Genomic DNA, 247,619 nt, shown 5'->3' on the forward strand with positions numbered 1-247,619 from the left:
ATATAAGAATGCCACAGATGCAAGATAATTGGCGCAAAGACAAATTACTCAAAACTTGTTTTGGATATTTTATGTCATATGACAAATTTCTGTTAATTCTTTGTTGCCTTCATTTGTAAAAAATGATCCAACAAGCAATGACTGACTATTGAAAGTAAGACCTCTCATTGACTATTTTAATAACAAAGTGTTATGTGTATACAACCACAGTAAAGAACTTTCTTTCAATGAGAATGGTACTTTGGAGAGGACATTTTATTTTTATACATATTAAAAACAAGTGCTATAAGTATACTATAAAACTTTATTTCTTATGTGAACCAAATGGACTAATATTGAAATATGCAGTGTATGCTGGGGCATTTGATGCATTCTGAGGTGAAGGGCATACAGAAAAGGTAGTCTTGAACCTTTTAAAAGAGACTTGGATGAGGTCATGCTGCTTGCACGGACAACTTTTATAATAGCGTAAAACTAACTAAAAAAACTTCTCAATAATAAAACCTATGCAACTGGAACCCACTGTCTTTTTGGAAAAAAAATCCTAAGAAAGATAATCATAAAGAAGTGACAGAGAAAAAAAATTTTGAAAGAGAGAAACTTTTACGAAGTATAACGAAGGCATAATGGTAGGGCAGTGGAGAGACAAGTGAAACATTTTGTATCCTTCAAGCCAATATGAAAATGTAATGAATTCAGCTGTAAACAAGAGAGGCAAGGAAAAGGAAAAGCCCTTGCCAATAATGAAATATAATGAATACATGTCAGGCTTTGACAAATAAGATCAACTGCTGAGTTATTATCCTTGTGAAAGAAAAACAATAAAGTGGTATAAAAAGATTTTCATAGACATCCTTCAAATGTGTGTCCTGAATTCATTTTTCCTTTACAACAAATACCAAGTTGATGGGAAAATGACTTTTTTTGACTTCAGACTCTCAATTATAAGAAGTCTTTGGTACCACCGGATCAAAAGAGAGCATCATTACCAAAACATCCACAATGTGACCACTTGCAACAACGTTACCGACTGGTCATAATAATAAAATATTTAGGAAATGATATGTCATATGTTATTGAAACTAAAAGTGCAGGCACTTATCAATGTGAGGCTTGTCCAGATAAACCATAATTATGTCTTAAAGAGTGTAATAAAATATATCATAAAAATAAAACAGTGTAAATAAGAGATGTGTTGTATAAATATAAAAAAATTATGTAGTGTTCAGTGATTTGTTGAATATAGAAGAAATGTTTGCAGTAAAATATAGGTAATTATAATTTTTTACAATCTTACTACCTAAATTTAGTCACAAATATGTTTATTAATAAAGTAAAATACATATGCATAAGTACATTGTACACATATTAAACAAAATATAAATGCCATGTGCTGACGATGCACAAGTACATCGAGCATTTTTTATCAAAGTAGGAGAAATTTAAAAATCTTAAGAAATTTTTCCATTTCCATTACAGCATTTTCTAGACAAAAAAAAAATTAAATCAGCACTGAAGTAATAATCAGGCATGATCCCTAGCAGCAAACGTGTTAATAGAAAGACATTAAATGATTAGAAGTTATAGATAATTATCTTGATTGATTATAATCAATCAAGTAATTCAGAAATTGTTGGAAACGATTTGTCTGTTCGTAATTTTCCATTTTTGTAACTGGAAAACAGAATCAGTAAGAGTACTGAAGTCATTAACTTCATGCTACTTCCAAATAACTGCTTGCAAAACTGTGATTTGTAATATAGGCAGACCTGCAAAACATGAGATACGGTGATTTGGTGATAATAAAATTGAAGCGTAAATACTTATAAGTACCTAGGTACAGATGTCACCTTTACTGGCTGTTAGTAAACATTTGCATGAAACAGCAACGAGGACTAAATCTCCAATAAATTTACTGAATAATCTGCCCCTAAATGACAGGATATAGTTTCTGATAAATGAAATATATCTGAATCAGTTTGTAGATCGATTGTTCTTATAGAGCACAAATATGGGGATTGAAGATGTATGATGATGTAGAAGTAGTAGAGGTTTTTTTAAAGAAAGTCTTTTTCCTACCAAAAAGTCTCTTCTAATTATAGTTTATATATATTGATGTTACATGCTGCCATCTCATAGATATCTAAACATTTTTTTAGCAGAAATATACTGCAAGAGAAGTACGGTGTGCCTTTAACCAGAATGTGAGGAATGGGTAATTAAAAGATAAGTTAACAGCTTTGAAAATATCAAAGGACGGACCAAATATCATAATATGACAGAAGTGATAATGGAATAAGTCATGTCAATTACACAATTGAAATACAGATTTCATAATTCAGATAAAAAGATTAGCAGAGAATGGAAAGGAATGTAGAATATTACCAAAGAAATAAAATGACTAATGGCCTCCTCCTAAATATACAAGAATAACAAAATCAAAATTATATTACAGTTTATACAATTCCAAAGAATAATAGATTTCTGTAAAAATATATTGTGAAGTGAATGCATGATACAAACTAAATGTTGTTTGTCAATTTTAGCCTACATGTTGTAGGCAACCAACTACAATATAGTCAAAATATTTTGTAAAATAAGAATTTTATTGCCTAAGCATAAGCGAGTATTTATTCTAAAATTACAAATAATTTAGGCTATTAAAAATTTGAAGTCAGTTCAGCTAAGTACATCTGTAACACATATGTATTATACATGCAATTCTGGATTCCATTAAAAAACATCAACCACTTGCACTTTCTTTAAGAAATGCATAAAAAAAGGATGAATTAAGACTGAATTTTACTGAATCAAGGTTTTAATTGTTTATTATGCTAACTTACAAAATACATTGAAAAAATCTAGGCCATTCAGAAAGAAAACAAGTAATCATACTAGCGATGAAGTATAATATTAAATCAGATGACTTAATTCTTTTACTCAATATTCAGATTAAAAGATTATGATAAAGGTAGCATAAAGAAAGGTTAGAAAATGATATTGATACAGTACCATTCCCATTTTTGAATATGGATTAAATCATAAAAATCTGTGAAAGTAAAAAGTGTTAGCGAGAATGATTTGGTAAAAGATGGAACAGATCACATCAAACACTGGCCCTGGGCCTACTCATGTTTAAGCATTCAATGTGTTAAGACACTTCAGCTTGGTATGAGCACCAATTTGAATTATGTCTGGTGCAACCCATTTTTGGCGAAAAAGGGAGAAATTATCTTGTGGCAACAAAATATGGTTAAAAAAGAGGATCAATAAAAGATGATCAATTATCTAAGATTTGTAAGAAAATTTGTTAGCTTATTAAATACATTTATTTTGCATTTTATCAGTAGAGTTGAATTTTATTTTTTAATCTAACAATAAAACTATGTAAATACAATTCATATATTTATTGTTTTTCCATAATTAATGTTAATATTTTATTATTCTGTTAAAAAATCCAAACAAACAGAAAATTCAAACTTATCTAGGTCCCAGTTAGTCTGAATTATTGTTTTAAAATACTTTGTTTTTAAATTGCATACAAAATAATAATTTTTTTACTAAAAATAATTATGTTTATTGTGAAAATTTTCCTCATACCTGAAATGTGAACAGACGTGAAAATATTATTTATTATATAACATTATATATCAATTATATTACTGATATATAATTTTGGCAAACATTTTTGGGAAACTAAAATTAAACCTTTCTACTAATACTAGATGTAATTGCTTGAAAGCATAATCTGGCATGTAGTATTACTTGGTTTAGAAATCATTTTACTTAAATAAGAATTATTGTTTTAAAATACTTTGTTTTTAAATTGCATACAAAATAATAATTTTTTTACTAAAAATAATTATGTTTATTGTGAAAATTTTCCTCATACCTGAAATGTGAACAGACGTGAAAATATTATTTATTATATAATATTATATATCAATTATATTATTGATATATAATTTTGGCAAACATTTTTGGGAAACTAAAATTAAACCTTTCTACTAATAGTAGATGTAATTGCTTGAAAGCATAATCTGGCATGTAGTATTACTTGGTTTAGAAATCATTTTACTTAAATAAGAAAACAATTATAAAATAAACTACTTTTACAAGTAATTCAGGACATACCACTATTATTAGAAAGGATATAAAAATCTAATAACAAACATACAACAAGTTTAAAGTTATCAAAAACATCGTTTTAAGCAAGACAAATAATTACAGTACTAAAAAAAAAAAAATAACTGACAAAAATCATATGTCATCAGTCTCAAATCATAAATTTGCATATAAAACATGCTGAATTAAAGTTAAAAAATAAATTACACAGTAATTATGCTGTAAAAGGTATACATAAATTTACTTTTTTAAATTAATGCAAACTGTGGGAACTGATGACATAAGGTCACATAAAATAATGTTATACACAGTAAGCATAAATTTTTATAGTTTGCAATAAAAAAAAATCCTATTACTAACTGGTTTCGTAATTAAAATAGGATATAATTAAAAATTGTTTGTCACATATTCCAACTCTGCAATTAAAATTAAAAATTTTATTACATCTATACAAACTGGGAAATGTAATAAAACTGATAAATCTCTAAATATTATTGCTATCAAGAATTGTGATTTGTCACTTATCAAACAATGGTTCTATTAAATCCAAAATACTTAAGGAACCAGATCCCGTAAAATAAAAAGGATGTCAAGAATAAAATACCAGAAGCTGAAGCTATGTTATTTAAAACTGCTTTACACAAAAAAATTATGCCGGATGGATGACTGCATATTGTTCAAACATATTAAAATCTTAGATCTACTGTCATCTTTGCAATTTAACCCTTTAATAATGTCTAAATAATTCAAAATTAGGGTAATTCCCTGTTTCAACATTACCTTTGTTTCCATCAGTGTTGGCTATCATTCAAAAATAATAAATTTATTATCAAGTTTACAAATGGATTTATGAAAATGTTTGGAAAGTTTCTGTAACAATTAGAAGTTATTTAATTTTTTTAGCTGCCAGCCAAGTCTAAAAGCTCAATTTTAACTATTTTGGCTACTATTTATTTATCTGTATGAAACATCAGATTTACTGCATGTTAATTTTTATACAGTATCATTCACAAAAAACAATTGCCACAAAAACAAACTTATATTTTAAATTCCAACTGATGCTCTGAAATTTATAACAGGTATTTTTCCAAGTAATTCAGAGATTAAAGAAGAAATTTCCTGCAAACAATAAAAAAAGTTTTCAGAAATCTATGAAAAAAATTATAAAATTTTTCTTAAACTAAAATTGGAGGGAATAGTCAATTCTACAAAACTAATCTTAAAACAAAAAACTAATAAATGTAGATACATGACAAGTTGTTTATTTTTAAAAAATTAAAAATTTTAATTGCAGGATATTAATTGTAAATATCTTACACCTTTTTTCGTCATTTCATAGCATTAAATAATGCATGTGGTATTAAAACAGATCTGGATTTTACACTTTAATCAATAGCTGCTTTCCTTATGAAAGATGTTAATGAAGAGATTTCACTCGGTTCAGTTGGCAATCTTGAAAACACTATCTCATCATTAACACCACTTGATATATCTGGAAAAAAGAATACCTTAATAAAAAGCAATTATGTAAGGATTAATTAAAAATCTATATCTATTATAACAAAAACACTGGACCCTTGTTAACTAGCTCTTATTATTCAAAAGTTAAGTATGGTGAAAACTTGCTAATATTATTATTTATCAGTGCAATACATCCAGTAATTATCTATTATCTTACTTAAGCTTACAAATTTATTGTACCTAATAGAATTCGTCCACCAATCATAAAGATGTTGACTGAACACAGTGATTTTGTATTTACACTGGTTTACATAAAACTGAAAAGTTCATAATACAAAGGTTTTCCCAAAATTTATTTTCAGCTGGGCGATTAAATAAACAAAATTATAGAAAAAGATTTTATTATATACATCAGTTATGCCAGAATATCTACATTATTTTGATCGAATATCTAAAAAATTATAACGCATGTAGGTGCCACCATCCACACTGATCACCGCATTGGTTTCAAAGTTCTGGATAGTGGGCCAGATCTTAATCTTGGTGGAGAAATGGTAGTCGTTCATCAAGTTGAAGTTGTCAGGAGATGGTAAAATATCTTTCACTTGAACTGCTCAGTAAAGTCTTTGTACAACCTGCAGAATAGGACCTAGTATTTTTACACAGAAGAGCAATATCAATCATGTTCAATTTACACTACTTGCTTTAAGATGGTGGATGAAGCTTCAGTGTTTCATAATACATTTTTGTCAATATTGTGACCCATGATTCTATGAAATCTGTTAAAAAATTTCCTTATGGTTCCAAAACACTGTAGTTTCACATTTTGATTTGATAGTGTGTTCTTAATTTTTGGTTTTTTGTTAGGTGAATGAAAGTTTCACTCAGATTCACCTTACTATGACAACAGATTATTAGCACAAACCTGATACAACTGATGGATTTCAGTAACAATAAGTCCTTCTATTTGAAAAAGAAATCACACTATGCACATTACAATTGGCAGGAGTGACAATGACAGATTCTATGTATTGACTGCTATTTTACCTCTTATGGAATGGACAGCAGAAGGGCAGATAATGAGATTATAGACAGCCAATTACTATTGTACATACATTGTGTTGATATAACTGGTTTATTTTTAAAAGCCCATTTTGGAATAATTTTATACAATCTGAAAGGAGCATATAACATTATTATTATTCAAATCCAGGATCAGATAAATTTACCTCATATTATAAATAACTTAATTAATTATTTCAGAAGGTCTCATTACATATGTGGACTAAATTAAAACAATAAATTCCAAATAATTAAATAATGCAATGCAATTCCATGAAAATGATTCTAAGAAATTATTATTTGAAATATTATTACTTGATAATAATAATTTTACAAATGAATACTTGATAATGCACTTTGTTTGATGAATTACTTTCCTCATAAAACCTGTAACTTAATACTACATGGGTAATGAGGTGTAATATTTATATATAAAGTTAATTTTAACATCGTGCTTCTTTAAATACTCACGTGTTTGCTTAAAAAAATTTTATATTCTAGCACTAAATTATATTAAATGTAATTTAATAAAATATGACAAAGCTTTTTCTTAAAAACACGGTCAGTATATCCATGATAGGCAGTAAAGAACAATAATATTACAATGGATAATTAATCCTGGTAGGAAAAGAGTTCAGTCATTGGAACAATAAAAATTTAAATCAAAAACATATCACAGGATTCTTATGAGAGGGTAAATCTTCTTTTTTTTCTCTATTTTTCTGGTTGAACAATCTAAGAATTACCATCACCTGAACATTAAATTGTATAACACAAAATTAAAATTAACAAACAGTAAACACAAAAAAAAAAGTAAACTACAATATGAATAAGGGTCACTCACAATAATATAAACAAATATTGAGAAATGAACCATAAAAATTAAAAACAATTATTGAAGACAAAAGAATATATAGTGATACAAAGAAGAAATTAATAAATGTGTTAAACTAAGTAAAAATATGAACAATGGTATATTGAACCTTAAGAAAAAATTACATAAAAACTTGAAAATAATAAAACCAAGAAATTAAATAACAATATGAATGTCTGCAAAGTCCCCACTTTCACACTAAACTATAAAATAGATATTAAAAATAAAACTAAAATGTAAATCAATGGTCAAGAATTGGAATCATAAGCCATAATCTTTGCGATAAAGTCAGATCATTGGTAATTGGAACAAAAGTTAAAGACCCCAAAAAATTAATTCTTAAGGAAGGTTGAATGAATAATTAACATTTTAAAGTTGTTATACATTTCTTATTAAATTTAAATTAATAAAAAAAAAAAAACAAAAATAATAAAATAAACAATGATTAGGAGCTTTAATAAAACACATGAGGATATTGTAAAAAAAAAAAACAAAAAAACTCCAGTTTGGATTACATTAAATGAACATCACAGGATGACAATAACAGAAATAAAACTTCAATCAATGGGGATATGAAAGATAACGACTGGAATGAAAATATGAGTGACAATTCAAAAATAAATATTTTGGCAAAGAAGAGAGGATGGCATAATGTTTTTAGATTTATAATTGGAGTCCATAACTTTTAGAAAATGCAAAGGCCCATCAGCTAAAATAAAAATGTTTAGAATGAATAAGTTACCTGGTTCAGAAGGCCACTGTTTATGTGATGGAGCATATAAGACTATGAGAGCAAATATATAAATATTCCACATGCCATAGACACCAGTGAAGAAGGCTGATGTATATTCCAATTGTAAATCTTCATCCCACTTGTAACGCCCTTCATTGACCTATAACAAAAAACTACTTCAATACAGCATACTTCTTCTACAGATCTATATATTAAATATATATAAAATTTGTATGACACAAGCCATAAAACATATTTTAGCCTTCCTTCATTTTTTTTCATAATAACAAAATTCATATAACATTAACACCATTTGTTTATTATTAAACTTTGTTGCATGTTTCTACTGAAACCACCAAACAGGCCAAAACAAAAATTATTTTACAGTAGGCCTTTATTAATTACCCAACCAAATAAATTAATAATGCATAATGTTAAAAAACCAATTTTTAAATACTCTAATGTTAAACATTTTCCTTACTGTCATGGCAAATCCACAATAAATTTGTTGTAGTTATTTCCTTATTATATGAATATAATAAGGTCTGTTAATAACAATAGCTTCTGTTAATAACAATAGCTTATAGACGAACTTGATCATCTCATTATCAAAAATTTATTCATTATTAATCAGTTATTTTTATTTCTTAATTGATAAAATTTCTCCAGCATATCTACTTCTCATTAATTATTTAAAAAAAAAAAAAAAAAAAAAAAATATATATATATATATATAAATATAATACCAGTTCTGAGTATATCTAATTAGATATATTTCCACCCGATTTCTCAAAAAATACCGCAGATTCAGTTTTAGGACTTATTTTATTCAAATTTTTAGGTCAAAAACCACAAGAAATCACTAATTCTATCCATTAATTAACATCCTAAAAATTTCAGTATGACCACATTTCACTGAGGTAGCTGAAATCTGAGTGAAATCTCTCTAGCCATAACTCACAAACAAAGTATTTTAAGATATATGTTTATAAGAACTTCTTCCATTATTTTCACAAGTGGAATAAGTTATGAAAATCCCAGGAGAACTTTGTGATAGACCCTGTATATAGTATACACACTGTATATACATACATATATAGACACACAAGGCTTTGCTAAATAAATTTTACACACTAGCATGCTACACAGAGACAAAAGGTACTATTGAGTTGGGCGTGGCAGCACATGATAGCTAAAATCCCCGTCTACAAACCAGTGATAATGCGTTGAAATCTGTTTACTGGTTTGTTTTCAGTAGCAGTTAAAATGGAGTTGAGTACGGTCAATATTTCGACATGGATAAAACAGCATGCAGCGACCAAATTTTTAACAGCAGAAAATGTGAATCCTACGAATACTTTTCATTGTTTAAAAGCAGTTTACAGTAGTGAAACTGTTGACAGGAGTACTGTGAATAGGTGGACATTGAAATTTCACGAATGTGAAGCTGGTAAAATGACAATTGAGGATGTACCTTGCAGTGGATGACCAGTTTCTGCGACAAGAAACATCGAAAGGAGGTGGATGATTTGCTTCAAAGTGACTAGCAAATCAATCAGCAACACATTGCTATTTAGTTAGGCATATCTAAAGAACGAGTAGGCCATATTATCGAGCAACTGGGTTACTGTAAAATCTGTGCACGATGGGTACCCCACAAACTATCTGATGGCTCTCTGCAAGCTGAAGTTTGAGCCTATACTTGCCGAATTTGGCTCCATGCAACTTCCACTTCTTCCCTCATCTCAAGAGGGATCTCAAAGGTAATCAATACACAACTGATGAGGTGAAGGAAGCTGTGCTGCATCTTTCAGTTAAGCACAACTCCTTAGATGGTTAGGTTCGGTCAACTTAATGCCCAGGGTACTTATGTAGTCCAGGTTGAGTTAGGTGAGGTTGTAGAGAGACGGAGCCTCGATGTTGTCCTTCTGCAGCATCCATACATAATTAGGGGTTGATCTGCCAGGTTTTCACAGCTGGAAAACGTTTCATGTAGGGCATACCTTATGTCTGCTATTCCGTGCAGGAAGTTGCTTGAAAGAGTCTTTATACGGCAGGTTTCTTACATGTATCATGTTGTGATCAGGCTTGCCGTTCATGGATAGGACCTTACAGATGTTAGCTCATATTTCCAATACAGGGATCCCACTGAGGAACATTTAGCAAGTTGGGACAGGATCCTTCGTATGTGGGTAATGGTTCAATCCTTATTGGTGCCTATGTTAATGTGAAGTTGCTTTTATGGCACAGAGGGATCACTAATCATGGCGGTGACTTAATTGAAAGTGTGGTCGCGCAACATAACTTTGAGGTTTTTAATGTTGCAGACCAGTTGGCTACTTACATCGGTATGGTTGACGAACAAAGGGCCTTCTTAGATACAAATATTGACATTACCATTGGTAGGAACACTCCTGGCAGGATCCTTAACTGGTCTGGGGTTGATAACTGCTCTAGCAACCATCGGTTGATACTTTTTGAGATAGCGAGTGAACTGCACGACAGCAATGAGAGACACTTTCCTGTTTACCAGGGGGCGCTTCCTGCATAGGCAGGCGGACTCTGGCTGAAATTCTTCTCTTTGTTAGAGTACAGACTGGAGGTTTTTTCCCGAGACCTTGACAGCCTGCCATTAGACGTCCTGGCAGAAAATTTCACTTCTGTGATAGTGGCGGCGGCTGAAGCCGCCATTCCTAGAGGCACTGGCCAGGAACATATATCTGGTTGGTGGTTTCAAAATGTGACAGCAATGAAGCAGTCTGTGAATAGACTCAGAAGGGCTGCACAATGAGAGGGTGACCCCGATCAGTGTGCAGCCCTGACTGCGGATTACTGCAGAAGGAGGGCTAGTTACTTCCATAGTATTAGGTCCTCCAAGCATAATTCCTGGCGTTCCTTCGTTCAGGAACAAGGAAATAGAGATCCTTAGAGTGTTGTGTACAGGATCCCTGGACATAAGCACAGGAAAGATGTCCTCTTATCAGCTTTATCGACCCATGAAGGTGTGGTAATTGACAACGACTGTGTCCTTGATATTTTGTTGAATGATTTACTCCTAAACATAATGGTGGGTGAGGTTTCATACCAACGGCGTGTCAGACAGGAAGCTGTGTCACATGGCTTTTGAGACTGACTAATAATTTTCTGAGATCACTAAGGCAGGGGTGCGTCAGGTGATATGCAGTATGGCACGGCACAAAGCCCCCAGATATGACTGTATCACAGTACAGCTCCTCATCTGAGCGCTTCCAGTAGTTCTTGGTCCTCTAACTAGAATTTACAGTAGGCTGCACTTCACCAGTCATTTTCTGACATGTTGGAAGCGTGGAGACCTGATATTGTTGTTCAAAGGTGGCGACAAAGATCCTACTGTTAGTTTTTCTTACCGTCCAATAACACTCTTGCCTGTGATTGGTAAGGTTTTTGAGAAGGTCCTATATTTGCGTATTAATGTTAGATTGGTTACTGATCATTTGCTAATGGACAACCAGTATAGTTTCTGATTGGGCAAGAGCACTGAGGATGCCATACTAAAGGTGATTGATAGGCTTCCTCTAGTTCATGCAAATATGTATCAGGGATTTTTCTGGATGTATCCGAGGCATTTAGTAACTTATGCTGGCCCTTTGCCCTGTTTCAGATGCAGAAGTGTAAATGTACATGAAATGAATTATAAGTGCTCTCAAGTTATTTCAGGTATCGGACTGTTACCCTGCATGATGGCGGCTTGGAAGTTCAGAAGACCCTAAGTAAAGGATGCCCGTATGGCAGTGTTCTGAGTCCCATTCATTGGATTGCAGAATTTGATTCCATGTTAAGTTTGAGGTTGCCATGTGGTTGTCATGTAATTGCTTATGCTGACGACGTGCTGCTGCTGATTGAAGGGGATTCGCGTAACAAAGTAGAGTTTCAAGCTGCTCATGCTTGTGAGACACTACGACTGTGGAGTCTGCAACATAAAATGATTTTCAACCCAGAGAAAACCACAATGATGTTGCTTAAGGGTCATTTAGCTGCTTTCCGAAGAATCCAGGTTCGGATGGCTGGCCTCCCCATTCATGACGTTACAGCTCAAAACTACCTGGGTGTTATCCTTGATAAGAATTTTTGGTTCATGGAACATCTACAATATGTAGCAAAAAAGGCTGCTGATGCTTTTTATGGAATTCGTAGTTATTCATCCCAATTGGAGGTTGAATTTTCGCATCATGCATATCTTTTACAAAGGTGTCAATGAGGCTATTATGCTATATGCTGCACCTGTCTGGGGTCACTGCTTGGCTTTTAGGTGTTACGCGGACATTTTGCTGTGGGCCCAACAACTCCTTTTGTTGGCTGTTATTGGCGGTTACAGAACAGTCTCGCTGGAGGCAGTCTGTGTTATAGCCGGAGTCAAACCAATAGATATCTTGGCTAATGAGCATTAAGGAACACTACATTTCCAAGGTAAGTGGGTTCGAGTCAATGCCTGGATTGTGGGACTGATGATGAAGTGGACCATGTCCTCTATGTCTGTCCCCAATATGAGGTTGAATGTTCACAAGCTGTTAGGGAACTTAAGAGAATATAATTCCTTTCTGGATCTCTGTATTAACTGGATGATCCGTGAGGAGTGGTCTATTGACTGGTTGTCTTTGCAGACATGTGGTGTGTAGGTCTGAAGAGAGAGTTTAATCGAAGTATTTGATCATGGTAGGATCCCAGGTGGCTAGGGTCTCAGCCTAGGCATTGGATTGTTTGGAGGTAGGCGCATTGGCATTGTGCCACAGTTATACTGGTATCGTTTGTAATTCGACTTGGGGCTTCCATTGGCGGGGGTGGCCGCGCTTCCGCGGTATGGTAGCCTTTACAATCATGTCATCCTTATACTCTGTTTGTTGGTTGATAAAGCTGAATCCAGTTTTATATTTATATATATGAAATCTCTCTAAAATTTCTAAACCCCAATTATTATTATTCATATTACACTTTTTTATTTCTAATATTTCCAAGATAGTGTAAATATCAGCTACTGAATATTTATTATCAATAAGATAGTCAGGAACATTAGAAAAACCCAATTTACCATTTTTATAATATTTAAAATGTTCAGAAAATCTGGTTTTGAAAGATCTAATGGTCTTTCCTATATAAATATGATCACAGTCGTTGATTTTATTTTGTAAATTCCACCCAAATTATAAATACTATATGAATCAGTATGTCTGATGTTTTTTTTAAATGTTTTAGTAAGTGATTGTTTGTCTCGTATGCAGGTTTAAAATTATTTTTATCATAAACCTTTGTAATATTTTCAACTATGCTATCAGAATACACACATTTTAAATACACATTGCCAATTTTTTGGGTGTCATTTATTGGTATTAGACATGTATTATTGTTAATTTTTAATATTTGTTTTTTTTTTTATATATTATCAATTAAAAATTCACTATAACCATTATATATAGCAATTTCTTTTATAATATCTACTTCTTTAATTTATTTTTATTTTCATTATATTGTGTGTAATTAACAGCTCTATTAACCATGTTTGTATATGTATTAATTTTGTGTCACCATGGATGATTTGAATACATATGTATTGTGGTTTTATCAGTAGTGGGTTTTCTATATATTGACATTATAAAATTATTATTTTTATTAATTTCAATACTAATATTTAAGTAATCTATTGTCTTATTTATATAAATTTCAGAAGTAAACTTTAATCCATTATAGTAAGAATTATTAGATGTTCATATGCAACAGGTTATAGACTACAAAAATATCAACAATATACCTAGTTCATAATAAAATATTATGAGTATGAGCAATGTCATAAATAATTTTATTTTCCAAATCCTGTAGATAAATTTTGGCCATAATAGCTGATAAAGAAAAACCCATTGGTAAAGTATTCTCCTGAGTGTAATATTTATCATAAAATTTAAAATAATTTTGTTGGCATAGATTTCTAATGATAGTAATAATATTATCAACAAATACAGAGTCTTCCTGGTTATATATTAATTTATTTTTATTATGATAATAGTTTTTTCTATGGGTATGCTAGGGTACATATTACTAATGTCATAACTAACCATTCTAGTATTATCTCCAATTTTTAAATCTTTTAATTTATTTTTATATTATTCAAATCTATTTTCTATATTATATTTATAATCTAAATTAATTTTTATTCTAAGTATTTTATATATTACTTTAGAGACAAGATGGAACGGTTGTAAAATTGATTAAAGGTTGCATAGGGAAACCAGGTTTATGTATTTTTGGAAATCCAGTTAAAATTTGTGCAATTGGTTGGAAAAGGTATAATCTGGAGTAATATGTTAATTTATTATTGTAATTAATAACAAAACAGTATTTTGTTATTAAAATTTTAGTTTAATAACAACTCATTTAAATGTGTGTAACAGACATCATTACATGTGTTTATAAATGTGTGTGTAATAACAGACATTTAAAAATAATTCAAACAAGTATCCATTCTATTTTATTGGTCAGCAACATCAATATTAATAAATGAACTGTTTAAATATAATAATAAACTCACCATTGCATTGGAATGACATCTTTCAGTCCTTAAACTATCTTCAGTTCTGATTTTTTATTATTATTAATATAATATCTATTGTAGAAAACATAATAACAAAAAAGTAAATGATCAGCTGCAATACTTTATAGTTATTAACTTAATTTTTAATATTAAAATTACTATTACTGTAAAACAACATCTGCAAGGCCTATCTTTACTTTTACCTCAATATTCTGACATAAACATTATTTTCACTAGTTTTATAAAAATAAAGTTATTCTAAAATAGTATTGGGTGGCAATATTTTTTTATACAAAACGAACTGTAAAAAATCCTCTATAAAAAAGAAAAATTAATTTAATTGCCACGTAAAAAAAAAATTATGCATAAAGAAAATCAAAATAAATCTCATATAATGTAAATATATATATTATACATAACATAAATTTATATTTTCTTTAATTTAGAAGAAGTACTTCAACAAAAATAACATCAAACAGAATACTTGCCTGGCCAAGAATAAATCCAATGACTGTCATTGCGGCGCAAAGTAGTGTTGCAAGCATCAAAAATTTGAATCTATAAATGATACCCTCATAATGAAGGCGACACGTGGAAGGCATAGATGGTAGTACTTGTTGTTTAGCACTGATGTTGGAGAAAACACACCAAATCATGTAAGACAGAAAGAAAAAATAAACTCCAGCAGAAATACCAGCTAGAATTATAAATGTAAGCTGATAAGAAAATTAAGAATAAATATTACATACCGTATCATAAACAAAAATTTACATGAAAAAATTTTACTTCACTTTCAATATCATCTTTTTCATTCTTATTCTAACACAATCCAAAATAATTCACTATACTATTTATTCATTAACAAAATATACAAGGTTCCAGGTAAGATACTCAAGATAAAAGTGTTTCATTTTGAGAAAGACATTTATGGTAGGTGCTGCAGGAATCTAATTAAAAATATTTTTCCAATGAGCTCATCATAATGACCTATGCTGACTAATACATGGGTTAAAAGGAAACTAGTACCAGTTCAGACATCTCCACTGTGCAATTCAAATCCAACCAGTCCCAGCAACTCAAGACATAAATTAATGGTTCCTCACACTCCATGATAATCAATTGTCAGTACTCAGGAGTATATCATTGCTTAAGACACTTTGTATTGTTTGTATCCCTTTTAAAAAAAATAATAAAACTGAAAATCTAATGGTATGTGAAGAAGAACTGTTAAAGAATTTCTAGATGTAAAAAATGTGTGACAGTGAGAGATTCTCTGACATATTAAGGAAGTTTATAATGTAAATAATGTGATGATGATGTTCAAGATTAATGCAGGGTGAACATGATGGCTAAACTCAGAATCTAGCAATCATTACGGATGACCAGCTGAATCAAGTTAATCAGTTTTGTTAACCAGGATTGGTATCACACACTTTGATGTGACCATAAAAAAATTTCACAAATCTCTTCTAACATAATCCTTAAAATAATTACATTCATCTTGGTCATGCAATAATTTAAGAACGATGGATTCCAAGCATTCTTAACAAACAACATAAAGCAAAGGCTGCAGCACCGGCCGATATCCTAGGAAATTTTTGAAAATTCACCTTACAGCCCTGACTTGGGCCCAAGCTATTTTTACTTTTTCAGCAAATTGAAGGCTCATTAGGGTAGGTACAATTTATGAATGATGAAGAGCTGAATGAAGCAGTCACTTGTAGCTGAATCGTCTGCCTGTGCTGGAGAAAAATAATAATAATGGACCCCAAAAAAATATTATAAGTATCTGAACTAGTCAGTGGAAACTACAGTGAAAACATGCCTGCTAAAATGGGTACTAAAATTTCTTATAATACTGAATAAATCTTGAGCAATGCTTTCAATTAGGTGTTTCACCCTTTAACAGACAACCAAATAAGAAATAATGGATAACAACAGTTAATAATTTCAATCCTCATAGCGTTTTTAAATGAATCAATTACGCAATTTTTTTCCCCCATCAATTAACATTAAGAATGACCATCTATATAACACTTTTATTGTGAATTATTTGATATTTGGGAAAAAACTACAAAAGCAAAAGAAAGTGGAGGAAAAAAGGTGAAAAATAGACTTGTCCACCTTATTACTCATAATTGATAAATTTATTCAATTTAGTGTAAAACGTTTTTAACCTTAGTAAATGTAGGGATTTAAATATTAAGTAAACATAAATTTTTTATCATTTTAAAAGTTGGAAAATACAACAAAAACACTCCATATTGCTAAATATTTGTTTTATATCAAATAAACTGTCATAATCTTAATCTGTTTTCTTAACCGTCTTAATCTTAAGTTTTCCTTAAAGCAGGCTTTCTACTATTCTTTATTTCTCCTGATCATCAACCAATTTGTCATTCAATGATGTCCCAAACTGCATTTATCTTCTATCCCTTATCATCATACTCTTCCATTATGCCTATCTTTTACCCTCTTCCTCTGGGATCATTAAATTATAAATGTTTTCTCCCATTCTATTCATATGTCCAAATCATTTAGTTTTATCTTTTAAATTTTCTTTAATAGCCTCCCAGTTGTTCTCTTTGTAAATTACTCCTTATTCTAACTCTCCCTTTTTTCTCCAAAATACTTCTCTTACACTTCATTTCAGCCATCTACAACCTGCTCTCAATCTTACTTGCTTTTTTCTTGTTTTTGCTGAATTTGTTAGTATCAGGATAAATAACCACTAAATAATTTTTTTGTATAAATTTCTGACAACTTTCATTCTGCATCCTCACAATTACTTCCTCCTTTAGTTTCCCACCCAATAGTTCCTAAATAAAAGTAGTCTACTTTTTTCTTTTCTTTTTCTTCATTTTTAATTTTGTACACTGTTTAATTTCTTCATTCAACTAATTTAGGTTACTTTCCACTTTTCCTTTCTCTTTCCTCCTACACAGTTAAATCATACATAAAAAATTAATCACTTTTCCTCATAAAAAAAAAATATACGCAGAAAATTAAAATGGACCAGAATATTGGCTATATTCCAATAAGGAACTTGGGATTAATTATCAGCTGCAGGAGTCACCAATCTATTTTCCTATCTGTTACATGATTGATAGAACTATTTAGCTCTGAGACAAATTAAAATGGACTTAAGTGATAATAATGTAATCAAAACACAAAAAAATCTAATACAAAAAAAAATTATATAGCTACTTTTAAGACAAAAAACCAAATAATAGATAAAAATGGATTTTTTTCATATATCAAGATTGTTTCAGCTAAGAACAGGTAATTTAATCAATCACAAGCAATCCTGTTACTGAATTTTGATTCCAGCTTAAGTTATCTTTGTAAACTTTTTTCCCCAGTTAGGAATACATACATTCACAAAGTGGCTAAAAAGTGCTTTAGATCTCAGTTATTTAGTCTATTTAATGTCAATTTTATATTTTTATGAGTATATATTTTATGTTTTTGAGATGTATAAAGATAAAATGCTTCATAAATTAGTGTATTTTATAGATACTTGTTAACGCATTTCCTCATTTGTAACTGCAGTTGTATTTGCAAGCTATTTCTATGAGATAGTTGGTGAATTCTGAGAGTTTAAGTTAATTGTGGACGGTGTTTGCATTCTATTATTTGTCCAGAATGGAAGTTGTGTAGCTAGAGCAGTTTGCTATTCCTGAATCACTGCGTAGCTATTAAGTGTTGTTAGATGCACTGAAAAAGCTAAAAATTTGTTCTGTTAAAAGAAAATTAGGAACAGTGTATAAATAAAATAAAATAACTACTACAGAGAGGCGAAGCTGTCTTGCACCTTATTAATTAATATTATTAAATATAACAACCTGGATTATTTCAGTTACTGACCGGAACTAGTTAACAAACAAATGTTCTTAAAACTAAAAATCAGTACTTATTTAAAGGATACAGCCAGATTTGTTCCAAGATCCGTAACCCATATAGAATAAAATGGATTTCTCAATTGTGCACCACGTTCACACAGATCAAACACAAAAAGTGATATGCAACCGATAGCAACACCACTTAAGTGCTTCCAATATACCCTTAAATGATTCTTTTGGCTTTCCTAAAGAAAAAAAATACAAAAAAAAAATTAAAATATAAATAATAACAGGAAAAGACAATTCCACTTATCTAAATAGTACATGTTGCAGAAGCATAATTTTTTATGTATTAAAAAAAGACTTATTTTTTTAAACTATTGAATGTGAAAGGAGGAAATAGTCAACTCAGAGAGAATGCAGAATCCTCAGATCAGGATAATTTATTGTCTTACCCAGAAATAGAATATGTTTGTGTGGTTAATTTTTTATTTTAGTTTTATGTCAATAGGTGTCATTATGCTACTATTTAACACAAACAAGAAAAATAAATTCAATAATACAAACTAATTAATTTTTAAAATACATGAATGAAATGTTAATAATGTTACAATTACTGTTTTAACACACATTATTTATTTCAAACATTTTAATATGTATCTTTCCTTATCTTATCTTTATATTTCTAATTCACTACATTAATTACAATTATAGTTGTCTATTTACAATTTACTTTTTATAATTCAAATGTAATACAAATTTATGTTTTAGGAAATTACTCTCCTAAGAACAGCAGGGCCTATTAGGAGAGGATGTAGATTGCTTATTAATATGGTTTTTTTGTTTTTAATTTTATAGAAGATTAAAATTAGCAAAATTCTATTACATGTATTTAAGATTTATGTATCTTATAATTAGCTATGAATTTTGTAAATTAAAACAAATTTAAATAGTTTAATCAAAAATAGCCTTTTCAAATATGATTATTCAACTTTGGATTATTTAATAATTTACCAATCCATTCTTTTAACTTAGATCATAGGATTACTCCCTTGTCATCCCTATGTAAATAGGATAGAAAAAAAATACGGGTATACTTGTAAATATACAATCACTTTTAACACTCATTCAAATAGACACTTATCTTATTATTTAAAAAAAAAAAAAACTTTTGTGTGAATTTTTTATGTAGCATATAAGCAAACTATATAAATACTACTGTATTTACTACCTATATTTACTACATAAATACTACCATATTTACTTAATACAAAGATGCACTCCCAGTTTAAAAATTCATTATTTGAAATAGAAAAAGATTTCTAATTAAAGGAAAAAATATAAATCACACAATCTTACAACAATATATTTCAAATTAAGTTTATTACAATAGAAAATACCTATATATATATATATTATGGATCTATTTAATATCTGTATCTGAGGAATCACTTTTGTATTTAATTTTATCATTGCTCTCTGATTCTAAATAACACAATTTTTATTTGCATATTCATCTTCCCATACATCATCCTTTGACCCATGTAAGTTATTTGTAACACAACACTGTACATAGACTTTGTTAATACTGAAATAATGGTTGGCAGTTGTATTGCCATTATTTTCCACAAATAAATAACTTTCCATTTTAATACAACCTTTTTGTTAACATATTAACAGTTAAATTAATGGAAAACTAAACTTCATTCCATAATGAACTGTGCTAGACTAAGTGAGTAGCAATAAAAAGGTTATAAGGAAAGACTATAACATGATATAACAACAAATATCAGCACTATCAATATATTAGCCCGGAATTGATATTCGGCAATATCGATATTCTACTTTTGATATCCTATCCCTATGTATGAGTAGGTTATTGCCCATTGTATTTCTTTGAATCTAAGACACACCCTATTTCTATAACGTTCATATAAAAAAAAAAAATTGTCTTAGAATCGAGTAAATACAGTTTTGCATACTGGGAGACAAAGTAAGGAGCACACTCTTCAATATACAGTGTGTAAATTATTCAGCATATTTTAGGGGTTAATAAAAAATGAACTAAGCAATTTACAGTACACTGATTTTTTCAAACATTAATGTAGGTACTAGAATTACTGATGACCTTGAATGAGCATGTCGGTGCGATGCAATGTCAGGAGGATTGTCAGTTGAGCAATGGCATGTAGGAAAAAGCAATGTGCGTACTATAGTTTCATGAAAGTAGATCTGTTCCATGAATGTGCTCGGTAACACTGGTTGTGCTTTGTTTTTCATGCTGTAAGTTAATTATGTGTTTGAATTCCTGTTTTTTTTTTATTTTGTGAATGTTTTTCATTTAGATTATGGTTTTGTTAAATGGGTGATAAACATATAAAATTTTTAAACAAAACTTGTAGAGAATTTAATTCGGAACAAATTTTTATAAGATAAGTTGATTGAAATAAAGAAAAGTTAGAAAAATTTTAATTTTATGTCGAAACAGGACATTACTACATTTATTAGAAAAGTACTTATTTAATGTAAACAAAAAAAAAATTATTTTTTGGTGATGTGAAAAATTAGTAAAAATAAAATTTGCTGTTAAAAAACTAAAAAAACTGGAAATTACACAATACCTGTAAAGACAAAGTAAATAAATAAAAGTTACTTAGATAATAATTTTTTTTATCAATGACAAAACAATAAATTATTTTCAAAGTTGTCAATAAAACAACAACAGCTGATCAACAATGCACAATAGTGTATTAGTATTTAAATCATTCTGTAAGGTACATTACTGTTCAGTTTTTGGTCAAGGTCGCAGACACAACGTTGTTCGAGAAACCACGGTTTTGTTGATTTCACAATAACGGGCTAGGGTTTGTCAACAAATCAGTGAATGGTGTTATAAACAACATAACCCAGGGTTGTTTATTATTACAATTCTGACCTGCGTGCGAATGACGATGTCAGCTGTTGTCGGTGAGTTCTCTGTGTGCGTTGGGTGTGTTTGCTTCGGTGCTGTGTACATTGTTCTTTTGTTGTCAATAAATCAAGCTCTTTACAAGATTTAAGTTATCTAAAGACTTTATTTAATTTTTACTTTCTGCTTGTGGCTGTTTCTCTATTGTCGGAAAACCTAGAATTAGATTATTTTTTAACTGAAATGTGCTCGGTAATGCTGGTTGTGCTATTTTTCATGCAGTAAGTTAATTATGTGTTTGAATTCCTGTTTTTTTTATTTTATTTTGTGAATGTAATGTTTATTCAGTTATTCTCGGTTAAGTCTTCTGTTTTTGTAGCATAAATGTTATTTACCGTATTGTTTTCCTTATTATAGTTGATGCATAAACTCTTCTTGCGTTTCTGGTATAATAAATTTAACAAACTTTAAATAATGTTGATGTGCTGTTTTATTGTTTTTTCTCTCTTTCGTAATCAGTACCCAATCCAGACCATCAGATCTTCTCAGAACAATAACGTATATCAGATACTTAATATAATTAATATCGGATTATTTTAGTTTAAACATGATCGGTCTGCCATTGAAGCAATGCCGTACTTATTTACAACAGAGGGATACATTGATATAGTATTCATAAAATATTTGATAAAATATTTTGGAAAAATATTATATATACAAGTGTAGACAAAAGTTAAATTTGATTAATGCACAGACAGAATTTGATGACTTTCTTACCAAAACCGCCTTAGATAGCAGCACATTTATATAATTTAAATAACATCAGTAAGTACTGTATGTATGGCTAGCCACATAAAAAAATTTAATTTTTTAATATTTATGACTATGTATTTTTATGTTATAATTTTAATGGTTTGAATTTAATGTGTGATTTGGAAGAAAAAGTTTACTGATGAGGGAAAACCTCGAAAGCGCTATTAGAAAAAAATAATAAAGCATATGGTAAGAATCATTAACAATTCTGTACTCTTGGTGGTAAATGGTTTTTATACTTTTGTTTTTGACACACACACAATGGACATTATTTTTTTTTTACTTTTGCACATTTTCTTTGGAGGATGTGCAGGTTTGAAAGATATTCTGATATAAGTTTGTGTGTATAGATATATCCAAAAAAATTACAATGAAATTGTAAACTGTATGCTAAGGGTATCGCAGATATCATTTCTTCCACTCAAAATACAAAAATAAAACATTTTACAATATTTCTAATGTTTTATATATAAATAAAATTGTTTTTAACAAAATGATACTGATATCAACAAAGGTAAGACACTACATTTCTATTATCAAAATCTGGTAATTTAGAATTTTGTTTAAAAAAATGCATGTTAAATATATGAAATAGACAATAGATAAATAATAAACAATGTTTAAGTGTTCCATATTATAAGCAAACAAATAGAAAAATTTGTTACAGAACTTACCAGCCCGATTTCATTTATTAAACAACAAATAATCATAATTGTATTATTTTTTAAATATGATACATATTACATATAAATGAGTAAAAGTAGATCAGCAATAAAAAAATATAATATCATTAACCATTGAGCATTTCAGATAAAAAACAAACAAATAAGTCGTCACCCAGAATACCAGCCCGTATGTTTACAGAAAATTGATAATGGTAATTGTTATCTGAAATGGCATGAGGATTTTCGATTAACCACATGTGTGTTAAGAATGGCCAATCTTGTAAATTTGGCTTCAATGGTAAAAAAAATACAATTCAAGAAATGTGGATTAGTACATTTTTGGATAAGCCATTTGTATAATTGAATGTGGTGAATATAATCTCGAGATAAAATAGCTTGTACTAGCTGATAGTGATAGGCATGGAGTTACTGCTCATGCAAAACTTTCCAAACTGTTGCATTACTAACACTGAACTACAAGACCAGCTCTCTAGTATGTTTTCCGAGATTGTTACACATTTCATCTAACAAACTCTCCTTGAATTTAGGTGTATATATTGAATGTGGTTGTCCTGATTTAAAACATTTTTCAGGTTTTAAGCTGCAAGCTTCTCTAAGCCTTCTACAAATGGATGAAAACATTGTGTGAAAAGGTAACAATCGATTACAAAAGTGTTCCTGATACAGCCGTCTCACCTCAAGTGCCTTGCAACGTGTGAAACCATACATTAAATGCATAACCGCCACTTCTAAGTTAGTATAAATATGATTCACATTACTGGTACTGGTGAATAAGATAATGGTAAAAAAAAAATAATCAACTTGTACAGCACAGATCAATGTAATCACTTCACTTGGTCAAAAGCAAAAGAAAAATTGAGTATTAGTTTTTGTTTACATTCACAACAATGACTTGTTAATTACATGCATTTTAATGCAAATTATTTTTCAATATTAATATTACTGTAATATTATTATGATTTCAATAATATTTTATTTTACTGTAATATTTTCAATATTATTACGTGATAAAATATTAATAGAATTATTCCAGTTGAGATTGTGTCAAGTTATTTAATTTTATTTGGGAGTAAATAAAAACTGGTTTTTTTGATCTAGAGCGACTCACTTCAAGAGTTGTTGCCATAACTGTGTTATTTATGAATGAATTTGAATAAATAAGGTGTCATTTTGTTTGTTATAAAATGCTTAACATTTTTTGTAAAAACATAACATTTAAATAAATCAGTGGTTGCACAGATATTAACAATTAAAAAGTTTACATGGCCGCCATTTTGAAATGGACTAAGACACCACTTTCATTATTTTTTACACAAGTAATCCTCAAGTAACCTAGCAGTGTATACAATTTCAGTTCAATATGATTAACCACTCCTGAGAAATAAATTTTTATGTTAAAAATACAAAATGGTAAATAGCTGGTAAACTAAGTGTTTCTGGACATATGTTGATATATAGTTTTTCTTTAGTTCGTTGAAAAGGAAATCTAATCATTTACATCATTGAAACTTGTTTTGCCTAAAATATAACATCTATTAAAATAATTGTTTCCAAATTAAGTGTTTGAATATTTCTATCCTATAGAATGGCCTGGAAACATCTACGTTAGAACACTTAAACAATCTCCAAAACTAAACACCATTACTCGATCTTAAAGACGTTTGACAAAGACAAAATGCAGCTACCTGAGTATGTTCTTTGAACACACAGACTTAAATAGTAAAATAATTTTTTAAATATTACCAACTTTGATTTAATTTTTGTTATATTAGGCTTCTTCCAAGCTAAATTATTGAATGAATTTCCAAAAGACATAGTATTAACAAAACTAGATATAGTACTAACAAATTTAACTTAAAAAAATCCTTACCTGAATCTGAAGGCACAACCAAACATGAAAAAAAGAAAAAAAATTAATTAAAAAAAATTTTTTTCCAGCGAACTAGTTCTACAAGGCATATTCATAAAGTAAGGGCTGTTGGCTTATATTTAAATATTAGCGAGGGTAAACACAGTTGTACGCATGAAGAGCTATCTATCAGCTATTTACAAAGCCAATGCAGTTGTTTTGATTCAGTAGCCTTTTGCCTGTCCGCGACAATAGTATCGCAATGTCCGTGACAATTGTTTCTCCTGCCAGTTCTGAAGTGCATGCTGTGATTTGATTTTTGTGTGCAAAAGGATCTTTAGCTGCTGAAATTCATCAGGAGTTGTGCCTAGGGTATGGACCTACAGTAAATGAGTGAAGGAAAGGTTAGAAAATGGTCTCGAGACTTTAAAACTGGCCGCATAAATGAGTACGACGAAGAGCAACATGGGAGGCCCAGTATTCAGGCAGACAAAATTGTTGAAGAAGAGAACTGAAAACTGCGATGTGATCAACGATTGACAATTAGTACTCTGGCTGATGAATTTCTGCATGTTGGACACACCTCTATCTACACAATTATCACAGAAAAGCTCGGATATCAAAATTGTGTGCAAGATGGGTACTGAAAATGCTCACAGACTAACACAAAGAGTAAAGAATGTGCAGTGGATAAGCATTTTTGACAACAAGATTTTTTGTTTTTGTCAACAAGATGAAGATGATTTGTTTTCTCACAATGTTACAGGTAATGAGACGTGGGTATCCTATACCAACACAGAATCAAAACAGTCAAGGCGTGGTGCCAATCAAGTTTCCCAAAACCGAGAAAGTTTAAGAAATCTCTGTACTTGAATCAAAAAATGATGGCTACCATTTTTTGGGAATAGAAAGGCGTCATTTTGGTTAATTTCATGGAACATGGATCAACAATTACAGCTGTTGTGTACTGTGAAACGCTCACCAAGCTGAGACTTGCTATTCAAAATTGATGAAGTAGGAAACTGTCGTTCAGCATAATCCTCCTTCACGATAACGCGTGTCCTCATACTGCTGCCTTAACCAAGAAGATTGAAGATTTTCGTTGGGAACTTTTTGACCACACTCAATATAGTCCTGAACTTGCACCTAGCGACTACTTCCTCTTCTTGCATTTAAAAAAGTGGTTTGGTGAACAACAGTTTGAAAACGATGAGGAACTCAAGACTGCCACTGTCAAATGATTCAATTCCCAGGCAGCAAACGTCTAGACAGAGGGATTAAAGAAACTGGTGCAGAGTTACGAAAAGTGCTTAGAACTGAATGGCAATTATGTGGAAAAGTGAAGTAGATATGTAGTAAACTAAAGCTGAAGTAAAAACCTTTTCTCGCACATTAATCTTTTTCAAAGACCAAATGGTCCTTACTTTATGAATATGCATCGTATAATAAATATAAATAAAACAATCAGCACTCTGTTGTTTAACATAGATAAATTAAATTTTTTAATAAAAATATAATTTACATTTTTATTTTATTTTCAATTATTCTAAAGGCTACTGAGAATGATGTTATGTTGTAAACGTAACTATAAAATGTATTCATGATATGTTACCATTCTGTAAAATGTATAACCAAATAATTGTAATAGAAATTTAATTTTTTAACCTGATAATATAATTTTTATAAAGAAATATTGTTTTACAAGAATTTATCATTTCCCATTACATAAATAAACTAACTCATTAATTCATAAAAAATAGTCAGCACAACTCACTCGCCTGATAGAGAAATATTAATGGTTGTTTGATCAAAATAACTGTGACTGATAATATAAGAAATATGGTACTTAAATTAACGCCACCACAGCTACAGCTTTATTTAAAAACAAAGTAGTAGATCGGATTTCGGTGGAAAATGGGCCGATATAGAGTTTAACATAAATTCAAAACAGTCTCTATTAATTTTAATAAATGGTTAATATTTATTTATTTTATAAATATATAACCAAACTTAACCTAAGCTCGCTAACCTTGACTAATTAACAGGAGTGTTTTGATAATTTAAATAATAAATAATTGCAATAATTACTGAATTTATTAAATAAATACTAAAAAAATTACGGTGTTAATTAGTCAAGGTTAGCGAGCAAAGTGAATGTAGGTTAAGTTTGGTTAAATTATATTTATAAAATAAATAAATATAAATAACCATTTACTAAAATTAATAAAGAGGCTGTTCATTTTCCACCAAAATTCGATTGACTACTTTGTTTTTAAATAAAGCTGTAGCTGCAGTGGCGTTAATACGTAAGTACCGAAATATTTATAATGATCACAATTCAAAAACTCTTAGAAAAAAACTGGAACAACTATACTATAATACAATAGAATCTGTTTTGATATTTATATTAAAAAAAAAAGTACTCTATAATTGCTAGGAAAAAGAAATACCCCAAACAGCACAAATGAGCACTCATAGCATGGTAGTGTACGAGGTGCGATTTTACGGCTGAACTTGCAACTTCACAATGGCAGTACTTACAGGCTACTGTGATGGATCTCCTTCAAAGTAGTCCCCTTCTGAAAAAATATTTTGCTGAAACAGCATTTCCACTTCCGGAGGCATTCCTTGAAATTTTCTTTTGTATGTTAAGAACCGTTTCTTCATTTGCCTGGATGAATTCATTGATCAAATTGGTTCCCTTTCGGCGAAAATATCAGTTTAGGAACAAGTGGAAGTCAAAAGGGGCTAAACCAGTGGAATAGAAGGTTGCAGAAGCACAAAAATTTGGAATTTTGGTCAAAGATTTTGCAATTGAGAATGCACAATAAGCTGGTGTGTTGGTAGTGGAGGATGCAATTCTGGAGTATTTCATTTTAATTCAACAAATCTTCAAAAATTTTATTGCATCACTATTTTTGATTTTGATAATATTTAGTATATGATAACTACCCACCAAGTTGTGGACAAAAAGTATGTTTTTATATATTTTTTTTTAATTTTCTTGAGTAATAGACTATTTTCTAACTTACCAACTGTAAAAACACCCATTTTCGTTACTTTTTCCATGAGCTGTAACATTCTTATTTTGCATCATACAGAGGTCAAAAAAGGGTTTTTGGAGACAGTAAAGATGGAACTTCATCAAGTGTACTCAAAATTCATTTTGTTCTCTTAGGTTCAAGTAGTACATATAAAAAAAATTAGACTGTTACTGAGTGTTCTTCATTAAAAAAATGGTTGCCAAATGGTAAGATTTTGAAAATGTCTCATTTTTGGGGCCCAAAAACCACATGAGGGACAGCTGGAAAAAATCTGAAATGTCTACAGCAGTAAGTATTTTTAATGTACTTTAAAACCATATAAAAAAATATTTTGTTACTCAAAGAGGTTGATGAGTAATGAAGTCATCAAAACTGCTAAAACCACCGTCCTTTCTAACCATGAACAACATACCCAAAAAATTCACAGCATGTATTTTTTCAGATAATAATGTAGGCCTACTATTCAAAATAATTTGATATGTGTACAATGAGATTCTGGATAGTCTGTTACTTAACACACAAACTCATGTTTAAACACGAAAGTGAATAGACATGCATGGACATGAATGTTTGTGTAATCCTGAATGTAAACATTTTAGAAGGCTCAGTTACTGTTTTGATTTCAATGTGATATGTTGTATTGTTGCTAGTGTTAATACTGTGGTTAGGTAATGTACACTTGTCTATAAAGTAGTTTTATTAGCAGTGAACTTCTCTATTACGTGATATCTTTTATTTTTAATTTTATTAATTGGAGAAATTCTTATTTTAGCTGTGAAGAAACTGGGATAAGACAAAGTGAGGTGCAATTGGTAGTTTTATAATTTATGCTAACTGTATTGTTATTGTAAGAACCCTTGCATTTTATAAAAATGGATTATGGATGTTAATTGGCATTCACACTAAAACAGTATGTCACAAATTGACTTACAATAGATCTTCAGTATCACATGATATTTTAGAGTTTACTGAACAGCAAATAACATTGATATCTTTAAGAAGTAGATATACTGAAACAAAAAATATCTGTACTTTTCATAAAACCGAATATTTAGTTAAACATTTTCATGTTAATGTGAAGAGTTGCTCTGACCCACTTAGCTGTCACACTAAACCGGTTAAGAAATCTCTTCAGAAATATCTTTGACACTTTCAACAGGCAATCCAAATCTAAATTTGGACAACAAAATACAAAAAAACACAAGATGACATAGAAAACAAACCAGAATGTCAAGATATATTTAAGCCTCAATGCGTTATAGTCGAGTTGGTGAATAAAGTTTGTTCAGCAGTTAGCATTTTCCCTGTTAAGGTTAAAAAATTATCAAGCAGTGCAAGGAAACCAATTTAAAAAAAATAAAGTTACAAAAATAGCTGGGTCAAAAAGAAACAATCAAAATCAGCAAAAAGAAACCCAGACACATAACTGATGAAAATGTTATTAAATTTGTCTAAGAAATTACCAAAATGATGAGCACAGCCAAATGATGCCAGGCAAGAAGGATTGTGTCTCTGTAACACAAGCTGATGGGAAGAAAATTAATATTCAAAAAAGGCTCATCTTACGTAACTTAAAAGAATTATACACAGCCTTCAAAGAAAAACATAATTTGCTGATTTAAGACCTAAATTTTGTGTTCTGGCCAGTGGGTCAGGTACTCGCTCTGTGTGTGTGTGTGTGTGTGTGTGTGTGTGTCACCCACCAAAATGTAAAACTCATGTTACCTACTCTAAAAATGAAATTTTATTATAAAATTCTACTTTCAACCAGGGTATGTGATATAGAAAATGAAACGTGCATGCTATCACAGTGTGAAAAATGTCCAGGTAATAATGAAGTGCTCAGATTACTACAAGAGAGTGGGGATGATTTTGATTTTGAAAATATCTTCAAACAGTGGGTTTCTGTTGACCATTGTGAACTAACTACTCAAATTCTTCCATCTCAAGAGTACTTAGATAAACTTACTGAAAATTTAAATAATCTAAAAAGGTATCATTCTGTTGCAAAGAAACGACCTAATTTCCTTAACACTAAAAAGGAAAACTTATTGGAGGGTGAATATATTGTAATGGGAAACTTTTCTCAAAATTCTCCTTTTGTGATACAGGATGAAGTCCAGTCATATCACTGGTCAAAAACTTATGCCACGTTACATCTATTTCTCATATATTTTAAAAAGGAAGGAAAATTACAAAGCCAAAGCTACTGTGTGATTAGTGAGTACTTGAAGGAAAATACATTGTTCTTCTGCTTCAAAAAGTAAGTTATAAATAAAGTAAAAGCACTGTTACTACAAGATAAACAATTTTTTAATTTTTCTGATGACTTCTCAGCCCAGTACAAAAAAAAAATTTCATAAATGTGTACTACCATCAAGAAGATTTTGAAATAGCAGTTGAATAGCAATTTTTTGCCTCATACCATGGAAAAGGACTATTTGATGGTATTGGTGTAACTGAAAAAGGACTGTGACTAAAGCAAGCCTTCAAAGGACAGTCAACAATCAAATTGTTACACCTTTTGAAATGTACAGTTATTACAATGTACAGTTAAGACAATATTAAAAATATAACATTTATCTTCTGCTCTAATAAAGATGTTCAAGAGACTGAAGAATATCTCAGTTCTAGTTATCAGGTAATTACAACAGTCCCAGAAACAAGAACCTTTTACAGTTATGTTCTAACAAGTCAGAAATCTATTCTGAAAGTCCAAGCAACCTCTGAATCAGAAACATTTACATTAGTATCAGCACAGAAGGACATTAGTATTTCTGATTGCTTTATAGGTTTACCAAAGTCACAATGTAAAAATTATGTCTGCTCCGTATACGATGGCAAGTGGTGGTTAGATGAAGTCACTGAAGTCAAAATACACGAAAACAAAGAGGAATATCGAATACACTTTTTCCATCCGCAGGGTTCTGGTACTTCATTCAAGAAATCATCGAGGATAATCAAACATGGGTTCAACTGGAAAATATTTTAAGCATTCTCACACCTTCAGAGCTTTATCTATCAGCTACTCGAAAAGACACATTACACCAATGATGAATGAGAACTTGACAGTTCTACTCAATAAAAAAATGGCAGGAGCACTAAGTTATGTTAGAGTTTGTTATCAAAAAGTACAAGATTTATTCATAACTTCCATTAGCAGGAAAAAATATGGTAAAAGTGAATTGAACTTGCTATTGTATTTGAAGTGTTTATCATTTTGTAATTGACTATTTATGAATTATCAATTCATTCGTTCTAATGAGTTTAGTTCTAATTTTTATAATCTGAAAAAAATACATAACCTAAGTATTTTGGATATGTTATTTACAGTTAGAAGAAACAGTGTTTTTAGCGATTTTGTTATCATCCTTAGTTGTCAAACTCTTTGAGTAACAAAATAAATTTTATTTTACTTTTACTACATAAAAGCTACTTACTGCTGTAAACATTTCAGATTTTTGCCACCTGTCCCTCATGTGATTTTTGGACCCCAAAAATGAGACATTTTCAAAATCTTACAATTTGGTAGCCATTTTTTTAATGAAGGACACTCAGTACAGTCCAATTTTTTTTATAAGTACTACTAGTACCTAAGAGTTAAAAGGTAAAAAACAGGCCTGTTACCTTAAGCCTGTAATAATTTATTTAGGTCCCAAAGTTTAAAACAAACAACAATTTGTAAACATAACTTAAATAAACATTACAAGATTTGGTTTAGCAAAATGAATTTTGAGTACACTAAGATGAAGTTCCATCTCTACTCTTTCCAAAAAGTCCTTTTTGATTCTCTATTCTCTATACAACGTACAATAAGAATACTTCAGCTCATGGAAAAAATGATGAAAATGATGTTTTTACCTGTTGGCGAGTTAGAAAATAGTCTTAAAAAAAAAAAAAAAATAGTTTTAGGCCGCTACAAGGTGGGTAGTTATAATATACCAAATATCATCAAAATCAAAAATAGTGATGCATTGATCATTTGTTGAATTAAAATGGAATACCCCTTAACTTGTCTCGCCAGAGTGTAAGTCTTTTTTCCCCCAGACATTTTCATGCAAACATTGCAGGACACTTTTATAGTATTCCTGGTTGACTCTCTGCCCCCTAGCAGCAAATTCATGAGGCATGATACCTGTAGACTCGAAGAAAACCACCAATTGTCTTCACACTTGACAGACTTTGTCGTGCTTGTCTTGGTCATGGTGAATTTGGACCGTTCCCTTTCTTTTCCTGTTTAGCCTCCGGTAACTACCATTTAGATAATACTTCAAAGGATGAATGAGGATGATATGTATGAGTGTGAATGAAGTGTAAGTCTTGTACATTCTCAGTTCGACCATACCTGAGATGTGTGGTTAATTGAAACCCAACCACCAAAGAACACCGGTATCCACGATCTCGTATTCAAGTCCGTGTAAAAATAGCTGGCTTTACTAGGACTTGAACGCTGGAACTCTCGACTTCCAAATCAGCTGATTTGGGAAGACGCGTTCACCACTAAACCAACCCGGTGGGTTGAATTTGGACCGTTCCACTGTGATAATTGTGACCTTGTTTCTGGGTTATATCAATAATTCCGATTCATTGCCTGCAATTACCCTATTTAACAAATCTGGATCAGTTTTGGTCCAATTAATAAGTTCTTGGGAACTTCATGTCAATGTTATTTCTGCTGGTCAGACAACAATTTCAGAATGAATTTCACAGACAATTTATACATGTTAAAATTGAGTGAACCATGTAGAAACTTAAATTCAGTTCATCAGCCATCTTCCTAATTGAAAGTATACAGTCAAGAGTGTCTTCACTGGTCTTTAAAGTGAAAAGCTGGCCAGACTGGAGTCAACTTTGACTGATTCGCGATCATCTTTGAATCTGTTGAACCAGATAAAAACATTTGACTGGTCCAGACATTTATTCCCAAAAGCTATTTTAAAAGTTTATAAGTCTCTGAAACTGATTTCCTGGTTTTCAAACAAAATTTGGCAAAAACTTATTCCATTTTTCATCCATTTTGCAAGGCCAGTAATATGCCAAAAACCGAAAAAAGTCTTCACTCACCAGGATGCCACTTTCTACTGAACAAGGATATCACGGTGACCTTTTTAGGACGTTTTAAGGACAAAACAAGCTTCCCCTTCTACACTTGTGGGCAAATCTACCCCTTCTATTCAGCTTTGGCAGCACCTGACTTAAAACTTTCCAATCACACCTCGTATTAATCCTGCTCACATATTTGAATGTTAATCAACAAATATGTTAATATGTAGCAGATCCAATAAATAAAATGTACTTCTCTCATTATGGATTATATAGCACCAACACAAAAATATTACAGAGAAATTAAAACAAATAAACTGGAATTAAATGCATAATTTTCAGTTCAACACAGCTTGCAATAACAAATAATAAAATAAACAACACATACCATCAAATGTTCTCCAGCAAACACAAGCCAGAATGACAAAAGAGCAGCATAAAATATTCCCTGACGAATATCAGCTAAAAGAAGCATGAACGGCATATCATATGCCATAGTCAGTAATTCAAGAGGAGCTGAAAAAAAAATTACACTTTTTTTCTTTTCTTTTGTTGAGCATACTTGAAGATAATATTACATTGACACTGAATGATGTATATGATCATTAGTTACTCACTAACGTTATTATTTACCCAGATTTATTTATTAAGTAGTTAAAAACCTTTTTTTTTTTACAACATAAATTTACAAATATACTATAAACATGCAATATCAATTACATCATACATTTCATAATGTTATTTAAATTAAATTTATAGACTCATAAAAGAACATCATTATGTTGTGAGCCAGAGACTAGTTTAATAATCTTAAACTGAAATCAAACTTTAACTTAGCATTTTATAAATTAAAAAAAAAGAAATAGTAAATATTTTTATTATAGGTTAATACAAAATAAAAATAAAACATATGGAAAAAATAAAATAAAACAACATGATTTGCACTGAATCATGTCATGTAGAAGACAAAATTAACTATACCTCTAAAAAAAGACAAAACCACCTTAATAATTCTTGCAAGTTACAAATAAATTATTTTTTTTTTAATAGCTATCTTACAATTTTGAACAGAATTTCAACATCATTTGTTGATAAAGTAAAAAATTGATGTTTCAGCATCTTCTATGAGAAGGGGTGGCTAGTGAAACACCTACCTGAAAGATAGCTTTAGGTCCCTTTCTGGGCAGCAGGCAGACATTCAACCTAACCACAACACCTTAGTTCTGGGTAACTTCTCCTGGTAGTTACCAAGGAAGAAGCACACATTATTTTTTAATGATTTTGCATGATCAGCTTAAATATATGCACAAACAGTAACTGCTTTTCCTTCAGAAATTATGAACCACTAGAGAGCTGAATCAGGGTACTTAAAGAATACCCTTGCACATTCATGAAATCGCATAATGTGTGGAAATATCCAACTGAACTATAGTAATCAGTTTATCCAGATTAACTGTTGCAAGTAAGATGCCACAAGACATAGATTACGACTATGAAATTTAGAACAGAGAATAATACAAAACTGGATGTACATTACTATAAATATTTTGACTCAGACTGAACACCATGAAGCTGGTGACTATTAAATTCCTAACATGATGTTATAACAAAGGAAAAAGAATTATTTATTATATAATTTTTTAGATAAAAAAAACTTCTGAAAACCCAAGTATAGTGAGAAGTGATTATTTCCTGAAGCAAAGAATACTGAAAATTTATGGAGAAAGAAAGAGTAGAACAGTAATATAAAATTTTTACTACTACTTACCATTAAGAAATGTAAGAGCAATCCCAAGAAAGAGAAGCATATATTCAAGTAATGCAGGTTCTCTAGATAGCATATGCACACGCCTCCAAAACCAAATCATTATCCCAACAATAAAAGGAAAGAAAATCGTTTTAAGAGACATCCAAACTTTTGTGAAACCTCCAGTTTGATTAATTACCTGTTCAACATGGAAAGAGAATATACAAAAATATTTTTGTAAAAAATCTGTGAAAACTTCAAAGAAACATACAAAAAGTAAAAAACAAATTACAACAGCAAGTAAGATTAGCATCACTGAATTAATTATTTTCTAAAGTTAATTTTTTTATACTATTTATTTTACTTAGTGTTTACTTAATAAGTGAAAAGCAAATGTTTTGAACTCACCTGCGACGAATGCTTTTCCCTTGATTATAAGAAACAAAAAAGATGATGTAGGCGCATCAAAGATTTTAAACACAAATGATAATGAAACCAAACACCACACTTATTGAGCAATGAAAAAAAAGCATCTTCAAAACCAAATGAAATCAATGTCAAATTAAGATTCCGACAACAATTAAATTTTTTAAATCTAAGTGAATTTTTTTAAAATCAATTAACTTCTTTGATTATTTATGTATTTTTAATGCGGTATTTAAACCAGAAAACACAATTAAAAATAAAAAAACAAAAAGTACTAAACTTACTGAATCTAATATCTACTAATAAATAATTTAAAAAATGGTAATTACAAAAAATCCAAGATTAGTTTCAATACAGATGATAAAAAATAAATAAACTGATGCCATCTAGACTGAATTAATACTAATCATAATTAAATTAGTTGTACATAAGGTTACAGACTTGTAAATTAAAACCATTTTGGTATAAAACAGAAATTAAACTACTCCTGGGTGCTTCAGGTAAACGGGAGATCATGAAAATGAAATATTCTTATAAGATTATATTAAATAAATTTATTTACAACATTTAAAGAGAATAAAAAAATAAATTTTAAAACACACTTTTAAAAAATCTAAAAAATGGATTACCTAGTAAACATAAATAGAAGATAATTTGTTTTGAACAAAATAATATGTATTAGGTTGTCTATTTTCACAAGACCACAATGAAAAGTATGGGGCACAACCTCAGTTCTACTTTGCACTTTTAGTTCATCTAGATTTACTAGATATTGTATATTGAAGCTATCATTCCCATTATGCATCAAAACCTTCGACATATTTAAAGAATTCATATAGATATTGAACATGAAAACGCACCCCATGCTTTTCATTGTGGTCTTGTGAAAACAGACAACTTTACACCTTTATTTTGTTGAAAACAAAATTATCTTCTATTTATGTTTACTGGGTAATCCATTTTTTAAAAGCATATTTTTAAAAACTTTTTATTTTTATGTTATACTTTTTATTAGAACAATGTTAAAATATTTACAGGAGTTTAATATCTCATTCAACTGTGTTCAAAGCATTACACTGGTCGATCGACTATATCAATGTTCATCCCGAAAACCTACTGCATATGTGTACTACTCTCCACCTTCTGCACCATGTGTACTACTTCTCTCCCCACCTTCTGCGCATTAAATACAGTTCAGCAAGTGGTAATCGTGGAACGAAACCATTAACCATGGAACAAAAGTAAGCTAAAGGAAAGCATGTAAAAAACATCCCATTTACGAATGCATAGACAAATTTATTTTTTGAAATTCACATCTTACAGGTGAGCTCTGTCTTAGCAGACACTCCTGCATTCTCGTAGTGAAATTCTACATAGTTTGATGGAACTTTCAACAGAAATTTCAGTAATTGCTGTTTGGATCTTGGCCTTCAGTACGTCTCTCATAGCAGATAGACTACTATACACTTTCCTTTTAAGGTGATCCCACAAGAAGAAATTACACACCAACAAATCAGGAGACTTACGAGGCCAAAGAATGTCACCATTTCCCAAGATTATACAGTTGCCATATAGCAAATGATTGGCATACAGCAGCCATTGATATTCAATGCTGTGTGTGAGATGTTGAGCAATCTTGTTGAAACCAAACATTATCAATAATTTGTGAAAATGTCTGTAGTTTTTTCACAACAAAGTTTTTTAGCACGTCAATCTGATGTGACTATAGTCATGAGGCTATCTTCATTTTCAAAAAAAAATAAGGGCCTATTATGATATACAATAACATGGCATACAACATGGTAACCTTGTTGCTGTATAACTGGCGCTAGTGTAGCTGTGTAAGATTCTCCTGTACCCAAAAATGAAAATTTTGTTTGTTAACAAACCCATTAAGGTAGAATTGGGCTTCATCTGACACCCACAATTTGTTAACAAAGTCATTGTCCTTGTTTATCTTTATGACCATTCGTTCACAGAACTGATGTCGCATTATATGATCTTTTGCTTCAGTTCCTGGATGATCTGCATCTTGTACGAATGGTACAGTAAATCCTGCAACAATATTATTCAAACACTTGAATATGCAATTGTAAAGACACTACATGATGAATTGAATGGTTTGAGCTTCTTACGACAGCAGCTCAGGTAGTCTTGATATTGTCTGACATACAAACACTCTGTATACTGCCTGGAGGTTTTTTTTTCATCAAAAAATCTAAACCTGTTTCCTCAAATTATGAAGCCATGTGTTAATTGCATGTGCTGAAGGTTCACAAAAGCAGTGCCCAAAATCAAACTGGTAGAAAAATTCTCTACACAGACTCCACACTGTCATTATTTTTATATAAAGCTTTGATGGCAAAAGCATATTGCACTCCACTCCAAATATTCATTATAACTAATCGGTAAGATGGTATGATACGGCTTGTATAAGTTATTCAGTGCCGACATTCGCCCAGGGCTACCAACAAAAATTTCAAAATTTTCTGTTTCCCTGAATCACCCGGTCATACCTAACCATCACTAAACACCACAATCTAACATCATGAAGAAGATTAGCCAACATTTTGACATATTTAACCAAGATCTCAATTAAAGTTAACGGGAAAACTAGTCCTACAAAGCACAATTAATTTAATACTCACCACTAACCACATATCTTCTATAGGTCCAAGTTTTTCATTCATATGTTTACTGTGATCAACAGGAAGTCGAATGTTCAATAAATAAAAATCATGATGAAGCGACCCAAGCTCAAACAAAGGAATTATTGAACAATTGTAGTAGTAATCTTCACGTTTCTAGAAGAAAAAAATACACTCAAAGAAAACATATATTTTCTTAAATACAGCTATTAGCAGCTAACTTTTGTCAATTAAATGAATCACCACACATACTAACTACGCACAAATATCTATACCTCACGCTTACCTTAACATCTAGTGGATAAAAAGTTTACTTTTGGTCCTTCATGATACTGTAGTGTAAAGGAACTTATTCAGTACAACATAATGGAATACAAAAACATTACAGCTAGTTACAATACAAAAGCCATAAAAATTTACTAATATAAAAACCAGAAAAAAGGAGAAAACCAAACACCACTTTTAAATGTGTAAAAATGTCTTGATGTACAAATAAATTTTAGAACCGAAAGAGATGGAGAGTATTTTCTAAAGTGAGGTTTCTCTTATTCTTATTTATTCATTGGTATTTTTCAAATAAAGTGAGAATTCCAGTTTATGAACAAGTGATAGATAGGCATTAGCTATCACACTAGTCTTGAATTTAGTAAAAACAGACTGAAAAACAGTATTAGTCTACATTATTCGCGGACTTCTACTCCATTATGATGAACCTCTCTCAGACACCAGAATTTCCCTTTCATAAATACACAGAGTTAAGTCTGAAAATGTAATTTAATACATGATCATGTAACACCTAGGAATCATTTAAACAGTTTTCAGCCTTTTAAATAATTTAAACAAACTATCCATATCAAATTCATATCATGAACTGCCAGACAGAATAATGAAACACAGCTTACTAATACAGAGATATCTTTTACATCATTTTGTCTTGATTTTTGGTAACTTCCAATTGTATAATGAATTAATAATAATATTTAACATAATTTTTTTTTAAAAACTGCATCTGATCGTTCAAAGAAAATGATCAGATGTAAACAATTTTTTTTCCTCTTCATTTTATATTATTATAACTCCACTAATAATATCAGTTACACATACAATTAAAATCAAGACTGGAGATGATCCAACAACCTTAAAGACATCTCTAAATTAGCGAATTCTGTTTTATTGTTCTATTTTGATATAACTATATACGACGTTTACTTAATTACACATATAAAATTAAAGAAAAAATACTAATTAACAATTTTATAATATCAGCACAAAATTTATAAAAGAAATTTAAATCAAAAGGCTTAATTACTATGAAATTTTATAAGTAAAGACTGACTCTATTCTCACTGTAACAGTTCCCCGTAATAAAGAAATCAGAACGTTCTTCTTGTAAAATGAGCTCTAGAATTTTGAATAATTTGGTCCTTTACCATATTTTTCCCATATTTTATTGAATAATGTGGATGTGGTTTTGCATATACTAAAACATATATACATATATATACTTTTTTCAAGAATATCCACTCATACTCTTCTTGTTTTAACTAATAAATTTGAATGGTTTCATTATTATTAACCTTATATTAATAAAAAGCCTTATTATTCTCATTAAAAGATTAAAAAAAACTGCTATACTTTTTCTAATACTGAAAAAGTATTACTACTACATACTTACCTGAAATATTACTCAACAATAAGAACAATGTCACAATTAGGGCCATGAGAACAATACACATAATATTACCATAGAAACAAATAATATAGATTTAGTAAACTAAACATTTTGCATGTGTATGAGAGAGAGAGGGAGACAAATAATTAAATTTGTACAAACTCTTTACCAAAATTTCTTTTAAATACTAATACTCATAACTAAAATCTAAGTAACAAAATTGATTTGCACATTTTCTAACAATGAATATCAGTAAGCAACATGGATCCTAAAGTTACCATATTGAAGAGAATATTAATGAAGAACATTCCAAGTCAGTGGTTACAAAATATTCTGTAGAATAGTCCTTTTGTTCTGTTAATGAATACCTAAACCCAAAATAAATATTCAACAGAAAAGAAACAGGTAGCACGTAAGATATTCTGTGGAATTAATATATGGCATTATATGTTTGTGTGTTCATGTAATAATTATAGGTTATCATATAAAAAATCATTGGTAATATTTATACTCTTTCTTGACCTGTTTCTACGTAATAAATAGGTCTGAAGAATTGCATCCTAGCAGCAGAGTATAATTAATTATCAAATTTTTTTTTCAGTTACTGCTATTGTTTATTATTTATATTTAATACTTTCATAAAGAGCTCTGTTTTGTCAGAAATCTCTGAATTTTATAGAATTTATTAAAAGCACAGTTTAAAATATTATAATTATTTTTGCCTGTTTACAATTTCAGTGATTGACAAAACATTTTTGTATAATTTATAAAATAATAATCTGATGAAATAGAGATCTGTGAAAAGTAGTAATCATGAATAATAAGCAAAATCAGCAGGTGATAAAAAATTAATTTTAATAAATAAATCTACTATAACTGATAAATTTGTACACAATATATTAAATTACTGCATTACGTTTCTAAAGTTATTCTACTATTCATTATATATGGAATCTTCAGTTTATATATGCCAATATCTTGTACAAAAGTTACAGATAATAAAAAAATTCAATTCTATTGATTACACAGTAGCTCTTACATAGTATAAGTTATACAGCCATCATACTGTATGTAATTAAAGTAAAATTTAAAATAAAATGCATACAAAACTCTATCAGTACTACCTTAAGTTATTTTTGCTGCTAAAAAAATTATTCCTTTATTCATCAATTTTTTTAAAAATTAATAAAATACAAATATTTAAATAAATATTACACAAATAGAACTCCTCAAAAAATAAAACAATTGACATAAGAAAAAAATGATTAAAACTATAACATAACAATACTATATATTTATGTTAAAACAAAAATCAGAATCTAAATATTTTTCAAAGTTAATAAATACTATATTACTGACTTTCTCCATAGTACAATCCAAAGTTCTTTGTTCAACAGAAGATGCATAATACTTCCAGTCACCATCAGCATCTCCTTTATTTCTATATCCCATCCGTGCATCAAGAGTCATAGTAGTTCTTTCGTCTATTAAAAAATAAAATAAAACAAACTAACAATTATGTATTAGAATACATAATAAAAAAAAACAAATAAAGGTTTTACATATGAATGAACACAACATGCACAATAACGTGAACAACCACCAATATGGTTATTTCTACATATAAAATGATCTATAAGTGCCAACTGAGAACCTTCTAGGTTTATAGGTCACCTAGGATCAATTTTTTCTGCCACTTGAACCTTTTAAGTTTGAGCAGCAATATTTTTAATAATAAAGAATAGAAATATTTTATAATTAGGATATTATTGATTATTATATTAACTAAGCAATGTAACATAATCAATAATACAAATATATGAATTATATCAGCTTAATTATTAAATCTGATAAATAATTATTAAAATAGTATCATTACCTCAATAAAATTTTAAACTAAAAAGCAGCTATTATGTGTTTTATTACATCAATATTTTTTCTATACAAGAAATAAAACAAATAAAATTATGACCTTAGATTGTCACGAGGTAATTAAAAAGCAACCACTAATCTAATTACTTCCCCATTACCTAATTACTTTCTCAAACAGTCCTATGCAATTACAGTATAAAATATATTAAACCCAATCTATCAAATATAGTCTGATTTTGAATATACAAAAACTGGTTGTCCACTGAAAAACAATTATTACAATTTAAAAAGAATATTTTTAATTTTCTGTAAAATTTGACTTTCATGTACTTTTTTTCTTTCTTTTTCCTGTTTAGCCTCCGTTAACTACCGTTTAGATAATACTTGAGAGGATGATATGTATGAGTGTGAATGAAGTGTAGTCTTGTACATTCTCAGTTCAACCATACCTGAGATGTGTGGTTAATTGAAACCCAACCACCAAAGAACACTGGTATCCACGATCTAGTATTCAAGTCCGTGTAAAAATAGCTGGCTTTACTAGGACTTGAACGCTGGAACTCTCGACTTCCAAATCAGCTGATTTGGGAAGACACGTTCACCACTAGACCAACCTGGTGGGTTGACTTTCATGTACTACCATAAAAAAAACTATAACAAAAAAGCTGACAACAAAGTTGTAATTCTTTCCTGGCATTGGTTATTTGTTCTTATATAGCAGAAGAATAATTATATATGAAAAAAGTTACCTAAAATTTCTTTCTGGGGTGGAAGTAATTTATGATGAAGATTTATTGTAAAATTATCATTATATGTTTAAATAAACAAAAAAAAAGTTCTAAAAATTCAAAAAATCAGTATTTTTAATTTTGTCTGCTCACTCACCTCCAGAATCAGTTTCTTTTTATTTTTCTATGTTCACTATGTTAAATGGAAGAAATTAAAAAAATTCTACTAAAAAATGTGCAAACAATAAACACCTAAGATTTCTTTTTTGGAGGTGGCGGACAAATTATGATGAAATTTTATTGTAATATTATTACTAAAAGTTTATTTAATAATACTAAAGGTTTAAGTAATTAAAAAATAATTTAAAAAATTTCATTGCCTTCCCTACCACCAATATTACCCTCAAAGTATTTTTTTTGGGTCACTTGCACCACTAATATGCCTAGGAAGACATTTAAAAAAAAATCAGGCTAAAAAATATAAAGATAACTTTTTCAATTTTAGAGGGAAGGGGGATTTAGGGCAATATTTTTTTTTAAAGTGGTAAGATAAGCATGCACGCAGGTGCTTAGCTTAAATAAAGTGGTAAGGCAATTGATATTGATACTGACAGATGTCTTGTTGATGTAAATACGTATGGGATTAGTCCTATTGCGTTTCTGGTTAAAATAAATATGAATATTGATATGGTTAGGATTAGAATTTCTTTTTGGTGAGTTATTGATTTAAATTCATTTATTAATTTTTTTTTCTATTTTTTTATGAATAGATTTAGTCAAGATTTTTTTGTTCAAAGTTTTTTGTTATGTCTGACCAATTTTAAGGAAAGATTGACCCCAAAAAACTACCCCCACCTCCTGGAGATATTGACTCCTAAAATTTTACCAACAAACTGCCCCTATACGCAAGTCTGTGCAAAATTTCATCAAAATCAGTATATAAGCTTCAAACAAGTCAACACAACTACATTACCCATTACTTTCTTTTTTGTTTTTTGGGTTCATGAGTCATGAAACATTGAAAAATTAAAAAAAAAAAAGAAAAACATATTTTTTTTTACTAATTACCATACTTTCCTTTTTGCACCAAAGCTTTAAGGCTATGATCCCAAGAAAGTAAAAATCAAGTATGGGGATAAAGGATAACTTAGATGAAAAGTGTTTATTACAGAGCCTTTTATGAGTTCAATGACATAAGGATTAATTTTCCCTCATTAGTGATATATTAATAGTCCGTTAATAAGTTATTATTTAGTTAGTTTAATAAGTAATAAAATTCTATAATTAGTTGGTTAACATCAGTCCAATGAACTACAAAGTAACAAATAAACAATATTAAAGTAATACATGTCACTCATCTGAATATGTGCATGTATTTTTTAGAATATGTGCATTCTTGTAGTTATAAATGGAAAGAATTATACTGTTGCATTCCTAATGCATTTACTGTTTCCTGCCTATACACATATGTTTGCCATTGCTAGGGGCCGTTGTTTTGACAACGGTAGGCTACGTGACAAATTCAGTTTAGATTCAACAGTTTTTGTAGTCAGTTCATTCATGTGCAGTAGAAACAATAAATTCAGCAATGTTATACAATTTCATTGTGTTTATTCAATTAAGACTTGGGACCTAACCCTACATTTTGGTCCTCCAGGCCGGATTACAGGTAAATTTGGAATTCAATTTAAATCATGGATTTGAAAACATTAACCTTTAAACAAGGGCTTATAAAGTCCAAATCAACTAGGTTTAAGAATTTTCTTAGTTCATGTACTCCTAATGAAACACAAAATATCGCTCAGTTGCAATTACGATTAGGTAAGTTTAAGAAAACATGGGAAGAATTTAATAAAATACAGGATGAAATCGAGATTTTAGACTCTACTCCAGAGCTTGAAACAAAAAAACTTTGATGAACGCTTTGAATTTGAAAATCATTTTTTGAGACCGTCGCCCGGGCGGAACAGTTACTCAATTCATTTCAATACAGTAATTATCTTACTTCCATTAAACAACAAATGGCTTTTTCAGAATCACCACATTCTGTTAGAGTTAAACTCCCTCAGATAGACGCTCCCAACTTCTATGGAAAATATGAACACTGGATTAGCTTAAAAGAATTATTTACAGCCATTATTGACAAAAACCCAGATATTGACGTGGTCCATAATCTTTATTATTTACGCCAATCGCTGAAAGGGGGAAGCGCCGCTAAATCAATTGATTCAATTGACTTGACTGCACAAAACTATAACGTTGCATGGGAGTTACTCTCTAAGAGTTTTCAAAATGAAAGGCTCATTGTTGAGCGCCATATTAAGGAATTATTTGAATATCCTTAGTTACACAAACTATCAAGTTTTGGAATAAGGCAAATGATTGATGAAACAAACATTCACATTAGAGCATTAAAATCTTTAAAACAGCCTACTGATACTTGGGATACTATGTTAGTTTACCAATTAACAACTAAATTAGATTATAATTCAGTAAAGGAATGGAAAATTCATGCGCCTCCTGATTGTGTTGCTACCTTTGCAGAGATTTTAGAATTTCTTAATGAAAGAGCGCAGACATTAGAAGCTGTTGCTTCTACTTGCCAGGGAAAATATAGTCTTGCTCAACCAACCAAATCAGAATTCAAATGCAGTTGCTTAGTTAACAACACACAATTCCGTTCATTTTGCCACTGAAAAGAATGATACAAAACAAGCTAATTGCCTGATACGTAAGCAAACACATAAAATCTTTACTTGTGCAGAATTTCATAAAATGTCTCCTCAAACACGAAACAGTCATGTGATGAAATTAAAATTGTGTCTGAATTGTCTGAGACAAGGGCATAAGTTTAAGGAATGTAAGGTTACTAGCCATTGTAAATTATGTTCTAAGAATCATAACACTCATTACATGACCCACAAGACATTCCAGAAACATCAAACCAGTCAAGTACAATTTCTACATCAGTTTCATGTACTTCTCAAATTCAAAAACCCTAATTTATCTAAAGTTATTTTTGCTACCGCCCTGGTTGAAATATTAGATTTTTTTGGTACTCCTTGTGCATGTAGTGTTGCTTGATCCTGGCTCATCTACCAACATTATAACAGAAGCGCTCTGCCAAAGGCTAAAACTCTGTCAATTGCATATACAAGCTCACGTTAATGGGATCAATGTCAGTACAAACACAAATTCACTTATTACTACTACAGTAAGGTCAATATTCTCTAACTTTGAAACTCAGACTTTATAGTTCTGCCTAAAATTACTTAAATGCTGCCTAGTTCAAAAATTGTTTATTCCACCAAAAATATTCTTAGCTGACCCATTTTTCTACCAGCCTAACAAGGTTGATGCTCTCATTGAAGCAGACGTTTTTTATCACCTGCTATGCGTTGGGCAAATATGATTGGCAGATGGCTGTCCTATACTGCAAAAAACCTCTTTAAGTTGGATAATATCCGGAAGGGTATTAGAATCACATTCCGATGTCCAATCACTACACTGCTGTCATGCCTCTCCCATTAAAGCCCAACAGGGAATGGAAAGGGGGGCGACCGGAATGTCACTAGGCGGGTGTCTTCCCCTACGGGGTCCAGAAGATATTCAACAACAAATGAAAAGGTTTTGGTCAGTTGAAGAACTGCAGTTCAATACATTTGATACATTATTGACAGGAGAAGATGCAGGTTGCGAAAAAATTTATTGTGATACAATTAAGACAACAGAAGAAGGAAGATTTATTGTTCAACTACCAACTAAAGTAAACATCATTAATTTAGGTTTAACTCGGAAAGCTGCATTAAGAAGATGATTTCTTTCATTGTAAAAGCGTTTACACTGAAACCCAGAATTAAAGCAACAATATGTCAAATTCATGAAAGAGTATGAAGACCTCAATCACATGGAGTTAATCAGTGTAGATGACATTCAGAAATCAGGGTATCGTATTCCCATCATGCTATCTTCTGGGAAAATAGTACTACTACCAAACTTCAAGTTGTGTTCGACGCGTCTTGTAAGTCAGATACCAATTATTCATTAAATGAGTGTTTGATGGTTGGATCTGTGGTTCAAGAAGAACTATTCAGCATTGTATTACGTTTTACTCTCACATTTATGCCATGACTGCTGACATAGAGAAGATGTATCTGCAAATTCTAGTAGATCCACAACAGACAAAATATCAGCTAATTTTCTGGAGAGAGGATTCATCTCAGCCGATCAAGACCTACAGATTATTGACTGTAACATATGAGACAGCTTCAGCGCCATTCTTAGCCATCAGAACCTTGAAGCAATCACCTCTTCAGAGCGCAGATACATTTGTTGAAGCAGCAGATGTTATTCTCACAGACTTTTACGTAGACGATTTGTTGACTGGGACAAATTCCATATCGGAAGCCTTAGAAATTACAGACTCAATTAACAGATTGTTATAAACAAGGATTTAATTTAAGAAAATGGCGAGCAAACGATCATCGATTGATTGAAAATTTGTCACCAGAAAGTTGTGAGTTTGGACACAATTATGACATAGAAAATGACCTCACAGTTAAAACCCTTGGAATTCATTGGAATTTGAAAAATGATACATTTCAGTTTACAATAAATACAGATATTACTGATAAAAATCGAGTCACTAAATAACCATTTTATCAGATGTTTCAAAACTCTTTGATCCTCTAGGCTTAGTTTGTCCTATCATTTAGAAGGCTAAGATGATTATACAAGACTTATGGAAGTTAAAGTTATCCTGGGATGACAGCGTGCCTATCCATATTCACACCAAGTGGATACAATTCAAACAATCATTAATTGATCTTCATCAACTAAGAATTTCTAGATGCATTAACTTTACTCCCAAATCATTTCACTGCAGCTACATACATTTTCTGACGCGTCTCAAGCAGGTTATGGAGCCTGTGTGTATTTAAGAAGCGAATATTCAAATGGAAACATTGAAAACCAATTGGTATGTTCCAAAACAAGAGTAGCTCCTATTAAGGCTATAACACTGCTGAGATTAGTTATGCAATGCTAAATTAGCAGCAGAGTTGGCTCAAAAAACATTGTCATCTTTGAAGATTAATGTGACTGAAAAATACTTCTGGACCGATTCAACAATAGTTCTATCATGGCTATCATCTATTTCCACATAATGGAATGTTTTCATTGCCAATAGAATTTCGAGAATTCAAAACTTTTCAGATATTAAGGACTGGAGACATGTTTCAAGTAGGATTTGGCCTCACGAGGTATCAATGCCTATCAACTGATTGATTCATTATTGTGGTGGAAGGGACCATATTGACTATCAAGTGATTGCACTTGGAATAGTCCACAAGATGTTCAGTTACATAAGGAGGAGGAGCTTCCAGAATATAAATCACAACTACGCATTTGTGTTGCAATTGATAACAATAGTTTTATTTATAAGAACTCATCATTTCATAAGTTACAGCGTGTCGTTGCTTATATTTTAAGGTTCATCAACAACTGTAGACTAAAGGACAATCAGTATCGTCTTTCTGGATGTTTGACAGTTATAGAATTGAATGACACATCAAACAAAATTGTACATATAATTCAGACTGAAAATTTTGGTGAAGAAATTAAACGTCTTCAAAAAACAAAGGAACTCAATTCAAATAGCAAGTTAACATAATTTTGCCCATTTTTAGATAAAGAACAACTTCTCAGGGTGAGCAGAAGATTACAAAAATCTGTGCTTTGTTACTACCAGAAACATCCTCTGTTGCTACCATCAAACAATCCTATTACAAGCTTAATTATGAAACAAAAACATGAAAGATTGTTACATGCTGGACCTCAAGCTGTGTTGGCATCAATATGACAAAAATTTTGGCCTCTCAATGGACGAAATCTTTCCAGAAAGATAATACATGATTGCATTATGTGCTTCAGAAACAAACCAAGGGCAACTGAACAGATTATGGGGCAACTCCCCACCAGCGAGTTCAACAACTTCGACCTTTTTTGCATGTTGGCGTTGATTACTTTAGACCAGTAGAAATTCTTCAGAGTCATCGTCAAGGAGCAAAAACTTGTACGGGTTACATTGCAGTTTTTGTATGCATGAGCACAAGAGCTATTCACCTGGATCTATCCAGGAGTTAACTACAAAATTGTTTCTGGCAGCATTAACAAGATTTACATCATGAAGAGGCAAGTGCATTCAAATCTTTTCAGATAATGCAAAGAACTTTATTGGAGCTTTCAATAAAGTTATTGAGCTAAAAATAATAGATAGGTCATTATAGCAAATAAAAAAGTAAACAAGCTTTGACTACTCATAATAATAATAATAATAAGCAGAAATACAGTAACAAAGAATAAGTTGTACTGTGGACAAAGAACTACATAACAGATGCCACATGTTCAACCACTGGTGCCATACATACACTTATCAATCACTCCCTGCAGATGCATCGTACGCGTCACTTCATTATTCTGTTTTAAACCATGTGAATTTTTTTTTATAAACATATTTACTACACATAAATTAAATTATAATAAAAAATCAGCTTGATTTTTTAATGGTTTCAAAATATTCAAACCGGCACAGAAGTGTTAAGGAATCTTTTTGTATTAAATTACTGTAAACCAAAAAAAAATTCATTGTTAATACTGAATATAAAAAGCCTTTTTTTTACAATAATTTATTATTAACTTTTTATATACTCATTAGTGTTATTTTTTTAATCTTTATTCATTTATTTATTATTACACTTTTATATCATGAAAACACAAACAAAAAACCATATGAAAATAATAATAATGGAACCTTTTTAAAATTATTAAAAGAGAGAACTACTGGTTGGGTAGTTTAGATAGGGAGAAATTATTTATTTTCATCTTCTTAAATTTGTTTAATTATACAGATTTTGCATTGATATAAAATAGGCCTACTACATTACAATTTTACCATTAAAAAAAAAAAAACTGAATAAATACAATTTTAATTGTTTTAGTCTAAAAGTGGTTCTATACCATCCATGTTAACTGATTCTTCATTTTCATTTGCTTCTTCTCCACTTAGCTTTCAGAAGATGAGTCGAGACCGACATTGATAATTATTTGGTCTACTTCATTATCTAAAATTGGATTCTCTTTCTTTGCATGTTTTATTTCTTCTCCCATATATTGCACACAGCTTTTCCATTCTTTATCCATTACTCTACTTACTCCTTCTTTTGTCAACATTTCCACTTCCAAAATTGTAAAACTTTAGTTATTCACTGCCACATACCTTTTAACTTGAGACCACACCAATTCTTTAGGGTTGAAATGGTAATGGTATGGCGGGAGCCAAAGTACTTTATGCCTGCTGATTCTGGCAAGTTTATTAATTACATAACTGTGTATATGCAGTTTATACTTGGCAACAATTTTTATAATGCTCCCTAGGTCAGTGTCTGATCAACTTCAAACCCACCCCATTGTAGACAGTTTACAATTTGGTCTTTATGACTTGCATTAGTCAGTGCCTTATCCACTTGTACGCTACAGTAAGGAGCATTATCCACAATGATAATGCTGCTTGGGTGAATGTTAGGAAGGAAATGTTTCTCAAACCATCTCTTGAATCTGACATGAGCCACTTCTTCATGATACTCTCCTGTCGTTTTCAACGTAAGGAGAAGAGCAGCTTCATTTATGGAACCCACTGATGTCCCAGCATGGCAAAGAATTAGACTTCCTCCTTTACCAGTCGGTACCGTGCTTGTTCCATCAATAGTGTTTTCTGTCCATCCGTTACTCAATGACTGACCGGCATTCACCCACATTTCATCAATCCAGACCACTTCCATCAAATTTATTTTACTAATCTGTCTTAAAAATTCTGCCCTTAGGATAATTATATCTGTTCGTTCTAACAATAATTTAAACCTGTTTATTTTTTGTACTCAAACTCAAGCATAACTTTATAAAGCAAATAACTGCCATAAAATAAACTGCATTGTTTTAGTGTCACCAGTACTTTGTGTAGGGTTGGGCTCTTTTCTTGCATAATATCCATAAATATGGCGACAAACTGCATCTTGTTGAAAGGTATCCATTTTTGTTACCATTGGTTCCTGTGATCTACATTTTCCTGAAGTGACAAAATTGTTTATCTTCTCCATTGCTATCCGAGATACGGTATATTTTGCTATGTTTAGTGCTTTTGCAGTTCGGTCTCTTACACTGGTGAAAGGGACTAGTGGAGTGTTGTTTTCAGTCATGCTTTTCGCTTCATCCTCAAAAAATTGCCTACCTGAAATAACCATTTTTCTTGCTTGTGATTGTAATGTAACACCTTTACCAGATAAGGACTTTGACTGAATGGGATGAGTTCTCTGTCATTCTCTTCTACTTTCAGAACTCATTACAAAACACAAAAAAAAAGCAAATGCACCGTAAATACTATTTAAGTAAAAATACACTTTATGGCTTTAATCAAAGTTCTGAAAAGTGCTATTTTTCTATTAAAAAGTACTATTTTGGTGTATTAGAGAACAGAACACAATAAGATCCAACTTTCAAAACAGCCAATAAAATAGGTTGCTTATTAAAAGAGTGAAGTTTGGCATCTCTGTTAAGTTTAGCTTGTCATACCAGTTTACAGTTGGCTTTCAAGGCCAACATTGCCTAGCGTGTTCCCCTTCACAATGGCTCACCTACCCACCAAACAGCCTATGACACATCATTAAAAAATAGCATTATAGTATTTAAAAATTATTCACTTTCAAAGAAGCATACAAGTTTTAAACCTTTTTTTAAAAAAAATCATGTCAACTTTTTAATTACTCTAAATTAATCCATCAGGTAAAAACAATAATCTTTGGCTCAATGGTTACAACTATATTCATGGCAAGATAGTCAAATGAAATATAGAGTTAAATTTACATGAATGAAATGTAAATACATCAATAATTGAATGTAAGCCATTTTAGAAATTATAAAAAAAAAATTGAATGGGTATTTAAGTGACAGAAAAGTAAAAAAAAAAATTTACCCATTTCAGTCTGTGGGAAATATTTAACATCAACTTGTATTATTCCAATAAGATTCTGCTGCCATCGAGAATAATCAAGAGTAATGCTGTCTCGTGGAGTTGGAATCTGAAAAAAAAATTAATAATGAAACAACAACATTAACAATGAAATATCAATTAATAATTTGTTATTAATATTATAATTTCAAAGTAGAAAAAAATAAATAAATAAACAGTCTGAAAATACTTTGATAAATTGCTTCTCCACTGTAATAACATAAATTCCATATAAATTAATGCATTTTCTGCACATTTTTATATTTCCACACATTAACATGTGTAAATTTAAATTAAAAATTACATATGCCATTTTAATTTTTTTTAATAACTTTTTGGTATGGATTCCAAAAAATGATTCTACAAAAATAAACATAATTGGAAATTAACTGACAACAAATAGCGAATTAAACTTCTCATAAACAATGTAAATAGAAAATATGAAATGTGAAGTAAGTTGATACATTTTTCTTTTACCAAAACACTTCAAGTGAATTTGTACATAGGTTTTTTGTCCTTTACTGATTCAACACTAATACACAAATTATACTTTTAAAATAAACATAATAAAATTATAATAATGCAATGGATAATAATTTTTTTAATGGCAACTGCTGAACTTCTAGATACTAAATCAATAAAACATAAGGTTAGCAGATGATGATTGATAACAATGTTAATTTTACTAGTCCAATTTTTTTCTTTGCAGTTACTACTCGAGATGTATTACACAACAATTATTTTAAATAAATTATTTTGGACTGTGTTAGGAAGAGGATTCTTATAAACAATTAATGGGTTAGGATTAGTTTTTACCATAAATCAAACACAACAGAAACAACTAAAACAATTTGTATGGAAACTTTGTAAGCAGTAAATAACTTCAAAATAAATCTGCTATGCTCGATAATGCTGCATTATAGAATTAATTTTCATAATGGTTACATCTGTTATACTGTCACTGATGTAATTCCATCATTCAAGTCATTTTCATCTTTGGCAGTTTGGGATGGTCAGATGTGAACTGTTTTAAGCTGTCATTTACAAAATATGAACTTACTACAGTAATTGTTAATAAGGTGAAAAAAATGGAAACCATAAATGTTTTGATTAGTCTATTGTTTTTTATAATTGTTAATTGATAAACTACACATAATTTAAAATGTGCCAGTTTACAAGTAAAACAATAAAAATATGTGTAATATAGAGCAGGCAGAAAAACAAATTAATTATTACATAATACTGCCACAAGAATTTTTTTTTCTGCAGGGTAAATTGAATATTGAAATAAAATTTGTACGTAATGAAACAAATTAAATATAAATTTTTTTTTTTGAATGATATTATGCAGCTGACAAAACATTTCCATTAACAAAAGAGATATCAATACTGTTTTCTTGTTAACCAGGTTCCACCCTTTAAGTGGAAACTAATATTGGATTTTTACTGAAATTCATGGGACCATATAAATATTTCAGTGTACATTTTACACAGAATCCATATTCCATCATCAAAGAGTGTTACAAATCCACAAAAAAACTGCCATTACTAATTTCATGCTTTTTTACTTAAGAATGTCCTTTTCAAATTGATAAATAATACATTTTTTTGTAATAATAGATAATATTCTTGGAACACATAATGCACAGCATCCAGGAAAATAGATGTCAATTAAAAACAAAATGAAAATGGCTGACAGCCACATAAGTTAGTTTTCATAGAACAACCGAGTTCAACAGTTCTGATGCAATTTCTCAGAGATGACCAGAACTTTTTACATTAAACAGAAACACACAGCATCCTTTAAATATGGTGTGAACACAAGTGAAAAACTGTTATTATTATGAGGTACCTACAAAATAAAAGTATACAAAACAAAAAGTGATATGTATAAGATATGAAAACATTATCACATGTTAAGACATTATATCTCAGCTATAACTACAAGGGTCACTCAATAATTAGACACAACCCTTGATACTGCAGTTATTATTTACTACACAATCACTAAATTTGTCACTTCTTAAAGATTTACACACTTTTAATCTAGTTTAATACTTAACAGTCTTCCATTAAAGTTATACAACTGCCCCATGATTTTTTACTTTTCTTATTCTAGATGGCGCGGTTCAAAAGTAGGGGCAATCAGTAAAAAAATGAGAAAGGTTGAAAAAAATAAAAAACTTATTAATCGTTTCAAATATGTACATATTTACTTTATCTTTGTACATTATCACAATTTCATTACAAATACTTTTGATATCGTGAAACAAGCATCTCCAAACCTACTGCATAAACTTCAGCCACCTGGGATTACGGTCACTTTTGCACCAAGATTTTTAACTCTTCACGTTCTCAAATTGTTGAGACACCAAGCCAGTTTTTGAGGTGTAGGAAGAGATGGTAGTCACTGGGTGCGAGATCAGGACTGTAAGGGGATGATAAAAAATCAACTATCCAAATTTTTAAATTGTTTCTGTTGTACATGGACCGTGTGTGGAAATCCGTTATCATGAAGAAAAACAATTCCTGATCTCAGCATTCTCTGTTTTACATTTTGAATAGTACGAAGCAGTTTAGAAAGTATTTCACAATAGACTTGTGATGTGATGGATATTCCACATTCCAATAAATCAATCAAAAGCTCACCCCCCCCTTTTGGTCCCAGAATACAGTTGCCCTGATTTTCCTTTGATAATTGGTTTGTTTAAATCTTTTTGGTTTAGGTGAACTGGAATGATGCTACTGCATGGATTGGTGTTTCATGTCAGTGTTGATGTATGAAATCCACATTTCATCACCAGTGACAATACGGAGAAAATATTTGTCTCCTTTGTAGTTAAAGTAGTCAAGAAAAGGAAGTACAGATGTCATTCTGTGATCTTTGTGAGCACTTGTCAACATTTTTGGCACCCACTGAGCACACAGTTTACAATAGCCAAGAGTATCAATTACAATCCCCAACAATATTGTCTTTGAAACTTCTGGAAATTCTAGAGAAATATTGCTAATCATAAAGAAACAATTTTCTCACTTTTGCATTCACACGTTCAACAAGATCATCAGTCCAGACACTACGCTTACCACTTCTCTGTTCATCGTGAACATTTGAACTAAACTCACACCATTCCCTCGCTTTTCCTTCACTCATTGCAGCAGGCCTACATATTTCAAACAATTGATGGTGAATTTTAGCAGCATTATATCCTCTTGTGTTTAGAAATTTGATCAAATTTTACAACTGGCAGGATTTGTTACTAACATACTTATTTTAACACACTGTTTTATAAAGGCAAACAACAAATTGCTATCAGTTCAACGTACAACAATGTGGCAGTTAGATGCCCAACAGACCACTTAAAAACTATTGTGCATGCATGAACCAATGAGTGTTGCCAATCGCTATTTATAACTCATCAGCTCTTACTTTTAAACCATGCCTTGCAATACAGAAAAATTAACTTTTCTTGAACACCAGCCAAACTTATGCCTGAATTTTCACTTTGCTATTACTTTAAAAATGTTTCTTAACAGAACTTGTTTGATTAGATGAAAGAGATGACAACTATAAAGTAACAAATATTGAAAATAGGCCGAACGAGGAAGGACATTTTAGCTAATTTGTCAGTGTTATTATTAGCTAAGTTTATCTTATATTTTTTACAAAATGTTTTTTTCTCATATTTATTGAATGGCCCTGATATGCAAAATAAAAACTAAACATTAATAGATATACAAATGTAACAGACCTGAAAGGCAAATACAATTTGATTTTCCATACGCATATCATTTGCTGCATAGTTACCCAAAGTCACAGTTTTACAAGATCCTTTACCTCTGACATAAAACCATGAATCAGAGTTATTACCTGGATCACGGCATTTGGTGGCCAATACCATATCAGCATTTGAAGGAGTTGGGGCTGTTAACAAAGCAAAGAAATAACAATAAATAACAGTAAAATTATAATTAGTTTTCTTAAAATGAGCTTTACTATAAATTCTCAAAATAAAAATTTAAAACATACAAAAAACGTTTTTTGTAAGATAAATTTATGCAATGAGTGAATTCACAGCTATATTTAAATTAATGTAGCATATCATATAATAACATTATATGCTACATATCTTACTGTATATCATATAACAAGGATATAAGATATGCTACATATCCTAATGTATATTATATCACAAGGATATAAGATATGCTACATATCTTATAACACATTTTTGAAATTAGTTATGGTGCTAAATTGAAGATTTATGTATTGTTTTTGGTCCTTAGAAGTAAAAGGGTCTTCATTTAAACAACACGGTAATGAAGTACTAAATATAAAACTGAAAAGAATTTGACAATAACTTTATATCAAATATTTTTCCGTGTCATCACAATGGAACACAGTAAACAGAGTAAAGCTATCAAAAATAACTTGTTATCTATCTACTTTATATTAGCAAATTATATGCAAGAACTGGCAAGTCAAAAGTTTATAAAACTAGCATGCTGACAAAGACCAGCCTTTAAAGTAGACAACAAAAAATGTCACCCAGAACAAAATGCTAAACAGAGTGCTGTGGAACAGACTGATATATAATCAGTGCTCACATTTAGAACTTACAAATTAGCCATCATATTTAAATGTATGGGTTTGATATAGTACCTAGTCATTGCTACCTACAAAATGAAAATATCACAAAATATTTACAAACGTAAAAAAATTTGATAATCTATAATTTCTTTAAATGTACAGACCAAAAGCAAGTGGAAGATGGACAAAGAGAATACCACCATTACTTATATTAAAGATCGTATAAGTAACTTGAATAAGCTGGATTGTGTTTTTACACAATATTAAAAAATGATTAAATTAATCACTAGTACAAAAAATGTGAAAAAAACGATAACTTTTTGGTTGTCTACTACATAATAAAATCTTAGTAGAAAGTAGGTTTATTGAGGAAATTTCTCAATAACTCCTAAGCTTACAGTCTTCACAAGAATACTTTAAGAAGTTTCTACTTAACAACCCTTATCTTACAATAGTTTGCTACTGTAGGGTACAATGGCTTCTCTTACCAATAAGACCTCCAATCATGAAACAAGTAAACTGGCATATTAATAAAATAATAACTAATACTGCTAGCTTTCTGCCGCTTAGATTTTCTATTATTGCTCCCGGCATTATAAAAGAGTCGCCGCACTTGTCCAATTAATAGTTCACGTAAAATACAAAAAACGCTGCAGATAAACTCACAACCACCGAAACAAGCGTAAACATAACCACTACCCGCCTGATCCACCGATATTATTAATAGTGTAACAGGCTTGATTTCATGTTTACTATGGTATTCATAAGATTAGAATTTTTAAAGCAAATTCTTCTTTGATCTAACCGAAGGTAATAACAGTTTTGCTTAACATCACTTTGCGCCGGCAACTTGTATTTATGCTGTATATTTTTTATGTCGATATATAAAAAAATAATATTTTAACTAGATCGGCACATAAATATGTATTATATACAACATGCAATACATAAGGAATGAGTAAGATAATATTCTTACTATTTTATAAATAAATTTTAAATAGTAAACTTGGTCAATGTTTAACGTGATAAATGTTGGGCATTTACAAAATATTTTATACAACAAACACACGCACATAATAAATTTCAGATCGTTATGAATAAACAAGGCCGATAGTAATATAAATAATGCTTAAGCAGCATTTTAATTTGAATGTCTTTGGATATGTGACGTCATGTATATATGTGATTGTATGTCGTAGTTCATAAGGAAGAAGCTGGCTCGTCTGTGGTCGAAGTAAAAAATTAATTTATACGTATATGTTTTTCTAAATTGTAGTTGTTGATAGCTTTTTGTGTGTTCATTAATTTTAAAAATGGTAAATTGTTAGTGAAACGTAAAGATGACGATTCTATCAAAGAAAAAGTCTTTGCAAGGAAAGTCATCTGAAGAAACATCTGATGCTCCAACTCATCATGGAGGTTCTCATGCCCATGGATTACCCGTGAATTCTTTAACAAATCAGGTAATTGAATTAAAATATAATCTTTCTTTAAGTTTTAGCAGTAGGTGATAACTTTTGAATATCTGTTGTAGCGAATAAGTAGATTGTGTTTTCGTTTTTTTTTTAGGTTATGGCTGCCATGCGTGTATTCAGTACTTTTAAAAATTTTATTAATTTGAGTGTAAAAGCTGTGACCTTATCAGTTGTTCACTTGTATTAATTTGTACCCATCCCAAATTGTACTGAGTATATTTGGTTACTTTTATTTGGAATGCTGGTTTGATTGTTGCAAAGGTCATTTTAGTACAGTTTCTTTTGTGTGAAAGATGTATTTTAACAGAATCTTTCATTTCCCCTGGTATTGCCGGTGAATATATACTTGTCATATTTATTGAAACTATGTTGCTATGTTTATTTATCCAATTAATGGTGTACATAAACTCCTGATATATTTGTAATGGTAGTTACTGATAGTTTATTAAAAAGTGTAGGTAATTTGGGAAAGATTTGTGAGTAAAGTAGTTTTTCCTGTTGTCACTAACTTATATGAATCTCTTGATCAGTATCTGCTGTTTATTTATTACTTTTTCATGCGTGAATTATGCTTATATTTTTTATAGGAAAGATGAAATAATAAAATTAATGAATAAAAGAAATTGAAACTTTGTTTAGTGTGTTATTTTTTTATTGGGAGATCACAAAAAATATACAGAATTATGTCCTTTTTGTCTCATCACATTTACAAAATATTTTGTAAAGAATAAATAAGTGAATAAATGGACAAAAATTTATCAAATGGTGAGGTAGTTAAAACTATAATGTGAAAGATTCATTTAAATAATTATATATCATTTATTATTGTAAATATTCTCAATTATATAAAGAATCTTCAACATACAGAATTAAGTAGTAAATGTTGAATACTCTTTATCATAAAATGTCAGTATTATATAATTCAGATTAAATTATATTATAAAAACTGTAATTGAATAACTTCTCAATGTTTTTAAGCCTTGCCTGTATTGATTAATTGTGAAAAGACCTTTCCTGTTAAGCTGCATTTTTCTTCTAGTTGTATTTTATATTGAAAGTGAAAATAAACGTCAATAAATTTTTTCACACACAATTATGGCATTACCCATTTGTATTTTTCAGTGACTGCTAATAATTTAAGTAATTATTGGCAATCGTTTTATTTTTTAATTGCCCAAAAACATTTGCTGTCTGTTAATCTTAAATGAATATATATGTATTATTTATTTAGTAGCAATGCAAAATTTCATAATTTCTTCCAAAATTACATCGTATTGTCTATATCTCGATGGTCTTTCTTGTCTCATATGAAAATTATGAGCAACAGCTGATGTGGCTTTCATCTGTTTTGTGTAGGTTATTGTAAGATGTGCTCTCTCTCTGACAAACGTGAAGTCTCAATAATGCATTAAATTAATTATGATTAAATCTTTTTTAATTTTACAGTAGATAGCAGTGTCATTACCAAATAGAGCTATAAAAAAAATTAAATCGGATATTGCATTACTGTAAATGTAATGAGTAATGTTGACAATAAGGGCAACAGTATTTATTACCTGGTTGTAATAAGGCGGTCTTTGATGAATTATATATATTCTAGAAGTCATCTAAATATCTGTATTACCTATGATTTATTTATCTTAAGGATATACAAAGAATGCATAAATCCTATAATTGTAAAACTGTTTAGAAAACAGTTTATGATTGAAATTAGTATAGCTACTCTAATACCATTACAAGAAATTACATATAATACCATACAAGAAAAGTAAAAATGCTACTAATAATTCACACTGGTCCTTTCTTCTAAGTCATTCAGTATGTTAAAATATAAAACAACTTGTAATACTTCCCAGTTACAATTGTTTCTTTCAACAATCACTCTTGTACTTTTATTGTTCCAAGACCAAATAATTATTTTTATGAAGTCAACTAGTTTTGTACATTTGTTTCTGTTTATTTTTTTGTATTATGTAAACTTGAGTGACAAAGTAAAATAAAATGTTGAAACTTCTTTGGGCCCAAGAAACTTTGTACTGAGACTTCTTGGATCCCAAACCTTCTTAAATCTGTGGAGGAGCATACCTACCTGTTCCTGATATGATGTCTGTAATATACTATGATTACCAATAAGAATAAAATACATGTTTATATGTCTGCACAAGGTTTGGAGTGTAAGGTAGATTCACAGTCAATTCAATTGAAGTGTTGATTTTGCAATGTACAACCATTACCCAGAAAAAAGGATATTTTCTCAGTAAACTGTTTTTTTTCTCTGTTATTACTTTTGTTAAGCATTGTAGCCTTGACTTAATTTTCAAGGATACCTTGATACCACTTTCAAGGATTGTTCTTGATACCACTCTGTCCTTCCAACAAAAAAAAATCACAAAATTGTAAACTTGGAATAACAAAATATCATTAGCATCACTTGACTGATGGATGGAAGGTCTTGAATTCTTTCCTACATGAGGAACTAGGATGTTCTACTCCATGCTTCAATTCCAGTGGATCCAGCTTCATTGCAAGTTCTAGAAATTCTACAGGATTATTTGATTAATTTGATTCCAAAAAATCTACAGGATTATAGCATAAAGTAAAGTATGGTTTGTTTATGCTTGATAGTAAGCTGTCTTGAAATATAACTTTCTCATGTTTTATGGCAACTCAGTTTGAGAGGAATAATTGAATGAATTGTACTGATAGAATTTTCTTTTTTTTTTAAGTGAGTAAGATTCAAGAACTGCAGTTGAGGCCTCAGTTGATCATTTCTCATGTTGGGTATCAGTAACACTTATTCAGCTACTTTTCTAGATGAATGCAGTAGCAGCCAACCAGTTTTAAGTTAATGACAGGATTTTTTGCTACACAATTTTAAAAGTACCATGCTTCTTATCCCTTCAACATAGTAATTTTTTTTCACTCATTAAAGCCCTAAATAATTTTTTTTACTGGGGTTCATTGTTTCTTTGACCTTTTTAAAATTACATTATTTTGCAATAATATGAGCTATAATGTGAATACATTATTCAAAAATGTTCTAATTTCAGTAAGAATAGATATTTCTTCTGCTTATTGTAGAAATTATCTTTGATGTGGTATAATTTAAAACATTCCCTCAGATAGCTCTGCTTCATAGTTAAGACATAAGTAGAGGGTTCTTCTTCTTTTCCATGTCTTGAGAAAATCCCACCCTTTGATGTCTTGATTTGAATCCTCTTGGGTTCACTTTCTCAACGAACTGCCTTTCAACCAAACATGCCTGCAAAGTCTATTGTAACTATTGACAAAGAATAATTTTGCTTCCCGTTGATCGGTAGGATATTTTCTCACATTATAATAAATGAATTATGTGAATTACCATTTAGAAACCTCTCCAATAATATAATGTACAGTTTTATCATTATTACTATAACTATTATTATTACTATTCAGTGATACAAGAAATCAGTATTTATCTTTCTTACCAACACCATCCACACTTATACTTACTTTTTAGTGAAACATAACTTATGGTTTAATTTGATCCAGACTATTTGTTTTTTTGACTAAAATTATGAAAAGTTGACATCTTATATGTTTTACTGAAATACTACTTGAGCGTTAACTATGTATATATATATATATATCTCCAAAGAATTTTTTCTCAGATTTTATTGTACTTCATGAGAAAATTTCCTTTTTTAGAATATTACTTTTGATAAAAATATCCAATCTAAAGGATATAGCTTAAATAAAGGAATGGATGAACTAAAGCTGGAATTATTGCAGTTACTTATGTTTTGTGTTAGGTTTAAAAAGAGGACTTCCTGTAACTATCTTAACTTGTTTAAATGATAAATCAACGTCTTTCTAGTAGTGGATTGGTGTAATTCAAAACGTTCAATCTTGAAGCTTAAATATTTTAAGGGCATTTACTGATGGAAAGAAGTAATTTTTTCAAGTTTGGAACTTATTCTTAACATTTTCTAAAACAGAGTGTTGTATTTTAAATAATTCTTTAGAAACTTCAAGATTTGGCTGTTGTCATTGAACTGCAGAAATTCACCTAACCTCAAACCTTTCGTGGCATACTGGCATGGAAACCTTTTTTGAATTTGACCTAATTATAGATTTTTTCACAGTAACCACTTAAATAAAAAAATAAGGTTAAAATTATACATTTTGTGTACAGTGCATGGATTTGTATAATTCTATAATCTCTACCATCAATGGAAGATCATATTTTATTTTCCCATTGGATCAGTCCATTTGAAGTGTCCCAAAAAAACAAGTTGGTTGCTTGAACAATTCCAAAAAAATTTACCCACTTGTTTTTTACATGTTTCAGGACCTTAAAACTATTTTTTTAATATAAGCAGTTTACCTGTGGTGGCCTTTTTTGTTATGGTGTGCACACCTATTTTTGTGATTGTAAGGGCTTACAGAACAAATCATAACAAAAAAAACTACTGGTCCTGGAAGGATGAAACCAAAAGCAATTTAATCTATTTTCTCAAGGTAAAAAATTGATTCACTGGTTTATTTACCTATCTCTTTTTTTTCTATGAGAAAATTACCAATAAAGTTGAACATGAAAAACTGTGAAATTTGCTTTTGGTAATTTTTTTCAAGAGGCAGGGATGGCATACACAGTTTGAATTATTTTTTTAGAGTTTACATTAAAATTATAAATACTTATAAAATGCCTGAATTTGTAAAATTAAATGATTTATAAAGAAGATATAGAAAAACATTTTCTGTATTTTTTGTCAAAAAATTTTATGTAAGAGTTTCAGACAACTGATGTTTACAAAAACCTTGAAATATACAAGGATGAAGTTTTAATGTGAATATGTTTGTAAATGTTCTACTACTTTTAATGATTATACTACCTTAAGTGTCTATGCTGATTGAAAAACAATTTTTTATGTGGAGATTGAGCGAAATCTTAAAATCCAATACAATTTCCAAGTCAAATACAAGTAATTGTAGAAACAAAGTAAATGGTTTATGTAATAATAAAATTTGATGATCAGACTTTTATAAAATTACTATAAATTACTTGTACTGTCTTGCATTTAATTATCAAAAAAGTGAGTTACATATTAACAAAAATTTATAAGATTAGAAGTCATTGAGCACCAGAGAAAAGCGCTGATGAACCATTGTTTTAGATTTAACATGAAAAAAGTTATCTCTTTTGTAAAGAAGTAACAACTTCATTAGATGAACTTTATGACCCATGTCAAGTCATGACAGACTTCGTTATCAATTCAAATGTGATTTGAATTCAAGTCAAGTGGCAAATCTCTATTTTTTTTAAGTTGTTAGCTTTTCTTGTATATGTTTTGGTCTCATATAAATTAAAGATTTTTAATTTTTTCTTAGTTTTTCTTTTTATAAACATACAACTGGTCATTATGGGTTAAAAGGTTCAGTCTCATCTGAATAAAAAAAATTATGCAAGGAACTGCTTCATATGCAGTCTTACTCTTGATTTGTCAAAATGAATTATAAGTCCCTTGAAGAAATTCTAAAATAAGGTGAGAGGTTTTTTTTTTACAAAAGCATGTGTTAGATCACTTCTACATTAGGAACCATTAAAAAATAAATTTGTAATTCTAATTAAAAATACCTGTGTATTACATAAGATTATTTAATTGTATAAAACATATGTATCTATTTAATAAGTTAATATTTTTATTATCCAAATTAATAATTTAGTATAGTTTTGTTGTATGTTTTTTAAAATAGAAAGCAGAAGTCTTATCCCTGCGTATAGTTGTTTTTGATTCTATTTTACTATTCCATACATTTATTTATTTTTTTGAAATTACATTAAGTAACTGTCGCTTAAAGCAGTAGCTTCTGTATATTATATGTGGTTTAAATTTTTGTATTTTTAAATAGTACTTTAATTGAACACAATTCAAGGTGAATGAACATTCAAAGAACTATTAAAACAAAAATTATCAATTGTTTAGATACAAGTATTATTAATAGACTTCCTAATACAACAGAAATATCTACACTGCTAAAGAGTAGTGTTGTGACTAATAAATTAAATTTGTTGCTGTTTTAGTAGTGTTGATTGCAAGCTAGCTTGCTTTTTTATCCTCGTATCATTATTGTAAATGACTATTTGATATATTTAGTAGTTTATTTTTTGTTAAAAGAAGTTAAAGAAAAAGTATGTGGCCTAATATATCAAGTTAAAAAAAATAATCAACAATACAATATGTAAAAACAATAGTAATCATTATTTCTACATACATAATGTATATTTATAAATTTGACATTATAAAAATTTTACATGTAATGTATTTACTTATATGTGTGTATTTTAATTATATGAAGTACTTTTTTACTAAAATCATGATTGCCAAAATATTTTATTTTATAAGTTACACTTATCATACAGATAGATATAGATATAGACCTTTTTCATATAAAAAGCCAAATTAAACATGATTGTAAATGTAATTAATTTTAATTTTAAAAAAGGTAAATGAGAAAAAATATTGGATTATGGATACCAGAATCTTGTAGAATGGATGTTGGGTAATTTTTAAAGGAGATTTTTTCTTCCTGCATATTAAATGGCATTTTGAATGAAAGGCACAGCAGATATGAAACAACTGTTATATTATTGCCAAACCATGTCTTCCAGGGATATATATTGGAATCAGTTAATGATTGGTCTGTACTTGTAATGCACAAAAAGCATTATATATTGTGTGTTTATTAATGCCAATATTAAAATGTTGACTACAAAGCAAGATCTATGTTAAATGTTTATCAAAACAAATTTTAAAAAAAATATTTCAAACTTTGCCTACTTGTATTAGAAAAATATAGACTACTAAAAACTCATCCAAAAAGCAGAACTGCAGGTCAGTCGATAGGAAATATCGCCAAGATTTGTTCTGTTTACTCTCAGTCATCAGAATATGCATATGCAGGCAAGCCGACTCACACTGCATTTGTAGTCAGTCGAAATGTGGACCCCATAACAGAAGGTTCAGTGTGTGCTTTGGTTAGCAAAGTTTCAATTAGTTGCACATGTTGAGCGTCTTTTATGAACTGAATGGAATATTGATCCTCCTGTATCCAAGTCCATTCGTATTTATTGAAACTTCGCTGACCAAAGCATGTACTGAACCTTCTGATGGGTCCACATCTCTATCAACTACAATTACATTGTGAGTCAGCTTGCCAGTATATGCGTACTTTGCTGGCCTTGAGCCTAAACAGAACAAATCTTGGAGATATTTCCCGTCAATTGAGCCTACATTTAAGAGATTATGATAACTAGTTTTCTAAATATAGGTCATTACTTTTGGATACCTGTTGCCCAGACACTCTGTATTAGATAGATTAGATTTTATAATGAATAAGAGTCCTTGTTTTATCCTGTAGCCATGTCAGCAGCTGATATTGGCTTTCTGTGCAATTCCTGAATAGGAAAAAGACTCCACTGATAGTATACAGCACAGCCCAAATGAAGAGACTATACCTGCTTAATGGTGCAAATGGAATCAGAGACAGTAGCTGGTTCAAAAAAAAATTGGAAAGGGCAGAAAGGAGAGAGAGAGGTTGCATCTAATAATCTGAGAAGTTTACTATCTTGCAGGATGTAAAAATAATGGAAATATGGTTGTGTTGGTTTTTTTCAACTGCTAATGAATGCTTGAATAGAATAACAGAACAATGTGAATGGTAAGTATGATTGTTATCAATTTGCAATTATTTTTATAAAGAAGAAATATTAACAAACAATAATTAAAAATATATTTGACATATCTTTAATGAGTAAACTGCATTCCAAGTCCTGCTCAATGTGTAAATTAGGTTATCAACAAATAACGTGTAAATTATTGTCTTAAATCTTTTTAATAGGAATAAAAAACAGCTTCAGATGGTAGCGTATTGAACAGTTAAATTCATAAAATGATCCGATATTTCTTTGTTTACTGTAATCTGCAGTAAAGTTTATCTTAATTTAGTTTATTATATCTATGGACTAAGTTTCTATGACATTAATTTGAATGTTTTCCCCCAATAAGGTTGTATGATGAATGTATAAATTAATTACTGTAAAAATTACAATTTTTAAGATGTACCCAACCAAAATTTAAATGTTGTAAAATTTTTTTTAGATATCTCAAAATGTTTGTAATTATAAGCAGCTAGCTTTTGTCAGTAGCACAGTTTTTGTTTAAAAATTGTGATTCCAGTAGTTGAATTGTTGCAGGTTGTTTCTTGAAATAGGAAAGAATATTTCATTTACTAAGCAAATCTAATTTACTATTCAAATCTAATATACTTTTGTACCACATTTTAAGTACGGGTTTTCCCATTTTGATTACTATTTGTTACCAATAAAAGTTGAAATAATCTTGATATAAGGAATATCCCTATCCGTTTTCAAGGTGGTGAGATTGATCTTTTTGAGAAAGTTTACATTTTATAAGGAATTTAATGCACTCCTTTTCTGTCTCTCCTTCAGTTTCAGATTGATAAACGTTTTTCTTAGTTACATAGACAATATTTTCACTTTCTATATACATGTTAGAAATGATTGTTTCGGGAAAATTATTAGTCTGAATGATGTAAACTGTACAGAGTTGAAAACGTTTGTTAAGCATTTAAGTTAAAAGTAAGCCTTAGAAGATTTGGTTTCAAAATACTTAAGAATGCTGGTCAAAAATTTTAGACAATGCATCTCTGCTAGTATATTTTGGTAATATAATCTTATATTGATTTTAAGTTTTAGTTTTTCTTATTAATGCTGTATTTAAATGATTTCAGATATCCGAACGGAGTCAAGAGAGATTAAATTCACCACAGTGTTGGCCAAGAGAGGAAAAACGTTCATCACACGTTTCACCGGGTCATGGTCATTATGATGATTATGATTATGATAACCTTGAAGGAGGGCCGAGTCATAGCAAGAGACGACATAGATCTAGCCCTCATAGGTGCCTAATTTAATATTTTTGAAGTACTATAATTGTATGCATTAGTAAGTTATGTATATATTATATTTTGGTTAATTTATTTTCTTTTGATTGCATATTTATGATCAATTATCATGTTTTTTTTGTGGGCGAAAAACACTTCGGCATTATCATCACCCAGACCATGTTTTAGTTGCTACACGACATATTATTAGTACTTTTTTAGACATGTGGTTTTCAATCTGGTTCTATTTTGTTCACTGTTGGGCTCATTATATGTCTTTTAACTCTGTTTTGGTCCGTGGTACTTTTTCTTCTTGAAAAACACTTTTATTTATAGAATTTTAAACCAGAATCTATCTATCTTTAAATCAGAATCTTCATGACTCATGGTGTGTACAGTTAGTCTTATTGTGTAAAGCTTTTATTCGTAATTTTTTTTTATTGTAGTCACTGCAACCATTAAAAAAAAAAGATTTTCTTTCAAAAAATATTTTTTTTTTACTCTAAAGATAGGAACATTTAGTTTGAGTAGCAGCTATTATTTTAAGTAATTGATTTTTTGATGTAATGATTTATACAAGTTATTTATATTTTATTCATTAAGTAAGAAACAGGCTTACTTTCATGATGAAAATATGCTAAAGAAATAGATTCTCTACAGAAAACTGCTTTAATAAAGGAATTTTAGGTTTTTGGGACTAAACTTATTGCATGTTTGCTACTACATCCAGTGTTACTTTGTACAATGTTACAGTGAGTGAAAAAGTTCCTGATAAATGTGGTTGAGAGATTAGTTAATAATGGTAATTAATGAATATTTTGCATTTTTATTTTATTTCAACTGTTAATCAATATAAACTTGCCATAAATTGTTTTCCTATAAAATCATGAAGAATATAAGTGTGTTAGTTTTCACATTCCCTTTTCAGTCTGTATTTACCCTCTTACCACTTTATAAAAAATAATAAAATTAAAGAAAACCAATGTATAAAGAATTAAGCAAACTTCTTTTTTTTATTATACATGAGTAGAAAGTAGAGTTTATTTATTATTGAAGATTAAAATTTAAAACAAGTAAAAAAGAAAAACACAGTTTATAACAAGTTAAGATTTTTTTACGCTTATTTACCTCTGCCCTCGCTTTATGTTTCTTATTATGAAATCTAATAATGGAAGCAGCTTCATCTTATTTTATTGCTGCTTCTGTATCAACTGAGATTGTAAATCTCTTCCTGAAATACAGATTGTCTCATTTGAAGATAGCTGGATTATTTTCTGTAACATATTAACATCCATGCAGTGGAATTTATATTAAGGTTTCGGTTTGGTAGTTATTTCTGTTAGCATTTACTTCTCAAGATACTGTATAGCAATGAACATTAGTTATTTTACCTTATAGTTCTGTAGAAATATCTTCATTAACACTTCTTGGAAATATTTTGAATCGTCCTTAAAGTGAGGCTTGGGGCTTATAACTATTGTAACTTTTTCCAGGTTCTTATCTGTGTACAGGTATTCAACAAATTCTAGAATCTGTTGACCTAGGAATGTAGGTTTATATGAGGGCGGTTCAGAAAGTAACCTCCATTGTAGCATAGTACTAATAGTAGTGTTGGTGGTGCCGCCATTGACATATCGGCGTACTCTCTGAATCAGCGAACTGTGTACTTAAGCCTGTTCACTTTTTGTAACCAAAAAAATGAGTGCTGCAATAGAAAATCCTGTGAAATGCTAGGTGTGTGCTGTACAGGATTTCTTGGGCACAAATGTTTCAGAAGCAGATAGTAATCGTCAGTTGTGTACTGTGTATGGCCCAAACATTATGAGTGATGGTGTAGTGTGGCAGTGGGTCCAATATTTTTAAAAGTGGAAGGATAGAAGGAGAAAGTTTTTTTGAAGAGAATTGTAACAGGATGAAACTTGGGTGGCCTACATGAACGCCAAAACAAAACAACAATTAATGGCGTGGATCCATACCAGTTCTCCATGCAAGCCAAAACCCGCCAAACTTTGTCAGCGAGGAAGGTTATGGCTACAGTTTTCTGAAATGCAGAGGGAGTTCTAGTCGATTTTATGGAACGTGGTACAACGATTACTTCAACAGTCTACTCTGAACTTGAGGAAACTTAGGCGAGCCATTCAGAACAAACATTGCAGTATGCTGTCATTTGGTGTTCTTTTTTTTTGCATGACAACACTTGTCCTCACAGTGCTTGAAGAACTCAAGAACTTCTGAATCAATTCGAATGGGACATTCTTGATCATCCCTCATATAGCCTGGACGTAGGACCGAGTGATTTTCATCTCTTCACTCACTTGAAGAAATGGCTTGCATCCCAGTACTACAATGATGATGACAAACTTCAAAATGCCATGAAAGGTTGGCTAGGTACCCAGGCAGTTGAATTTTATGAAGAAGATGACACATGATTGAATCTGAATGGGGACTACATTGAAAAATTCTTTTAAGTTGTACATAGTAAAATATTTTTATCTATAGTTAAACGGTGATTACTTTCCGAACTGCCCTTGTAAAGTTAGATATTGTTAGAATGTCTGTTTTGCCATATGGGCCTAAATTTGTTTAATGCTTGTACTTTTCCTATTTTACATGTCCATCCAGTCTGGTACGTAGCAAAATGAATTTAGTTTTTTTTTGTACTTTGTTGCTTAATATTAATTTCCTTAATAAGAATTTTAAGAAACTATATATTATTACAACAGTAAAAATAATGTTTAGTCAAATATAGCTCTTATATTAAAAGAACTAAGACTTAACTATATGTTTAGTCTGAAATTTTTCTGTAGTTGAATGATTGTAAATTTTGTGTTTTATAAAACCGTAATTTTGTTAAAAAGATTGTCTGCACCCATTCAAGGTGGTTAGCCCTTAACCCTTTATCTGGTCTTCTTCAGTTAATAGTGCCCTCTTAAAATTATTTTAGTGTGTCACTTTAGTGAGATAGCTTAATAACTAAGACTAAAATTTGCTTTCCACATCAATTGAGGTCATTCTTTTAATGAAGATCAATGTTTGTCTTATATGATGGTTCAGTATGTTATAATAGTCATGTAATACATTTACATCTAATACACTGTATTAGATGAAACAGTCTTGCACAATTTAAAATTTAAAAACTACACAAAAGTTGATTATTCACTAGAAACAAATAGCAGAAGTGAACTTAAAAAAAATGTATGATATGTTTGACAAACTGAAAATGTAGCAACCTATTTTTAAACAAATTGATTTTAACTGATATTATAATGCTTTTATTAAAATAAGCTTCTAGAAAAATATTTGTGGGCCTGTTAAAATTTCTTATTAACCTATTTAGATTATTAAGGAGTTTATGTAGGATGTTCAAAATTGACGCTGCTTTATGGGAAAATGAGTAAATTACAATAGTTGTTGAAAGTGCCTCCATTATGCAATTCATGTAATTTAATACGACATTACATGCTCTTAAACACATGTTGTTCCATTGGTTGAGGAATTGCAGCAACACATCATTTAGTTTTGCTCTGCAATTCAAGAATGGTATGAGGATAAGTTTTGTAAGCAGCGTCCATAAGGTAACCCAAGAAAAGCCCAGAAGGGGGTAAATCAGGTGACCAAGGGGACCACAACCTCTTTGAAATCACTTGTCCATTAAAAAACTGATCCAAAAAAGTCATAGTATTGTTGGCTGTATGAGCCGTAGCATTGTCCTGCTGAAATCACATGTACTCTAGCCTGTCTGCAGGTATAATGTTTATAAATTATTGTACCATCTGTATGTAGTGCTCGCTGTTCACTATGAAGGAATGGAATGAAGAATTGCGTATGTGACATTGCACACCAAAAACACACTTTTTGTCTGTGGAGAAGAGACTCATGCAGCTGATGTGGATTTTCTGTACACCAAATCCATGAATTCTGTGTATTCACATATCCATCAAGGTGGAACCATGCCTTGTCAGACCAAAACCAATCATCAAGTTCCCCATCTGGCATTACAGATGACATGAACCACTGACAGAAAGCTACATGTTCTCCAGTGTCTGCAGGTAACAACTCGTGAGCAACACAAATTCTGTAAGGATGCATCTTTAAACATTTGCACATTGCTGTGTGGGCACTATCAATGGAGAGATCTGACTGGCTAGATAGGCGTCACACAGACTTCTTGGGACTAACAGAATATACAGCTTGCACGTCAATCATGTCGTGCAGTCATGATCTGCATTATCTGCCACATTCCTTGTCTCTTGGAACTTGTACAGCTGCTTGATGGTGGACTTGTTTGGTGCATCCACACTATACTTTTCTGTGAAGACATTCTGGGTTTGGCCATAACTGGCTCATCTAATTTATCGGGAGACAATGAATATTCTCTGCTGTATTGTGTAAACTCATTTTTCCTCTATTAAACCTGCAACTAAAGAAGGAAACATTCTTCTGTAAGGTTGCATCACTTTTTGAACATCCTATATTATGCATTGCCATTTAACTTACATAATATTTATTGATTGACATGTGTAGAGTCGTTCGCAGTGTAAAATTACGAGATAGAGATCGTGTTGGACATGGTGGAAGTTCTCCGAAGGCTGGTAGTTCATCACCAAAAGCTGGTCCTTCAAGCCTATCTGAAGATAAAAAACTTGATGGGCAGAGTTCAGGAAGTGGGTATAATAGTGGAGATGAATATGACAGTCGAGCTGTTGGAGAGATTACAGAATCTGAATGGCTTGAAGTGAGTACTTAAAAAAAAAGGTTTGTTCTGATTGCTTTTTTTTGTTGTTTTGTTACAAATTAAGTATTTAGTTCTGTTATAAGAATTGTAGATTTTTCAGTAAATCAAACTATAATCCAACTCAGACAAAAGTGCTGAAAATATAAAATAAAAAAAAGATTAAATTGATCTGAATTAAATTATACTTCATATGCTCGTGTGAAAAATGCATATTACTCATTTATAAATACAAAGAAAGAGTTTTGCTTAATAGTTTTTGGAATAAATTAAAAAATAGAAAACATCAAAAACTGTTTAGGAAAATTTTAATCTAAAACCTGATTGCTATTTCTATTGTTAAACACTGGTCCTGTGCAGATACTAAGGAAATGGTATTAAAAAAACCTGTAATTTGTAGAATAAAAATGACAACTAAATATTTTATAGTATCATTTTAGAAATCTCAGTCAAAAACACAAGGTTTGCCTAAAAATCTCTAGCTTTCAATTCATGCTTGAATTGATAATGATATATGTGATGTACTTGGGACAAATAATCCAAGTGCTTTTAATGGTCAGAAACCACGAAGTATATAACCAAAAATCCATAAGGGAAGACTGGATAGTTAACTGTTTATCTGTCCATTTCTTCATTAATCGGTTACATTTCTAGATTCATTGAACATTCATAAACATAACTTGAGTAATATTTTTCTTTAAGTCTGGCTTAATGAAATAGCTCACGAATATAATTTACAGTGTGTCAAAAAGAATGACCCAATTTCAATCAGATGTATTTCATAATAAAAGTGTGTAGCAGTTATAAACAAATTATATACTGTTCCAAAATGTTTAAAATTTTACTTATGAAGTTATAAATTTTCTATTCTATATCTTTGCCATCTGCCACACGGATAACTTCAAGACGATTGCTCAATTTTTCTGCAATGTGTTACAAACAGTCTTCTGGTGTAATCCTGGTTTTCAGCTCATCCATATCAGCAGATAAGGGTGGAATATAAACACTTTGTTTCACATATCTCTATAAGAAAAAGTCATGAGGTGTAATGTCTGTGAATATTGCAAGTCAAGTGTTGTGCCAAATCTTGGGCTCCCAAGATTATCCAGTGTTGTGATTAACATTATCCAGTGTTGAGATAATGCTTCATTTAGAAACCTTCAAACTCTGTTTTGCTGATGTTGCCGGGCCCCACCTTGCTGAAAAGTTAATATTCAGAGTCTACGTATGCAGGCCAGTCCTGCAGCATCTCAAGATAAGGATGCCCTGTTACCATTTCTTTGTACATTTTTCTTTGAAGTGCTCTGGACTTTTCCCCTTACATAAACATTCAATTCATCAAATTATTTATACCAGCAATGAATGTTCCTAGCCAATGGTGAATCAATCCTGAAACGCTGTCAAAATACACACCGAACCATTATTACGGATTCTGTCCTGCTAAATTGTTGAACATAAATTGCCTTTTGTTACATAGATGCCATGTTGTTTACGGCTGAGATTAGTGTATGTTTGAGCACTATTATTGCAATCTGGCAGGACTGGTATTTAAGACTCTAGAATGCACCCTTTCAAATGGCACAAACTCCATTCACTGACCATGTGTAGTTGCACAGATGGTCTAAATCAGGTCATTTGTTTTTATATATACTGTATATTATTACTGCAGTTACTGTGGACAGGCTGTATGCATCCTATAATTGGTTTTAATATAAACTGTACTTGCATTGTGTGGTTCACACAGAACTTTTATTAAATACTTGCACTTAGTAAAATATTGTAATAAAACAAGTCAGTTTTTTTTTAATAATTTCAATGCTTTCATTTTAATGAGTCAGATGAAATTTACGTGTAATTACAGATTAAATAACTATCCATTTTTATTTGTGTGTAAGCTCTACATTGTATTTTACTTTCTCTGTTACTACTTTACTCCCTGAAATTGCATTATAGCATATTGCTCTTATTAGATTTAAATTCCAGTTTTATTATTAATCTATTATTTAGATGGTGGATAATTATAACATATTTATAGTAAAACAACTTGGACTTTAATGAAACTTTCATTGGCCAGTCACTTAGAATGAGCATTAAAAGGAGTAATAAGATGGAAATTAAGTATATGTCTAAATTAATGCTGTAAATTTTTTACATTTATAAAAGGTGTTCAAATTTGGGCATTATTAAGTATTTTTTTTTGTTTTTTTTTTTTTATATATTAATATAAAAGGTAATTATCATGTGGTTGTCATTGAATGTATAATAACATTTTTTTATGGGCTTTATATTTCATTACATTTTAGAGAGATCGGCTTTTTGAAAAAAGGCTGCGTAAACGAGGGCTCACTCTAAAGCAAATGGGAGAGGACGGTGCCTGTTTGTTTCGAGCAGTTGCAGATCAAGTTTATGGTGATCAAGAGATGCACGCAGTTGTCAGGAAGCACTGCATGGACTATATTGTATGACTTTTATTTGTATTTCACTTAATTTATTGTTATTAATTTCCTTATGCATATGCTGTTATAGTGATAAATGAAATTTTAGGATTTGCATTTGCTCTGGAAATGCATCATTATAAAAATGAATACTTAGAAATGACTTATAAAGAAATACTTCAACTAAACTAAGAAAACACTTTTCAGTTTTTAAACTTGATTTTTCCTTTTAAAGATACTGTATTATCTGAAAACATAGACTTCCGTTTCCTGCATTATTGTAGCTTTCTTATAATGTTTATATAAAAATTTAAAAATATTTTTTAACTTATTTAAAATACATCAAATATGAAAAGATTGATTGAATATAACCGCAGTGTACAAAATGAGAATCTAACTGGCTGTAAAGAAACCAAACTCTTAAGTCAACATTACATTAAATAATTTCATTGTAGAGGTAAAAATGTACTATGGTTTATAAGTGACAACTATTGTGTAACTTTTGTATAGTAATTTATTCTAAAAGAGTTTTAATTTGAATAAAATTAAAATAAGGTTTGGAATTGTTCCAGGCTGCCAACAGTGATTATTTCTCACAGTATGTTACTGAAGATTTTAATACATATGTTAACCGCAAAAGACTTGATTACACTCATGGTAATCATATTGAGATGCAAGCAATGAGCGAGATGTACAATCGCACTATTGAAGTCTTCTGTTATGGAAAAGGTGTGCAATATTTTTTTTAATTTAATATAGCTGTTAGAAAGCATAAAATTATATTGTAATTATGGTATCACTTGGTGTTCTGTACTCAAATCAAGCTCAATTACACAAACATCCTGAACATAAATTCCAATTTTAAATCCCACGTATATGTGAGTTTTTTTCTTTATTTTCATAATCTAGTTCTTCAGCAGACATTTGACCTATTAGTTAATAGCTCATTTGATACTTAATATGTGCCACACAATTCTGGTAGTGGGTCAGTTTTCCTTAAGAAAGCCTTTTATTTAGTGATTCTTTGATCCGTAAATACAGTAACGTTTGTCAGTCAATGTACCCTTTGGGAATAGTTAGTTTTCTTAGTTACTATTTGATAAAAAAAATCCTTAATTATCTACTTTTTTCGTTATAAAATTTTATTACAACCTAATAAAACAGCAGCATCAGGAAATTACTACATGGAAAGAAACAAATAGCTTTTAGTATGCACATAGAATACATCATCTGAGTCAAGTAAAAAGCTCAGTTTTCCTGATAATAATATCTGGAGTAGGCAATCCTCCTTATGCAGATTGTATCACAAAGTCTTCCAGGACTTTCATAGCCTATTCTACTTGTAAAATTAATAGAAAAATTTCATATAAACATATGTCCTAAAATGCTTCGTTTGCATGTTACGACTAGTGAAAGATTTTGCTCATATTTCAGGTACCCTAGTGAAATGAGGTCGTACTGAAATTTTTAAGACATTAATTAAGGGACAGAATTAGGGATTTCTTATGGCAAACCTGACAAATCGAATAAAATAGGTACCAGAACTGTATCGGCAGTAGTTTTTTTTAGAAATCTGGGTGAAATTCAATAAATTGGGGTAAAAAAGCCCTGTTTGGATGTTTGGTGTACAATAACTTTGTAAAATGGGTCATAAACATATAAAACTTTCAAACAAAACTTAAATTTAATTCTTTAAACGAAAATTTAATTCTGAACAAAATGGTGTTAGATAAGTTGAATAAAACAAAGAAAAATTCTAGTTTTATTTAGAAACTGTATATTACTACATTTGTCAGAAAAGTACTAAGTTAATGTAAACATAAACCAAATTTTTTTTTGGTAATATGAAAAATTTTTGAAAACAAACTTTACTGTTAAAAAGATTAAAAAACTGGAAATTACACAATACTAAAATTAGAATAAATAAATAAAAATTACTTAAATAACAATTTTCTTATTAATGACAGAAGTACAATAAATTATTATTTCAAAATCGGCAATAAAATAACAACAGCTGATCAACATATGCAATACTGTATTAGTGTTCAAATCATTCTGTAAGGTACATTAAGTATATCAGGTACTGTGAACTGTGCTGTTAGCGAAGGTTTTTTATGAATTTTAGTTAAGATATGGTATTAGTTTTGTGTATATGTAATGGTAATGCTACAGCTGCTGCAGTAGAATATGAAATGCATTTTCCAAATCGCAGGATTCCAGCTACCAAAGAAATTAGTGCAACTGTTCGCAGTGTTCAAAAAACAGGTTCACTACGTAGTGTTTGTTCCAACTATGAACAATCTGTCCAACATGACACTGTTATTGATGAAACTATTATCAATTCAGTTCATTGTAGTCCAGGCATCAGTACATGACACCTTTCTAAATGGATTGGAGTTTCGCATTCAGTGGTTTGAAGGCCACTTAAGCAAAACATAAGTTTTATCCATATCAAAACAGCCAGTTCAACATCTACCCCCAGTTCAACTCTGCAAGTATGTTTTGTTTACCGACAAAGCAAATTTCAGTCAAGATTGTGTCAACAACTTACGCAATTAGCATACATGGGCAGAAGTAAATTCTCATGAAGCAGCGGAAGACAATTTTTCAAAAATATTTCTTTTAACTCTTCTAGTCTTTAATCAGTTTTTATACCTTCACTTCTCCAGTTGTTTACTTTAAAAGAGGGTGGGTATGATTTGGTTGTAGTCAATTGCATGTAATTGACATATATGCTTTGTGTGCAATTTGTAGAGGTTTAATTTCAGTAACATATGTATACCAAGAAGTTACCACTATAAAACAATATTATCTGTAAAACATTATTCTGTATGACATTATTCAGAATATCCAGCGCATAATGTAAGTGAAGGTGTGCTTCTATAGATTAGCTAGCAGTAACAAAGTTCTTTCTAAACAACTTTCTTTTACTTATGTTTTACCATGTATTAAAATTTCTATTTTTTTTTTAAATTCAGAACCTATCAATATTTTCCATGGAATGCACAAAACAGATAATGAGCCTATTCGTTTATCATACCAAAGAGGAAGTCATTACAACAGCATTGTTGATCCCCACAAAGCAACTGTTGGTGTTGGTCTTGGTTTACCAAGTTTTCATCCAGGTGCTGCTGAGAAGAATCTTCTGAAAGATGCTGTGAGACAGAGCGAAGACTTCCACATTGAACAGGTAATAAAAACCATTTTTATAATTGATAAACTTTTAGTTTATTTTGTTGTAATATATTTAGTTTCACTTTCGTACTCAAATAAATAACATGAAAACTAAACAAGATATCAACAGTGATTGTTCTTCTAACATATCCAGGAAGATGTTCCCTGTTTTTTTTTTCCAGCAAAAAAGAAGGGGCCAGTAACTGTCTCGTCCAATAGCGCACCACACATTCACTTTTTCAGTCATGCTGATGTTCAGTAACAACATGTGGAGGTTCATACCCCATATATGAGTTTTATGGTGATGTACTCATCCAGAAACGTGAAATGTTTCATCACTGAAAATGAACTTGTTTAAAAAATCATCAACCTGCTCTAACCTATACCAGAATATCAACAGCAAAATCAAATCCTTTCACTTTATAATGTGATTAAAGTTTTTATAATGCCTGAATTTTATATGCAGTGAAATGTAACCATCTTTTTACAGATTGTGAACAGTTGTTTTAGGAATGACCGTCTGTAGAACACTTCCACATTGATTTCTTTAGGCTACGCAAGAAACTTGTTCATACTGCTTTTATCATTTCATCGGACACTGATGACCATTCTGGATGTGTTTGCTTCAGTAGGCTGCCTGTTTCTTTGAGTTGTTTGTCCCATTGCTGAATTTATTTTCATGCAGGAGATCTTTATTGACACACGACAGTATTCACGTCTTACACATGTAACTAACTCAAACAAAGCAAGCCACAACACACATTGAAGCTTCTTCTGCACCATAAACATGATAATGCGAACGTATTTCTTGCATGTACTGGATAAAACTCGCATGCACTAGTTTTCGCACATATAACCTTGGAGTATTTTTCATTCATTTAACCCTTTGATCAGCGAGTTATTCTGTGATAATTGTTCCCCAATAATGAGTTTTTTTTTTTTTTAAATCAAAATGATTTTTTATTAACTGGTTGTATGAAAAAATAGGATTTTGAAACAATTTTTTTAAATAACCCCTTTAATTAACCTAATTTTTTACATAGTTTAACACAAAAGTATGCACATCATATGATGTAGAAGTAACAGAAGATGTAAACAGTCGTCAACAAGTTCCCTTTTAGATGACATTTTGAAATAATTTGTTATTAAAATTAGACATAAGTTAGGATAAAAACTAACTAACGAAAATAAAACAACACACATGAGGTAAACAAAACATACTGTCAAGTTTCAGTTTCTAACCTATAACTGACTACAGTACGAACATCATATGATGAGCACGAACAAAGATGTGAAAACAAGCTCTAACGGCTGAATAAAATGGTAGGAAAAAATTCTACAATACTTCTACAGATAGCAGCACAATCCAGAGTACCAAACATCATATGACGTTTCACTGAACACTACACCAATGCAAAAACTCAATTGATGCACGTACTGAATGTGTCACTGTTTCTCAGGCACATCATATGATGTGTATACTGATCAAAGGGTTAATGATTAGTTCATCTCTCTACAATGCTTTGTTCTGAATCAATAGCCATTTAAATTAAAGCTAAAGCATATTGCATTGTTGATATTCGTGCGGTTGTGTGACGTTGTGTTTTACTGCTTTGGTGAAGTTCTAAATGGCAGATTTTAAAGAGCAAAGAACCTGCATCAAATTTTGCTTCATGCTTATAAAAACTGGTGCAGAAACCCATCACATGCTTGTGGAGGCATTTGGTGACAATGCTATGAGTAAAAGTAAAACCTTTTTGTGATACAAACGATTCAAAGATGAACGAACGACAGTTGATGACAATGAGCGTTCAGGAAGACCATCAACAAACGCAACACGGGAAAACATCGCGAAAGTGTGAGAGGCTATTGTTGCAGATCATAGACAAACAATCCATGATGTTTGTGCAATCATACAAATGTCATATGGGTCCGTGCAGCACATCTTGTCGGACAATTTGAACATGAGACGCATTGCTGCAAAATTCGTACCGAGACTGTTGAACAACGACCAGAAACAAAATCATATAGCTGTCTGTAGTGAATTGAAAAATTCAGCAAGAGATGACCCTAACTTCATCTCCAACATCATAACCAGTGAAGAGACATGGGTGTACGGGTATGACCCTGAAACTAAGCAGCAGTGGTCGCAGTGGAAGTCGCCAAGTTCACCACGGCCAAAAAAAGCACACCAAGTTCGCAGCAACGTGAAGTCCATGATTGTTTTTTTTCGACATCAAAGGCATTATCCATAAGGATAATGCCTTTGTTCCTCTTGGTCAAACTGTCAATGGGATGTTCTGTTGTGAAGTTTTTTTTTTGGTTACGTGAAAGCATTAGGCGCAAACGTTCAGATCTGTGGGGTAACAACAACTGGGTTCTGCACCATGAAAACGCGCCCACGCATACATTGCTAGCTGGAATTTCTTGGCTTCCAAAGAGACGGTAGTGATTCCTCACCCACCCTATTCGCCTGACCTTGCCCCATGCGACTTTTTTCTCTTTCCGAAAATAAAATTTCAATTGAAAGGCCTTGTTTTTAACACAAATGAGGAGATTCAGGAAGAAACGCTGAATGTGCTTCAAACACTTGCACCTGCAGACTTCCAGGGATGCATGGAATCATGGGGAAAATGCTGAGATCACTGTATCAATGCCCAAGTGGATTACTTTGCAGGAGACAGTGGAAATTGTAAGTTATGGTAAGCTATTTTATTTTTATGGTAAAATTCCCCGAACTTTGGGTAGCACCTCATGTATATATATATATATATATATATATACATACATACATTAACTTAGCAAAATCAATTCTTTTTTTTTGTTACTGTATTTGTCCATATTCTCCTCTGTACCAGTTATGTCAAAGACAAAAGTATAACACACTTTTCCACCAACGACAGAATTTATTAATGCCTCTTATAAAATCACACATTAAATTCAATAACATTAAAATCATCGCATATTATAAAAATATGTAATCAAAAAATTAAAATAAAATATTTCATGTGGCCAGCCACACATACAGTACTGTACTAACAACAACAATATATATACACACACCAGGTGTGTAAATATGAAACCGGGATTTTTGTATAGAAAATACACATTTATTGTATGAAAATGATAAAAAAATAATTTATTCAAAATATTGTCCATCGCTAGTTTACATTTTTCCCATCTCTGACAATTTATGAATGCCACACCAAAAAAAAAAACTGTTGCTCTTTTAATGCAAACCAGTCATTGAGCCATTTTCATGCGAAGTGAAGCAATGCTCAGCAAGTTCATGTCCCATCGGTGCAAATAAATAATAGTCGGACAGAGCCAAGTCTGGTGAGTAAGCCGCATGCAAAAGTATTTCCCAATTGAACACCTCAATCGTTTCCTTGACCGGTTTTGCTGTGTCTGATGGTGCATTATCATGAAGCAAAATCACTTTTGTTGCCTTTTTTGTTAATCTGGTCTTTTTTCACGCACTACTTGATTCAAATTGATCATTTGTTGTCAGTAGCATTCAGTATTAACAGTTTTGTCAGGTTTTAGCAGCTCATAATAGATCACATCCTGATCCTACCAAACACAGAGCATTGTCTTCTTTCCATAGTGATTTGGCCTTGAAATCAATGTCTGTGGTTCGCCTAGAGTTACCCATGATTTTTACGCTTAGGATTCTTGGAATGTATCCACTTTTCATCACCTGTCACAATTTGATGGAGAATTGACTTTCTTTTGTACCTGGCGAGCAGCATTTTGCAAGTGTTTTTTTTTTTGTTTTCTTGCTCTTTCATTTAGTTCATGTGGAACCCATTTTCCCATCTTCTGGATCTTTCCCATGGCTTTCAAATGTATGGAGATGGCTTCTTGTGTTACATTTAATTGATCTGAGAATTATTGCATTTGAGCATCGTCCTCATCCAACAATGCTTGCAATTCACTGTCTTCAAACTTTTTCGGTGGTATTCCACGTTCTTCGTTCTCAGTCAGAATCTTCATTTTTTTAAATTTTTTTTAAATTCTCAAAGCACTGTGATTTACCAATAGCATGCTCATCGTAAGCTGTGACAAGCATTCAACAATTCTGCAGCAGTTTTTTTTTTAATGGTAACAGAAAATCTATGCTGTTTGCAAATTGTAGTTTGCAGGTACAAAACTCAATGTGTTCAATGCTAATTAAAACTATACTGTTTTATGAGACTTGTATTGTTGTGAGTTGAAAATCTTTGTCAGCTATCAAAGAAAGAAAATGGCGCCAATGATACGGTTTGATTGTAATTACATTGACAGCTAGGGCTATCTATGGGTAAATTCCGGTTCCATGTTTACACATCTGGTATATATTTTAATATATAAACTGTCTAACAAATAAAACATAAGTCATAATTGAGAGATATCTTTTGGTTCTTGACCATCTTTTCCAGTCTTTTTTTTTTTCTGATAATAAATATAGTTTAATTTATATTTATTTGTAATCTTTTATAAAATTGCAGAAGACTATTTTATCAATTTCATTTATAATTTATAGGCGATGTTGGAAGATAAATTACGTGCTACTGATTGGGAAGCTACAAATGAGGCCATAGAAGAACAGGTTGCTAGAGACAGTTATCTTCAATGGCTCAGGGACACTGAAAAGCGAGAAAAAACAATGGTCAGTTATTTTGTCAATTTTGTTGAATTATGTATTTTTCACATTTTAAAATTTGTGAACACTAAGGACTAGAAATGAATATGAAACAAGCTCTAGTAATGTTGTATTTTAATATTTATGTATCTTAATTTATTATTAGCTCCATGCAGATTAGATCACCTTTCATCTTGTTCATTATGTTTTATTTCTATTAAATTAAATAAAATAAAAATCAGCTTCAGTTGGTGTAGATAGGATAATGTATTTTAGAGATTGAAACATTAGATTCTTCCTTCAACATAAACTTTTTGAATACAAATTAAATTTCACCTAATACCTTAAGAACTGCCAGGAACATCCTGATCTACTACTCATAACCTATATACATATAATCAGAGTTGGGAGGTTCTTTTAAAGCTCTACATCCAGTAATAAGTTCACAAATCAGTCATTGAAAAAATGATATCAGTCAATTTTTCAACCTATCTTGAAAAGTGGGTTTGGTCTCTATAATCAAATTTTTTAAGAAATTTGAGTTATTAAAGGTTCAATAAACTAATCACTTCTGTGGTTGTTTCTACTGATCTACAGTTTGTGTCTGGCATTAGCATCACAGCTCACCAATAAAACTTCTGTTGGTGGGAGGTGACAGTCGCCACTTTGTGTAGCTCTCTGGCAGGAGATAAGTCCTGTGAGTCAGACAGCTGATAAGAGAGGCATGTAATTATTATGATCTCATCTTCTGTTCTCTCAAATCACTTTTGATATCTCTGGAATAGAATTCTGTTATAGCAGTAAAAGGCCTCATCAGGGCCTCCTGAAGAATTTCTGATTATTACCATTATAATGAATGATCTCACTCAAGCTCACTGCAGCCTCACCTCTAACCTACTCAGCACGGCCTGGCGACGTGGTATTCTTAACATCCTTAAAGAATAAAAAGTCAAGGTCTGTATGCTTGCATTTATCAGGAATTTCTTAAATGACTAAACTTTTCGTGTTCGTGTTGGAAATTCCTTATTAGGTAGTGTCATCTTGGAGAATGGAGTACCCAAGTAAGTGTTTTAAGTACCACCTTATTTTCTATAGCCATCAACAGTATTACTAAATGTTTGCAGCCATCTGTTTCATGTTCATTATTTGTTGATGACTTTGCTATATATATTATGTCCCGTTCAACAGCCAGAGCAGAGAGACTAATACAGAACACTATATCTCACCTTGAAACTTGGACCAGGGTTACTGGCTTCACCTTTTCACTTGAGAAAACATGTGTAGTCTTTTCTCGGCTGTGGGATCCTTCCATTCTGCAAGTTTTTCTCAACGGAGAGCTAATTACTATCTCTCCCGATATGTTTCTAGGTTTATTTTTTGATAGCCACCTTACTTGGGTCAAACACATTAAAGAATTAAAAACAAAATATTCCAAACTTTGCGAGTCCTTAACAACACCAGTTGGGGAACCAATCGGTCATGTATGTTGTGATTTTATTATCCCTTAGTTCGTTCCTGTTTAGATTACGGTTTTATCACCTACTCTTCAGCACGTAATACTGTGCTGAAGATATTAGATACTGTACATCATGCTTTTCTCCTTCTTGCTAAAGGTGCTTTTAAATCAAGGGCCGAGCACTAGCATACTTGTTAAATGCAGTGAACTATCACTTTGTGATAGACGTGCCCAAGTTGTAGCATCTTACTTTGCCCATCTTAAAGGGCAACCGAATCACCCAGCTTTTGTTGCAGTTCTTGTGAACTCTAATTTACAAAGATATAAAGATCATCCATGTGATACTGCACCTACAGGTGTACATACCCGGTGGTTACTACAGCTTTTAAATATTGACATACCTTCTATTTTTTCAATGTATCCTCTGTGGAGAATCACCTTTATAATTTTATTTTTGATCTTATCATATACAAGAAACAATCAACACCACCTATCATCTTTCAGCAAAGTTCTCATCATATTCACTCCCATATAAACCCAGATACAATAGTATACACAGATGGATTGAAGTAGAATGATTCCGTTGGATGCGTATTTATTCTTAATAGCAGAATCTATATGTTTGGTCTACCTAATATTACGGTATATTTATTGCTGAACTGTACACTGTCAGTAAGGCATTGAATATCGTTAACCCAAGATACCATCATATCCTTGTTTTTAGCGACTTGTGCACACCAAGCTTTAGAAGATTTTTACTCTAGATATCCTTTGGTTACTGAAATCTATAATGCAATCGCTGCGTTGAACCGTTGCAACACACAAGTGAGTTTCTGTTGGATTCCTAGCCATGTGGGAATTCCAGGTAATGAACGTGCAGATTCTGCTCCTAAAGACACATGTAATCAACTTCACTTCACCACTCGTGTTCTTACTTTTGATTTATTAATTGTATAAAACAGTGCTTTTGAGCATAGTGGAACGGTGACTCGATGGCTACTGTTGATAACAAACTTCAGCACATTAAAGATTCTGTGTTGCCATAGGACTCCTCATGTAGAAAGATTCGTCGTGAGGAAGTGGTCCTCTATTGATTGCGATTAGGACATACCAGAGTCACACACGAGTACGTCATGTCTGCAGGACATGTACCACTATGCATACGATACAACTGCCCCAAGACTGTGCACCACATACTTGTGGATAGCATATGTTATGTGGCATTGCATCATAAATTTAAATTGCATAGAAACATTCACCAAATTCTGGGCAATAATAAAGAAGTTTTAGACCAGGTGTTGCTATTTTTATGAAGTATTAATATTTTACACAAAATTTAAAATTGTGGTATATATTTTTTATTCTATTGCTGAAGAATTATTTTAACATGTTTGTTTTTCTTTTCATTTAATTGTTACGATTTTTATGTATTTTTTTATTCTGTGTTCAAGAAGGGACTTGTTACACTCCTCTCGGACTTCATTAAATTTAGTGTTGTTTATTTAAATTTTATATATTTTTTTTACTTTTCTTTTTCTTTTTAAGAAAATTTTGCCTTATTAAGTTTCCCACTGTGATATTAGTTATATACTTTTTAGTGATATTTTATCTGTGTTATTAGTTGTGCTGTGTTTAGTTTTTTTATGTTAATTTTTAGTCTTCCCGTTATCCAAGTTACACCTCTCCCTTTATTCCCTTACACCCCTCTTGGACTTTATTAAACTCTTTTTATTTTTAGGTAAATTTTACTTTTTTAGTTTTACGCTTATTTTTAATTTTAGTTTTACAGCTGATATTAATTAAATGTTTTTTAAAATAAATTTTAGCTGTGATTTTTCTTAAATTTTTTGTTTTTCTATTTCTAGTTTTTTTGCTACTAATTTTCTCCTGTAGAATTTTATTCCGAGTGATGATTACACCAAAGCGTTTTTCACCTACAAAAAAAAATATCTAACCTACTTAAAAGGATACTCAAAAATCGTAGTCGATATCTTTTTCCTGGCCAGCAAGGTAGAATGAGAGGAAAAAGAAAAATTTAGGAAAAGGATAATAAAGGAGTGGGATTTTTAGGATAACTGATAGCTGACAGTAAAAGAGTGGTAGGAAAAGAAAAAAAATAAGAAAAGAAGTTGTCGGTTCAGCTTATCCTTATCCTGGTCAGATTTTTTAAAGAAAAGAAAAGACTAGGTAGTACCCGAGAAGATGAGCTGATATTTAAATAGCTTACACTTGCGCAAACATATTAAGATACCCACACTTCTACCCTATTTTGTAAATTAATTATTTATTCATTAATGAAAATTAGAGCTAAATTATTTGTTATAAAAGTTTAAACAATAACCTTCATGTTTAATATCTTTTTTCATGCCACCTATCTAATGGGCTTCTACAGTAGCCTGAAACTTTGTGAATTTTGTTTAGATGATGATCCCCAAAAGATTATTGATTATTCCACATGAGAAATTATTAATCTATTATAAATTGACCTCATCTCTCCATCACTATTGAGCCTAGGTATTATTAAAGAAAATATATGAGTTATTTTAGAGCAAAGATTATGATTATATAATTTAAAGACTATGTGATCTGAAGGCTTGTACAGTAATAGATGAAAAGCAGAGTTATATCTTACATAAAATATCTGTACATGCGCAAATGTGCTTTTGTCATAATATTAGAAGCCAAAAACTTATTACCGCAGAATAAATATAAACCATAAAACTAACTAAGGTAAGATATTATTTGATGATAATACACAATATACACTTCTACTTACTATACACTTCAATATACTACTTGATCATTCGACGAAAAGCTTTAATTATGTTAAAATTGAATGATATTAACAGTTGTAATAAAACAGAAATAGCGTTGCTGTAGCATAACTTGCTTTTTACTCCAATGAATAGCATAACCATTTTGGTAACGAAATGCTTTACTATGGACTCTGTGTACAGTTTTTAAAGTTTTTGGGATTTCAGCAAGGGATGGCAGTTAAGATAATTCCACATCAGTTTGACTGCCAATACCATTCTCATTGTAATACAATCATTACAACTTCAGTAAGATTACTGTTTTATGTCTAACTGTATTATAATTATTTTTATGTGTAATGTATATTTATTATTGTTTTAATCCGTAAAGTTGAATTTATTGTCATATATTATTAAATAACATTAAATAAATTTTTAATAGTTTCACATATACCTATTTTTTATGCATTTAATTTAACACTATCATATTGGTGTTTTACAATCTACATATAATATTTTTTAAATCGGTGATTGTACATCACTGATATTTGATAAATATAGAATTGGATCTAGGTAGTCAATACCAATAGTCAATACAATAGGTTCTCTTAACATACTTCAACTCACCAAAACCAGTTATTTCTTATTATTCTGTCTCTCCCGTGCTTCAATTTTTAATTTTTATTTTCTCTATTTTATATCGAAGAAGTGTGTAATTAGTAAAATCAAAGCCTTACTTAGATCTAAAAATATTGAAAAAGCTTTTCCTCCAGTATTCTTTGCATTTATCATCTTTTCTGCGTTAGTCATTAATGCAGTTTTGTTTGTTTCTCTTTTATGAACTCATTATTCTGTCATTAATATATCATTTTCATAAATATTTAGTACTAATCTGTTAAACACTACCTATTTAGTTATTTTTGAGAAAGGTAGAAATAAATTTGCAGGTCTGTAATTTATGGTCCATTTTATATTCTATTTGTATACAAGTTTAATTTCAGCTCCTAATCAGTGAGACTCTAGCTTCAAGTGAGATATTAATTAAACATGATAATGGACATTAATATTTGTTCATATAACATTCTAGATCCACCCATAAAAAGTCATCTGTCATGAGATTTAATAATTTTTTTTTTTTAGCTGAGTAAACTTACTTTTGGTTTTTGTTCAGATTTAACTATTATTTTTCTGTAAATTTTTTTCAGCAGCATACTGCAACTGCAACTTCTACTTCTGCTGTTGCCACAACTACAATAGCATCTACCCAAGCTGAAGTGGCTGGAGCAGAAAGGGCTAGCCCTGCTCGGACAGAAGTGACTGAGGTTGATGGTGCCACTTCAGGTTTTCAGATTGCAGAAACAGCCTCATTTTTAAATATCTTACCACCACAATTTTTAGGTAATTGATCACAGATGTTAGCTGATGGAAATGTTTGTTACACTATTTTTAAAAGAGACTTCAAAGAAATTAATGAATTACAATTTATAAGTTTAGTAAATGCTCTAATACATAAAAATGCATTACAATTTTGTTATGGTTCATAAAAAAATAAACTGTATTATTTAACCATACAACTCATGTTCAAACCTAAGTCCACCTACGCCTGTTCTGTTTAAAATAACTTTGGAAAGAAATGAGTGTTAATTAAATACTGTACAATAACAACTGCCAACTCTTCCCCAAGTTCTAGTAATAGAGTATTTTTATGATTTTCTAATAAGAATCTAAAATAAGAGATGAGATAAAATAATGAAATATAAGTGGCTGCAACAAAAATGGTTGTTTGGAGACAATTATTTTCATTGAAAAAACTTTTCAAAACAACTGTTTTGCTATGTCGTGCAGGTCTGATATTAGCTTTCTTACAACTGATGATGTTATGAAAACATTTGCATTTTGTTGCTGTAAGTTTTATTAGCACATGCAGAATGTACTAAAGCAACATTCACTAAACTTTCTTGTGCATTATCTATCATGGTAGGGCTGTGAGACTGCAGTATCTTCCCTACAGTAGGTTCTCTCGAGGCAGTTTTTTATGTTATTGCTGCAATTGCAACTTGCAATTGTTTTGAAAGACTTTTTATTGAAATTTGTGAAATTTTCCCCAATTGTTTTCTAATAAGACTGTTGCATTTATTTGTTCTTTCTCTGTGAACAATTACTTATTTTAAAAGAATAATTTAATGCTTAAAAATAGTTAATTCTTTAAATTAATTAAGAAAAATAACTCGTATTAACCAACTCTTTCATAAAAAGAAATAAACTTAATACACAAATGAAGTATTCCAGTTATGAGATGCAATTCAAAAGTAAGGGCCGATTGGTAACAGAATGAGAGCTGAAAATATGAAAAATTTATTAAGGTTTCAAATACTTAGGTATTTACTTTTTTCTCTATATATTCACCATTTTGTTCCAGACACTTTTGATATTGTGAAGCAAGCTTCTTTAAACCCACTGCATAAAATTCCTGGGATTGTAGTCGCTTTTGCACTTCAATTTTCAACTCTTCACTTTCCTTGAATCGTTAAGACACAAGCCAGTTTTTGAGGTGTTGGAAGAGGTGGTAGTCACTGGGTGCGAGATCAGGACTAAGGTGGATGATCAGAAATCTCTTATCTGAATTTTTAAATCGTTTCTGTTGTATATGCAGCAGCCATGTGTGGACATGTGTTATCATGAAGAAGAACAATTCCTGATCTCAGCATACCCTGTCATACATTTTGAACAGTACAAAACAGTTTAGAAAGTGTTTCATAAAAGACTTGATATGTGATGGATATTCCAGATTCCATTAAATCAATCAAAAGCTCATCCTTTGGTCCCAGAATACAGCTGCCATGATTTTCCTTTGATACTGAGCTTGTTTGAATTTTTTCGGTTTAGGTGAAGAATGATGCTACTGCATGGATTGTTGTTCATGTTGGTATTGATGTATGAAATCCACATTTCATCACCAGTGACAATATGGAGAAAAACTTTGTCTCCTTTATTGTTAAAGCAGTCAAGAAAGCAAATATAGATGTCATTCTGTGATTTTTGTGAACACTTGTCAACATTTAAGGCACCCATTGTGCACACAACTTACAGTAGCCTAGAGTGTTAGTCACAATTCTCAACAATGTTGTCTTTCGAAATTCTAGAGAAAGATTGCTAATCGTAAAGCAACAATTTTCTCGCTTTTATATTCACACATACAACGAAATTGTCCGTCCAGACACTAGGCCTGCCACTTCTCTGTTCATTGTGAACATTTGAATGGCCTTCCTTAAACTTACGACACCTTTGCCTCACTTTTCCTTCACTCATTGCAGTTGGCCCATATCTTTCACACAACTGATGGTGAATTTCAGCAGCATTATGCCCTCTTGCATTTAGAAATCTGATCACTGTTTGAACTTCACAACTGATGGATTTGTTATCATTGTACTCATTTTAACACATTGTCTCACAAAGGCAAAGATCAGTGAACTGATGGCTATGTGTTGATTACATGCCCACTTAATGATTACTGACCACTTAAAGCTACTGTGCATGCACGAACTAATGACTGTTGCCAGTAACTATTATAACTCATTGGCCCTTACTTTTGAACTGCACCTCGTGTTTACTAATCAACTGAAAAGAAATTACATGATTTTAGATGCATAACTAAAAACTGTAGTTGAAATTTGCACCAGTGTGATGATAATTTTGTAAAACTGAACTCTGCTAGTACAATCGTCATTAAGTTCTTGGGCTAAACAGATTTGAAAAAAGGTTAAGTGTCATTTTTCATTATTTGCTACATTGATCTTTGGCTAATGTCATGGTTTTGGTGCTAAGGTTTAGTAGATTAGTACGAGGGCAAGTAAAAAATTATCAACACTTTTTATTCTACAATTTATTTACACAAAGGTAGTAGTTGAACATGTACCTAATTTTTCTACATAGTCACCTACCTTATCAATGCACTTGGACCAGTGATCCATAATCTAGCATATTCCTTTCATGAAGAAGGTTTTCAGTTGTTCGCCAAGCCAATTTTGCACTGCTTCCTGCTTGTCTGTGGAAAATTTAAGTCTGTGGAAAATTGATGACCTCACAAAGCATCCTTAAGTGGCCCAAACATCGGAGGAGTAAGATCTGGGCTATAGGGAGGGTGTTCCAGTACCTCAAAATTTAACTTGATGGTTTAAATGGTGTGGCAAATCTTGTGCTGATGGACATTGTCATGTAACAACACTTTCTTTGGCAATATGCATAGACTTAATGGAAGCCAAACTCGTCATGAATGATTTAATGGGCAGAACCATGACTGATATTCAAAGTAGATGCTACCTTATTGATGGTAATTCCCTTATTCACCAGAACCATCTCAAGCTTGCTAAATATTGTCATTTGTGGTAAAGATTGACGGTTGTCCTGCTCCATCCATCACACTTGTCTGGCCTCTTTTAAACATCTCAATCCACAAAAAAAAACACTTTTACATGATAAAGCACTGTCACCAGTGATAAAAAGTCTATGATGAATTTCAGTCCTTTTCACACCCTCTAATCAGAAAAATCAGATCACTGCTCATTGTTCCTCTTTGGTGCAAACTGCTAGCAGAGCGAACATGTTTACACTGTATTAGCTGAAAGCAAATGACGCGATTGATATCAAATTTTGCATATGTTACCACATTTGTACTAAGCATGCATGAGCAGAAGGCATCAGTGTGACCTAAGAACCAATCTTGAAGGTGTTATAGTGAAACTGTAGATAATTTTTAACTAACCCTTGTAGGTTCTTGGATTAAATTTTAACCCTTTGCACTGAAATAAAATTTCACTAACTGCTCCCCCAGCTCTAAGTAATTTCAGTGTACAGTACGTATAACATAAACACATGCTTCTTATAATTATAAATTTAATATAATAATCAAGATTTATATTTAATTGCTTATTTTTTTAAACATACTAATAAATGAATATTTTTTCACTTATAAATCTTGAAACTTTCCACTTACAAAAAAATAATCCAATTGATTCAAAGAAGTTCCTTTTTTACTTTTTGATGCAAAAAAAATATTTGAATTATCAAATTACATATACTATACTTCATTCTTTTTCTTTTAATTTTTATATTATTCACTTGTACTACTATATCCGTAAAATTACTCCTACCAACCAAACCTAATATGTATTTACAAATCTAACTATAGCTTTACTTTTTGAATTGTTTTAGAGTGGTACTTCATGAAACATTGGTCTGGATGTAGTCCAGGTTTGTTAGGACAAGTTTCACACATGTAAACAGTTTCTTTTCTTCTCTCTTTCACTTTTCTGTTAGAGCAAATTGCACAATTTGTCTTTTCCATTTTATTAATTAAGTGTAATTTTCTATTCAGTCTTTTTTTCATCAAAACTTGACGGTCTCTTTTTGATTTTTATTATGAACATCCCTAACAAGTTCTATTATAAGCTCTTTTATGTAGTTTCGGTGACTTACTACTGGCCGATAATTTTTTATTATATTGAACAAATGAAAATTATTGACAATAGACACTTCCAAAGTCCAGAAGTATAACTTCCTCCACCTCTTTTTTACAAATCCATAACTAGAACAGTAGTGATTGTTCAATCTACACCATCCATTTTTACAGTGTAATCAATTATAACCTCTGGATTTTTAATTGACTTTGTTATGTTTTTGGATTTTCTTTCTACAACTCTAGCCTTTTTATTACTGCAACTGCTAAGCACTGGAGGTATTCCAGTTTAATTCAACAAATTTTCAAAAATTTTTTGCATCACTATTTTTGAATTTGATGATATTTGGTATATGATAACTTATATTATCATATATTATATTATATTGATGCTTTCAGCAAGCATTCTAAATTTAAAATTAATTCCAGAGAGAGTACTGTGTATAAAATACAAAAAACAAGATGATACAGAAAGCGAACCTGAATGTCAAGATATATTTGTGCCTCAATGTATTATAGTTGAGTCAGTGAATAAAGCTTGTTCAGCACTTGGCATTTCCCCCCGTTAAGGTTCAAAAATTATCGAGCAGCGCAAAGAAACCAGTTTTAAGAAATAAATTTACAAAAATAGCCAAGTCAGTTACGAGTAAATTAAATTAACGATTCCTTTGATTTAAATATTTCTATAGAAAAAATCAGTTTAGTACCACAAAATTATGCTGCTTTAGGTAAGGAATTGAAGAATTATTCATTAAATAAAAGGATAAAATGAAAACGGTTACAACAACCCAGGAAAAAAATTAATATTTTAAATTTATTACCAAGCAGCTCAAAAAATTCAAAATGAGTTCAGTGTTAGTCAGTATTTAGTTTGTCAATCTAAACAGTTTGTTAAAATAAGCGGAATTTTGCCACAAATTGGCAAAAAGAAAACCAGTCACGTAATTGATGAAAATGTTATTAAATGTGTCCAAGAATCTACCAGAATGATGAGCATAGCCAAATGATGCAATGCAAGGAGTGTGTCTCTGTAAGACAAGCTAACGGGAAGAAAATTAATATTTAAAAAAGGCTTATCTTATGTAACTTAAAAGAATAGTACACAGCTTCAAAGAAAAACATAACTTGCTGATTTAAGACCTAAATTTTGTGTCCTGGCTGGTGGGTCAAGTACTCATTCTATGTGTTTGGCACCCACCAAAATGTAAAACTCATGTTATCTGCTCTAAAAATGAAATTTGATTATAAAATTCTCCTTTCAATCATGGTATGTGATATAGAAAATGAAATGTGCATACCATCACAGTGTGAAAAATTTCCAGGCACTATTGAAGTTCTCAGATTACTGCAAGAGAGCAGGGATGATTTTGATTCTGAAATTATCTTCAAACAGTGGGTTTCTGTTGACCGTTTTGAAGTACTCAAATTCTTCCATCTCAAAAGTACTTAGATAAACTTACTGAAAATTTAAATAATCTAAAAAGGAAAACTTTGAGGGTGAATGTATTGTAATGGGAGATTTCTCTCAAAATTGTTCTTTTGTGATGCAGGATGATGAAGTTCAGTCATATCAGCGGTCAAAAACTTATGCCACAGTACATCCGTTTCTTATATATTTTAAAAAAGAAGGAAAATTACAAAGCCAAAGCTACTGTGCGATTAGTGAGTACTTGAAGCACACCACTACAAAATTCTTCTGCTTCCAAAAACAAGTTATAAATAAAGTAAAAACACTGTTACCACAAGTTAAACAATTTTTCTGATGGCTCCTCAGCCCAGTATGAAAACAAAAAATTTCATAAATTTGTGCTACCATCAAGAAGATTTTGAAATCACAGCTGAATGGTTTTTCTTTGCCTCATACCATGGAAAAGGACCATGTAATTGTATTGGTGGAACTGTAAAAACAGTGAATAAAGCAAGCCTTCAAAGGACAGTCAACAATCAAATTGTTACAGCTTCTGAAATGTACAGTTATTACAAAGACAATATTAAAAATATAGCGTACATTTTATGCTCTAATATAGATGTTCAAGAGACTGAAGAATATCTCAGAGTTTAGTTTTCAGGTAATCATAACAGTCCCAGAAACAAGAACCTCTCACAGTTATGTTCCAACAAGTCAGAAATGTATTTTTGAAAGTGTGGGCAATCTCTAATTGAAACATTTACATTAGTATCAGTACAAAAGGACATTAGTGTTTCTGATTGCTTATAGGTTTACCAAAGCCAAAATGTAGAAATTATGTCTGCTGTGCATACGATGGCAAGTGGTGGTTAGGCGAAGTCATTGCAGTCAAAATACATGAAAATGAAGAAGAATATCAAATACATCCACAGGTTTTTTGTACTTCATTCAAGAAATCATAGAGGGATAATCAAACATGGGTTCGACTGGAAAATATTTTAAAGATTCCTCATGCCTTCAGAGCTTTTTCTATCAACTATTGGAAGAGGACACAACATTACACCAAAGAAAAATGAGGACTTATCAGTTCTACTCAATAAAAAAATGGCAGGAGCACTAAGTTAAGTTAGTTATCAAAAAGTTCAAGATTTATTCATAACTTCCATTAGTAGGAGTGAAATAAAGTAAAAGTGTTAGAAGAAATTGTGTTTTTAGCGGTTTTGTTGGCTGCATTACTCATAAAAACCTCTTTGTTTTTTTATTAACAAAATAAATTTTATATAATTTTAAAGTACATAAAAAGTACTTACTGCTGTAATCATTTCAGATTTATATAATATAATAGCCACCTGTCCCACATGTGGTTTTTGGGTCTCCAAATTGAGACATTTTCAGAATCTTAGGATTTGGTGGCTATTTTTCTTAATGAAGGACACTCAGTAACAGCCCAATTTTTTTTATTAGTACTACTAGTACCTAAGAGTTAAAATGTAAAAAACAGGCCTTTTACCAAAAGCCCTTTTTTTATATATTTTGGGCCCTAAATTTAAAAAAAACAATTTGTAAATTTTACTTCAGTAAACATTACAAGATTTGGTTATGTAAAAAAATGATAAAGTTCCATTTTTACTCTTTCCAAAAAGCCCTTTTTGATCTCTGTATGATGTAAAATAAGAATGCTACAGCTCATGGAAAAGGTGATGAAAATGGCTGCTTTTACCTATTGGCAAGTTAGAAAATAGTATATTACTCAAGATAAGGTTTTTTAAAAATAAAAAAAAATATTTTTTTGGCCACTACAAGGTGGGTAGTTATCATTTGCCAAATATCATCAAAATCAAAAATATTGATGATCATTTGTTGAATTAAAATGGAATACCCCCATGGTAATAATTCGTTTGTCACGCCATGCGAGTATGATCATATTGTCATCTTTTCAATTGGCTTGTATTTAATGAGTTTTTAATTAAAAATTTTTTTTATTGAACTCAATAGGAAGCCCTTTTGTGTTTTGAAGTTCAGTTCTTGTTCTATAAATGCTCATTTTTAGTAATTCTGATGTTATTAATTCTACACTGGTGTAAAATCTATCTGTATATACTGTATAATATTTTTGTTGTATTATAAGTTGTACTTAATATACTAATTCTAAAACTATTATACTTGTAAAATTTAATTCTGGACACATTAATGACTGAGTTGTAATTGATCCGTAGTGTGGTGTAAGCCCTAATACATTTCTTGTTAATGAATCAGCTACAACATAAATTCAGAGTCCCCATTTGGTAAGTTTTTGTGGGTTGAACATTTTGAAACAATCCTGCCCTTAAACTGACAGTACTTTCATCAACTTCTAAAAATTGAATAGGCCTATAGAAATCTGAGTATCTATTTCCTGTATATTCAATCACACTTTTTACCTTTGACACTTGTTCTCATTGACAATGGTACGCTACCTGGATCAACAAAATTAGGGCTTGAGACATGCAAAGCCCAATATATTTCCATAAATGCCTGAAAAAAATATTATCTTTACAAAATGTAGATGATTCTACCTATTCACTGGAAAAAAAATCTTGTAGAGTGGATTTAGATTTGAGTGCCACATTTAGTATGACCATGAAAGGCAAACAAACATCTCTTCCAAAGTTACATCAACCCAATTCCACCAAATAGATTATTGGCTATAGTGAATAAAAATAAGTAAAACCTTGTACTTGTTTTTTTTTTCAAGTAATCACTAAAGAAAATGAAAATAAAAAGAAGTATTTACTGATAGTGTTGACTTTACTTGACTTCCGCCAGTAGTTACTTGCAACTTCAGTATTTACTTATAATTACCAGTGGATACTTGCAGTATTCAGTACAGAATAAAACAGAATACTTATCAATATTTTTCAGTATTTACTTGTTCATATTTCAGGTTAGTCCTGTGCTGACTTAAAACTTTTATACAGATATGACAGCTTTTATGAAAATCCATTAGTGTAAAGTACAAAAAGCGATGAGAAATTGGTCCAAGTAAATGCAAACAATTACTTCGCTTTGAAAAACAATATGTAGTGATTTTAGTGCAGACATTTTTAGATGAAAGTAATGAAACAAGAGATGGTGCTTTGAAATCAGATTTGAAGATGGAAATATCTCTCAGTGATCCTGGCTATCAGTCAGGTATTGCTGAAGGCTTTGGGGTTAACAGGACGACTGTTGGAAAAACGTTTAATTACATCCTAAATAAAGTTAATGAACGGGCTGCGGAGTGGATTCATTTTCCTGAAACTATGGAAGAAGTTAATGAAGCGCAAGAAAAATGGTTATCACGCTTTAAAATTCCTACTGTTATAGGCGCTTTAGATTGCTCTCGCGTACAAATTACAAAACCATTGAAATTAGGAGATTCCTATGTACATAGGAAATGTTATGCATACATTAATGTACAAACAACCTACGACACTACAGAAAGATTCACAAGTGTAGATGCATCATGGCCTGGAATTACGCATGACAGTAGGATATGAAGAAGAAGCTCAGTCCGTAAAGTTCTGTATGCCCGTATGGGATTTCACCATGGATGCTCACACCATTCACTTCTGCAACAAGTAGAGAAGAAAAAGTATATAACAGTCATCATTACAAAGATGAGTTATAATAAAAAGAATGTTTGGTCAATTAAAAAAAAAAAAGATTCCCTATACTTGGAAGTCTCGTGCAAATTAAGTTAGAAAATGTTCACAAAGTTGTTGTTTGTGAAGTGCTTCATAATTTCGCAAAGCATTTAAATGATAATTATAAAACGGAATTTATAGAAGCTAGGCTTTTGTACTTTAAGATTTCGTTGAATACCAAAGAGAAATGAAATGAAAGATTTAGTTCAACAAAATCAACAGAGATCGTACCAATCATACAAATTAAGAAAACTCAAAAATATGTCGACAGTGGAGTATGGTATTACAGGCTCACTAATCTAATGTCTAATATAATTTGACACCGAGTGGAATAGTAAATTTCAATTGTCAAGCTATATTCAACTTGTAAGCAGAAAGGGTTAATGGTTTATCACAAGTGGTTACAGATTTGAGCCTCTCTGGTTTTTGTTCATTCTTAACATTTGTTATTTCTTCAAAATGTTGAATTGTTCTTGACAATTCATTTTAAAATAGGAGTACAATTTGGAAACATAGTACTGAAAAACATTGCTGTATGACCTAACCTCATCACCAAAGCATTTTCTTATGAAAATGCTTTGGTGAATGCTTGAAAGCATTTTCTTATGAAAATACTTTCAAGCTTATTGTGTATCGTTCTGAAAATAATAGTAGACAGTTGTAAAATGATAGAAGCAGTTTGTAAACTGATAACATTCAAAAGAACAAATATATATATATATAAAAATGAATGTTTGTTTATCTCGTATGCATTCCTACACCATTCGTCCAATTGGGATGAAACTTTTCCCAACCTTCATGCGCATGCCCATGAAGGTTTCTGAATTAGTATGGGCCCGCTAGGTGGTGCTGGAGTCGAGATATTTTGAAAAATTGTATTTATGGTTCAATTTGGCTCATATTCAGAATATATATTTGTCATGTGAAAAGAAATATTTTTGCCAAAATTGGACCCAGGTGGTGCTTGGGTTGGGATTTTTCAAAAAATTGTATTTATGGTATGATTTGGCTCATATTCAGAATATATATTAGTTATGTGAAAAGAAATGTTTTTGCGAAGAAGGGAAAGAGGTGATGATTGGAAGAGGGAAAAAGGAGAAGGTTAAATTTTGTGATGTTCTGTAATGTTCAGTTTTTTAATGTTTTATCAAACTTGAATTTGTGTTCATCTAATCTATAATATATGCCCAAATCTAGCAATTGCAAAGCATTGCCAGGTCAGCTAATTTCACATAAAAACTGATCATAACAAACTGCTTAAGTATTCATGTTTAATTATATAACAGTGAAACTGTCTAGAGGTAAACCGATGCTGTGTTATAAGCTTCACTTTTTAAAATATGCCTAACTTATCACTGTTCGCAGTGATGATAACTTGATATGTATATTTCATTTTACCTAAGGTTAGTTTAGATGTAGTAGCATCATATTCTTTTTCATATATTATTATTTCATCTTTAATTCAGTCTTGCTTTAAAAATTATTTGAATTGTTATTATTCTATTATTTTTGTATTTAATTCTAGTTATTTGAAATTTATTTTCCTAAGAAGACTATTGTTTATCAGTTTACTGATTTTTACTTTTCTACTAAAAATGATGAGTGGAACAGACCTCATCCCTGCTACGTTCAGTTAGGGCAAGGCAACTTATCAACTAATGATGGCAAGGTGTATACTTTGTGCAACCTAACCAAGTGTTAGAGAAAGAGGTGTGCTGAGAGTTTGTTTATGTTGTACTGTTGTATAAGCCTAGTGCTCCTGAATTTAATACCATTTGTTCAGTATTAAAAATTTTAAGAAACATTTCAACCTTCTTAGTTAGAATTTGACCGTTATATGATGATGATATATATTAAATTAAATGTTAAAACAGTTTTTTACTGTAATGAAATTGTCTTTGAATTCCTCCCTTGTGGCCATTGACTTATAAAAATATCTTCTTCCAAACTATTACAAATTATTCTGAACATTATCACAGTCAAGTGAAAAAGTTGGACTTAGTTTTATCCTTAATCTGAATCAGGATTTCATAATAATAACTACATATAATGAATGTGGTAATGCCATTTTTCAATTTGTTGTTATCTTCAAACCTTTGCGACGCAGTCCATTGTTTAAGGTGAAGAAAAAAAAATCACCGGGAACAAGTCAGGGCTATAGGATGGATGTTGGAAGAAAGATTTTCTGACAAAACTTTTCTAGTTGTCTTGCCTGTCTGATGTGCGATATATGGCGGACAGTCATGCAAAAACAAATTCCCACATTTTTTTTTTTTTTGTAGCTCTTCTAAGATTTTTTAATGTTTCACAATATATATATATCAGCACTCACAGTGGTTCTGCAGTCTCTAAATTCAACAAGCAAGACACCATTGGTCCCAAAAAATAGTAGCATATAAGCTTCTTTACCTAACATTTTTGTTTAAGCTTCTTCGGTCTAGGAGATTATGATTGCCGCCATTGCTTGATTGCTGCTCTGACGTTCAAATAAGAAATCCAGGTTTCATCTTTGGTAACAGTGTGTTCAAACAGTTCATCACCTTCATTTTTGTAATGTTCCAAAAAATCATGGATCATGGACTTGTTTTTCAGTCAAAACTTCATAAATCAAAGATCATGAATCATCAAGGCAGTTGTGACACAGTGAAGTACCAGTTTTCTCAATTTTTTTCAGTCAAATCACTCAAGACTGGTTGCTACATTCTTCAGCTTGAACATTCATTCACTCTTCTCGAAACTAACGTCACCACTCTCTTCCTGTAACATCACTCATAATGTCCAGCCCATAAATGTCAAAAATTTGCCTTCAAATTTCAACCACAGAATTGTTTTTTGGCCATCAAAAATCAGATTACTTCTCATACTTCACACTTGGCAGGATCACAAATTGTAGCGCTCATTATAAATGATTGAATATAAACAACTAACAAAATGACTAAACTATTTTTGTTAACAGTTAATTATTTATTAAAATAGTATAATTAGAATATTGTACAGGATGATTCAAAGAAACGGGAAATTTAAAAAATTAAATAACGTTAATGGAAATTTTTTTTTTAGAAAACTAATTTTATTTCATGTAATTGTACAGATGTTGCCATTTTAGGATACATACATTTTAGTTTATTTTTTAAAGATGACATCTTACAGGTGACCTCCTCTTCTACGTAAACTCACGAAGTCTCTTTGTTAAATTTTTCATGGTTTGACGTAACATCTCAACTGGAATTGGCGCAATTGCTTCTCAGATCTTTGCCTTCAGTTCTTCCGTTGTAGCAGGTCTACTGTGGAACACTTTGCTTTTAAGGTGACCCTACAAAAAGTAATCGCAAGCTGAGAGATCAGGCGATCTGGGAGGCCATCTAATGTCACCATTTCGTGAAATGACACGTTGTCCAAACAATCGGCGTACAGCTGCCATCGATATTCGTGCAGTATGTGATGTTGCTCCGTCTTGTTCAAACCAGGCTGTGTTAAAAATTGGTGGAAATCTCTTTTGTTGTTCCACAACAAAGGTTTCAAGCACGGCTACATAACGAGCCGACGTCACTGTAATCGCAAGACCGTTGTCATCCTCAAAAAAATAAGGGCCTATAACATCGTAAGATGACATAGCACACCACGCGGTCACTTTCTGGCTGTGCAAAGGACGCTGGTGTAGCTGTGTAGGATTTTCTTGTGCCCAGTATCTGAAATTTTGCTTGTTAACAAATCCACTGAGGTGGAAATGCGCTTCGTCTGACATCCACAGTTCGTGAGCAAACTCTTCATTATCATTTATCTTCTGAAGCATTACATTACAGAAATGTATTGTAATGTTGTTGCTCGCACAACTGCATCGTTCGGTTTCAGTTCCTGGACGATCAGCAATTTGTATGGATGGAATTGCAAGTCCTTCACTAACATTCTTTGAATACTTGAACTATGCAATTGTAAAGATGCTGAGAGACGACGGATTGACCGATGTGGACTTCGTGTGACAGCATCTTGTAAAGCTTAAACATTCTGTGGTGTACGGACGGTTCGCTCACGGCCTGGAGGTTTCTTTTTCATTGCCGAATCAGTTTCCTCAAAATTAGATATCCATGTTTTAATTGCATGTGCTGATGGAACACGGTCGTGCCGTTCCAGATTAAAATGACGGCGAAATTCTCTACGCGCTCCCTCCACACTGTCATTGTTTTTGTAAAACGCTTTGATAGCAAATGCACGTTGCACACCACTCCAAGGATCCATGACAACTAAATGGCAGGTTAGGTTAGAGAGGCTGGCGTCACTTATCAAGTGGTACTAATCGCCCATGGCTACCAACACAACTTTCAAAATTTCCTGTTTCTTTGAATCACCCTGTATATATACAACTTCATCCACCTAAGTACAGAAATGAAAAAGTAAATAAGATGACACTTACCTTATTTTTTCATAACTTTACAATAGCACCTTTGTGGCAACCCACATCTTCAGTTGTAATATTTGTTTTTTAATTTTTATTTCAAACTTAGAATATCATATACAAAACCTGTAATTTTCATATGATTTCCTGTATAAAGTAAATAACTAATTGTGTAGTTACTGTATAAATATCTGACTTATAATTATTTTTTGTAATAGTAAGAAAGAAGAATTTTGTATATTATGAAATACAGCTGCAAGCTTTAACTAAGATTATATGTTTTTTAAATCTATTAATTAACAAAAAACATCATGGTGCTTTTTATACCAACATACCGTTTGCACTAATGTAAATAATTGGAAAGCTCGGTGTGAATACTAAAGACAAAAAAAAAATGAAATCATGCACACCAATATAATCATGGCTGTTAAACAGCGAATGTCATTCAGTTTTCATACTGGTTGATATTTTTATTAATTGATGATAATTTTTAAATTTAGTCTCTAATAGGATATCGGGTTTGGTGTCATATGTTTCATTTATATAAAATATTTTGTGCCGTTTAACAGGATTATCAGAATGGGAAGATGCAGGAATACTTGCCCAAGTGTTGGCGACATCACAACAAGAATATCTCGACAATTTAAAAAAGACTAATACCTCATGCCACCAGACAGAAGAAAACAATGATGACCGTGACATTTTTGGGGGGCCATCCACTTCCAGGTAACTGGATACCATGAAACATGTGATATCATGAATTTGTGAAGAACAGATGACACTTTTTTACACGATGAACTTATTGCTACATTACATTTATATACATTACTTATTATCACTTAATTTGCATTTTGATGTAAGTATTAATATTATATATATATATATATATATATATATATATATATATATATATATATATATATATATATATATATATATATATATATATATATATACTGTATTTAAATTAAGTAATAGTTTGTTAAATAATAAAAGTATGAAAAAAGTATGAAATCATGTAAATTCTAGTTTATATATATATATATATATATATATATATGTATATGTATGTATTTAATGTTTAACATGTAATACAGACATTTAAAAATTATGTATTGTTAAGATATTGTACTAAATGTAAACATTTAATGTTTAACTATTATAACCATTTTTGTTTCCAGTATAAATCAAAGCATAATTTGTTTCATAATAATATCCATAATTTTGTAAAATAAAATAAAAATGTATTTGCTATTAGGGGAAAAATTGTGATATTTTATTTATTTAGGTAAAATATATCTAACAGTTATATATTTCATGTTCTTTTGTTTTGAATTTAATTGGATAAGTCATTATTTTGAAGTAATTGTGTTTTTTTTGTTTACTTCTGTTGTCTTTCAATATTGATCCTTTTTTTCATATATTTAATTTGTTAATAAAAATGTTAAAAAGAAAACATTTTATTTCTGTTGTCACTAGCACTCTGTTTTTCATGTGATTAATTAGTTATTAAAAATGTTAAAAAGAATTTCTTTTTGTTATTATAGTTTGTTAATTTAAGATGTTAATGAAGGAGTTTTTTTATATTACTAAGGAAGTATTTTTTTATAAATTTTGTTACATCACACTGAAGAATATCATTCTCTTTTTTTATTAACCATAATTATTAGAAACTATAATGATCTGTATTTATTATTAATTATATGTCATATGTTACTGTGATCTTTTTTTTCACAATAAGTTAATTATTAATTACATAATTGAATCTTCTAGGAGGGTTTATTATTTCTTGTCTTAATCTGTCTTATTAAACACTGATATCTTTGTTTTTTTTTCAACACACTGAAGAGTATCAGTATAATTTTTTTTTTATGAACAATAATAATTATTAGAAATGTTAATGCTATGTATTTATTCTTATTATTTATCTGTCATAATATGTTACTGTGATCTTTTTTCATAATAAATTTAATAATTATTAAAGGAATTAATTACATAATTGAATCTTGTAAAGGATTTAATCTGTCTTGTTAAACACTGATATCTAGGGTTTTTTTGAACAGTTACTTTATTTAAGTGGTTGCTTTATAAGTATTAATAATTATTTTGTATAAAATGTGTATGTACAGATCACTCACATTGAATTGTAATATTATAAAATATATATAATTTACTCAAGAAGATAGTATAGATAATTTTTACTGTAAATTTAAAAAGTTATGTTGTAATTACTTATTCATAATTGCTTATTTGTTGATTGCAGTTTACACCCGATGTATAATTTTTACCCATTATGCAGAATTATATGAATAAATAATATTTGTTTTGATTGTAAGATTTGTTTTTTTGATTTGATTTTTTCATATTTTCCTGTTAGACACTGATTTTATTATTTATTATGAAAACAGAAAAAATAAGTATCTGTTGGTTGATTTCAGACCCATGTTTGCTTTTTGTTTTATGTTTTCTATTACTGCAAAATACAAGGCTCAGCTCATAATTTTTGCACAGTTTTATGTGCTACACAGAGAAAAAAGGTACTATCAAGTTGGGTGTGGCAGCACATGATAGCTAAAATCCCCCTCTACAAACCTGTGATAGTGCGTTGAAATCGGTTTACTGGTTTGTTTTCAATAGCAGTTAGAATGGAGTTGAGTACAGCCAATATTTGGTTTGGTTTGCTTGGCATTTCTCCCACCACCACCCCATTCGGTCACCCTAAAACATAAGACCGAATGTCTATGCCACAAATGGCTTCTGAGCCACAAAACAGTTAGCAACCAGTGCCCTAACTAGTTCCTAGAGCTAACCAAAAAGTGTGAGCAGAATAAGCATGGTACCATACACTATTCGCTTGCGTGTCCTGCTGCCCACTTGTCATATATCACTAAAATGGGTAGGTGCACCCTGTCAACTACTAAAACATATTTGACTATCAGTAATTAAATTTATCTCATCAAAGACAGCAATTTGCTGCCATGCCTAGGCCGCTGAATGCCAGCAAGTACCTGTTCACCATTAAAGCGCTTGGAGCCTTAATCTGGCTGGTAGCCAGCCATATCTCTCAGTCAGCTTCCTACAGCAGTGTAGTATGAGTCTTTTCCCTTAGGCAAACTACTGATGTCGGTTGAACAAAGCTTAAGCAGAAACTTCAGCTCGTTGAGCGAATGTTTTATGAGGAAGGACTCACCACATCAAACCACTTTCATCTGTTTTATGAATTCGTTCTTTCACTAATTGTAATTCTTAAGTTTTTTAGAAGTATATTTTGAAATGGCTCAACAACACTAGGATCGAAAGAAAGTTTTTCTACTGAAACCATTAAGCAGTGTATGCCGTATCTTTTTTATCCTTCCAGACAGCCATTGCTGGCTTTAAATTCCTTTTCTGGGTTCAGTTTGAAAAGATTTTCCCATAAATTTTATGATTTATCTGGAGATTGCAGTACAATGTGATCTTTCCCATTAAATCCATAAGTACACGGCCTCATACACTTTCTCTTTCTTTTTCCTGTTTAGCCTCCGGTAACTACCGTTTAGATAATACTTCAGAGGATGATATGTGAGTGTGAATGAAGTGTAGTCTTGTACATTCTCAGTTCGACCATTCTTGAGATGTGTTGTTAATTGAAACCCAACCACCAAAGAACACCGGTATCCACGATCTAGTATTCAAGTCCGTGTAAAAATAGCTGGCTTCACTAGGACTTGAACGCTGGAACTCTCGACTTCCAAATCAGCTGATTTGGGAAGACGCGTTCACCACTAGACCAACCCGGTGGGTTACGGCCTCATATACTGGAGTCATCAAATTTCACTGTTCACTGTTTGCTAGGCCCTGATTCAGTTGATGACAAGTATGACAGAATTTTTTCTTTATTATTTCTTATATCACTGATAGTTGATTTACCAACATTAAATTTAACTAGTTTGACAATTCATCTTTTACAAGGAATTCAAGAATACTAGATTTATCTGAAAGTGATAAAGTTACATGATTTATTTTTGAAGCCATTTTAAAATTTAATTAAAAACTAGTGATAAATAGGTATTTCCTTAAAATATTCTAGTAATAGGTAAATTTAAGTAAAGTGAAGTGAGTCACGCAATTTCAGTACGTACTACAGAATAAAAATTTTATTAAAATGAAACATTAATTCTTACAAAAAACAATCGCACATCAAACTGATTAACAGAAGATAAAAAGAAACACAACACATCGGCTACTGATTCACATTAGAACAAGATAAACATTTTTATCTGCTATAGTATGGAATGCTTAACAAATTCTAGGGAGGGAGTAATTTGTTGCTTTACTGAGCTATAAATAAACAGGAGTCATCAACACTCAAAAACCTAGTCAAAAAATCAATATAGAGAGGGGCGTGATAAACAAACGTCAAACTTACTTACGGCCATGTAGATTTGGAAAATACCAAATGTAAAATTAATTGTTTTTGCATTTTCTCCTTTTCAGTTTGGATTATTCAGGATCCTCTGTAATATAATTTTAACTTAAAATTACTTCAGTAATTCAAATTTTACTTTTACGAATTGGTTGTTATTTAAATTCACTCGCAAACATACAATAATGTTCCACATATCTGTTTTTAGAAGTAAATAGCATCTGATTTTAAAAATAAATACTATCTAATTTCAGTAGCAGATGCAATGAACAGAGGTGAGATATATGATAAGCCAGATTGATAGAGCAACACTGCCTAATCCAAAGACCTTGAACAATACCTTCTCTCTAATTAATGTTATTCAACCAATAATAATACATAGTACAATTATAGATTTCACAAAAAGAAAAATATTAAATTTGCAAAATTAATCGCTTTAATACACAAAAAAAAAAATTATTTAGTATAATTGTTGAAGATAGTTTTCTTAATCACTGTGAAAAAACGTATTATTATGCTGCAGTCTCGAAATAAAAATTAGTAACAAGCAGACATTAGCAGGGCCAAGGTTAAACTACAATTTATGAAATAATGATGTAGCTACAGGAATATAATAAATTATTAAAGTTTTTACAGAATAAAATAGCTGTTTTCATTTCTTAAGTACCTGAGTACATATTTTTACATACACACATTGAATAAGTATGGAAAGAATTATATATTTATCTAGTTGTATCATTTAAAAACCCATCAAAAAATTAATTTTTTTTTGTAAAAGGAAATGTTTAATTTTAAACAAACTGGTTTGAAGATTTTTTTTATTGTGAGATTATTTTTAAAAAAAACAGCATGGATGTTCCATGCTTGTAGGCTGAAATATTATGAAATAATATTTCCATCATTTGGTTTCATACAGGTGAATATATATAAATTTTAAAGGTGATTATTTTTATTTGAAATAGTACATTCAAAGATTTTTTAGCTGTGATAAATATAAACATATGGTAATATTTGACTTTTTAATTTATTAAATATTGAGTTATATGGTTCATATTTACCAGCATCAATATCCGACAGCCCATATTTGAATCCTAAAAACTCATTCTACTTGACTGAATTAACCCCAAACTATAACAGTACTTCAGGTTAGAGGAAACGTTGTTAAATTACTTAATAGTGATGGCTTAGCATTTCATTCAACGTTAAGCAGTGTGGTTTCATCAAATTGCTAAGTAAATCAGATTGATCATGCCATGGAAATTTATCATCTAATCTCTCTAATATCAAAATTTCATTCTCTGGATAATGCAGGTACCACTATTTGTAGGAATAAATATTATCTGCTTAATACAATAATTATTAATTTATAGTACCATAATAATAATAATAATAATCAAACATTTAATTCAAAGCAAGTATTGATCAACCTTTAACACATTTGAGCTTATTAAAATCAACCCTGACTTGAATAGTTTATCAGCCATTTACTATTACCAACCACTTAACAGTAGTAGAGTTACATATTTAATAAATTATATTAGCATAACTAAATAATGTTTGTAGAAACAAACGAGATCAATAATGTTATTATAGTTGAGATCTTTAGTTGTTTAAATGTTACTACTTTTTTATTTTCTTCTAGAATTACTGTACCATCTGGAACAAAATAAAGTTATATTTTAAGTGGGAAAGTGAGATGGATCTAAAAATACTAAACTCTTCCTGGGAATGAACTTTGGACAAATGGATCGAGAAATGAGTATTTTAACTACAGAGTATACAGAATTAGTAATGATGATTTTGGCCAATCTTTTAAACATGATTTTTAATTTAGTATTTTTTTATTCAGTTTAGTTTTCAAAAAATTAGAAATTTAAACTTTTGTTTTAGTTGATTTCATTTCATGAATGTTCTTAAAAATTCATTTTTACAGGTCCTAGTTTTTAATTCATTAATTGTTTTTTTATGTTTTACAAAGTTTATTTACACAAAAGAAGAGTGGTTTTTTACATTCGTCTATTTAATTAAATAACTTTTTTAATGTGTATTAAGTGATAATTTTATCCATTACAGTGGATCCTTTTTTTAAAAATAAGTCAATTTACTCTAAAAACTGGAAATTTTCTGTGTTTACATTCATGAAATTTAGCATAATTTTACCTTATAAATTTTGTGAATACTATCCCAAAAATAGTTCTGGTGAACATGACTGTTTCTCAAAATCAATTAGGGGTATTGATAACTAGGAAAGAAAAAAATTTCTATATGTATACATATGAAAATCTTTCTTTATTTTGACCTATGGAATATACTTCTCAAGTACAGTATTTGTGATTCCTTATGCAAAGAGAATATAGAGTGTATAAATGAAATGTCCATTCACAAAGATATTTTTTTAACTTTGCATGTATTATGAATACAATTCCTTACATAAAAATTTAATAAACAGAAGTTTGAATCTTGGTATCCATGACTAGCTTTGTTTAAAAAATGAAGGAACGTTTTTAATTTGGCTACAATAAGCTCTAAAAGAAGGTTATAAAAATTTTATTTATGTACGAGAACATTTAATGTACTGAGAAATTATAAGCTTTAAATGGTAATATTTCAGTAATATATTGACACTGCAATAGTTAACAATTATTATTAAAAAAGTATTAATTGATTTTCAATAGAGAAAGTGAGCTAATAACATGGGCACCTAGATCTAGTTTGAAATAACTGAATTTAAACACAGATGTGCAATATTATACAACAGTTAATTTATCATTTGACTCACCCACTCAATGAGAGTTACCACAGAACTGTGATGATTAATAAGAAGAGTGAAGATTTTCTGTATGTATAAATTTCATTATATATTTTTCACAATATTTAATTCTATAAAATAATATAATACCAATACAAACATGTTGAATAATGTAGCAAATTACATCCTACCAGTAGATTATAATTATAAAAACTAATATCACATACTTCGTTAGCACTTATTCTTTTCTTCATGTCAAGTGCTTTTTTCTGTTATGTATTCGAACCACTGGGAAAGTAGACATTTGTTGCCCAACCAAAATAGAAAATACACATTATTTCATATTGCAGATATGTAAAAAACATTTTTTTATTATTTTTAATGGTACAGTGAAACAATTAAATTAATTAAACAGTATTTTAAAAAAACCATTCATGGGACTGAAAAGAATTACTGCATGAACTTCCTTTCTCTGATTATGTTTTTTTTTTTTTTTTGTCTTCAGTCATTTGACTGGTTTGATGCAGCTCTCCAAGATTCCCTATCTAGTGCTAGTCGTTTCATTTCAGTATACCCTCTACATCCTACATCCCCAACAATTTGTTTTACATACTCCAAACGTGGCCTGCCTACACAATTTTTCCCTTCTACCTGTCCTTCCAATATTAAAGCGACTATTCCAGGATGCCTTAGTATGTGGCCTATAAGTCTGTCTCTTCTTTTAACTATATTTTTCCAAATGCTTCTTTCTTCATCTATTTGCCGCAATACCTCTTCATTTGTCACTTTATCCACTCATCTGATTTTTAACATTCTCCTATAGCACCACATTTCAAAAGCTTCTAATCTTTTCTTCTCAGATACTCCGATTGTCCAAGTTTCACTTCCATATAAAGCGGCACTCCAAACATACACTTTCAAAAATCTTTTCCTGACATTTAAATTCATATTTGATGTAAACAAATTATATTTCTTACTGAAGGCTCGTTTAGCTTGTGCTATTCGGCATTTTATATCGCTCCTGCTTCGTCCATCTTTAGTAATTTTACTTCCCAAATAACAAAATTCTTCTACCTCCATAATTTTTTCTCCTCCTATTTTCACATTCAGGGGTCCATCTTTGTTATTTCTACTACATTTCATTACTTTTGTTTTGTTCTTGTTTATTTTCATGCGATAGTTTTTGCGTAGGACTTCATCTATGCCGTTCATTGTTTCTTCTAAATCCTTTTTACTCTCGGCTAGAATTACTATATCATCAGCAAATCGTAGCATCTTTATCTTTTCACCTTGTACTGTTACTCCGAATCTAAATTGTTCTTTAACATCATTAACTGCTAGTTCCATGTAAAGATTAAAAAGTAACGGCGATAGGGAACATCCTTGTCGGACTCCCTTTCTTATTAGGGCTTCTTTCTTATGTTCTTCAATTGTTATTGTTGCTGTTTGGTTCCTGTACATGTTAGCAATTGTTCTTCTATCTCTGTATTTGAACCCTAATTTTTTTAAAATGCTGAACATTTTATTCCAGTCTACGTTATCGAAAGCCTTTTCTAGGTCTATAAACGCCAAGTATGTTGGTTTGTTTTTCTTTAATCTTCCTTCTACTATTAATCTGAGGCCTAAAATTGCTTCCCTTGTCCCTATACTTTTCCTGAAACCAAATTGGTCTTCTCCTAACACTTCTTCCACTCTCCTCTCAATTCTTCTGTATAAAATTCTAGTTAAGATTTTTGATGCATGACTAGTTAAACTAATTGTTCTGTATTCTTCACATTTATCTGCCCTGCTTTCTTTGGTATCATAACTATAACACTTTTTTTGAAGTCTGATGGAAATTCCCCATTTTCATAAATATTACACACCAGTTTGTATAATCTATCAATCGCTTCCTCACCTGCACTGCGCAGTAATTCTACAGGTATTCCGTCTATTCCAGGAGCCTTTCTGCCATTTAAATCTTTTAATGCTCTCTTAAATTCAGATCTCTGATTATGATAAAATATAAAAACAATTTTTCCCAACAAATTTTACAGGAAACTATTAATGACTGATATTACAGTGCATACCAATTTGCATCATCCATACATGTAAAAAACAAAATGGCAACGTTAATACATAGAGTGTTGATTATTCCCAAGAATCTCAAGATTTTCAAGACGAGCAAAGTAAATTATAATTCTTATAGCTATGTAATATGTGTAGCATATGGCTATAGCTACCTTAGCCATAATACTATTATAATAGATTTATTAGTAATTAAAGATGAAAGAAGAATGTAGAAAATAATATTAGTGATAAATTTAACAAAAGATTTATTTCAGTGAATTAATTTTGTTCAATGGACAACAGTATTTTTAAACCAAAAATTCCAGTACATTTCTGCAGAAATGCAGTCCAGAGTATAAGAAATTAAACGGGACATACTAGTCACTTTCATGTAGGCCAAATTGTATGAAGATTTGAAGAATATCTTCTGAAAAGTAAAGTCAGGAAATACACTTCAAATTACTCTCAACATCTAGTGACATGTTACAAAAAATTTCAAGTTTTTAAACTTCCACATTGCTACTGCAAAAATAGATGTAAAAATGGTTTAAGATTTTAAAAGATCAACAAGATAAACATTTAAATTACAAAATCAACTTCAAATCTAACAGTTTCTGTGTCAATAAACATCACTGTAAAGTAACAGGGCAGTCACCTTAATTCAAATGTTTAACCATTTGACTAACTTATCAACTAACATGAAACATTCTACATAAAGCATCCATGACTCAGAATATATGTATGCAGTACTATTGCAGAAATATTTGTTTATTTAACATGTTTTATCAATTAACATGATTTAAGGCATTACAAACTCAAAGTGCTTAGTTAAATAATCAGTTGCAAGACCAATGCAAAAAGTTATGTAAATTTAACATTTTTTACTTATTCCTTTGGAAATCCAGATGTTAACAAAAACTCTAAAAGTGCATCTTTTCACTTGTGCATTACCTATTTCTTAAACAATATTTGTCTGTTTTGCTTTATCACTTTATTAAGATTCTACTGAAAGTTTGGAATGGATATTCCATTTTATTTTCAAAACTGGATGTTCATCATTCACCCTGACTTGGGACATGAACATTCTGTCCATATGTGAACACTTTTTTATGTTCATCAAATTTTCATACTCAGCCTAGCACAAGTTATGTATACTTGGGATTGAGATTCCTAGCAATAAAAACAGCACTGTTGTTCAACAATAGTCATAAAAAAACAAACAGAAAAAATAAATGATTAATTTTTATGCATTCAACTGAAAAAAATATTTTAAGCAGTGCTGTTAAATTAAATGGCAGAATAACCATATAATTTCATAACAAACTGGTAATTATTGAATGGTTTAAATGAATTACTGAATAAAATAAATTCATATGGATTATTTTTAAAAACATTGTTTGGAATTTTTACTTTTATGTTATTATAAAATACTTGAATAAAAGAATGATACTATACAATAATTTGATTTCAAAATTTTGACATATATTACTGCCTGTTCTCAGAGAAATGCGAAGTTCATTTATCATGTTTTTTCAACATTCACAGTTTGGAAATAGATAGTTTTTATGAAACAAAATAAAAAAAATATGTAATTTTCTGTTTATTCCCCACATATTATCATTATTATGTTAATTTTTATAAATTGTATTTTAATTATTTTATATTACAGTAATTCTTATTAGAATGTTGGTAAATTAAAAATACATTATTTCTTTCATAAATTTTAATATTGAATAAGAACATTTAATGACATTTTATGTAAATAATTTGTCATTTAGTTATGATCAAAGCGGCTTGTGTATAGGCACTGTGGAACTGCAGCATCTCCTATTTCCACTTGATATTACTGATAACATTTAATATAATGATCCCTTTTTTCTTTAATCCTTTCTTTATACTCGTACCATATATAATCCTTAAGCTTAATGTCAGAAGCTATCTCCCAGTTTGTGAAAAAGATACAAAAATCTTTGTATGAAACTGTGCCATTCACAGTTCCAGTGGCGTGGTGTTTGGCTGTTGTGTGCATGCGCACATAGGAAGCTGTGAGCACTGTTGCTCCCACACTTCTGACCCTGGTGTGCTGATGGAAGGTAGTTTTTTTTTTACTCCATGTGTGTATGGGACATTCCTTGTTCGTTCCCTTTTTTAGTTTAGTCAGTGGAAGAAATATGAAAGCAGTTTAGTTGTTTTTTCAGTAGTGATCAGAAGATGGCAGAAAGCAAGGTCTCTTTGATTGACAAATCTGTCTAAAAACTCGCTGGAAGGGTGAAAGAGAAGGTAATTAGTAAAAACTAATTATGTATTTGTTTTTGTGTATAAAAAAATTTTAAAGCACCATTGGACTATAATGTTTTTAAGTGGACATTTTATTAAGTTATTATCTAATTATACTAAAAAATATTATCTGACTTGACATTTTATTATTTATTTGGTTAAACCAAATTCCGTGTACCATATTCTTGATTGTGATAAAGTGTAGAATTAGATTATTATCCTGCTTCCAGATATTCTACTTGATTCATTTTTTTTCGGTTCTTTTATTTTACGTAAAACTTTAACCATGTCTTGAAAAGACCCAGAAAAAAATTTTCTGGAGCAGCACCCCCACTAATTTTAGTTATAAGCCACCAGTGGTTATGATATGTAACTAATGGTATATTACTAATCTCTTTTTATTCATTTTACATTAAAATTATTAAGTCATTGTGCGAACTGCAACAGTTGTATAGCCTGTAATGAAGAAATATTTCCTGTATATCATGTGACAGAGCTGTTACTCCTTTTACAGTAAAGAAAAAAAAATTATGTTACTGTTAAGTAATAAGTGTAAGTAAAGGTATATAAATAATTTATACTTAAAATAAAATAAAAATCTGTTGGCTTGAACAGGAATACGTATAATTATGGAAATATTCCAATCAGTTTGTTAAAGGTGACTCCAACAAATTTCATTAAAATTTTGGATATTAGTTGTTTATTTTGAGAATGGCTGTCACAAGGTAGGCCTTATTATAGGTTTTCAATTGCACTTGACCAATTTCACTTGATAATCCAGTTGGATAAGATTATCAGTCTAGTTGGCAATGAGTTATGTTGTTCAAGTTTTGTGATTGTTAGGGTTTATGTTTTCTAAATTTTTAAGTATTTATTTATTTATTTTTTTGTTTGATGAAATTTTGTACCGACTGATGATGCAGGATCCTGCAAAAGTCGACTTTTGGTATTAGTTATTTAGGTTCTGTTACTGTGTTTGGTGGTTGTTGTATTATTATTTGAGGTTATTTGGCACAGTGGTCAGTATTTTGATGAATTATGTGAATTTTCACAAAGTTATACTATTGTAATGATGCTAAAATTCATTTACTCCTACCAAAGTAATTTCAGAGAAAATCATAATTGGTGATGACTGGATATTTGTATTTGGACATTTTTTATGATTAAAAATAGCAATTTCTGTTATTTTTGTAAAAAATTTCTGCTGTGAGATTTATTATAAGTAATTTAGCTCTGTTGAATGGCATGAAATTATTAAAAACTGTAAATGAGTTACTTACAAATTACATTATTTAGAATGGTTTTTCCAGAGGTTCTTGTGGGGCATTAGCTCCAAAAGAAAAATTATACTCAGCTCCTTCTTCAGCAGAATAACTGGTTCAATTTACTGGAGTAGTTCAGTTTCCATCTCAGTTGAAAATAAGTCAACAGTAATTTTTTCTTTACCGGTAGTTCCTCCTTATTACTTAACTCCCCCCCCCCCATAATGTTGTAAGAATCTAGTAAGTGAAATCACATACCCTAATTTGATTCATAAAACGATTAATAGAAATTGAAACTTGGAACAGCAGAAATATTCACTTATTTTTAGAGGATTAAATTTTCTGTTTATTTGAAATTTTATACCCATGACATTTGTTTAAAGTTATAAAATAGTTTTTAAACTGATTACAATATTCTATAATTTAGCATGAAGGTTATACAAACTTTACATAATTTTGAACTACCTTTTGCTCTAAATCAATTTTGTTCATTTAGAATGTAGCTTTCCTGTGTTTATATATTTTTAATTATTCACGTGAATCTCAGAATACATAAAAACTTTTTAAAAAATGATTAAAAAAGTTAACGTAGCCTTGTGATTTTATTTATGAATGTACAATTTTTCCTAAAAAAGATAGCTACTTGTTCTTTAAAAATAACAATATCAGCCTCTACCACATCAGACAAGAGAACTGTTTTCACGTAACGATACAAGAGAGAACCTTTTAGCTCTCTCTTATGTATGGATGGTAAACTGGAGCCTTTTGGCTTAAAACAAAGAGCTTTATGTTTCTGTTGCCATTTTTAATAAATTATTAGACAACCATTAAAAAATCTTTCAACAAATTTATTTAAAATACAATTAAAAAATTTTCTTTCACAGAAACAGAATTTTTCTGTTATGAATTTTTAAATAATAATAAAGAAGTGTAAAAACCCTGAATTTTCTGCAGTCTGTTCAATGTGTATATAAAAGTACTCATATAATTTTCATTAAGTATTTCTGAATTGTGAATTACTTTTTTATATTTAGTATCTTCATGTATTTACCTTAAGATTATTTCATGTGTTTATATTTTAAACAATCAATATGGGTTTTTTATATCCATATTAATTACTATATTAAATTATAAATAATTTATTAGTATATTAAATTCCTATAAGTCCGGACCTAGAGGTAAGAAGAGGAAGAGAAACTGGATTTAAGCTTTTGAGATGTGGTTATGGAAATGGAAAGAGAAAGAAGTTGGACAGATAAAGTGAAGAAGTAATGAATGTGATTAAAGAAGAAACAGCACTTATGCGAAAAGTGAACAGCTGGTTAGAACATATGATTAAAGGAAGTAAAATTTTGACAACTGCATTGGAAGGGCCAGTAGAAGGAGAAAGGAAGTGAAGAAAAAGGATGAAGTTAATAGATGAGGTGAAGATTGGAAACTACAAGGTAATGAGGAGTAGGCCTGGGACAGAAATAGATGGAGACAGTGGTGCATAAGGTACTTGCCACCATGCAAAAAACCATATGATGATAATGATGAGCTTTTATCACTTTTATTTTTGTAATTAATTGTGTATTCAGTAATACTGCTTTGATCAAGGTTTTACCACAGTTTTCCTTCAATCATCCAGGAAAATGCTGAACAGTTCCTATTTTATCCAAGGAATAGGATATCTACTCATTTCTGACATGTTATATGTAATGTATTATGTACCGATCAGAATAAAAAAATTATTTACTTTAAACAAACAAGCACAATTTAAAATCAAAATGAAATCTGTAAATTAAATGCTAAACATGTTAAAATCTTTCTAAGTGACTTTAATACACAAATTGAAAAGAAGATGTTAAAATTAAGGAGAAATATCCAGCACATAAAAAGACAAATGCAAATGGAAAAAGATTAATAAATCTGTGTAAAATGTTTAAATTAAAATATCTTTGATGTTAAACATCAAAGATATTATTTATTATATTCATTTAAATTTATTTATAAGACAGGAATTTTACCTGCAGATTAATATGGATTTGAATGCTTGAATTTCTTTACAAAAAAAAAAATTGGAAATGTGGAGAGAGACACTAAGAAGTATTCATGGTCCAATTCTAGGTGTAGGAATCTATAAACTTTGAATGAAGATCTCTGCTAAAACTGGGAGATTATCAACTTTAGAGGAAAAGAAAATAAAAATTTTATGTTCATCTGTGTAGAATGGAAAACAGTAGATTACAAAACAAATATTTAACTTTTTTGAAAACGGGAAAACTAAAATGGAATGCTTTCAAGAAGTTGAAGATTTTAAACTGCTTAAGATATCAAACGAACATATAAAGGGCAGATCACGTTTCTGGACGTTGATTTCAGAAGTTAAGTTTCTAGAGGAAAAGAACATCTTAAAAAGGCTAGCATGGACAGAAGAAAGAATGATTAAATAATGGAAGGGTATGAAATTGAATGTTAATCATTGTGATCCTTAGATGGTCCAAACGAAAGAAAAAAATGAGCACAAATAAATTACACTCTCTTTAACACGTCATCAACATATTTCAAAGCCAATCTGCTAACTAACGGTACGATCAAATGCAGCGCTTTTAGTGGCAGTTGGTAAAGAAGTTTGTTTAGAAATTAATTTAATATCTTATGTATGTGATATATATATATATATATATATATGTTGGTGTGTGTGTGTATACGTGTAGTAAGAACGTCGCCCATTTTAACCATTAAACGCTATCCAAAGAAATAAAAATTTTCTACTTTATTAATGTGGACAAATATTTAGTTCAATTTGTAGTTTTGCTCTCGAGGCTCTAAAAATCAATAATCAGCTGAAATTTAGTTGTTCCTTAAACAATTCTCTGAGCAATGTATGAAATATTAACTATGGTTTTGTAATATGGCAGAAGATAATATACAATTTTGTTATATAAACATAAATTATATAAAAAAGTAAATATCTGTAAGTAAATAAATAATTCACTACATACGAAATGGCAATAGGTTAAGCAACTCTAAAAAATCTGAGAATTATTCATTTAATTTGAATAGTAGACATTTTAATAATATAAATTAATCTTAGCTACGAATATATAGATAATGTAAGTCAAGCACAAGTCTTAGAGACATTTTCTTAACAATAATTTTTCACCATAAACTCTTTTTTTTAATAATTTTTGATATATTCTGTGAAAAATTTTAACTTCCTTGTTGAATTCACTAATGCAGGCTGGCGATCCTATGTCTCTTAGCCACCGCATCACTGTTGCATTACGCTGCATAAGTGAGCACGTGGATTGGTTTTCATTCTTTCTTTTATTTAAGGTAGGTGTTGCTCTTTAAAAATTATTTGTCTTTGAAATATAATATTTATATAGATTATATAGCCACGATATTTAATATCTGTGTTACAGTTTAGTAACGCAAGGATCGTAACCAGTTGGGACCGGCTTGGCTATTGTAGCACCATGAGTTCAAGCCAGTGTTACAAATGCAGCGGTCTTGGCCATTTCGCCAGAGAATGCTCTCAGAATGATCGTAGTGGTGGTGGAGGCTACAATTATGGCCGTGGACGTGAAAAGTGCTACAAGTGCAACCGTTTTGGTCATTTTGCACGTGAGTGTAAGGTAGATCAGGACAGGTGTTACAACTGTCATGGTGCTGGTCACATCGCCAAACATTGTGACCGATCTCCGAACGAACCCAACTGCTATAATTGCCACAAGTCTGGTCACTTCGCTCGTGAATGTCCAGAATCAAATTCACGAGGAGGATTTTCTGCTAACTGTTACAACTGTAAGAAGCCTGGTCACATGGCCCGTGACTGTCCAGATGGTAAGAGTAGTTATTACCGCAAATCTGGTAACAGTAGCCGAAACTTTGACGTTGATGACTGAATTGGGCCAAAAGAGCCTCCATTTTTTTTTGTAGACTTAGGTTTTTTTAAAGTGCTAGTATCCTGCCCTAAGGGTACTGGGTTATTGTTTATTTTTGCCACTCCTAATTATATTTAACATCTTTGTTTATATTGCGTACGCTTACAAGAAGGTTGCATACAAAATGATATGCAGAATACTGAACTGATTTCAAGAGTGGTTTTTTACTCATTATTAGAATAACATTATAGTGTATCTTTTTTGATGAACATACTAGTGTAGTGAATACAACTAATGCCAAATTGTGTTTTGTCATTAAGAGCTTTAGTTTCCCAAATGTTCTGTATTTAAGAGCATATGCTAAAATAGCATTAAGTTATGTATTTAAAGTAATGCAATGTCTTTGGACTTACAGCATATTATGATTAAAAAGATTAAAATTTGAACCCTTTAAGAAGTTTATTTTTCTGTCATATTAGTAGAAAAAGTAATTGGCTGCCTAATCAGTCATTTTAAAATGATAGCTCTAGGCTTAAGTTTAAGGTTTTGGTATTTGTAAAAGTATTTACAATTGGATTGTAAAAGTATTTTGTACAATTTTACATTCCACTTTATATTACTCATGAGGTTCTGTGGTGTAATTTGATGCTATATAAATATATATATATATATATATATATATTTTCTTATTTAGTTAACAGTGTATTTTTTAAATATATTTAAGCATTGCATTCCTTTAAAATGTACAGATTTACGTGACTGATAACTTCAAAAAAAAAAGAAAAAGTAAATTGAGCTTTTGTATTACATTTCAGCTGTATATGATAATGAATTTTTAAGAGCGAAGTAATGTTTATTCAGTGGATAGTGGCTGAATATTTTGTATCAGATTTATTTGTGATTTCCATTTGAAGTGCCTTCATTGATGATTTTCATTAAGTGAGAAATAAAAACCATTTGTTGTAAGATTTCAGTATTTTTTTATTAACGTTATTAGTTGTAGATTATATACTACCACATTTTTAGTCGTTCTTTTGACTTACGTTTTTCTGTTTAAATGTCTAAAACTAGATTATATGGTGGTAAAAGATGAATAAAATTGGTTTTTTTAATATGCATTTTATAAACATTGGACTTAAAGTGGAAGTAGTGTTTGCATATAGGGGTTTTTCAGTTTTCATCATAAGACAAGTTGTAAAATCTTACTTGAAATTATAAATATTGGGAACATTATGAAAAGTTAATTGTGGTGAAGTTTTGACCCAGAAAAGTTTTGCAAATATTAATTGGTTCTGAATTATTTCCCTCCCGAGTTTTGTCTTAACCCATTTCACAGTTTTTTCTGGCACCAGGTTAGATTTTTAATATGCAATTTAATTTTAGATATTTTTTATTGTTTGATTTTGCATTTTTTTTTAGATGTATTGTGAAATTGTACAATCCAAAATTGGTGTTGTATAATTTGTTACTCTATATTTTACTGTCAAATTCAAGTTATCTAAATCATATCCAAATCTTTGTTAAATCCAAGTTTATTTTTATTTTAACTTTTATTTTTTCCTGAAACTTAATCAAAATTCCAGTATATATATATATATTTTTTTTTTTACAGAATATGGTTGTATTAGTTAAGCAAAATTATTTTTCCTATGATTTACTGAAATTAATATTTTTTAAAGTTGTAGTTTTTGTAAGAGTATTACGTTGTGGGGAAAATTGGAACAAAAATTACTTGCTGCATTTTTTTTTGTCTAATTATTGATGACTTGGTTGGTTATGCATTTAATTCCCAGCAGCAGTTTTTTAGCCGCTCATTTTTATAAAATTTCCCTCTTAGGCTCTTGAGCTGTGTTAACGTAAAAAAATGTGAAATTATCAGTTACTAAAACCAAAAATAAATATATGCTGAATGTATTGCAACTTACTTGAAAATTATTGTTTTCTGATTACATTTTTTAATAAAATTATTCAACTGTTCAGAATTCAAAGATTTATTAACAGCTTACTAACGGTTTTTGATGTGTGTTTGTATATATATACTTCACATTTACCAAGAACTTTTTACATTACATAAGCTGCAAGTATTAAATGTAGAAGTTAGAATTAGTAAGAAATTCTTGAAAATATTTATTTGAAATATAATTATAAAGTGTGGAACATGGTTTTTAGGCAAATTGAAAGGGAGAATTTATGGCAGAATCTTGTTTCAATATTTGTGAGCTACTTATTTAGGAATATAGGATTAATTTTATCGTAGAAGTAAATGCAACTGTAATGTAGCGAAAGAAGACTAACATTACTGTAGGTAAAACTTAATTGCAGAAGTAGGTGATGTGCAAGTAAAAAAATCTGTTGCAGAAGAGAAAGTAAAGTAGAAAAATTTGTTTATTATTAAATCAAGAAAACCTTATACTTTCATTCTGATTAATTTATTTGTTAGCAAATTCATAAACATTTTACATATTTGCTAAGAATTTCATTATAGCCTATAGATTAAGAATTTCTATATTTAATTCCAAATAATGACATGTTATGAACTATCCTTTAATTGTAAACCGCATTCTCTTATACTGTTATTTTATTATATTATTATTATATCATGGACATTTATTTTCTATCTGTTTTGTGTTATAATTTTTGTTTTCCCTTGCACTTTTTACTTGATAATTTCATTTCTGAATTGAATAACTGGAAGCATTTATAGATCACTAATTTATTTTTCTACAATGTTCTGGTGCTAACTTCTTTATTTTGAACTGTGCTACTTTCCTAACTAACTTTTAACACTCCTGTTATGTAAAATGCCAAGCTTCTATTTCGTTTTTCTTCTTGTTTTTTTTTGTTATTAGCATTCTGCTGTGTTCTTAATTGACATTACTTATGACTTTTTCTTATTTATTTTCTGATAGTTTCTTAATCTGTCCTTACTGGTTAATTCACTTGTAACTTCTTTTTAGTTTCTGTTATAAATGTATCGTAACATCATTGTTTACTCTTCTTAGATTGATAGTGCAGTATCATATTTTTCTATTAATTAGAATTTATGTGTGCCACTGTAAGTATACAGTGTTGTTTTTTTACACAAAAGTCCACCATTCAGTTAATTGATATGGCAGAACAAAAAAATAATACTCTTAATGAGAACATTCTCCAATGTGCACGCCCTTTCAGCCAGCTTAATCCTTTGTAACAAACTTACTTCCTTAAAAGATTTAAGAACTAGTACAACAAATTTTTCATGTATTTTTTTAAGTGTAAAAATACAATGTAAAGGTAACATACTGATCTCATTTTGCTTGGTTAAAAAAAAAGAAAAAGTAGTAATCTATTCTCAAGATGCATTGTCATGCAGTACTGGACAGGTGAAGCTGAAAGTGAAACATTTCTGGTGTTGTCTTACAGTAACTACTGCACATTTTTTTATATTTATTAAAAAAAATTGTGTATGAATTTTATTTTTTTTTAAATAGGTGATAAATTTAATAGAATTTAGTCAGTTTTACGATGTAATTAGTAAAAAAAAAAAATCACTGTTCAAAAGAGGGTTGTGTCAAAACTTTTGTTAGAACTGCATTTGACACTATATGCAGATCTATTAATGAATTGTTTAAACTGAGAATTATTGTATTTTTTTAATTTTATCCAACATTATTTTTTTTAAACATACCTTTTATATACTTTTTTTTTTTTTTACATATTTATAAACTTTGAACACCAATATTTTTTTAGTTTTTCTGTTATTCTGCTGTTTTTCTTTTAATTAAAAAAATTATTCCTTCTTTATTTTGAATTTTTGAGAGACCTTAATGTTAGAAACATTTACTTTGATGTCAGTTTTTGTTTACTATATCAAGTTTTATTTATCTTTTCCTGATTTACCAGATAACTTTTAAGGTAACACTGCCAAAATGAAACTGCTTATAGCAATGAAGAATAATTTTTAAAAACTGTTGAATATTTGTTGCATGTTTGTAGTAGATGAAATTATTCTTTTTTTCTGTTCATTTTATGTAATAAATGAAGAAAAAATTAGTTTTATTGAACTTTTATAAGAATATATATATATATATTTGTTAACTTCTTTCTAATGAAAACAAGTGTTCAGTTTATTTCTTTTCTTAATCAACAAACAATTTTTTTTTTACAAGAAGTATTTTTGTTTGGTGTAGTTAAAAATATGTTACTGGCATATTAAGCAATTTAATTAGTTCTTTCATGAATCTAATAGAGTTACTCTATTTTATGTTATTTTAGGATTTTTTAAGTTCCATCTTGTGCCTTAAAATGCTAGGTGCATCTATAATTATTATAACCTCTGCCCTACCACCAAGCAAAACACCTGTTTTTTTCTTTTAATAAGTTCTCAATATTTACTCTTGCTTTTACTGTTTCTGTTGCATGGGGTTGTGCAATACAAATATTTTTTCCTAACTTGTTATTTCATTGTTCTTATTATGTCTTCATGCAATATTAGTCATCTTATTAGCAGATAAAATGACATTATCCTTCTCCTTACCTTAATTCAGCTTCATTTTCAGTTGGAGTCACAATAATTATTCATCTTTACCTTTTGGGTTTTTCCCATCCTGTTAGCTGCTTTAATTTCTCTACAGTTTGCAATATATTTCATTTTTATTTGTAATTGACCTTAACCATCATATGTTTGTTATGAGTGCTGTTAAGAACAACATTTTTTCCGTTATGGACAAAACTGATGTTTGGTTTTGTCCTTCGTTACTGTTCACAATTCAGAAAATCAAGTCAGGTTTCTTTGAAGTTGTGTTGCTGCTGTCTAAGATGCTTCATGGATTCATTATTAAATTATAAAAAGACAAGCCATGGCCATCCAAGATCTGGCAGTGGGTTCTCCCCATCCCTGAGGAATTTTTTTACTTCATTTTTTTTTTAATATCAAAAACTGTTGAAAGTTTAACAACCTGTAACATAGCACTCGTCCTTTTTTTGTGCAGTAGACTGTCAACATTTATTTACCTGGCAGTTTCAGTCAATTGAAAAAAAATTAATGTTTTTAATTTTTCAAGAAATTTTTGTCATTCATTTGAAATAGAAGTGATTTAATCTTTTTTTTAAACAGTTTTACAGTTGTATTCTTTACGGTTATTACTTAACATCATGAGTATGATCTTGGTACAGATATTCACTTCTACTGTATTGACATAATTTTAATATTTTCAAAAAAAAGCTGCAGAAAATATGGCAAAAAAATATTTGCATTCAAATCATGTTTCTGTTATATAGAAATTTTGGGAATAACACATTTTTTAAATGTATTTTTTTACTAAATATTTTTGATTTTGTGAAAGTATTGTTTATATTATCAAAATACAGAATTGGCATGAATTAAATTGTTTTTTTAATTCAATGTTTAAAAAATTTTCATTCATAAATATTTAATTTTCTTTTTGTGTTATTTGAACTAATTAGAATTATTATATATACATATATATCCAGTTGTAATCTATGTAATTAGAATATTTCTCTTTTTTAATTTTTGTTTTACTTTGTGCCATTTAGTTTCATTCATTGAAATGGCCTATTTGAGTATTTAATCTCCTTATTAATATTGCTGTTTATAAAATATTTATCTAAAATATTAAATGTGGTGATTGTGTTTTTTTTTTCATCTCATTGCTTGTATATTTTGTTTATGATTAATTCCTGTTATGGTAATAACAGACCTCCGTAATTTATACTGGTATTGTAATTTTTGTGAAAGCTAAAATATGTGTTAATGATGTAGCAACAGTTGATATTGTTATTTCTATTAAACAAGGTATTCTAATTTTTTTAGATAATGAATCTTATTGTATTTTTTGTATTTCATTATAATTTTGCTTTATGTAGTATTTCCCTTTAATGTTATAAATCATAACCGTTTGAAGACTTCATTTTTTTGAAGGCCTCAATCATACTCGTTAAGTAGGTCACACTATTAAATTCTACTCTGTAACTTAAACAGATTTGTAATTGACAGTTCATCAGTGGACAACTCAAATGTTCATCATCTGATAATAAATTATAATCCATTGTAACTTGAATGATTTATAGTCCTTTATACTCTAGTGTGGAAATGAGGAAACTTGTAATTGCCTTGCAAAAATTGTTACACTAAATAGCTGTGTAAAGCAAAGTAAAAAATGAATAAAGAAATTATGTATCTACGATTGCTATCGTTGATCATATGATTATGTTACTTGGTTATAATAAAATTAATTTATTTTCTTTTAGAATTTGCAGGTGCTAATTTTCCTTAGTGGTATTTTTTACTGTCAAAAAAAAAATTGTAAAGAATCATTCTCTTGTATTGTTGAATTAATTTGAAAAATTATTAGCATTAAATATATGTTGTTAATGAGCATTACATTGTTGGTTTATTTTACTAAAAGTTTCCTTTTTTGTACCATCTTCCCAATTCATTTGTTTCGATGTAGATAGATTTTTAACCAGTCGTGCTTATATAATGCAGTTTTGTAGTAAATGTAAATTTTCACAGATTTAAAAATACTACTTGAAATGAAACTGTTCTTTAATGATTGTTGTAAAGGAAAGAGGATGAGTTGATGAAAAATAAATTTATTCAGTTTTAATTATCCAAATTCCTGTGCGACAGGTCGGTTAACCATTACTTCTGTACGTAAATTTGGTTAAATTCACTGAACTAAATACAAATCCAGTAACAGAAAAAGAAAAGAAAATTATGAATTGTAAAATTGAAAGTTTCTGGTTTCTATTTCTAAAGCTGAAATTTAATTTTGTTGGAACAGTGAAGGGTAATTATCAGTAATAATATTAACAGTAAATCACACATTTGACTAAATGACAGTAGAATAGAGATAAATCTATCAGACACTTAAAATGTCACTTATGCTGTTTAGCGTTCCTGTTATCAGATTAGAAGTTGAGTACAAAGCACTCTATCAATATTCATAAGAAAAAGCATTTGGGTATATATCTGTCCAATATTTATTTATGTTAATTAAAAGATATAGGCACAATAAAATAACATTTAAAAAAATTACACCAGTAGTGCCAAACTAAAAACTACTTGTTAATCCTTAATTTTCCACTGACTTAGTCAAAATTTAAAGAATTGAACAAATAGTATGGCTTTTAAAGCTTTTTGAAGTTCTTTTGTTTAAGTATGAATGATTCCCCATATTAAAGAAAACTTCACAAAAAACCTGTAAAATAAAATAAATTTTAAAAAAAATAAGTGCTAAGAAACAATGCTACCGAGTGTGAACAAAGTCTTAGAATGCAAATAAAATTATGTTATATTTCAACCTAAGTTTTATAACTTAATTTTCCTGAATTTTTAGATGAAAACACCTTTAGTATCATGATCGACACTTCATTGATGTATATCATACTCATCAGCGATGTAAAAAAAAATATATATATATATTTAAATTGCCTGTGTAGACAGTTTAGTTTTCATTTTAACTATCTTAACACTAAGTTATCTACGTAAAATGTAATGAGCAGAAAAACTTGTACAAAAAAGTAATAATCACCGAATTGGGACATTTGGTAAAGAGTAAGACTTAAAAATAGAAAAGCCATAGCTTAAATTTCTTAAGCGTTTCTTGGACTTTTCTATCTTTAAAAAAATAATATATTTTAATTGTTGAAAATAGTTTTTAAAATTATCTTAAACAAATTAAAACTTTAATTTTTATTTTTTTAAAATAGTTATTAGACCATGTTAAATGATATTTAGTTTCATTAATAAAATCAATAATCTTATATAACTACGCTTTGCATAGGAAACTGTGTTTATAACTTGTATAACCATCTTATGAGGTTGTTCTGTTACATGACTTTATGTGTAAGGTGAAGTCACTTCTGATATTCTCAAGAATGAAGACACCACATGCTGTGCCTGGCTCACAAGGGAAATAGTGGAAGATAATGGTTTCTGATTGCATTGTTTACAAGGTCGAGTATGCTTTTATTAATAAGTTAAACCTATTGAAACACTAGTGGTATTCATCCCTTAATGTAATAAGTTTATAAAGAAAATCCTAGTGACTTCAAGGAAGAGTTGAAACTTAACCCTACTACCACTACATTATGTGCCATAATGCTGTTATTAATATCATCAAACATACTGTTGTATCTCTTACTAAATATTATATAATCTAATGAAGAAAGGAATTAAGCAATTTAATAAAATGCATTATTAATTATTAAAAATGTTACCAATGACTTTTAAAACAAGTTTTACTTTCTGTTTCTGTATTAATTTAGCTTCATTTATGTTAGGATCTTTTGAAATAGCTTTAAATTATGTTATGTAATGTGGTTATTGCTTTGTCAGCATCATTGATAATTTATTCTTTTGTAAGGTTGACAATGTATGGGAGGCATGAATCATCATGAATTATAGCGCATTAAAATAGAATAAACACATTAATAATAATTCATCAAAAACATAGTAAGAGCATGCAGCACAATTTACAGCTAGTAAATCCAAACATCAACCATGGTTTTTTATGGATTGTTTAGTGAGCTACTTTATTCATGTTCAAACCCTTTGTATTAAGATTTTATGTACAAAACGGTTTCATGTATCTACAAACTGAACAGTCAGCAAAGCTAGTGACACTAAAAGCCTGCCTGCATTTCTTTTTTTCATATATAACAGTGTTCTAATGGCATTTTTCTGAATTTTAACATGAGGAATTTTAGTATAACACAATTATATACTAGAATATGATGAAGCACCCCCCCTCCCACACAAAACAATATAATTTCTTATGTAACATATGAAATCATGATAAACTACCGTATTTTATTTTTAATTGTTCAGCTACCAATTTTTTTTTAAACAGTATGCAGCAAATCAACATATTTATTTTATCCCTTGATAATGCTTGCTGAAGATAACCTCAAGTAATGTACTGCTAACATTTTCAGTTTGTCTATTGTTACCGATTTGTGTGTTAGCATATTTATTTATTATACTTTGGAATTCATTAAAATTTATTTTTTAATCTACAGAAGAGTAAAGAATAAACATTACATTCAGGGGCTGAATGTAAATCTACCTAGCAATTTGTAGTGAAGGAATATAAACTTTAACTGAACAGGTCAGTGTATCGTACAGTTACATCATGGTAGCGCTACATTGTAATAAACTGCATCCCGGTTCGCTTATATAGATTAAAAATAAAACAGTAATTTAAGTTAGGGGACCCCTAGTCTCGCTTTAAGAAACTGAAATTTGTATCCTAATGTTACTTTTAAATCAAACAAATTTTCTGTTACTTAAATGTGACAAGCCAGTCAAATGCAATATTTGTCTCTTCACAGCTGTTAATTTTTTTCTCATGTTAAAGGTTACACAATTAAATGCTGTAGAATATCAGAAATACAAAAAATATTTTTAAAAAGAATAAGAAGAAAAATATCCTTTTCAAAAGGAAACATTTTATATGAAATTAACAAAAACGTCAGAATTATTTTTCCTGAAATAACTTGCAATCATAACCACAGCTATCTGAAAGAACTAAACATTTTTTGCTTACCTTATTAAACTTCTACTTTAGTTGTTAGTTTAGATGTACTTACAATAAGATTTTCAGAGGTTATTTTTTGGATCCTTTTCTTAAGAGCCAACTTATTTTTATAAACAGATTTAGTTTTCAGGATATTAATTTCACTTAGACTAATTAAACTTATGTTTATTTTAAAACAGTTTCAGAATTTCTTTTTGTTATTTCATTTTTTTGATGCGTCATTAATTTTAATTCTTTTAATGACTGTATCTCCCTTTATAGATTCTTTTTTTTTGCTTTAATTAACTTACCACTTACATTTTTTTGTTTAATAATCTTTGCTACTTTTTCATTCACCATTTACTCTTTACCAATGGTATGTAAGAATGAACATAATTACTCTTATGAGAAAGGAACTCTTGACTGTTCACTTGTATATCATTTACAGCTATTAAGAAAAGAAAAATTGGGGCAGATTATGTAAAGTGATGAATTATTCAATCTTTTACAGTCAGGAAGCAGCATACGATATACTCTGCTGCTGCTAGGTGGAGGAAATTATATAATTCACATTAAAAAAACTATGCAACCTCTTCTCTAACATATAAGCTATAAAATATCAACGTAAAAAAGGAAGGTTGGTTTAGTTGTATTTGTGCGATTTTATATATATATATATATATATATATATATAAAACTACTATTGTTTTTAAATGCTTGAATTATATGATTACTAATAAACATAGACTAAACATTTTTATCTTTTCTTTTATTGACCTGTACCAACCAGTTAGTAAACAGCATAGTAAAAGCTCCATAACATTTAATATCCTATTTATAAAAATATTTGTTTAAAAATAAATATTATTTATAGCTGAAATCATTTTGAATACTCTATTGATAATTAGATGCTAAATTCTTTTTAAATTAATGCAATTATTGTTTACATCCTAATTCTGATTTTGCTCTAATGATATGCTAAATTAAAAACAAAATTGTATAAACCATTAAAATACTAATAATAATAGTTAAAATACTTATCAGTAAATAATAATTTATTGAAAAATGTCCTTGGAATTTCACTTTTTGTTTATCAATAACAAAGGCTTTTTATTTTACTGTACAGTTTATTTATTTTTATTTAACTCTCCTAATTAAATTTACAACCATAGTAATTAATTTTTTATAATAACGTGTAGCAGGAAAATACTGTTGAAGAGTGGTTTTATTACCATCTCAGAGTTGTACGTGGATTTAACAAGTTTGATGAGATGAATGAAATGCCAGATCTTTACCAGTTAACTATCTGATCTAGGAGGCAGAACCTGGGAACGTCATGATTCATTACTTTTCTTGGCTGAACAAATTAAGATCATTACAACTTTTAAAAAGAAAGTTTGCATACCAATTTTGAAAGTTTAGAGCAGGCATTAGAGCTTTTTTTTTTGTAGCAGCCTCCATCTGGACATGTGTTAAAGAGGTGAAGTGATGATAATTTTTGTTTCCTGTAATTTTATTAATCCAATCCTCTTGTGTATGTGCTGATTCAGCATTTGTTTTTTGACAGTAACACTTTTTTTTAGATTATTTATTTAAAAAATTATCATAATACTTTAATAATGAACATTGCCTATTGCTTGTACTGTCTATTACAGACCACAAATCTGTAGCACGTACAATTATGGAGAGTTTTGTTATTATAATCATAAATTAAAATGAAAAAGAAATAGCAGTTTTAAATAAAGTAAATTTTTGCAATAATAATAAAAATTCATAGAAAGATAAGATCTGATTATTGTTAATGAAAATGCTTACATGGTAACAAAAAAAATTCTTTTCAGATTAATCTTAGTAAAAACGCTTTAAGAATTACATTAAAAAACTGCCAGTCAAAAATAAATTATATTAGGTATCCATAGAAATCTGAAATTCACAAAAGCAATAAAATAAAGGAACATTCTGTATTTGTATAATAAATAAACCAGTTTAATAAAAAGTTTTAAATTATTCAAAATCTGGAGGAAGGTCAGTCTACATTATATTCATGTAAAATGCATGACATTCACTTGGCAGGAATTATATATTTTAATTTTGGTAAGAAATTAGTCGGGTTATACTGTAACTATGTTAAGGGATTGAGGAATTTTGAGATCTGTTTTTTGTCTTTCAAGGGCTACTCCTCTAAAAGTCATTTAATTTTTTTTTTTTTTACAAATAGCTAACAAAGTTTTCTTGCTTTACTTGTAGCTGGCAGCATTGAGGTAAGTGTAGAGGTTTCTTATTAAAATCAAATTTTGTTTTATCAAAAAGAGGTGGTTTGCCTTTCTGTTCTGCTACACTTGCTTCAACATCTGTATTAGGTCTCTCGGCTTCCCTGCTTAGGTACGTTATCTTCATGGAGGTTGGGATGATTGTACTATCCCACCGGGTTGGTCTAGTGGTGAACGCGTCTTCCCAAATCAGCTGATTTTGAAGTCGAGAGTTCCAGCGTTCAATTCCTAATAAAGCCAGATATTTTTACACGGATTTGAATACTAGATCGTGGATACCAGTGTTCTTTGGTGGTTGGGTTTCAATTAACCACACATCTCAGGAATGGTCGAACTGAGAATGTACAAGACTACACTTATACATATCATCCACTGAAGAATTATCTTAACGGTAGTTACCGTAGGCTAAACAGGAAAAAGAAAGAGAAAGTATATGAGGCTGTGTACTTATGGATTTAATGGGAAAGATCACATTGTACTCCAATCTGAGAGAGGGATGATTGTAATATAAGGGGTGATGTGGAGGCCATCAAAATAAGTAAAAAAATATTACTACTGTTTATTCATATATTCTGGTACTATTCAACCAAGCAAATTAAATTTACCAAATCTTGACGTTTAACTAAGTACTAGTAGAACATCTCTGGAATTTAGAGTAAAATGTTTCTTGTTAGTATAAAATTTCTTTAGCAATTTCTAAATCAGTTAGTTGACTAAATCTAAATATAACAGATTGACATGGATGTAACTGAAGTTGTATCTTATTTGACCAATGTACAACATTATGCGATCAGAGCAATTCACTTTTTTGTATTTTCATTGTGTAATATGAAATTGATTTTGTTTGACATTTCAAAAGTTAATGGTTTTCAATAATTTTTCTTTTTGATCATCCCGGTCAAATATATAGCAAATTGTATAAAAATTTGTAATGAAATTGCAATTTTTATTTTAGCATACAGTAGGATAAATTTATTTTAGCGTTTATGGGAATTAGAGTAACCGATTCCTATAGACTTATACACGGAAATGGTAATGAATTTGATGATTTCAATAAACTAGGTATTTAATAAAACAACCAAGCCAGAGGAAAGGACACTGATAAAAGGCTTTCTGAGGATTAAATATAAAGGTTAAAGAATTTTACTTTCTTTAATTCTTTGTTTCTAATGGCTGAGTTCTGTCATTTCACCATAACTTTTACATATTCATCAATTAGAATATTAAAAAACTGTATCACTTTTACATGAATATTTACAAGTAATATCATGTTGAGCCAAGTAAAACTAATACACAGTGACTTTTTTTTTATCAGAGTTATTTACAACTTTACCCTTTTTTTAGTGTGAGGTCATTTGACATTTAAGAGTGCAGTCACTTTTCAGACTATTTCAATGGATGGTCTGCCAGACAATTATAAAAAAAAACATTTGTATAGAAATGTATGTAATAGAAAAAATAAAAACTATTTTTGACATGTTGAGACATTTCCTTTATTTCAGCAGAAATAAATTGCTCAGTTAATAGATTAAAAGTTTGCTGCTACAAAAGCTCGTGGATGTTGAACTTTGTAAGATTTTGAAGAGTGAATAAAAGAATATAAATTTACACAGAGTGGGCCATGGAAAAGTAGCCAGAATATGGAATATTGAATAGAACATTAGCATCATAAGTTCGTGCACAGGACATTGGCATGGAAAATTGGAACAAAGGAAGGGGTTGTACATTCCTATGTCAGAACTTCCCTCCTGTGAGTTATGTGGTCGTTCTTCCCTTCACTCCCTTCCTGACTTTTTATATGGGGAATGTTAAAAGGGTGTATTAAAACAGCACACACAATCAATGAAGTAAAGGAGAATATCAGGACGTGCATTAGCAGTATTACCCCAGCAGAATTGACACATGTATACTTGCACTTGTTAAACCGTGCACACAAGTGTTTAGTTGTTAGTGGAGATCTTTTTCAACATTTACTTTGAAGATTAGTACAAGAATTAGTAAACCAGAATTATTAAATGTATTAATCAAGTTTTAAAATACACATAAGATAACGTGACTTGAGTTATGCAGTATTTTCAGGAAAATAATGTGGATCTGTCTCAGAACATAAGAAAGATGGACATTCATCTTCAGAATCAGACAATTTTTTGTAGTTACATTTATGCTAGTATAATTCATGTCTGCTTACATTGAGTATTTGTATGGGGATAATGAGTCCATCATGGTTAACTTCTGTTTGACCACTAAGTTATAGCTCTATCTGTTGAGCAGTTGTATTGGCAGTGACGTTTATTTATGGTGTGAAATCCCTTCTTTCTTGTAAAGATATAATGGAAATTTGGTTAATCATTACTCTATCTTAGTTGTGAATATATGAGAATTTGTGTGTTTGTAGCATTTGTTAAAATTGCTTCTTAGTTTTGTCATTTGTCCAAAAGATTTTGTTGCTAATAGATTTGAATTTTGATAGAAGAAACATACTCCTGCTGATAAAGAAGTCTGTTTGAACTTTATAATTGGTTAATTTTTAACCAGTTCAAATTTTAGTTTCTTTTTAGTATTGCTGTAGTTTATGTATAATGTTGCCAAGTTGATGGCAATATATGATGTCAAGTGGTTCTTAAATGGTAACTGTAATTCTGATGATTAGGAAGATTGTACAGAATGTTCCTTTTGGTGTGACAAAATGTCTAGTAAAAATGTTACTTGAGGCACAATGTTGAGTTCTCTGATATCTCACAACTTAAGGCCAATTTTTTCTATTTTTCACCAATAGGTTACTTGTAATGAGCAGTGTATAAAATTGTGCATGTGTTTGTGAATGGTAAAAATAATGGATGATTCTACAATTGAAGGTAGTTTGAATGAAATTTTAGTATCTGTTCTGAGGCTAACCTTAATTTAAAGAAATAGTTGTAAGTGATTTCCTTGGACACCATTGAACAAACCCACCGGGTTGGTCTAGTGGTGAACGCGTCTTCCCAAATCAGCTGATTTGGAAGCTGAGAGTTCCAGCGTTGAAGTCCTAGTAAAGCCAGTTATTTTTACATGGACTTGAATGCTAGATCGTGGATACCGGTGTTCTTTGGTGGTTGGGTTTCAATTAACCACACATCTGAGGATTGGTCAAGACTGAGAATGTACAAGACTACACTTCATTTACACTCGTACATATCATCCTCTGAAGTATTATCTAAACGGTAGTTACCGGAGGCTAAACAGGAAAAAGAAAGGACACCATTGAACAACAGTCAAGTTGTTAGTGAGCTTCTACTGAACTGCAGAGACTGGGCTGTAATGATCTCTTAAAATATAGTAAATAAATAAATACTTAATTCAGACCAGAACATAATTTTATATTATTTTGATCATACCAGGAATGGTAGGTATGTTATTCCATGCAGAACAAAAAGAAATTATTTCAGTATTATGCCTGTAATATAGAAAAACTGAGAAAGTGTTCAAAATAGAGCACCAAAAATCACAAAATGTACAAATAAATGAAGATAAATGTACATTATTATATGGTAGCAACTGTGAAAATAAAAATAAATCAATGTTTTGAAGATCTTATTAATTCCTCTTTGGAATTATTGAATGAATAAAACATTAATTCTAATAAGATGTATTTTAAGTCTTAAGTAAAGACATTACTCTTAATGCATTTAGTTATTAAATTCCAAAAGGAAAGTGGACCAACCCCCAATACACTTCATCCATGGGGCCTATTGTATGCTCTCAAAGAAGTATTCTAATATATCCAACTCTGTTCCAGAACTCTCCCAAATAGTTTAAAAATGGACGTCCGCCAAAAGGTAGCCCCCCCATAGCACCTTGTCTCAGTGAGATCACGTGAATCATGAAATTTTTACAATAACTGGGGATCTATAAGAAATGCCTCTGGGAAAATAAATGTCAACTTTGGAAGTAAATAAATGATTAGAATTTAAATCAGCAAATGAAATGAAAATATATAAAACTTTACCCACAACATATCATACGTACAAAAGATTGTTCATTTTGAAAAAAAATTGCTGTGTAAATTTTGGTATTTGAAAATAGGCTAAAGGAAGAAATGATTTCTAAATTAATATTTCATCTACTAAACGTCTGATTTGACTATAAAAACAATACTGATTCTCTGAAACATTATTTATTTGGTGTTGGAGAAGTCTGAGTAATTAAGTCTGTTTTAATAACCTAAAAATGTCTTTATAAACCATTCGCCAATGACGTACAGTATTGCGTATAAATGGTCGGTTAGTCGTTGGTACCGCACAGGTTATGTTGATAATTTTTTTTAGTTTCTTATTATTTTGTTAAAGTCTACTAGTAAAATTATTTCTAATGTAGATATTGGTCTTCAGTCTATTTATCATGGATTATGAACTTCTTTTAAAAGAAATTGTCGTACTTCTGAAGGACGGTAATAGTGAAATTCGTTACACGTGTATTCAGCAGGTTTTAGGTTAGTATTTATAAATCTTTACTCAATTTTTGGATTTAAACCATTAGATAGATTTATTTTTATGTTCTCTGCTACGTATGTAAAGTTTGAACATTGCAATTGCCAATTAATTTTGTTTTAGTTCAGATAATTGTATACACACAATACATCACAATTATGTTAATTCTATTGGCTTTTCACTGGAATATGCGCTGATGTGTAAAACTACAAAATCACCTATTTTATTTTTTACATTAAATTATTATTTACAATACATTTTTCTCTAATATTTTTTCTACTTTTATACATCTTATGTTCAGCTACTATGGCATATCATTTGTTGTCACAGATTTCCTACCATCTGCCTTATTTCTTTTTGAATTCTATTATTCTGCCTAAGTAATTCCATTTTTTTAAAAATTCTCCCATTAATTTTCAATAGCATCTGCCTTTACATAAAACTTCCAAATCTGTTTGTATCGTTTGCTAAAACTTTCCCATTAAATTATAATTATCATCTTTTAATATAAGTTTTCCCCCTCTGTTTGTTTTCAGTTTTCTTTCTTATTTTCTTTAAATTTAACATTTATGTAAGTATGATCTATATACTTTTTGCTCTTGGATATGCTTAATCCGTTATTTGATTTTGAATCTCATGCCTGTTACTAATTTCATTTTTCTTCTGTCCTTATCCAAGTGTGTTTATTTTCTGTTATGATTTTTAAAAATATTTAATATAATAATATTTTTATAACTACTAGTTCATATTTTGTGTTGAATTGAGAAAGCTGCATTATCATCTTCCACTTTGTTATTCTGAGCAATTTTTGATCACTTCCAATTTTTTCATAGTATATATGCTTAGGAACAAACACACGATCTAAATGTTGGAAAGCAGATTTGGACAGCAGGTGACTCATGCAAGGTCAAAGTCAGTGCCGGGTTATCAGTTAATTAGTCTTGTGAATTGTGGTGACATGTTCAGATGCTAATTGATTCTTCAGATACAAATTCATTCTGTGGAGGGAGGTTAGATTTAGAGTTATAGTTTAGAGATTTTGTTATAGTTTTGTGGATCGAGGAATAAACCATAAACTAACCTTCATAGTTGTCCGAGTCTGACCTGGAGTCAGCTGTTGAAGATGACTGATGGCACTCTTTGTAAGGTGATTAAATGTTGTACACATGACTACAATGTAGTCATTCTTTGTAGTGACGTTAAGTATTGCCATACCTTGGTAATTTATCCTTGTCTCCTCAAAGGTTTAACCTTAATTCTAATTCTAACCTTAACCCTAACCTCTCTCCCCAGAATGGATTAGAATTTGAAGAGGTTTCGATAACTCATAATACTGATAGCTAATTGACTAGATAACTGATAATGTGGTATGGATTTTGATTTTGCATGGGTCGCCTGCTGTCCAAACCTGACTTTCTGACATTTAGATCTTGTGTTTTCCTGATCCTAAGCATATCTACTATTGTGTATTATAATGTATGAGCAAAATTGTAGGTTATCAAGTAATTACTCAAAATTACCTTTCACTCTCTGACAAAGCCCAAACCCCAACTGTCTTCTCATTCTTTCTTTCCTTCTCTATAATAGTACTTCTCATTATTATTATGCTCAGGTTATTATGAATTCTTGATTGTCATTCATTTCCTCATGTTTTTTAATCATCATCTACCAAAGGGGTATGGATAGGATAATTGGTTTGTCTGGCATTTCTCCCACCCCCACCCAATTCACTTGCCCTAAAGCATAAGACCGAATGTCTGTGACACAAACGGCTACTGTGCCTCAAAACAGTTTAGCGACCAATATCCTAATTAGCTGCTAGAGCTTACTTAACTGCGTGAGCGAAATAAGCATGGTGCCCTACACTGCTTGCTTGTGTTTCCTACCTCTCACTTGTCATATATTATTAAAATGGGTAGGTGCATCGTGTCTACATACTAAAATATATGACTTATCAATAAATTAAAATTTATTCCATCAAGGACAGCAATTTGCTGTCACACCTAGGTCACTGAATGTCAGCAAGTATCTGTCCACCGTATTATAGCACTTGGAGCTATATTTGACTGATAGCCAGCCATTTCTGGCCGGTTGAACAAAGTAACGGAATCAAGAAACTTCCACACGGTCTGACAATGCAGCTCACGCCACACTGACTTGCCGCATATGAGTGGCCAATTTTCCCCTTGACCTCTAAGTTCCAGGGTGGCCTGAGTTCTGGCCCTCCCAAGAGCTGGGCAGTCGAACAGCATGTGTTGTTCGATTGGACCTCCCCGCAGATGCATAGCTCATCAGCTGCCAGGTGGAACCGAAATAAATATTGGTTCAAATTCGCATAGTTGGAGAGCACTTGGGCTCCCGTTGCCCTTAAAAGCAAACTAGAGGCGCACCATCTCCCCAAGTCCTGTATAAATCTATACAAGGACCTACCCTTAGTCGTGGCATGCCATTCTTGCTGCCATGCTTCCACCGCAAGGCTGTAAAGCCTCCTTCGCTGGCAGGAGATGGGCAACTGTTTGAAATTTAGAACCGGTGCATTGCAATCACTGTTCCGCTCTGGTACAGGCCTGGCTCGAAACCGCTTCCCTATCTCAGCAATTTCCACATGGCAGTCCAAACTTTCACCACTAAATCAATTGGGAAAGCTTTTCCCAATACAGCGGTAGCCTCGTAGGAAGTTGTTTTAAAAATACCAGTGCATACAATTAAGGCTTTGCACTGGGCTTCCTTAAATTTTGAATAAGTGTTCGATTTCTTTCATCCTATGCGCCCAAACGGACGCAGCATAAGAGGTCATACTTTTAAAGACACCTTGGTACGCCACGTACAAATGACAGCCTGACAGTCTAATCTTTTTGAGCAATCCTTCTAAGCTTGTGCATCACAGAGATGGCATCTGCCACTACTTGCCTAATGTGGTTGCTAAACAACTTCTCATCAAACAAATCACTTAGGTACTTATGAACTCTAACTCGGCTGATTACACAGCCTTTATACTTAATATGCGGGTTACGACTGTACGATAATTTGTCTGCACCCTTGAGAAGCATACACTTCATCATGGGCACAGAAATTTTTAAATTTTGCATGTCCATCCAGCCCTCTGTGGTTGACAAAGCTGCCTGCAACCGGTCTTCTAGCTGTGGTCGTGAATTACCATGAACTAACAGGAGACAGTCATCGGCGAAAGCCTGGGTATTGATCCCTTCTGGGAATATCAGTCTCAGAAATCCTTCGAATACCAGGTTCCAGAGCAAGGGATCGAGAACAGAACCCTGCAAGCTTCCTCTGGTAACTGATTTTTCCACAACTAGGTGTGCATTCTTAAACACAGCCGTATGGTTAGACAAATAGTCATGTACCATGGCCTGCAGGGCTACAGGAACATTGCGATGTTCCAACTCATAGAGAACAGAACTCCAAAACAAGGAAGGAAATGCTGCCTCTATGTCAATAAAAATTGCCAAAACATATTTACAGTCGCCGCTTTCCACCTAGGCAAGAGCATTTAAGATGCAATCCTCGGTGCCAACCCCTAACATGAAGCCTTATTGGCCTTGATTTAGAAAATGGTTCATATTGATGTTTTCCCAGAGCTGTTCTACAACCAGCTCTTTCAAGCAACTTACTGATCTCTGGTAAGAGGCTGATGGGTCAATAACTGCTGACCTCACTCGGGTCCTTTCCTGATTTTAAGAGCACTCTCACCAAAGCCACCTTCCAACAAGTCAGAAATCAACTCCCGGCTAAGGCACCCCGAGAACAGCCTGCCAAGTGGCTCTCTTATGACAGCAGTTGATAGAATATATTCGGGTCAAGCTGGTCAATCCCCGGTGCCATTTGAGAAACCATTCGGTCTATTTCTACGGGATCCACAGCCAGTATGCCAGGGAATGGTGTCTCACCTGCCCTGATGCCGATTTCTGCTTCACTCTTCAGAGCATCTGGAAACAGAGTATCCAGGAATTCCTGGTAAGTTGCCGTAGATGTTAACATGTGGTCACGACCACCAAACCTGCATTGAACACTGGACAGCATATGCAATAGCTTTGGCCGGTAACATGACTTAGTGAGCTGCAAGGGGCTGCATTGCAACTTGTGCGTAGAGTCTTGCCAAAATTTGAGTCTGGCTTCCTTGATAGCATGAATGTATTCACTACGGGTGTGCCTGTAGATTCGCAGACCCTCTGCGTGCACGTCGTCAGCGATAATCCCCATTAGGGGACGACTCTGGTATCTTCTACGTGTGGATAGGATAGGATAAGACAGTTTCAATTCTTAAACCCACCGGGTTGGTCTAGTGGTTAACGCGTCTTCCCAAATCAGCTGATTTGGAAGTCGAGAGTTACAGCGTTCAAGTCCTAGTAAAGCCAGATATTTTTACACGGATTTGAATACTAGATCGTGGATACCGGTGTTCTTTGGTGGTTGGGTTTCAATTAACCACACATCTCAGGAATGGTCGAACTGAGAATGTACAAGACTACACTTCATTTACACTCATACATATCATCCTAATTCATCCTCTGAAGAATTATCTAAACTGTAGTTACCGGAGGCTAAGCAGGAAAAGAAAGAAAAGTTTCAATACCTAACCCACCGGGTTGGTCTAGTGGGGAATGCATCTTCCCAAATTATCTGATTTTGAAGCCGAGAGTTTGAGCGTTCAAGTCCTAGTAAAGGCAGTTACGTTTATATGGATTTGAATACTAGATTGTGGATACCGGTGTTCTTTGGTGGTTGGGTTTCAATTAGCCACACTTCTCAGGAATGGTCAAACTGAGACTACAAGACTAGACTTCATTTATACTCATACATATCATTCTCATTCACCCCTGAAGTAATACCTGAAAGGTTATTCCTGGAGGTTAAACAGAAAAGAAAGAAGATTCAACACCTAAACTAACCACAATACCGCAGGTTTACAAAATATTTTGTATGCAATTTATTATTGAATATTTGCTGCCATCATATTCAAAATTACCTTATTATTTGTTAATATTCTTAATCCAGCATTTCCATTATATTATTTATTTTTAGTAATCCTGTAATTCCTGACCAAAAATCTTTTTCATCTTTTCATCACATCTCACTAATTCCAAGTACATATCTTCTTGACCTATCCATTTCGCTTATCAAATGATGTTTTAAATGGACATTCTCTCCTCTGACTTGAAAAATGTGATATATTGTATCTTCTTTTGGTGTTTCCTTTCAATTACTTCCCACACCTAGTCATCCAATCGGGGACTATTTTACCATTGGAATATTCATAAACTGCATTTATATTTTATTTAAGAGCAGGCCATTGTATTTTATTAAAAGTAAGAGGAATTAAGAAAAAAATTTCTTTGGAAATTACAGGTATAATTTTCGTTCCCCTTCAGACACAGAGTACAATAAGCCTAGAAAGTCCATAAGTTTAAGTTCCTGTTTGGTTAATATGACCTTATTTGTTTAATGTTGTGGTACCCTCAAATGCTGCTTCTCCATTTCAGTATGCAAGTTTAATACACTGCTTACATGTATTGTTAGCCGTTTCTTACAATATGTAAGCCTAAATACATAAAACAAAACAGTATGAGAAATTCTCAGATAAAGGAAATTGGGGTAATTGAAGGAAGGTACAGCCGTATATATATATATATATATATATATATGCTACAGTAGTGTTTGGGATGAAGATCACCAGTTAGATGTGCTCTTTCACATACCATCAAATTGATATGGAAAAACAGATTTTAGGGAAATTGTAAGGCAGTAAATGTGGGAAAGAGATTTGAGGGGCTGAGGACTCCCAACTCTGAAGGGGGGTCTTCCCCCTTCCGGTAACGTCACAAGGTGGGTGTCTTACCCACCTTGTGACGTTACCGGTCGCCACACCACCACCTCCATTGCAAGCCCTGAGGGACTTTACTGGAGGTTGTCTTTAGACCCTCTAACTGATTACATCTCACAGTCATCAGCCAGGCCTCGGTCGGGAAGCCACCGATGTAAATGCCTTGGCAGAGATTTGCATCAGAAAAATACTGATCAAATTTTACCTTCACGTAGGCATCAAACGGACATCTTCACATCCAACCTAACATGATTCCAAACTAACTGACCGAAACCGTGGAAGCGTGAACCCCGCGTCTAGTAAAGATTTAACAACACCGTTTGTGACTGTGAATGCTTCAGAGAACGAATGAGTTTAAAGTTAAATCAGTGCTACACTCGTACCAATCAAAATTATGTTTTATGCAACATAGAAACTCAGACCTACACTCAATTAAGTCAACCAATTTAGGTCAACTAACAAGGGTAACGCAACCTCATTCCGGTCCACGCAGGAGCCGGGGACAAATCCTGCACCCCCACCTGGTCCGATCATGGTGTCTCGTGTAGCATTACCAAGTCACGATCAGGACTACCACTGGCAGAGGGAAGCCACACCCCCGGTTGCACGGATACCATACCCCGGCAGCGCAGCCACCCCTACCAGTGGGAACCCCAAATCGAATCACAAACAATACCAATATAACCGTGGCACAATGCCAATGCACCTACCTCCAACCAATCCAGTGCCTAGGCCGGAAAAAAAAATTATCTTCTATTTATGTTTCGAGGTAGTTACTCTGATCATGTGCATAATTTTTATTTTATATAAACTGTTTTGGTACAGTATGGCTTCTTGAATTCTATCTAAGTTATTAAAACTGTTTACAAATTGTTTTCATCCATTTTTGTCTAATCATCTGTTTAATTACACACAATATATATTTTAATATTGTGATATAATTTACAAGAAATGGAGATGATATTCTCAAGATGCAGAGATCATACAGTTTTTGGAAATACACTACATATTCTCTTACAATGTTATTTCTTTCGGAACCCTTTCTTCTGTTAATTGTTGAGTAATTTTTCATTATTTAATATTCATTATTACTTTTTTTTTTTTTTTAGGTTTAACAGGCTCTAATGATTCTTTACCTTTACTTCTAAATCAAGATGATCTAATTAAAACTCTTACTTCATTAATGGTTCACCAAAAGGAAATCTCAAAACTGGCTTGTCTTACTCTTATTAATTTATCTGCTGAAGAAGCTGGTGCAAAAAAAATACTTTGTGCAGATGATGCTACTTGCACAGAAAAGGTAAAGATTGTAGTACTTTAGTAAAACATAGATTGGGAATTGGGGCTGAATTTCATCTTGATCAGTAATGCTATTACTCTCTTAATGTCTGTAAGAATTTTCATTGTTAATAGAATTTTTGATTTGCTTACCCACATAAAGTTTGCCAAGATTCAGTGTAATCTTTAATACTTTTTTTATCATAGTTAGGTGTCTGGAGATTCTGAATCAGAAAAAAAATTGTTTAAAGTTCCCTTTTACTGAAAATGTTTGATTATATTTTTGAGAAAACTTTAAACGTTGTTAACTTTAAGATTAGTGTTTACTGGTTTGTATTGTCTTAAAATATTTAGTGTTTTTATAGTTGTTAATTTTCTTGTAACTAGTTTATTTTTATTTTTGAATACTTGTTTTTAGTTTTTGATGAATAAATGTTTATTTATTGCAATTCAGAAATAGGTGTGGTAGACAACTATTTTAATACTTTACAAGAAAATTAACTTTAATGATGAAATTAACTAAAATTATTTTGAGCTAATTTTTTAAAAACTTATGTTATGATGCTTTTAGAGCAATCTTCATTCACTGCTGCATCTGTTTTTGCACTAAGGTGTCAGTTGATATTATTTTAGCAATTTTTATTTAATAATAACTTAGATGTTCTGCACATATACAAAAAGCCACTTGGGGACATAATTGAACCTTACTGAACATGCAGACACATAAAAATTGGAGAGCAATTATATGATAAAAAAAAACTCAGATATTTATTCATAATACAGGTTTCTACCATTGCCTAAATTAATGTCTTCCTAAATAAAAAAAAAAAAAATTGGAAATCACATTTTCATTTGACCAAACTCTTCCCAGTATCACTCTTTATTTAGTATTCTGTTTGTTAAATGTTGTTTCTCCTACAGTTTGTGGTCGATTGAATAGTGTTAGGAGCCAAGGAGCTGCACTATACCCACTATCTGCCAAAAGACAGATGGCACCATTTAATTTGGGTATTTTTTTACACAGACTGCTCTGCCTCCAAATGCAGCTGCTGTGAATGCTACCGGGCCACTCAACTTTGATACTTGTTATTTTCTCCTTCACATTGCATGTGTTCTGTATGTTAATGCTCGCATAACCATTTCTATTGATATAAGAATCACCAAAAGGGTTAGGTTTTTTTATTTCTAATTGAGTGCAACTGATTGTCCCAATTACACTAGGCATTTTGAACTTTTTACTCCATTTTTCTCTAGCTTCTGTAATTTCATCTGCGGTTTGGGGAAACATTAATCCAATCGGCAGCTTTGGAAGTAACTTTCTGTAAACTATCATTAAATATTTTATTGACTGTAGTTCTGTGAATTCCGAAATCTTCAGCGACACAGTTTTGGTACCCTGGATCAGACAAATATCTTAAACACACTTCCACACTTTAATATTTAAAGTGTGGGAGAAAGATTTTATTGACTTACTGGAAAAATACGATAACCCAACTATAAATAAAGTACCTGGCGCACTTAGTATTAGGATTGTCAGTAAAGAGAAACGACGTGAATCAAGCATTGAACATAAACAATGGTCACAGTCAACAAGCACATCGACTGAAAGTACGAGCCAACTTGCAGAAACTGGAAAAGCAATTTAGAAAAGAAAAAGGAATAGCTTCGAGACAGACAAATCGGCAGCTTTATAAACTACTGACTTGCAGTGACTTGTTCTTATCGATCAATTGGAGTTGATAAGAACACAAAAGAAAGAAGCAGACTTAAAATTGCAAAACTTACAAAATTAAATTAAATCAGAAAGGTTCCCAAGCCGAAGAAGAAGAGGGTAATTTCTCTTTATCAGATTATTTGGTGCTACCTTAATTTAATACAATTTGATGTTTTTTGTTAATAATGAAATAAATAAAGAAAAACTTATGTCCTAACTTGTCTTTCTTTTCTTTTAAAATATTAAAAAAAAAAAAAATTAAATAGAAAATATTTTATACCAAAACAGGCCTATACACATGAAGGTGTCTGCTGACAAGCGTTTGATGAGGTACACAGAACTGCATTGTGTATACTTATGTAACACACACTTTAGCCTTCATATTTACATAGTGCTTAACATTTAACGTGACATTAATAAGTGCTTGTGCAATTCTGTGTAAGTCACTAGTGACATGCGTTAGCAAACACCCTGAAGTCCAGTGTTTACTGGCTTTTATAGATCAACATCTAGTTAAGAAACTAGTGGATTCAACTGCTGGTAATACATAAGAGGATTAACAACAATTGATCGACTAACTTAACCAGATTGTTGTTCTTACCTCTGTCAGTTAGATATATTTTTTTTATTTATTGTTTATTTATTTAATTTTTTTGCTTATTAGGTTTCAGCAAAATAAATTATAAATGAAAAATTAACCAAAAAAATGAAAATAACAAATTAAAAATGAAATTAATTAAAGGAGTTTTTTATAACATTGTTGCAAAACAGCCATCACTTCATTTCGCTCTGCTTGACCTCTTTGCTGGAGTTCCAGTTCTGTGATTTCTATATCCGCTTCTTGAACTTGAATTTCATCATCCTCCTCATACACATGTTCTTTTTGTGGCCGTCCTCATCTAGATTATATTCATCATGAAGGATTTTCCCTACATTGTGGAACATAGCGCAAGCAACAACAATCTTAGGGACATTTTCCAATTTCACTCTTATTAGATTGCTTAATATGGGGAATTGCCTTACTATTTGACTGAACACTCTCTCTATGGTCACTCGTGTCTTTAGCGTATATTTTGTTAAAAATCCTTTGTTTTCTAGTCTCCGTTGGACTAAGTGGTGTCAGCAGCCAAGGGGTTATCCCATAGCTACTATCTGCCAAAAGGCAAATGGCACCATTTAACACTGATATTTCTTTACCTCCAAATGCGGCTGTCATGGGTGCTGCCAGGCCATTCAGCTTCAATGCTTGTTAGTTTGTGAGCGATGTCCTTGTTTCTGGTCTTCATAAAGCATTTTCATTACGAGATCCCTTGTGTCCCTTCGAAGATTTGGTATTTCCAGTCTCCTTCGTAGATGGGGTTCAACAAGTGCCCTGGCAAGTTCTTTAATGAACTGAGATCTTGTTGTAATTTCTGTGTTGATGTAGCACATGTATAAAATGTGTGTGTTTACACTTATGATGCTGATAAGTCTGTAAAAAACTGCTTAGGGCCATCAGTCTTCCTGTTCGATGGCACATCGAACAGGATGTACACGATGTACATGGCACACATGGAAAGCAACCTGCCTACTGGTACTGGGATGGTCCATATTTATCCACACTATTTATAGAAGTTTTTACTAAATATATACGTCCACACTATTTACAAAATGTTTTTTTACAGAATATATTACAAATTACACACTGTTTACAGAAATAAAATGTTTATACTGATAAATACACAATTAATAAATATGAAGTATAATGTATACTGAGAGATCCGTTCATACAGATGGGAAGTGTTTCACACAACGATACACCACTGTCAAATACTGTCCTCAGAATACGTGAAAACAGGTTTTTTATGGAGAAGGGTAGTGCGGGGTTAGCTACTAAGCAACGTAGAGATCAAGATCATGCAGAGATGCTACCATATGAAAATGAAATTTCTCCCCGGTCTCAGATACTGGTGTTTCAATAAAGGTGTTATAGCGTTATTATAATTCTATAATTTTATATTACTATTATTATTACATATTATACTATTAATTTGTATTATATTACTATTATTATTTTCTTGTATGAGTATTATCTAAAGTGTTATAGATATTACATATTCATATGAATTTGTCTAAAAATTATTAGCATTAATTTTTTACATTAATTTACTTCTGTAATAGTAGTTTAAAACACTACACTAATATATATAATTTTTTTTGTAAATAAAGTTTAACTGTGTTATGTTTTATTAATTTATAGATGTCAGGAAAATCTGAAGTTATATCACATTGTTTAGAAAATATTTTAAATAAAGAATGTGTGATAGCTGATTCATGCTGTATGTTGTTGTGCAATCTCTCAAGGAGTAATCTGCATGCTAATTATGTTGTTGACAGTTTAATTGATTGTAAAGCTACAATTAATAAACTAATTGATGCATTTTGTGATTTGAAGTATAACAAAACAGGATGTAATCTGGATTATTTGGGTCCATTTTTTTCAAATATAAGTCAGACATCATCTGCTGTAGAGTAAGTATAATTAAAAAAAAAATAAATATAGTTATTTAGAAAAAAATAATCAGTTCGTTGTAAACTGTGCAAATAAAAATTTATCTGTTCTAGCTTCACTATGAAAATAAATATGCATAAGTGTGTATACATTATTTTTATGATTTTGAGAGATCTGTTTTTTAATTCCTATTATTTTTTTAAGTATATACCTGGATTATAGATGATTTTGAAAGGTATACAATAAAGTATAAAAAAAGTATTTAAATGTGTTTATTTTCATTAGTTGTTGACAAGGATGACTAACTGATTGGCTTTGTCTTACGATCTGATGATAAACACATCTTTCTGGTTGTTTTGACACAAGATTTTTGTTTGATTAATGCATTGATTTTTTTTATTGTTTTTATGATGTTAACAATTTTTTTATGCTCATCTGCTGAGTCTTCAATTGGAGCCTGCTATAACAGAATTGTAGAACTTCAGAAGAAAATAGTGACATTCATTGTTAAAATTGTTAGAATGTAGAATTCATTGAGGTCCATAGATCAATATTATTTGAATTTAACTTCATCTTGTGCAGTACTGAAGTTCATAGGCCATTGTACATTAGTACATACATTACTAAGTACATTTAGTAACTTTTACTGAACTATATATAATGCATATTAATGACAGTATTGTATACTAGATGGTACATTATATTACAAATTAGTACTTATGATGGCTAATTTGTTTAGAAAAAAGTTTAAGTTTTTATTTGAAATTGTTTTTTACTCAACTGAAAATTCCTTTTCCTCCCAATAATAAGCAGTTTAGGTATTTGTAAATTTAAAATTAGGCTTAGGTTTAACAACTGATTCAATGTATAATCTTTACAAAATTTCCTGAAAAGGTATACTAAAATAATTTACTCCTAAAATTGTACTCTCTGTTCTTTATTAATGTTAAGCCTAATCTGTTAAATCTGAATTTTTAATTCAGAAATAAAAAGCCATTTTCTAGGTATGTTTGATTATATAAATACTCATATCTATTAAAAAAGTGTATATTTGTTGAAAATTAATTTACAAAACATAAGAAAAAAATTATTATCTATTATGTGCTCTAATTCATATTGATAAGATGAACAAATTTACTATAATTGATAATAGTCTTTTATTTATTGAGTAGAATGAATTTGTTTGAAATTTATTTTTTATTGAAAATGACATTGAAATAATAATTAAAATTGATATTATTAATGCGATTATTCCAATGTTTTTGCCAAAATTCTACTGAACTTATTTTTCGCAGGTATTTATATGAATCTGCTGACCGATTACTTCCCTTTACAGAGTATAAAGTGTCTGTGATAAGAAGAGGTGGAATTGTTGGTATGCTGCGAAACTTTTCCTTTAATTCAGGTGATTTTTTTCTTATTAGTTTTATTATTGATTTAGTAGTTTTTTAAAGTACATATTGTATTTGTGCGTGCTTTATTTATGTTACTTGTTAGTGATAACAATTTATCTGATAAAAAAAGTATACATGCATACGTATTGTATATAGACAAAAGCATCAAATTATTAAGCTTTATAAAACTTACCAATTTACATAAAATGCTTTTCAAATTCAGGATTTGAAAAGCTTTTACAGTATTTATACATCTTTTCATAGTATTTATAAGTTATAATTCTATATCAGGTTTTCATTACTATAGTTACATGCAAAATCTGACAGTCGTCACAGTTAAATGATTTAAGTTAGTTATTAAAACATTTGTGCTAATTTTAAGTAATTCATTACGTTCAAAATTTACCTTTCATTCGTAAGTGTATGTTTATTTTGTCTGTAAATATAATGTTATATTTGTTGTACTGTAGTTTGTTTGTTTAATTTTTCTTTCTTAATACTAAATTTATTATTAATATTTCTAAGTTATGTTATGTCAATCATATCAGGTGATTAGAAACATTTGACGAATTCTTCTTTTTTTGATTTTTTGTATGCTCTAAAATGTTTTAAGTTTTTTTTTTATTTTAAGGAACTATTACTTTTACCAATATAAGTATTTTCCAATCATTTCAATTCTATAAATGCCACTATTGTTAAATTTATGTTGTGATGTAATTTTATATAATTTAAATAGTTTGTTAAATTATTTTTTGATTTAAAAGATATAGTATAATTTTTACTGTTGTAGACAGTAACTATTTTATTTTGATTAATACAGTTATAAATAATATATTTTTTATGTTTATATTACTTATTTTCATTTTCAAAAAGAATTAATGAATTATTTATTTTAACATAGATTGGAAGAAATTATAAATATAAAATAAGGAATTTTAAAAAAAATTGCATGAAATAAAAATGAAAATTTACTTAAAATAATTTATAGTTGAACAAAATCCATTGAGATATATATATATATTGATTTTTACGTTATCTTAAGTTGTGAATTTTAATAGAACTTCTGTGCCTGATCATGGACTGGGAGTGAAGTCTATGAACTGGAAATACAGTCTGTGGTTAGATACAGAAGTTAAAATTAATTTATTATTGGTATTCATTAAAATATTATTACGGTGTTTATATTATCTAAAAAATATATCTGTATGTATATATATTTCTTAAATATATTATGTTTGTTATATTAATGTCATTAAATTAATGAAAATGATCAAGGAAACACTTAGATTAACAAGAAATGATTTTTAGTGAGAAATAATTGAACTTATCGTAACAAAAGAAATTAATTTAAACATCTTCAGAATTAGTTTCTTGAACTAACAGAATTTATCCGTGTTCATTATTGGTATTGTTACTTTATTTTTGGTTTATCTAATTTTTTAACTCTGAAAGTTATTGTAAAGGATTTTTAAAATTTCTCATAAGTAATAAATACTGATGACCATAATTTATCTAATAGAGTAAATTATTTTCATAATGAGTCAGAGCTAGTAAGGATTATTCCTATTCTAAAATTATTTAATGTTATTAATGAGCATAGCAATCACAAATGTTTTGTCAAGGTGTTTGAAAAAAATATTACAAGGATTATTCCAAATTGGTCTTCTAATTGGTTGTTACTTTATCAATATGGTGGTTTGCCGTGGCCACAGCAATCTATAATCTTGTTATACATCCACCTACTGTCCATTATGTTCAGTGCTAATAAGGCATGATTGATGAAACAACTTGTCATCTTTCCTGCCTATTCTATTTGCATAATTAATATTTGAGAACCAGAACACAGTGCTATTGAGATTCACTGATTGTCATGTTGTATTTATACTTATAATATTACAATTGATTGCTATGAGAATCTGTAAAAAATAAAGAGAGGAGGACATAGGTGTGTAGATGAAGTGCACAATTTAAGCAGTCACTATTGAACTGAAAAATTATGGTTACAAAGTGTTTTGGGTGCACAGTGTATTTTTCTGCCAGAATTATGGAATCTGGGACCACAGTATTAGAAGCTGATTATGAAATTGTGAAGAAGCTGAAGAGGTCACTCCCATGTGGAACTAGATGCTCATAAAGTTATCCTGCATTGCAATGCATGACCCTGCTCTGCTCATGGCACAGGCTTTACCTGATTAGTTAAAATGGGATTATTTTTAAACAGTCTGTACAGCCTGGGATTGTTGACTATCGACTACTGTCTCTTCACCAAGAAGATTGGCTACCCAGCACTGAAAATCCAATGAGGTGCTCATCGTTGAGGTTTATGGGTGGTGTACCCTGTTAGTAGATATCTTCTTTGTGGGTCTGCAGAAGCTGGTATTATAGTATGATAAATTGCTGAATGCGAGTGTTGATCATGTGGAGAATAATTTATGTAGATATATTGGTAACTGTCATTTAATAGATTTGTATTTGATAAGTAGATTTGTAGATAACTAATTTTTTTCTCTTTTTTATTTATTATTTTCTTTTCTTATCACCTAATTGGAGATTAGTCCTTTAATAAATTGTTTTTCTAATGTCTCTAAGCATCTGTCTGATCATCAGCATGGGTTTGTATGAAATAGGAGTTAGTTATTGCTTGGAGACTGTACTTTGCAGGGAGGATTAATGTAATATATATTGAATTCAGTTAGGTTTTGATCACACAGGGTTATTCTAATTATAAACATTTTTAAGTTTTGCTTTCCTACAAACTTGTGTAGTTATGTTTCTAGCTAGCTCAAAGATATGATCTATTATTTTTTAGTCATGGTGTCAATTCCAGTATGCCGTAATAGCGCTTCCAGAATAGGTAGAGATTACTAATCTTGGTTTGCATTTATTTTGTTATTAATTAATGATATTGTTACCTATTTTATATTGATTGATTTATTAGCTTGATGTTCATCACCGGTTTATAGAATGTATAGATGTATACGTAAACTTAACTGCTACATATATGTCTGTGTAGACCTCTAATGGTTTGAGTAATAACTGTTAGAATTAATCAAGTTTTTGGAGTTAATTACCTGTTAATTAATGTATTAGATAGTGGTGAATACCTGGTGAAAAATTATTTTTGTTTATGACTTGTATACTTTTACAGTCGGTGCCATTTATTTGAAATGTAGGAGCTGTTTTTGACAGTGAATTGTGCTTTACATATCATTATGAAAATGAGACTAAAAAATTGTTAGAGTTAATTTTAGATGTGCATTATTTAATATCATTATCCTGTATTAATATAGGATATTTGTTAGATCCAAATTAGAATATACCTTCATTGTTTGGTTTCCTGTGCACCCTGAATACATTAGTGCTCTGGAACTGATCCAAATAAAATTTTATTATTTAGATAATCTAATCTTACATTAGCCTCCAATAAGTTCTAAATTTGAATTTTCTTTTGAACTATATAGTCTAATTTATTTTCAGTATTATCGTGATCTATTAAGCAACTATTTTAGTCTGAGTTGAATATTAATCTTTGACTATTCCATTTTTTTTGTCTTCAGTTGTTTGACTGGTTTGATGCAGCTCTCCAAGATTCCCTATCTAGTGCCAGTCATTTCATTTCGGTATACTCTCTACATCCTACAACCCTAACAATTTGTTTTACATATTCCAAACGTTGCCTGCCTGCACAATTTTTCCCATCTACTTGTTCCTCTAAAAAAGTAACTATTCCAGGATGCCTTAATATGTGGCCTATAAGTCTGTCTCTTTTAACTATATTTTTCCAAATGCTACTTTCTTCATCTATTTCCCGCAACACCTCTTCATTTGTCACTTTATCCACCCACCTGGTTTTTAACATTCTCCTATAGCACCACATTTCAAAAGCTTCTAATCTTTTCTTCTCAGGTACTTGATCGATCATCCAAGTTTCACTTCCATATAAAGCTACACTCTAAACATATACTTTCAGAAATGTTTTCCTGGCATTTAAATTAATTTTTGATGCAAGCAAATTTTATTTCTGATTTAAAGCTCGTTTTGCCTGTGCTATTCGGTATTATATATCACTCCTGGTTTGTCCATCTTAAGTAATTCTACTTCCCAAATAACAAAATTCTTCTACCTTCATAATCTTTTCTCTTCCTATTTTTATATACAGTGGTCCATCTACATTATTTCTACTACATTTCATTACTTTCATTTTGTTCTTGTTTATTTGCATGCGGTAGTTCTTGTGTAGGACTTCATCCATGCCATTCATTGTTTCTTCTAAATCTTTTTTACTTTCTACTAGAATTACTATATCATCAGCATATCGTAGCATCTTTATATTTTCACTTTGCACTGTTACTCCGGATCTAAATCGTTCTTTAACATCATAGAACTAGCAGTTAACTGCTAGTAGTTGTATGTAAAGATTAAAAAGTAATGGGGTTAGGGAACAACCTTGTCGGACTCCCTTTTTTATTATTGCTTCTTTCTTATTTCTTCAATTATTACTGTTGCAGTTTGGTTCCTGTAAATGTTGGGAATTGTTCTTCTATCTTTATACTTGGACCCTAAATTTTTTAAAATGCTTAACATTTTATACCAGTCTATGTTATCAAATGCCTTTTCTAAGTCTATAAATGCCATATATGCTTGTTTGTTTTTCTCTAATCTTCCTTTTACTATTAATCTGAGCGCTAAAATTGCTTTCATTGTCCCTATAATTCTCCTGAAACCAAATTGGCCTTCTCTTAACACTTCGTTCACTCACCTCTCAATTCTTCTGTAAATTCTTGTTAAGATTTTTATGCATGAGTAGTTAAGCTAATTTTTCTGTATTCTTCACATTTATCTGCTTCTGCTTTCTTTGGTATCATGACAGTAGCAGTCTTTTTGAAGTCTGACAGAACTTCTCCTTTATTGTAAATATTACACACCAATTTGTATAATCTATCTATCGCTTCCTCACCTGTACTGTGCAGTAATCTGCAGGTATCCCATTTAACCCAGGAGTCTTTCTGCCATTCAAATCTTGTAATGCTCTATTAAATTCAGATCTCTGTACTGTATCTCCCTTTTCATTCTCTTTGATTTCTCTTCTTTCTTTACAACACCAGTTTCTAATTCATTTCCTCCATATAACTCTTCAATATATTCCACCCACCTGTCGATCTTTTCTTTTGTATTATAAATTGGTGTTCCATCTTTATTTAACACATTATTAGATTTTAATTTATGTACCACAAAAGTTTCCTTAACTTTTCTGTATGCTCATTCTATTTTACCAATGATCATTTCTCTTTCCACAACTGAATACTCTTCTTTAATCCACTCTTCTTTCGCTAATTTGCACTTTCTGTTTATAGTATTTCTTAATTGTTGATAGTTACTTTTACCTTCTTCAGCATTCTTATACTTTCTATGCTCAGCTATCATCTGCAATGTACCCTTTGATATCTAAGGTTTTTTATCTGTTCTCTTTGTTTTGCCTAAGTTCGCTTCTGCTGATTTAAGAATTTCCTTTTTTTAACATTTTCTCCTTCTATATTTTCTACTGTATCTTTTTTACTCAGATTTTTTGCGAATTCTTCAAAAATCTTCTTTACCTCCTCTTCCTTAAGCTTCTCTAAATTCCATCGATTCATCTGACACCTTTTCTTCAGGTTTTTAAACCTCAATCTACATTTCATTATCACTAAATTATGGTTGTTATCAATGTCTGCTCCTGGATATGCTTTGCAGTCGACGAGTTGATTTCTAAATCTTTGTTTAACCATGATATAATCTATCTGATACCTTGCAGTATCACTTGGCTTTTTCCATGTGTATATTCTTCTATTATGATTTTTAAACTGGTTGTTGCCAATTACTAAATTATATTTTGTGCAAAATTCAATAAGTCAGTCCTCTCTTTCACTCCTTATGCCCAGCCTGTATTCACCCACAATTTCCTTCCTTGCCTTTTCCAGTGCTTGCATTCCAATCTCCATCTATTATTAAATTTTCATCCCCTTTTAAGTGTTTAATTGCTTCATCAATTTCTTCATATACACATTCTTCATCATCATGGGCACTTGGGAGCATATAGATGTTAACAATCGTTGTTGGCGTAGGTTTTGATTTTATCTTTACTACAATGATTCTATTGCTAAGCTTTTTGAAATACTCTACACTTTTCCGTATCTTCTCGTTCATTACGAAACCTACTCCTGCTTGCCCTTTATTTGACACAGTTAAATATTCTAAAATCATCTGACCAAAAGTTGTTTTCCTCTGCCTACTGAACCTCGCTAATTCCTACTATATCTACATTTAACCTATCCATTTACCTGTTTAAATTTTCTAAACTACCAATCTTTTTTAGACTTCTAACATTCCACGCTTCGACTTGTAGAATCTTATTTTTTAATTTTCTGGTGATCCTTTCATTAATAATTCCCACCTGGAAATCCAAACAGGGGGACTAGTTTACGTCCGTAATATTTTACCAAGGAAGGCGCCTCCATCTTTGTTACATGTTTGCAGAGAGCTACATTTCCATGAAAAAAAAAATAGTTTTAGTTTTCTATTGCTTTCAACTGGACAGTACTCAGAAGATAGAGTGATGTTGATATGGCTGTTTAAGTCTTCCTGACTTACACCCTTAACAACTACTGGAAGAGCTGCTGCCCTCTTTCAGGAATCATTCCTTAGTCTGGCTCTTAACAGATACCACTCCGATATGGTTGCACCTTTGGTCCAGCTATTCTGTATCACTGGGCACTGAAGCCTCCTCACTATCGGCAAGGTCTCATGATTCGTACAGGGAGACTGATCTGTTGTAGAACTCTTTAAAAGAGTTCCTATATTTTATTATGGTATGAGTAAGTTATACAGCCTTATAGTGCTTGTTATTAATATTAGAATCTGTTCGTGCAAGTATTATTAGAGTGGCTAATTTCATCTATAACTATACTTTTATGTTTTGTTTCTGGTTAATCATATTTTATATTCTTTATTGTACGTGCACCAAGAAGGCAGTATTAGGTTTCCATCTCTTGCCTTAATATCAATAAGATCAAGTAAATAATAGATAAAAGTTTTATTGAATCTTTTACTTTACTGTTGATTATTTAATGTTCGTGGATGTTAAACTGTTCAAGACAACACAGTCAAGAAAAGACTGTTATGCTTTAGAATGATGTGGGAAGTTTTTGATTTATATAAACAAAACTGTTTGAGTCTAAGTTTTCCAAATATAAAGTTATGCTTTGTTTGCAATAAAGAAATTTATTTTATTTATGTATATGTATGTACATCAGTTTATGTAAATTGCATCTGATCAAAATTAGTTGTAATATATTATGGTCCCTATCTTATGTTTAATGATCCCATTGTTTACAGCATAAGTAAAGCTAATCAGATATTAGGATTTGTATATACAATCTATGCAAATTTTTATGATAATACATTTTTTTTATTGTAAGTTCATTGTTTTCACTGTTCTTGAGTGCTAGTTTTATGCGTGAATCTAAAAGAAAAGTAAGATTGTTATTTTTGTCCAGTAGATCTTTTATATAGTAGTTAACAGACTCTGTTCAGTGTTCGTTAATTAAAATTGAGGTGTGAAATTTATCCTTCTGTTTATTATTATCTTGTGTTGTCAACAACTATATCTTCATTAAAAAAAAATTAAACAACTTTTTGAAAATGAGTTTATTTTAATTTATTTTTTATAAAGTTTAAACTAAATTTTTTCATGCTGATCAGTAAAGATTAGTGCATTGATGTTGTTAATTGCTACTTGATATTCTAAAAATAATTGTTATGTATTGATAATGTCGCTTTTGAAAAATATTCTGGACATATATCCTGATGTGAACAATTTGTTATCTTTTTGCTGCCAGTCGGTATTCCTAACCCCTATAATACATATTTCAACAGTTTTGATGTCTAATAACACAATGAGGTAATTTAAATGTGAATGCTTCTAGGTAATGTAATTATAGGGTTTATTATGCCAAAAAGTTTTTTTCATCGTTGTAAATATATAGTTATTACAGGATAGATTTAATACAAATATGAAGAAGGAAGGAGTTTAGTTATTTGATTTTCATGGTCAAAACAAAATATATAAAATCTTCAAATTTTGATTTCCAAGCATTCTGTATAGTAGGAGCTTAGCTAAGATTTTCGATCTCAGCTTTGCCGGAAAACAGGATCTATTATTTTACTGTCATCTTAACTGAAGTTATCTAAAACTTATATTATCGAGTGATTTCTTAAAAATGAATTCATGCCAAAATGGAATAGTAAGCTTTAACAGATTAAATCTACAATTGATACATATATTAATAAACTTCATAAATAAATAGATTTATTAAAATTTATTACTTTTCACCTCAATGTCGGAGGAAACATATTTCTATGTTTTCTTTTGTAGTAAAAATCATTCTTCATAAAAGCTCTTTAATAATTAAATATATTATTAAGTGTAAATAATTAATTTTAACAAAATAATACATTCTGCTGGTGAGTGCATTTTACTTAGCACTTATTAACAAAGAATTGAGTTTATACTTGCATAATGTAAAAAAAATTAAATTACACAAACACAAAGGATAATTGATAATAAATCACTATGTAAACTGTAAACAAATACTTTATTAACTTACCTAGAATAAGTGCAGAAAAATAATTAAGGCTGATAATGAAATGTAATAACTGTGAGATTTCTATAAATATATTTGCCTGAGATAATAAATGAAATACATACAACCACTGATAAATATTCATATAACTGGATGTTATAAATATATTAATTTGCAACCAAGAAAAGGGAGTGCCTAGGTACTTATGTGTAGTAGGTGAAATATAACCTAATGCAAAAAGTTAATTCACTTAAGTTCTTAAAAGATAAACTATTTTATACAAATATTAATAGAGTGTTCCTTTTATATTTTAAGCTTGATGTTTATTCTGTCTTCTGTTTGTTAAATATGTTATGTAACATTTGCTTGTTTAGAAAAACATAGGTGGATGTTAAGTACTGATGGTTTAAATATTTTACCAGCAGTACTTTTACCACTGTCTGGTCCGACAGATTTCCCTGAAGATGAAATGGATAAACTTCCTATTGAACTTCAGTACCTGCCTGAAACAAAAGAAAGAGACCCTGATCCAGATGTTAGACGTATGTTATTGGAAATACTACTGCAGGTGAAAATGATAAAATTGTTATATTTGATTTTTGTTAACCTCTTGAAATATTTTGTGAATTGAGTGCATTAATTTTTACTGTTTTTTTGTCTGTTTAATGAGTTTTTTAAAAATATTCTTTGTTTCTAGCCAGTGTGGACTTTAAATACAGTGAAATTCTATTTTATTAGAGAATTTTCTCACTTTTTCTGTATTAATCCCCCGCTCTGTTTATGTATATATCTTCAAGCTAAAAGGTCACAGTAACACACATGGAGTGTGGCATTAGGAATTGTAATCTGGTTTGAGGCCATATACGTAACTGATACAGTGTAGATGCCTCATTATTACGGTCAGATGTATGTGAATGCACTACTCTTTCTTGATCACATATTATTATTCTCCAGCTTGGTACAAGCCATATAAAGAGTCGCATTTCTGCAAACACATTTTTAGGTAGTGAATATTTATGCTGCCTTCACATAGAGTCTTTTGTCTGAAGGGAAACTGCACTAGTGCTGCTTAGTTTTAGTGATATTTGGAAATTGATTTATTAAATTTAATTCTGACAGCTACTTTTTTATTTTCAGTTTATATCCTAAATTTATTTATGGATGAATTATGAGTTGTTCCAGATCTAGTGAATAATCAATTGTTTTTCTGAGTAAATACTTTACTTTGTTTCAGTTACGTTTCTGAGCCTGTAGTTTTATTATACCAGTATTGTTTCATATTGTTTACAGTATTTAATCAGCAGGGTAGTGCAGTAGTTAATGCATTATACTAAAGTAATTTTAACAAATAATTTCACTACTATTAACTCTGTTTTTTTGACAAAGTATTCATATTATTTATTTAACACTAACCTTAACACTCAAATATTAATGTGTTTTCTATGATTCTTTATTTATATTGTAATTTTGTTATGTTTTATATTTTTTAGTTGTGTAGTACCTCTGAAGGGCGAGAAATTTTAAGAGAGAACAATGCTTATGTCATACTAAGAGAACTACATAAAAATGTGGAAGATCGAGAGGTATTGTTAGCTTGTGAAAATGTTGTTGATATTCTTATTAGGTAATTAATTTTTACTTTTACTTTTCTCTTTACTATTTTCATTATAAATTAATATGTATTTGTAATGAACTATTTATTAGAATATTTTTTGCACCACCAATCATTTCATTGGTTCAGTGTCCTCACTGTTCATTAATTCCTTACTTTCTGTGCTACATGTTTAGCCTTGTCAACATGTTAAATACTTACTATGTCTTCAGTTATCTGTTTTATATATTCCTATCTGTTTCCTTCTACACAGAAGGAATTGTTTTACAGATTACAGTTTTTATCTTCTCTACATCTCTTTGTTACCAGATTAACAAAATGTTAATCTCTTAATATTGCTCACTAATGCACTACACTCCGTAAAAATATTTTCTAAGGCACTAATACTTTCTTTGTACAAAGAATTTCTTGTTTATTCTTAGATCCACTTTTGATAGTAGCAGAGTTTCTCTACATGAAAGCTTTTGTTGCTTGTGGCAGTCTGCTTTTCCATCTGCTTTTGTAATTTTACTACCTGAATAATAGAATTCTGCAATTTCTGGTATACAATTCCATCTCAATATTTAATTCTTCTTTACCCTTTCTTCTACGCTTCGTTAATTATGTTTTATTTTAAACAGTGTTTTCATAACGTACTCAGTTTTTATGTTTGCCAAAAGAACAGTGTCATGAGTGGATCTTAACATCTTTATTTTTTGTTATCGGATAGTTATCCTTTATCTGATTTATCCTTCAGTTACTATGTTGCTTGTTCTAAGCATAAGTTAAAAAGAAGGGGAACATACTACATTTTTTCCATCCCATTTTGAACCACATTCTTTCTCTTCATCTTCTGTTCTTATCGCAGATACCTGATTCTGGTACGGATTATATTATAACTCATCTTTCTCTATACATAAGACCAATTTTACTTAAAATTTGTAATTTTTTTTTTCATTCTTTGTTATCAAAACCTTTCTCATGACCTATAAATGCTATGTAAATGGCTGTATTCTTCTTTAGCTTAATTTTTAGGATTAATTCTTGAACCCATTTTTTTCTTTTTATCTATTTTCATGGTAAATTTTTTTACTTATTACACATTTTTTAATCTTGTTTTCCCCAAAAAATTGTTTACTTTTCAAAGAAATGTTACATTGTATAGTAGTGTGCAAATTACTTCGAACACAGGTGTTATTTGGTAAAAAGCAACTTTGATTAGAAAAAAATCACATCTGTACAATATGTGAATATCTAGTGATTAATATGTCCTTTATTCTTAATCGCTTCATGTTCATGATTTGGCTTCAATTCAACAAGTATACTACCCTTTTTTTTTTGATTTCTTCATCTTGAAACTATAGTTATTGCTTTAATAATTTTTGTGGAACAATTCATATTTGGAAGTCGTTTTTTAACTGCTGTCCAAAAATGTTCAAATGGGTTTAACTCTGGGAAGTTGTCTGGCCAAGGGAGCATGTAATGTTTTGTTCTTTGAAACATTTTTCCACTTTTTTGGCAGTATGGCATGGTGCCAAATCTTGCTGGAACACTGTGTTGTTTTTTGGTAGTTTGTTTTGAAGTTGTCACAACCCTTTCCTTCAGAATCTTGATAAATCCATTACTTTTCAACATACCATGTTGTTCATTACTGGAAGTAATAAACAAGGGCCTTCAAATATGAAACAATTCCAAAACTTTTTCTGGGGATTTTAACTGATTGTTGGAAATGAGCTGGTGATATATTTCCATTTGTTGCTTTTCTAATGTATGGAACCCTTTGCCCCTGAACATAAAAATGTGACTTGTCAGAAAACATAACATTTTTCCAGTCTTTTGTCCAGTTAGCATGTGCTTTGGCTTACAAGAGCCTTTTTTTTTTGTACATTGCTGGTTTTAAAAGCTGTTTTTTAGCTGGTTGATGAGTTTTCCAGCTACAAGAAGTCAGCGTCTAACAGTTGTCATGTGTAAATTTGTTCTACTGGCTGCTAATTCTTGACTTAAGTTCACATCAGATAATTTTGGATCAGGTTTACTTTTTTTCTCTAGTAACCAGTCCTGTGTTGGAGTAATTTTTCTTTTACAGCCATATTTGCCTTTCCTTTGAGGTACAATGGAACCAATTTCTTTAAATTGTTTTAAAATAGCATTCAACAGCACAGTCCAACAGCACACTCAGAGCTATTTATTGTTGGGTCATATTGGTATGCTCAGAAAGAGAAACAATTTTCAAATGCTTTCTTGGAGTTATGTCCATTATTATATATTCAAGGTACAAGGAACAAAAAGTACAAAGATATGATTTTGAAATAAAAAACAAAATACTAATTATAACATGAAAATTACTAAATAACCAAAGGACAATAACTTCATATTATACAGACAACTTAAAGAATGGGTGTGGTCATGTGATCTTGCAGTGTAGCCACAACATAGAAATAAACAAAAAAATCCTTGTTTTCGGATTAATTTTCATGCTACTGTACATTTACTTACATTACAAATGACAATATTTTTGAATACTAAGAGTTCAGTGAAAGGATGGCGCTACATGTTTGAAACAAGTGAAGAGATGTCTGGTTCAGTTGAACTATTTTAAGTGCAAATTTGGGTCAAGGTTCAGTTTGTAATAAAATTTATTTTTTACTGTGATCATAGCAGAAAATCTGCTTCACAAAGATGTGTGTTAGAAAATGGAATTAAAAATACTAATGCTTTTCTAGACTGCACTGGATATTAATTTTTAATCCTAAGCCAAAATTTACATAACTAATTTAGTAAATTCCATTTTCAAACTCCATCACAAGGTAGTTCTATCAAAGATTCTGTTTTGTTGTTACGGTTCCAGGAATCATATCCAGTATGAATGGGTTTTGTTTCTATAAGAATTCAGAATAGTCTTCTTTAAAATATTCTTCAAAACATTCAGTGAATATCTTTCATTTCAATTTTGTGTACTTTCACCAAATTTTCCAAATGTGGAAAAGACTGTAGGTTTTCACTTGAAACACTATATTCATTATTTGACATTTTTTGATAAATGCTGTCTTTATTTTGTTTTCTACCGAAAATCAATTTCTTATTTCACCTTGCAAACTGAAATTTAAGTAATTGAGGCGATTGAAAATATCTGATAAGTAGGCTAGTGTTGTAACCCTGATCCACAGTTCGTATGTCAATCGTTCACACAGTTCAATATTGGTATCTATTAGAAACATCTGCACCTCTAAATGTTGCTCAAGTGACCTACTTAGTATCTTTCCTTTAGAAAGGCATCTCACCTTAGATGGGTTTTGAGATTGCAATTACCCTGTGTGTAGCAGTAACTGTATGTGGTTGCTGCCCATTTCAGAACACAGTTACAAAAATAAATGAGAGTTTAAACCTTGGGATTTAATAAAATTGACCACTTTGATGGTTTCCTGGAGATTATATTTAAAATTTTCAGGCATCCTTCATTGTTAGACATCCAAATCTTCTCTGTTGCTGATGCAATATGAGTGAGAGTATGATTTTATGTAACTGCTTTTTCTTTGGTGCAACTTCTTTATATTTTCCTGTCATAGCTCGAGCACCATTAAAACAGAAGTCAACATACTGCTTTCAGTCCAGTCCATTTTCTGCAAAGAAGTATCCAGCTTTTTGAGTATTTCATTTACTGTAGTTTGTATTGATTGCTCATCAAAAAATCCTCTTTTATTGTATTTTGAAATACGTACTGCACATAAACCATTAGTCGAGTTTTACATTGTGCTCTCATTGGGTTGCATGGCAAAAAAATCACCTGAGCTATTAGTTCTCTTTAATGTTTAATACCATGCTTAAAATTCTGCGGTGCACGGTATCATTTTACAGTGGTATCGCATCTAGCTGTTTGGTTGATGATTCATCCAACATACAAGTCATCATTTCTTTTGCAGCAGGTAACAACAGCTCTTCACCGATTGAATGAGCTTTTTTACAGTTTCCTATTCTTAACCTCTATAAGAAAGATGCCTCAACTCCTTTTTGAATACTGCTTGTAAAAGATGACATCATTTTCTGTGTACATTTTATCTCTGACAATTTTTGAACAGAATAATTTTTAGGTTTGTTTTCTGATGTTGAATGTTTAGTACTGAGATACTGTTTCAATAGCACTTTAGCTAGCATTTATGTTTTCACTTAAATAAATATGAATATAAGAAAAAAGATCCCTTTCAAGATACGCATGCCAACACTAGCACTTCAGTTTTATCAAATGAAATAGTGTCAAAATTATATTTTCAAATCTTTGATTATATAAAACAGTGGAAGCAACTGCATTCAACTATCTGTAGGATTTGACTGACTTGCTTAACTTCTGAAGGAAATTACAGCAATCCTGTTATAATTGCTATTAAAAAAACTTGTTTTTTCACGTGCAACATGTTGCATGCATATCATAAACAGTTCATTACATATGCATTATGGCATGTAAGGAAAAAACTTAAGGAAAAAGAGTTTGAGAACTGCTGATTCACTATTGTGTCTGTTTGTGTACCATTTTAAGAAGCTCTGAGTACCATCAGTGATATGCATACCACATTTTGAGAACCGTTGCTCCAATATCATCACTCAGTAAGGTTTTCCCTTTCTTTCCTTTCTTTTGTTATATAAAAAGCCATCTTTGTGAGGAATGGGTTTTGATGACTTTTTTTCAGTAACTTTTCTATAGTTATTTTCAGTTATTTTTTATAGTAAGCTAAAAATTTTGCATGAATGAAATGTGTATGAAGTAGGACCTCTTTTTGGGTTAGCATCCATTGAAATTTTCTTACTGCTTCATCTGATTTTTCTAATAATTTGATTTATTCTCTGTAATATGCAATCTACTGTATCAAATTACATGATTTTAGGTAAATTATTCTTTAAATATGAAGCCATGCATACACACATGCATGTTTTATAACATCTGAAAACTCATAACATTTTGTAAACAAAAGTTTATTGTTTTTAAATTTGAGAACCTCAAAATTTTCCAAAGATTTCACTAACAGATATGTTGAGGTCTTTTTCTAGACATTATTTATAGATAGAAAAGATTTCTATCTCTCTGTATTAAATTTTTAAAAATTTGTGCATTGATTCTAGAGATAGGTAGTGAAGTGAATAAACTATACTTTTTACTTTAAAGTAAATACTGGTCAAGTAAAGCAAACCCTTGAGACTAAGTGAATAACCTTTTACTAATACTTATAAGTAAACACTTGTAACATTTGTAGTTGTCCAAGTATTTGCGAGTAGTTTTCCCATTTTGCTTTTACTTAGCCAGTATTCTCTTTACTTATCAAGTAAACACTTATATGATTCATATCCTGTACATCATCATGTTCAGACATGTTTTTTATACATCAAACGTTTCTTTTGTTTTAATCAATCCAGCACCGTTTGCATGTCAGTCTTTTAGCAAACATCATCATGTCTAGTGAAGAGACTAATTTCGAAGTACAAGAACCAGTAGAACCATCTGCGTCAGAAAGTAGCAGAATGTATTTGGTAAATATTCTTAAAGACAACACCATTGTTTTAGACCGGTCTATGAGTTCTAAAAGAATTGCCGCCAAAGAAAAAGCATGGAACACTATTCAGAAGGAATATCAGAAAAGTGCGAGGAAGTAAATTACAGTAGAAAAACTAAAAAAAAAATTAAATAACATGAAAACAGACCTTAAAAAGAAAACTGACAAAAATAAAAGTGGGAATAGAGCAGTGAAATTACTGAAATCAGAATCAAACCTCCTTGAGTTACTTGAAATTCATGAAAATCCTGTATTGCATCAGATACCGGGAGCAACCAATGTAGGAATTGAAAATAGGATTCAAGAAGATACCCCAATTCAGCCTACTAACGAAATCGCTAACAAGTCATTAGACGAAAATCATTCAAAATCAGGACAGCTTGAAAAGGGTAAAAAAAAGAGACAACATTGGGACACTGATGAAACAGCCGATCTATCAACCACTGATCTTCAACGACTCGTTCTCAATGAGCAGCTGAAACTTGCAAGAATGCAGATGAAGAGAGAGGAAATAAAAATTAAAACAGAGGAGACAAAACTGGAACAAGAGAAAATTAAATTACGTCAGCTGCAATCATCTTCAACAGAACGGTGCGAAGTTAATGAAGAGAACAGATTTTGATCTCAGCCAATACATATTGTTGAAGTAATCCTTATTTTGTATTTCTGTAAAAAAAATGTATGTATTTAATTTTTTATTTGTAAGCCTTAATAAATTAAAATAAAAACCTATCACTTCCAAAAAAAATAAATAAAAATTCATTTATACTTGCGGGGGCCGCGTGCGTATGTGTGCTAACCCATGCTCATTCATTCGTGTACACACATGCACACGCACACACATACACACACCAGTATAAAATAGAAATATCCAGTATAAATGATTAATTTTGTTTTTTCTCTTATACCGATTTTTCTCTTTATTTATTTTTTTCCTGTTATTTATAAAAAAATTATTTATAAAATTAAATTCTCCTGTTATTTTTTTATGATAAATATAAAAAATGGTAAGATGAAAATTATAAGAAGTTAATTCCAAATCAATTTTCCAACAACAAAGCCATGATTTAATTTCTTCTTGCTTGCCCTTTGAGACGAATTCCATCCTCTTCAAGTTCTTCTGGTTCTTCATTTTCATCCTCTTCTCTTTCATAATTTATATTTTCTTCTAACTCACAATATTCGTCATTTAAATGTTTCGCAACATTGTGTAAAACAGAACAAGCCACAAATAATTTCGGAATTTTTCCCAATTTTACACGAACAAGATTCGCCAATATCGGGAACCGTTTCTTAAGTTGACCAAAAATGAGTTCAATAACAACTCTTTCTTTAGAATGCTGTTTATTGAACACTTCTTCCTGCCTGTTTCCTGCTGGTTTAAAAGGTGTTATTAACCATGGGGCAATTCCGTACCCACTGTCTCCCAAAAGGCATACCGTACCATTAAATTTAGCCATGGTTTGGCAAACACTGCTCCGTTTCCAAATGCGACTGTCATGGATGCTACCCGGCCAAGAAGCATCAACGCTAGTGATTTTTTCAGTGGAATCACATTTTACCTGAACGTTGATGCTGGGATACTTCTTACAGTTTATGTAACAGTCTCCGTAGCGTGCTGGTTTATTTATTTCTAAGTGCGTGGAATCCACAGCACCTATTACTCTCGGCATTTTAAAGCAAGAACTCCATTTTCTCTTGGGTTCATTTAACTCATGAGCATTCTGTGGAAAGTGAATCCACTCAGATGCCTTTTCCTTTATTTTATTCAGAACGTAATCGAAAGTTTTGCATACTGTAGAACGAACGGTGAATCCCGAAATCACCGTTTTGAAATCCAGGGTCTGATAAGTACCGCAAAAATACTTCATCTTCTGTTGCGATGACAGAGCACCTCCTCGCTTTTCATTACTTTCTTTCAAAAAACCGTTCGTCAAAAATTCAACTGATTCTTTTGTAAAACAAATTAGTTCTTCATATCTTCTTGGACTCAATGCTCGCCTTTCTTTGTAAGTTTTTGGTTGACGAATGTTGACAATGCAGCCATACCAAGTATAAAAAAATGAAAGTTTGATAAGGTTACTAAATAGCTACCTTGAAATTCTACCAGTAAATACTTGTACTCTTCTGAAGTTAGGATTTTATTCACTCGTTTTAAGTAAAGTCTGACCGGAATCAGTAATTGCGTGTAGTTACAAGTAAACGCTTGATAAGTAAAGGTTATTCACTTCCCTGTTTTACAAGTAAAGAGAATACTTGTCAAGTATTTGGTTTACCGTTGTTTATTCACAGAACTGCAAGTAAACACTTGTATAATTGCAAGTAAAAGTAAATACTGGTTTTTATTCACTTCACTAAGGAGGTTCTAGTATTTGTGAGGGGGATCATTTTTTGACTGATAGCAGTACTTTCTCACATTTACTACAACAGCTAGGAAAGTAAAAGATTAAAAATCAAACTACAAAATTAGGAAAAAAATAATTGAAAAGTAATTTTTAATATGTATGTTAATATTTAGTATATATTTTGATACATATTTTTTTAAATTTATTTTAATTACTGAAAAGATAATATCTTAATTGTTTTTTGTAGTTCTGTAAACAAAAATTGTTATCCTAATTCAGATGTTACTTTTATAATAGATTGGCACATACAAAATTTCAGTCTTACAATATATATTTTGAAAAGAAGTGGCTTAACTAGAAAATACAAATCTGTTAATATTAAACTTACAAACTCTGTAACTTGCTCTCTTTTGTTAGCCATGATTGGCTAATTATTTAAGTTAGTTTGGTTTATTTGGCTACAGCCAGATCATAAAAATAGAGGTTGAATGATGGGAAGTTATTTAAGTAAAAGAAGTAAGTGGGAAGTTCATTCATTAGCTGCTCCAAGTATACTAGTATTGATTGTTAAAATAAATATGAAAAACTCATGTATATGGACAGACATTATTCTGTTTACTAGAATTATAAAGGACAGCTTCAAATTTGCCTTGATTCATGTTTGAGTTCGTTTAGTGTGGACTGATCCACATTATGAAATGCAAAAAAGTTAATTATTTATGCATTATTTCCCTTCACATCATTTCATTAGTATTTCTCTTTAAAACATCTATGATACATTATTTACATACCCTAAGGATATTTCTTAAACTACCAATGAAAAAATTTTTCAAACTAGATTGGTAGTGTTATAAATTTATTATAATGTCTAGTCCAGCTGGAATGAAATCATATTAGACTGTGATTTGGTTTACATGATGGCAAAGAAAGAAGTGGGTTATTGAAAGTAGCTGTCTTTATATATCTGAATACATTAGTAAATCTGTATTTTGACTAATTTTCTCATTATTCTACTTTCATTTCATTTTTACTAGAATATACTAGTATACATTTACTGAATATAATTTAATTTATTACAGACAAATATGTAATTTTATCAATAATCTGAATATTTTTTAATAATATTCATTTTACTTAATTATAGGACAGAGGAAGAAATTGGTGTTGACAGATTGAATGAGATAGAAGTTCCTTGTGATTTAAAGAAAAAATTTGAAGAGATGGATAAAGTATATTTACAGGATGATTAAGTAAAAAGAAAATACTGGCCTACCCCAATAAATATTTTAAGATTTTGTGATTCTGAATATAAAATTTTTTATGTTATTTAATATGAGAATCTGTTATTTATCTAACTAAGGTAGGCAGTCAGCTTAACAGATTTTTAGCAAACAATAAATTAATGTAGTTTTTCCAAATTTTAAAAATATTATTATAAATACTATATAATAAAAAAAAATCATCAGTGTTAATGTAAATGTAAGAAAAGAAATTAAATAAATGACGCAAAGACTTGCACCTGAGACTTCTCAATTGTGAGACTACAACACTCACCAGTAGGCTGCTGCCACTGTTATGCAATATAAATTAATATTGATATGCAAATAAATTTCTTGAACCTCTCAAAAAACTTAAAATCTATCTTTAAATGGAGTTTAAAAAATTACGAGCAGATTTAAAAAAAAAATTATTTACCTGAAAGCTTGGATCTTAATTTACAATTCTACATAATTTCTGCGTACATTAAGGCACTTGTCATTTTGTGTGATCAGCTTCTATATTCCAGCTGCATACAAATATACTGCCTGAGAAGATAACCATTGCTGAATAGCTGTTTTGATGTCATTGTCTCCTGGCGCTGACTGCCAAGGCATTGCTCTAAATGCAGGAACAAGTGGTAGTCACTGGGTAGCAGGCCAGGATTACACAATGGGTGATCACTTTGTTTCCAGCCAAATGATGCGATGAGCCATGTATGGCTGAGCAGTGTTGTGAAGCAGCACGATTTCTATACTGAGCATGCCTGCCTTCTATTTTGGATTACGTGACAGTTTAGTTCAAGTTCTCACAATATGTCTCTTCATTTATTGCCGAGACATATTGTGAGAATCCCAAGGCAAAAAATCAACAAGCAATGGCCCCCATCTTTTCCAAAACACAGTGTACATGATTTTCTGGGCTGACATTGTTTACTTGAACTTCACTTTCTTGGGAAATGTTGAGTTTATCCATTCCATGGACTGTTGTTTTGATTGTGGTGTAATGTGAGACACCTGTGTCTCGTCGCTGTTAACAATTTAGTTAAAAACGGATCGCCTTCATTGCTGTATCTTGTGAGAAAATTCAAAGCACTGGGTAAGCATTTGCTTTTGTGCAATTCGGTCAGCATTTTGGTGCGCAGTATGAACAGAACTTCTGACACTTTAAGTGTACCAATACAATTTTGTAGAGAATCTTCGTGAAATTAAAGGAAATTCATTGCGTAGTGATTCAATCATAAACCTTCTTTCTCTTCTCACAGACTTTTCCATTATCTCTCCACCAAGTCATCAGTAATGACAGATGGTTTTCCACTCTGACACATTGTATACATTTGTATGGCTCTCTTTAAGTGCCCTAATCTGTTTTGTTACTATTCCATAGAACATAGCGTTATCCCCATACACTTCGTTAATCTACTGATGAATTTTGGCTGCTTTTGAACCTCTTGCTTTTAATAAATGAATTAGAGCACATATTTCACAATCAGTGACACTGTCTGTAGCCATAGGCATTTTAAACATGCTCAGGAAACTATAAACAAAGACTAACAATCATGTAATGGCATCTGTAGCAAGCCAATAGATGTAATTACTCAGTGCACATGTGCGAAATGGTGACAGCTGCAGTGCAGAGGACATATAACAAAATTGTACTTGCTTAAAAAAACTTGCATTGTATATTTTATTACAGTGATTGTATGTTTGCTTAAATATATTTGAACAAATATAATTTATATGGTCACTCCACGAAAAGTAACACCTGTAATAACATTAATACCTATCATAACTTACTTTTTTTTTTGTTTGTCATGTTTAGTCTTAAAGTTTATAAGATTGGATTTATTTTCATTTATTACAGATGAGATTTTGAATTGCTGAATATACAGCTATGAAAGTATCTATTTTTGTTGTATTTATATAAGCACTGGATAATATTAGTGTTGTATTATCTATCTATTAGGCTCTTTTTAATTGCTGATAATAGCTCATTGATATATATTAAAAGTAAAGCTGAACTTAGTATTAAATTTTTTGGTACTATATTAAATTTCTAACTATATCTTTTGTCTTTTGCTTTATTTTTTCACACTATTTTGTTTGATGAGATCTAAGCCAGTAATAAGCTACACAGATTATATTTGTTTTCTTCAATGTTTTTTAGAAATTCAGACAAGAATTTCACACATTTATAAAACTTTACTTAGTTGAAAAAATATTGATCCTCTTGAATCCATTGTACCTTTTACCTTTTCCATGTAAATTACTAATTTACTTTTTGTAGATTTCCTTTTTGTGAACCTTTGTCACTCAGCTATAGTTAAGTTGTATTATTTTCATTTAGATGAAATTAGTAAATGATTAATTTGAATAACATTGAAGTTGATAAGAAAAGAACTGACAAAACCAAGAGAATCTTATATATATATATATATATATATATATATAGCCAAAAGTTTGTTTTTCTGTCTGTCTTTTTGTTCTTGAGCATTTGAGAACCAACCGACATTTCTTTCAAATTTGCAGGATACATTCATGTTATCCCAGGAAAGATATTAGGCCGTAGACTGAGATCCTAGCTCCCTTGGGGGTGAAGTTGTCAATAAGAGAAGAAAAAGGTAATTTCTGACACCATGACAACAGAAATAAGTCATGAATCTTTCATTGTCAAAGGTCTATGTACTTTTGTTACCATAGTGACTACTATTCTGTCTTTCATAATTTAGTTTCTTTCTCAGGTTTCTATACAGCCTAAATACTTTAATTATTATTTATCAGTATTATTCTCACAACCATGAGGGTAAAGAACACTGGGGATCCTTGCTTGATGGTAATGGCAGGTGAAGCAAGCTGTGGGGGGTCCAGGGAGCTCTGGCCTCTGGACAGACAAGAATGGCGAGCTCTGCAGACCTGGGTTGGCTGTGGGAGCCCTTGGGTCAGCCCTGGGGCTCACCTGCACCAACCTGCGGTGGGGGTGTCCAGGAGACACCCTGTACTTGTTATTTATAGTTGCATCAATGGGTTACTTCTTTCATAAAGAAAGGTTTTAATTTTTACCTGTAATTGTGCTCTGTTGATATTATGCCTCAAAGAAAAAGGAAAATTATGGAAAAACTTGAGAGCTAAATAGTCAAGTGTCTTTTTACTGAAATGAAATTTTTCAATTACAAGCTCTGCATCTATTCTTATAGTTTTGTTTCAAGTAAGAAATGCAATTGTTTGATTTTTAAAAAAAAATATAAATGTCTGATATTTGTATATAAAAAATTATGTACAAGTGATTATTGACAGATGGTTATATTAACAGAGAATTCCAATGGATAATCATATGGATTGTGAAAATAATTTTTAAATTTTACTTTTGGACTGTATTCAATGGCTCTATTGTCAATGGAAAACACCTTCCCAGTTAACTAATTCATATTAGATTAAAGATTGAATTAATGAACTATATGTGTAGTTCTCAATTCTGTCGACCAAAGACAGTCCTGAGATTTAAAAAAAAATATAGAGTTGAATAAAGATCAAACTCTTTTTACCAAGTTTTTGATTTTAATAATCCCTTGTTGGATATTGATCAATTATGATTTCCAATATTTTACTTTGTAAACTTTATTAACCACATTTATTTCCTTGACAAAACTTCAAATGCAGCAATAGATCTAAATTTATTGGCCAAGTACTACTGCTAAAAAAAGCTACCTAATTAGCTTTATTTAAATTATTTATAGCTCGATGGAAAGCTTGATAGAAATCTAGCCATCTTATTACTGTTTTAAAATCACTTTCAGCAAAACAGTATGTCTCCTGCCAACTCTTGCCAGAGATGAGCAAAATAGTGTCATCGGTGAATGATTTCATTTTTCCACTGATCTTAAATTATGTAGATTATTTATATACATTGAAAAAAGAATAGGCTTAAGAACTACTCTGTTGTACACCATACTCAGTTTTAGTAGGCCCTCACAAAGTGTTTGGTTCTATCTCTGCTTTTGATTATGAGTGCAACTCCTAAATGACATACGAAGAGTCTCTGAGATACTGCAAACTGTGATTTTATTTAACAGTTTTCTGTTGAAATGAAATCCAAGGCTTTTACTAAATTTTAACAGTATGTGTGGTAATGGTTTTACCTCCTCATCCAGAGACTTTTTGTGTATCATTTACTAAGTCAGTTATTGCATTTTCTACACCCATATTTACATGAAACTCATGCTGATTTGAAAAGATTACCTTATTTTGTAAGAAAGCCACAAGATTTTTTTTTTTTTACATGTTTTTCAAGGGTTTTTACCAGATTAGATATTAAGGAAATTGATGTGTAGTTAGATATCCGACTCTTTTCTTCTACCTTATATGTAAGAATTATGATAGATTGTTTAAATGCTTTAATTAATATGCTAGTTGAGTTAATACATATATGCATACAATATGCTTACTTGAGTTAATACATTTTGTTGGTTGAGCAATGTGTTTTCTAAAAAACTGTGAAAGTTTAACATAAGTATTTTCATTTCCTGGAATTTAACCTAATATTAGGGACAAAATAATTTTTTTTTTTAAATTCTAATTCTTCTATGAGGGAAACTCCAATCTGAAATTGTTTGACATTTACAGCCTGAATCCAGTCTGTCTATATATGTAGCTGAATTGTTGTAAAACATTTGCTAATGTTTCACCTACTTATAAGTAACATTCACTAACAGTTTTATGCTGAAGTCCATTCAATTCGGCCCAACCCAGTCAGTTTAAACTGAATTCAATTCAGTTATATTCAATTCATTTGAATTCAGATCAGTTTAATGTAAATTGATTCACTTCAATTTTATTCAGTTAAATTTGTTAAAAAATTCAGTTCTAATAAATTCATTCTGAATTCATTAATATCAGTCCAATCAATTAATTTTAATTCAGTCCAATTTCAATTCAATTAAATTCAATTCATTCTGATTCAGTTCAATAAAAAAAATCAATTTGATTGAATGGAATTGAATTTTTCTGTTTATCTTATTAAAAATTTAATTTTGGGTTGATTTCTTAAAATATTTTATCATTCCTTCATCAAAGGTATTTTTTCTACTTTCCTGTATAACTTTTCTGATAGATAAATTGATACCATTAATCCTTCTTTTGTCCATCATTTTAACTTTCACCACTGAAGGCTGATCTTCTTAGATTTTGCCATGAACATAAATTAACATATTTAGATATATATCTCAGCAAAATTATCTACTGTCCTATTCACATTGGCAAAATTAAAAAAAAAATACTTTTCTTTCTAGTAGGTTATAATCTGTATCTTTATAAAAAATAGTTTACCAGATTAATGCTACAGTTTGCTAGATTGCAGTGTGAAAGAAAACCTAAGATTGTGGGTTGATAATATACTATTTTTATATCTGAAATTATAGGATGTATATATAGCAAATCTTCATAGGTTCTGACAAAAATATAATTATATTGCTACTCTACCTTCAGTCATCTAATCTTGTAATTTTATTTATTGCTGAGATATATTTATGCTCTGTAGTTACTTGCATATATTCATAACCATATATTTTTAATTCTATTAACATAAACCACCTAGTGCAGACAATTGAGATAAGACATTTCTTACTTAATTTTATCATGATGGTACTTCTGTAGGATTCCATTTCCTCAGTCATGATTGAATTCATTTAATTAAATTGCACATTCTGTAATGTTTCAGCATTGTAATATTATAATGAAATCTATTGAAACGTAAATATAATGAATGAATGTAGCAAACTGGTACTACTTCTGTGGCTGGTGATTTGAGCTCAGTGAGATAGACAGATAAGAAAGGGACATGTACTCAATATTTAATATAAACCAATAAAAAAATAGTAGTGTCAAACCTTGGGAACAAGGTAGCCTTTTGAAAAAAAAAATGTATTGAAGTAAATTCTTGAGAAAATGAAAGGTTATTAAAATATTTTGCCAAGATGTATCATGATCCATTAAGATAAATAATTTATATCTAATTGTTTTTTGTCTTTTCTGGTGAATTATCTTTTTATAATATTCCCCTTTTGTATTTGTTGTTGCTTTGTTTTTGTAGTTTGTGTGTTTTTTTCTAATTTAGAAAAAAAATGTCATGAAGTCAATTGTCAGTTATTACATTTAACGTTCAGCAGCATGTAAATTAATCCAAACATAGATGTTATTTAATAAAAAGAACATAAAACTTGACACATTTTTTTTTATTTCTTCATCATGAAACCATACCAATATTATTTATTTATTTTCTACTGTTTCATGAATACATAATGTATATAGAAAAAAAACCAAAAGTAATACAATATGATGCATTATATAAAATATAAAGTACTTTGTTAATTAATTTAGCACACACTGATATTTAATCAATTTACTATGTGTCAACAGATTTAGCAACCTGTTATTAATAAAGATAATACTGTAGTTTCATATGAAAATATACTACCTACAAAGCAAAGCATGTCCGTTGGTGAGTACCAAATCAAAAATTATGATTAGAAAAAATAAAAATAAAAACTGCACTCCACACACACATACACATACACACATGCACGCACGCACGAGCCTTCAATGCAATATTGATACCAACCAGGAATGAATATAGAATGAATGTATATTAAGATACCATGTAAATTTAAACTTGACAACTATTTCATTTAGACTTAATCACCTCTGAATGCAATGCTTCCACCTCATCAATTGTCAAGGAAAAAATCCAAGGAGAATGAGTTCTGCTACTCCACACATTACCCATACAATAGCTTTTTGCAAAATTATAATTGGTTAAAGATGACTGTTACAGATTGATCTCCAGCAATGCATCCACAATTTAATTTCAAATGAACTAGAGAAAAGTAAATTTGATGAACATCAGTTAGAAAAAACTTCCTTATGTGATAAAAATTGTTAATGCTTATTAACAAATATCTCTTCAAGCTCTGTGTATGTCAATTCCATGATAATTTGTTATCTACCATCAACCCTAAGTATTTAATAAAATTCACCTGAGATGTGACTGAATAGTCACATCTCAGTAGTTGACTATGAGCACAATCAACATTATACAATAATAATGTTATGTAGTAATATAATGTTATGTATATAATAATAATGTTGAGATTGTAATCAACATTATGGAGTTAATAATAATAAATTGAATTAATAATAAATAATGGAGTTAATAAGCTAAAAGTAGATGATAAAATAAAAATGAAGTATTTGGTTTTTAAAGCATTAAGAATTAATTTATTGACATAAAACCGTAAGCCTAAATTATCCAGATTAGTCTGCAACCTCTCAAGATTCCTAGATGAATGAACTAGAGCAGTATCATTTGCAAAAGATATAGCTTTACCATAACATTTATGTAAAAACAGGTCATACATACAAATTTGAAATAGAATAGGTCCAAGAACCAAGCTGAGGAACTTCACAACTAACCTGAAGGATATTGCTCACACAATCAACCACAACCATGCACTGACTTCCGCCCTCCAGATAAGAAACAAAACATTTTAAAACTAAACCTTTAATTCCAGCACTATATATTTCATCTAATAAAAGCAAATGATTAACTCTATCGATTGCTCTATGTCAAAAAAAGTCAGCAACATTTTGTTTCTGCTGAATTAAGTCCAGAATAAATAGCTGTTATAAACTCATGCAATGCAAATTCAGTACTCGGACCCTCCTGAAACCCAAACTGAGATGAGTAAAAAAATCTGTTTTTGGATAAAAACTAACCAACTTTTCTAATTACTTCTAGCAATTTTGAAAAAAATTGAAAGTAGTGAAATGGGTCAATAGTTTTCTACCACATCTAAAGAGCCTGATTTATGAAGTGGAACAATTTTTACCAATTTCAGGGCAGAAGGAAATTTACCCATACCAAGACTTACTAAATTTAACGGATAATATAGGGTTCACTGGAACAGAAATTTCCTAAAATGGAGCAGGAGATATATCATCAATATCTGGACATTTACCTGCTTTTAGAGATTTATATATATATATGAAGTTCATAATTACTAAGAGGACTTAAAAAAATGGATTTTAGTGATGTGGGAGAATTAAAAACTGATCATGATAATGCAACATTCACAATATCAGTGCTACTGATAATTTCATTAGATACTCCAATAAAGTATTCATTAAAAATAATAACAATTTCACCATCAGAAACATTACCATTTACACATACTTTTGATATTTCATTTCTTTAATAGTAGACTTACTAGTTTACTGGTTTATAATTCTCCATTGATTCTTGGCTGATAACTTCCTCATATTTTTGAAATATTGGTTTTTAGCGATGATAATCCACACAGCTACCTTTTTCCTTCCTATTCAGTTTTAATTTTGTGGCTGTGAGGATTTTTACACTATTTCCTATACAATCCTTCTCTTTGAGAAATGGCAATGTACAGCTCATCTATTATTCATGCCTTAAGCTTTTTGAATTTTTTAACCCCCTTTTAAAATAAATTACAAATTTTGAATTATTAATGTACCCTAATAAAACATCTAAGAAGTTATTAAACTGAAAAATAACATCATCATTATCAAGAATTTCATTCTAGTCATGTTCATATAAATATGATCTTAATTTATCATAATCCAAAACCTCAATCCTTTACCAAATTATTTTTGTTCTGTCCTTAGAAATAGCTATGGAAAAGCCCTATGATCATTAAAATATGTCAGAATGACAGCACTAGAAACAGTGTGTTTATATAACATTGATTTATAAAAAATGTGATCAATGCAAGATGGCCTGTTATTGTTAGTAACTCTAGTATATACATTACCTAAGGAGCTGTACCCATTCATAATAAGTATTTCTAGGTATTGTTCACCACTACTATCTATTCTTTTATTAGTATTTATGCTAATATCTTCTATTAAAATAGTTCGCATGTTGGAATCATAGGAAGATCTTCAAGGCCTTTCAAGATCAGTTTTATTTTGCTTATTCCAACTGTTAACACGAGAACATTAAATGTATAACTAAACCACTGACATTTCAAAAGAATAACAACTGCATCCAGTAATTTACACACAGTTAAGACCTTCCACAACAGTTACAAACACAATAACCCCAGTAGCTTTAGGAAAATCACAACACATATAAAAAGATGTATATCCATCTATTCTATATAAAGATATTCATCAATTGTTATCAGTCATATCTTGTGTGGAACGATATGTGGTTTACTCTTGCAGCAGTTTATCAACAACAAAAAATCATTGAAATTTTTATTTAAACTCTAAATATTTTGATGAATGATCATTAGATTATTCTGACTCATTAAGAAGCTATTGCTTACATTATTAACACTTGCACAACAATGCATTATAACTAAACTCCATTATCATAGTAGAATTTAAAAATATACATCCCTGACCTGTAAAAATGACTCCACATAATACATAACACCAGAAACACTCTCTTTTCACACACACCTATGGATACCCATTATGAGTAATGGGTAATGGATAGTGAGTATATGAGTATACTCACTATCAGTCAAGTTCAGACAAGTAACTCGTACACTCGCATATCACCCACATATTCACAAAACCAAAAAGAAAAATCAATCTTCTTGTCCAGAGGAAGACACTACCCCTATGAAGCCCCTAATAAATAACAGGTTAACACTTAAATTCAGTACATTTATGATTTAACCCATATCCTAATCATTAACCCATAACATTAAAAGTATGTATTTAATTATCACAATTAGATTTTAGTACATAGATTTAAGGATTTAAGTCCAATGATGACTGTATAACTTTAGGTACAGACGTACTATCAATATCAATGTACTATCACTTTGAATTTATATTCAAAGTGATAGTACATTGTACAGCTGTACCTTAATATACCACTTTTCTGCATAGTTTTGGCCGTCTTGAAGATCTGATTTTCAGGACACAGATTCATTAATGTAAACAAGGTTACCTTTATATTCTCATCAAACATCTGAAAGTTTTCCTATTTTTTCCACATTTTAGGAACTTATCTTTAGTATGAAAACTATTAAATTTGATTGTAATTAGTGGTAACCTGTGAGTGGATTTCTTGAAAAAATTTTATGATATTTGTCAATCAGTCATTCCTTTATTTAACTGAAACCCAATTACAAATAATAATTATATTAAAAATATGCTCATTTTCCTCAAAGGTGATCCCAATTATATTTATACAGTTCTTTCTCAAGTATTATATATATATATATATATATATATTTATTTATCCTCCTCTATGAATCATGAGCCCTTGCCGTTGGTGAGGGGGCTTGAGTGCTCAGGGATACAGAGTAGCTGGACCGAAGGTGCAACCATATCGGAGAGGTATCTGTTGAGAGCCAGACTAAGGAATGATTCCTGAAAGAGGGCAGCAGCTCTTTCAGTAGTTGTTAGAGGCGTGAGTCAGGACGACTTAAACGGCCGTATCAACATCACTCAGTCCTCTGAGTACTGCGCAGCTAAAAGCAATGGAAAACTACAGCTGCTTTTTTTCCAAGAAAATGTGGCTCTCTGCATTTTCACATAGCAATAATGGAGGCGCCTTCCTTGGTAAAATATTCCGGAGGTAAAATAGTCCCCCGTTCGGATCTCCGGGTGGGGACTACTAAGGAAGGGGTCACCAGAAAATTAAAAAATAACATTCTACGAGTCGGAGCGTGGAATGTTAGAAGCTTAAAAAAGGTTGGTAGGCTAGAAAATTTAAAAAAGGAAATGGGTAGGACAAATGTGGATATAGTAGGAATTAGTGAGGTTCGGTGGGAAGAGGAAGGCGACTTTTGGTCAGGTGATTTTAGAGTAATTAACTCAGCGTCAAATAATGGGCTGGCAGGAGTAGGTTTCGTGATGAACAAGAAGATAGGGAGGAGAGTGGAGTATTTCAAAACGCATAGCGATAGAATCATTGTAATAAGGATAAAATCAAAACCTAAACCGACAACGATTCTTAACGTCTATATGCCTACAAGCGCCCATGATGATGATGAGGTAGAGTGTGTATACGAAGAGATTGATGAAGTAATTAAACACGTAAAAGGAGATGAAAATTTAATAATAGTTGGAGATTGGAATGCAAGCATTGGAGAAGGCAAGGAAGGAAATATAGTGGGTGAATACGGGCTGGGCAAAAGGAATGAAAGAGGGGACCGACTAATAGAGTTTTGCATGAAGTATAATTTAGTAATTGCCAACACCCAATTTAAAAATCATAATAGAAGAATATACACTTGGAAAAAGCCAGGCGATACTGCAAGGTATCAGATAGATTATATCATGGTTAAGCAAAGATTTAGAAATCAACTCGTTGACTGCAAAATTTACCCTGGAGCAGACATTGATAACGACCATAATTTGGTGATAATGAAATGTAGATTGGGGTTTAAAAACCTGAAGAAAAGGTGTCAGATGAATCGGTGGAATTTAGAGAAGCTTGGGGAAGAGGAGGTAAAGAAGATTTTTGAGGAGGACATCGCAAGAGGTCTGAGTAAAAAAGATAAGGTAGAAAATGTAGAAGAAGAATGGGAGAATGTTAAAAAGGAAATTCTTAAATCAGCAGAAGCAAACTTAGGCGGAATAAAGAGAACTGGTAGAAAACCTTGGGTTTCAGACGATATATTGCAGCTGATGGATGAACGTAGAAAATATAAGAATGCTAGTGATGAAGAAAGTAAAAGGAACTATCGGCAATTAAGAAATGCTATAAACAGGAAGTGCAAACTGGCGAAAGAAGAGTGGATTAAAGAAAAGTGTTCAGAAGTGGAAAGAGAAATGAACATTGGTAAAATAAACGGAGCATACAGGAAAGTTAAGGAAAATTTTGGGGTACATAAATTAAAATCTAATAATGTGTTAAACAAAGATAGTACACCAATATATAATACGAAAGGTAAAGTCGATAGATGGGTGGAATATATTGAAGAGTTATACGGAGGAAATGAATTAGAAAATGGTGTTATAGAGGAAGTTGAGGAGGATGAAATGGGAGAAACAATACTGAGATCTGAATTTAAGAGAGCATTAAAAGATTTAAATGGCAGAAAGGCTCCTGGAATAGACAGAATACCTGTAGAATTACTGCGCAGTGCAGGTGAGGAAGCGATTGATAGATTATACAAACTGGTGTGTAATATTTATGAAAATGGGGAATTTCCATCAGACTTCAAAAAAAGTGTTATAGTTATGATACCAAAGAAAGCAGGGGCAGATAAATGTGAAGAATACAGAACAATTAGTTTAACTAGTCATGCATCAAAAATCTTAACTAGAATTTTATACAGAAGAATTGAGAGGAGAGTGGAAGAAGTGTTAGGAGAAGACCAATTTGGTTTCAGGAAAAGTATAGGGACAAGGGAAGCAATTTTAGGCCTCAGATTAATAGTAGAAGGAAGATTAAAGAAAAACAAACCAACATACTTGGCGTTTATAGACCTAGAAAAGGCTTTCGATAACGTAGACTGGAATAAAATGTTCAGCATTTTAAAAAAATTAGGGTTCAAATACAGAGATAGAAGAACAATTGCTAACATGTACAGGAACCAAACAGCAACAATAACAATTGAAGAACATAAGAAAGAAGCCCTAATAAGAAAGGGAGTCTGACAAGGATGTTCCCTATCGCCGTTACTTTTTAATCTTTACATGGAACTAGCAGTTAATGATGTTAAAGAACAATTTAGATTCGGAGTAACAGTACAAGGTGAAAAGATAAAGATGCTACGATTTACTGATGATATAGTGATTCTAGCCGAGAGTAAAAAGGATTTAGAAGAAACAATGAACGGCATAGATGAAGTCCTACGCAAAAACTATCGCATGAAAATAAACAAGAACAAAACAAAAGTAATGAAATGTAGTAGAAATAACAAAGATGGACCACTGAACGTGAAAATAGGAGGAGAAAAGATTATGGAGGTAGAAGAATTTTGTTATTTGGGAAGTAAAATTACTAAAGATGGACGAAGCAGGAGCGATATAAAATGCCGAATAGCACAAGCTAAACGAGCCTTCAGTAAGAAATATAATTTGTTTACATCAAAAATGAATTTAAATGTCAGGAAAAGATTTTTGAAAGTGTATGTTTGGAGTGTCGCTTTATATGGAAGTGAAACTTGGACAGTCGGAGTATCTGAGAAGAAAAGATTAGAGGCTTTTGAAATGTGGTGCTATAGGAGAATGTTAAAAATCAGATGGGTGGATAAAGTGACAAATGAAGAGGTATTGCGGCAAATAGATGAAGAAAGTAGCATTTGGAAAAATATAGTTAAAAGAAGAGACAGACTTATAGGCCACATACTAAGGCATCCTGGAATAGTCGCTTTAATATTGGAAGGACAGGTAGAAGGGAAAAATTGTGTAGGCAGGCCACATTTGGAGTATGTAAAACAAATTGTTGGGGATGTAGGATGTAGAGGGTATACTGAAATGAAACGACTAGCACTAGATAGGGAATCTTGGAGAGCTGCATCAAACCAGTCAAATGACTGAAGACAAAAAAAAAAAAAAAAAAAAATATATATTTATTATTTTTTGAGGTTTTTAGGGGCATCGACTACTTTGATCATTAGCCCTGTCTCACTTCAAAAAAAAAAATTTTTTTTAAATTCCTACATTTCACATTCTCATTCAATTTTTGAATCCTAATGTTTAACGCCTAGGCATTAATTTCGGCCATTCTTTCTTGCACTGTTTTTCCATTCTTCTTACGGCCTCAACTTCTGATGATAGTGTGTCTGAAGCCTCGGACATGGCATCTTCTTCTCTTTCTGATGCCAATGACATTCTCCAGCTGACATCAGGTGATGAAAGCTTCGTTGGTGCAGTTAACATCGTTGCTGTTGAATCTAAACTCGCAAGCGATTCATTTTCGGCGGCTGATGCACTGGATTCGATCACTAAGGGTGTGCTGAGGCCGGCTGAAATAGACGCTCTCACCGAAGTTGTTCTCTGAGCTTTTGAAGGCTCTATAGGTACAGTTTTTATATCGTCTGTGTCTGGTGCTTTCTCAATAATAACTTGCACCTCCATTTCGCTAGACTAGATGTTTCCTGTACTCTTCTCACAAATTCCTTTGCCCTGTGACTTGACGACGGAGTTTTTTTTTGTCTTTTCCAGATAAATCATGATTTTTATTTATTATGTTGATTGGTGGCATTATGATCGCAGGTTTTGCTTGTTCTTTATGCTGGGCCGGTATGTTTCCTATATCAACAACGTTGGTCTGGGAATGAGCCTTCGCATGTTTAATTGGTTCTGTCCGATGGGTCGACTCAATCTTTGTATCAATGATTCTTTCTATCATTGTCGCAAGACTTGGTGCAATCGTATTAAGCAACTGTTCCACATTAATTTTAGATGAGGAAGGGGCAGCAGCTGCTTCTGCATAAGTAGTTGATGGTCGAGGTGTTCATTGATTAACAATTTTCTTCGCTTCAGAATAGCTCACTTTTTGAAGCGTTTTAACTTCCTGAATGGCTGTTTCCAATTTATATACTGGGCTGTTCCTTGATCGGCAGTTGTGGTGCCCTTTGCAATTAATGCAGATTGGGGGGTCTTTACATGGATCACCCTCATGTGTTTTCATTCCACACATGCAAATTTCTTGCGCTTCACATCTGGTTGCAGTGCGTCCGAATCATTGACACTTAAAATATCTCATAGGCTGCGGAATGAATGCACGTACATCAAGACGATGTATGCCGGCTCGTACCTTTTCAGGAAGATTAGGTCTATTGAATGTCAAAAATGCGAGGCATAGTTAGTCTGCGACACTGAATTACTCCCCGACTAGACATTTCCTGTACTATTTCTTCTTCTGTACAATTTAGAAGATCACGGCAAACAACTCCTCTGGATGAGTTAAGGGTGCTATGTGGTTGCACAGATACCGCGAATTCACCGATCTTCTTCAATGACTGGACTTTTTGACTTTGTCGTTGATAGTTTCGACGTGCAATCCATTAAAAGTCTTCCGGATTTCCTTGACAGGACCACCAGCACAATTAGCTATCTCTCTAGCGATTAAGAATGGGCTAACCTTTTGTAAGTTTCCAAAGAAGAATAATTAAAAATCTTGGTTTAGGAACATTATTTCCAAACAAAGTTTTTCTTAAATCTCTACTGATTCTATCAGAATTTTTCTAATTTTATCTGTCTCCTTGCTCTTTTTCCTCTTCGCTTGTGGCGAATCGGCGGTTTCTAAACGAGGGTGTTTACGTGCACCCTCTGCCACGTTTGTTTGTTCAAGATTATTCATTTACGTTGATCCCTTCTGTAGCAAGGCTAGCCGCCGGGGTGCACCCCCACTCCAGGGCTACTAACCTTGGAGGTCCGATCCGGTACTCCGGTGGAACCGACATATGTTCTGGCAGACAGGGGATGCGCAATCTCTGCGCTGATTCCAGGCTCCCACTCACCGAAGCTTTCAGAGCTTCCATGCACCGACATACATGGGCACCATTGCTACATGCTTGCCATCGCAGGGGGCATGTGGATAACGGAAGAGTCTCCGTTACACCTGCTATTGCAGGTGTTACGTTGACTTACATTGACCCTGGCCGCCACATCGCCGGCTCTAAATATGGTATGAGTCCATTTCCAAATCGTTTAGTTGTCCATACCTGCAGGTGGCCGAAAAATCCAGTCCGTCTGGTGACCTGAAGGTGGAAACGGGTCAAAAAGAGAAACATCCGAGGAATTTACTCGGAGCCCCGTTAGCCAGATATATGTATTGTACGTAAGTACAGCTGTTGCCGCCCTGGACGTGGAACGTGGATGTTGTGTTCTAGACGTGGAGATTAACTGCCTCAGGGCATTATTATTATTATTAGCGCCAGGTGGAAGACCGCGCGTCTTGCGCTAATTCCCAAGGGCAAAGAAAACCCAGAGTCGCTGTCCTCCTACCGCCCATTGTGTATGCTTGACACAGCTGGGAAGGTATTGGAGAAGCTGTTAAAGAAAAGACTGGTTGCGTCGATGAATTAGGCAGGTGGCCTGTCACCTAACCAGTACGGTTTCCGGCAGGGTCAGTCCACCCTAGACGCAATTCAAGAGGTTGTTGAGTCAGTGCGACGAGCAGAGAACTACAATCATTTTTCGCGACGTGTGGTCCTTCTCGTTACGTTGGACGTTAAAAACGCTTTCAACTCCACACGGTGGAGCGATATAATTCGGGCCCTGGAGCATTCGTTCCATGTGCCTCAATACCTCCTCAGAATGGTGGACGCATACCTGAGAAACCGCGGCAGGCTGGCGTAGGACTACGATCACGTCAGGGGCGGCGCACTAGACCAACCCACCGGGTTGGTCTAGTGGTTAACGCGTCTTCCAAAATCAGCTGATTTGGAAGTCGAGAGTTACAGCGTTCAAGTCCTAGTAAAGCCAGATATTTTTACATGGATTTGAATACTAGATCGTGGATACCGGTGTTCTTTGGTGGTTGGGTTTCAATTAACCACACATCTCAGGAATGGTCGAACTGAGAATGTACAAGACTACACTTCATTTACACTCATACATATCATCCTCTGAAGAATTATCTAAACGGTAGTTACCGGAGGCTAAACAGGAAAAAGAAAGAAAAGGGGCGGCGCAGGGGTTGATTCTCGGCCCGACCTTTGGAACGCCGTCTACGATGGCTTGCTGAGACTGGAGATGCCTGAAGAATCTGTCTTGGTTGGGTACGCTGACGACGTTGCGCTACTTGTCGCAGACCGCGACGTGGAGCGCGCCCAACTGAGGCTCAGGCGAGCCATGCACAGAGTCTGTGCCTGGCTGGACGATCATGGGTTGTCTCTTGCTCTCAGCAAAACTGAGATCGTGGTTATAACGAAGAAGCGTATCGACACCCTTCTCTCCCTGCGGGTCGAGGTAGAGGTTGTCGAAACCAAGCCGGCCGCAAAGTACCTCGGTATGATGATTGACCGGAAACTCAGCTTCGTAGGGCCGCCGACAAAGCTGCGAGAGCCGTAACTGCTCTCAGCGGGCTCATGGCGAATGTCGGCGGACCGAAGGCCAGCAGACGGCGATTGCTGATGTCCACGGTGCATTCCATCCTGTTATACGGGTTGGAAGTGTGGGCCCAGGCATTAAGAGTTGCAAGAAACCTGAAGCGGCTCGCGCAGGTGCAACGCACCGCAGTCTTACAAGTCGCACTCGCACGTTCCTCACATGGCAAGAGACCTGGGACGATGGACCGCAAGGCTTATTCCTCTGGTCCGACCGTGGACGGAGCGACGGCATGGAGAGGTAGAGTACTACATGACCCAATTTTTAACGGGTCACGGGTACTTCCGCGCTTGCCTCCATGTCATAGGGAAAGCGCCGACCCCCGACTGCCTGTATTGCTCCGGTGTACGGGACGACGCTGAGCACGCCTTTTTCAAATGTGCTCGGTGGGAGGCAGATCGAGGGGCACTAGAGGCGGATCTCGGAGCACTGAGTCCCCACAACGCGGTTGCGATGATGTTCCGTGACCTGAGCAGCTGGGAAAATGTAGCCCGATTCGTCGGCAACATTCTCAGGGCCAAAAAGGTTGACCTGGGTAGTCCTGAAAATTAGGTAGCACCTAATCAGGCTAGTATAGGAGGACTCGACCGGAAGTAATGTGTTAAACGGTTCCGGGTCGACTCCAGGTTGAAAGGGGGGGTGGTTTTAGTTAGTAGTCTGCTGATAGTGCATGGATAATACCATCAGTGGGAGCCCAACACTCCGTGCGTAAATACATTTCCACCTCCCTCCGCAAAAAAAAAATCATTATTTTCAATATTTACGTTTTTTATATCTAATTTTAATTTTATATTTTCATAATTTATGTAAGATAATTTATATAAAAAGGCTTTTTTATCATTATCATGTTTTTCCGTTTTTGAATATATGGAAGACATAAATATTATCACTAGATTTTATAATATCCTTTTGTTCTTGTTTTAATTTTACAGTGTTTATAGAATTTATTTAAAATGAAATCAAATTTATTATTAACTAATAAACTCTTTATTTGCTTTTACCCTCCTTTTCTTTTCTTTTTCACATGAACCAGAAGTTGTTCTTGATGTCATTTAAAATTTCTGAATTATTAATATATATAACAGTTTTAATAAATAAAAATTTAATTTTAGTAAATACTGTTTTTGCACCAACCAAAATTATAATAAGTTTATGTTTCCAACTCATAAATAATTTACAGAATAAGAACTGATGAAATAGCAATAAAAAATAACAGCTCTATAGAGAAACATCCATTCACCCTGACATCTAACTGATAACATTTTTGCTTTAATGAAGTATTAGTAAAGTAATATTAATAAAATATTGCTTTAATGAGGTCAATTTTTATGATACAATTCATTTCTAAGAGTTGTTTTTTCACTATTTCCCAAAGATTTTCAATTGGGTATAAGTCTGAAGAGTTGCCTGGCCATAGAAGTACTTTAATGTTTCGTTCTTCAAAATGTTTTCCCACGTTTTTGGCAGTATGGCACGATGCCAAATCTTGTTGGAACACTCTGTTGCCTTTTGGCAATTTTTTTGCCAAAACAAATTGGCAAAAGGGAAAACTGGCAAATTGGAAAGGGTTGTGTGTCACAACCCTTTCCTTCAGATTCTTTATATATCCAACACTTTTCAACATGCTAATGTTGATCATTACTGGAATGAACAAGTGCTTTCAGATGTGAAACAATCCCAAAACATTTGCTTGGGGATGTCCAACTGATTGTTGGACATGAGCCAGTGATGTATTTCCATTTGCTGTTTTTCTAATGTATGGAATCCTTTGCTTAAAATTACTTATTGAACATATAAATGTGATTTCAAAAATAACATTTTTCTAGTCTTCTTTTGTCCAGTTAGCATGTGCTTTGGCCCACAAGAGCCTTTCTTTTTTCTCTCATTGCTGGTGTTAAAAGCTGCTTTTTAGCTGGCTGATGAGCTTTCCATCCAGCTGCAAGAAGTCGACGTCTAAGAGTTGTCATGTGTAAATCTGTTTCACTGGCTGCTAATTATTGACTCAAGTCCACAGTAGATAATTTTGAATCAAGTTTACTCTTTCTCACTAATAACCAAACCTGTGTTGGATAGTTATTTTGTTATGGCCATATTTGCCTTTCCTTTGATATAAAATAGAACCATTTTCTTTAAATTGTTTTAAAATAGCAGTCACTGTTTGTAGTCCAGTACCACACTCAGAAGCTATTTGTTATTGTGTCGTACTGGTATGCTCAGAAAGAGAAACAATTTTTGAATGCTTTCTTGAAGTTATGTCCATTAATATATATTCAAGATACACAGAACAAAAAATACAAAAATGTGATTTTATAATAAAAATCTAAATAAACTTTCACAAAACACTTTACAACACAAAAATTACTTAATAACCAAAGAACGGTAACCTGAATTACACAGGTAACTTAAAGATTGGGTGTAGTCAAACAGTGAAGCCATAATATAGAAATAAACAAAAACTTCCCTGTATTCAGATTAATTTGCATGCTACTGTATGTTCCTTTACTAGTTACATTATTACATTTAATTTGGTAAATGAACAGAGGGAAAATGTTTTTGTACAATTAATGGAAGTCCTCGAATGATCTAATTAAAAAAAAAGAAATTTTCTGTTAAAAAATGTGTATCAAGAAATCTTTTATATCTTATGAAGTTTCATTTACCAACAAGTATAAATAATAAGATAAAAAAGGAAAGAAAGGAAGAAAGTTGGGAGAAAACTAGGCAACTGGAGGGTTGATGGAAACTGGTTCCCTACAATTAGCTTATTTGTAGGAAATCATTAGGAAGGTAAGGTCATTAACTTGAAATATGCCCTGTTAAAGATAATTTATAATCTTAGGGAAATCTTGCCAAAAAATTGTGTGGACCATCCGTACTATACTGATTTTGTTTTTGTTAGTTTAGATTAGTGTTTGAAATTGCTGAAGTGTGTACATGTGAAATGTATGCTGTAAGAATAATAACCAGGGCTCTAAAATTTGAAAATTTAAGTAAAAGAAATAGAATTAAAACAATGAATGGTAATGTTGCAGATTAGAAATTTTTTTTGTAGATGAGAATGGATAGTTTTAGGCAGCCATACTTGAAATAATGAAAATCCACAGTGAACTTTGTTAAAGAAGTGAAAATAATTTGTATTCTTATATAATCTGTGATTAAGCAGATAAATAGCCAAACTGCTGAACTATAAGTTTAACATTTCATGTTTCCAAATTATTTACTTGACATTGTATTTTTATTCCAGCTGTCGGGGCCCTGAGGGCAATGGTGCACCATCTAGGACTCTAAACGACATGGTAGTTTAGAGATCACATCACTGCTGATATAGGCCTTGAGGACTCTTCAGAGGTGAGGGAAATATTGGGAATGGTCTCCTAATAACCTGGACGGACAGCTTGGTGGCAGGACAGCATGGCGGCGGAACGTCGTCTTATCTATATTGAAAACCACGAGTCCAGTACCTGCTGCCATGTTCATGACGTATTTCCCTCTGGAGTCGGCATGTGCCATACCTCATCCACAACTCTGGAGTTTAAGTCTCCAGCTACCATTACCCCGCCAGCAGCTGCAAGGATAACATCTTCTAGTGCATTAATCTTTCGGCAAAAGTCTGCTATCATATCACTCGGTTTGAGGTAACAACTAAAAATTGTCATCCCACCGCAGCAGACCCAAATGAACCCCTCGCCTGCACTGTGCCTCTGAACTTGGGCTCTGCTGCAATACAGGATCCAAATTCCTGCAGCCCTGAGCCATTGGGAATCGTCACAATCCTGGTACTGCTCACTGATCAGCACCAAGTCGGCCTCCCTGTCCCTGGCTGGCTGCACCAGCAGCAGGTCATAGGCTAGCTGTATCCTGTTGAGGTTGGCCTGTACTACGTTGAACGTCCTAATGAAGCCTTATCTTTGCCTGCTCCAGGGATTCCCGAAAGACCTGATGCTACCTTGTTCCAGGTGTCTGGCCACACACCCAGAATTCCCGCACACATTTGGAGTGAGCAACGACACATTACTTCGGCACCCACAATTATATTGGCCAACGAGGCAATGGTTATGCTCACCTCCTTGTGAAGTACAGGATTGGGGAACCTGAGCTGTATGAGCTGGTTACGGTTGTGATTCTTGGTTTCGCTGTTTGCAGCGGGGGCGGGAGGCATGACTGATTGTATTGTCGATGCTGGGCAGAGTGCTGACAGGGAGTGTTCATCCCTCTTCCTAATTGTGGAGCCGGGTTGAGGGTGGGTTACTGTAAGCTTGACTCTGCTGAAGTCTTGCCCTGCTCAGTGTATATCAGTCACTTTGGCCCTTGGCAGGGATTATCCCATTGGTGAGGGTATTGGAGGCCTTACTACTACGTGTGAGCCCTGGTATTGTGGGTCAGGCAGTACCTGACTTGACTCCCCGGCCCTGGTTAAATCTGTGGGAGGTGACTGACTGGGGGAACCCAGGCAGAATCAATGCTCTGGGGCATGCCCAATTGTCTCTCCACCAGCACCTTGCGACATATTGACTGGCGAAACTTATTTTGGAAATATTGATGTATGTTCACAATTTATGTGGCAGAAGACCCACATAAAAACTCTCGTCTTGGAGAACCTTTGTCTTTGCAAGTGAAGCGAAGCAAAGGAAATGTGTACAGTTTACGAAAGTAGAAAAGATGGATCAAACTAAGTTTCAACCGAAAGTCAGTGCAACGATACCAAAATTTTGGTTATCAAAGAAAAGAAAGGGAATTTGGCAAGATTAGTCAGTTCACGATTGCTCGAACATCATGGAAGCCACTGGAGGACCAGAGGTTAGGAAGACCGCCGTTGGATTGTTTGTAGAAACTGTGAATGATGTACAATCTTCAAGGTTACTGAAGGCCAAGAAAACTGGAGTACTGGACATTGAGGTCATGCCGCATGGTACATTAAATACCTCAAAGGGTATTGTGTGCAGGGAGTTACTGAACTGCACTGAGGACAAATCGTCGAAGAGCTACATACACAAGTAGTTGTGTACTGACAATTGAATATGACAGAACAGAATAGTGTTCCCTCCACGTCGCACATCCTGACCTACAATAAACCGAAATTTCCATAAAAAAAGCAGGATTTTACAGATTGGATGTACGTCCTTTTATTCTGAATCCACTGCAATGCTTTGGATTGATTTGAACATACAGCAGCAAGGTGTACCAGAAAACAGATCTGTGTTTGTTGTGAGCCATGCAGGGGTCCACCTGTATGTATCAGTTGTCATGGACACCACTCTGCAAGATCCTGGAATTGTCCAACTTACAAGGAAGAAGTAGCTAATCAGGAAGTGAAGACAATACAAAAGGTTAGCTACTTGGAAGCTAGGAAAATTGTGCTTTGTAGGATGCTAAAGGTTAAATCATATGTGCAGGTTGCTGCAGCCTTTGTAGCTTCAAAGATTGTAATCTCCAAGCTAGCAGTGGTCCTAGCAGATATGGTCGAACATATTATCAATCAAAGGTTGAAGAGTCAATCATCAAGAGGAAATTAGCCCAAAGCCGATGCAGAAGAAAGTAGACATTTCAGAAAAAAGAACTTGTAAAGCCCAAGAATAAGTCTATGACTAGTACTCAAGAGAAGCCAAAACTGAGAGGAAGCCAACTACTTCTAAAGTAAAAGTCCAGATCGAAAAAATCCCTATTCAGGGAAACTGTGAAACCAGAGGTAAAACTATTAGAAAAATAGAATTTAAATTAAACTAAAGTGGAGCCTCTGAACGTACAGAGGCCTATCGGGGAGACGGACATGTGAAATGGTTGAAATCCGTTTCACATGCTTTAGAAGGAAGTGCTTCGAGTCTCTATTCTGATGTACCACTGACTGCACCATCAAAGTAGGTATCATCTGATTCAGTGCAAAGGATCCTCTTTGGTTTACTGCAGAGGATCAGATGATTCCATCTCAAGGCTTCAGATACTTTAGAATTCAACATTGAAGTCTTCAGTAAGATGGAAAAAAAATCAAAAAAGGATGCCCTAAGGGTAAGCCTAGGCAATAGAAATTAAGGGGATTGTTTTTTATGTGAAAATATATGAGTTTTATTTTTTTATATGACATTAAAATTGTTTTAACATATTCATTAAAAGTGGTTTGGTTGTTTTTAGGCGGCAAGGACCATTTACACTCTTGTCACCTGGTATACTATAGTTTTTAATGTGTATCTTTTAATTTTGACAGTGAAGGTGTTTTGAGATTTTTGATAAATGGTTTAAATGGGAAGGGCCTTTAAACCCTTGTCATTTTGTGTTTGGGGTTTCAATAACCTATGACAAGTCTATTTATTAGATGATATGTTTTAATAAACTAGTCTTTAGACTAAGTTGCCAATGTTTTTGTTAGGGTGGGAAAGAAAATTTATTCTTTTTTTATCTGGAAAGAGGGTTAATGACAACAGTAGCTGATGAACCTAAAACTTTAATTAAATTAATTAATTAATTGTTTACTTATTTAATTTAATTTAAATTTAGTTTAATTTAATATTTAGTTTACATATTAAACTAAACTAACATTAAGTTTATTTTAATTTTCAAGATAGGAGAACATTACATACCAGAAGTTGTAGAATTTTTATTTAGAGAATAGAACTATTAGAAAAAGTAAATGAAGTAAAGGAGATAGATATCTAAAACACACTTATACAAGCAAGGAAAGTTTTTGTTTATAAAATACATTGGCTGCAATCAATCATACATTTTTGAATCAAAAAGAAATCCTTAAATTTTCATGGACTGTAGCATTTTATGACTCCAAAATATAGACAGTTTTGTAAGCCAGAAAAACAAAGATAAAGGCTTCTGAATTTGTCTGAATCCTCTGGTGTTACAGAAGAATATTAAAAATTAGGTGTATGATAAGAATTGGTAATAATAATTAGGCACGAATTGAAGAATTTTTAAAATAGGCTAGAGAAGAATGAAGTTTGTGGCAGAATCTTGAAAAAGAAGCATCTTGTTAGTGGACCATTTATTGCAAAATCCAGGTGTAACCAATTTTTTTTTTGTAAAAGAAGGAAAAAAATGATTAAATTAAGCATAGAATAGAAAGGAATGGAGAAGTGTATCAAACCAATCAGACAACTGAAGAAGTACATTTGATCAGAAGGCATTTGAAGAATGTACTTCTGCAATAATAATACTGCAAACTGTAGCAATATGGAATGGAATGCAAAGTTAGCGGGAGTTTATAGATTCTCCCTTCGGATCGCAGAACCTGGACAGAGTCCCTTGCTGCTGGATGATTCAATCGGGCGTGTTTTTAAAAGGTTTATTTTAAGTGACGGGTCTAATTTTTCAAGTTTTGTCTTTAGTATTTAGTGTTTTAAGGACGGATTTAATTGCATTCCAATCCGTTAAACCAGCGTTATCAAACCCATTTTATGGGCCGACCGCGGAAGGCTAGGCTTATGAAACCTGTCCTCCCGACGTAATTCCCCCTCAGACCGTCCACTGAAGTCCTTTCGGTGCTAACGCTTTATAGGCTAGCAGGAATACGCCACAACGGGGCACTAACTATATGGAGGGAGCAATGCGCCCCCTTTTCCGGAGGAGTCGCAATTGCTGATTTATGTTAATTTATATGTAAGTTTTAAAGGAAGGGTTGTGTAGAAGCTCTTCATCCACTTCTGTTATGGCTGCCTTTCAGGACGCATCTCTGCTGGGCTCTGTTCCGAACTCCTGTCCGTGATGTTGGGACGAGTAGAAGGTCTTCCTTCTTCTTCCTCTTCATTCTTCTTTGGCCTGCACTTTCCGAGAATTGGCAGTAACCGAAGTTACATACCATTAACCTTAGTATTCCCGTGGCCCCGAAGGGCTGAACGGGGGAAAATGCAGGTTTCTTCTTTCTTCCATGCTGGGCAGGTGACTGCTGGGCTCGTTCCCTCATTCTTCTTTCTTGAAAGGAAAGGGAATAGGGAACTTACAAATTGGTGGTACCTATTCGCGATCGCGGTTTTGGGGCGGCGAATGCCTTTTCAGAAGCAAACAGAAGTTCTTTACTCTACATAATATTAATCTCCAGACACACGTGTGTCCGGGAAGGGGTTGGGGGGACCGCGTGGCCGCAGTGAAGAAACCATTTGTTAATTGTGGTGGCTGTGGGTATCTGCAACAAAAGAAACAGAACACACACACGAAAAAAAAAATTGACTTTTATTTTGGGATGACAGGACTGTAGCAATAAAGAAGAGTTAAAATTAGCCTTTTATTCATATTTAAGTAATGTAAGCTTATGGGCCCATAATTCAATTATTCCATTATTTTGTAGCTATTACTGGTTGAATATAAAAACTGTAGTACCAGACAAGGAATAAATTGATAGAGTTACTAGTATCATTCTATTCTTTCAATATCTTATGATTGCAAGAATACGTACTTACTTCTACGTAGAAGTAAATATCAGGCTGTGTAGTCCAGTTGATAACTAAAATTATCTCTATATGTATAGATTATTTCTTACTGAATGTACCAAGTTATTTAAAAAGTATTATGTTTCTTAATAAAACATGACACAAGAATACACACCATATCTATCAGAAAAATACAATGTACAGATAGCTAAAAATCTGTTCCTAAAAATTAATAATCCTACCACTTAATATATATGGAACTTTTTAATTAATTAAACAAAATTTACATACCAGGTATCCGAAAATATCTCCTCGGTTTTAAACTAAGTTTACTTCATAACTTTTAGAATTAGAGATGTATTTGTTTTATTACTTGAAAGTACAAAGTCTAAATTTTCATTTTTTTACTTCTTAATGTAACTCGATATAAGCAGCGTTTACAGTCGTGCAGATGTCAAACCGATAATCCACCTCATTCCACACTCTGGCGAACATGTCTGCAGGAATCATTTACGTGGCTGCTGTTATTCTTTGGAGCAGGAGGTCAAATGACTGGAATTTTCTTGTTAGACAATGTCTTTTAGGAAGCTCTAAAAGAAAAAATCCATCGGTGTCAAATCGGGACTTCACTATGGCTAAACGAGGGGAGCTTCTCTGCCTATCCGGCCTTCTGGTAACCTGTCGTTGAGCCCAGTGGCACAACTTCTGCACGATCTGGAGGGGTTCCATCTTGTTGGAAAATTAGGCCTTCTATATCTTCAATCTGTTGAAACCAAGTTCTTTTACATGGGCGAAAAATTCGATTATACGTGATACCATACCAGACGTTCATTTTCGGACCGTCGCAAACAAATTCCTCCGATTCGTGTGGATTTTCTGAGCTCCATACTGAACAATTATAGCGATTCACAACTCCATGATGATGAAATGTAGCTTCGTAGAAAATAAAATGCGCTGCAGGCAGTTTTCATGAGCAGAAACGATGTCTAACATGTTCGTTACAAATTGAAGTCTTCGTGGTGTATCGTTAAGTTTACTTTCGTGGAGCAGCTGCAGTTTACAAGTACGAGGTTTCATTCATTTGCAAACATCATGGACAGAGCTTTTAAGAATATTTAGTCGACGACTAACACTGTGAACTGAATGTTTCGGAATTCGTTGGAACGACGGTCGAATTCTTTCTGTGTTTTAGGCCTATCCGGTGAGTGCCCTTTCAAAAGGCTTCCGGTTTCCAAAAACTGTTCGCACCCCTTATGTATGCTTTTGTTACTCGGAGAATTTCTACGATAGACTCGCGTATAATCTCTTTGTCTCCGATTCGTTTTTGCGAAATAACAGTCACTAATTTTGTTTCTGTGAACCAGTATACGAACTGTATTTTGTCTTGTGGCGACGGACCTGTGCAACAATCTAATGCAGCTTCTATCTGAGAATGTGCAATGTGTAAACTAAAAGTTAATTATCTAGCTTCAAGATTGCGCATGAAACACTGTTGAGTGCTTCAAAATAAAAATTATGTTAATTGAAATCCAGGAGTTTTTCAACAGCCAGTATTTTAAAACATTAATTTTTGTAATTTGCAATGCATAGTTTAAATTACCATTATCTTTAATACTATCTAAAATTTATTTATAAAGTTAATTCTTTTTTATCTTTACTTACTGCTTTTTTTATCCTTCACGTTTTACACTTTTGGAGAAGATCGTACTTCAGCCGAAGTGTAAAAAAAAAATCTAATTTAAAATCATGAAGGTACATTTAAACATACCTCTGCTCAACAAACATACAGGACTACTCGACATATATTTTCAAGTGTACTAAACGTGCCGATCGGTAGTTAAAAATTTAAATCCCGTATTCTTAAGAAAATAGTCATAATAAACATCAACAATGAAGAATAACTAATGAGATAATAAAATTTGAACATTATGGTTGTGTTAGGTGAATTATATATATGTAACTTAATTATTCCAATTCACATTTAAAATTATACATTAAAATTACGGTATCATAAACAATAATTTAATTATCTATCAGTTGATTGTAATAACAGCAGAGTAGTTCATTTTATACCACTACTTAGACGACAAATCTATCTCTTTATAATTTTAATTTATCATTTAAACTGAATTTAAAAAAAGAAGTCTGATGAAATAGAGCTCTCTGAACGTAATAAATGTGGAGGAACAAATAGTAAGTAAAAATCAGTACCTAAGCCTACAAGTTCTATTCCTTACTGTTTAAAAAGTGGCCACAAAGTCCTATTCCATGACATAACATACAGATTAGTAAAATTTTACCTCATCAGGGTGATTGTACTAGTTAATCAGCTTCTTTCATTTACTCAACAAAATGTCAGACTTTTTAGAAGCTGTTATTTTAACGTGTTCAGTGAGAATATTGATTTGTGTAGTGCTAAGTTAAAATGGTAGACGAGTATTCCGAACTGAAGAACGATTTGCTGCTAGTGTTTGAGTGCATGAGCGTACAAAAGCATTTGAAAACATAACAGATAAGTTTGTTTAGCGTCTTGTTAAGGAAGGTCCATCAGTAGTATCACTCGGAAAGCAGAAAAAAAAAATTTTCTCCGGGTCATTCTATTATTTGAGACGATCTAGACATCCTTCAATTTGACTGAGTAGCTCTTGATATTGTTGAGGAATCCTATTCACGATCTCCTTTCAAGTCGATCAGAAAAAGAACTTCAGAACTAAGCATACCCGGTTTAACACTAGAGAATAACGAAAACAAAATCTCGGGTTTAATTCTTTTAGCCTGCTCGTGTTAATGAATTTTCTGACTAGGACTTGCCTTTTAGGTAAAGTATTTTCAAAGCTTTTTTTAAGGCGTTTTCTCAACGTTCAATCAAGGAAACCGGTTTTCTTCTCCGACTAGTGTGCCATTTAGATGAGTAATAAATTTCGGAATGTGCATTTTTGATGTAAAGAAAATCCCCACTTCTATGAGGAAATCACAGACTACCCATCACATGTAGTGTGAACAGCATGGCTGTTAGGGCCATACTTTTTAAAAGTAAGTGTTGAGAGTTTGAAAGTTGTTTTATTTTTCAGCTTCGATTAATTGATATGAAATTAATTTACAATATGCGACTATCGGTATCAATTTTACAGCAAGAGTGCCAGCTATTATTCTCAGTCAGTAAGAGATTTTTAAATGAACATTTTGAAGGGCGGTGGATCAGTAGGGGCTTCGAAATTCAGTGGTCGCCTTAAAGTACAGACTTAAAAACTTGTGAAAATTCTCTTTGGGGCATAATCAAAGAAAAAATCTCCTATTTGCTACTAAGAAATCTTGATGAGCTGAAGACTTCTGTTAGAAATTATGATTTTGATACTTCAGTGTGGAAGAGAATGTCTGAACGCTCTTGGCGACTGATAAACTGAGTGTGGACAATGGAAGAGCACGTACAGGTGTAATTTAAAGTAACTTTTATGAGTAGAAGTATTAAATATATTTATTTAATATTCTCAATTCATGTTTATTTCTTAATTTTGAAAGGAGCTTTATGGCCACCGTGCAATAATTTTAACATTCTTTTAAACGTTTTTGAGTTATGAACACTGAAGGCTGTCGTTATCGATTGCCTACCTTTTTTTTTGTGTAGGAGGAGGAAAAATTTGCGCGCAGACGCCCAGCATCCCGCACTACTGGGTGTGTAGGTTTCTGTCAGAGACGGGGACTCACTAAAAAAATTGCCCCAATGGCTTTAATCCGAGACGCGTGGTTCACCGCACGGGTCACCTGAAAACTGGGTAAGGAGTTTCATATACCTCATTGATGGCAGCGATCTGAGGACTCCTGCTACCTCCGCATACAAACTGTCCCTTCCTGGCCTTCAGCATGTATACTTGATCCCCTTGCTGGAGGATTGATTGCCTACCTGCTCTTAAGCATTATTAGGTTGTAGGGTTTCATTCGATCAAAGTTGTATATTGTTAAAGGTTTTATATTATGAATTAACGTAAACTGTGATGACCTCATTCTATTTGGCCTAAAGGAATTTTTATTCCGCTTACTTATCCTATACAGATCTCATAGCGCTTTATATACTTACAATAGTTGTTTATGTTAATTGTTTTTTGCTTTTTTTAGCTTAAAAATCATCAAAAATCTTTTTTAATTTAAAATACTACATAACTTAAATGCGGCATAACAGTGAGGCTGGATATATTTACTTGAACGTTCAATACGAAATTTTCTTTATTTAGTCGGCTTTAAACATACCACTATTCATTATAATTTTCTTTAAAAAGTTATTCGTATAACAAATTAACTAAAATATTTCAGTACATGTGAGAAAATTAGGAAAGTTAAATGTAGTAGGCTACTCATCTCTAGTCAGTACAGATAATGTAGTATCTAAAATCACGACAAAAATCTATTTTTTTAGCTCCTAAAACTAATATTAATATTTTAAATGTTTAGATATAATAAAATGCACAACTTCTTTAGGCGGTTGAACGAACATATCTTTGTTTATCTTCAGTTACTGTAGAGAGTACAATCGATAAAAACAGATGACCGGTTCAATCGCTCGTGTAAATATGAGAATAAAATAAAGAAGTAAGCGAAGGATGACGGTCTCATTCAGTAGCCACTACTTTTAATTTTTTTCGGCGAGACAGGATATACGGCATTGTCTTTGGTGGAAGGGCAGTTCCTTTGCTGTATAAAGGACTAAGTTCAAAACGTTTGTAAGCTGTTACGGTATTTTGTTTTAATGTTAAAAATATATTGAAATTTATAGCGGTAAGTATCATGTATTATAATGCAGTTTTTTAGCCAAGTCATTTAAAAATTTGTTTTTAGATAAAAGATACGATAACTGATATTCATCTACGTTTTCGAAACGGATAAGTAAACTCCTTGTAGCAGTAGAACGATATTCATTATAAAATATAAGCAAATTAAAACTTAATATATTATAGAATCATTTTCTCTGAGATTTTAGTAATATTGTTTAGTAAGTTTTCAACATAACCTTAATCATATAACTTGATAAATAAAAAGGTTTTCTGATACTACATAACAGATTGATCGATTGAAATCAACGAATAACGACGTCTGTTTGGTCGTTTGTTGTATTATGATCGATTCCTACTGTTATAAAAAATTGAGTTGCGGAAAATAGGAAGCAATATTACTAACTTCGTTATTCTTATTAATGGTATTATTATTTTATTTTTTTAGAGCATAATACCAATCAAAGTAATAAGTTTGGTTCCTGAAACGTGTAGATTAATTAACAAGTTGTAGGTTCATTCACTTCCGAGTCTGTGTTATTTGTATTAAAATAAAAGAAGAAAAGAAACGGAAAATAAAGAACGAAATTGAAAAAAGCAGTCTGTTTTTATCTGGATCCTGTTATTTTTTTTTGTTTTACAGTACAAGTAACGTTGACTAGCATTTAAAATTCTTGCTTTTAAATTCAAAGGTCACGTTTTCAGTTCGTTTGCGCTGGTCTTATTAAAATATTATTTTTATTAACATATTTATCGGGTTGTATTAGTAATTTTGAATGTTAAAATTTATTTATATATCACCATGTCAGTATATTTTACAAAATGAGGTGTAGACTTTTATTATCCTTTATTTATTTATTTATTATTTTTTTTATATATTCTGTTTGTGTTTGAACGTTTATGTTGTAGTAAACATAAAATATTTTACTCCTTTTTATATCTGTTTTAGATAATACAGCATTTTCATGAAAAATAAAAAATCATAATAAATTAATACGTAATGAGAAGATAAACCACTGTATAAATGAAAGAGAATTATCTAGTGACATCAGGTCATCGCACCAGATAGACTCAGAAGCCGGTAGAGTTACTTACCAGTCACAATAATAACATGATACTGGATACAGGACCGTTACGGAACTGGACTATGATGTACAGTTGGGTGGGGGAAAAAGATCCGTGACCTCAAAGCGGCTTTCATCTCAGGCTCATAATCTATGTTTAGGTACCTCAGTGATGCTTTTTAACTTTCATGGTTATTTTTTAACCTCGTTTTCGGTAAATGAGACATCTCAAGTGCTACTTTTTGATTTTAAAAAAGTTAGTTCAACAGGATTTTCACGGGTGTTAAAGTGTGTATGTTTTGTTTACATTATTGAAATGGTTTTTTAAAAAAAAGGTATTGTTTATTTGATAATTTAAGATAAAATATTCATAATTTGTTTTTGTTACTATGAATCTATAACAATAATAATAATAATAATACATATGTTTATCGTAATTTAAACATTTTTCGTTACTATTTTTGAATTTTATGGTAATAACTTTTAATTTTTACGAGATTATCATATTTTATAATTCTTAACTTTGAATTAAGTCTATTTTATTCTACACCACTCGATTTTACGGGTACCACCGTCTGAAGAAAAATATTTATTTTGTCAACTTGTGTTTCTCATAAGGTCATTTTTTTTGTTATAATTCATATCTTTTTGTTGTATATTATGTTGTGTTTTTAACGAAACATAAAAGTATAAAACCGGTTTTGTGTTGTAATTTTTTATTTGTTTTCGAAATAGAAATAATTTCCCTCAACTCAGTAGGTGAATAATATTTGTAGACATTAAATTATGTCTAAAAAAATGAGTGTTTGCATTTTTTCAAATATTATCCGTACTAGATCAAGTAATAGGATAAACCTGAAACTTCAGGAGGATAGCTTCAAAATACGTTTTGGTATAACTATTGCATGTTTCGTTTATTGCAACTACAAAAATCTTTGACGTATATATTTTGCCTTTAATGTAATTAAGTATAAGTAAATGGATTTTTAAACCGCTATTTCGGACATGTAGTTCAATATTTTATTTGGGGTGTACAGCATTTTTACCCCTACTTATTCATTAGTTTCATTCATCTTTGTATTAATTTTAAAAACAAGTACTACGATACGATGATGGGAGGCAGTTTTGTGTCTGTTCAGTTGGAGTATAAGTTAAAATTGCTTTTAAAAATGTTAATAAATTAGTATATTTGTTGTACTGTACTTAGTCGGTGCTTAAATTTTTTGAAGAATCAAATTTTGTAATCACTCGTCTTCAATATTAACGTACGACCCATTCATATTTCCATCTTTCCTGAATTATATGAATTTCAGGATTTCATTAGATTCATAGTTTCTCAAAGTTCTCTTATTTATAAATATAGTGATTTTTTTTAATTTTGGGGCTAGTTATCTATTTTGTATAATCATTTAGAAATTGTGCAGATATTATTAACCGATTAAAAAAATATTAATATTTTTTCATTGTAGGAATTAACAAAAAAATTACTCTGTCCTTTACCCTTTATTACGTTTTTTGTGATAAATTGTGATATTATTCGTACAATAAAGCTTTCTCAAATAGGATAGTTTATGTATGCCTAGTATCGTTTTATACGATATACAGCAGTAATACAGTTTTTAAAATTGCTATGGTAAAATAGTAGACTGTGAATTTCTATTTCTTACGAATGACGTTTTTAATTTCAGTAAGGAATAGACAATTTAATTCAATATGCAATTAACATTAGTTACAGGATTAACTTTTTTTTTAAATTGTAATTTGCATAGAGTAGGGGAAGAGAAATGCAGTAAGATAATTGGAAACGTAATAAAGACTATTCGTATTTAAAAATATCTGTACTGTATATATATATATATATATATAAAACAATAATTATTTTATTTATAATAATAAACATGACAATGTAGGACGATAGTATTATTATTGTCCTGTATAAAAAATTACTTCAAATTAATATTTTTACGGAAATATGAAACGCATTAAAAAAAAATTAACGAAAGTTTTTAATTCACGTAAAACACTTTTCGGTTACGTTTAACAATATCGATCATCGGCGATTAGTGCTGCTATCTTTTGCAATTTGCTTCCTGGTGGCTTATTTTTGATTTGGGAAGAGATTTATTTAAGAGAAGGCCAAAGAATGTTTTTGTTTTTATTACATAAAATGTACCTACTCACGTAGTAAAATTTTTTTTCTGATAATATTTGACCCGGTTTAATGCATTTTTTTAGTCCCTTCTATTTTGTGCTGTTGTCTCTCAACGTACCTCTTACATCCTACATCCTGATTTACTTATTTCATATATTCAAAACTTTGTCTTTATTGTCTTTATTTTTTAAATCTCCTTCCTGAACCGAACCGGATAAACCTAGTTTGTTGTAATACATGGCCTACCAACCGTATCTCTTTTTTGAAGACTGCCATAATCTTAATTATTAGATTCTTTTTAAAATCCTCTTTGTTTCATACTCTTCAATGCACCTAATCTTAACATTCTATTGGAATACCGAATCTGAAAAGCCTTTTTTTAGTGGATTTCCATAGAATTTATAGAAATTGTTACTGCGCTCGGTCAGATAAGGGAGATGTTGGGGGGAAGGGGACCAACTTTTCTTTACCTTTTTTAGCCTCCTGAACACGATTCTTCAGTTTATATACATATGTATAAATGTATAGATTTTTTCGTTCGCTCTACCGGATGCAAATCTTAACTGATTTTGACGAAGTTGGTGGGGTGATGTAAACCTATTGGGAATAGAGCCCTATTGATTTTCAAGCGAATCGATTCGCAAGAACCGAGGTTAAAGCCGAAAGCCGTTTTGGGTACACTTTCAGCTTTTTTTCGTTCTGGGCGCAATTTGTAACCGATTTTGATGAAACTTGGTAGGAGTTGTAAACCTAGTAGAATCAACCCTGTACATTTGCAAGCGAAAAATCCCCAGAAATCAGTTTTGAAATTTTAATACTTTTTGGTCAATTGAAACTTTTTTGTGAGCAGGACTCCAAAACCACACAAATTACGGTAACAGTATCAAAGTGGGTTGTTGGAAAGTAGCACTGATAAGCAATTAATGCAGTCACAACTCAACAACTATGTGAAAAGGAGGAAGAAAACAAATAGAGGCATGATGTATTTATTGAAATAATACACTACCTCGCAGTATTATAAAAGAACACATGATATCAACATAACGTGAGATACAAAAAAAACCCAAAAAACCGAATGCAGTATTATTTTTAATAATCATTACAGCAGTGCAACATCCTTCCTTTGTTAACTAAAACGGGAAATACGCCCTTCTGACGCATTTACTGCGACAGAATTTTCTTTGTCTACTTTCCCTATTTCGTATTTTGCTACCATAAAACGCTAAATAAGAGTGTCAGGTTCTGGCACCATCAGCGTGGAGAACTTAGCAAGTATTGACCTGCTTGCACCCACGGACCGAAAGTCGGGAAAAAGGGATCAAGGATATGGAAAGCAGTGGGTAATGCGGAAGGAATAGCTAGAGCTAGTACTACCATGTAAGTTCGTTGAAGCCAGGAACCTCTACTTGCTTAACGAGATAGAACAACCGCCGACTTTCTCTTTCGAACTGGGGAAATGTTACATCGACGTCACCTTGGTGACGGGCGATCTGCTTAAGTGTACAAGTAGTTGCACTGTCTGGCCCGAGGCCAGTGTGAGCGATCATAGGCTTATAACCTATGAGATCGTTTACGGAGGCGGTCCAAGAGCTCCAGATTCGGGTCGCTATAGCCTAAGGGGCCTGGGTCAGAGCAGGCTGTGGCGCGAGTGTGCAGCTGTCTTACAGGGGTTGGAATGGCGCACGGAGCACACGGAGGAAGTGGAATTAACGGCTGAACAGTTTGACCGGGCCATCAAGACTGGCGGCAATAGGGTCCTACGGCGGCCTAGGCTAACGGGCGGACCCTTAGGTAGTGGCCAGTCCGCTGATCGGAGAGTGCCTGGAGCCGTCATGACCGCTGCTTCCGGGGAGCCGTCTGTTAAACGCAGGTGGATAACCGGTAAAAAGTGGTAGTTCTCTGAGCTCTTGCTGCGCGCAAGAGTTAGGTCCGCTAGGAGAGATACCGGCATCGCCCTCTAACGGGGATTATCGTTGATGATGTGCGCGCTGAGGGTCTGCGGATCTACTGGCGCGCCCATAATGAGTACGTTCATGCCATCAAGGAAGCCAAACTCAAATTTTGGCAAGACTCCATGCACGAGTTGCAGCGCAACCTCTAGCAGCTCGCTAAGTAATGCTACCGGCCAAAGCTATTCACGTGCTGTCCAGTGTTCGATGAGGGTTTGGTAGTCGTGACCACACTTTAACATCTGTGACGACTTACTAGGCGTTCCGGGATACTCTGTTTCCAGATGCTCCGGAGGGTGAAGCAGAAGTCGAGTTAGGGTGGGTAAGACACCATTCCCTGACGTACAGGCTGTGGATCTCGTAGATATAGACAGTGGTCTATATCTTTCTGGAATGACACTGAGAAAAGCACCGGGGATTGACCAACTTGACACGGATATTTTCTATCATCTGCTGCCTGTCATAAGAGAGCCGCTTGGTATGCTGTTCTCGGAGTACCTAAGCTGGGGTTACTTTCCGACTTGTTGGAAGGTGGCTTTGGTGAGGGAGCTCTTAAAGTCAGGAAAGGATCCAAGTGAGGTCAGCAGTTATTGGCCCATCAGCCTCTTGCCGGTAATAGGCAAGTTGCATGAAAGGCTGGTTGTGAAATTGCTCTGGGAAAACGTCGATATGAACTCACTTCTAAATCGAGGCCAGTATGGCTTCATGAAAGGGATTGGCACCGAGGATTGCATCTTAAATGCTTTTGTCGAAGTGGAAAGCGCCGACTGTAAGTATGTTTTGGCAATTTTTATTGCCATAAAGGCAGCATTTCCTTCCTTGTGTTAGAGTTCTGTCCTCTATGAGTTCGAACGTCCAATGTTCTCGTAGCCCTGCAGGCCGTAGTATGTAACTACTTGTCTGATCGCACGGCTCTGTTTAAGGATGCGCACCTAGTTGTGGAAACGTCCGTCACCAGGGAAAGCCAGCAGGGCTCCGTTCTCGGTTCCTTGCTGTGGAACATGGTATTCGACGGATTTTTGGGACTGACATTCCCGGAAGGGGTCACGGCCCAGACATTCGCCGATGATTGTCTCCTGTTAGTTTGTGGTAACTCACGAATGCAGCTGGAAGACCGAGCACAAGCGGCTTTGTCAACCGCAGAGGGCTGGATGGACATTCAAAATTTAAGGATTTCTGTGCCCAAGACTCAAGTTTATGTTTCTCAAGGGTGCAGACAAATTATCATACAGTCATAACCCCTGTATTAAGTATAAAGGCTGTGTAATCCGCCGAGTTCGAGTTCATAAGTATCTAGGTGTTTTGTTTGATGAGAAGTTGCTGTTTAACAACCACATTAGGCAACTAGCGGCGGACGCCGTTTCTGTAATTCACAAGCTTAGGAGGATTGCTCGAAAGGATTACGGGCTGTCGGGCCGTCATTTGTACATGGTGTACCGAGGTGTCTTCGAAAGTATGATCTTTTACGCGGCGTCCGTTTGGGCGCGTAGGTTAGAAAGAAATTGAGCACTTATTCAAAATTTAAGAAGTGTCCATCGCAGACCCTTAATTGTATGCACTGGTATTTTTAAAACAACCTCCTACGAGGCTACCACAGTACTGGGAAAAGCTCTCCCAGTTGATTTAGTGGTGAAAGTTCGGGCGGCCATGTGGAGATTGTGAAGAGGCAGGGAGGCCGAGGTATTTGGGATGCAGTTTTGAGCCGGGCCTATACCGTAGCGGAACGGTGATTTCAATGCATCGGTTCTAATTTCAAACAGTTGCCCATCTCCCGCTTGCGGAGGAGGCTTTACAGCCTCCCGATGGAAGTATGGCAGCAAGAATGGCACGCCACGACTAAGGGAAGATCCTTGTATAGATTCCTACCACGCTGCTGCAGGAAGCTAACCGAGAGATATGGCTGGCTGCCAGCCAGATTATGGCTCCAAGCGCTTTAATGATGGACAGATACTTGCTGGCATTCAGCGGCCTAGGCGTGGCAGGGAATTGCTGTCTTTGACGAGATAAATTTAATTATTGATAGTCATATTTGTTTTAGTAGTTGACAGGGTGCGCCTACCCATTTTGGTGATATATGACAAGTGGTCGGTGGGAAACGCAAGCGAGTGGTGTATGGTACCACGCTTATTCCGCTCACGCTTTTAGGTTAGGTCTAGGAGCTAGCTAGTTAGGACACTGGTCGCTAAACTGTTTCGAGGCAAAGTAGCTGTTTGTGGCACAGACATTCGGTCTTATGCTTTAGGGCGACCGAATGGAGTGGTGGCGGGAGAAATGCCAAGCAAACCAATCTACGACCACGTAAAGTCTAAACTCACTTCACCGAGGCGTTCTGCATTTACAGATTCAGTCAAAATAAACGTGCAGCAGATATTCTATGCCTTTCCAAAATTGTGAGATACGTTTACGTAAGAAAAAGTGATTACTTATAACTTTTACGAGAAGATACTCTGGTAGATGAGGTTTATATTTGCTGAAATATAGAAGCTTAATAAAAAATATAAAAAACATTTGCCTTTTATAAGAAAACGATCTGGATAATCTTAGAATATTGATTCTTTCAAGATTAATGGATCAACATTTTTAATTAATGGTTTGAAGGTGTAATCGAATAATTATTTTAAAAAAATTTCTACATTTTTTATGAACTGCTGAATGATGACAGAACCTCAGTGATTTTTTGATGTTGACAATTTTGTTCGTTATCTGTCATATAACTGTCTACCTTCTATTCAAGTGAACACGCCATTTCTTTCTGAAATAAAAATTTTAAATTTCCCTCGATCAAAATGTATCCAAAAAAATGTATCTTGAAATTTTTCAATAATGAAACCAAAAATTAGGCTTAATAAAAATTCTTTAAAATGGAGTTTAAACAATTTTAAATAAAGTTAAAATAAAAATATTAAGTTACTTCCTGTAATGAAACAATAGTCGTTCAAATAAAAAATAGGAACAGAAAAAAGAGAATATCTAAAAAATTATATTGGTAAAAACTATTTCTTTAACTTTCATTTTTAATTTAGTTAATCTTTTAATATAATTTTTTGATGAACAATTTACTCTGGAATGTTAAGCTGTTTGTATTTCATTTATCATTAAATTGTTTAATCATTGATCTTTAAGTATTTATAATTTATTAAACGGCTCTCATTCATGTGGAATTAAAGTTACAAGACGGTAAAAAAAAAATTATACCTTAAAAGAATCGGTTTTATATGAAAACATTTTCCGTTTTATTGTTATATGTTTCTATGTTTATTATATTTTCTTTTGTTTTAATCTTAAGAAAATCAACCACAAAAATCTATTAATTAATTTTTTTTTGTTTTTATTAATAGATTTTTGCGTTTCCTCAGGTAACAGAAAAAATGTAATATTGAAACAAATAAGCTAAGAACTTATTCCAATTTAATTGATTTTAAATGTAGTTTCATAAGGTTAATATTTATTTAAATTACCAGTAATCTAAAATACCGACTTATATGTCTAAAACGTAGATTAGGTAAATTACAAACACGGAAACAAATAAATACCTAAACAAATACTCAGAAAATTATTCTATATTTATACTTACAATCATTTTTGAAGAACTTGCTACAACCTGGTTGTATTTTCAGTAATTTCAACAATTCTTACGTTTTGCATGGAAAGAGCAAAAATCTGCACTTATAAGTTGAATTGATGACTAATAGTTTTTGTCTATGTTTGTGGCGTCGGCTGATGATTGGCTATTGTTCTTTATTATCAATTAACTGCCATGAGATTCCCTCGGTAAAAATAAATAACGTTAAGAAATGTATAATGTCGGACGCACTTTTTGATCTCTGAGGGGATTGGTTGAAATCTATTATCTTACAGTAATTACAGTCGAAAATATTTCCGTAAAACCTTTCCGAAAGGTTTTAAGAATTTTTTTTTACGGATTTTGTCGCGTATATGTTAAATTTATAAAAATGAATCGTCATAATAAAGATGTAGATATAGCCAGCGGATGGCTTCACGTTTTTCGTGGATTAATTAATTTAAAATTGTAATTAAATTAGACGTAAAGAAAATTTTTAAATATACAGGTGTCCCATAAGTTTTCATACGTAGGAAAAATAAACATTTTTTTTATGAAATCCACGGTGCATCAAGAAAAGATACAAAACATAAATCATCTCGTGGAACGTATCACCAACGCCATTACGGAGTACATTTATAATAGGATACCAACTTACTCCGCTGGAGTAAGCTCGCCAGCTTGTTGGCGTACCAACATACTCTAGCTGCACTCAGCGCATATAGAGTGTGCTTGTAATGGCGTCGGTGATATGTTCCTTGAGATGATTTATGTTTTGTATGTTTTCTTGATACGCCATGGACTTCATAAAAAAATGTTTATTTTTCCTATATATGGAAATTTATGAGGTTACGTGTTCAGCAGTGGAGGACACTAGTTAAATAGAGCATATTATGTAAATAAAAATGGTTTTCGTAAACGCATGTTTATTTTTCTATCTGTGAAACTTATGGGACACTCCTTATACAATTTGAAAATGTAAAATTAATCTTAACATTATTATTATTAGAAAATAAAACTCGAGAAGCGACAGAATTAGAAAATCATAACTTCATATTTCGTGAATTTATTAACTTTAAATCGCACTTAAATGTTTAGAAAATATTTATGGGAATCGCATTTATTTCGTTTACAAATACTGATGAGAAATACAGCAGAATCTCTTTAACGTTTATACATCGACCAGGCACAAGAAAAGAGATCTTAACTTTGAGATGAACTTCGGTAAAGCGTACTGGAAAAAACTAACAAAAATTTATATTTATTGAAAAAGTATTTGATGATGTAAACTAAAATTAAACATTTAAAATTAAAAAAAAAAAAAGGGCTGAAATTTATAAAAAGAAAAGTTATTTAAATCTATACGATGCTCAAATAATTTTGTTTAGAATAAAAGAACAAGCCAAGAGAAACAGACTACAGTGCGGAAAAGTCTTAGAAAATTATGTTGTTAACTTCCGCTGCTTTTCAAACTTTATATAGAAAAAAACATAAAAGATTTAAAGGAGTTATTTAACACTACTCTTAGATTAGTTTAAGATGTTAAGTTCAGCCGATTATATAGTTCTTTGAGATGAATTTAAAAGCCAGAAGAACTACTTAAGAGTATGAATCCATTCACAACGGAGAAATGCCATTTAAGTTTAAATAAAGGTAACACCAAAATTAACAACAGATGAGAAAAAAGAAGATAACTGTGTGAATATTCTATTAAACTGAATTCGAAAATTGTATTCACTATTTATTTATTAAAAATTACAGAGGATGGATGAGGAAAAGAAATTTAGTTTTACTGAGAAGGACGGTAAGAGCAACGGCTTTTCCAATGTGGTGTTATACAAGAAAGTTAAGAATAAAACGGGTGGACGAAACTCGAAATAGTTTTAAGAAGATAATGGACAAAAAGTGATAGATTTTCATTAGAAGAAGTAGGTTTATAGGTCATGGTTTAAGGCAGTCAGGATAAGTTTAATTTTGTAAAAAAAGAATGTAAAAGATAAACAACTTTAGTGAGTTACAAAGATTAAAATTCATTAAGCAAATTAATAAATTTATTAAATGTAAAAATATGTTGATATTAAACGATTTTTGTAGAATAGAACAAAAGAAACCCGTCAAATTTTACTGATGATAAAAACGTGCTATGTTTTGGACAAAAAAAAGTGATTATTGCCAACATTTTTAATTACGGTGTATGAAATTCTTGTTCAGATTTAGGTTATGTTTGTTATTTGGAAAGTATACACAAAAATCAGTTAATTTTCTATTAACCTTTCTCGGCTGTAATAGCTCAATTGCTGTTGCAGCAGCGTTACTATAAAGGGAAAGTATAAGGATCAGTTAAAATGTTTGGATATCACGGTTCTTTCAATTTTCGAAGTTTCAAGTATAAAAAATACAAAAGAATTATTGAAATTTCCTGAATATATGTGTATATATATTGACTGTATTTTGATTATCTCGGAACTGGCTCGACATAAACTCTTCGAAAATAGCTCAAAAACTTTTATACACTGATGGCATTAACCTTTAGAAAAAGTTAAAAAGGGAAGGGTCATTTTCACTATTTTTAACTTTTATTTTTTGTATAGCGGTCGTAAAAAATCACTTTAAAAGAATGAAAGTGCTTAATTAACTTGTTTGAAATTGCAAAGTTTAATTGCAATCGGATTTTCATATGGGGGATATTGAATATTATTTTTATTTAGTTTTTGTCTCATCTTGAAAACCCGTCGACAAAATAACTTTAAATTTGGCACAAATATTTGGGTATATATATATATATATATATATGTAGCTTTGGCTTGATTTTCAATCTTATCGGACCAGGGGGCATTAAGATACCTATATTTTTTAAAAATAAATCATCAATATTTTTAGAAATAGCATCGCATCAAATCGGTCAAACTTATTGTGCAGATAATTTATCCAATAAATAAATTTTTAAGTCCCAAAAAAACAAGAGGGCTGAATGGGTCTCGTACTTAAAATATAAATGTTTTTTTATACGTTAATTTTCACGATTGAAAATCAAACTGTATCTAGTATTAATGTCGTCGAAACGGGAACGGTTTTTTAAAAAAAGGCATCCCATTTTTCCAAAGGGAAAACTTTTCTCTGAAAATTCTCACACATGTTTTTCGAAGATAAAGTTTTCAAATCTAAAACGAATTTTGAAAATTTGCCAATTTTTATTTCAATTTTTTATCGTTTAATTATTTATTAGTATTTAATTTAATAGCCTACTTATAGCCTTACTTTTATAGCCTTTCAATAACTGAGTATTATCTATAACACTTTAAATTGCCTTATTGGGCGGTGTGTTTTCTTCATTTGGTAAAACATGATAAGTCGTTGTATATGGTCGTATGTTGTAAGTCGTATACCTTTTACTGAATCGACGGAGTGTCGCGTCTTTACTCATGTCTCTTTTCTTTGAGTTTTTATTGATAAATCGGTATGAGATCTTTCTGGTCCTATTTATTACTGTTAAAAGAAAAAGTTAACCTTTTTGAAAATGTAAGGCCCGATTTTATTATTTTCTTTATTTTTGTAATTTTTAGAGTATTATATTATTATTATTACTATATAAACTTATACTAGACTACAATAACAACAATCTGCATTTTCTTTTTCTTTTTTACCTTCGTACTTTATTTCATTTGTTTTTTGCTTCAAAAAAGAGAATGTGTAAAATATCCAGCAATTTCCACAAAATAACATACAAATTGTACAGATCCCGCATTGCGGAAGATGTAATGCGTAGTTTCGTTGCTAAAAGCAGACGAACAAGTGCACTTAAAGATTACGAACAAGCGAGTTGTTTCCTCGAATCTTGTCATTTAATTTTGCCGTAGAACTATTCATCGATTTATATATTCTCTTAATGAAATATACACTTAACAGAGAAGAAAACTTTCAATATTATTTTATCTTACGGTGTATTCTATTAACCACCTTTTATTATTATTTTTTTAATTTCAATACTGCGTTTAATAATTTCTATTTCTTAGTTATTACGTAATTTTTAATTTATCATTAAATAAAGAAATCTAATTGCAAAAAAGAAAAGAATTTATCCACTCATTCAAATTATGTAGGTTAATTGTGCAAGTTTTCTTTCGTGCCTGATTAAATATTTGTTTTAAATAAAATAAAATCATATTACATAAATTCACTTTCTTCTGTGGATTCATTATGGGATAAAAACCAGAAATAAGTAGATTATTTTGTTACGCTACTCGATTGTATTTTGACCAAATTATTTCGTCGAGTAACCCGGTAATAGTACCTAATATTTTAACTTTTTCTACTACAGTTTTAAATAATGAATTAATGGTTGAATCTGAGCTAATCCTTCGACACTGCAGCGTCATGCCGTCGTTTCTGTGGGAGGCGGATTTGAGCAGATCCTTCCGATTCTAACCGATTTCAAGTTACCCTGACACTTTATAATCACTAAACAATGATCGAGAGCAAATAAATGAGGATTGATATTATCTCAGCCATCCACTATTTAGATTGTCTAAGTCCAGGTATAACGGGACGGGGCAGAAATGCCACCTTCAGTTAGATCAGGTGAAGAATTAGTCGACCCGGGCAGAGAAGACGCCACCTTGGGTAAAAATATAGCTTTCTCATCTGTAATAAGCGATAAGGATCTTTTTTGGAACGTTCTCGCAACTTTTAGAACTATTATTAATGCTGTAATCAAATATACCACTCACCTGTTGGTCGGGAAGAATATAGGCCACTATATCTTTCAGCATTTGTTCGTGCAGATTCACACTATTGTGACAGGTTCTCCAAGTAAATTCGCGTAATAGGAATCTATCGTTGCCCTGTTTGTCACGCATTCTCGATTTTCCCTACATTTTGCAGACACCCAAAACGATTCAATCCACTGAGTATCCGCATCATTAATAGGATCAGCGAAATTCCCTGAACGATTGACACTAGAGTGTTCGGACTCATTTCAGGGAAATTTCATGTGTTCTAGTAACCTTCTATCTATAAATATAATGGTTGGGTAAGGTAGAATGCTGACTGCGGTCACCTCTGTAAATGTTTCTGCAGACCGGTACGGCATAGCAAACAACTCGTTTCTTTGTAAACATCTCCGAACACCTACTGAGCAGGATAAATCCGATCTATATTATGTTTTTGCCTAGAGAAGGACAATTCATCGATTTCTATTATCCATTCAGGTTCACCGATCCTGTCTGAGTTAATAATTAAGGAATGAGTACAAATCTTCCAATCTATGATCGGTTCCATTCCCATACAGAGTTCATAAACGCAGAATTTGGTAGCGGCGTATGCCTTACACCATCAATAAAAAAATAATAGAATCTTATAGAACGGTAACTTACAATTCTCCAGCCACATCCCCTTACGTACCCGATTTTCCGTTCCGCACGTTCTATTGCGTCACCAACGATCGGACCGTGTTGTAAACGACATAAGTATTTGATAGCCGTTAGGACCCATCCTTTCCCGATGTAGAATTTCGTGTCGTTGAAAGTACCGTACTGTATTCTCTTTCGAGTTAACTTTCCCATCAAATTCAAACGAGGACATCGTACTTCTACCGCACCTCTAAAATAACGAAACGCGAATAGTGGAAAGTTATGAATTAGCTACTACAAAAGAAATTGTATTTGAAAGGAAGGGTAACATTTTAATGTCCCCGATAACAGAAGAAAATGTGTCTGAATAAGATCGCAATCGCATAATTCCGATCCTAAGTACGATAAGATAAAACTTATAGTCACGAGCTACGGGGACATCCAAAAAAGACCCGGAAGAAGTACCATGAGTCTAAACCTGGTTAGGTTGTCGATCTTTTTAATGTCATTATAATAACTTATCCGTTCTAAGCGACCGTTTTCTGAATTAGTGTTTTTGAAAAATAAAGAAACGGATTCTATGTTGAACCGTACTTGAGATTTAAACTATGTTCATTCACTTCAGATATATCGGCAATATTAGAAGAGGGTAGGCAACGTCGTCCTAATCACTAATTATGTTGGTTATGAATCTGCTTATTATTACACGTTTTACATTTTTTTCTGGGATAATAACAAGTTTAGTTAATTTTTTGTCGTTAGTATTATTACTCTAACCACAATGTTGAGAGCAACTAAAAAACGTAATAACAGTATAAATTTATTAACCATTCTGAAATGTATAAGTATTTACCCTACTAAACCTGGTAGTCCAGGTACTGGACTACTAGGTTATTATTTATAATATTAGAAAAAACCTAATACTACAAATGTATAGTATTTAATGGGTCAGTAGACATAATTTATTTTAACCGGTAGATCATAAGATATTAAAATTTGATAACCGCTGGTTGAGAAATGTCCAGTATGTACCGATGACTAAGATCTGATATGCTAAGTGATAGGCGCTTAAGCTTACGGTAGGCACGATAATTCAGTGTACAAAAAGATAGAAAAAGTCTTTTTTTTTGTATTGCTTTGTTCGGGTGTGATGTTTTATGTAATCCCTCAGTATTGTTTCAAACTAGTGAGTTAACAGCGTATTTTACTGTAAACTTTAACAATCCTTTTTTTAATATTTATATACTTTTTATTAAAACAGCTTATACAAATTTCTTATGTACGTTGTATCTAGATGGAATTGGTGGAACACCATCAATAGGTCATGTAGAAAGGATAGCGATATTTACGAAAGTACTGGCCTACTTGAAACTAAGACGTAACGTCTTAGCAGATTTTTTTTTACCGTAAAGAAATAGCGTGATCGTGCTACATTTAAAGTTAGCTCGAACAATTTACCGACTTTTTATGTATGTGTATAAACAATTATAATAATTACAAACATTATACAATACGTATTTTTCATGTACTGTAATTTTCATTATATCTATATTACATTTACTCTTTTATTACATTTTATTATAATTTTACAAAATATAAAACTCCAGTTTTCCTTAGATTTATGTTACACCAATTAATTTTGAATGTTTTTTTTTTTTTTAATAAGAATTTTTTGTGGTGTAAGTTCTCTGCTATCCCTATTTTATAGTATCGCACACGTTTATATTTTTATTAGCTCTGCCAGCCTCTACTGTATTAGAAGTAACGGTTTTTTTCATTTATATTTTAGTGTAGTCGAAAAACTATTAAAAAAATATTTTTTTTTTTTAATAACTATTTTAAGCGTCATTGACAACTACGGTCATAAACCGTTAAAAAATACCAACGGCATACAGTGAACTGCAATAAGAATTCTTAACTTAAATTATGTACTGGAAGCATTTCACTGAACGAGGCTTTGGCCTTACGAATTTTATTTACATGGCACTCTTCAGTTTCCAGGATGCTGTAACTGTCATATTGTAAGGTGATGCGGTTTACCGTCTTATCCGGATTAACAAAACTTAAAACAAATTTTATTTTAAATAGAACTGAGAAGAAAATTGTTTCTTTATTTTTTGTAACTGCATTTGATAACTGAAAAAAGTAGTCTGATACACAAATAATGAAAAGACTACCCCGCTAATATTGATTAGTTTTCTCCATTTATGTATACCGTAATTTTACATCTTTAAATTATGTTGTTTTATTTTCGAGTTGAATAAATTATGTTGCTGAAAATCGTATTATCTGAGAATTAAAAAAAAAGAAGTTATTCAAATTAGCTTTAAGAGCGGAATTGACAGGTTACTAACATTCAGTAACATTATGTTCGTTTTAATATCGACAAAAAAAAATCCTAGAATATTTCATTATTTAATCCCATAACTGGCTGTAAACATGTGATTTTTTAATTTTAATAAAATGTTATACTTTTAAAAAAAATATTTTCTTAATGATTATATTTGTAATAACTGCTAAAAAATACTTCTTTCATAAACCTTTGTGGTTTTATTTTTGAATCGGTCTGCGTTCAATATACAATGACGTGGCTAAAATACGTATTCAAAAACATTTTGTGAAAAAAACGGGAGAAAACATAACATCAATTTAAAAAAATCGATAATGTCCAAGCTTAGAATAACTAGTAGCGTGGGATTTTGAATGGTATTAAAATCAGCTTTATAACGTTTCGTTAAAAATATATTTCTATTTTTGAAAAACAGAAATGAGTAATTCTTACAGTGATATCATTTTAAGGTCGACTAACATAATAATGGGTTATATTAGGTGTTAAACTGAAGTATATTGTGTAGAAAGTGTCATGTTTCCGTAATCTCATTTTCTTTTTTCACTGGTATGGATAATATGACAATAAAACAGTAATATCTTATGTAATAATAATAATAATTAGTTTCGCCTGTAAAAGAATGCTAAAAATATAAAATGGGTTTTACTTATGCAACATTATTGTCTCCTTCTGTTTGCGTTCAATCTCTTCGTCGCTTTCTCTCATTCTAACTTTATACATTATATATGTTCTTACTGTCACACGAAAGCGAAATTTCGATCAGTACTATCACACTTGACACTGGCCTTAAATTGAATAGAAGACGTTCAGAATTTTCGCTGTTTATTGTAGGTATTTTTAATACAAATGGCTCTTTTAGATGATTATTAACGTTTAAAAGAAAAACAAATCTATACTTGTATTAAACCATTAAATATGAAAACGTCAAGTTTTGTAGTCGCCGGTCATGTAATCACTTCGTATCCATAATCTAACGTATTTAACATTTCGGATAGTTATTTATTTTTCATTTAATCACATCAGGCTTACGCCCAACTGCAGATAATTTTTTAATGACGGCATGAGAAATTAATTTTTTAGCGTGTAAAATTGTAACGTAAGTAAAAATATGTACCCAGATCGAGTTTCGAACTCGGTACCTTCCAGATAAGAGGCTATCGTTCCCGCGATGTAAATCGGTGAATTAAGGAAAGATTGTTAAAACGTAAAACGATATTTCAGCCGGTTCGGCTTCAAAAACAGAAGGAAGTTCTTAATTCGAGTATAAATATAAATTTTTTTATTGTATATTTTCAAGCTTCAACAAATAGACCGACCGACATTCTTCATTTTTATTTTATAGAGTAATTTCTTTGGGTAAATCATCGTAAATTATTCACATAATTTAAATGAGGCATTTTTTAAATTAACAATTATATTATCTGTATAGACGATTTTAAAATAATTCTTATTTTGTAATCGTCGCTTAGAATTGGATTGTAACTACGTATTGATATGCAACATGACGGCATTGGTTTGCTTGGCATTTCTCCCGCCACCACCCCATTCGGTTGCCCTAAAGCATAAGACCAAATGTCTATGCCACAAACGGCTACTGAGCCTCGAAACGGTTTAGTGACCAGTATCCTAATTAGCTACTAGAACTAACCTAAAAGCGTGAGCGGAATAAGCGTAGCACCATACACTACTCGCTTGCGTGTCCCACCGCCCACTTGTCATATATCACTAAAATGGGTAGGCGCATCCCGTCAACTACTAAAAATATATATGACATCCGTAAATTAAAATTTACTTTGTCTAGACAGCAATTCGCTGCCACGCCTGCGTCGGTGAATGCCAGCAAGTACCTGTCCACCATATTAAAGCGCTTGGAGCCCTAATTGGCTGGTTGTCAGCCATATATCTCAACGTTACCTTCCCACAGCAGTGCGTTAGGAGTCTTTCCTTAAGTAACCTACTGATGTCGGTTGAACAAAGCAACCGCATCAAGGAACTCCCACACGGTCCGACAATGCGGCTCTCTCCACATTGATTCGCCGCTTGTGAGTGGCCAGTTTTCCCCTTGAATTCTAAGTTCCAGGGTGGCCCGGTCTCTGCCCCTCCCCCCCAAAGAGGAGGGCAGTCAAACATCAAGTGTTCATTTGACTGGACATCCCCGCAGACGCACAGCTCATCAGCTGCCAGGCGGAACCGAAACAGATATTGGTTCGAATTAATATGGTTGGTGAGCACCTGGGCACCCGTTGCCTTTAAAAACAAACTCGAGGCATTCCATCCCCCCAAATTCAGTATAAACTTGTACAGGGATCTTCTCTTAGTCGTGGTGTCCGATTCCAGCTACCACGCTTCCATCGCGAGGCTCTGCAGCCTCTTCCGCAGGCGGGAGATGGGCAACTGAACGAAATTTAGACCCGGTGTGTTGTGATAACCGTTCCGTTCCTGTACTGGCCCGACCCGAAACCTCACCCCAAATACCTCGGCCTCACTGCCTCTTCACAATCTCCACATGGCTGCCCGAACTTTCACCACTAAATCCATTGGGAGCGCCTTTCCCAATACTGTGGTAGCCTCGTAGGAGGTTGTTTTAAAAATACCAGTGCATACAATTATGGCTATGCGCTGGGCACTCCTTAAATTTTGAACAAGTGCTCTATTCATATCCAACGTATGCGCCCAAACGGGCGCCTCGTAAGAGATCATGCTTTCGAAGACACCTCGGTACACCATGTACATTTGACGACCAGACAACCCATAATCCTTCCGAGCAATCCTCATAAGTTTGTGCATCACTGAGATGGCGTCCGCCGCTACTTGCCTAATGTGGTTGCTAAACAGAAACTTCTCATCAAACAAAACACTTAGGTACGTATGAACTCTCACTCGGCTGATTACACAGCCTTTATACTTAATGGGGGGTTTTCACTGTACGATAATTTGTCTGCACCCTTGAGAAGTATAAACTTAGTCTTGGGCACAGAAATCTTTAAATTTTGAATGTCCATCCAGCCCTCAGCGGTTGACAAGGCCGCTTGCGCTCGATCTTCCAGCTGCGGTCGTGAATTACCACGAACTAAAAGAAGACAGTCATCGGCGAAAACCTGGGCCCTTCTGGGAATGTAAATCCCAGATACCCGTCAAATACCAGGTTCCACAGCAAGGGACCGAGAATGGAACCCTGCGGGTTTCCCCTGGTGACGGATTTTTCCACAGCTAGGTGCGCATCTTTAAACAGAGCCGTAAGATTTGACAAATAGTCACGTACTACAGCCTGCAGGGCTACGGGATTTTGCGGCGTTCCAACTCATAGAGGACAGAACTCCAACACAAGAAAGGAAATGCTGCCTCTATGTCAATAAAAATTACCAGAACATATTTACAGTCGGCGCTTTCCACCTATGCAAGAGCATTTAAGATGCAATCCTCGGTGCCAAACCCTTTTGTGAAGCCATATTGGCCTCGATTTAGAAACCAGTTCACCTCAATACTTTTCCAGAGCCGTTACATAAACACCCTTTCAAGCAACTTCCCGATTACCGGCAAGAGGCTGATGGGCCGATAACTGTCGACCTCGCTAGGATCGTTTCCTGTTTTTAAGAGCACCCTCACCAAAGCTACTTTCCAACAAGTTGGGAAACAGTCCCAGTTAAGGCATCCCGTGAACAGCCTGCCAAACGGCTCTTTGATAGACAGTAGAATATATCCGGGTCAAGTTGGTCAATCCCCGGTTCTTTTTTCAGTGCCGTTCGAGGAACTACTCGGTCTATACCTACGGTATCCACAGCCCGTACTCCAGGGAAGAGTGTAGCCCCAGCCCTAACGTCGACCTCTGTTTCACCCTCCGGAGCATCTGGAAACAGAGTATCCAGGAATGCCTGGTAACTCGCCAGAGATGTTAAAGTGTGGTCACGACTACCAAACCCGCATCGAACACTGAACATCACGTGCAATGGCTTTGGCTGGTAACATGATTTTGCCAGCTGCCAGGGGCTGCGCTGCAAATCGCGCATGGAGTCTTACCATAATTGAAGTCTGGCTTCCTTGATGGCATGACCATACTCCAGGACCTTCTTCAGGGTTAGCTCCGTCGCTAACGATGAAGCCCCCGCACTAGGATTTAGCAGAACCACCTTAACGGTAGCCTGTTTAATTTTAGCCGCCGGCGCCTGAACTAGCAGCGGTAGACTAATCCGCTTAGGTACAGGCGCGGCAGCTACTAAGGCGAAGGAGACAAGCTTTTTAACCTTCTCCTCCACCCGTTTTATAGACTTGTGGAGTTCACCCAGAGCTTCATCCGTCACCGGCTTTAAGCCCCTGACTCCCTCCACAACCTGGTCCGCCTTGCCGGACAGTCGTGAAACGACTGAGTCCAAGGCAAGGTTGGCACTTTGGAGTCCCTCACATTTTAATGTCAGACCCGAGACCAACAATGCACATTGACTCAAATAGGAGTCGACAAGCTGCCGAATCTCCAAGGACATTCTCGACTCCTTTTTTGAGGAGATTTTGGTCCACTCCGACCGCATCTCCTCGATCCGCCCTAAACCTTCGTACCCGGAGTTTACCTGCTTCTCAGCAGGCTTACCTCCTAAGACCTCCAGCCCAGAGCCGATCATTGCACCGCCATCCTCTACTTCGTGGGGAGCTGCTCTTCGGGCTTGGCTCGCCCCTCCTTGCGCGGTTCCGGTCGCAGCCTTCCCCGCACAACTCGTGACAAAGGTTTCGGCCGGATTTTTTGTACAATCCGTTTCACGAGGGCACAGCACCTTCCCTGTGGAAACCTCTGAGACCTCCTTTGCAAAGGATTGGGGCTTCTGTGGAGACCTACCGATTGACCTTCTGGGCGGAAGGGGCAACGGCCACCAAGTCTTTGGAAAAACCAACCAAGTCCTCCAAGCAATCTCCCACGGATTGCTCCATCGCAGCTTAAGCAATAACACCGACTGGGACGCCAGGCACTACGTTCACACCCTGAAAGAAACTAACACCTAACTCAAAACAAGGTGAGCGTTTAACAATTTCTTTTCCGAGCAAGGCCACCTGTTCTCACGTAATCCCGCTCGAAACGTCAAAAGCTGAAAGCTCCTAAGTCAGACCACCGGTGAGGTCAGCGAAATCGCTTCCCGAAACTGCCAGAGGATCCAGAAAGTTTATTGGTTTTACGAACTACAAAATGGGGACACCGACACACAAAGAAAACGTCCTTATTTAGCCGACGGTGGCCCTCCTGCAACACACTATCCCGCTATTCCGTGAAACACTTCGCGGCAACGCAAGTTGACTAACTGCCACCGATCGTTGTACAGCCCCGACAACGTGTACCTAGTACATTGTCCTTGCAGAAAATTACTACCGGTAATGCAAATTGCAAGTTTACAGTAGGAGGCCGGAGGCCGAGAGCGATGATGGATGAAGATCCCTGATGGCATTGTGATGTTAACAGTATTTTAATAAAAGTTGTGGAAAAAATTAATAAATATTAGGTCTCGCATAAGAACCTCAAATTATGCATGTTAGCCGTCTACATTGTTTTTTTCAAAATATCTTTGTTTTTATGAACGGCTTTTTCATACGGATGGGATTTTGTATATAGGCCAGTCCATATTTTAAAGTGTTAAAATCGGATTACAAGATCTACTAAATTAAAAATATTTCTTCAGTTATTTAAAAGTATAGATTTTTTTAATCAATAAACCGAACAAAATTTATCAAAACAACGTTTCTAAAACTCACGCCAAATATTGACTTTAATTTGTTGTCGATTGCTTTTAAATATTAATTTTATCTTTGTGTGAAGCTGCGTCCCGTTTGGCCGATATAAATCATTGTTCATTTCAGTTTGTATATTCCACTGGCATTGTGTTTGTTTGATGGTTGTTTTCGTACGTTACGGTTCGTTTTGTTATTTTTTGTTTGTTCTGAATACCGCAGTGAATCTAGATTTTTAAGATTTATGAGCTATTTTCTCTGAATTTTTGTTTACATATATCAGTGTGATGTATCGCTTATTTTCTTTACCTTTCTTTAATTTTATATAGGATTGTGTTAATAAGTGTGCGCTATTACACCTCTTTGTGTGTTAGCGACTGTAAAACATTATGACGTTAGCTTTAAAAATTATTTATGTCGTAAATTTGGTTCAGTTTGGCTAAAAAGATACCGATTTTAAAATAACTTTCATCGCTGGCCATAATGGAAAAAATATATAGCAAACTTTTCCAAATATTATTAAAATATAATTTTTTGAAGAAGTTGCTAAATTAAGAGTTAATAAATCGGTAGATTTTTTAATTTGGTTTTTAAAATACGAAATTTTAAGAAATGAAAAAAGTCTTTTTTTATTTTTTAAATTTTTAGTATGTTTTTTTTTTTTGTTAGATCGAGTTTATTTTTGAATATTCCTACTTTTATCACCATTTTTAAAGGTTATTCTAATGCAATAATGTTACTAATATGTGCAAAAATCAACATTTTCGTTATTTTTAACAATTACTTTAATGGTGAAAAATAATTTAGCTCCTCAAAAAAAGACTCTTAAGATTGCTCGAAAATGTTGTTACTGTGATTTGACAGTTTCAGATGATTTTAATGTTTTTATAACCTTCGTTAACAGAATGCTATATTAGGGTTTAAAATAATCAAATTTTGAAAAATAATCCGAAAAAATAATGAAATTATTACTTATAATTTGTATTACTTCCAAATTTGATGTCGAACCAAATTTTAATAATTTTTCATTCGATTAAAAAAAAATAATAAAAAGGAAATCTTGTGAAAGATTAAAGAGAATAAAAACGTACTAAATATTTGAAATGGTAGTAACAAAGCGGTACCGATCTCAAGATGTTAGGATTTTTCTTTTTTCAAATCATTTTGACACGATGTATTGTAATGAAAAATTGGTTTAATAAATTTATTTTAAATATTAACTACAAATTAAAAATAATTCTGTTTAGCAGTAATAATATCTAATGTTCATGGTGCAAGGAAGTTGTACGTAGTTTAAAGACCCCCACCCAATGAAGTTGAACTTAAGTAATAAAATCGTATTACTTCAGTCATTCGACTGAACGCTAGATTCAGGAAATGAAACTCGTTACAGAACGTGAAATTGTATGCAAATGGTGCGTGAATAATCAGCTTTGATTCCAATTAGTGATTTTTTTCACGGTTTTAATTTAACTAATTTTAGTAATCTTCGCAGGAACTTTTCTTTAATTGGCTGCTCCTGATATCGGCTAGTTGTTGTACGGTACTCATCCGTATACTTTTTAATCTATAGTTGTTATTATCTTATCTTGTGTTGTATATTGTAACAGTGTTTCTTTTATAATATAATAATTATTTTATATGTAATTTATGCTTCAGTGTTAGTTTTCAGAGTTCAAAGATTCAGTTTTTGCGATATTTAGTATTTTTTGTTTAATTTTATTTTTACCGTAATATCAGTTTGAGATTTCACATATATATTTTGGACTTATTATGTTATTGTATAATTACATAATTCTTATTTATTGATTATCAGTGTTTTATTTATACCGTTCGGAAAAAGGCCGGATAAAAAGTTGTTCCGGACCGGGTCGCTGTATATCAGTGTTGTTAATGGTAATGGTTATCCATTACCAATTTCCAGAAAAGAAAAATTAATTTTTCAAACGATTTCTTGAAACGTTTTGTTTGCTAAAAAAAAATCATTCTGATAATTTATTGCACGTTTAAAAATATAATGAAATCTCTACGTCTTATGAATAATAAAATAAATTCATTTATGTTAGTTTTCTTGAAATGAAAAAGGTTGATTTTTTTTTTTTAGGTAGGCAAATTAAAATGGTTTCCTTACGAAAAAAAAATAGCAGAAATAAACAAAAATAAATGTAAAAAGAGATATATAACATCTAGAAAAATATTTAGAAAAACAGGCTACAATTTCGTTGTAAAGTTTGAAGTTAAAAAAATAAAATAAATATAAGTTAAAAATGTTAATTAATGCTAATAAATATAAAATAAATGTTGAACTTAAAAATATTTGTCATTTAATGTATTACACGTAATTAAGCGGCCATTAACATACTTTTTTTATTGCGTGTACGCCTTGAAAACACTTTTCTTAATATTATTCCCTTCATACTATTCAATTATCTATTTGCAAAAAAAAAAATGAATAATTTAATTTCAACATTAATTTGCTAATACCTTTTTGTTTATAACACTGATGTAAAAATTACATAACAATTTTACTACAATTAAACTTTTCCCGCTATGCAAAATTAAAAACACTTTTGGTTGCTAACGGGAAGAAGTTTGACAGCACAAATTGTAAAATAGACCAAAGATTATTTAACAATAGTAATTTTGTCTCATCAGAACTAGAGATAAAAAAATCATATTAAGAATTCAAACTTTTTTTGTTAAACACTGATTTTTTAAAATATTTTATATTTATAAAATTTCGAAAATTAATATTACATTATTTAATTAATTGTCTTATTCCAGTAATAAATGCTCGTTTCACTAAAAATGTTATTCCAAATCTCTTAAGATTAACATTTTTTGAGCTCTTCTGGTTATACTATACATACAGGAAAAAATCATAATAAAATGTATTTTTGAACATACAAAACAACAGTAATATTTCATAAAGACTAATATTCAGTATACAAATACTAATATATAAATATACATAATATAAAAATATATAATTTTTTTTAGACTTATTTCTTTAATTATTTTTTTACTAAGAAAATTAAAATAATCTACGAACATAATTAGTAATTTTCTTTAAATGTAAAGCAAATTTTAATCTTTTCTACCTAAAATTAAGCCGAGATAATTACAAGTCGTCACTTAATCCAATTTTATACATACACCAAATGTGTGCAATAATAATCTAATATACTTCAGCTGCTTTTAATTCAAATCTATATATAGAGTCAAACAATCAGGTATATTTACTTCTACAGTACATTATTTGAATTAACCCATATTCCTTAGAACAGAGTTCATAGATAAATTACGGTGTCATTAGTACTCACCATAACAAAAAATGTTCAAATAAAGTTATTACTAACCACAAAATTTTTTTATTACTCGGAAAAATTCCATTTTCTCTAAATTCATAGTTAATTGAACCAGTTTAAAATATTTTTAGACTCACCCGTACTTTATATAATCAATAACCGAAGGATATTAATAATAAAAAAAAATTGTTACTGAAAAAAGTGATTAAAAACAACGGGATAATATTGAGAATTAGTGCATTATATATATTTTAAACTGCTTTTAAAGAAAGTACATTTTCAATTTGACCTGTACACCAATTTATGCAGTTTAAACATTATTTTTACCAAATATTGAATGCACAGATTTTGATTATTCGTTCTATATTTTGTAGAGGAAGTACTTCTGGCATTCCCGTTGTACGTTTCTTTCAAATATCTTAAGTAAAAGCTATAAAAATATTTTTTGAAACGAAAGTTACATGATTATACAGTTTTAAAGATATATCTCATTTTTTTCTCACAATAATTACAAAATATTGGATTGTCGTCGGGTATTTATATCGAGTGATATCATCTTGATATTTAACGTTTTTTCACGAGAAAATTTATCAAACAGTTTTCGTTAATGTTCTGAATGTAAAAAGTAAACCTAAAGCGATTTGAAAGAATATAATATATGGAGTATGGAATGCGGATATAATACACATTCCCTCATTCCATAGATCCTTAGCTCATGCTCTGTACCGATTTAGTTACTGAATTCCTTTTTTGTTGTTGTTGTTAAGAACTGATTTCTCGTCTTTGCGTTTCTTACGAACGGCCTTTTTTACATAAATTGTTTTTTAACAAAAACAATCATACTGAACCTTGTAATAAGACTAAACGATTTGTTAATAAAAGATTATAAAAGAACAAAACTGATTTTTAAAAACGCACTAAAAAAATTTCTTCAATTCTTGAAATATATATAATTTTTGAAGTAGACGCTAAATAAAACAATAGTAAGTTTATGACTGTTAGTTTTTAATTTATCACCGTCTTCGAATACTTGTAGTCAAAAATAAAATAAAAATAGAAAAAAATATTTGTCGTTTTTTTTTAAAGGCGACTCTACTTTGCGTAAAAATTGATAACACAAAAGATACGGCAAAGGAAATTGAAAAAAGAAATTTATTTTTTAAGTATACGAGTATTAACAAATATTAGTTTATACTAATGTAATTTTTTACATTTTTTCCCAGCTTTTTCTTGATATACCCTGAATCACCTGGTATGTATCCCTGGGGATATGTGTACAGCAGATTGGAATTGGAGAATGATAAGAGTCAAAAATCTAATTGAGTTAGTCTACCCAGCATAAAATTCGTCACGATAGAAACATAATTCTTATGTTTATATCTATGACGGATGGTGATGAAAATTACTTTAAATTATAAATTTTGAAATGACAAACCGAAGCAAATTTAATAAATACATTTTTTTTTAATGTCAAGATTTTCATCCAATTTTCCTGCAGTCTACAGTGTTGCTTTTTTCGCCCAGCAATAAGAAAAAAGAATTTTTTTAAATACATTAATCACACAACGATGTACTAAAAATGATGTCAACAATTCACATCTAATACACTTTACATCACATTCTAAAAACGTTAACTAAAAAAAAAAAAACCATCAAAAACGTCAGCTGACGCCAGGGCGAAAGTAGAAGCACATGGCCACAAAGTTACTGAAAACATTGATGTAATTTTAAATAAATCTTATTTATTAAATTTGATTCGGTTTGTCGTTATGAAAGTTTATATTAAAAAATAAAGAAACATGTTATATGTAGGGACAATCTTTATGTGTGTCAACATATGTGTGAGGTATAACACTTTTATCATGTTGCTACACTTTGATCTTAGCCAAGAGGCCGAGAAGTGATTTATCATGTTGAGATTGTCCTGTGTAACCCAGTTTGATTTATTGGCATATTGAGAAAATTTTAAGTCGTTCTATTGTGATCAGCATGAAACAGGTTTTTTAACAATGAATATTTTACCGGTTTGATGCTTTACCTTTCTGTAGAGGTTTTACTCTCTACTACCAAATAACAATTTCTTGATATCTTAATACTTGTCAACCAGCCTAATTTTTCTCCATTAAAATTTTACAACAAATTTCTCTTCTTTCCCAAATTTGTCAACTTCTTCATTTCATACTTTTGACCTTCCCAACTTTAAAAATTCTTCAGTGACACCAATTTTCAAAGATCTTTACTCTTTTCTGTTTTACATTTCCTATTGTTGTTTTTTTAATTCTTAAATATATATTTGATAAAAGTAGACTTATTTTCTATATAAAAGCTCTCTTTGCTCATACCTACTTGCTTTAAAGCTCAACTTTACTTCATATATCATTTGTAATTTTATTCCCAAGGTAACAAATTTCTATAATTTCCATAACTTCGAGTGGATATGCACGTTCATCTACCTCAATATCTATTTTCTCATTTCCTCCTTCCTGCTATATTTATTATCTTTATTTTAGTTTTAATTTTTTTCATACTCCATATTTCTTCTAGCAATAAATCTATACTGATCTCTCAGTATTTCTTTTGATTCATTTTTTTGTTTCTGCTAAAAAAACAGTCATCTAAAAAAAGCAGTCAATCTAAATATGCTTTCTCGTTAGGTTGATACTCCATTCTCAAAATAGTCTTTCAATTGTTTTGCTTCTTCTACAGAAAAATACAATTTGAAAAATAATATTGACAAGCTATATCCTTGTTTGTTCCTTTTTTAATGAAGCAAGGCATTTTCCTTCACTTTTACTCCACCTTTTTCATCATTCTATCTGACCTTATACAGATTGTACATAAGTGTTCTTTACTTATATTTCACTTCGATTTTCTTTAAAAGTTGAAACATTCTGTTTCATACAATGGAACATGTTAATAAGCTTATAATACAAAATGTTTTGTCCAGTTAATTCAACAATCATTATCTATCTAAAATCTTTTGAAGAGGAAAGGAACAAACCAGTTATTCATAACTACTGGATTTACCAGTTTTTAAACTGTTTTATAATTATTGATAATTTTGTAATTAAATTAACTGACTTAATTAAGCTTAAAAATTACATGTGTAATTTATAAGATAGAAATATAATTAATAGAATGAATTTTTGTTTTTTTATTTTTACATTTGTTTATCTTTATATTCTTTTTATTTTAGTTTTATTATCCTTTTTTGTATCAGCTGTTATGATAGAAAATTATACATAATTATAATTATACACATTTATGACGTTTAACAAGTCTCTAACCTAACATCAGGGTGTGAGGAAGGTCACAGCATTAAAAGTTTTAAATTAATTTCTAATTATCATATATTAGGTTACCTGAAAAGCGGTTCAGATATTACGCCACAGATTGATTGATGGCAGATACATTGACGTGTAAAAGATTTTATGATAGATGGAGGAGGAAGCATACTCTTGGCTGTTGGTAGAAGTTTTCAATAAAAAATTTGTCTACATTGACCAATGTAGACAAATTACATCAAAATTATTTGATGCTATTAATTACCAAAAATTGTCATACATTATTAACGTTATTTTGCTTTTATACATTGTTAATTAACTGGTTTTTTAACATTTATTATTGTTATTATTATTAATTATTGACAATCGTTTGATTACATGAAATATTAACCCAGGAAGATTTTAACTAGGTTGAATCAATTACTAATGACATGATAAATGGTTTTGGAGTAGTTAGGCATTTCTTTAATTTTATGACTCTGTTGAATTTAAAAGTAATTCTAACAACATTTTAAATGCTAATTTATCATATACTTGGTCTCATTTTGTATAATAATGATGATTGTATATCTCGATATGATAGATCTTTTAATGTTTATACAATATGTTTGATACATTGCCACACAATGCTAACAAATCTGCACTAACCTACTTTGTACTTGTTATTTGGGTTGTATTTTATATGTTTCCATACGACTTCAGATATACTGGTTTAAAAAAATATATATTTATTAAATAAGATTATTTTTAGAACTGATTACATTTATCTATCAATAAAAATTAAGCAGTTAATTATTTTTATTGTGTTTTGAATTATTTTGTGATAAATTTATTCTCAAAATAACAGTAGCAGCTGGTAGTAGTAAGTATCCTTCTAAATTTTCAGATGGCATATTTAGATTTGAAAAACAATAAGTTTGTTTGGGGAAGTACTTACAATATATTCAGCTATTTTAATTAATATACATCTACTTTGAATTTAAAAATTGATCTTTATGTAATCTTATAGAGATCCATCTCATAATTAATGACAGCAAGTGTAATGTTACTTTGCATTTTATAATTTTTGGAGATATTGTTTATAATTTTTTGGTTCTGATGTTATCTTGTGGTATGATGTGTTCATGGCCTGATCCCTCATCTGGTAACGTTATATATTTTGATTTTATTTAAGTACTTGACAGACATAATTGTGATATATTTTTAAGAAAGCTTCTTGAAAACAAGTTTTCTGAGAATCTAGTCAGATTGTATCTTTTTAGTAGTTCAATTTGCAGTTATTTTTAATATGCATTCTAAATTAGTGTTTTAGGTGCAATTTACATCTAACTTTTGCTCTTTATTTTTCTTGTTCCTTATTAATCATCTCTATACTCTGAATTTTTTCTAATGATGTTAAACTATATATGTATTTATGAACTAAACAACACTGCTGGTTTTAGGAAGATGCCATCAGATTAAAAAGATGAACTGAATGTGAATTTATGTCGATCAGTGAATGATCTACAGGTTATAAAGAAATGTTGTCTAATTTCAATATTGTTCTTAGGATGCAATTTTTTAGGATATCATTAAATAAAACTTTGAGCTTTTAATTCACTCTTGTAAATTTTTTATAATGGTCATATTATTTCATTTTTTTAATTATCTAACCAGAAATATCCTAGAATATTCTTTGTAATTTAGAAAATTCAAGGTTCGTTGCAGATTGGACTTACCTTCTCAGTTGTTACAAGATACTTTTGATGTGGATTCCTAAAGGTCAGGTGTGATGTACTTTCTCTAACAGTTCTTTACAGGTTTTTAAATGGCAGTATTGACAGTATTTACTTAAATTCACTTTTTTATTTTTACATATCTGCAGTGATGGAGAAATTTGTAATTTTCATTCACACATCAAGGTCACTATTGTATTTTAATGGCTTATTAAACAAACAAGATTCTCAGACTACATAATAAATTCTGTTCTGAGTTAGATTTGTTCAATATGATGTTTCAATATGTTTATACCTTTTACTCATTTCTAAACAATGGTTTTCATTTACTATTTTAATTTATTATCGTTTTATTATAATTATTATCTTTGTTTAAGTATAAATAATAATTTTTTTTTAATTCTTTTAGTTTTTAATGTTATATTATTGCCCTAAATTACATGTAATTTTTTCCTTTCAGTCAAACATTTGTTTTTTTTTTTAAATTATCTTTTTTTATATTATTTTTATTTGTTTTCTTTATGCGTACGTCTATTATACTTATTTTTGATTTTTTTCTTTTTATTCTGCTTAAATTAGACTTGTGTAATTATTTTTATATTTAGAAGCTAGTGTTTGGATTTTCTACTGCCTTACATAATTTTTGTTAATAAATAACTAGGACCCCCCCCCCCCCCCAGTTTACTACACCTCTCAATCCAGCAAAATATTGGTAATTTTTATATTTTTTAATAATGTTTTTCATTCAATTTAATCCTTTTGCTATTTTTTCACTGATTCTTTATTTTTTTTTACAGATCTTTCTTCCCTTTTCCTAAAATTCTCCTAGTAGAAATTTTTCGCTTGAATTTTTACTCTCTTTTTCAAAAGATGTTTACACCCCTTTTTTCAAGAGATGTTCATATAAATTTTTTACCTTACCTTTCATTCTTCTCTTTTTAAGAGATGCTCTTTACTTAATTTTCCAACTTTAATATTATAACAGTGCAGAACAGCAATGATTTTTATATACAGTGATATATGTTATACTCTTGATATAATATCAAAGTTCATTATTGTTGCCTAGGATTTATGTAGCTTTTTACATAAAATGGCATTATACGACTGGTTCAGATCAGCTCTTGAATGGTAATTTATGGATATACAATTCCAAGTTATAAGAATTTATTAGACTATTATATTCCTATTTAGCAGAGGAATGTTAGTAAATAGTTCATCGTTTCATGACAGAAACAAGTACACTAATTAATTTGATGTTTTAATCTATTTCTTATGCCTGTTAACAGTAAAGCACCTGAGATATAAGAGATACTAGTCAGAGTTATTCTTTCTCTGAGAATGATGTCTACAGTATATCCAGTCCTGTTGTAAACAAGAGTGAAGTTGTCATTTATAGGCTGAATATCACTTGAATTAGGATGGGCATGACATGCTGACATCAAGAAGGAGAGCAATAGGAAACTTTACTTTTCACTTTCTCCAGTATACTTGGCATGAAATGCACATTGTTCATGAAAATGACTCATTTAAAATTTTAATATAAATTTCATTTTTTTTAGAACAGTGTAATTTTGTAGAAATTTATTAGTCATGGATTAAATCTATTGGTTTGGTATCTGACTAACTTTGTAATTAAAGACACAATCACTTCCATCATCACTATTTTGGCACGTACAGAAAGACCAGTTTAGTCTTTTTACAAGTCTGATTAAGTTTATCCGTATTTACCTGTGGTAAGGTGTACACTATATCTGACATTACCTTTTACATTAGGTAATATGCATACTTCTTTACTTATTTTTGTATCAAAAGATCTTTATGCATAGATATAATGCACATTACTTTTCTATTTTATGATGTTCAGAGGAAAATATTGAAGTTGTTTTCTTGATAAAACCTATAAAGTTTGAATGACCCCACAAAGAAGAGTATTATTATAAGTAGTATTGTTCATAAGCCAATGTATTTTTATACTTTTTATTCTTCTATATTTTGAAATTTTTTTTTAATTTGTTCGTTATCAGATGAATTATTCTTCTAAAAATTTAATTTTGACAAATGAATAACTGTAACTGCCTTAAAAACAGAATAAATTCTTTTTACCATTACCTTTTCAAGAAACAAAATGTCTATTGTACTGTTTCAATTGATAGAAAAAGGAAAGAGTATGTAACTTGAAATAAAATTTTTACAGTAGGTGATCTAAAAAATAGAGGAAAGCACTTACATTTTATTTGGGTTTATCTGACTAGAAGTTGCACAGAATAACATAATATTTGTAAAATCTTTCATTTGACACTACAGGTTTATATATATATTATATATATATATATATAATAGAAGTTCTTAAAAAATTGCAGATGTTTTGTAAATACAAATAATTTTAATTTGTAATATTTTTCTTCTGCATATCCCAAACAGTTGAGCAGGACAAACAAGCAAACATGTTTTATCATAAGCATTTCATTCAGTATGGATTAATTGGATTTAAATAAACAAGATTTTTATAATTTTATATGTTATATAAAATAAAATTTCTTTTATGATTTAATATAAATATATTATGATTATATGAATAATTTAAACAATTATATTTTAATTATGATTATCAATAACAATATTAATAAATCAACTAATAAAATAAAACAAAACAAAAATTCTGCAACTAAGAGATGTCATTCAATCCTCAGAATACCTTCTTTTTTTTTAAAAAACGTGGTAAATTATTAATGAAGTTTTATCATCTGATGTAAAAAAGAACAAAAGAAACAACATGCATCTGAATTATGCACTAAAGTGGTTATTTTCCTTTTCGTTTTCACTTTCTTTTATTTATACTTTTACATTAGATATTTTTACTTCATATAAGTAAAATAACTAACCCTGATGCATTCACCTGGCAGAAGAATGGAAAACCAGGGTTGTAATTGCTTGCAATCAGGCAATCATAAAAAATTAGATGATAAAGAAAGGCAAGGTGTAGATCAGAAAACATTAATTCTTTTTCAACTGGTAAGTAGAAAAAGAAATAAAAGTACTGAAGGAAAAATACAAAACAGATTAACAATCCAAGGAGAGAAAGTCCTTGGACTGGAAACTCTTGGAATCTTTTATATGATGTAATAGGTTGTTCATTTAAATACTGATGAATAATTATTATTTTCTGTCTTTTGGTGGAAACCAGAAATGACGTCAAAGAAGTAGTAAATAGCATTTATTAATTGCACTAAAAGAAATCCAGTATGAAAATTAATATTATAAAACGAAGATAAATTTAAAACTTAGTAGCAAGAATGAAATATATTAAAATATAACAAAAAATAACAGTCACAATGAAAAAGCGAATATTGATGTTCTTTTGATTACCTTGTCAGAATGAAAAACAGAATAAAAAGAGGTTAACTAAGCAAATCTTTGATTTTTTTTATATTAGGAAAACAAAAATGAACTGGATTAAAGCAGTAGAAAAAAAAATGAAACAGAGAAATATATTAACAATAAAGACATTTTAAAACTAAAATTATAATGTTAGAGGGTTCCAAGAAAAAAAGACAGGGAAAGATAATCCGAAAATGACACGGTTGGATGAATTTACAGAAACAATGTGCAGAGAGAATGTAAAGGTGCTGGGAAGAGAGAAAACAGCAAAGAAGTAAGAAGTGAGGTTGAAACATGGTCCTGAAGTGGCCAAAATCAAAGATAATGAAATATACCAGAAAGAGGAATTAGGAGGATTAAATATTTATGTAGAACATAATTTAAGTTTTTCACTGTTGGTACCGTGATACATATACAGCAGGAATGATTTTGACATCCGCCGCCATGTCATAGCACATTTTTTATAGCTTTTAGTAAGGGTAAGGATATTATTGTCACAAATGTTTAGTATTTCAGCACTCAAAACAATTTAAAATTACTTGTGAGAAGTATGGGTAATTAAATAATTGATGTGCTGGTGTAACCTAGTTGTGTTGTGTTAGTACATTATTATCAGAGAAATATTTGGACTCCAAGACCACAAAAAATGAAAATAAACAAACAAATGTGATAAAGAAGTTTGATTTTTAGATAATAAAATTCTTCATACAAGGAACAGATGAAATAATGAAGGTGTAAAAAGCAAACAACAATGGAGAAAAAACTACCAGTGTGGAACATTGCACTTTAATATAGTGAAATATGGACAATAAGAAAGTCAGAAAGAAAGATAATGAAAATTTTCTTGGTAAAATTTGAAATAGTGAGATCTTATTTCACTTAAGATAACCAGGAGAAGAGAGAAATTTATGCTAGAATTTTATAAAACAAAAAAAAGTTGGTGAATCATGTATTAAGAAATCTAGATTGAGATAATCTGATGATAGAAGGGTGTGCAGAAGACGAAAACTGCTATGGAAAAACAGTGATTAAAATATGTATATAAAACAGAAAACTGAAAATTTTGATTCAGTAAATATTTGTTAAAAGATTAGCATGGAATAAAGAATAGCATCAAGCAGTTAAGTGACTGTCTCGAAAAGAATTATATTAGTTTATTTTAAATTCAGTGGGATGTTGATTATGTGAACACCAATTTTCCAAATGTTCAAACATCCAGACTGCTTACATCTGCACTAAATAATTAAAAAAAAATTAATACATTGTTTAGATAATCTAAAATACTATTCAAATTAAGCTTTGCTTCAACAAGAAATATATTTTTATGGATCTTTATTTTTACTGGGCTTTTTAATTGACGTTTTACAATTCATGTAGTTATTTGAGTTCTGAAGTATCTTTTTAATCTTAATAAAATGCATTTATTTTTTTATGTTTTCATTTTTTTTTTTTAAATGTGATATCCGTTAACATTTGAATGATATGTCCAGTACATATGATAAACATTTTTAATTTTCCAGTTACCCGGATTCGGCCTTGCAAACGTCAGTCTGAATAATTAGCATTCCATTATAATTAAATTAAATGTTTTTCATTTTACATTTAAATTCTGCATACAATGATTATTAAGCAGGGAAATTATGAGTAATTCTAATTTTGGTCCTGCAAGCAGGCTTTTATTTATTTAAAGATAATATCTGTGCAGTATCTGAATCATAGTACTACTTTTTTACTTCTAACCTTTTTTAGAAATGTATTATTAAATCATCTTAACTGACAACTTAAGATTAAGAATACCAGATTTTAGGATATATTATAGTATCATAAAAAGCATCTGAAATTAATGTAAGTAAATTAATGCTAGTTAATTTGTAGCCCTTCAATAAATGGAAATTGTTAGCTTGATTTTATATCTTTGATTTTTGTTTCATTTTTTCTATATTTAAATTTTTGGCTTAACATTATAACAGAAAAAGAGCTACAGGAAAATGGTAACTAAAATAAAATGGAAAACAAGGAAACATTCAAAAAACATTCAAAAAAATAATTAATTTAAAAAAATTAATTATTTTTGTGTAGCTGTAGAATACCTAGGTTATCAATTAATGTTACTGTATTTTTTTCTTTTTCCAACAATTCTTTTGACTGAGTTACTAAGGAATGCTTTTATTTCTTTGTTTGACAGTTCATTTCTCCAATGTAGTTTTTTGGGTGAATGAAGCAATTTAGGTTATATACTCCTTGCACCGTGTATTTGTTTGGCAAGTGTGTTATGTGTGCAATGATTTTTTATTTTATTCTGAAAACTACATTGTATCCAGATTTTTTAAATGAATGAAGCATTTGCTTACTAAGTGCAAGCATTGTACTCTGTAATTTATTCAATGCATTGTTTCTTGACAGAAAGGGTAAATTAATTTTCTGCTTTTCACTCTTTATCTGAGTCTTTCTTATTGGTTTTATCTATTTGTTCATAGAGCATGTGAGGTACAAAAGGTACTAGCTACAGAATTGTTTTCTATCCCATTAGAGATATTTTCGATACAGCCAGTCTCTGTGGTGTACAGAGTGACGGTGGCACTTTTAGAGCTAACATCTACATTTTGGTGGGATTGAGATACTAATGTGTTAGTATCTAACACATAAATGTAATGTGTAACACATATATGTAATGTTGCGCCAAACATTACATAATGTTTGGCGCAGTAAAGAAGGCTCTGAGAAACTACTTCATTGTCATTTTTGTTAGTAATCCTGGTATGGGATGGTTGTTTAAAAATTAATAATAAAAATTATTTTAATAAAAACTTGCCTTACTTCTTTTCATTTCTTTTTATGTTGTCATGAGAGTTTTCATAATAATCACTAATCCTCAAATAAAAACATTAAAATTAAAAAAAATAAACATTTAAAAACTTTAAAATTAGGAAGAAGACATTTGCCTCCCAGACATTTAATAGAACTTATTATCTACTGCTAGTAAAGATATCTGTCTGTGAAGATTAGAGCTAATTATTTGGTTAACTATTTAAATTTAAAATAGATTATTAGACTGATAATCTCTCTGAATTTAATAAGTATGAATAGTTTAAATTTAACTTCTGTGAAAGCACTCATGAGGATATTTAAAAAACTTAGAAGCAATAAGGCAAGTTTTTATTAAAATAATAATTTTAATATAATTCTACTGCAAGAATGCTTTACTGTAAATTATTCATTAACAATTTGTATATTTCTTTTTATTTCAGAACAATCATATATCTGCATTGATATGAAGATTAAAAAAAAATGATAGTTTTATTCTGCTTTGGTAATGAGATTGTTGTGAACTGGTGGGGACTTAATACAGATGAGTGATACAAATTTATTTGTTGGCTAACTTTATATGATGAATACATATATTTGAGTGATGTGTAATGAAGAAAGTTGTTTTGATAAAACTTGTATTTTTTTTATTTTGCTGTTAAAAAATGGATATAAGAAAAATTTAAATAATTTACCATATATATTATCGTCATAGTAAAAATATATATGTATATGCATTCATATATGTATATAGTTTTTTATATAATGCTTCGAGTAAATTCAAATGATTGTTCATCACAGAATATTGTACAGCCAGATGTACCTAAACCTAACACACAAAACAAAAGTTTTCATCTACAAAATCTTTCAGAATCAAGTTCTAAACATAGAAAATATAGTTTAAAATATGATTTTAAACAAAAGATTGATTCAATGTTTGATGAAACTAGATCTGCTATTCTTGAATCTGAAAATGTTTATAGAAAGAAATACGTGCATAAAGCTCGGTCAGATAGTGGAGCATTCCCGTCTACTGGCATTTGTAATAATGGTTTAGAAAGTATTACTAAGTACAGGGATGAAAGGAAAATAAAAAACTTGGTTCAAGCCAGAATAGAAAAAATGTTTGCTGATGTGAGTTCATCTGAAATTGAAGATGACCCCTCCACAATAAATGCCCAACAATTTCAAGTAGATTACATCGGTTCATTACCTCTTTTTAGTAAAGTTACATCTCTTCAAGGTCTACAGGAACCGCTTAAAGATTTATATTTTAATTACCGCAAGAATAAGTATACATCTTCAAAGTTACAAGTGTTGTTAGAAATTTCAGCGAACGGATTAAAAGTACAAAATTTTAAACAAAATTTCAGTGGTGCAACGGTAGAACAGTTAAATCCATTTCCATCCATTGCAGTCTGGGCTGCCTTGAAATTTGTTTGTCGACCGCAACAAGCACCAAATGGACAATCCGGACTTGAATATGCATTTTTGCCAATTGTCGTTGATAATAAAACTTCAGAAAAATCATCACTATTTCGTACTTTAAACCAAAATGACATTTCTTGTGCAATTGAGAAAACATATGATGATCATTCTCCATTATTTGTGGTTATAATGCGGAAAAATGGTGCATCGAATAACCGTTTACAATGTCATGGTTTTGCTTGTGCTACTTCTGAAGATGCGATTGTCTTAGCAGCAAATTTATATAAAGCACTGGTGGCGACAATGACTCATAATCAAACTAATAATGGTTCACTTAAGAAAAGAAGAAAAGTAAAATGTTGTAATGGACTTGGAACTGTCTGTAGTGTTGCTGGATCAAGTGTTTGTGGAGAGTCAGATTATTTATTTCCAGAAAGAAAGAGTAAGCCATTGTTGAGTAATAAAACTGAATCGCCAAAGAAAATACCACCTCCAAGACCACCAAGAAAGAATAAAGGTCTATCTAATGTACAGAACACCCAAAATATTGTTCCTTCACAAATAAATCTAGAACCAGATGAAATTATTGCTATTGATGAAATCAATATGGAAAATGAAGGTTTTGTACAAAATAAAAGTAATATTGATACTGAGAGTACTAAGGGTGATGAATACACGTCTTATAGAAGTAAATGTGATAAAACGGCTCCTTCTGTTTGTTCATTGCAGTCTTTAAATTCTGAAAAAAATGAATCTGGTGATATATTTACTAAGCTTGTAATACCTCGAAGTGGTAGTTTTTTAAATTCTGGACCGTTTACTTCAAGGTACAGCAGGTGTACTAATGGTTATAGTACAGGAATTAATTGTAGTAACCGGAAAAACAGTTTACACAGTCCTTTGGGTTTTATTGAACTTTTTAATGAGCTACGTATCCATGAAGGTTTGAATAATATTGATGAAATATTAAACACAATTATTGATGTAGATGGTATGTCTTTTAATAGTTTAAAACCTATATACAAAGAATTTATAATCAAGCTGGCTGTTACCTTGACTAAGGATGAATTGTATCAAAGAAGTAAATCGATAATGCAAAAGCAGAAACGTAGAAAAAGACAGATAATGCTAAACAGAAAGAGAAGTTGCATTTCAGGATGCAAAATTAAAAGAGCATTCCATGTTTCAGTATCAAAATTTAGACCTTCAAGGTACAAAATTGGCTCATCGTTTTCATCATATTTTTTTCCAAACTTTAAAAAAATGCAACAAAACAAACAGTTCAAACCTAAAATGAAGTTAAGAAGACAAAATATCTCCTCAACGCTTACATCAAATGATTCATTTGTTCTTGGTTTTAACAGACACAGGCGAAATAGTTTTAAATGTAATTCTAATGATATTTACAAAGATAAATCATTTTATTTAAAAAAAGGTGAAATATCATTTCACAGAAAAAAAGTAGTGTCTGGTTCTCATATTCCAAACATGACAATGTCATTTAATCCTGTTGAAATCATGAAGCATTCACCAATAAATGAAGAAAGTACAAGTTTAATTGAAAATCAAAGAAAAAATGGTTCACGATGTAGCCATGAGAATGTCTCTGGATATGTTTCTTGCAGTGAATGCAGTTACAATACTGATTCTTGTAAATATAAATCCTCAAAAAAATGCTACTGTTCAATGAGAAAACCTAAGAAAAACAATAAAGTAGAAAAAACTGAAATCACAGTAAAGCAGTCTTCTGTGTCATCATGCAGTTGCGATACAGACAGCTGTATTGAAAGTGAGAAATGTTATTGCAGTCATAATAACAAGCCATCAATATTTGAACAACTTAGGCAACAAGGCTTTGCAGCCTCAGAATCAAGCTTATCTCGACCTAGCTCACCAGTGACTTCATGGCAGAAAAATTATGGCTTAAAATCTACTGCAAAACAAAATAAAACTTGTTTACAGGCGTCAAAAAGTTTAGAATTCTTCCATGTTCAAAAAAATATATCAAGGGTTCAGTTAAATTACAAGGACACTAAAATTTGTCCAAAACCAGATAAAGTATATGAAGGTCATTTTGAGCATAATGAAACTAACCAAGCAGAAATTAAAGAATATTCAATAAAACCTTTAATGATTACCAATAACAATTCGAAGTTGGGTGTGGCAAAATTAAAACATTCCATTTTTAATGAGAATAATGAAAAAGGTGATAACAATGAAGATAATTATTTTTTGACTGACTGTGAAAATAATTTTAATTACACAGAAAATTTTAATGAAGAAGATAGTGAAAAAGGTACTGAAGTAGAAAATGGTATCGGAAACTCTGAAAGTCATTTCTCAAAAAACCATAATGATAATGAACTTAATAAAATACTAGTGGTATCAGCAAGAGATCAAAAGGGCCAGGTTAAAAACTCTGTTACACCTCTTTATAATAAAAGTATATTTTCTTCCTCAAATATTCCTAATAGATTCTTAAAAAATGAAAATATCCATGAGATTGATGCAATATCAATAAAAAAAACAGCTGAAATTGCTGCATTATTTTCTGATATGAAAGTGGAGAAAAAAAATCATCTTAATATACGTTGTGATAAAGATGTAATCTATAATTCCTTGAATCCTCCAAACAGTTTATTATGGAGTAGAACAGGCAGCATGTGTATAAAAAACATAAATTTAGAAAACTCTTTAGGTTATTTCCCATAAGATTTTGAGATAAATGTTTTATACTAAGATCTATATTTAGTGTCCAAATATTAATTTACATTTAGAATATTAAAAATATACCATAAAATTATTGCTAATTCAAATTAATTTTTGGTTAGTAATAATTACCATTGTTTGTGCAATAAATTAATTGTCTTATTGTGTACATACTTGTTATGCTGTAGTGATTTTAAGTGTTGTTGGATGGTATTAGTTTTAATATCCAAATAATTATTGTTCTAATATATATTTAAACTCACTTTCACAGCATTTTTTTCTTATTTTATAAGTGCCTTTATGTACTAATCTCTACTATTTAAGAATTTAATATTTTTACTTTTTTTAGAGTAATCTGAAGAATTATTAGTGCATTAAGAGCTTCATGAAAAAAAAAAAGACTGAAAAGTGAGTACTTGTAATATTTACAGGTACTGTAAATATTCTGCTTCTAGGATGCATTTTAATAAAATATTCTTAAAATAATTATGTATTCAAACATAACCTAAAAGTACATTGTTTACTGATTATAAAAATATAGTCCAGAATATTTATTTAATTTTCATGAACAGAACTGATGAATAGCTTAATGGTAGTTGAATAATTCATTTGATTGTTAGATTGTCTTAATCTGACAGTTAATAAATTGAAATCTTTTGTGATATTTACATAACTGTTTTCTTGTAATAGAATTGCATTCTTATCATTTTCATGATTTTAAAAATGATTCTGATATCTAACCTGGGAAAGGTTTGTGAATTGTTGTGAAGTATCTGAACTAGGATATATATTTTCATTTTTAGCGGCTATTAAAATGATCAGTAGAATTGTAATAGTTTTGAACAAAATTGTCAAGAGCCAAGATGACAAACATTTCTGATGGGAATAACTATTTATTGTGAGAAATCTGTTTGATAGATTGAACTGTGGTAATCTTGTTACTAATTCCTGTGATTTGCAACTATGAATTAACTACCTCCTGTGATTAAAATTTGTTAGATTCTCTTCATCTGACTCTTTGAAAATAAATATGAGCAACTGTTTTACATGGTTCTCTAATTTTAACCCCCCCCCCCCACATAACAACAAAGATGGCTGGATTTTGTCTGGATAGTAAATTTACCACAAAATTTATCCCCAGTGGAACACTTATTCTTACATTCTAGTGGTATAATTTATAATATTAGTTTAAATCTAAATAATGTTTTTAGTTTTTATTTTTAAAAGTGTCAATATTAATTTAAAAAAGATTCCAAAAATAGTATTGTGTGATGTGATGTTTATTATTTTTGTTACTAATTTGTTATTCATTATGGATTGAAATTTAAGTTAATTTTCAACAAATGTTTTGTTTGTAACTACAAATTATTTGCTACTCATATACAAATATAATATGTATTTGTTCTATAGTGATGTAGTTTTTATAAAAATGTTATCTGTTGATCCTGTAGCAGGAATTATAATTTTTTCTGGAATAAATTTTTCTAAAACCAGTAGTTTATTACTTACTTTATTATGCTTTTCCTGCAGATTAATATATAGAACTAAAAATTACATTATAATTAATTGTTATAAAATTAAATTTTTTGAGCAGGAGTAAATAACTGATAATGATTTGAAAAGGACATAGATAATATGTAGTAGTGCATTCGAGGAGAAGTTTTGTGCAGAAATAATGATGTAGGAATAAGAAAGAAATTATTAAGAAACATTTATATGGAGTGTAGCATTTTATGGCAGGGAACTTTGGATAATAGGAAGGTTAGAAAAACAAGTAACTGGCTTCTGAAACAGTGTTATAAGAGAATGTTGATATAATTAAGTAGTTAAAACTGAATTAAAGTGGTTCTTAGTTGGAGAAGAGAGAAGCTTGTTGCAGAGTCTTGCAAAACAAAAATGTATTGTGAACATAAATTTAAAATATCATCTACTCTATCTTGTCTCTTGTAAAAGTACATATGTATAGCATGTTGAGGTGTAATAATAATAAAAGATTAATTAATTAAGTATCTAGGTAATTGGTTTATTTGGTAATAGAAGGAACTGTATGAGTATATTTTAAAAACTGTAATTATTTTAATTATTATTATTATTTTGGCAGTTAATTTTAACTGTTATTATTATAAAAATTTGTATTATAATTATATAAATCAAACTATGAATATGATTAGTATTCTTTTAGTATGTTTAGTTTCCATTATGCAACATAAGATTAAACAGTTGTGGTGCTTGACACATCATTTATTTTAATTTGTAAGGCATCAATAAATAGTTAATATGTGTGTTACATTTGTGCTATATGTTAAGACTTGAAACAAGGAGTATTTTACTAGAAAAAAGCTATTTTTACATCTCATTGCTTCAAATATAATATTTATGTGTTACAATGTTACACTAACAAAATTGCGGCATTCATGTAGAGAGCAGTATAGTGTAATGTATTGTTCTGATTTGCATCTGCTCTTCTATTTAGAGCAGTAATAAAGTGGTAGTGCTGCTGTTCTTTTTGTACCATCACTATGACATACATATCCACAACAAATCCAACTTCATAAAATAAACATGCTGTATTCATACTCATTTTATATCATCCTTTGCTCACCATGTAGCCAGCCAATAACCACACTGAAGAACTCAGTACAATAAAACATCTGTCATGGGATAATGCCAACTTAGAAACACTTGTGAATAACATACAACAAAATAATAAGCACACATGGAGACAAAAAATGTATAACACTAATATACTTCAAAATAGCAGTCATAAAATTACTGGTGCTTTTGGGAAAAAAGATCGCTGCATTGCTTTCAAAACTACCAAAAAAAGATCATAATCAAATAAACACAACTCAAGTATACAAGTTAAATTGCAGTGATTTCACTGTACTGTGTACTATTTAGGACAAACTGGATGACCCACACTATCTACTGTTCCAAAGAAGTGCAGGCACTGTACATAACAGAACCACTTTTGCAAATTACCTTATGGAAACTGGACATACACATACAAAGTCATTTAAGACAGTTTGCTCATTTTACTCACAACTTTTAAAACCCATGATCTAAGCACACTTGAACAACACAAAATTTTCAAACATTAATTTGACAAACAATGTTTTTTGTTTCTTTTTTTTATAAAAGAAAGTAAACAGTTATAAAATACCTTGTTTTATCTGATTGACATGAGTGTGAATTATCATTAAACATTGAGGGCAGTATGTATATTTATAGAAACATTAGAGTGAAGATGATTTTATATTAGTATCTTTCAAATAAGCTAGAGATTAAATTTCAACCTAGTTAAATAAAAGAATAATACAAAATAAATTAAATGATGTAACTTTTTAAAATCATTTTGCATTACAATTAAAAATTATTAATTACTCGCTTGAAAATTGCTTTTCCAAAAAACTTTCTTGGAGCAAACTGTGAAACTCCAGAGCACGAATTGAGTACCACCTTTACCGAATGAAGGAGCCCTGTAATTAACTTCAAACAAACTTTTGGAAGAAGAATATCCATATAATTCAAAAGTAACTTGTTAATATCTTTTATCTTTAAAAATTATTTTTACATCATTTTTTCATGCTAATCAGTCAAGTATAATTAAATTCCTCCTTTTTTTATTATTGTTAATGGATTATACTGTTTAGGTTACGTAAATTATATCACATAATTTTCTATTTAAAAAATACAATATGTATTCTAAGATGATAACTGTACTCTATCTTTTCTGGTTTTTTCATGACTAGATGTTTACTTCCTGCTATCTGAAAAAGATTAATTATCAAAAATTACCACACCCAGTATTATTTTTTTATCATTGACATAACACATCATTGACAAAATATATACACAAATATATTTATATATTATCTATAATGTTTTAAATCACATTAAAATAAACATATTGTAAGTTAAAATGATAATTTTTCCTTTGTCATTTTAATATAAACTTTGCATTCAGTCCTCGTTAAACTAAGAATGAATATAAACTAACTACATACTCTATTGTGTAGCAAATTGTTAGAATCATGTTCATAATTTAATGGTTTATTAATTTACTTTTATAATTTAATAATAATAAAAATATGTATTTATTCTGTAATACAATTTACCAAAAAAATTATGTTACAATAAATCATAATAATAACTTAAAATTACATTTAAAAAAAATTGCAATAATATGAGTAATAAGGCAGATTCCTATATCTAAATATTCTATGCAAACAAGAAATAAGACAAATACTTAAAATACACCATAAAATTAAATCTAATAATTAGTTTTCATACATTTATAAACTAACTCTCTTATCATGCATAAGAATCCTCTAATTCATCTATTCCTTTAGATACCTTTGAAAATCAGATATCAAAGTATAGTTTCTTTCATCTCATGGCAACTTATTCCATAATTTATATTTATGTAGATGAATTATATGCTAGAAAAGTATATTATTTTATAAAATACTCTACAAAGAGCCTTGGTGTTTGGTCTCTATTAGCATTTCTCAGTCTGACTGAATGTACATTTAAGGTTCTACATGTGTTACCAATTTTAAGATAAAATATTTTCAACACTCTTAAACAAACAATAGGTGAAATGGAAAGATATTTAAACAAACAAAAAAAGTTAAAAAGTTTCATTTCTATCTCCAAATAGCATTAAGCATATGTATTTTTCCTCACTTTTAGGGAATTTTTATCACATTGTTATGTTACCATGGCTTTATACTATTCTCACATTATTTTATGTGATATATTTATGTTGCAAAGTATAGTTTGCAGATGAATAATCAAGAGTGATTGATTGTTTATAATGGACAATATTCCATTTTTTCATAATATCATGGACAACTTAAATTTTGTTGTATTTGATCTCATTCCTTTGAATTTATTTTTCTATGTGCACTATCTTTAATAAATATTCACTCACATTTAAAAAATGTACTGTTACAGGCCATATGATTTTTAGAAGAATTTTTTCTATAAGATCAATTTTCAAATTTGCTTAAAATTGCTATAACTTATTAATAAAATATAGCACATAATATAATACTACTTATTTTACTTGACCACATTTAGTTTGTGGTCAAGTAATTTAGTTTGTGTCTTATCTTGAAGTTAATTATAACTGAGCTCTGCTTAAATTTTATCTTGAAACTTTTCATATCTACTCTCTTCAGACTAAATATGAGAAGTGTAAAATTCCTTTCCACTGTGCTTATTATATGTTGTTTAGCGTGCAAAAATATTTTTAACATATATATTTTTTTAAATAAAATTGTTTTGATAAAGTATTTTAGCAGAAATTAAAAACATATCAATATACTACATAGCACATTTAATAGTAACTATCTCAAAAATGAAATTGTTCATCTTGTGTGACTACAGAACCTGATGAACTCAAAGAATCAAATTAAAAACTTCTCAATAGAATTATTAATGATACTATGAACAAATAATTTTTAAAAATAAAAATAAGATAAAGCTTATGAACTTTTATGAAAATACAGAGATAAAAGTTGTAAAAAATGTGATTCATATCTTATAAAATTAAAAAGCCCATAATAAATCTAATGATATTTTATTAGAATACATTGATAAGAAGTCATAAGAATAAACACGATAAAAGTTTGACTAAAACCTATGATTACAGTTTTCGTAAAAATCTATTAGAATAAGAATTTTTAGTGAGCATAGCATCAGAGTCTAGGCTTGATGTACTGCTTTCTAAAATTTTTGGTGCTGCTAAAGTGCTCACTTCTCTTTTAGAGAACTTTGTCTGCTTTCAAGGGCTCCATTGTCGCTTGTCCAACAGTCTCCTTTTGAAACATAATTAACTCTTACTTCTTGATTCCCTGAATGGGGAAATCTTTTATCTGTACTTTGACTATTTTGGCTATGCTTTCTTTCATTCTTTGGTGGAGAAGAACTGTTTTGTTTGGCCACATCTACTGTCTTCTTTAGTCTTCTCACGTTGGTAATTTATTAGATCTATTGTTAACAACACTCTCAACCATATACGGACTAAAGTTGGAGGTGGTTCTGATAGTACATCTTTCAGTTTGAAAGAAGTTGCAGGAGCCACAGCAACCTGTGCATAGGACGTTATCTTTGGCAATTTACTTTGAACAATTCTTTTCACTTCAAAGTAGTTGATCTTTTGTATGGTCTTTCCCTCTTGAATTGCTACTTCTTATACCTCTTGAATTGGACAGTTCTAGGATCTTGCTAGGTGATGGCCATGACAATTTACACAAACAAGTGGATCTCTACACGAATCATCTGGGTGCATGGGGGTCACCAGAAGCACATATCTGCTTCCTTGTATGTACTGATGTATGTCCAAATCTCTGACATCCAAAACATCGCAATGGAGTCAGGATAAATTGATGTACATCCAATCTGTGGAATGGATGTCCTTTATTTTCTCTGGATACTTTAATTTGTTGAAAGTTCAGACATGCAACGCAAAGGATACAATTTCTCCATTGCGTCGTGTTTAATCATTGGCATGTAACAACTCCACATTCATGAAGTTCCTCTACGATTTCCTACTGTGTCAGTTTGCAACTCCCTGTACACAACTATACCCTTTGATGTATTTAGAGTTCTGTGTGGTGTAACCTCAATGCTCAACACTCCAATTTTCTTTGCCTTGAGTAACTGTGACAATCGTAAATCATTGACAATTTCAACAAACAGTACAATAGCATTCTTTCTAACCTTCTTTAGTGGTTCTGCAGCAACTTCTGTGATGCCTTGAGATATCACGAATGGACTAATCTTGCCAAAATTTCCTTCTTTCCTTCAGTAACCACTATCGCTGCACTGCCTTTTGGTCAAAACTTAGTTCGATCCGTCTTTTCTAATTTCATAAACTCTACACTTTTCCTTCGCTTTGCTTGCAAAGACAAAGGTTCTCCAGTGGTTTTTATGTGGACCCTCTGCCACATAAATTATGAATTGTACATAGATATTTCCACAAAAAAAGTTTTGCCAGTCAATATGTCGCAAGATGCTGGCGGAGAGGCAGTTCAGCATGCTCTGGATCACTGGTCCTGCCTGGGATCCCCAGTCAGCCGCCTCCCACAGATTTAACTCAGGCTGGGGAGTCAGGTAATGTCTGATTCACTAACTGACATCCAGGGCTTGCGTGAAGCAGTAGGGCCTCCAATACCCTTCCTATGGGACAATCCCTGCCAAGGACTGAGCAGGGATCGCACTGAGTGAAGCAAGACCTTGGAAGAGCAAGCTCGCATCAGCTCACCCTCAACCTGTTTTCCACTATTCAGAGGAGGGATAAGCATTCCTCATCTGCACTTTACTCAACATTAGGAAAAACAGGTCACGGTCATGCCTCCTAACCCCACTATTAGTAGAGAGACCTAGAAGGAAGACTGTTACCAACTCAGAGAGCTTGGGATTGCCAATCTGATATTCCACAAGGAGCTCCTGAGCAGTACCATTGCCCTCTTGGCCGACATAAGTGAAGGTACAGAAGTACTATGTCGTTGCCCGCCCTGGACATGTGCATAGATGTAACTATATTTATGGAGATGGGGTTGAATTTTGTCTAGGGCAATTAGAATGTTATTCTACTTATGAAATCAATGTATTTTAACAATTAATTGGCTTTTCTACCCATCAAAAGAAACAAAAAGTTAAATAAGTATTATATTAGCATAAAGAGAATAAGCATATAATGTGATCTATATTTGCATATAGAGTATATTAGCACAAAAGTGATAATAAATGTGAAGCAATTTATTTTTTTTAGAGCTGGATGAAGTACAATCAGGATAGGCTCAGTTCAAGAATATTTTACATTATACTCATGTATGTGTGTAAGTAGCAAATTTATATTGCACTTAATGAAGAAATAATATATTTACTGTATGAGGCTGGAATGTTGGCAAATTCATGCTGTGGCACCAAAAACTGTAATGAAGTAGTTGATTTTAAGTAAACTTCATCAATCTAATTTAAATTCATACGCTCTCAGATTTGTTAAACCACATAAAAACTTATTATATCCTGTCTATTTTATAATGATTTAGATGTATTTAATTATTATGTTGTTATATTTTTTCTTTTACTGAAAAAAAAATCACATCATGTATACTTATTTACCACAAGATGCAAACTTTATTACTTATATAAAATTATAATTTCAACATAGTGGAAGATGAGATAAACAACATGCTTAAATTTGAGGAAAGAACATGTTAAATGAACAAATGCAACATAGATCAAATACAGTACTCAAACATGTAGTAATTTTCTATTTCCTACCACTAATAAGAATGCCATTTGCAACTCACTTATGAAGGAGCCGTAGTTAACTATGAACAGATTTTAAAGTACAATTCTATTTATTTTGAAAAGGAGTTGCTTTATATTTAAAAATGAACATTTATTTCTAAGAAATTGGTCTATTTAAGGTATGTTATTTAGTAACAATCAATGTTATGATCTTTTTATCTGAGGTCATCTTGACTAGAATGTAGATTATTAAGAGTGTTATTTTTTATTTATTTTTAATGAATTTAATAGAACTTTTTAGTGACAGAAAATAGTATTATATGAAGAAATAAAGTTACACTTACATATATATATACATACAGACTAAATTTTTTTTTTTTTAAACAGTCTTCTGCAGTGGTCAGTGTAATTTTTGCAATAATGCCAAGTTTATGCATAAATAAATTTTGAAAGAAAAAAATTCAAACTACTACTGTAATATTTTCCTTTTTACTAAAAGATTTTTTTTTTTTACTAGACTTTTTCTTGTTACACGAGGTCAGATTTCTACACTTTAGAGTCTGTTAGTTTCTACCTTTAATTAGGTTATCACTAAGGTTGAGATTTTTCATACTTCTTTAGATATTTGTTAGAGAGGTAGCCAGCCACTGATCTACCCTGTTCTTTTTTGGGCTTGGATGATATATTTTGACTATATGATCGTTGGCTAGTTTCTGCATTACATGGCCATTCTATTTCAATATACTTTTCTTAGCTTAATAATGGTTTGTTATGAGGAAAATTAATATTCATCATTCTTTTGAGTTAGTGCAAAACAATACGAGAAACTTCAGTAACAATTATTTGATTCTGTACTTATACAATAAGTTCTGTTATATATGTTAGTGGGACAGTGCTTTCTTGTAATGTCCTATTTACTTTATTGTAAACAAAAAAAAAATCCCTTTTGGCATGCCGAAAGGCGGAGGTAGATTTCACCAGGGCTAAGTAGGGGATAAAAAAGATTTCCATCTTAAAGTTAAGAAAAACTTCAACTTTACTCAATATGACAATGGTTGCATGTGAAAAAAAGTTTCACATGTTTAGCATACAAGCCCCATCTTTACAATTCCAGCAACATTTTGGTTATCCCTTGCCATAAGGGTTGGTTATATCAAAAATTGTTTCAGACAAAAGTTTTAGGTAATGCTTAGAGGACTAATGATGACTTTAAACTGATTGGATACTGTGCCTATTAAGGGAGGCATGATTTTTATTTTGTCTTTGAAACCCCATATTTTCCATATCTTGGGTCAATGGTTGGTGATATCAAAAAACTTTACTTACGTAAGTTTTAGGCCCTTATCCAAAGAATAGTAGGAACTTTAAACGAATTTGATATTTTACTTAATAGGAAAGTTATAACGATATTTTGTTTTTTTGAAAAAGCCCTCCCATTTCCACCCCCATGTTCCGATTTTACCCATTAACAAACTTGACCGAGATTTTGGGTGGCTATATTTTATGTATAAATTTGAAAGTGATTGGTGGAAAATTACGGCAGTTATTATGTCCATAAGAAAGTGAAATATATATATATATATATATATAAATGTTGAACTGATGGTGGTTTTGGTGTTTGGAGGATGTGAGACACAAAGATATATAGATATATAGAAATTTTCTAGAAGTCAAATCATGGTACCCATTACAATAAGTAGCTTTCTTCTGAAATCTAGCTAAATGTATCATAGGAATACTTTTGTAACTGTTGTGTTATACAGTAATTAATTGATTGTTTTTATACATTTACAATATATGAAATTTATTCTCATTTTGGAACTTTTTACATGAAATCTTTTATTTATGAAAATTTTGTTTATAGTGATGTACTTTTCATTTATTCAAGACAGATAAATAAAGAAATATTTTTTCTGATTGGTACACAAAAATACATTACATAGATCATGTCAATAGAGGATAAATAATAAATGTAAAAACAAAATGTAAGATAAAAAACATTGTGATTGAAGTCCATATTCATAATTTAAATACAAACACATGAAATAACGTAGAAGTAAATACATTAAATATAAAAGATTATTACAAAATAATTCACAATTCAGAAGTCTTTCTAGTAAGCCAAAGTATTGTGTTGAGTTACATATAAAACATTTCCATTGTCTGGTTTGGTGAAGGTGGATATTGTTATTTTTTAAGAATAAGTGACTATCCTTTTTGGCAAAGATTGCACATTCATTAATATAAACACAAGGATAAGTTGACATACTTAATTTTCTAAATCTAGGTCTATATGATTCATAGTTATGGACATCAAATAGTGATCTGACAGTCCATTTTTGTTCTTAAAATTTCATTCAGACTTTTTGAGGGGGTCCCAAGAGATGATTATAATCTTTATGTGAGAATATATGTAAACATAATAAATATTTTATAAGAATATATGTAAACATAATAAATATTTTATAATGATGACAAGCTTAGCCTTCAGAGCGAACAGTATGGTTTGATTTTCTTATAAATGAAATCAATTTGATCATCCCACAAGAACTGTCTATTGCAAGCAATTTGCTGTTGGTGAGTATGCATGTTTGTTTTATATATTACGGGAAGATTTCAGATGTGATTGCTATAATAGAGCCTATAAATAAGTCATTAAGTTATGTATGATATTTACCCTGAAAAGTAAAATAATTTTATTTTGTTGTAATATTTAATATGTTTATTATTTTTAAGACATGGTCTTGAAGTACTTTTTGATTAAGGATGAAGATAATTTCGGTTAACTGTCAGTTAACCGAAATTAACTGTTAATTTAATGTTAATTTAATGAAATTAACTGTTAACTGTTAATTGTCAGTATACAATTTATTCAGATATAGGTCTATAGAGGTTTTAAGATCATCTTTTTCACTTTAGTGGTGAATTAATAGTCACAAATAGATTGTATTTTCAATGTGTCCAAAATTTTTAAGAGGTAATACATAGGAAATATTCTATTGAGTTTGGGTGTCAATAATGAAATAAAAAAAATAAAATGTGTTTTATATTTTACTAGCCAGGTGATTAAATTTTAGGTAGATTTCATAAGAACGCTATCTATTGCAATGGGTACCATGATTCAACTTCTGGAAAATTTTGACATATCTTCCCGTTTCACATCCTCCAGACTCAAAAGCACACAGTCAGCTCAAAAGGTTATTTATACATTTATATAT

The 247,619-nt window shown here is 31.3% G+C and overlaps 5 protein-coding genes across 8 annotated transcripts; 4 read left to right on the top strand and 1 right to left on the bottom strand.

Annotated features, from left to right (window-relative positions):
• Nucleotides 1–4,400: 4,400 nt before the first annotated feature.
• Nucleotides 4,401–56,439, bottom strand: wls (Wnt ligand secretion mediator). The gene is made up of 11 exons (XM_075363249.1): nt 56,230–56,439; nt 54,903–55,075; nt 51,118–51,223; nt 40,852–40,976; nt 37,821–37,976; nt 34,768–34,945; nt 33,382–33,515; nt 18,743–18,901; nt 15,303–15,530; nt 8,265–8,415; nt 4,401–5,617 (listed from the first exon to the last, which is right to left on the bottom strand). Exons 1-11 carry the CDS (start codon nt 56,333–56,335, stop codon nt 5,511–5,513), a joined length of 1,623 nt encoding a protein of 540 aa, XP_075219364.1. The 5' UTR covers nt 56,336–56,439; the 3' UTR covers nt 4,401–5,510.
• Nucleotides 56,440–56,927: 488 nt separating this feature from the next.
• LOC142323507 (OTU domain-containing protein 5-like) lies at nt 56,928–101,116 on the top strand. 3 transcript variants are annotated; one of them, XM_075363252.1, is made up of 10 exons: nt 56,933–57,204; nt 61,547–61,716; nt 66,010–66,179; nt 70,687–70,897; nt 73,198–73,353; nt 73,902–74,058; nt 76,308–76,519; nt 81,029–81,154; nt 86,542–86,734; nt 100,827–101,116. In XM_075363252.1, the coding sequence occupies exons 2-10, from the start codon at nt 61,603–61,605 to the stop codon at nt 100,985–100,987; spliced, it is 1,500 nt and encodes a 499-aa protein (XP_075219367.1). In that variant the 5' UTR covers nt 56,933–57,204; nt 61,547–61,602; the 3' UTR covers nt 100,988–101,116. The 3 variants fall into 3 exon arrangements, with proteins under 3 accessions (XP_075219365.1, XP_075219366.1, XP_075219367.1); XM_075363250.1 differs by lacking the exon at nt 61,547–61,716 and having other exon boundaries at nt 56,928–57,204; nt 100,827–101,115; XM_075363251.1 differs by lacking the exon at nt 61,547–61,716 and having other exon boundaries at nt 56,928–57,204; nt 86,545–86,734; nt 100,827–101,114.
• A 15,110-nt stretch (nt 101,117–116,226) lies between these two features.
• LOC142323510 (uncharacterized) lies at nt 116,227–123,253 on the top strand. The gene is made up of 2 exons (XM_075363255.1): nt 116,227–116,320; nt 116,410–123,253. Exons 1-2 carry the CDS (start codon nt 116,237–116,239, stop codon nt 116,890–116,892), a joined length of 567 nt encoding a protein of 188 aa, XP_075219370.1. The 5' UTR covers nt 116,227–116,236; the 3' UTR covers nt 116,893–123,253.
• Nucleotides 123,254–132,540: 9,287 nt separating this feature from the next.
• LOC142323508 (protein HGH1 homolog) lies at nt 132,541–165,450 on the top strand. 2 transcript variants are annotated; one of them, XM_075363254.1, is made up of 7 exons: nt 132,541–133,130; nt 140,077–140,267; nt 144,199–144,470; nt 145,746–145,855; nt 154,837–155,030; nt 155,953–156,045; nt 165,083–165,450. In XM_075363254.1, exons 1-7 carry the CDS (start codon nt 133,040–133,042, stop codon nt 165,104–165,106), a joined length of 975 nt encoding a protein of 324 aa, XP_075219369.1. In that variant the 5' UTR covers nt 132,541–133,039; the 3' UTR covers nt 165,107–165,450. The 2 variants fall into 2 exon arrangements, with proteins under 2 accessions (XP_075219369.1, XP_075219368.1); XM_075363253.1 differs by having other exon boundaries at nt 132,549–133,130; nt 155,953–156,086.
• A 67,471-nt stretch (nt 165,451–232,921) lies between these two features.
• LOC142322870 (uncharacterized) lies at nt 232,922–236,198 on the top strand. The gene has a single exon (XM_075361961.1). It carries the CDS (start codon nt 232,930–232,932, stop codon nt 236,134–236,136), a length of 3,207 nt encoding a protein of 1,068 aa, XP_075218076.1. The 5' UTR covers nt 232,922–232,929; the 3' UTR covers nt 236,137–236,198.
• Nucleotides 236,199–247,619: the final 11,421 nt, after the last annotated feature.

This window comes from Lycorma delicatula, chromosome 4, assembly GCF_047948215.1.
Source record: "Lycorma delicatula isolate Av1 chromosome 4, ASM4794821v1, whole genome shotgun sequence".
NCBI lineage: Eukaryota > Metazoa > Arthropoda > Insecta > Hemiptera > Fulgoridae > Lycorma > Lycorma delicatula.

Bases quoted from the DNA above. Each gene is read 5' to 3' on its own strand.
- wls (XM_075363249.1), bottom strand. From the start codon at position 56,335: ATGCCGGGAGCAATAATAGAAAATCTAAGCGGCAGAAAGCTAGCAGTA. The intron at 15,531-18,742 runs GTATCCTTTAAA...TTTTCTTATCAG, and splicing joins ATCTTGGAACAAATCTGGCT to CTTACATTTATAATTCTAGC. The intron at 8,416-15,302 runs GCAAGTATTCTG...TTTTTGTTATAG, and splicing joins TTGGATTTATTCTTGGCCAG to GTCAATGAAGGGCGTTACAA.
- LOC142323507 (XM_075363250.1), top strand. From the start codon at position 57,082: ATGACGATTCTATCAAAGAAAAAGTCTTTGCAAGGAAAGTCATCTGAA. The intron at 57,205-66,009 runs GTAATTGAATTA...AAATGATTTCAG, and splicing joins TGAATTCTTTAACAAATCAG to ATATCCGAACGGAGTCAAGA. The intron at 86,735-100,826 runs GTAATTGATCAC...GCCGTTTAACAG, and splicing joins CTTACCACCACAATTTTTAG to GATTATCAGAATGGGAAGAT.
- LOC142323510 (XM_075363255.1), top strand. From the start codon at position 116,237: ATGTCTCTTAGCCACCGCATCACTGTTGCATTACGCTGCATAAGTGAG. The intron at 116,321-116,409 runs GTAGGTGTTGCT...TCTGTGTTACAG, and splicing joins CATTCTTTCTTTTATTTAAG to TTTAGTAACGCAAGGATCGT.
- LOC142323508 (XM_075363253.1), top strand. From the start codon at position 133,040: ATGGATTATGAACTTCTTTTAAAAGAAATTGTCGTACTTCTGAAGGAC. The intron at 140,268-144,198 runs GTAAAGATTGTA...ATTAATTTATAG, and splicing joins ATGCTACTTGCACAGAAAAG to ATGTCAGGAAAATCTGAAGT. The intron at 155,031-155,952 runs GTGAAAATGATA...TATATTTTTTAG, and splicing joins TATTGGAAATACTACTGCAG to TTGTGTAGTACCTCTGAAGG.
- LOC142322870 (XM_075361961.1), top strand. From the start codon at position 232,930: ATGTTTGATGAAACTAGATCTGCTATTCTTGAATCTGAAAATGTTTAT.